This window comes from Prunus avium, chromosome 1, assembly GCF_965620075.1.
Source record: "Prunus avium chromosome 1, drPruAviu1.hap1.1, whole genome shotgun sequence".
Taxonomy (NCBI): Eukaryota; Viridiplantae; Streptophyta; class Magnoliopsida; order Rosales; family Rosaceae; genus Prunus; species Prunus avium.
Window position 1 is genome coordinate 41,926,767 of NC_142284.1, and position 208,497 is coordinate 42,135,263.

Sequence of the window (208,497 nt, forward strand, 5' to 3'; positions counted from 1 at the left end):
TCCATGTAACTTATATGTGTATTTATTTTCCATACAAGCACATTCTTCTCCTATAAAAGCGCGAAAGTAATAAAAAAAAGGGCTTGTCCAATATAGGTCCCTACAATTTCTATTTCCTAGACATATACCCATCATCCTATAAATCTATGTGTAAAACCCAATTTCAAACTTAAATAACCAGTAGGATATAAGAGGTTATAGTATTCCTATATTTTTACATCATTGCCATCAAACTTCATATTTAATTTATAATTTATTCCATGCATTTCATTACCTGTCATAATTGTAATTAAAACTCCCTATTAATAGCATATCAATCTTCCCATTTCTTTTGGTTGCTATACCATCTAACATATCACCCCCTAAAATTACAAACCAAAAATATATATATGTAAATTACATATCCAATAATGTACATATGAATATATATATATATATATATATATATAGGTATATTATTTACCAAAAAAAAAGAGGTCAGTTACTTTGTAATTGAAATTTCAGTACATTTTTCAAAAATTAAAAATAGGTACACAACAATTTATAGAAAATAGGTGCATTGTATAATTGAAATTTATGCACATTTTTTCTAAATTAAAAATAGGTACCTTATTTAGAAGAAAAAAATAAGTTCATTATATTAGGTAAATTGTTTTACTAGGTATACATTATTAGAGAAAAAAAAAAAGGTACATTATTTAGAGAAAAAAAATAGATACAAAATTTAGAGAAAAAAATAGGTTCATTATACTAGGTACATTATTAGAGAAAAAAATAGGTACAATATTTAGAGAAAAAATAGGTTCATTTTTAAAAAATATTTTTCACAAAACAAATAATAAATAGATTATCAAATTATTTTTCAACATAATTAAAATTTACACTATTATTCATAAAAGTATAATAAAATAGATTACTAGTCGTATAATTCATAAAAGGAAAACAACATTAATTCCTAAATTTAATATTGAATGTAAATTACTAATAAGTTAAATAGATCACTAGTAGTAATTCATAAAAAACAACATTAATTCAAAAATAGATTACTAATACGTTAATGTTGAATTTAATATTTAATTTCAAATAAGTTTCTAAATTAATTCCTACATCCATTACAACCATTTGGTAATCTGTTGCATTCCTAAGAGGACACAAATTAATGTGCAAACAACCAATTAAAAATACCCGCAAGTGCACGAATCTATCGAAGTATAGATTATGTAAGTACGGGGTCGATCCCACGAAGAACTTGTCGGCTTCCTATAAGTTCTAATTTGAGTACATAAAGAACACTTATTTAACACACCACAAATGCACAAATAAAAGAGGGAAACTAGAAATGAGTAAAGAAGTGTAAAAGAAATGGAACAACACAAGAAAACTAGAGAAAAACACAAACAGCACTTTCTATTGCCATTTTATCACCTGTTTATCACATGTGAACAGTGCCGTGAACAGTGAACAGTGACATGAACAGTGCCGTGAACAGTGAACAGTGACGACACTTTCCAAAGAGAGAGTGACTTATGCAAATGACTCAAAAATTTTCACAAGAAAAACAGAAACTTCCCAAACTTATCTTTTGCTAGTCCTCGAGCAAAACAGAAACTAAAACAAGACTCGAAACAAAACTTTTCGAACACTTTCCAAAGAGAGAGTGACTTATGCAAATGACTCAAAAATTTTCACAAGAAAAACTTAGTTTAGACATTAGTCACAAGGCGGCAAAGTTCAGAACACAACATGCTCAAGTGTAGTAGTGTGATGGCCAAATGAAACTCATTCTCCAATTTCAGTTTTCACACAACTTCAAAAAATCATACCAAGCACAAATGTAACTTCAAATCTCACCAAAGTTGTCCTCTCACAAATGAATCACTCGGGAGAGGGTTACAATGCATCACTCAATAATAGACATGAGAATAGAGTTAAACCATAAGGGACTTAACTCAAAATTAGCAAGCTGAAAAACATGCATGAATATGATCTCAAGAAGGATGCTAAACACTCAAAAGCTGAAAAATGTGTGCAAATCAACCACATGACATTTAGGATCAATTTAGGTCTTTATTATAGGTTGTAATGGGGCTAAGGGTGCAAGGTGAGTAAGAAATGAAGGATATGGATACAACAAAGTCCAAGGAACTCACAATGTAAGAGCATATAATCGTTGACTAAAAGACTTTGAAACATCACGCTTAAGATTTTCAATTATTTATTTATTTATTTTTTTTTTTTTTTAGGGGTGATCAAATAGACCACAAAGCCTTGTACCTCCACTAATTATGATTCACACTCCTTCCTTCCATTCGAACAACCAAGAAACATGGAATTGGATTTGAAACCATTGCCACTTAACCACAACTTTTCTCTTTTCTTTCACCCTTTGAGTGAAGTACTCTTTTTTTTTTTTTTTTTTTTGAAATGTAATAACCCTTCCCAAACTTAGCATGAAAAACATATCTAAATTAAAGCTCATGAGTTCCTTAGAAAGGTATATTCTTGTTTTTCAGGCTAAGGCTAGAAGTAAAAATTGGTTACTTGAAAGAAAAGGCTTACATACATATAGGCTCAAAGTGGTTAACAATGGAAAATCATGCTTAAGCATGCATACGGTTAGCTTGAAAGGCACAAACGGTCCAAAGAGGGCCTCAATATCATTTCTCAAATGTCATGTAATCAAATTGCACAAGAATGAGTGACTTTTAAGTGTTCAACCAAATCAATGAATAATGAGATCAAACAACAACTCGGATGACAAGAAAATAAGAATATGTGTATAACACTCATGAATTGAAGCAAAAGGCTCAAAGCTCACATTATATGGTTATACAAGTCTAATTCATGCTTGATACAATTCTTTGGATCATGCAAATCCCTCAACTGGAGAATTATGAAACAAATGGCAAGTGCATAGAGGGTTTCAAACATATCATGCTAGAACGATGCCATTTAGTGAATAACAAATTTTTTTTTTTTTAGCATTTTCAATCAAGTCATGTAAACATTCATCACAATCTCATCGTATATGTCCGGAAAGTGACTTGAAAACAAAAAGACTCAAAACAGAAAAGAAAACAAAATAAAAGAAAGCAAGAGTTTAAGTGAAACGAAAAAGACTTGCTATCCCTTCCCAAACTTAAAAATAAACATTGTCCTCAATGTTAAAGAACTTAGGCATCAACAATGTTATAACAAGAAATAAAGGGAATAAAGCAAGTAAAAACAAGAACAAACAAGAAATACAACTACAACACGGCTGCAAAACAAAACGAAACAAAACAAAACAAAACCAAACTGAACCAAACAAAACAAAACAAAACAAGCAGAACAGTAAGCCCTAACAACAGTCCTACGCACGCAGAAATCCAACCCAAAGAAACGCACAAACCAAAATGAAAGCCCAACCCAAAGGAAAGCCCAAAAGCGAAGGAAGTATATAAAACAAAGAAACTGAGTCAGAAACACAAAGAGCAAGGACTCAGAAAAATAAAAAAAAGTGGGCCCTGATGTCTCGGCTCCTGTGAGTCACGGGATACAAAGTGAGAGACGTGCCGACAAGCAGAGGTCTCTCTCACGGTCCCAAGCCAGAATTATTGCCTTCATAGGAAGGCGTGACGACTTTCGTTTCTTGAAAGCGCTGAAAGGCGGAAATGCAATTAAATGGGTTGGGGGACAGGTGAGGCGATAGAGGGGGATAGGCCGCAAGGGCCGCGCCAAACCAGAAGCGCAGTGGCTAGGGTTACGTAGAAACTAACTCTATAAAAGAAGAAGAGAAAGAGTTGGGGCAAAACACACAAAACTCAGAAACACACAAAAGAGAAAAGCAAGAACAAAAGAAAAGAAAGTTCAAATGGCCCCTTCCTACCCATTCTCGCTGGATCTCAACCTAGTTCAACCAACTCAGACTCAGGGCCAAGCAGTGGCACCAGTGTGGATGCCCTACTTTGCCTCAGCACGGGGGCACGTGACAGTGAATGACTCGATACTGCTGGACAACGATGTTGCCCTTGGAGTTGCTAGAAATCTAGTGACTCCCAAGGATATACGGGTGCTGGGATCAAGGGATGACAACCGGGTCGTGAGCGATGCTCTGGCACTAAGCGTGCAAAGCACAGCAACAGTCGCAAGTGTGGGTCATCGCCTAATTGCGAAGTCCCATGAGGTGGAGGTGCTAAGAGGTCAGTTGGCGACAGAGCGAAGTATGGTTGAAGAGTGCCAGAGTATTATTAAAAGTTTAAAAACAGAAAGGGCAAGGATACTAGAGGTGAATCGACACCAGCTGGAGGCGTTGCGGGAAGAGAACAAAAATCTCTCAAAGATGGTAAGTGTTTACGCCCATGACATGAGAAAGCAGCTGGAGGACATAGACCGACCGGGAAAACGCAAGAAAACAGACCGCGAGAGTGGTTACGCTCAAGCTAAGAATGCAATCTTTGGGAGCTCGAGTGATGAGCCCCAAGAGGCTGTGCGTGAAGCCCCGGAAGTGGATAGCCAAAGGGCTAAACTCAAGGGTCCTATGGTCGAGACACCGAGCACTGGAAAAAAATGATTCTAGTGTATTATTGGTGTGCCTGTTTGTCTTTGCCTTTCGGTGAAATTTTTTTTTTTTTTTTTGTTTTTTTTTTTGTTTCAATTTCTCGTTTTCGGAAATAAAAGAAAAGAAAGTTGCAAAAGACAAAGAAGAAAAACAAAACGCACTTCCCAAACTTGAATAAAGGGAATGCGACAAACTAAAAAGAAACAAAGCACACTTCCCCAACGGAAATAAAACAAAGACGACAAACTAAAAAGAAATCAAAACACAATGCACCAGAAAACAGGGAGGGAAAGAAAGTAAAGTGAAAGCAGAAATGCTTCCCTGTTTAACTTGACTCATCCGCAAATTGCTCCGGAAATACAAAGTGGTGTCGGCTCCCCTATGAGAATAAGTCTATTTAAACCACTTCTCGGTTGAAAGAAGGAGCATCCTGCATTTCAACCTGCAAACTCAAGAAAAACCATCAAAAAGCCCAGACAGAAAAATCAATGGCATCCCCAGATATGCTTGTTGATGACCTTAACCTTGAGTTGTCGCTTGCACCACCAAATGCCCAGATACGGGCTCCTCCAAACCCTATCTTCCCAAACTCCTCATACCATCATGGTTCGGCCTCGAACTTCTCTGAGGTGGTGCCGCGTAGGGCAGTAATGCCGGAGGGCATGACTGTCAGCAGACTGACAGTTGCAGATCATCTGCATGTGGCGCAGAGGTCTGACCAGATGGCAGTGGACGAGTCCCACAATCTAACCGTGCTCAACGCGGTCTCGGCCACAAATTTGGGCATGCGCCTACTGGCAAGAACACGAGAGTGCGGGGCACTGAGTGAGGAGGTGGCGGCCCTGAAAGCTCTGGTGGCGGACCTGCAGAAGCGGCTCTACAGTGCCAACCAGCATGTAGAGATGCTGCAAAAAAGGAATGATGATCATGTAGAGCTGCTGCAGATTCTACAAGCAAGAACAGATAGAGGCAATTAGCAGAAGCCTCAGGTGGCGCAGAATGCAACAATGAACGTGTGATTAGGAATTTTATGTATGCATTTTCAAGTTTATAAATGTAATCACATGTTATGAAATGGAATAAGCATTTGAGCCAAAGTTCAGAGTGTGCAATCATGAAGCAATCTACTTCCCAAACTTACTAACAAAATAGAAACACAAACAAATAAAAGAAAGAAAGAGTAAGAAAAACAAAGAGAAACAACAAGAAATTCGAAATTACCTTGGTTGGAAAATTGTAACCCTAACACAAAAATTAAATAAATAAAATTAAATAAAAGAAAGTTTGAGTCTAGAGAAACTCCACTTTGAAGCGATTAGGACGACAACAAACTTCTTCTATTCACCTTGGGTTGCCTCCCAAGAAGCGCTAAGTTTAAAGTCTTTTGCCGGACTTCCAACATACCATGGTCACTTAGGGGGTTTTGGCTCAATCGCCTCCTTGTGCCGAACATGAAGTTTCTTCAAATCTCTTTGCCATCTAATCAACCCATTTCGTATTCTTTTCTTTTTATGCGCATGAGTAGATTTCAAAAGCAATTTTAAGCGCTCTTCAATACGTGGATTAGATGGAGGAGGCACATATTTAGGGTCGGGTGGCCTTCTCATTTGAGTAGAAGGAGTGACATTGAACATATGATTGGTGCTTGGAACATGGATGTTCAGCTTGTCTTCCTTTAGTACTTCAAAAACAGAATATGGCATTAGATTAATTGAAGCACCGAAATCAATTAAAGGTTCTTCAAACAATTTATCACCAACTATACAAGGAATTGTGAAACTTCCTGGATCTTGCAAATTGGGAGGAAGCTTCCTTTGCAAAACAGCAGAAACCTCTTCCGTTAATGCAACAGTTTCGCATTCCTTGAGCTTGTTTGCATCCAAGGAAGGAATATTGACTTGCACTTGCTTGAAAGTTTCCAATATGTCCTTGGCATGTTGATTTTTCCTAGAACTCATCAACCTGTGAGGAAAAGGAGCATGTAAGATATCTTCATCAGTAGGTTCACGACTTACCTTCTCCTTTCTTGCCCTTCTTGCAAGTTCATGCTTTGGGATCCACTCAGGTGAAGATGCTGCTTGTTTATCTTCCCCCATGTTGATTTCATCCTTTTCCTTAAGCTCAGTCACTTGTTCAACCTGCATTTCATCAACATTGTGAATCAAATTTTTAGAACCATCAATTTCACCAATTACCTTACCAGTTCTCAAGGTAACTGCTTGAACATGCTCACGCCCATTTTGTATCACTGTTTGGCTAGACATTATCCTAGCTTCCCTTTGACTCAAAGATGTGACAATTTGCCCCACTTGATTTTCTAGATTGGCAATGGCCTTAACCATTTTCTGCATGTGGGTATCATTCCTCTGCATATGGGTGTCATTCCTCTGCATGATGAAACTATCTGTGTGTCTAACCATTGAAGCAACAATTTCTTCCAAAGTTGGTCCTTGAGGTGGTTGGTGAGATTGACTAAGTGGTGGTGGATTATAATATTGGGGTTGACCATAAGGTGGACAAGTATTATGTTGGCCTTGATATGGTTGATATGACCCTTGTTGAAAATTTGGATTGTCGGTCCACCAGAAGTTTGAATTATTTCTCCACTCCGAATTGTATGTTTGTCGGAAATATTCATTCATAGGCAATTCATTATGAAATGAGCCAAAAACATTTGCTTCTTCCATCACAAATTTATTGGAGTATTCTTACATAGTAAGTTCCACAATTTCAGTTGCGGCTACCATTGGAGATGGTGGAGGTGACTCCTCGGATGTTCCTGTAGGAAAAAGAAACAAAAACAAATCAAGATAAAATGAAACAACAATCAATAAACAAAAATAAAACTAAGTACTCTAAACATACTCAAACAAAACAAATAAGCAACCGTGCCAGTTCCCCGGCAACGGCGCCAAAAATTGTTGCATTCCTAAGAGGACACAAATTAATGTGCAAACAACCAATTAAAAATACCCGCAAGTGCACGAATCTATCGAAGTATAGATTATGTAAGTACGGGGTCGATCCCACGAAGAACTTGTCGGCTTCCTATAAGTTCTAATTTGAGTACATAAAGAACACTTATTTAACACACCACAAATGCACAAATAAAAGAGGGAAACTAGAAATGAGTAAAGAAGTGTAAAAGAAATGGAACAACACAAGAAAACTAGAGAAAAACACAAACAGCACTTTCTATTGCCATTTTATCACCTGTTTATCACATGTGAACAGTGCCGTGAACAGTGAACAGTGACATGAACAGTGCCGTGAACAGTGAACAGTGACGACCGGTCGCGTGAACAGTGACGACCGGTCGTTTTTCGGCAGAGTCGAAATTTCAATAAACGTGTGATGAGCGACCGGTCGTGAACAGTAACGACCGGTCGTTTTTGGGCAGATTCGTTTCTCTGTTTTTCAATTTCGACCTCTGTCCAGTGTTTTGCCTATAACTTTCCAACCGTACGTCGAAAATTCACGTTCTTTATACGGTTGGATTCAGAACAGAAAATGCAAGAACACAACGCGGACCAAAAGTCCAAAACAATTACGGAAACAAATAAAATTCAGTATCAAAGACACACCACGTATCAAACACACAACTCACACACACATTGGGGGGGGGTTTTGATTTGTTTCAAGTGACCTATTTCTATTGCATGAAAGTAAATGGACTTTGAATTTAAATGAGAAATGCAGAGATGAAATATCAAAGAGTGGAATTAAAAAGTAACAAACACTAGGGTTTCGGAATCCACCCTAAACAATTCTACCCAAGTTCATGAATACTCAAGTGATGAACTCTAAACGTGTTGATGAAAATGTTCGCAATCAAGGCCATGGGTCGTGGCTCAAGACGCATTGATTCTCTCTAATATACGTAAAGTGCATGGTTCGTGCTACAATACTTGTGCCCTCCCCATAACCGAACCTAGGTATGGTTCGTACTTTGATTCAATTACAAGGAGAACCCATTAAGTTCAAAGAGAATATGAACATCACAAGAATCCTAATAGCATGGTGTTTACATTAGGTATTCAAGAAACCAATTCACATGGATGATTCTTACTTCATCCATTTATTGTTTAGGATAACATGAAGATACACATAATCCCAACAATCTCAAGAAGCATGCTTTCAAAGATGGCCAACCAAGGAAAAACACACATCAAGGATAGATTAATTTGGTGAATTGGAATTCATCAACAATATCTAGAAATTCATACACTCAAGTATCAAAACAATAAGGTAATCATGTTTAGGGCTTCAACCTAAGCCCTAGCTATAGAGTTTAGTTGCTCATACTTATTTCAAATACAAACTCAAAATGAAATTAGAAAGAGTTTACAGATTTTCAGAAAATGATGAAAGCTTCAAGATCATCAATGGTGGAAGTCTTCTTCTCCACTTTTCTTGGCTGCACCTTGGCTTTCTCCAAGCTCCAAACTCTCCAAAATCTGCTCTCAATCTGTATAGAATGTGGAATAGCCTGATTTCCCACGATCAAAAGGCTCCCAATATCAGATTGCAATTTTGACTTCTCCTCCCTCTCTCCTCCTTTCCAGCTTTTACCTTTTAATATAAAACTACCACCTTTGATAAAGCCTTAGCCCATTGTCCCCTTGCCATGATGGAGCTTTGACTTCACAAAGATGCCAAAAGCTCAGAAAATATCTATTTTACAAATGTAATTCCTTGTTACCAAGAGTTATGGTAACAAGAAGTTAAGATGACACAAGGGAGGTAAAAGCTGGCCAAATCCGGACTTCCAGAACTGTGGTAACATGATGGATTGGTTGGATAGGCAATACTTGTCCAATGGAGCTCAAATTTGGATATGTTGTAGTTAACATCCATTGGAACAAGTCTCATGAAGATCATGACCTCATCCGAGCACCAGAGCATGTTGATCCCAGGCCAAGAAGTTGACCTACGAAAATGAACAAAAACAGAATTTATAACTAATAATGCACTTTTAGCTCATTTTCATCCCAACCAAGGCAAAATCTAAGAAAACACAAAAAGGAAGTAAAAAGCTATAAAATGTCAAGAACTAACTCAAAATAGTGGGTGAATAACATGAAAAATCATGTGTAAAAATGAACCGAACATAATCTTTCCAAATTCAACGTGTGTCATTAGTTATACCCCCAATAACACATTAAGTCATAAATAGGGATAGTTTTGGAATCCGAAAAATACAATAAATCAGATTTTAAGTTATATTAGGTAACTTGCTTAGTTGGATCCTAGTCATCGGGTATTATTTGAAAATTTTGGGTATTTTAAATAGAAAACTAAAAGAAAGGGTTGTAGGTGATTTAAAATGAATTTTATGGGTTTAAGCTCAATTTACTATAAAAAAAAATTAGTATGTAGCAAAAGGTCTACACCCTTTGTTTTTGTTTTTGTTTTTTTTAACAACAAGAACATCAACTGATTATCTGAACCAAACACGAACAATAATGTCAATCTAATTACATAGTTTTTGTGATTAACGAAGTTAAACATGATAGAACCATTACCTCTAACACGAACTTGAAAATTTAAACACCTTCATAATTCTATGTGTCCGTGTGTTTTTTTAATTACTTTTGTCATGAAAAGAAATTTTGTTGAAATTTAGACTATCGTTTATATTTAAAAACATACATTTTTTTGCGGAAAGGCTAGAATGAGGAGGTTGAGTGAGGATGTTATTTGAGGAAGTGAAATCTCACCATCAACAACTAAAAACAAATGACATGGGGGGGTGCATTGGGGGGTCCACACCCCTTTTAATGGTGAGATGGGCCTCCTCAAATAACCTCCTCACATAGTCTCCTCCTCATTATAGAAGCTCCCCATTTTTTTGAGAGCTTCTATATAGACAGTTTTCAATTGGTTAAGAGGCTGGACCAAGCCCAATAAGAAAGTAAAAACTACACAAACCATCAAGCCCATAATAGAGAAAGAAGAAGAAAGTCTAATTAAGAAGGCCCAAACTAAGACCATGGCTCAGAACAAAGGGCAGATGGTCAGCATAAACTCCCTGTAAACCTAAACGGGAAACTTGGCGGGGGATTGGAAACATGGAAGACGACGAAGAAGCTCCACCTCTCGCCGTAGAAATTGACCAACCCACGGAACCCTACCCTCAGCAGCAATCCAATTTGAGCGGCCACAAAGACGGTGATGCGCCCGTCGGCGTCACCGTCATCACTGGCTATCTCGGTGCGGGCAAATCCACTGTAAGCTCAACTCTGTTTTAGCTTATATTTTCCACTGAAGTTTCCGTTTTTGGAAAATATAAGAGCTTTGAGTATCTTTTACTGGTTTGTGATGCTCAGCTGGTTAATCATATAATAAATTCTCAACACGGGAAGAGAATTGCTGTCATATTAAACGAGTTCGGTGAGGAAATTGGTGTAGAAAGAGCTATGATAAACGAAGGAGATGGGGGTGCGCTTGTTGAAGAGTGGGTTGAGTTAGCAAATGGGTGTATATGTTGCACTGTCAAGCACAGTTTAGTGCAAGCACTAGAGCAACTTGTTCAAAGAAAAGAAAGGTTTTCAAAACTATAGTGAAATTTGTTTGTTATATTGAAATTAATTAATTAGTTTTTAATGGTGATGATGACAATGAGATGGGGTTATTGGTTTCTTTGGTTGTAGACTTGATCATATATTGCTGGAGACTACTGGGTTAGCCAACCCGGCTCCGCTTGCTTCGGTTCTGTGGTTGGATGATCAGCTAGAATCGTCTGTCAAGCTTGATTCAATTATCACTGTAAGTTCTGATGTGATGTTACGATTTGTTTTTTCTAATTGTTGGTCTAATTTTATATTTGCGTCAATATGTTTAGTTACTTTGCATGCCACTGATGTACTAAAGTTTTAGCAATTGGTTATGGGATTTTGAGTTCAAATATTATGTTTTCAAAGTTTCATTTGAGTTTAAAAACTCGCCTTGCTAAATGCTTACTTAGAAGCGCCAAGTGTTGATACACATGATATGTTAGTTATGTTCTGTTGGTTCTACTGTTTTATGTATTTCAAGTATGAGCTGAGCTTGTTTGTTCCTTTCTCTAGAGTAGTTATGTGATTTATGTGTTACTATCTTAGTGGCAAAAATCATTCCTCAATGTCTTTACCAGGTCGTGGATGCCAAGAACCTCCGTTTTCAGCTCAGCGAGAATCAAAGTTCGTCTTCATTTCCTGAAGCATATCTTCAGATTGCATTTGCGGTATGGTCACTCTATTCCACTCATGACTTATGTTTGATGCAAATTGAAGACGATTTGTATAATGACATTACCAAACCTGATTTATGGTGCTGGTAGTTTTATTTTTATCTGTTCTGTTCAAGTGCTCTCTCTCTCTCTCTCTCTCTCTCTCTCTCTCTCTCTCTCTCTCTCTCTCTGCATTTCGATCTTTTTATTTATATGTTGGGTTGTGTTGTGCTTGCACTTCATATCTTATGAGTTTGTCTCTCTGTTGTAGGATGTTATAATTCTTAACAAGGTTGATTTGGTTTCTCCAGAGGGTTCTGCGGATTTTCTGGAGGAACTGGAGAAGGAGATACATAGTATTAACTCACTTGCTAGTATCATTCATTCTGTTCGTGGTCAAGTTGACTTGTCCAATATATTGGACTGTCGGGCCTATGATGCTATGGTTGGTCATGCTCTATTTTTGTTTACTTATATTTGTAGTTTATACTGATCTTTAAATAATATTCAACTTTTTCCTTCTCAGCATGCTACTCATTTAGAATCATTACTGGTAGAAACTCGTGCTTTGTCTACGCGAGATCTCCATGACAGTGGTGTACGAACCTTATGCATTTGTGAGCCACGGCAGGTTGATCTTGAAAAGGTATTCTTGTGAAATAGTTATCATAGAAATTGGTTGAAATCAAATATGTTAACTAATTGGTGTTGTGTTTAACAACTTTCAGAAAGGTTACGATTTGTCACCTTTTACAACTGTAGACATTATTGTTAGTCTGATTATTTTATTCATCTCAGAAAATTGTCCATAGTTTAAAAACTACACTAGGCAGAGAAAACCAATATATGACTGATTTATTGATTCCTGCATCTATAACTGTGGTCCTGGAGAAATTGGATGGCTTATCTAAGAAATGTGTCACTGACCCTATACATTTGGGATGCAAATCTGGTCAGTTCAGTTCAAGCACGTTAGCAATGCTGTGTAGTAGTTGTTGTTAACTTCTCATTGTTGCAACTGTTATGAAAATTTATATAATCATATGTATCAGTCTATAATGTCTCATGGTTTTGTTTTAAAGGTTCGTTTATGGCTTGAGGAGATTCTTTGGGAGAAGAAACATGGCATGGATGTATACCGCTGCAAAGGGGTTTTGAGCGTTCACAATTCAAATAAATTACATACTTTGCAGGTACTGTCTAATATTAAATTATGTGATTTCTTCTCTAGAAAAGTTTAGTCTTATGCTGCATTAGACTGGAGGTAGTGCACTTGATGCTCTAACTCAGTTCCTCCAATATCATTTCATGGTCAAGACTCAAGAATGATGATTGTGCATAGAAAAAATCATTGATTGCCTTTTGAGTGTCTTTGAGGAAGCATGCTTAGAGGCTGAAGCATTACTATAACACAGTGATAAAAGCAATTATACCAATAGCAAGGTGTCCTAGACTCTTTACCAGGAGACATTAGGGAGACAATTATACCATGAGTTTTAAATTTATATGTATCACCAGGGAGACATTGAGGCTGCTTTTGAACTCCTAATTTGGGCCAGGAGGGCATTCCCTGGTCTGATTGTCCTTTACTTGCACGGTAAATTATTTTCATGTGGTAGTTGACAGATATTGTATGCTGTTATTTATTCATCGATATATGGCAGGCAGTGAAGGAGATATATGAGATTGTGCCAACTCGCGATTGGAAAAAGCAAGAAAATCAGATGAACAAGATAGTGTTTATAGGTAAAGCTCTTTTCACATTAAGTTTTCTCAAACGGCTCCATTTACTTTTTTTATTTATTCCTTCGTTTTTCACCTGCAGGTCATAATCTAAATGAGAATGTTCTTACCGAGTCTTTTCAAGCTTGTGTAATGTGATGAAACTGTTTTCATTTTCGGTTACAGTAGTTTGTTGAAGGTTAGAAATAAGTATCTCAATGATCTCTTTGTTGAAAAATCTGAATTTACAATTCTGAACTCTCTGAGTCCCTCTTGGGAAAGTTAGAAGAAACTAGCCAATAAAAATTTATTCATTTTAACAAAAAAGAAAATTATGGGGCAAGTATAACAGTAGTCGGCCAAACAAAAGAACTGGAAGAGATCTCCCAAATAAATAAAGAACTTGAAGAGGAAAACATCAAAAGGAGGAAGTCGATTTGCTATTTCTTCTATCTGCAACTTCCAATGTCAAAGACCACGGCAAAACTGGGTCCCTATACTAAGCACAAAGATTTCTGCCATATCAATTTGGTTCTCCTTCATCAACAGGCCTAGTTGTCCATCCTGGTGGAAGTTTGAATGTGGGCTGATAATTTGAAATTCCTTCGTGTATAATTCTGCACACCACATACCTCTCAATCTGAAACAGAGAAAATAAAATGTCACAAACCAAACGACTTAAAAAATTCACAATCTAAAACCAAAGCATTAAAAGAACTTTTCTGCATAGTTTATAGTCTCTATACCTTTGCCCTTATGCTATCATTGAGGACATGAGTAGGGACTATAAGAGGATTAAGCCTGAACTCATGCATGATAAAGTCAGTTTCGATTCCGTTTGGTGCAGTTCCCCTGTGGAAGACCATAACTTTTTCGAACCCGACGGTTATGTCGCCATTGCTGTATTTAACCTCTTCTTCCTCACCATCTAGGTCCCAGTAACCACTCTTTGTCGTCCTTCTAGTTATCTTCCCTTCACTGCTGTAAATCTGTTCTGTATATGTGAAGTAAAAGGCCTCGTTGCAGTCACAACCATGTTTGAAATCGCCTGTGAATGGCATGACAATAATCAATTAGATCGGAACAATAAAGGAACATGTCTGTAGTTTTAAGAACAAAGAACAAAAACTTATGACAGAATCTTCTAAACTCAAAAAAATCTGAAGCCCTTAGATATTTGAAACCTACCATTGGGGAGCTCATCCGGATCATGATCATACACAGAAATCTCTTTTATAACGTCGGTGATAGGAAGTTCCCGGTCCAAAATCTTGTTGAAAAGATAGTACACAACAATCTCATCTTCGGACGGATCAAACCGATAGCCTGTTGGTAAATCGACATCTGCCTCTTTCTTCCCGTTTTCGATCTTCGAACACTTCAACAGATCAAAATCTTTCTCAGTTTCAGGAACTTGAGAAGTCGATTGTGGGGAAGGTAATGCCATGAAGAGAGAGGACACTGATAACCTGAGCTTTGGTGTGGGTTTGAGTTTGAGTTTGAGTTTGAGTTGGTGAGTTGTGGGAGAAGCTTTGTTCTATCAGCTGCATATATAGAAGAAAGAAAGGGAGTCGTCATAGGAAACTACTTTGCATTAATTTCATTCACCAAAGTAGGCATGTATTGGCTTACAAGTTATAAATAAATAATACAACTAGAACTTCGCTTATTTTTTCGCACTTAGCTTTTTTCTACTATTGAAAGTAAAACTTAAATAAAACTTTTTGACTTTTCCCACCACGACAAGGAAACAACCGACGTGATATCCTATTATAGATATCACAATTGGTTTTTAAGTTGCGACTTCCCCTTTTTGTAGATCTCTACGATCATTAGGGTAATAAGAAAAAGAAAAGGAAAACCCAGTAAAATATGGATAACTCTCTAGCAATTCAAAATAAACATTATAACAAAAACCTATCATCCTACATTGTGTCCGTCCGAGTTCAATCCCAATAGTTTACAATATCGTTTTGTCAAAGATTTAGGGTTTGTCCTACAAACTGGTACACCTGAAAGAATAAGGCGTAGGACATCCGGTGGTCAAAGGTTTATATCCTGATTCATCTTTTGGTAAAACTGGATTACAACAATTAAAACATGTTGCGAAGAAAAAGAGGATGAAAAACTCACCGAGATTGGGTTTGGGTCGGCGCCAAAAACCAAGAGAGAAGGCGAAATGAAATGATCGATATATTTGCGAGACAGTCTCTAGGGTTTTAATGCGGGTACCATTTTGTGAGGAAGAGTGATGCCATTTATTGGTATTTATAATATTAATTTTCCTCATGTGATGGAAATGAAGAGCGTTATCGTCTCTCGCACGCGTGAGTCTTGGTGCCCAAGTTAATGAAGCAGCAGCGGCAGCGGCTGAACAAAAATCGCCTAGACCTATTCAAAATATTTTAGATATTAGGGTCGGGTGGGTTGGCGAAATCGGGTAAAGAATTTTATTCCATTCTCATTTACTTTTAATAACAAAGCCACCGATGTCGTTTTTGTCGCGCCAGAACGATATCGGAATTCGCCAAATTTCAATTTTTAGTTTTCAGTTTTATGTGAAATTTGGAAATTGAAGGATCAAATTGTGAATTTGAGATCATAGAATGAAAGTGCATGTTACAAAGAGTTCATAGTATTTTTTGGAATTATGATGATTTATTTTGTGAATTTTCGAGATTGAGTTCCCGAGGCTTGGACTAGATCCATGGTCAAACACAAGAATCGAGCGACTAGATCCAAGTTGGGAGGTCCCAAATACCAAATTTTGATAACTAGAGTGCATTTCATGTGTCCTAATGTAAAATTAATTAATGAAATAGGAGCTCAAAAAAAAAAAAAACTGAAAACTGAAAACACTTTCAAGTTGTTTTAAAAAATAAGGGTGATTTTGAAAACTGAAAACGAAATTTGTTACTAAATATGTTTTTAGTTTTTAGTTTTCAAAAAAAGTGAAAAGTGAAATGGTTATCAAACAACCCCTATGTCTTTCATGCTAAAGGATAACTCTGTGCATGTACTCTAGCAGCTGCCCGAGCATCGTTTTTGAATCCCGAGCAATTGGGATATTATTTTCGGTGGAGCATATCTTGCTCATTGAAATTGTGTAGTCAAAAGTAGCCAGGTTTTTCAGAAAATGGCATTGGTTGTAATCTGTGGACAACCCCGCAGTGGGAAGTTAATGGCTGCACTCTGTTAAATTTGGTGAAAACATTATGGTAATTGGACCTACAAGTTAGAAGTGTGGGATAAGCTACAAGATAAAGATGGTGCAGTGCAGCAATCTTTGACTTGTGGTGTAGCTAATAGGCGGTGCAGCAAGTGGTATAGTTTCATGAATGATATCTTTGGTAAAAGTTGTCAGGAGGAGATAAAGTCTTCGTGCTGAAGGAAGCTTGTTGCCGACTCTTCTCTCTAGCTTGGTGCCCACTTAAGGCTTCTATATAAATAGAAGTGTAGCTTGTTTTGTTTTGGGAAGCGGTGACAAGTTTTCAGGGTAGAGACAATGGTGAGGGGATAAAGCCTGTTGGTGGAGACGAGGGTGCATCGAGACCCTCCTATGAAGCTAACTAGCGGAGTTAGCTTGGTGCCGCTACACATGTTTATTAGTTGTGTAACATGAATCGAGAGAAAGTTACATAGAAGTGTAGCTTGTTTTGTTTTGGGTGTGTATTCCGTGAGCAAGTTAGAGAGCACATAGAGGGTGAAAAACATAGAGAAATTTTTGTGGGTAGAGATAGAGTTCTTGGGAAATACTGTGAGTGGGTGTACAAGGGTTTCAGGTATGGGTTATGTTGATTTAACTCAAGCTTATCTCATAGTGAAGTACTCTATCCGGGGACGGAGGCAAGATTTTGCCGAACCTCGTCAATCTCTTGTGTGCGCTATCTTTATTCATTGTTTTATATTATTCTGTTCAACTATGATTTATATTGTGGTGTGATTATTTCTGAATCTCACGAGATTAATGATTAATTAAGATACATTAAAATATATATTTAATTAATCAAAAGATGGGCCTTGGGATGCAAATCTGGTCATTTCAGTTCAATCACATTAGCAATGTTGTGTAGTAGTTGTTAACTTCTCATTGTGAAAATTTATATAATCGTATGTATCAGTCTATAATGTCTCATGGTCTTGTTTTTAAGGTTCGCTTATTTATGGCTTGAGGAGATTATGTCGAAGAAGAAACATGGCAGTGATGTATACCGCTGCGGGTTTTGAGCGTTCACAATTCAAATCAATTACATACTTTGCAGGTACTGTCTAATATTAAATTATGTGATTGCTTTTCTAGAAAAACTCAGTTCCTCCAATATCATTTCGTGGTCAAGGCTGCGTTTGAACTCCTAATTTGGGCCAGGAGGGCATGCCCTGATCTGATTGTCCTGATTGTCCTGTACTGGCCGGCAGTGAAGGAGATATATGAGATAGTGTCGATATGTAAAGCTCTTTTCACATTACGTTTTCTCAAACAGCTCCATTTACTTTATTTATTCATTCGTTTTTCACCTGCAGGTCGAATGTTCTTACCGAGTCTTTTCAAGCTCGTGTAATGTGACGAAACCGTTTTCGTTTTCGGTTACAATAGTTTGTTGATTTTTGCACTTGTATGGATCAATGATGTCTTTGTTGAATACTCTGAATTTACAATTCTGAACTCTCTCTAGATAACAAACTACTCTTGCATGAAATTTGGCTCCTCTGAGTCCCGCTTGGGAAAGTTCGAAGAAATTAGAACCAATAAAAATTCATTCATTTTAACAAAAACGAAAATTATGGTGCAAGTATAGTCGGCCAAACAAAAGAACTGGAAGAGATCTCTCCAAGAAAAAGAAAAGAAAAAAAGAACTGTGAACTGCAACTTCCAATGTCAAAGACCACGGCAAAACTGGTGTCCCTATATGAAGCACTAGGCTATTTCTGTCATATCAATTTGGTTCTGCTTCTTCAACAGGCCTAGCAGTCCATCCTGGTGGAAGTTTGTAGGTGGAAAATTTGAAACTCCTTCGTGTATAATTCTGCACACCACATACCTCTCAATCTGAAACAGAGAAAATAAAATGTCACAAACCAAACGACTTAAAAATTCACAATCTAAAACCAAAGCATTAAAAGAACTTTTCTGCATAGTTTATAGTCTCTATACCTTTGCCCTTATGCTATCATTGAGGACATGAGTAGGGACTATAAGAGGATTAACCCTGTACTCATGCATGATAAAGTCTGTTTCGATTCCGTTTGGTGCAGTTCCCTTGTGGAAGACCATAACTTTTTCGAACCCGACAGTTATGTCGCCATTGCCGTATTTAACCTCTTCTTCCTCACCATCTAAGTCCCAGTAACCACTCTTTGTCGTCCTTCTAGTTATCTTCCCTCTACTGCTGTAAACCTGTTCTGTATATGCGAAGTAAAAGGCCTCATTGCAGTCAACACCATGTTTGAAATCACCTGTGAACGGCATAACAATAATAATCGATTAGATCTGAACAATAACGGAACATGTTTGTAGTTTTAAGAACAAAAAACAAAAACTAATGACATAATCTAAACTCGGAAAAATTTGAAGCCTTTAGATATTTGAAACCTACCATTGGGGAGCTCATCCGGATCATGTTCATAAACAGAAATCTCTTTTATAATGTCGTTGATAGGAAGTTCCCGGCCCAAAATCTTGTTGAACAGATAGAATACAACAATCTGATCTTCGGACGGATCAAACCGATACCCTACTAAATGGATCTCTGCTTCTTTCTTCCCGTTTTCGATCTTCGAACACTTCAACAAATCAAAATCTTTTTCAGTTTCAGCAACTTGAGAAGTCGATTGTGGGGAAGGTAATGCCATGAAGAGAAGGACAATGATAACCTGAGCTTTGGTTTGCGTTTGAGTTGGTGAGTTGTGGGAGAAGCTTTGTTCTATAAAGCTGCATATATAGAAGAAAGAAGGGAGTCAACATAGGAAACTGTCTTTCACTTTGCATTAATTTCATTCACCACTTAGTATGTATTGGCTTATAAGTTATAAATAAATAAGGGCAAGTAGTACTTGACTTTTACTACTAATGAAAAAGCACGACAAGGCCAATGAGGGCTGGTTGAGTTGGCAAGGAGCGTTCTATTCGCTAGCAAGGTCCAGGTTCGAGTTTCGTTGATGACTATCCTTCTCTGTGAGTAATCTATAAAATTGAAAAAAGGGGCTAAGACCACGTCTATAAATGCTCAAAGAGGCCTTAATATGTGTTGGCCTTCGGATGAGATAGCCTCCCCTCCCCTCCCCTAAACTCTTTCCCCCCCCCCCCCCCCCCAAAAAAAAAGCACGACAACCCAAGGTAAGAAAAACTTATGGTGTGTTTACTATTCAGTAATTGGAATTCTCATCAGGAATTGAATTCTGCATATGGAGGATTAATGCGTTTACTTCACATCAAGGAATTGAAAAGTAAGTGGGGCCCACACAAAATTAGGAATTGAATTACTGATTTTGGAGGAATTCAATTCCTGAATGGGAGGTAGTATTCTAATTCCTAGAGAATGAACCCATTAGGAATTCACTTTTTTACCCATTATATCAACACACAATATTCAAAATTTCAAATTTGTCATCTACTTTAACCCAACAACAAGGGCATTTGAGTAATTAGTATCACTCCTACCTCAATTCCATATGGTTTAGTAAACAACTTCAATAGAAATATGGAATCTAACTCCCCTCAATCTATATGGTTTAGTAAACAACTTCAATAAGAATCCGGAATCTAATTCTCCTCAATCAAATTCCTCCTCAAACGACGTGGTATCCTATTATAGATATGAAAATTGGTTTTTAAGTTTTATCTTCCCCTTTTTCTGTAGATCCCTACGATCATTAGGGTAATAAGAAAAAGAAAAGGAAAACCCCATAAAATATGGCTAACTCTCCAACAATTCAAAATAAACATAATAACAAAAATCCATCATCCTACATTATGCCCGTCTCGTTTCACCCGAGTTCAACCCCAGTAGTTTACAAATCGTTTTGTCAAGGTTTTAGAGTTAGTCCTACAAACTCGTATACATGCGGTGGTCAAAGGTTTATATCCTAATTCATCTTTTGCACAACTGGTTTGCAGCGCTATGGATCCTCGTATACTGAACCCTGCTGCTGGTGATGCAGCTCATGATCATAGATTCATAGGAAAAATACAATTAAAACATGTCGAGAAAGAAAAGGAGGATGAAAAACTCACCGAGATTGGGTTTGGGTCGGCGCCAAAAACCAAGAGAGAAGGCGAAATGAAATGATCAATGTATTTGCGAAACAGAGTCTCTAGGGTTTTAATGCTGGCACCATTTTGTGATGAAGAGTGATGCCATTTATTGGTATTTATAATGTAATTTTTCAGCGAAAATGAAGAGCGTTATCGTCTTGCACGCGTGAGTCTTGGTGGCCAAATGAAGCGGCAGCGGCGCCCAAACCCATTCCAAATATTTCATATGTTCGGGTCGGGTGGGTCGATAGAATCGAATAAATATTAATAACAAAGTCAGCGACGTCGTTTTGTCTCGCCCGAAACGAAAACGAAACCCTTCTGTCTCTGTAGAGTGCTGTAGCAGAACGGACTTTACTCTCGCTGTGTCTCCAACTTCAAACCGAAGTATGAGTCTCTGATCTTCAGCTGAAATCGACTTCCTCTTCTCGTCAAAGAGGTACTTCTTAAATCTCAAGCTCTGTCTTCTAATTTTCTTTAATTTCCTGCGTAAGCTTGAATAATTGATTTCTAGTTCTTGTTTCGATTTGAGTTGATTTTGTCAATCGTTTAGTTTCTAGGGGTTTCTATCGATATTAATTAGGGTTCCCAGTCTGCAGAGGCTTGTTTGTTTAACAAAAAAGTTACTGCTTGAAATTGTTGATAGTTTTTCCTTTTCTCCTTGTCATTTCTAATAATGTATTCGCTTTGAGAGTGCATAAATTATAATGAAAGTCTTTACATCTGAATCTCACTACAATGGTCGTATTTGAATTTGATATCCCTATTCAGGTTTGATTTATAGCTATGTTAGTTGGAATAGGAATGTTGGTAAATCTGATTTGGGAGTCCATTATACACATTCACGCTTACTGCAAATTACAAACTATGTCTTTCATGCTAATGGATAACTCTGTTCATGTGAACTAGCAGCTATCCGAGCATCATTTTTGAATCCCGAGCAGTTGGGATATTATTTTGGGTAGTCAAAAGTAGCCAGGTTTTTCAGAAAATGGCATTGGTTGTAATCTGTGGACAACCCTGTAGTGGGAAGTCAATGGCTGCATTCTGCCTAGCTGAGGCTCTCAAAGAATCAGGATGCAACCAAACAGTCAGGGTTATTGATGAAACTTCCTTTCATCTTGACCGCAATGAGAGCTATGCCAATATGCCTGCAGAGAAGAATTTAAGAGGAGTGCTGAGATCGGAAGTTGATAGATCGGTGTCGAAAGACAGTATCATAATAGTAGATTCTTTGAATAGCATCAAGGGTTACAGGTACGAGCTGTGGTGTTTGGCTCGTGCTGCAGGAATAAGATACTGTGTTTTATATTGTGATGCTGATGAAACCCATTGTAGAAAATGGAATGAAGAGCGCAGGGAGAAGGGAGAAGGTGCTTATAGTGATAAGATATTTGAAGATTTGATAAGAAGGTTTGAGACTCCAGATAGAAGAAATCGGTGGGATTCACCATTGTTTGAGTTATGGCCACATAAAGAGGGAATAGAAAATACTTCTGCTGCCATTGTAGATGCTATTTCGTATTTGACAAAGAAGGCAGACTCAAAGTCACGGGATGTTAAAACTTTGCAGCCAACTATCGCAACACAGAATACAAGGTTTTCCGAGGCAAATTCTCTGTATGAGTTGGACAGAGCAACCCAGGAGGTGATCAATGCTATTGTGGAAGCACAATCCCAGGCACTTGGAGGGCCTTTAAATGGAGTTTCTGTTGGTCAGGGGTTACCACCTATCAATATTTCCAGAGCAGTAGGGCTTCCAGAGCTTCGTAGGCTGCGGCGAACTTTCATAAAATTGACGGGGCAAACGAGTTTAAGTGGGCCACCTCCACCTTCTGATGCAGACAATGCAAAAAGGATGTTCGTTGATTACTTGAATAGGGAACTGGAAACTGCTTGAAGGAGGAAAAGAAGGATGATGTTAGAGTTTTTGGGAGGCTTCCTTCAGTTATCTCTGTGTTATATCAGTCTAGGTTTGTGCCAGATTCTTCGGCTAGCAAACACAGATGAACGGTTCCTGGTTGAACTGACAGGAACTGGTGTTGGGTTTCACATATACCTCAATATCTCTTGTTCAACACCATTACAACTCCTACAATGTATTATTTTGAAACTGCTTTTTTCCTACTCTCAATATAATTCTCAAGTTTTGTTTTAATTAATAACTTGATGGCATGGCCCTGAAATCTGATAAGTTGATATCCCCGTCTGCGAGGGACTCTTTAGTCTGCTTTGTATGTGAGCACATAGATTTTGTTTAGTTGATGTAAGTTGCTGTTAAAATCCTTGAAGAGCAAGGGATGTCATTAAAAGGTCTGGTTTTATTATGGTTGAGTTTGAGTTTAGCTTGATAAATTCTCTGATTCAATTTGGATATGCAACCCTGATAAATGGCAATTCCCCATTTTGGAGAAAGACCCAGACTTCTGGTTGAAATTGGCAAGAGATGAGCAAGGGATTATGGAGCAAAACCCTTATTAATATATACGTAATTTTTTTGGTTTAGGTGCATAAACAGAAAACCCACATGGTTTGATTTTATGGAATTAAAGCGGTCATATATTTTTCCCGGTCAAGAATCTCCCATGACCCCAATCAAGGCAAATGTTGACCATCAAACAATACAAGGCTTCTTCTTCACACAAAAAGATAAAAACGAAAAACAAAAAAGGCGAGGCTTAAACCTCTATGATTGGGACAGCTCATATTCTAGCAGCACCACTCTGGACCACCACAGTTGGCAAAAAAAACTCGCAACTAAAGCAGCAACATCACGCACGGCTCATATTTTTATTGGGTGAATGGAAGTTGGGTACCAGCCAAGATCAACCCAAATTAATTGAATAATGGAATTGGTTTCGTCTGGGCAATTTTGGGTTGGTTGGTTTCAAACACACAAACGTGACAATTTAAATAAAAAGTTAAAAAAAGAATAAAGGGAAAACATTTTGACAACGACGTGGTTGAAATAAATTGGAATTATTGGAGAGGGGCTTTGTTTTGTGATGATGGGTCTACGACACACACGCGGCAAAGGAAGCTAAAAATTAGCCAAATGGAGTCTTATTAAAACTAATTAATCCACTTACCAATGACGGCTAAATCACAGCCGTCCATTCTTTTTCCATCGGAAGGCCAGTCCTGTTGGCATACGTCATGGCGTAGACAAAAAACAACGAAAAACAAATAGTAATTAAAAAAGTAAAAAAAAAAGTGCAAAACACAATAAATCACAATGATTCCCATAAATTCATTTTAGTTTTTATATATTATAAACATTGAATGATTGTTTTTGTCTAAATATGCGAGCCCTCTGGATCTGATTTAAGTATGAGAGATATAAATAAACCTCAACACGAACTCAAAAACAGAAAACACAAATAACTCAAGTAACTAGAATTCCTATAAATTTGGACTGATAAATAAAGTTAGACTCTTTCTGTGTTTTGGAGCTTTTGAATCTCTCTCTTCAACGACCCAAAACCGGTAAGCATTCCCAAAACCCTAATTGTCAGTTCTGAGAATGAGTTTCTTTTTCCTGTTATTAAATTCCGGGATTAATTGCTTTTTGATTATATATGGGATGTTAGTGGTTCCTTTTGCTTTTGATTGGATCTGAGTTGAAATTTTTGTTTTCCATTTCGGGATCTGGAATTTGTCTCACTGATATCTAAAAAAGGAAAGTGATGCATTTATTCTGGGCTTATCGTGCTCTGTTTGGTTGCTGGGAAGCGTGGAAAATGAAAATGGAATTTGGAATCTTGTCAATGGAATCTGTTGTAAGATTCACTTGTAGTTTTCTCAGCAACCAAATGGGGACTTTTTCTTCGGGACAGTTATTGTGATGGATTGATTTGGTGGATCTTTGGTTTTTGCTGCAGGTTGCTCTTGGCTGAACACTTTGTCCTAGTCCTGTTTCTTTCCGAATTTGGCATTTACTTAATTGGTGGTGCAAACTTTCAAAATTTGCTGATTCATACTGAATTGTGTTGGGTTGTGATCTGAAGTTCTTTTCTGATGGCACAATCAGAAAGTGAAGATTTGCAGATGTTATTTTGGAAGAAGTGGAATTTATTCTTTCAATGCTTGTAGGATTCAACCGGACTCACGGAAATATACACAGAAGCTTGTATGTTATGATAGGTTATGGTTTTCGCAATTCTTGGATATTTAAACTGAAGGACTTGGTGATTTAGTGGGCCTATTTTGGAATTCTTAAGTCGGGGTTGCACGATTCGGACATGAGAAGCTCCTGGTCCAATAAACTTTCTCTCATTTTTGGCCCTAGACCGCCACTCAATTGGTTACTCTTGTGCCTCGTTAGTGTTCTTGCACTAATTGCAGTGTTGGGATCATCCTCTTCAAATACATTTGACTCTCTAACTCCCGTTTCAGTACCGGACATCTATACAAACTATAGGAGGCTAAAGGAGCAAGCAGCGGTTGATTATCTGGAGCTGAGGTCTCTCTCACTAGGGGCTAGTCGACAAAGAGAGCTTGGTCTTTGTGGCAGAGAAAGAGAAAATTATGTGCCTTGTTACAATGTTTCAGCAAACCTTTTTGGGGGGTTTAAAGATGGGGAGGAGTTTGATAGGCATTGTGAAGTATCAAGAAACAGAGAACGGTGCCTAGTTCGCCCTCCTAAGGACTATAAGATTCCCCTGAGGTGGCCAGCTGGTAGGGATGTGATATGGAGTGGAAACGTGAAGATAACCAAAGACCAATTTCTTTCGTCTGGGAGCATGACCAAAAGGTGCTTCCCAGTTGAAGCAATATATTTGACAGCTTTTAAATAATTGATGATCTTTTATCTTCACCAGTGATTAAAACATTTAAATTTCTCGACTCTATGCAAATTGTATTAGTTTTGGTGTTTTCTTTTCTTTTCGTTTGTGAGTGACTAATTATTTCTGTGTAGAGTCATTCTTTAACTTCTTTACAATTTATTCAGGTTGATGTTACTAGAAGAAAATCAAATTGCCTTTCACTCTGAGGATGGTTTGATTTTTGATGGTGTCAAGGATTATTCTCTTCAAATTGCGAAGATGCTCGGTTTAAGTGATGACTCTCAATTTCTTCAAGCTGGTGTAAGCCTTCTTTGTGAATTACAATTATAATTATCTTCTTTGTGTTACTGTTAGATTTCAAAGAGGCCAGAGTGTATTACATACGTATCTCTTTTGTTATCTCAAAGTCCAAAATTTAGGTTTATGCTGGAAGCAAAAAAAACATGCAACTTTTGCTTCTTGTTTGTGATAAATGTAACGTCAGAACTATCTATGTTAAACTACAGGTGCAAACTGTACTAGATATTGGTTGCGGTTTTGGTAGCTTTGGAGCTCATTTAGTATCACTAAATGTAATGGCTATTTGTATCGCGGCATATGAGGCAACTGGCAGTCAAGTTCAATTGACCCTTGAGAGAGGTCTTCCAGCAATGATTGGCAACTTCATTACAAGACAGCTTCCATATCCAGCATTGTCCTTTGAGATGGTTCATTGTGCTCAATGTGGTATTGTTTGGGACAAAAAAGGTAATTTGGACTTTATTAGGCATATTTCTTACATTTTGGGCTTCCTTTGGGGTTGAGTAGCCTCTATCTCTCTTCTGCTAATAGCCTTAGAAGATGAGTTGTCTTATGCTTTTTCGAATACCCTTCCTCTCATGTAACCATAATTAATTCATGAATCAGATTGGACGTTGCTTTTAGAAGTTGACCGGGTACTCAAGCCTGGTGGCTACTTTGTTTTGACCTCATCCACAAGCCAGCCATATGGAAGTTCATTGAGCATGAAGAATAGCATGTTGACACCAATGGAGGAAATGACCCCGAAAATCTGTTGGACTCTAAAAGCTCAGCAATATGAAACTTTTATATGGCAGAAAACTGTGGATTCTGATTGCTATACATCTCGGTGAGGATAGTTACAACATTGCCTCCGTCTCTTGTGAAAATTCAGTACTGTTTAAAGCTTTGATATTTGAAAATTCAGTACTGTTTAAAGCTTTGGTATTGACTTGCGCCATTGAATTAGTGTATTCAAAGAGCCCCACTTATTTTCCTCTTCCTCTGAAAAAGAACCCTAGTAATGTTTTTCTTTCTGTTCTTTATTGTAGCAAGCAGGGTGCTATACCACTTTGTAATGAAGGGCATGATGTTCGGTCATATTATAAGCCTCTCGTATCATGTATAAGTGGGACCACCAACAAACGCTGGACTCCAATCCGAAATAGGTCCTCGAGTCCCCATCAGTTGAACTCTGCTGAGCTTGAAATTCATGGAAAGTACTATTCCATCATCTGGTTTTTTTTTTTTGGGTCTTCTCTCTTTTAGGGAGAGTGGTTGGTTCCAACTTCCAAATGCATTAAAATCTTTATGGTTGTATCTCTGCCAAGATCATTCAGTTCTACGCTTCACTTCATGGTGCTCTGCCAGCATATTGATATCCTTTTATCTTTGCAGGAGTTCAGCCTGACGATTTCTTTGAAGACTTACAGATTTGGAGATCAGCTCTGAGAAACTATTGGTCCTTGCTTACACCCTTGATTTTCTCTGACCATCCAAAGAGACCAGGTGATGAAGACCCATTACCTCCATTCAACATGATTCGCAATGTGATGGACATGAGTGCTCACTATGGGGGTTTAAATGCTGCTTTTCTGGAGGAAAGAAAATCAGTTTGGGTGATGAATGTAGTGCCTGTCAATGCTCTCTATACACTTCCTCTCATACTAGATCTAGGTTTTGCTGGTGTTTTGCATGACTGGTAAGTTGTTGGTTTCATTTCCTTCAGAAACTCTGTTGGCTAACTTGATATTTGAAGCTTCTTTCAGTGTATCTAAGATGCACTGTGTTTTTTCGAGGGCAAAAAAAAATTTGAGAATGACTAACTCTAACTAAGGTTGACAGAGTTTAAATTTAAAAAAGCTAGGACTCATTTGTGCTCTTTATATCCTATTTTCTTTCCCTTTCTATAAATGTGTGCCTGCAAGTCTATGTTGATTGCAATTTAAGACTTGACGTAGAGTCATAGTTGTGATCTATCTGTTGGTGCAGGTGTGAACCTTTCCCTACATATCCTCGAACATATGATTTGCTGCATGCGAATGGGCTGCTCTCGCATCTGTCTTCAGAGAGGTGCAGCATGATGGATTTATTCTTGGAGATGGATCGGATTCTGCGACCTGAGGTACTTTTATTTCCCACCTTGCTTGTATTTCTATACTCCAAGATGCACATTAAGATGAAGAAGTCTGTTGCCTGTCTTTCCTTGTTTTGTTCCTAATATTGATTTTTCTAATCCACCTTTACAAATCTTGTTTTTCTCTCCTTATTTCTTCAATAATATCGCTTGCCATCTTGGCATGCGACGATCAAGGCCTCAACAAGTCCATTTTGTGATATTTTCTAATGCAAATAATTATAACCTTCTTCTATATTTCGGTGTTTTGTGATGAAATCCCGTTTTGAGATATGAATTATGGCCGGTTGGCAGGGATGGGTTGTTCTCTGTGATAAAGTGGGAGCTATTGAGATGGCGCGCATGTTTGCTACACAAATACGTTGGGAAGCAAGGGTGATCGACCTTCAGAATGGCAGTGACCAACGGCTACTTGTTTGCCAAAAACCATTCGTGAAAAAATGATTGTTTTACTTCAGGAGATTTCATCATTGCCGAAGTGTACAATTGTTTTTCCTCTTTTTTCTCTGGTAATTTCTCTCATCTTTCCAGAATTCAAATTCAGACTATGTAAATGTAGTGCATCGACCCAATTGAGTTTGTATCTAGTTGTCAATCTTGAATTTAACTATGTTTTTTGTGTTGTTGAGCAGATTATATGAATTTGACAACAAAATGTAATACATGCTCAGAATCCGAAGAACCTTGAAGACGCTCATGAGTCATCACAGGGAGAGTGAGCATGTGGAAGCTGTAGATTAGAAGATTGGCACAGAAGTAGCTGCAACTCTTTTTTTTTTTTCTTTTTTTTCTTTCTATTTTTTGGTTTAAGGCGTTTGTAGCAATTCATTCATCCATTATTTCTTTCCTTTTTTTTTTCCTCGTGCAAATTTTTTTTCTTTGTGGGTCTTATTTGTTTATTCATTTTGATATTGGACACGTTTTTGTAAGAACAAATCCCTCCTGCTCATGAGTAAAGATGTCATATCATCGTGTCCACAGATTGAAGCAATTTGTTAATGATTAATAAATGAAAATAATAATTTAAAATTATTTATTTTGTTTCGCATTCCAAATTCATGATTGACTATCCTATACCAGTCTTCTAGAAACATCTAGGAGCTTCTAGAGAACAGAACCAAAACCAAAACACAAAGGCCAAAAGAAAAAAGAAAGTAATATCGTTGGTTCGAATTCTTGTAGTGATGATATATGAAGGCATTTTTTTCCCAAATGCCTTTGCAATAATAACATGATCTAAGTGTGCTTGTTAGTTTTATCACACCTCCTTTTAATCATCTGCCCTAAACACTTGTGTTGCTTCACGCACCTTTCTCGACCTCAAAAGCCCCTTGATCAACCCATATGGTACACGTTGATATCCGGTTTTTCGACCCCTTCCACAATCTTTATTGCCACTCTAACTCTACCTCTTGCTAAGAGCCAGTAATCAAGTGATGCCAATGTTGAGGAATTGTGGATGAATTCTTTGGTGTGATCGTCACACCACTATGTTACTTTGACAATATAGATATTCGGACACCATTATGTGACATTCTTTGTGATGATAGCACCCAAGTGGGATCATGAAATTTTGTCCTTTTTAGACATCATTGGGAATATAGCAATGCCACTCTTCCATATATTGGAGGAGAAATATAAGTTATAGTTGTACTAATAATAAATGGCATTGGAGCATCTGATTGATGAAAGACTTTTTGAATTTTTTTTATTTTTATTTTGTTTGAAAAAGTTTAGGAGGAGATTGGCTACTCTCACAACCAGCACTAGGCCATATCCACAACCTCGAGCCGGAAGGACTTATGCATGGCACTCAACTGTCAGCTACCACCTGTATGGATTTATATAGGAAATTATAGATCGCGCACCAACATGAATTTATTTAGGGAAATTACAGTCCCTAAACAACCCAAATGCCGTCCCCACAGCAGTAAAACACTGTGAACAAGAGAGTTGAAGCTAATTATTTATAAAAGCTGAAAGATTAACCATGTTGGTGGAAAATAATCGTATTTAAAAATGAAAACCTTGCACGCGGAAAAATATAATTGGATTTAAACACAATTGGATGTAGCAAAAATCAAATTTTAATCCTACAAACTATTGGAATTTGAATTGTCTCAGATATCAAAAAACAAATAATAAAAAAAGGATACCAATTCAGATATGGTTAGAATTCCTTTGTTCTTTTAGCTTGTTAGTAACTCTGTTGACCTATAAATGCCAAGCCAACAAGCCCTAGCAAAATTATAGCATCCCCATTGTTTCTTTTTCTGCCTCTTTAGCGTACTATATTCAGGTCTTTCGATGGCCAAAGAAAGTCGCCCAAGGAAACTGGTAAAATCGAGATATGTATGTATAAACCCTCAGCTCCCAACCGAAATCATATTCTATCATATACTCCCACGGCTACCACCAAAGGCTCTGATGCGGTGCAAGTGCGTATGCAAGTCTTGGTCTTCCCTCTTCCGCAGCCCTTCCTTTGTCACCGCCTTCAACAATTTTCACTGCAACAACAGAAACAAGAGCACCACTAACTTCCTTTTCAAAAAGAATAGCCGTTTGTTCTCTTCAAAGATAGAGGAGCGACAAGGAGAGAATAATATTCTAATTCCAACACCCATCGCCCAACTTCCACTCACGACTCGGAGCAAATTTCTCGAACGTTATCCTGATCATGTGCAGTATATTCTAAATCCAACACCTGTTGCCGAACTTTCATACCTGGTTCGATGCGAAGCTCTCGAATGTCGTCCTAATCGTGTGCAGTGTGTCCATGGCTTGGTTTGTGCATCCTCTAGGTGTGGTCCTGTTTTCATACTTAACCCTAGCACTCAAGAGTCCATCGAACTTCCCCATGTAATAGATAATTACCGCTTCGCATACGCTACATATCACTTCGGCTATAGTCCACTGACTAACGAGTATAAGGTTCTCCAGATCTTGTCCTTTCGTCGCAACCGACTTAGGCCTAGGCATATTCGGTTCAACACATTCACCCTAGGTAGGGATTCTTCTTGGAGGCCATTGCAGGTAGACCCTGCCCACCTTCGTTTTTTTGATGCTCGAGTTCACGCCACTGAGGTAAGGAATGGGAGAAGTACTGGATGTTTGTGCCTGAATGGGGCCATACACTGGATCCATGGGACGCAGAAAATAATAGTGGTATTTGACGTTAGAGAGGAGACCTTCAGACTGGTGTCACTACCTGAAGAATATGCACCAGAGTTTCGTCCAGATAATTATGGCCGCAATAGGATTGCGTTCCCTACAGGTGTTGTTGAGGTGGGAGGATGTGTGGGTGTGTTTGCTGACAGGTCGTGGAGACACAACGAGACAGTGTTGTGGATTTTGAAGGACTACCAGAACCCTGTGTGGGTTAAGGAGACTATTACCGCGATGCCAAGAGGAGCAGGCTACGTTGAAGCTTTGGGTACAATCCATACAGGTGAGCTAGCGCTCGCACTCTATTTTCATGGAAATTCACCAAGATTTGACGACGGTCCACCTCAATTGCTTCTTTATGATATGGAGAGCAAACAATATAGAATACTTGATTTTGTTTTTCCTAATAATATGGGAGTTGCTCGGGGAATACCGATTAAGTTAATTGCTAGTTATGATGATAGCATTGCCCCCTTAAAATGAGATGGATGATGGCCAACCTTATAGCTATCTAGGGTTTATCATCTCTTACTAGTAAATACATGCAATTCTTTGTTATGCTTCCTATCCATTATAATGAAAAATAGATAGATATTTTGGGTCTTTCTCGTTCTTCGCACACTACTATGCATCTACATAAGTTTAGAGGAAAGAGTTCTAAGCAGTGTTGGTTGCATTTGTGTTTATAAGTGATTTTGATGGAAGCAAATCACCCACAGCACAAAACCTTTCAATCAACTCCTTCAACTTAAAAACTATAATCAAACTGATACCCATCCATGGCCTTATTCAAAAATTCAACGCACTTGTTCTTGTTCAATCCTTGGCCTTGCCCAAAGTCTGTAACCTAAAAAAAGACTGCTCATTCCGGCGGTAGCTAATTTGGTATAAGCACGAAAAATCATGTAATCATTCTTGATATTAAATTCGTGAAGATCTTGAATTTATTGTAAAAATATTTCATTATATAGTATGCTGCATGTGTTTGGTTTGTATTCTTGTAGTGATATCTATTATATGATCGCATTTTTTTGGGACTCGAGAGTCGGGATTCAGTTCTTTAGAAAAGTGAAAATTATTAGGTGAGTGGGAGTGTTAATTTAATACAATTAATCTGATTTAGACGGATTAAAATCCGATAGTGGTTAATATTCTTTTAAATACGTATAAATGCACCAATACTAAATGCAAGACTCCGGATCCCTAATGGGGTTTGCCTCCGCAGACGTTTCTAAACCCTAAACAATCCAAATGCCCATCTACCAAGTACACACCACCTCCCTTGTGCTCCCTAGCCTTCAGCTGTTCAACCCCACAGCCAGGGACGGATTCCAGGGGTCAACATCCCGACGGCTACTTGATATTGATTTCGGAGCTGAGGTACATTCATCTGACCAATGTACCTTGAAAGCATGGGAAATTGAGTTGCAAAGACTTGCCTAGTTTCTAGCTTTACTGAAATTGTAAACAAAAAGAGATGAGAAAAATTAGATAAGGAGGAGATTTTAGAACGCAAAGATTCAGATAATTCATCAAGTTTGAACAGATCGACAAAAATCATCAAGAAATTGATAGATCCTAAAACAAGATTGATGCCGACAGATTGACAAAAATCCTCAAGAAACTGATAAACCCAGAAACAAGATCAATTTTTGGAACCAAATGACAAAGTTAAAACTTGAAAAAGAACAGAGTCCAATAATTCACCAAATCTATTGTTCTAGCCATTAGGACACAAAATGGCAGAAAGGTCATCAAATTTAAACAGATTTTAAACAAAACAATACTAGAAAACACAAATCAATGATTCAGAAAATTAATTTAACGAAATGAACTTTAAACTTGAACAAAAACAGAGCCCCAAAAAACCATGTTTATGCCAGAATATTGGCAAAGTACAGTGATTGTTCAATTTCCAAATTTCTACATTTCTAAAACCCAGCTAGAAAGATCATAACTTGAAAAAGAACAAATTCCCAAGATACATTTACAATTAATACCCAAATCTGGGAACTGAAACTGATATGGGGAGGCAGTGGCGGATCCAGAAATTTTTCAGGAAAGGGGCAATAAATAAAAGACTAAAAGTTCAAAAATAAAATAAAATTAGACAACCACATACCTTTAGAATTTAACGAAGATTAATCTAAACAAATCAATTTCAATTAATCTAATTGAAATGCATATCAAATTATCAATTAAATAAATAAATCATAATTGATCATACATCGAGTCATATGCTATTATATTGATCATACAAAATACAGAGAGAGAGCCAAATCAATAATTATAATAACAATTATTATTAATTATAATAATAAACATATTATAAATAAATAACAAACAAAAAAATGAAAAAAAAAATAGAAGAAATGCTGGCCGTGGTCAAAGCTCTTATCAAGAGTGACAGGCTCCTCACTCAGCGATGATAATCAATTTAGTTAACTTAATAATTATCATCAATTCAACGCAAGGTATGGGCTGGGCTTCTTCAACGCACGGCTAATTAGTAATTGCCTTTTCTTCAATTCAAGTGATAAGTCGTGGGAAGGCAGGTTTCCTATTTCTTTTTTTTTTTATAAACTTTCCTGGCCCAAAACTACGTCGTTTTAGCCAGGATTTTTTAAAAAGCACATAAGAGCCGCGCGCACAGTGCATCATCTTCGCCTGAAGCAAAGAACAAAGCCTCTTTGAGGCATTTTCTCAAATAGGTTGTGGGCACTAGCAGAGGGGCATTTTCAGGCACCACCAAAGCTTTTTCTGGCTAGGGGAGGTTCAGCTGCACCTCCTTGCGCCTACGTGGATCCGCCAGTGTGGGGAGGGGAGGTATCGGGCTCTGTGTGTTAAACAGAGTCTGCGCCTTTTTCTTATTTTTTCTCTCTTAAAACGTGAGACAAAACAACGTGGTTTTGGCCTTTAAAATAATAATAATAATAAAAAAAAACATTAGTAGAACGACGTCGTTTTGACGTCGAGGAAAAACAAACACTAGTAAAAAAAAACCCTTGCGCGACCAAATTTTGCGCGACGAAACACAATTCGTCGCTCAAAGTCTTACGCGACTAAATTTTGCGCAACGAAACACAAATCGTCGCACAAAATCACTTTGCGCGACGAAGTGTGGTTCGTCTCGTAAAGTCTTTACAAAAATAAAGAAAATAAAAAATTATTTGTAAAAATCTTTCATGACTTTGCGCGACGAAAAAATAAAATTTGGTGCACAAAATCTTGCGCGACGAAGTGTGTTTCGTCTCGCAAAGTCTTTACAAAAATAAATAAAATAATTTTTTTTTATAAAAATCTTTGCATGACTTTGCGCGACGAATTTCTAAACTTCGTCTCGCAAAGTCTTTACAAAAATAAAAATAAATAAAATAAAAAAATTATTTTGTTAGAAAAATATAATATTTTAAATGTATTATATTTTAAATTGACGATCAAATTGGTTCATTGTATTCATATAGGGTCAAGGAGTGTAGCTGTAAAAAATCATCAAAATCGAAATTGAAATAACCTTTAAATCGTGATTTTCCGTTTATAACCGTCGAAAAGTTTTGTCCTATTACTTGATCTCTGAATGTTTATTTTTTCCGATTTTTGGCGTATATGATCTCGAAGTATAAACAAACAAGTTTGATGGTTGGATCTTTGAAACTAGTTTCGTAGAATGCGTATGCCATCAAAACAATATATTCACTAACAATTAAGAGTTTATTTATACTTTCATTAAATACAACATAAGATTTTGTGGTATCCACTAGTGTAAATATTTTAAATTGACGATCAAATGGAGTCATTGTATTCATATAGGGTCAAGGAGTGTAGCTGTAAAAAATCATCAAAATCAGAGTTGAAATAACCGTTAAATCGTGATTTTTCATTTATAACCGTCGAAAAGTTTTGTCGTATTACTTAATCTCTGAATGTTTATTTTTTCCAATTTTTGGCGTATATGATCTCGAAGTGTAAACAAACAAGTTTGACGGTTGGATCATTGAAACTAGTTTCGTAGAATGCATATGCCATCAAAACAATATATTCACTAACAATTAAGAGTTTATTTATACTTTTATTAAATATAACATAAGATTTTGTGGTATCCACTAGTGTAAATATTTTAAATTGACGATCGAATGGAGTCATTGTATTCATATAGGGTCAAGGAGTAGCTGTAAAAAATCATCAAAATCAGAGTTGAAATAACCGTTAAATCGTGATTTTTCATTTATAACCGTCGAAAAGTTTTGTCATATTACTTAATATCTGAATGTTTATTTTTTCCGATTTTTGGCGTATATGATCTCGAAGTGTAAACAAACAAGTTTGACGGTTGGATCATTGAAACTAGTTTCGTAGAATGCATATGCCATCAAAACAATATATTCACTAACAATTAAGAGTTTATTTATACTTTTATTAAATATAACATAAGATTTTGTGGTATCCACTAGTGTAAATATTTTAAATTGACGATCGAATGCAGTCATTGTATTCATATAGGGTCAAGGAGTGTAGCTGTAAAAAAATCATCAAAATCAGAGTTGAAATAACCGTTAAATCTTGATTTTTCGTTTACAACCGTCAAAATGTTTTGTCCCATTACTTGATCTCTAAAAAAAAAAAATTCCTGATTTTTAGCGTATATGATCTCGATGTGTAAACAAACAAGTTTGATGGTTGGATCGTTGAAACTAGTTTCGTAGAATGTGTATGCCATCAAAACAATATATTCACTAACAATTAAGAGTTTATTTATACTTTTATTAAATATAACATAAGATTTTGTGGTATCCACTAGTGTAAATATTTTCAATTGATGATCGAATGCAGTCATTGTATTCATATAGGGTCAAGGAGTGTAGCTGTAAAAAATCATCAAAATCAGAGTTGAAATAACCGTTAAATCTTGATTTTTCTTTTATAACCGTCGAAATGTTTTGTCCCATTACTTGATCTCTTAATGTTTATTTTTTCTGAATTTTGGCGTATATGATCTCGAATTATAAACAAACAAGTTTGACGGTTGGATCGTTGAGTAGCTTTAAAATTGTTTATTTTGTACGTATAACACTTAAGAAATTGAATAGTATATATATTTATTAGTAGCTTTAAATTTTTTTAAGACTTTGCGCGACCAATATAATAATTCGTCGCGCAAAGTATACTCTAAAAATTTCGGCGGGTACCAAAAATGGGAATTTAAAAAAAAAAAAAAATACGACTTTGCGGGACGAATATATAGTTCGTCGCGCAAAGTTTTGTGGGACAAATATATAGTCTTTCGTTGCGCAAAGTTTTGCGGGACCAATATAAAGTTCGTCGTGCAAATCTTTGTGGGACCAATATATAGTCGTTCGTCGCGCAAAGTATACCCGAAAAATTTGGGCGGGTACCAAAAATGCGAATTTTAATTATTTTTTTTCCAACTTTGCGCGACCAATATATAGTAGTTCGTCGCGCAAAGTATACTCTAAAAATTTGGCGGGTACCAAAAATGGGAATTTAAAAAAAAAAATTACGACTTTGCGGGACCAATATATAGTTCGTCGCGCAAAGTATACCCGAAAAATTTGGGCGGGTACCAAAAATGCGAATTTTTAAATTTTTTTTTTCCAACTTTGCGCGACCAATATATAGTAGTTCGTCGCTCAAAGTATACTCTAAAAATTTGGCGGGTACCAACAATGGGAATTAAAAAAAAAAAAAATTACGACTTTGCGGGACCAATATATAGTTCGTCGCGCAAAGTATACCCGAAAAATTTGGGCGGGTACCAAAAATGGGAAGCGGGAATATTGTGGTCGCGCAAAACTTTGAGCGACCAAAATTTCGTCGTGCAAAACCCTAAAAATTTGGGCGCGCACCAATAGTTGGAATTTTTTTAAAAAAAAATTTTCGAGACTTTGCGCGACCAATATATTGTTTCGTCGCGCAAAGTGATACGGTTTTTAAAACCAAAATAACACCTCCACCATTTTCTCAATGTCTTCTACTCTTACCTCTCCTCTCTCTTTCCTTCTCCCCAAATCCTACTCTTTCTCTCACACTCACTCCTCTCACTTAATCTCTCATCTCTCTCTTCACTCTCACTCACTCTCACTCACTCTCTTATCTCTCTTTTCATCATCTCTCACTCTCACTCACTCTTTCATCTCACTATCTTCTCTATTCTCTCACACTCACTTCTCCCTCTCATTCTCACTCACTCAAAATCTTGTCAAAAGGTATATTCTCTCCAAACTTTAATTTTTTTTTCATTAATATGTGTTTTTGGAGTTAGTTTTGAGTTTATTCTAATTTTTTGTTATTTTGTTGTTATTTGACAATATTTGTTTTTTTTTTGGTAGGGAATCGTCGAGACTTTGACGGCTAAAGTTGAGGATTTGGACGCTATCGAAACATATCCTCCGCCACTATCACCACAATAGGCTTGTAGATTTTATTATTGTACTTTGTTAATTTATGTGTACATTTTGAATATTATATATATTGGATAATTTGACCACTATTTTTCATATGTAATTTTATTTTGAATATTTCAATTTAAATTAAAGTAATTAAAAAAAATAAAATCATACAATTAAATTAAATTTAAAAAGTAAAAATTTGAAAAATTAATATAATGAAATTGATATAAGAGAAATAATATAAAAAAAAATGTCAAAAACCTTGGGTGACAAAATATTTCGTCGAGCAAACTATTAAACTAGTTTATTTTAATTAAAAATTTTAAAAAAACAAAAATTTAAAAAAATTGAATATTTCGTCGCGCAAAGATTTGCGCGACATTAGGATTCGTCGCGCAACGATTTGCGCGACATTCACTTTCGTCGCGCAAAATAATATTATTCGTCGCGCAAATTAATATTCGTCGCGCAAAGTTGATAGTATTCGTCGCGCAAAGTAGTTATAATTCGTTGCGCAAAATAATATTATTCGTCGCGCAAAGTATTTTTGCGAGACAAAAAAAAAATTTCGTCGCGCAAAACCTTTCTTTACGATCTTTGCGCGACGAAATTGTACTTTGAGCAACAAAATTATTTCGTCGCGCAAAGTGTTTTTTGTAGTAGTGAAAAGAAGAGGATGCGCGCTGGAGAAGCAGATTGTGGCTCTTTGGGGACTTTCATCAAACACTTTGCACAGGTCAATTTTCTCATCTTCCATGGCAGATTTCAGAGGTTGCAGGGGTCACTTGACCATCCTTGCTCCTCTGTAGATCCGCCCCTGCCCACAGCAGCAATAACACTGCGAACAAGAGAGTTGAAGCTAATTATATATAAAAGCTGAAAGATGAAAGATTATAACAATGTTGTAAGGAATAAGCAAAAGGCCAAATGGGAACTTAATTGGTGGAAAATAATCGTATTTACAATTAATTAACACAACAAGTCACGCATGTGAATATTTCTAAAATAAAAAATAATATGACATGTCATTGGATTTGGATGTAGCAAAAATCAAATTGAATCCTACACAAATATAAAAATCAAACCATTGGAATTCAAATTGTATAATGATTTTAGTGAATCAAGATTTATCTTATCTTTTTTCCAGGAATCAGGATTTATCTTATCAGAAAAACAATAAAATGATACTAATTCAGATACGGTTAGGGTTCCTTCTTTCTTTTGGATTATTTCTCTGTTTTCCTATAAATGCCAAGCCAACAAACCCTAGAGCATAGCATCTCTTGGTTTCTTTTCTGCCTCTTAGCTAGAGTACAATATTCAGGTCTTTCGATGGCAAGAGAAAGTCGCCCAAGGAAATTGGTAAAATCAAGATATGTATATATAAACGCGGAGCTCCCAACTGAAATCATATTCTGTCATATACTCCCACGGCTACCACCAGAGGCTCTGATGCGGTGCAAGTACGTATGCAAGTCTTGGTACTCCCTCATCCGCAGCCCTTCCTTTGTCACCGACTTCAACGACAGAAACAAGAGCAACACTAACTTCCTTTTCCAGAAGAATACCCGTTTGTTCTCTTCAAAGATAGAGGAGCAACAAGGAGAGAATAATATTCTAATTCCAACACCCATCGCCCAACTTCCACTCCCGACTCGGAGCAAATTTCTCAAACGTCATCCTGATCTTGTGGAGTATATTCTAAATCCAGCACCTGTCGCCGAACTTTCGTACCTGAGTCGATGTGAAGCTTTTGAATGTCATCCGAATCATGTGCAGAGTGTCCATGGCTTGGTTTGTGCATCCTCTAGGTGTGGCCCTGTCTTCATACTTAACCCTAGCACTCAAGAGTCCATCGAACTTCCATATATAATTGAAAATTACCGCTTGGCATCCGCTACATATAACTTCGGCTTCAGTCCACTGACCAACGAGTATAAGGTTCTCCAGATCTTGTCATTTCGTCCCAATAGTAGAAGTGATTTTCGGTTCAACGTATTCACCCTAGGTAGGGATTCTTCATGGAGGCCATTGCAGGTAGACCCTGCCGACCTTCCTTTTGATGCTCGAGATCACGACTATGAGATACAAAATGGGAGAAGTACTGGATGTGTGTGCCTGAATGGGGCCATACACTGGATCCATGAGACACAGAAAGTGATAGTGGTATTTGACGTTAAAGAGGAGACCTTCAGAGTGGTGCCACTACCTGACGAATATGCGCAAGAGTTTCATCTAGATAATCATGGCCACAATAGGGTTGCTTGCCATGCAAGTGTTGTTGAGGTGCAAGGATGTGTGGGTGTGTTTGCTGACAAGTCGTTGAGACAGGACAAGATAGTGTTATGGATTTTGAAGGACTACCAGAACCTTGTGTGGGTGAAGGAGACTATTACCGCCGTGATGCCGATTGGAGAAGGGTATGTTAAAGCTTTAGGTACAATCCATACAGGTGAGCTAGCACTCGCTCTCCATTTTTATGGAAATACACCAAAATTTGACGACCGTCCACCAAAATTGCTTCTTTATGATATGGAGAGCAAACAATATAGAATACTTGATTTCGTTTTTCCTAATAATATGGGACTTGCTCGGGGAATACCTGTTAAGTTAATTGCTAGTTATGATGATAGCATTGTCCCCTTAAAATGAGATGAATGATGGCCGGCCTTGATTATAGTATATCACCGTTTCCATGGAAGTCTCTATTGCTCAATTCTGTAATTCATCTTTGCAAGTGTGCTTGTTACAATATACAAATCTGTAATTCGTCTTTATAGATTTCAAATTCCAATTTGAATTATGTTGTTTAGCAGACTATGTTGTTTTTGTCTTCATTAGCAGACTATGATCAATTTGGCAACAGAATGAAATACATTATACATACGTGCTTGCTCAGTATCCCAACAACCTTGGACAAGTGAGCATGCTCTCTCACTCACTCCTGCCGGGCTGTGCTTAACAATTTGTTAAGGATTTATAATGGAATAATAAAATACAATAAAATTTTCTTTTTGTTTAAGGCATTTGTAACAATTCATTCATCCATTATTTCTTTTATTCTTTTTTGGGTCTTATTTGTTTATTCATTTTGGTATTTGATTTTTTTTTGTTTAAAAAAATAATAACATAACTCTCTGACGTGCTAAAGTTGACAATTTGTTAATAATGAAATAATTAAATAATAAATTGAAAAAATAAAAAAATAAAAAAATTTGCTATGCATGTCGGTCCTATGCCACTATTTCACCAAATTCTTCTAGAAACATTTAGCAGCTAGAGAAAGGATCCAAAACCTAAAAAAATGAAGAAAAAGATAAAAGAAAACAAAGGTATATCTCTGGCCGTCCACGTGGGTGTATCCTGTGGAATGTGAGGTATCCGGAGCATTTTGTAGGGTCGTCGACTGTTCATTCTGTAAAAGGAAAGAAAAAAGAAAAAAGAAAAGAAGACTGAAAACGAAAAGCGAAAGAAGGAAAGGGGGCGCTTCTTCTTACGGCGGCCGCTAATTTGGAAGCACGATCAGGTGACGGCTTGCTTTACTCTTGCTCATGTTAAAAATATAGATCGAATATTAACATTCGTGCTCTGCTTTTGGTGACAGCTTTACTCTGTTCTTTATCATTTAATAATTTAATGTTAAATCTTTCTAGATGGAATATTATTATTTTATTTATGCATTACGATCAGGCGACAGCTTGTTTTGTTCTTTATCTAAATCTAGATAGTATAAATATTCTTGTATTTATATGCATTTAAATCAGTGAAGAAGATAAGATTTTTTTTTTTTTTTTTGGGGTCGAATGAAGAAGAGAAGATGCTGCATTTAATGTATAGAAATAATAATAATAAATATTCTTTGTTCTTGGGCATTTTTTGGTTGATGACATTTGTTTTGTATTTGTTCTTGGGCTTTGCCCTCTTTTTATTTAATTCTTGTTAATTGTTAAAACAAAGTGTGAAATAATATTTAAATGCATGCAGTATGCACTAGAAAAGAGAAGAGTGGTTCCCTTCCCCTTCCCCTTCCCCTTCCCCTCTCCCTCCATCAATATATCTCAAGGTCAATGGAACCTTAGGACAATCTTCTTTCTACTTCTTCTTGCCATCATCCTGTTCCTGTGGATATAGGGGGTTTGGTATGTGACGACTGACCTCCATAGCCGGATTGCCTGCTACGGTAATGGCAATAATTTTGCACAGACAAAACAATCTCGAATGGCTTTGATTTGAGGAAGCATCTTTTAGGGGCTGGGGCAAATACTACACACATAAACACATAGCTGCTGTGATATCAACATAAATCCCTTCTTTCCTTTTTCCAATGCGAAACAAAATACTATTAACAGTCAATAAGGTACAACAATCACAAACAGAGTTTACACAAAAGAAATAGTAATAGATAGAGGAGATCCAATGGCTACCCCTAAAGCTAATCCTAGTCATAAAACCAACTATAACACTAGCAATGTGACCTGAAAATCCTAATCTCTAACTTGTTCTATTTAGTTTTTATTCTAGTTACTTAATAATGAGTGCTGTTATTTAGTTTTGATTCCAGTAACTTGTTCTATTTAGTTTTGATTTTAGAGGAGGTAAGATATTAAATGCTGTTATTTACCTGGCTTTTGTTCACCAATATTTGTTGTATTTGGTAGCAAAGGAGATATCCCATCTCCCAGAGAGTTATTTATCCAACTTTTGTTTTCCAGCATCTCCATTTCACTTTATTTATTGGTGTTCCTCTTTCAGGAAATTATCAGAATTCTGCTTATCATGCGGGGCCAAGATAGGATTAGCCAGTTGCCTAGTGACCTTCTTCCTCGTATCCTTTCCTTCCTGCCAATCAAGGATGCAGTAGCTACTAGCATCCTTTCCACAAAATGGCACAACATATGGACCATAGTCCCTGTCATTGATGCAGATCAAAACTCAATACAAGTCGACGAAGATCGATTCTACACCATTGTCAACTCAATTCTGCGCCACCCGATGGCTGCGCCTTTTCCACTTCACAAGTTCATCCTCAAGTGCGACCGATGCACCAGTCATGCTGCAATCAACAATCTGATTCAGGCAGCTCTTGACCGCCAAGTGAAGGAGCTGGACCTTTGCATTGCTCCACATAACATAGTGCACAAATTCCCGCTGCCTGTGGAAGTATATAGAAACCAGCATCTCAAGGTTTTGAAATTCAGCAAAGTGAGGGTTCATGACAATGAGCCACCAGGTTCTTTCCCACCAGGTTCTTTCCCATCTTTGAAGAATTTGCAAGTGGACATCTCGTATGCTTGTGACAAATCCTTGCAAAAATTCTACCACCACTGTCCTGTTCTTGAGGAGTTGAGAATGGAAGGAGAAAAGAACCCATTTCGTAAAGTCAATTGTCAGTTTGATGTCAGTTCAGAAAGTCTCAAAGCACTATACATCAAGCTGCAGTCTAATTATGATGTTCAGTATGATGATGATGAGGAGGAGGCGGAAGAGATATATACTTTTAAAATTAAGGCAAAGAATTTGGAGAGCCTTTTCATTGACGAAGACATATTGGCAGATTACGAAATGGAAGAATTGATATCCCTGGTTGAAGGCAATATTCAAATTGGGTGGAAAGATCACCAGTACAGCATGGGTGATAGAACATTCTTTAACAAAGCTTTCAAGATAATCAGGGGATTGACCCATGCTAGGACCCTAACCCTGGGTGAGAGGACCACTGGGGTAAGACTGATTTCATTTTGGTAAACTATTTGGGATTTACGAAAAAGGTTCTAATCACTTGCTTTTACTTTTATTTTTTTCACTTAGGCACTTGGATATGCTGTACATTTGAATTGTGTACCTGATAGTGATGAGGATGATGATGAAGATATGTTCCTGTGGGATGTAGATGTGCACATTTGGGACGAGGAGCAGGTTTTGAAACTCTGTAGGGAGAAAATTCCAGAGTTCCATCATTTGAAAATTTTGAATCTTTCAATAGGTAATCGTTATGGATGGAATTTTCTGCCATATTTACTTAGGTTCTTTCCTAAGTTGGAGATGCTCCGTTTGGAAATGGTGAGTATATCAATTTGTTCTTACTTTATTTGTATAAAAGGAGCGCAACATATTCTAAATCTTTATTTTTCTTTTCTGTAATTTATTGGATTGGCAGGTTTCTGTATATGGTGTGGATCCAAACAAAAGATTTGCGTGGCATCCACCCCTAGAGGAACCAACATGTTTGATGGAGACCATCATTAGGGTCGAGGTAAAAGGATTTCGCCATGAGGACGGAGAGGGGTGGCCATTGATAAACTATCTGCAGGAAATTTCTACAGAGATTCGAGAGTTCCAAATCCTAATAGAGTGATTTAGTAAATTATCTGATTGACTCTTGAGAAATAGATATACAAATTCCAATCCTAAAAGACATATAGAAATACGATTACCCCTTACCAGCAAAGGTTCGGGTCGGCAGAAAGAGAGAGGCCAAGGCAACGCAGCTTCCATTTTCCATCTTCCCATCTTTCTATCTTTCATCTTTCATCTTCAATATTCCATCCCTCCATCTTCCATCTTCCATCTTCCATCTTCCATCTTTAGGGTTTATGGGTAGAGAGCTCGCCTCCTCAATCCTCAATCCTCAATCCTCAATAGATAGACAGAGACTCAGATGAGATCTATTCTGGAGTTTCGGGGTGTTTGGTTTGACTTGGGTTTCGTTGGCTTCAGAATCTCAGATAGATCAGATCAGATCAGATCAGATGCTTTGAGTTTTGTCCTGTTGTGTCGTTTTTTTTAATTTAATTTTGTTTTGTTTTTCCCTATTTTGTTATTGACTTTGGTGACACTGATATCTTTGCTATTTATTTATGTTTTTCCTTATTTTTGAAATTGCGGCTGTGAGAGAGTTTTATTCATTCTTGTAAGTCAACTAATAGGGTTTTGTTTTAAGTAATTTTTTTATTGATGCCCAATGGAATGGAACTGTCAAATGGCTGCCCGATGTGGCCCATTTGAAGTTACAAATATATATATCTCTCTCTCTCTCTCTCTCCCGATTTTAGGCATGCAGTAGGATTGAGTAGCTAAAACCCACGGCATTTTTTGAAGATTTGTGACAAATGCAAAATACATCACATAACCACCTCAAGTAGGTGGTCGATATGATTCAGTTTGTATAATATAATCCATCAAGCTGCTGCTGCTATCAGAAGGAATCACAATTTGTATGTGCCAGTACCTAAACACTCGATAATCTTCTCCTTCAAAAAAGAAAAACAAAACAACAAAGCCAAGCATAACAACAACGAATTCTTTACTACTTGGTCCGCAAGACAAACTAGTTACCACATGACTTTGCAGAATATATAATCAAGACAGTTTTCAGCATACTTTAAATAAACCACCAGAGAACAGCGCCAAAGAGAAGTCCCATCTCTGGTTGATCAGCCGAAGCTTTAAGAAATCTTTTCCGGTGTCTTGTACTCTGTACTCAGTAGCCGAGTAATTTGCACACTGAAACTGGAAAAGGAAACACTTTCATGTCACTCACTTCTGTTCTGTAGCTCCTTTTTTAACACTGGGAAGAAACAATGTACAACCTTGATAGGTGATTCCCATTTTCCGCAACCAGTGCTCTGCCTTTGCAATTCTAACATTTTCAGCAAATGTTGTCGCTGATTAGGTGGATGACAGGCTTAACTCCTTTTTTATGTGCTCTGAACAACATCATATGGCTAGGCATTCCAAATCCCCTGTTTTGATTGGGTTTTTCCCATTACAAAAAAAAAAGTAATTAGAATTTTGAAAGGATTTTTGTTTTTTTGGCACATCTTTTGAAAGGAAATTGAATATTGCACTGAAAGGGATAATAAATCATTTGTCATGTAAGGAGCCAAGCAGAGCCGGTCCATTGATTTTGGGGGCCCTGTGCAAATATGGATGTCGAGGCCCTACATATATACAAGTAGGAAAAAAAAATCCATATAGAAACAAAATTTTCTGACACGGGAGGAACACCTTCGGAAAGAGCTTCCCAGAATTTTTTTTTTAGTCACTCTTCCAAATCACAGAGCTAATAAATTGATTTCCAATTTCAATGCTCGGTGAATTCTCATGTGAATGAGGGAGGGAGAAAAGAACTGTGATTTTGGGGAAAGGGCTAAAGCTTGGGTTTTTACAATCCAAAATTTGATGGAAGAGGGTGGTACACTGGTACTGAAGAGAAAGGGATGATTTATTTTGACGGAGGAGAGAGAGAGACTCACTAAAAGAGAAAAGAATATTATAATGGTTTTGCAGCGCAAGAGTTGGGAAGAGGAAAACACAGGTTTCAAACCATAATAAATAAATAAAAAGAAGAGTTGCAGCGTGAGAGTTGGGAAGAGGAAAACGAATTAAATTAGGGTCTCTACTCTCTAAGTTGTGGAGGTTGTTGATAATTAATATTCAATTCAATTTTGGTTTTGGTTTTGGGGCCTTGCATGTGGCGTTGTGGGGTGATATTTAATATTTTATTTTTATTTTCATGTTTTAATTAATTGAATGCGTTGACTCGGAAAAATTTGGGGCCCTTAAATTTTGGGGGCCCTGTGCGGTCGCACACCTCGCACACCCCATGGGCCGCCTCTGGAGCCAAGCATGGTCATGTACACAACATCCAATGAACCTCTACATTCCCAGCACCCAAAGTAGTTCCAATGAAACAGAACACGATGGTGAACTGAAAGCCATGCCAATTGATAATGGTGCTTCTCCTTATTGGTGCAAATATTCTGCAGAAGAAATAAAAAGACAGTTAAATTTTAAGTTTTCAAAATGTCTTGGTTGCAAACTCATTGGTCATGGAGTAAGTTTACAAAACATGTCATGGAGTATATTTATGCCTCAGTAATTAGCACACTAATGGAATTTACATGGCACAGCTATACAATGCATAAAACTTGTGGTTTACCTGGAAAATGGGACACGTCCTTTCATAACTGTGCACATAACCATATACTGCAATATCAACCTTGTACTTCTGCCATAGTTTCTTAAGGCTCTCCCTCCCCATTGGCTCCTCAAATGAACCTTCAGCCACATTAAAGCTCGCAGAAGAATAACCGAGTACCTGATGTGCCAGAAATATCAGCCATGGTTGTTTGTCTATCAACTGATGCTAGGCAGTTCTTAATGAACTTGAAGTTAGATAATGTCAACTCTCTCTCTCTCTCTCTCTCTCTCCATCCAGAGATTTCTAAGACAAGAGTACTTCATTCAAACTAAATTAGAAAAACCCAAGATAACCTGGAACTAATCATAATGACATCAATCAATTTCGTGGTACAGACTACGGTGGCCGAAGGTAAATTAAAGAGGGGCAAGGTCAATATAAAGTATGTCATTCGAAATCATCAATTCAAACACACCACAACCTGATCTCATATATCAGTAAATTAAAGAGCACATTCGGCTCTCTTCATGGCTCTACTGCTCTATTTCTTCTTCTATCTCTTGTGGCCATTTTCTCCCCGTATCTCTGAAAAATATCCGCCAAATCAACCAACCCGACCTCCCTCAGTTTTTTCCCCACCTCCTCAAACATCCCCACCCCTTCCTCATTTGAGTAGTAATGCAAAAACTTATTATAATCAAATCTAGGCACCTCAAGTCCTCTTTTGACCACTCTCTCCACATACTTGGTGGCTTCTAGTGACTTCCCTGCCTTAACCAGACCACCAACAAAAATGGTATCAAAATTCACAAGAGGATCCGATCCCTTCCTTCCTCTCTTTCCCAAATGTCCTTGCAATAGCATGATATAAGTGTGCATGTTAGGCTCACACCCCTTTTTAATCATCTCCCTAAACACTTCTGTTGCTTCACGCAATTTTCTTAACCTTAAAAGGCCCTTGATCATCCCATGGAACACGTTAATATCCGGTTTTTCAATCCCTTCCACAATCTTATATGCCACTCGAACTCTACCTCTTGCTAAAAGGCCATAAACCAGTGAAGCCAATGTGGAATTATCTGCTTCGATCCTTCTCTTTTGCATTTCCTCGAACACCACATGAGCTTCCTCAATCTTTCCCCTTTTACACATCCACTCAATCACAAGCCCATAAGTTGAAAGACCCAAATCATCCATCCTATTCACCCTCATCATCTGAAAAACCTTCAATGCCTCACCGTATCGATTCGTCTTGAAAAGGGTCTCCATCATTTTCTCAATGGCATCAATATCCGGGTCAAACCCTTCATCCACCATCAAATTCCAAATCTTCGAAGCCTCAATCAAATCACCCACATCACAAAACCCTTCAATCAAACACCTGTACGTAACCCCATTAGGCCCAATCGACTCCTTCAACTTAAAAACTATGAATTTGGCCTCAACAACAAGCTTAGACCCACAAAGACTCTCAACCACCTTATTCAAAGTCTCCAAACTATAATCAAACCCATACCCATTCATGACATGAAAAAATTCAACACACTTGTTCAACTCCCTGGCCTTGGCCAAGGTCTTTAAAGCAGTAAGAAAAGTCTTATCATTCACCAAACGGCGTCGTCCCATTTCATGGAGCATGTCCCAGAGGAGCTGGATGTTCCTGGCCTTGCCGATGACGTCAACCATTTTGTTGAACGAGACGGTGGTGTGAGTGAAATTTGGGTGGGTTTGGGTGTAGAAGAAGAAGAGATAGACGGGCCGCCATGAAAGAGGGAAACTGTTGCAGACCTGGAGGAAGAACTCATGGGTGAGTTGGAAGTTGGACGAGTTGAGGTTTGAGTGGAGACGTGACTCGGGCGAGTTCTGTTGCTGGTAGAGGATGGTGCAGACTCGGAGGAGGTGGGCTGGGTTCACTGGGGATGGGGATGGGGATGGGGATGGGGTGGCGAGTTGCGTCTGAGTTGATTCGGTTGTTATGAAGCGGAAGAGGTTTATGAGGGGTTTTGTGAGGCTGCTACTTCTTTGTCTCATCATCTCTACGATTTTGGCTCTATTTTCGACCAGGTTTTGCCGCGTCTGGCTATTTTACTTTTTGACAACCAAAAAAAACTGTACGACTTGGAACCTGACTCGGTCGGCCCAACTCAGTAGAGTTGCTGCTGATTGTCAACTAGTTGGGTTGGGTCAATCTGAACGAGCCTCTGACGAGTTGAGCCATGGTTATTGGCAGCAGGCCCATGAGTTGACTACTTGTTAAATAAAATTATAAATAAAAGCTTTTGTATTAAACCATAACATACTCATACTGCAAAATAAATTCTTTGGTGCATCTACAGCACCGCTACATGGTGTTAACAATTTAAATCTTATAATATAAATTAGTCTTTTTGCACGCGCTTTCGCTCTTGCAAGAGGTTTTTTATAAAAATATTTAAATTTATTTTAAAATTAAAAAAGATAATGGATAGTTGTGTTCCATAAAAATAAGATTCATTATCTGATTTTTCTTTTAATTTTATTTTTTTTAATATGAAAAAGTGTGAATTTACCATATTATCCTCATTTAATTAATAATTTCAATTCTTAATGTTTACATTAATCAAGATACTTTGAATGTTTCACTATTCTCTGCATTTTACTATATATATATATAAAATAGATAGCATAATTTTAAATATCTCGCGTTATTTAAATTTGCAAGTTATGTACTTAAATTTGATATATTTACTTTTTTTGTGGTCTTTCAAATCATGCACCAACGTCACAGGTCTAACTTATGTGACATTCTTTGTGATGATATAGCACCCAATTTGGGATCATGAAATTTTATCATTTTTAAACGTCATTGAGAATATAGCAATGCCACACACCAATATATTCGAGGAGACATATAATTGTCCTAATAATAAAGGGCATGAAATCTTTTATAAAATTTTGAAAATTTAGAAATTTATAGCCGAATTATTTTGGAAACATGATAGACTGAAATACCCAGAAAGCCCCTCCGACAGAAGAGCGAGTATTCAAAGGCCCTACTCACACAAAATCACAAATTGCGCGCCTCCTAGTTCCTCTTTCAAACAACCTAACGGACGGTCCAGATCTGGTCATCGGCACTCCACAAGTTGCTCGATCTTTAACAGCGCGTCCTTTCCTTATTTAAACCCGCCCTCCCCAATTTCCTCGCATCCCAACCCCTATTTTAGTTTTACCCATTCGTCGTCTTCTTCCTCCCGAAAATAGAAAAAAAAAAAACCCAAAACCAGAGAGCTCTGCGCCACCACCACTGCCACTTTTCCATCTCTCATTTTCGGTTGATTATCTCTATCTGAAACGAAACGATGTCGTCGCCCGAGAAGGAGAGAGAGACCCAGGTTTACATGGCCAAGCTCGCCGAGCAGGCCGAGCGTTACGAAGGTCACATTCTGATATATCTTTTCTCTTTTGTTGATCGATCTTTGAGTTATATATATGAAAAATGTTGTTATTTGTCAAAGCTGGCATTGATCGGATTGTGAGTGTTTCAGCATTGCATCGGATCTTACAGTATTATTATGAATTTACGAACACTTTTGTTTCCGTTTGATAAGGCTGGCCCAAAATACAAATTAGTCTTTGTTTCGGTTTGGAATTTGATCGTCCCTTTTCTGCATATAAGGAGAAACTGTGTTGAAAAATAGTGAAAATATTTGGTTAAATTGAGTAATTGGAAACAAGTCCGTAATGAATTTCTTGCTGAAATATCATGTTCAATTAATGATGCAGAAATGGTTGAGTGTATGAAGAAAGTTGCAAAACTGGACCTTGAGCTGACCGTGGAGGAGAGGAATCTTCTTTCTGTGGGATACAAAAATGTCATAGGTGCTCGACGGGCCTCTTGGCGAATCATGTCTTCCATTGAGCAAAAGGAAGAGTCTAAGGGGAATGAGAACAATGTCAAACTGATCAAGGGTTACCGCCAGAAGGTGGAGGAGGAACTCTCCAAGATTTGCAATGACATTCTGTCTATCATAGACAAGCACCTGATCCCCTCTTCTACCTCTGGAGAGGCCACTGTTTTCTACTACAAAATGTGAGTCATGCTGCCCTAATGGTGACCTCCAATCATTGTAACCAAAGCAACTCAACCAGCCCATATTTCATTTTTTTATCTCCTGTTATTTTGCTTTGTTATGTTTATCTATTTGTTTGCACGGAACATATTCCAAAAGGGCAAAATTGCAAATAGATATGCTGATAAGTATTTTTCTGCCTCGCATGCAAGTGGCGCACATGTAATGGGGTCAGGGAATTTTCTTTGTTTCCTCCTTGGCCCTGCCTAACAGATAGGTTAAAGATTACTATATCCTTTGGTTCTGTTTGTGTATCCTCCTCCATGTGTGTACTGACATTCATCATATTGTATTTGAAATTAATAAAATTTTGTCGACTAATATGTAACGGCATGTATGCTTCAGGAAAGGTGACTATTACCGGTACCTTGCTGAGTTCAAGACCGACCAGGACAGAAAAGAGGCAGCTGAGCAGTCACTCAAGGGATATGAGGCATGTTATTAAATTGACACAAATGTGCTTACATATGTTTGATTCTTTACACTCCCTATCGTTTGATGTGCTCTCCTATTGCCGTGTCATATTTCTCAGGCTGCTTCAGCCACTGCAAACACAGATCTCCCATCAACCCACCCGATCCGTCTTGGTCTAGCCCTCAACTTTTCTGTCTTCTACTATGAGATTATGAATTCTCCTGAGAGGTATCACTTTACATCTGTTGTCATCTTTTGATCATTTTCATTTAAATAAACTCCTGAGATGTTGTTGTTGTTACTGGAAACTTGTAGGGCTTGCCATTTGGCTAAACAAGCATTTGATGAGGCAATTGCAGAGTTGGACACCTTGAGTGAGGAGTCATACAAGGACAGCACCCTTATTATGCAATTGTTGAGAGACAACCTCACTCTCTGGACCTCTGATTTGCCTGAAGATGGAGGTATAGCATACACCTGGATACTTGATTAACATGCATTATTATTTTCACGAAAACGCGTATTTACTGCAAGATTAAATCCTTCTTTAGTTCCAAACGATACAAGTTCCTTTCATTTTTGAACTTACTATACAATAGAAAGACTTCGAAAGACTTGTATTTATGTTCAGCTCTTCTTTTTGTGAAACGGGTTGTTCCATGCTGTTGCTGAATGATACAGGTATTAAAAAAAGAAACTGTATGTATGTATGAGCTCATCACAAAGGTGCCTGTATCTTCTCTGTACAGGCATCATCATGGTAGAAGTTTCTGTTCTGAAACATAATTCAGATAGAAGAGACTTACACATAAAATCCTTTTTCTTTTTTTCTTTTGTTTGCTCAGGTGACGACAATTTCAAAGGTGAAGAAACCAAACCAGCAGAACCTGCAACTGCGGCGGTAAGTGCCTTGACATTTTCTTCGGGGGCAAGGCAACTTGTTTTCACTCTCAGATTATATTAATTTAAATGAAATAAATATATTTGCAGACTTGATGGGTACCTGAAAAATAGCACGGCACATGGCAAGTGGAAAAGACTTTTGCAAAAGGCGACCTTTAGCTTTTCTCACTCAGTTTTCGCGAGGGGATTGACTGAAGGACGTACACCCTTTTTTTCTTCTTCTTCTTCAGTTTTCATGATATTGATCCTTCTAGGTTCCAAAGAAGATAGGAATTGATCAATTTTTATATAAAAAATTTGGATTTATGCTTTTGCTACATGTTCGTTTATATAAACTTCTTATGTTAAGCAATGGAATGGACTTCTCGTCTTCTCTTTATTTTTATACAATTCCTCCCCCCTCCGACTTGTTCGTCTTTACAAATTTTGAAAAGAAGCCAAAAGGGGACGAATTGTCGTCTTCTTCTGGCTGCTTTGCTTGCAAATTGCAATCAAACATTTTTATCGGTTGGGAAATAAGTATGAACAAGAACTACTAGTGGTTTTCTTGAAAGTCGGTGATTAGCAAATAATCTGGTAAAACAATCATAATTACAGCTAAATTGCATAAACTTCAAAAAAATCTAGCATCTCTTAACACGAAAAAAAACACATATTTTGCACGTTTAATGTGGAATCTATATAATTTTTTCTTTCATTATGTGTTAGCAATCATATGGTAAGGAAAAAAATTGAAAAAATTCTAATACCAATGTGTAAGAAAACACATAAGAAGTTGTAAATTGGAATAATTCTAGAGTGCTGCTAAACGAATCCTAAAATTAACTGAGTACACCCTACTACCTAAATATTTATTGAATTACTAATTTATCCTAATATAAAATGACCAAAAAGGATATATTGAATTGTGAAACAAATATAATTTTAATAAGTACATCCTACTTATCATATTCAACCCTAATCAAACAAAACATTTTAATTATTTCCAGTCAATTGAAAAGATTTTCCAGTCAATTTTCCAGTCCTTGTATTGCCCAAAGTAGAGCATCAAGAAGCAAGGATGTTGAATGACAATCATCAAATAGGAGAAATATCAGCATAACTTGAGCTAAATACTACTCCAAAAGCCTATCATGGGGAGAAAATTAATTTAGACAGTTTTTCTTTCAGTTGAGAAGTTCAAAAAATCTTCGTTTGGAAATGAAGTACGTTCAGTAGCCCGATCTAAGAGTTCATCTGAGAAAGTAGCAGGCATTCAGGAGAAAGGCAACACTAAATCTGCGGAGTAAAAGAATCCGTGCAACTTTTCGTTTCATAAAAAGAAAGACGAAGCTAGCTCTAACTCTTCTCTAGGTAAACGCAAGAAAAATAATGTAGAGCATGTTGAATCCATCATTAATCTTAAATCAATACATACAGAGTGCTGATGGAGTTCTTGTGGGGGGCTGGGTAGGTTTTTTTTAATATTTTATTTTTATAAATAAATCTTTTTAATTATTTCATTTGTAAATATGTATTATTAGTTTTTAAATTTATTTAAATAGGGTGTATTAGGGGTATTTTTGGTAGTTAAATAGGGTGTACTTAGTTAATTTTATATTTTGATTTAAATATTATGGTGTACTTAGATCATAGGGTGTACTCAATTAATTTTAGGGTTCGTTTAGCAACACTCTAATTCTAATACCCGTGTGTTAGTAAATACCAGAGACATCATAAATTAAAATAATTCTAATACCCATTTTAGGTAAATAAACATGTCATAATACAAAACGACAAAGTTATAGATTATCTTCGGAAGCTGTTAGGATTTGAGACGTATCCGCTTCTACCAGATAAAGAAAGCCAATATCCGTTACCATTATCCACTTGCAAGATGCAGAATTTGTGCCCATAGAATATCGTTTCTTTTGTCCATGACCGCTGGGTGACCTATGGATAGATGTTTTTTTAAAAAAATTTGGCCCTTTTGGCTAAGAAAGCAAAGAATATCGTTAATCTTTTCATAAATAAACAAAAAGAATATTGTTAATCATGGGCGCACAGAAAAAATTTCCTTTTTTTGACTTTTAGGAAATGCTCATGTCGTGATCCAGAAAAATGGCCGTTGGGACTTAAAGAGATGAACAGACTCCCCTCAAAGAATTGAAAAGACAGAATTGCCACCAAGAGATTCTGTATGGAATAGTAGAAACAGAGGATTTATATCCACTTTGAGCCAAAATCTGCACTGATATAAGTGAAAAGAGGCAAGCAAAACAAAGGAAACTAATACACAAATAACAGAAACAGGCTTTGAATCTGTTTCATTTTATAATATTATTACGTTCATATCAGTTGAGCTATGAAAACAAAACTGTGAAGAAACATCAAGCTTCCCCTTTGAGGTTTGGCACTCAATTTTTGACAATTTCTAATTAAGCTCATAGCAAAAACCACCATGATACTATATAGTCAAGGAAAAGTACTGGACAACCACCATCCAATAACATAGATTGAACAAATAGGTTCAAACAAAACCTGTGTCTATACAAAAAATAAATCAGCTATGGTTCTTCCTTAACGAAGAAACTTTGAGGCAAGCTAAAATCTTCCTCGTGATTCAGAATATCCGTCTCCTCATCGTCTGGTTTCTGAAATTCAAGAGAGAAAATGGTCAAAATGTACAATATGTCTAAAGAACAACAAGAGATAGAGACATAATTAGTCCCTTGGGACCATTTGAATGTTCCATATGGAATATTTTCAGTAATTGTTTATATCAAGTCTCACATCAAACTTCCTTGTATCATATGTGACCCTCACCCCTTGCACCATCACTCATATCAGATAGTCTAGTACAGCTATTTTCTTTTTTCAAATATTCCATCAAGGCCTACCCTTTCACTTGATGTATGCCTAAAACCTAAATTATGCAGCTTTTTATCCCATTCACCTATAGTGCAGTGCAGAGATGCACAGATTTTCTGTACTTGGATAATTTTCTTCTTGAATATAAAGCTTATAGCTATTTAAAATCTCATATTCTGGACTTGGCATTGTGATTGAGTTTTTTTTTTCTGGTCAAGTCATTGTGATTGAGTCTAAACAGACGATTATCAATGAATGTGGATATTCTGAAGTTTAACAGTTCATCATAACATGAAGAAACTAGAAATATGGAAAACTGACAGAATCAAATAAATTAGGTACCAGCATTTCCAAATTATAGAACCGCTCTAGCAATTGTAGAACCTCGTCAGCAGAGAAGTGTCGATCAAAGCTGTGAAAATAACACAAGATAGAGTAAGGCTACGCGTCAGAAAATGGAGGTTCGCTGGAATAAGTGCGATAAAACCCACAAACAGAAATGTGAAGCAGAACAAACCTTCTCCGAAGGAATTCCATTAAACCATAAAGAACAAAATGACGATGTATGCCTGCGCGTAAACGAGTTGTGAAATGCTTATATATTTTCAACTAACATGGTAATGCAAGATCTAAAAAGGAAACTGAATTGTCTTTGATTGTCTTATTAATTACCCCTCGTGCATGAATTCCTACATATAGCTTAGCCTCCAATGTGAAAGTTTATTGCATTCAGGCAATGATTATTATATCTCCCCTTATATTATTGACTTGAACCATCAGATTTCAAATTCAATTCAGCGAAAATCATAAGTGTAGTCCTGAACTTTTCCTACCATCAGTAAAAATGATAGCTTTCCCTCCAAAAATTAAGTAGCAACGAGAAATATTATCCATCCCAAGATTGAAGAATGTGATTAGGCACATGCTAATTAACCACCTGTTTTTACCAACCAAAATTGATGCTTTACATCTAACCCCCACCAAAACCACTCACATAAATAATCAAAATTGGAAATCCAAAGATAAGAAACTGAATTATTAGGTTTGATTAATTCGAAAAAACCTGCCTTGTAGCTTGACGGGAGGATAAATTTCAAGAGCTTCTAACAGTCTAAGCTCCAATTCAACCTGTGATTGCTCCTATTAAACATTAAAAAAACATACAAAAAATAAAATCAACATAAATCTTCCATTATATGTGTAAAGAGAACCAGAGAGAGAGAGAGAGAGAGAGAGAGAGAGACCTTTGGGAGAGAAGAAGCAGAGGAAGGGGGAGCTTTGCATGGAGAGTGTACGGACATACCGTCTTGTTCCTCTTCTCTTCCTTTACCACCATTTCTCTCCATTGAATTCAATGATATAAAAAATTTCGAACGAGACCCTAGAGCTTGTATAAAATATTTTACTAGGTTAAACTGAATTCGGAAAGTGAAAACGAAAGCAATTATGTTCTGTTGTTTTTTTAAAAAAACTTTTCTTCCCTAGGTTTTCTGGTTTGATCCAACGCCATCTCTGAAATTGAAGTGCCTATGTTGCTGGGCTTCTGGAGCAAGCTAGCAAGCAAAGCCAGCCCATGTTTTGTCCTCGTCTTCAATGGACCGTGGCATTGGACGCGTTGACTTTATTGACTTGTTGAATTGAACTTGGCCCAAAGAGAAGTAAACATGTTTTAAATAATTGAGCTTCTAATGCCAAATTAATTCTGTAATTACAATTGTGCTAAAATCAGCTGAGCTTTTCAACCGTTTATAGTCTGATTTTTTTTTTCTTTCTAATTTTCAGAAAAAGGGCCTAAAACCCATAATTTTGTAAATGAGAACTGCGCTTAAAACACAATCATTTATACATAGAATTGTCTATAAAGAGCATTTTCACTCACCACGATAATGTTCGTTGCCGTTAAATGAATTTAATTATGAGATTTTGTAGTATGTTGATTAAATCACACTAATTCAGCGTTGGAGATAATAATGGTCAGCACCAAAGAATCAAGAAAACCACAAGCTAACATTCTCCTCGAAATGATGAAAACAACATCAAAATTTTCCCAACCACCAGGGTGCCAATAATAATGCATGATATGTAGGCCGACAAAGACAAGAGCCAAGTGACCCCACTTTTGTAACGGCTGCTTCAAATGCAATTGCATACGTTGGTTGAACTTCAACATCATGCGCCATCTTCTTTTTTTTTTTTTTTTTCTTTTTCCTTTTTCTTTCTTCCTCTTATTACATTATAGGAAAAGGCAAATAATTCATTTCTTTTCCTTAGTAGGCGATATATTCGATGACCTGAGTTTTTAACTACCTAATTAACTAACTTTGATGGTTCATAAATCACAACCTAAAGTTGAGTGATACAACCTTTAAATTTGGCGGATACTACTACCCTCTTTTTCTAGCAGGAAATATTCCTCATTCTTTCAAATAACAGTTTGACATATATATATAAAAGATTTATTAAAAATCCAAAAGAAAAACTTATGAATATATGTCAAATTGTCATTAATAGAAATGTAGAAATTCTTACTTACAGAAAAAGGTGAGAAGTACTCTCCAAATTTGACAGCTAAACCCTATTACCTCGATGGATTGTTTTCCCTCCACTTGTAGTTTGATTTATATTACCCAACTTCACGATCTTCACTTTATACTTTTACCAATTTCATTTGATTCTTTTCTAAAATTTAATTAACCAACACTAGATTTTGCAAGTAGGTTAAATCATGGGCAATTGTGGGTTTGTTTTATCCAAGCGCCATTTCTGACATAAGTATTGTTCTAAACAGAACATTAAGAAGTACTTTGACTCCAAATGCTACATGAAAGAACATGCCTTGCGAAACACATGACATCACTCTCTGCTTAAAAATTTGTCTTCTTTATATTTTAATCATGCGCATGGCATAACCATTTATATCAACAAACAAAGAGTATTTTAGTTTAATTAGAGGAGAACCTTAAGCTAGAAGACAAAAAAGCCATGCCAATGTGCCACCAATAACTCTCTCTCTCTCTCTCTCTCAGTTAACAGTCTTCCTCTCTATTATTGTTGGCTTACAACTTTAACAGGCTCTGTGATCTCTCTGAGATTCTCTCACCCAAAAGCTTTCAACGCCATAAACCCCAAAACTCTGATCTCTGGGTAATTGGGTTTGGTTCTCTGCTGCAAAACTATCCATCCACTTTCTTAAAGCAATACATTTTTTGCGTTCTGTGATAAAAGAAAATAGGAAAAAAAGAATTGATTTTTCTCTGTTTCCTCCGCTTCATACATATAATATAAACAAACCCATCTCCTCGTTTTCGACGTTCATATATGCTTTAATATCATTCAACTTACCGGTTTGCTTTGCCTACCTACTCTCAAAGTCCCTGCAATTCGTTGACAATCTCTCTTTGGAGGTCTGAAAATGGCTTCAGTGATCAGCCCAGTTCACTCTCCAATCCGTACTTGTCAGTTTTCTTCGCTATACTTATCATCCAATAAGATTTCACCTTCGTTTGCTCTGCTCAAGGCTTGGTCACTTTCTTCCAAAGCTTCAAGCTTGACCTTTTCGCCGTTGCCGGAGACCATAAAACCTTTTTCGCCGGTTGAACTTTCCGGCAAGGCCTTGAAATTTTCCGGTTGGAGTCAAGAGCTGAGACGGCGAGGCTCTGTTGAACTTCCGGTTGCTAAGGCTGCAGCTGCTGATGCAGAGGGTGCTGAGATTGAGAGTGCTGCTGGGTTGGACTTGCTAATCTTTTCTTTTTACTTCCTCTTTAGTATGAAATTTCGAAACTTTTTTATCATATGATTGGTTGCTGAGAAATGGAGGGAAAGAAAAGGAAAAAAAAAACCTTAATAGTTTCATGGTTTCTGTTGCTTTTGTCTTTCTAAAAGCTGAAAACTTTGACTCAATCGAGTTACTTCTAAAAGGTCCTGTTTTTTATTTGTTACTTTGAACTTTTAAAAATGACCCATTTAAGATTTTGATAGTGAAGTTTCTGTGGTTCTGTTCTTTTAACAAGACTTGTATTCATAAGTGCAGGTATGGAAAGCCTTCAAAGAGCTTTTCTGAGAAATTTCCTTTCTTGATCACTGGCTTCTTTTTCTTTATGTGGTGAGTGTTCATAATTTTTTCATTCATTTTTTATGGTGATTATTTATTTATTTCAAGAGGCCAATGCAGATGTTCATGATTTTCTGGTTTTCATTCAGGTACCTATTGAATGTCATATTCAATATACTCAACAAGAAGGTCTACAATTATTTCCCATATCCATAGTATGTATATCCTCGCCAACTGACTTTTATCTTGAAACTCAATCAAAATTTCTTCACTAAACCTCTGATTGCTTTGGTCTCACGTTTATTTTGGTTTCTGTATAATTTTAAAAATTCACAATTATTCGGATTTTAACCCCTTTTGCAGCTTTGTTTCTGTTATACATCTCCTTGTTGGGGTGGTGTACTGTCTTGTTTCTTGGTCCATTGGCCTACCGAAGCGGGCAGTAAGTATCAGTTTCTTTCTGCAATTGTTTTCTTCCCTCTTCAAGCCACAATATGGTTTCCACTAAATGCTGTAAATTTGTTGTCCATCCAGCCCATTGATAAGGAGCAATTGGCACTACTGACCCCAGTTGCATTCTGTCATGCCCTTGGACATGTCATGTCCAATGTTTCATTTGCAGCTGTTGCTGTGTCTTTCACACATACCATTAAAGGTATGATCTCTAACTTTGCATTTTGAGTAAAGATGAGAGACAATCAAGTTTACAGCAGCTCACCTTATATTTGTCCGCAGCCCTGGAGCCGTTCTTCAACGCATCTGCTTCTCAGTTTGTTTTAGGCCAACACATTCCCTTGTCCCTGTGGCTATCGTTGGCCCCTGTTGTTATTGGTAACTCTTTAATCTTTGATCTTCTTCCATTTCATTTTATTCCTTTCTCTGACATGTTGATCATATTACTCTCACATGCCAATTATAGCATACGCATACGCACACGTCGGTGGCAAATTTTTTAAAGCTGAAATGGCCAGAGCACCCCTCAAAATTTGAGGACAGCATAGAGCTGGTCCTCTTTTTATATTTACTGAAGTTAACTTCTATTTTAGGTGTGTCCATGGCATCATTGACTGAACTTTCCTTCAACTGGCTTGGGTTTGGTAGTGCAATGATTTCAAACATTGCATTCACCTACAGAAGTATCTATTCGAAAAAAGCAATGGTAAGCATCATCTAATCAAGCCATTTTCTTCTTTTTTTTGGTAGTGCTGAGTAAATTCTAAAATAGGATTTCCCTTAATGGAGTTTGCACTTACATTTGATCTTGATCAATTAAAATATATTTTTTACTTCAACAGACTGGAATGGACAGTACAAATGTGTATGCTTACATTTCAATAATTGCTCTCTTGGTTTGCATCCCGCCAGCACTACTTGTAAGTCCATCTTTTTCACAGAAATTGAACTCCAGTATTGAAATTGTTCTTAATCAACCAAAGATACTCAGACAGAACTGTTGGATGCTTTGTTTTGATGTCAGATTGAGGGACCCCAACTGCTGCAATATGGATTTAGGGATGCTATTGCCAAAGTAGGCCTTTACAAATTCTTGTCTGATTTATTCTGGATCGGAATGTTTTATCATCTGTACAATCAGGTAAGCTATTGACATGCTGCATCTAACTCTTCCTTCAACCTAAACTATACAAAAACATGGTGTTTAATTATTAACTACTTCTGGGGTTACAATTGCAGCTAGCTACTAACACTTTAGAACGGGTTGCACCGCTAACGCATGCTGTTGGAAATGTGTTGAAGCGTGTCTTTGTGATTGGTTTCTCCATTGTTGTGTTTGGTAAGTGCTTTTACCTAAAATATGATTGGCTTCTCTATTGTGGTGCTTGTTGTTTACCTTATTCAAATCACATGCACCTCAGACCTTTTTAAGCAGAAGCCAGCCATCACACACTCTGTTTCTCAGTGAAGATATATTTCATTTAGCTTGATAACGCAGTTTGTCAAACAGTATGAACACGAGTAGCGTTGTATTATGTCTTCATCATTTATTGGCTCCATGTTTGGCAGGCAACAAGATCTCTACACAGACTGGGATTGGTACTGCAATAGCAATTGCTGGTGTTGCCATCTACTCCCTAATTAAAGCAAACATAGAAGAGCAAAAACGGGTAAATTATTTTATTTTATTTTATTTTTAGGTTTCTTTTTAGCAATGAACTTCTTGTTCCTTTTGAAGTACCCATTTTCGCTCGAACTCACATGGGTGAATCTTATATCATACATTTCAGAAGGCTGCTGCAATTTCCACCTCATAGGTTTAGAGCATTGGATGAGGGTGCTAAGCGCACAGTTGATGCTCCAGTTTGAATTTGGTGGATCAACTTAAGAGGCTAGTTTGTGGTGGATGCTTACACGAAATAAAAGCTCCGAGAAATAATGAGAAAAAATAATAATTTCGGGTCACAAGCATCAGGAGATTACGAAATTGAAAAGCTCATTGGATTTTCAAATGTGGTGTTGTATTGTTACCAAACTGCAAGTGATCTCCGAAGAGACTTGATCACTTTTGTAATAGCAAAGCAAAGCCACTTTTTGGCTGGCGCTTAAAATCTCTGAATAGGTGTCTACTTTTCTTCACAGAATTTTCAATGCCATAGTAACCTCAGCGTTGCACATCCTCTCACATCTCTCAGTCATCCTAATTAGTCGAATGAAATACAGTGAGCAATAATAAACGTTTAATGGACGATTATCGCAAATTAAGGTTGATTTTGTGCTACAATGCATTTTTCAACCAGCCACGCAACCAAGCAAACTCTTGGCATGCAATTGTCGTTACACTCAGTTTAGTTAAGCAATTCACGTTGCTGAAATATATGAAGAAGGAAAACCCACGGAAAAAATAGCAACATAAATAAATGGACTGCCTGCGAGACATCTTTGGGCAAAAAACATTTTCCTACAATTATTGGCAACAACTTAAGGTTTCCTTTCCCGTCTAACAATCTACTCTTTCATTTTCCCTCAAAAAGCAAAAGAAATACATAAGAAAGAAAAAAGATTTTAAAAAATTAGGATCTAGGAGGCTATTATCCTAGCATTCATCCTGCCAAGCCTTGATGGAGCACAATCAGGTAATATACAATGCGGATGAAAGTACATAGGAATGAACATATGAGTACGAAGTGAATCACTTTTGCAATCAGATTTCCAAACCAGAACGAAGCCAACCTGCAAGCAGAAGCATAATCACCAATCAGAAATGCGGTTGATGCAAGAGACCCAGTTAGGGGCATCAAAGAAAACATCTAGTGTTTCTTCAATACCACTCCCCTCCCAGACCCAGCATGTGTCAAAATTTACCTATATCTATTAGGCATATCCAGTGCTGTAATTGAGATTAAACAGAATGTTCCTGCGAGTCTCTGAACCCATTTGAATTTTGAACCTTTTAGCCAAGGAATCTACACGATCATCACTCTCATAATCCATCTCTCGCATACATCGCCTTCTGACCTTTTTCAATGTTTCTCTTGATGGTTCAAATCCAGCATTAACCTGTCCAAACACTTGTTAAATTCTTCACAGAGAGCAAAATATGTACTATGAGCAAGGTGAACCCATCAATCACAAAAAAGAATGCAGTTACCATGTCATCAATCGCAGAGAGAGCAGATTTTGGATCTTTGTTGACGAGATGAGCATCTACAAGTAATGAATATGACTTAGCGTTGGGTTTGACGCCCAGACTTACCAAGTGCCCAAATACGTTAGAAGCTTCTACAGTCTGCCATACAACCATACAACTAGTTCAGTAAGGTGTTAGCATGTTTTACGTGTGTGATGCAAATGCAAATTTTGACTCTTATGGGTGTGATGCAGGCCCATAAGAAAATCATATTTCTGCCCCAACTGGCTCCACACAAGAAGGTAGAGAAGCCAGTCCTAAGAATACGGCACAACTGCTGATAAGGGCTAATGAGAGAGAGAGAATGCAATTCACCTGCTTGAACTTTCCAAAAGCATACATGAGAGCATTGTAAGAATGAATATCAGGGGTCAATTCAAAGCTGGAACTAATTGCATCAAAAGTTTGGTAAGCTCGCTCGATGTGCCAGATATTTGCACAACCTAATATGATGCAATTCAAAGCAGCAACAGACTTGTAAGGAGGGTCTGCACGGCTCAAATTCTCTAGTTGATAATACACCTGGGGCATATCAATATGTTTCAAGTTAGAAAGGTGCAAAAGAAAACTTCATAAAAGCATTCACTGGATATGCGTAGAACATAGTCACGTATGATACATCGCATGTCTTGTGAGTCAGGATATTAAGGTCCATATATTCATCAACCAGAATAAACAACAAAATTAAAATAATAGAATAATAGATAAGACAAGAGTACTAGCAGATAGAAAGAAGGACATACTGAGTCCAAAGTTTCAAAACCTCCCTTGGAGCATGCCACAACCAAGGGATGTAAAGAGGTAAATGGAGAGAACAGTTCCTCTTCTTTATCAGAATTGCCATAAGCAGACTCATATTCATGAAGAGTACTAAATGCTCTTTGTAGACTCCCTAGCGATGCAAGGGCACAAATCTTCCCACGGTAAGATTCTGGATTAGGGGCCTTCTTTTGGCGCAATGAACGCCGTAAGATTGCCCATGATGCATCCAGTAGAGTAGTACTGTGCGTCCTAGCGGCAGTTGCGAGTGCCGACACAAGCAATCCTTCATCTACAGAAAGAAAAACAGAAGGTCTTGCTTGCTCACCCCTGGCAATCCATTTGGCCATAAACTCCAGAGCATGAAATGCTAACTTGCTGTTATCAACTTGCAGAGCAACTTCTGCAATATAGTTGCATATGTTCCAGGGCGGACAAAGAGCTTTGTTCTGATCCATTGACTGATAACATAAAAAAGAACAAACTTACATGAGGAAACATCAAGCAGAATTTTCACCTCCTCAGTCTAAATATCTACGGTTTGAATCATATACCTTGCACTTGTCAATTATTGAAACCAAGATATCTAGCTTTCCCTTATCGGCACAGCCTTGTACACAATCTCTGAACACCGCCATTGACAACATATAACCAGATTTTAAAGTCAAATCTATATATTTCAAGGCAGCATCAATTCGGTCTGTTTGAAACAGCATGCCGACAACCAAGTCATATGACTCATCATCAGGCGGAGATTCCTTCCCTGTCTGCAACATCCTGATACATTAAAGTGAAACTGATTCATGAAATATGAATGCATACATTAAGGACACAAACGGCCTCAATCAGTAGTTCAACATGACAACTTTCTTCCACTAATTATACATGTTATGACTAAATGCAAATCACCATTTCATTAATGTAAGAAAAACAGATAACGAAAGCTTAACAGAATCATAACCACAATGCACAAAGAGCTGACCTTTCGAGCAATTTCTCAGCTGCATCGGTCTCTCTGGCCTGGTGCATGGACTTGAGGACGAGATTAAACGATGCCGTGTTGGGCGTGACGCCATAGTCCTCCATATGCCCGACCAGATCGAGCATCAGCCCAGGTGAGGCTCCGGTCATCAAATTGGCCCTCAAGTAATGGTTATACAAGTTCACATCGGGCTTATTGGGCTTCCCGTTCTTGTCCAGAGACCGAATCCAAAACTCGAACAGCTGCTTCATGTCTGCCCATCTCTGCGAGGTCATCCAATCTGCGAACACATTCATTAGGCTCTGCACGTCTAGGGTTTGCGAGAGGGCATGGATGCGAGAGCTAGGGGATTGGTTGAGGAACCCTATGGGGAGCAGAGACTGAGTCATGGACGAGTTGGGGATCGGGTTTCGCCAGTTCTCGTTGTACAAGGGGCTTCCGGAGGCTGGGTTCGGAGGGAGCGGGGTCGAGGGGATGGGATGAGTTGGCTCGGCGAGTTGGAGCTCCTGCGAGAGAAATGAGAAGGTTGTGATGGTCTTGAATCCCGGGTTCGGGTTTAGGGTTTTGGCCAGCGTTCGCGTGCGTGCGAGGATCGCCATTTGTGTCGCCATTGTTGGAGCTCAGTGACAGTGGGAGTGGACTGTGATTAGTTTAGGGTTTTGAGGTTTGTATCATGGTCAGAAAGGTGAACTGGTTATCGTGCTGTGCGGCCCGCTTCTGGGAAGGGCAGTATGGTAATTTGAATTTTCTAATGGCATTTTAGATATTATCAGTAGTATAATCTGTTTTCTTTTTTTTGGGCCTAGTATTAGAGTTCTTATGGGCTCTCAATAGAAACCATAAAAACTGCACTCTGCTCAAACTTTAGGCCCATTTTAGCTATACAAGCCCAATGTGTTGCTAATTTTCTGTGAAACCCAATGGCTCTGTCTCCAACCCAAAGTGTATACTGAATCATGCTTTTGCTCTCATGTAGGAGAGATTCTTGGGTGTCGCCGGTTATATCATCACGTGAATCTATCTCTATCATCACGTCATAGAACATCACCAATAAGATAAGTAATACTAAACTACCTTAATGATTGAAGTTGGTAATTAAGAATAATTTCCTCATTATTTTATACCATTTTCTTGGCTTTCTGGTTAATTCTTTAATAACACAGTTGTCAGCCAAATTGGTTTTGCATTACAGCAAATCAACTTTAAAAACTCAGAATAAGACAATCATTAACAAGGCTTGCAAGTAAAACATTTTCACAAGCATGCATTGCATACACACATATCGGCTGTCAATACTAACACAACAAACAAAAAGACCAAGAGGGCCACACAGATCAAATCCAGCAAGCTTAACAAACAGTTTGATGAGAACATCATCACATGGACGGCTTGGATGTTGGTAAAGATCAAATGATCACAAAATTATTTTGGTTTTTCTTTTTGTTGTTGTGAATTTCATAACCGAATAAAAAGAAGAAGAAAAAGTGTTTCTTTTTCCAAGTGGTGTTAAGGTAGCAAAGGAAGACTTTGATTGATTTCACTGTGAACTTTATTGTTGTTGAAGGTTCTATTCCATTTAGGAGAGAGAGAGAGAGAGAGAGAGAGAGAGCATCTGCCTTTTGTTTCTGTGGTCCAGTTATTCTCCTTTGGGCCGGTTCCGAATTTCAAATCCCCAATCAAACACTTTCGAGACTCGTCCAATAAAGTCATCCAAAAGCAACCACAGAATTTCAAAGAATGCATGTCTAGTGTTTCTCCTTTCGGCCTCTCCCCCCACCTAATATAGTTGCTTGCATTGACCCACTTCATACGAAACTAAAACTTAATTACTTAACTAAACCCTTTTGATTAACTTTCATTAATGTTTCGTGATATTCTTGAGATATTGCAGAGCACCGACATAGTGTTAGTGTTGTTCTTCTTTCTTTCTTCCTGTAGAATGTTTCAGACTGATATTGTTGAATTTAATTAAATATGGTGACTGGAAAAAAGCATGGCTATTGGCTTCTGTGCTGTTTCAGACTGGCTTTTATGAAGAAATGCGTCATAAGTGTCGAGTCATCACTCCATTGGTTTCTTGGTGTTACCCTATTTTCAAATACTTGTATGCTGCTGCTGACATGTGTGGCATGGCTTGGGAGTGGAGGTGCATGCCTTTGAGTTCAACTTCAAGCTATACATAGGTTGAGTATGTCGACCAAAAGCCAAAATCCTCTGCAATGATTTAGGAGCAAGAGACTAGGCTAACCCATTTAAGAATCAAATAAAATGAAGAGTCATTTGTTGGTCTTGGGTTATTTCTATTGGATATGTCACATGTTTAATTCATTCCGTTAAAAATCACTTACGCATGCGTTAACGACTGACCTTATTAAATGTGATTGATGAAAATTTCAACATATCATATGTGTTTGTCACAGTATAACAAATATTTAGTCAAATTTTTTGCATGCCAAGCTTTATGAGATGGGAAAGGAATAGAGAAAAAGTTTTGGTTTAGCAGCTGGGGATGATCCAGCTTCCCTAATGCCTAGCTTTCTATATAGCTTTTGGGCTGAAAACTTTTCAACGTAGTTTTAGAAACTTGGAAATAAAGATAGAGAAAAAGCAGCAGCAAATTCAATTCACCCATCTGTACCCCAAAAAAAATTGAATTCACCAATATGCAAAAGCCATGTCCGCAGCAGAGATAGTGATTGCATGCCAAAAATGAGATTCTTATGCCTGATATCCCCAATCAAAAGCAAAAAATAGGACACCACAGTGCTAGCTCATTCTGACAACACATAGCATAAAAGATCTCCAAGAACCTCATGGTGGGGCCGCCAGAGAGTACCAACCTAGCTAGGTTAAACCAGGGTGGGTTAACTTTTGACCACCCACTTGAGTTTAAGACCGTTTACAAACAGTCAAGTACATGACAAAAGCCATCAGCTTGCTCAGCTCCCTAGAACTCTCTCCCCTAAAGCAGCATTCTGCCACATAATTTAAAAAACAAGCTTAATTAAAAAAAGGTTTAAAACCATATCAGATACAGATACCCACCGTCCTTCTCTCTCATATTATTTGCCTACTAGAAATCTCCATTCTGTACATCACAGCACCCTCTCTCTCTCTCTCTACACACTATCTCTCTCTCTCTCTCTCTCTCTCTCTCTCTGGAGCCATCTTCATTTCTAGCTCAACCAACTATCATTTTCTCTTAATCTTGCATCAATCATGGCTGCTTTAGTGTATATAGTGATTTTATTGGCCCTGACTGGCCATTCAAGTAAGCTCTCCTGGATTGTGCTTTAGTGTATATAGTTCTTTTTCTTTATTTTCACAATCTTAGTTCTTAGATGTGAAGGCTGTAGATCATTGCAACCCTTTAATTCCCATCAAGGAAGAGCTTCTCCTAAGTGAAAAAGTTTTAATCTTTCTTCTCTTTTGTTTTCTTGCTCTGTTTTCTCACCCCATCTGATAAATGTCTCCATGATAACACCTTTACTTTGTACATTAGAGCTCAAATATGCGGCCAAAAATTGTTCTTGAAAGTGTCTTTCTTTCTGGTTTTCTTGAATGGAAAAAGTATTTTCTTTTATCTGGATTTAATGCTTTCATTTTCTTTGAAGAAAATTGAACTGATTTCCCTGCTTTTTCTGGGATAGGTGCTACTTATTGCATATGTAAAGATGGAGTTGGTGACTCGGCCCTCCAGAAGGCACTGGATTATGCTTGTGGAGCTGGAGCTGACTGTATTCCCATCCTTCAAAACGGTGCGTGTTACCAACCCAACACTATCAAAGATCACTGCAACTATGCTGTCAACAGCTATTTCCAAAAGAAGGGCCAAACTGCACAGAGCTGCGATTTTGCAGGCGCTGCTACACAGAGCCCAACTGCCCCAAGTAAGTTCAATCCTTCTAGGCCTCTCACGTGCTTTGAAGATTTTTTTTTTTTTCCTCGTAATCACTGATTTTATTTTTCTGTGTTTTTTTTCCTTCTTGGTGATTAACAGCCTCAAGTTCCACTTCCACCTGTGTTTATCCTTCAAGTTCCAGGTAGGTGTCATGGTTTTTATGTCTGATATTGAATCTTGACTTAGCAAATTTTAGCGAGCATTTTGTCAATGTCTTTAAATGCATTTTCCCATTTTCCCACCTACTGGAAAGAAAAAGAAAATACCACAAAATTAAAAAACCTTGCTTTTGGAACAGAGTTCTTTGTAAAAAGCTTTCTTGTTCTACATATGTGGATTTAATTCCTTTGCCCAAATATTGTTCTACCGCAAAAATTCCTTTGTTTATGATTGTTGAATTGAATTTGATCCCATTGTCAAGAATCTAGCTCCCCTGCATTTTCTTCTAATTTATGTGGGGGTTGATGGTAGGTACAACCTCTCACTCTGTACTTGAATGTTTGTTCTGAATAAGCATCAACAACTGGTAGAGTAATTTTCAAGAGTGTTCATGAGCATTTTTGGGGACAGTCATTAAGAAAAGTAGATCTACCAGGCCCCTCCATTAGTTAACTTAATAATGTCTTAGGTTGATTTCACAGACTCACAGCTGTGAGCTGTCATTTAGTAGATATATCGTAAGCTCTTTGCCCTCCTTCTTCCTGCATCTTGACATCTCGATCTCACTGATCTCAGCTTGACATATGTTTTACTACACATGCCACTATAATTAAGGTCCCCTTGGCCTTTGCTTACCTTGCAACATGTTTAATCTTTCAGCTTGTATATGTAATTAGCAGAAAATTAAATTATCACCCTTAACATAATTTTTATATTTTATTATACCATGTGTTGGATTGAATCTGGATTTTGTTGTTGTTCAATCTCTTTTGTTCAGCCAAGCAGGAACTGGCTCTACACCTACTACAAACTCAAGCACAACTCCAAGCACAACCCCGACAACAGGCACAACTCCAACCACAGGAACCACTCCAACCACGGGAACCACTCCAACCACAGGAACCACATCTCCATCATCAGTGTTTGGGATAAGCCCCACCGGGAGTGGCAGCCTCACCGACAATACTGGTGGTGTGGCTTCTATGAAAGGCACAAACTGCTTGTTTTGCTCTCTGGCTTCAACTCTCTTGTTCTCAGTGTTTTTGCTGCTGTGGGGTTGATCAGCTATAGGCTAATGAGCAAAAGGGAGGGAGATACACATTGGTGGGGGGTTTATGTGGATTATAAAATTTTACCATGGTCAGAAATATGGGTGGGGGGGTAGGCATGTAATATGACATTTGGGTTGTTTAGGGAATTGGAAAACATCTGCAAAGGTAAAACCCCATTAGGGTTTTCTTTGTTTTTGCTTTTGTTTTTCTTCCTCCAATGTGAAAAAGCTGGGAATTCGATTCCATTTTGAGTGGTGATATATATGACTGCTAGTGCTGCCTATATGGTGGGGGGTAGGCAGAACCTGATCTCTTCTTTTTAGATTTTTCCTTTTGTATATGTGTATGAGAGTCGAGAGAGGCAGTATTTTTTAATTTAATGGAACTATGCTACCCCTACCATTCCTACCCTATCATGTCATATTATTTGGTAATTTCCAATCATGTCATATTATTTGGTAATTTCCTTCTTTAGCTTAGTGATTAAAAGTCATGTCATATTGTTAGGTAATTTCCTTCGTTAGCTTAGTGATTAATCATATATCCCGTGCATCCGAGGTCTTGTGTTGAGAGGTGTCACAATCACCTATAATTTAGGCCTCTTTCTTAAGCCGCGATCACTTTTATTAATGCCTTATCATATAGGCTTACCATCAACTTACGTATCCTAGTGCTGCAGCTGCACTACCAAATTTGTGGCCGAACTTTGTTGGTGCATCACTGGCCAAAATTGAAAAGGAGAAAGGGACTCGCTTCCTTTTGGTCGCATCTATTCTATCGGTTCAAACTCATAAGTTTGGTAGATTTTATTTTATTATCTAATCCGATGTTAGTGTAAGTGGATAAAATTGGAGTAGGGAAATCATCACTCTTTATAAATATGTAGAACCAACTTTGTCAAAAGTTCTATTTATAATTTCAAATAAATACAAGACAGCAGAAATTAAACCAAAAATATTAACTTTTACACCGTCAAATTCATAGAAAACTGATTAAATTGAATCGAACTTGTCCATTAATTAGAAAATAAACCAAAATTATATAACTAAAATAGTAGGGCTTAATTGTAGCAATGGTCACTAAATTATAACAACAAAAACCATAAAGAGAATCGTATGTATTTGCTAGCTAAGACTGAAAGAGAACATGAATATTATATCCGTACATCTCATTTTAAAGGGATAATGCTATCATTATAACTAGTAACTAACAGAATTGGTCTTGTGTTGAGAGGATCTACCGCAACTTCACTAAATACAAAATCATGTATTCTATATTGCTTATTCTTCATATTATAAAGATGTAAATGGAGTATTGGGTCGTCGACTTCCAACATGCCATTAAAACAGAGTTCTAGCTCACCTGTGTGGATTGTGCCCAAAGCTTGAACGGAAGTTGCTTCTCTCAGCATCTCACTAATAGTAATAGTCTCCTTAACCCACACAAGGTTTTGGTAGTCTTTCAAAATCCATAAAACTATCTTGTAATGTTTCCACGACTTGCCAACAAGCACACCCACACATCCTCCCACCTCAACTATACTTGCAAAGGCCTTGGAACAAGTATCAAAAATATCATTATACTCTTGAGCAAAATCTTCTGGTAGTGGCACCAAGCTGAAGCTCTCCTCTCTAACATCAAATACCACTATGGTTTTTCGCCTATTACTGAACCAGTGTATGGCCCCATTGACGCACACACTTCCAGTACTTGATGTGCCTGTGTGTAGGGTCCATATCTCAGGGTCTACCTGCAATGGCCTCCAGGAAGAATCCCTACCTAGGGTGTATACGTTCAACCAATGATACCATTTTCCAAGTTCCCGGGATGAGATGACCTGGAGAACCTTATACTCGTTGGTTAGTGGAGTGTCGCCAAAGTGATATGTAATTACATGGGGAAGTTGAATGGACTCTCGAGTGGTAGGGTTAAGTATGAAAACAGGGCCACACTTAAAGGATGAACAAACCAAGCCATGGACGCTCTGCAGTTTATGAACATTAGTGTTGTAACGGTCAGGAGCTATGCAACCAGTCAGGTATGACATTTCTGCGAGGGGTGTTGGAATTAGAACCTTATATTTATTTCCTCCTCCTTCTCCTCCTCTATTTCTGAAGAGAAGAAGCGGTTACCGTTTTTTGAAAATGAAGTTAGTGGTGCTCTTGCGAAAGTTGGAGAAGGCGGCGACAAAAAAAGGGCTGCGGATGAGGGAGGACCAAGACTTGCATACAATCTGCTGTTAGCCGTGGGAGTATATGAGAGAATATGATTTCGGTTGGGAGCTCCCGATTTCGATCATCATCATCAACTTCCTCCTGAAATTAGTTTTTGCTCGTGCTGCATGTCACTGTAATCAATTGTAAATACTACCAATTAAGTTCCCCCATGGCTGCCAATTTCGGTCACCCCACCCCAACCACATCACCGTCATCTCTTCTTCAGCACCCCATTAAAAGCACGTAAGAACTATACATCATCAGAGACTAATAAACATATGTACATAAACAGTACTAGTGTGTTAAAAACGAAAAACGCCCAAAACATCTATTTTTTATTATTATAATATAATCCTTTTGTATAGGAAGCATAACAGGAAAAAAAAAAGGGTTAATTACAATTTAGTACCCTGTACTTACACCCTTAAGGCATGTTAGTCCCCGTCTTTTTAATTTTTACAATCGCATACCCTTAGTTTGTAAATTTTTTGCAATGTGGTTCCGCCGTTAGGGTTTCTGTTAAAACTCTCTGTTAACTGCTTACGTGGCATTGTGGGTCCCACATTTTTTAATTTTTTAATTTTAAATTGATTAAAATATGAATAAAATATTAAAAATCAAAAAAATCAAAAAATCAAAAAATAAATAAATCTCTTTCTCTCTCTCTCTCTCTTCCATTGTTTCCTTTGATCTTGGCTGGTCTTTCTGCAGTCCAGAAACCCATTTGATCCATCTGGGTCTTTCATCATCTTAGCTTTTTTTTTGTTACAGTTGGGATTTTGGGGTCAAAATCCACAAACCAATCTTGAAACCCAACTGCTCCCTCTCTCTCTCTCTCTCTCTCTCCATAACAAGAACCCAGAACCTCATCCCCCACGAACCCATAACCCACCTGCAATTTTCTTCTTCCCCCTCCCTTTTCTCCCTGCATTCCCCATGACCACCACTCTTCAAACCCCACAAACCCAGAACCCACAGAACTCATCCCACCCCTGCGATTTTCATCTTCCCCCTCCCTTTCTCCTTGTATTCCCCATGACCACCACCCTTCAAACCCCACGAACCCAGAACCCAGAACCCCAAACCCCATGAACCCATAATCCACATAACTCATACCCCCCCACGATTCAAACCCAGATAATGAAAAGAACAAACCCAGATTTTGTCCCATTTTTCTGTTAAAGTTGGGATTTTGGGATCAAAATTCCAAACCCATCTTGAAATCCAGCTGCTCTCTCTCTCTCTCTCTCTCTCTCTCTCTCTCTCTCTCTCTCTCTCTCTCTCTCTCTCTCTCTCCATGACCAAAGCCCGGAACCCCAGCCCCATAACCCACAGAACCCATCCCCCCTCCCCCCTCTCTTTCTCCCTGCATTCCCCATGACTACCACCCTTCAAACCCCACGACCTCAGCCCCCACAAACCCATAACCCATAGATCTCATGCATAAATTGATCGCGAATTCGAGCCCAATAACTGGTGTTCTTGAGAAACTGGGACAATTGCTCACGAATCTGGGTCCAAAACATTGATGTCGCCAAAATGCTGAAGCCCTGCTATTCGGAAAAGCTTGGAAATCCGATGGAACTCCGAATACAGATTGTCTTGGTATGAGGGTACGGTGAAGGATTCAGATTGGGGGGGAGGGGAGGGGAGGGGGGAGAGAAGAATCGTGTGTTGTTTCTTGTGGTACTATGGGGAAGAAATCGGGAGGAAGGAGGGGGAGGAAAGAAATCTTGGAGGGGGAAGAAATTGGGGGGCGGGGTAGAAGAAACTGGGGGAGGAAAGAAATCTGGGAGGGGGAAGAAATTGGGAGGAAAAGGGGGAAAGAAATCGTGGAATTGGGGGAGAAAGAGAGATTTTTAAAAAAAGATTTTTTTTTTTTGGTTTTTTAATATTTTAATTAATTTAAAATTAATAAAAATTAAAAAAATATGGGACCCATAATGCCACGTAGTCAACTAACAGAGGATCTGACGGAAACCCTAACGGCGGAACCACATTGCAAAAAATTTACAAACTAAGGGTATGCGATTGTAAAAATTGAAAAGACGGGGACTAACATGCCTTAACGGTGTAAGTACAGGGTACCAAACTGTAATTAACCCAAAAAAAAAACATCACGAGAATCGCATGTATTTGTATACCTAGCTAAAGAAATGATGGCTAAAGAGAACATATATGTATACCTAGCTATAATGCCATTCATCCAACTCATTTCAAGGGGACAATGCTATCATCATAAGTACTTACTAACTTAAGTGGTGAACTATCCCAAAAACCTGTCAAATTATGAGAAAAATCAAAATCAAGTATACTGGATTGTTTGATCTTCATATCATAAAGATGTAATTGGGGTGCACAGTCGTCAAAATCCCGTGAAGTTTCAATACCAAAAGTGAATGCGATACATAACGAATCTGAGCAGATTGTATTTCTGTCCAAATAGAGCGCAAACGCTAGCTCTCGCCTGTGTGGATTGCACCCAAAACTTCAACAATACCTGCTTCTCTTGGCATCACGCTAATAGTCTCCTTAACCCACACAAGGTTTTGGTGGTCCTTCAAAATCCATAACACTACCTTGTTCTCTTTCCGCGACTTGTCAGCATACACACCCACACATCCTCCCACTTCAATTATACTTGCATCGGCCTGGCCATAATCATCAGTAATGCGTTTGTATTCATGATTATCTTGACCAAACTCTTCCGTATAATCTTGGGGTAGTGGCCCCACTCTGAATGTCTCCTCTCTAACCTCAAATACCACTATCATTTTCTGCCTCTCATACATCCAGTGTATGGCCCCATTGACGCACACACTTGCACTACATCTCATGTTTCTCACAGAGGCGTAACCTAGAGCATCAAAAAGAAGATGGCCAGGGTCTACCTGGAATGGCCTCCACGAAGAATCTGTGCCTAGCGTGAATACGTTGAACTAAATATCCCATTTTCTAACTTCTTTGGGACCAAACCGTTGGAAGATCTGGAGAACCTTATACTCATTGGTAAGTGGACTGAACCCGAAGTAATATGTAGCGAATGTATTGTATTCTCGTTTTACATGAGGAAGTTGGATGGACTCTCGTGTGCTAAGGTTAAGTATGGAAACAGGGCGAGAGCTAGAGGATGCACAAGCCAAGCCATGGACACTCTGCACATGATTAGGCCTTTGGATAGGTTGGCACGGCTGCTTCATGTGTGGAAGCTCGGTGATGGGTGTTGGAATTAGAATATTATCATTCCCTCCTTGTTGCTCCTCTTCCTCTATTTTAACAAGAAGAAGAGTTCATTCTTTCGGAAAAGTAAGTTAGTGGTGGTGCTCTTGTTGCTTTCATTCCGGAAGGCGGTGACGAAGGAAGGGCTGCGGATGAGGGAGGACCAAGACTTGCATACGCACCTGCACCGCAGCAGAGCCCTTACTGGTAGCGGTAGGAGTATATTTCAATAAAAATGGGGTTTGACAAGGTTTGAAAAATTCTATCGACATTTTAAGCATGCTGTGCGCAGGCTACGTGCAAGCCATGGCATGACAAAGTTTGAAAAATTCTGTCGACATTTTCAGCATGCTGCGCGCAGGCTGCGTGCAAGCCATGGCATGACAACGTATATGAGATAATATGATATCGGTTGGGAGCTGTGGATTTGGACGACTTTTTCTGTCCATCGAAAGACTTCTGGACCAAAAAGAGTCTTCAAATGAACCCTTTGTTTGGGGGGCTGGACTAGATTGGATATATTCAATTAAAATGGACATGGGTCCAGTCTGTTGTTTGGTGAGCTTAAAATGCATTACGGACTGGACATGGCTCTTGGACACCAATCCAGAATAACAAGGGACTCCAAACCCATCGATAGACATGGGTTTACAATTAATCTGAGCGCCTCGTCTCCCTTCGCCTCCTTCGCATCGTCTGTACTCTGTTATCTAGTGGTTTGCCTTCTTCTCTCTTCTATCCTCTCTCTCATCTCTCCTCTCATCTCCTCTCTCTCCTCGCATCGTCTGTACTGTTGTGATTTTTGCATTGAATTTTCTGTTTTTTATATAAAAATTGATATTTATTATTATCTTGATATGAGATTGGGTAATGGTTAGATCTTGATATAAGTCTCAGTTTGGATTCGATGCCATGGGTTCTCTTTTCGGTTTGGTATTGTGAGATTTTTTGTTTTTTCCTTGTCTCAAAAACTGGGAATTGTTATTACTCAGATGCTGCAATCGGCAACAATGGCAGCTCTTGTTATTGGGTGGTTCCATATTTCTTGTAAAAAGTTGGGCCTCTTTCTTCAATCTCTGCCAAAAAGTTAAAAATTTTCATTTGGTTCCAGTTTGAAAAAGGAAAAACTCTACATGCATCAGAGATCCCCCTCGAATTCAATGTCTGATCCAGTCCATTGTTTGGTGCAAAAGTGAACTGCACTGGACTTAAAATCCCAGCCAATCCAATCCAATACTTACAAGTCAATCCTAACTAGTCCAGGCCAGCCTACCAAACGAGGCCTTAAACCTCAAGGACGATGGAAGAAGATAATATATACGCTAAGAGGCGGAAAAGAAACCAAGAGATGCTATACTTTTTCTAGGGTTTGTTGGCCTGGTATTAATAGTAAAACAAGATGACAAAAAAGGAATCCTAATTAATCATATCTAAATTAGGTAAATAATTAATGGAGATTCACTATTATACCCAATATAAGAGCTCAAATTATAAATTTAAAAAAAATATATATTAAATGAACTTTAGAAACACACCCAAAGCTCATTTACAACATAACAAAAAGGCTTTTAACTTCTTTTAAATTTCAAAACTGTACAAGAGCTTCAAAAATAATGCTTATGGTAAAAAACTTGGGAAGCCATGGAGTTAAAGGGATGAACAAAACATGCCTTGATGCTGGTGGTGAGAGTAGACAATCTCCCCTTAAACTTTTTTTCGACAAAAAAAAAAAGGAGGAACAAAACAAACATCTTCTATCACCCCAATTTCACATTATTTGTAATTTCAAATTTATCTCCCCTAGACCCTTCTCCACCGTCTTTAATCACCCCTACCCCATGCCTGCGATGGTCGTGGCTGCCAATTTCCATCACCCCAACCCAACCATCGTCATCTCTTCAGCAACCCATTCAAATCACGTAAGAAAAACTATACATCATTAGAGACTAGTACATATATATATACAGTTATTCTCTTATCCGGATGTCCGCACGTTATTATCATGCGGATCCTATTGTAAACAGGCAAGAAAACAGAGAGGGGTAGTACAAAATACACTGCGTCCGCACGATAATAACGTCCGGATGTCCGCATAAGAGAATTTCTATATATATATATTGTTAGTATAAAATTGTGTTGGCATTTTCTAGAACTTAGTATTGGTTTGGAAGTGTCATTTAGCTGTAGGGTTGAAGCAAAATTGCTGTCTCTAATTTTCAGAGACTGCAGGATTAAAATAGCTCAACAATCCCCGAATTCCAGAATTGTGACTTAACACATATGAGCCATTTGATCTGAAGGGTAAGACATGTCATTTTTCATGCACTCATAATTGGAACGTATTTTGGAATCTAATATAATTTTATTTCCTCGATCTTCCTTGATTTTAATAAATTAAAATCCATTTAGGAGTGCATCTCATTTAGGCATATTTTGCAATATCTTTTTACTTACTCTTTCTTTCTCTTATCCATGATTTGTTACTTATCTTTTAAAGTAATTTACTTGCAAATCAAGTTTTAATCAGATCACATTATTAAAGGTGTTGAGATATTCTTGGTAGTTGACCTAAGAATATTAGGATTCCTTTAATGGTGGGATTATCATAAATTTCCTTTATTTGGGTTTTTACTTTCCTATTGTTTGGCTTCACGTGTGATCGTCATTAGAATAGGAAAATATCTTTTTTATTTTATTCATGCAAATCATGTAATTTGGTTTTGACTAGGAAACATATCTTTGGTTAGCCTTCAATGAAATTGCTTGTTTTTTGGATGTGGTTCTTCCTAGAGAAGAAAAAGTAAAATAAGGCTTGATGTTTTTCTTCTTGTACAGCTTTTGAACAATAATTTTGGGTGCTTAAACATGGTGATTTATCAAACACTCTCATCATTCATAATATTGCATTCATTTGCATTGTTCGGTGACTCGTACTGTTGAGGGCACGAAGACCATCGTGGCGGTTTTCCTCCGGCGAGCTTGAAGCAATCGTGACCAGTATTGCATTCAACATAAGGAGTGTTGAAGATCATCCCGTGACATCATTCTATAGTGGATTTGTATTGGACTGAGGAGTCCCATGAATTTTCCCCAGAGGTGGGGTTTTACCACATAAAATAATTCTTTGCGTGTTCTTTTATTTTATGCTCAGCACGTTTCAGGATTGATAAGCCATATCAATCCTGCTACCGAAGTTTATTTTTATTTATTGATTATAATTTTAAATTGACCTATTCACCCCTCTTTAGGCATTCCTCCAGGTAATTTCATATATATATATATATATATACAGCAGCGTGTGCAAGAGAAACACCCAGAATATCTATTAATATCCTTTTGGATAGGAAGCATAACAAGGAAAAAAAAACATCAAGAGTATCGCACGTCTTTGCTAACTGCAAAAGAGCACATGTGTATGATATCTATCCATCTCATTTCAAGGGGACAATTCCTTAATCATAATTAGTAACCAACTTAAATAGTCTATCCCAATCACCTATCATAAACTCAGGAAAATCAAAATCAAGTATTCTAAATCGTTTACTCTTCATATTATAAAGATGTAATCGGAATGTGAGGTTCAGATGTCCATTAAAATTGATTGCTAGCTCACCTGTGTGGATTGTGCACAAAGCTTGAATGTGAGTTGCGTCTCTCGGCATCTCGCTAATAATCTCCTTAACCCACACAAGATTTTGGTAGTCTTTCAAAATCCATAAAGCCAACACACACACCCACACATCCTCCAACCTCAACTATACTTGTATGGGCCTTCGGATTCAGTGAATGAAAAATATCATTATTGTCACGAAACTCTTGAGCAAAATCTTGAGGTAGTGACACCACACTGAAGCTCTCCTCTCTAATGTCAAATACCAGTATGGTTTTTTGGCTCAGTACAGGCAAGTATATGGCCCCATTGACGCACACACTTCCACCAAAAGGAATGTCTGCAGGGGCTCCCTACAATGGCCTCCACCAAGAATCCCTACCTAGCGTGAATACGTTTAACGTTCCATCTATAATGCATTTTTCCAGGTTCCCAGGATGTGAAGAAATGGAGAAGCTTATACTCATTGGTAAGCGGACAGAAGCCAAAGCTATACCCAGCAATTGCATTCCCCTTAGATAGTGGCACCACTCTGAAGATCCTCCCAGCCTGCCAACTAGAAGAAATTTTAAAATTATAGTCACCCAACTCTTGAGCAAAATCTTCAGCTAGTGGCACCACTCTGAAGATCTCCTCTCTAACGTCAAATACCACTATCGTTTTCTTCATCCCATCGAACCAATAATGTATGGCCCCATTGACGCGCACACTTCCAAAACTACGTGCCACAACCGATATCTCAAAAAGGTGGCAACCGTCGCCGACAGGGTCTACCTGCGAAGGCCTCCACGAAGAATCCCTACCTAGCGTGAATGCGTTGAACCGAAAATCCCCAAGTTCCGATGAGATGATCTGGAGAACCTTAATACTCGTTGGTAAGTGGACTGAAGCCGAAGTGATATATATCGAATTCATTGTGCTCTCTATCTATAATGACACGGGGAAGTTGGATGGACTCTCGAGTGGTAAGGATAAGTATGAAAACAGGGCTACGGAAATAGTTGTATGCACAAACCAAGCCATGGACGCTCTGCACTTTATGAAAAAATTATCGTGAAAACGTTCGAGAGCTTTGCACCAAGTCCAGTCCTGTATGAACGTTCGTCGACAGGTGTTGGAATTAGAATATTATTATTATTCCCTCCTTTTTGTTTCTCCTCCTCCTCCTCCTCTATTTTTTGAGGTGAAGAAGCGGTTATCATGAATTTGGAAAAGGAAGTTGGTGGTGCTCTTGAACCTCTGGGAGACCAACAACCGTAAGCCAAGCCACAAACTCTTGAAACTTCGGAGCATGACAAAATTTATTTATAAATATAAATAGACTCAATCCATTATGCTATTGCATCCAATAAAAAACTTTACTCACCACTTTGCCAATCTTCTCTAGTTTTTGGCAATTAATATTGTACTATGCAATTATTGCAAGTTGCAACACAAAAGTACCAACTTTCAAACATATGAAAAAGCAGACATGGGCTTAGTCAAGTTGACTAGAGCGAATGTGCTTCCCACTATGCACCCGAGTTCGAATACCTCTTTCTGTAGTTTAGATTAGATTAAAGTATAATATTGGTTGTATAAAAAATTTAAAAAAATAGAAAAGAAAAAAGCTTTCACAAATGGTCTGAAGGCCGTCCATACATATGTTAACCTTATTATTGTGCCAGTAAGGTCAACAAGTTCCATTCAGCTACTTAAAAATGAGATTCTTAACCAGTAAACATGCGCAAAAGTAAATGAAGATAATTCCTGATAGAAAGTTACAATTGACAGCAAGTAAAACTGCTAGTTACTTGTTCAACTAATAAGGTATCTGAGTTTTGTGGAGGATGTGTCTTTACATATCCTAATCATGGATCATACATCTCACCATGCTACAAATTCTGGATTATCACCTCAACTCTCATGAGATGGCACACTTTAAACATGAACCTAGCTTTTCAAAGATGCACAAGAGAAACCCTAGTTGTAGAAAAGCATGGCAGGATTGGAAATTGTGAATGCCACGAAACCATGAGGTTGGGAATGGGACACAAGTACGTTCAGTATTAAGCAGAGCTGAAAAGTAAGCCTTCAAAATTGAGGAATACATTGAACCTCTTTGTACTGATCTTGTTGAACCAATTCCACAATCATTTTAGCAACAGAGCTTGGTTTTTCCACATGAGGAAGGTGTCCACAATCTGGTATTTGTCGTATAACTGCATTTGGCAGTTCACAGTGCAATCTCTGCAGTATATAAATATCGAGAACCACAGGATTATCAAACTGTACAGAATGGTCATATGTGGAAACATGAAATGCTCAATAGGTCAAAACACTACCCAAATAAGAGAGAAAAGTTTGTGCACTGTCAAAATTTCTCTTCAAATACCTTTGAAAAGATTGTTTCCAGATATATTTAATAAGACATGGCAGTCATATTTGTATCATGATCTCTATTTATGCCTATAGAAAGAAGAGAAGTACTACCACTCCAAGCTTGCTGCTAATAATCTGGTCATCCTCACCCCATATGATAAGAGTCTTCTGTTTTACCTGCCAAACAAAATGTGGATGATATTATGAAACAAATATCAGAAGTTGGGCATTCTAAAATGAAGAAAACTTCAAATGTAAGGGCATTTCATCCATATGTTGTAAGAGTATAGAAAAGCTTAATCCAATCAAATTAACAAAAGATTAATTGATTTTATTCCTCTTGCCAAGAGATAAAGGACTTATGTGAGTATAAAACTACAATATCTCTCTCTCTCTCTCTCTCTCTCTCTCTTTTGTTTTTCCTTTTTTTTAATCATGTGAACTAAGAAACTTGCAATGTAGTAAAACACCACCTATTCACCTTTTGGCAGAAGGGATCCTTTTTCCCATAGGCAGGATTATTTTTCAAAGAACTTCTCAACTCAAATATTTATTTATTTATTTTAAAGTCAGACATACCTGTTCTATCTGGGCACTAACATTATATCCCCCACTCATCATGAAATCCACAGTTGCATCCTCCCACCAAGGAAACAGACAATGCAAGCGGCCCACCTAGATAAGATTACAAGAAACAACATAATTAAATCTCTCCAGCCTCAGAAGATCCTAAGGGGATAAGAAATTGTAAAATTTATCTATATAAATATTGCAATATCTTCTTTCAAATAAAAACCCTTACATTAGCCCAATCTAAACTGTTACTGAGTGATATGCCACTGAAGGACAAAAAGTTTACATAGAAGCGCAGTGGGAGACTCTTCAATAAATATACCTGGCCAAAAAAATTCCCTGTAGTCATTGTAATGAGGACATCAAAATAAAATGATAAATATGGCTTTGGCAATGATCTCCGAGTCACAGAAATTATAGCCTCTAGGAGGACATGATCTTAACAGAGAAATGGTGAAAATAACGTGTAGACAACAATGGATTTGAGAAAATAGTGAGTTAAGTAAACTCTTACACCAGCATAGGCTAACATTTTAGGCATGCTTGCTAGATCTCCGGTGCCTTCTGTATACACACTTGCATCAATCAAAACCAGCCTTTCGACCTGAAAGGTAAGCTGAAAACTTCTAAATTTCATGGAACATTGAAGATACTAATTATAACAACCTTGTTCTATGCATTACTTGGAATTTCTTTCAAAATGAATTTTAATTCTAAGATCAAACATTGGAGATCACTTACAGCTTCTGGATGGCTGACTGCAAAGTCAATTGCAACAGCAGCACCAAGGCTTGGTCCAACCAATATCATTGGCTTTTTGATGTAGGATTTCCAAAGCTGCCGTGAATTTGAAACAAATCATTGCTAGTCTGATCAGCAGATAAATACAGAGTCTACTCAATAATATTAGGAATAACTTCTTCCCACAAATGACTGGCACCAACTTCTCTTCATATTAAATAAACAAAACCAATGAAAGAGGCATTCAAGAAATAAAATAACCCACCTGGAAAAAATGGTCACGCTTAGAGGCCACATTGCAGGAGGGAAGTCTTTCTGACACATACAAAACAAAATGTGCAAAAGAAAGAAAGAGTTACTTTTTCTTTTTCTACAAAAGGATATGACATAAAAAGAGAAAGCAATTATAAAAAACAAAATTTTTGGTCTCAAACAATGAAAGGAGCAAACCCAAATCAGAGAAACCCCAGCCAAGAATGTCAACAGCCCAAGTCTCCAAGCCAGCTTCCTCAAGCAATGGATAAGTGTATCTCCATTCTAAACAGGAGCTGAATAATAAGAGACAGTGAACTTCAAAGACACATATATTTAAAAGTAAAAAACCAAAAAAAAATAAAAGGATTTTTCTTAAGGACCTGTCAAAACCATGGAGAAGAACCACTGGACTTGTGTTGCTCTGTACCAATGGCTTCACACAACTACTCATCACACAATTTTCTCCAAAGCTCACCTGCATTAATTTAATATTGCCCAGGTAGCTACAGAAATTAAACACACTAAATTAAAGAAAACCGTGAAGAGAAAATTAAAGAAATGGATGGGAGAGCTAGAGTTACAGGCAGCCTTTCGATTCGTGCAGCGAGCTTTCGAGCGAAAGGGTCTTTGATCTTCTCGACCTCTTTGGGAAGGAAAGAAGGGAACCCAGCAACGGACCAGACCCTGAAGCCTCTTTGGATTGTGCATTTCGCGGCAATGGATGGTGTAGAGCCGCCTGTGAGACTTAGCATATTTGGTCACCTGCGGGGGAGATTAACATCGGGCAGAAGTGAAACGCAGATGCAGTGTTTTCTCTATCGTCTACAGACTCTGTTTACTCTATCTCCGAGGAAGAAGACGTCGGTCTGCGTGGCCTCTTATGTTTGTGTGGCGGGAGCTTATTGTCAACACGGTGCGTTTCGCCCTTGTCCTGGCTCTTGGTGGACAGGGCCAAAGCCCAAACAACAAAAGTATATGGGCCCAATAACACGGTAACACCCCACATACGGACCCTTTTTTTGATGAGTTTTCAAGACATGTTATAATGTGGCTGATTTTTAACTACCTATCTTTCAGTAGCTGTTAGGGATGATAACGGTCCAGTGCAAGGTCGGTATAGCAATATCATCTCCGTCCTCGCTTTTCATGCATGTTCTCGTCTCTGCCCCTATTTTCGATAATAATTTTTAAGAAATTCCTTTAAGGAGCTATCTCCCAAATCCGCCTCAAATCCCGAACATTTTTTTTATTTAAAATAATATTTATCCTACATTTATAAAACTACTCAAATTCATCTCAATTTAAGTTGACAATATTAAATAAATTTCATATTATATATTTATTGATCATATTATATTATCTCTTATTATCGGTTCTGGTTCGAAAATGGGGATAACAATACCATTCCCGCCCTGTACCCAACTGTAAATTTTAAAAATTTAGAGATCCGAGTACCCACTCTTGATTTTCCCCAAATATCTCTCCCTATTAGAGTCAGACCCGATGTGGACTTATGCAATTCCTAGTAGCACATAATAAGTTTTTTTCAAATACATTTTTTTGCCTACATGACCAATTTTTTATATAAGAGAATTATTTTATAAACAATGAAAATGTGATTAACTAATATAATAAAGAATATTCTCTCTTTGATTAAAAAAAAAGAAAAAGAAAAGACTATTCTCTCGATAATTTAAAATAAATATCGAATGAGCCCAATTTATGAATTTAAAAGTTTTTGTAGGTTGAAATCTTCAAATTTTAGTTGTGTTAAAAAAAAGTATTTTTAGTTTTTTCTGGTTGGTCACCACGGGAAGAAAGCCGTTGCAACGGCGAAATAGCGCCAAACGTACGCATGAATTTCATGGAAGCTGGACTATAACTCTGGCGAGCCCAATGAGTCGGTATTGGACTATAGTCAGTCTAAATACGCTCCACGTGTAACTTCACATTTCATCCGACGGCCATTGTCCAATACCGACTCATTGGGCTCGCCCTCCAAATAGCCAAATCCCCGAATCCAATCGCCCAAAAAGGAAAACAAAGAAGAAAAAGCGTGAGAGCTCTCAGACAGTGAAAGAGAGAAACCGCCATGGATCCACAGCAGCAGAGACCAGAAGCTCCACATCATCGCCCTCAGCCTCCGGCTCCAGGCGGAGGCGGCGATTCTTCGTCCGTTCTCTTCGTACTCTTCGGCTTCCTAGCCATCTTCGCCTTGGTAACCCCTCTCACACCTTATGCTTTTCTCTCGTCCTGAGAACCATGGCGATGTCCTCTTTTGTCACCTTCTTCATCAAACTCTTTTTTCACTACTGATTTCTTTTGTATTTTTGGATATTCTTTTCTTCCATCGCACTTTAGGTTTTGCCTTCGAGCTTAAGTTTGGTTCTGGTTGAACTAATTGCTCTACCTTGTGTACAATGTCGCTTCTCTTGATTCACTTATTTCACGCTTAAATTTCGTTTTTCATATAGTTTACAGTTTCTTAATGCGTTTGTTCTTATCATTAATGCTTAAATTTCTGCAAAGCTTGTGTATCTAGTAAAGTGAATCTGCTCTTGTTATGTGCTTCTAATAAATACAATTTACATCCCGTGCATATGTTTACTATTTTATTCCATAGTAATGTACCGATTTATTGAAAGCAAAGAATTGATTTCGAAGTATGTGATTTCTTTATAATGGCTTTGAATCCATTTTCACCTATCTCAATTATGTGATTTCTTTATAATGGCTTTGAATCCATTTTCACCTATCTCAATTGTCTTTCAGGAATTTGATGCATGTCTTATATTAAATACAGCATGGCACTCTATGATGCGGAAACTAAGATTATTCCTGGCATGTCAGCAATTACCTCAAACAATTGTGATTGTTAAGTGTAGCATGTGGCTTAAAACATGTGTCTATAACGACCTACTCAGGTTACTGGTCAAATACAAAATAGATTATCATTTGGAACGAGTCACGAGGCATACTTCCATAATGATAGCCGTAGTAGATTGGATACAATTTTTGCTAATTGTTATGATATGCTAGCCAGGGAACTTCGAGTATTATGTTAAATTCTTAAAACTTGGGATGTGTGTTGATATTTACAGACGATGCTTCCATCAACATCATTATCCATTCTTCACCAAGTCCCAGAAGGTCATGTTGGGGTATATTGGAGAGGAGGTGCACTTCTGAAGACTATTACTGATCCAGGTAATTTGCCTTGAGCAGTTGATTGCATAGGGACTTAAATTTTTTCTGCTTCTAATTATTTCAAATTTCAGGTTTTCATCTCAAGCTGCCCTTGGTAACCCAGTTTGAACCTGTTCAAGTCACCCTTCAGACTGATCAGGTAACTTTGTTGACGCTCGGAAAATTTAGGATTTTGTCTTTCCATTCTTATACTTGAACCCTTCTGTCAAAAAAATTGCAGGTGAGGGATATTCCATGTGGTACAAAAGGAGGTGTCATGATCAATTTTGAGAAGATAGAGGTAGGGCTATATTACTGAGAAGTCAGATTTCCAATATTCTCAATGTGTGTGCACTGAGTGGGGTTCCTTTTTCAGGTTGTAAACCGGCTTCGTAAAGAATTTGTGTACGAGACACTTCTCAATTATGGTGTGCAATATGACAACACTTGGATATATGACAAAATTCATCACGAGATCAATCAGTTCTGCAGCTCACATTCTCTTCAAGAAGTATACATTGATGTGTTCGATCAGGTAAGCAAATGACTGTCACCTTTTTCCATATGTAGTTCCTCTACACCATATGCAGTCTGCCCGATACAGAGCATAACTTTTTTCCTTTTCTCTTTTGTGATGTGAACCTGAGGGTCGTGGCATACATTGGGAAAAAATTATTTGTTGGCTCTGGCATTTGATTTGATGTTTTCCTCCTGGGGTCAGTCATGCGTTCTATTGTTATGTCTCCACAAAGGAGCTGTTGATTAGGTGCTTTGCTGTTGCTGTTATAGATATTTGTTGAGCTTCTGATGCTGTTAAGGATCTTGTGGCACTTCCCTTTCTCTTACCATTTTGGAACGTCCTGTATTAATGAGATAGTTTGTTTTATAATATTCATGGCTTGAATTTTTTATATCTTTTAGTTATGTCCAAAACCTCATATTTTTACCTTGTCTATCAACCAAACAATATATTCAACCTTTTCAGATTGATGAAAAGATGAAAGAAGCTCTTCAGGGTGACTGTACTCGTTATGCTCCAGGTATTGAAATTATCAACGTACGTGTTACAAAGCCTGCCATCCCAGAGAGTATAAGACGCAACTTTGAACAAATGGAAGAGGAACGGACTAAGGTAAAGATAAGAAGAGTTCATTTCATTCTATTTCTTCATCCATAGTTTTGTTGCAAACGTTGAATGATTACTAAAACAGAAATTTGTGTATCCTTACACTGCATCTAACTTATGCAAGAATTTATCTATTCTGATTCTACTTCCTGCTCTTTTAGGTTTGTTGTTGAATTTTACAATTTTTTTTACACATTTTCCCTAAACATTACAGTTCTCCAGTGCAATTGACACATAAGTCTCTTATGCATTCAATTTTACTCTTCCAAGTACTTGATGCCCAAACATCTGAGATGCATGCCTTATAAAGAAAGACAAAAAACCTGTAGTGAGATTTTAGGCTAACCTTTTCTTACAGTTACAGGATGCTTTATCATATCAGAGGTGTTGGGTGTTACTGTGTAGGTCTTAATTGCTATAGAGAGACAGAGAGTGGTGGAGAAAGAGGCAGAAACCAAGAAGAAGATGGCTATCAGTGAGGCTGAGAAGAATGCCAATGTGAGCAAGATTCTCATGGAACAAAAGTTGACGGAGAAGGACAGTTCCAGGAGGCAGGCGGAAATCGAAAATCAGATGTATACAGCGAGGGAAAAGAGCCTTGCAGATGCTGATTTCTATAAAGTAATGAGAGAAGCTGAAGCAAACAAGTTGAAGCTTACTCCACAATTTCTTGAGCTTAAATTCATCGAGGCCATAGCTGACAATACCAAAATTTTCTTTGGAGACAAGGTACCCTGCTTCGAATGTTTTATGTTTTATTTGTGTTTGTGTGTCCTGGTGCAATATTTACTCAGTAGTTTTGCTCTGCACTCTGCAGGTACCTAATATGGTTTTGGATCAGAGGTTGCTGGGGAACTTCTTGCAGGTTTCCAAGGAAGTTAACTCGAAATCTGGCTCTGGGGAGGATAATCCTGAACTTCAATTTGTCTGATGCATTGCTATATCTTACATGTTTGGATTGGTACATACATACTCTGAACACAATTGGGAGAAAAAAAAACCATTGAATTTTGCAGCTAAATTTGTTGATTTTTCTCTTTAGTTATGTGTCCTCAATTGCCCTTTTCTATTTGCTCATTAAGAGCTTAAAATTTCAGGTTAATATGTTACCAGAGATGCCCTGAATTGTGCTGGCGACAATCACTCAATGCATGCAGGTGGCTGTTAGCGTTTGACGTATTATGAGACCTACTTGATCAACGGTTAACAGCCACTTGCCGTGTGAGCCGTTACTCTATATATGGCATTAGTACGTTACCTTGCCTTATTTTCATCCAAACATATGTTGGTGATTACGAGTAATCAAAGCACATTGGAATTGTTTTCTGATGATAACAAGGGGATCGTTTATTTCCGTTTTTGGTCGTGACTCTCGAGTCGTCGTGACAAGGGGATTGTTATGTTATCTCTTGGCCTCGTGTTAAGAATTGAAGGGGTTGCTGTCATGGGGCCCCTTGTTCTAGAAACTTCTCTTTTTGACACGTGCGTACTCTTCAGAATAAAAACATCACGTGTCACTGTTACTCTTCTCGTTGGAAAGTTCCAATTTGGATACGTTCGTGTGACGAAGAGTATACATATCACAGAGGTCTGCTGTAGCATGGTACAAAGTGACTGCTAAAATGCTCGCATCTCAATGCTGTGTATTGTCAACATCGATGCTTCATCCCCATCAAATTTTTGGGTGCCAATATTGATATCAAAGCATGAATTGAAAGAAAAAAAAAACGAAAAGAAGCAGCTACAGAACCACCTAATTTTATCGCTAACTAAAACAGAGGCTCTTTTTTATTTTTTCGGCCAAAAACCAAAAAGTTTCATAGTAAGGAAACTTTGTATGAACAAGGCAACCCGTATTATATTTTAATTATTGTTGGCATTTTATTCTAGAGTTATTTACATTAACATCCCTTGAATTTTTTGGTGTTTTCACAAAATCTCCGAGGTTTTAAAAATTACACGAACACCCGTTGAGGTTTCAGATTGTTTTCACAGAACCCCTTTTCATTGATTGTTCGTCCAAAAATGGATGATTTTATTAAAAAAAAGCCTTATGCAAATGACAAAATTAACTTCAACAAATGCATGTGCAATCTAATCTCATAGGATAACTTTGTCATTTGGAGAAATCTTTTTATATAAAACCATCAATCTTTGGACGAAAATAAACGGAATGTGTTTTATGAAAACAATTTAAAACTTAGGTGGTGTTCATGTAATTTATAAAACCTCAAAGGGTTTTGTGAAAACACTGAAAAAGTCAAGGATGTTATGGTAAATAACTATGTCTTTTATTTTATATTACAAAAGGGATTATGCATCTTCCCTTAATTTCGGAGGTAAAAATTGCTTCACTTTAGAAGTTTTAAAAGGGGAGCTTTAGTTTTAAAACACAATATAGTTTACTAATTTGGAAGATAGGAATACAATTTCATCTAATTAGCATAAGGCCAAAGACCAAAATGTAGTACCTAATTTTACAAAAATATCATTAAAAAATATCAAAATTACACACAATACCACTTCTTCTAAGGCAAGCATACTATGCCACATGATGTCACTGATACCACTATTTTCTTTCATTTAAAAAAAATATATAAAAAAAATTCTTCCGTTGATTAAAGTCTGGAATTGGCAATTATTTACTATGGTCGAGATAAAATATTCTACTTTCTTTAAGAGATGGCATCATCAAGTAAGGCGATAGGTTGACTATTTGGGCAATCATGACACTAGCCGTGGAAATTTCCACACAAGCAAAAGTCCATCTCAGGAAGCACAGATTCATTCAAGATTCCAGTTCAGCAGAGTCGTAAACTATTGATATTCTGAAAACCAAGCACTGTCTAAAAGACGTACTTTTCAACGCGTTCAACAAACCGCTATATCTACAACTACAAGTTCTTCGCCTTCTCTGGTTCATGGTCTTGCATCCTCCAAAAGCTACTATTTTTATTGAGCAAACCGGTTTCATATCAAATGGGGTTCATTGAAAGATTCCCAAGGCTTCTGGGGGGAATATGAGGTTCATTTCTTTCCTTGTTTTGGTCTTAAGAAGAATATGAGATTGTTTCTGTGATTATGACATGAAATGAGTGCTTTTGGGTCCACCCAAATAGTTGGGTTCTTCATTTTTTTGATTGGTAGGTGATCTTTCTCACTCTACTAACTCCACACGCCTTCAAAGTTAGTTTGTTAGTTTGTTAGTTTTTTCCGTTTTGTTTTGGGTTTTCCTTGTTTTGCTTAGACTTGCATATGCTGAGTGGTAGATGAGAAAAACCAATTCTGGTGTTCCTCAGAATTGGTTTTGCTCTGCTATGGTATGTAGCTTGTATTTGGAGTCTCTCACTTTCTTGCATCACTACTAATCTTATGCCTATGATTTTGAATCCATGGGAATTTTTGGCATCCTTTGACTTGCATATTGGTCACTTTTTCTGTTTTGCTCCTGAGACATCTAGTCTTTTGTGTAATCAATACTTGCTTTTTTTTTTCTTTTTTGGAAATTCCAGTACAAATGTTTCATGTAATATATTCCCTGTCTGAAATTATAGCATGTTTATTCATGGGCTAGGAACCCAGTGATATGTATAGAATCGCCTATGTGCTGTGCAGGATCTCTCTGCTGTTCCTCTGCTGATTTTTTTACCATCTGAGTGGAATTTTTCAAGTGGGTTAAATATGTATGTGGTGGAAAGCAAAGGAGGTGCTATAGCATGCATGCTGCTTGCCTTGATCTTCTTGGGCACATGGCCTGCTATCCTCACTCTCCTGGAACGACGAGGCCGGCTTCCTCAGCATACTTATCTGGATTATTCAATCACAAATTTCTTGGCTGCTATACTTATTGCTTTAACATTTGGTCAGATAGGCAATAGCACACCTGAGATGCCAAATTTTTTAACTCAACTTTCACAGGTGATTTTTCATGGTTGTTATATGAATCATTCGTTCTCCGTAAGCTTGTATTTTATATAAATCCAACTACCCACAACTAATGAGTTGTTTTGAGCTGGTGTTTGTGATCTTCATCTGAATGAGGACAACTGAGTCTTTTCTTGTGCATTTTCGAATACCTTCAAAATTCTGAAAGGGGTGCTGATATAATGTCATTGGCAGAGATGGCTCTTGTAACTTGGTGACATTGCCTTATTTTGTTGGCTATTTACAATCAAGTCAGTGGCTCCTGCTACTTTAGATCCCATTTAGAGTCCATTTTGGTCAACTGATTATAGCAGGCGCCTTGGATATTCCATGATGACTGATGCTGGTTCCAGTTACAACTGGTTTTCCTGAAACTTCTTGGATGACATGTGCAGGATAATTGGCCTTGTGTTTTGTTTGCAATGACGGGCGGGGTGGTCCTCAGCCTCGGAAATCTTTCCACACAGTATGCTTGGGCTTTTGTTGGTTTGTCAGTGACAGAAGTGATCACTTCAAGCATCACCGTTGTCATAGGTCTATCTCCAACACTTGGATGTATGTATCTTTATGATTGGCAATGTTCTGAACCTACTTGTGACTCTCTTCCTTTCAAATGTAACAGGCACAACCTTTAACTATTTCTTAGATGATAAAATTAATAGAGCCGATATTCTTTTTCCTGGGGTCGGTTGCTTCTTGATTGCTGTTTGTCTTGGCGCTGCTGTTCACTCATCCAATGCAGCTGATAACAAAGTAAAACTTGACAGCTTGTCTAGTGATCACATAGATGCAGCGAAGTACGTTTCTTCTTCCTGTAGTAGTCTGAAATAAGTGTTCTTTTCACTGGTTTTCCTAGTTGGCCACTCTTTATTGGAAAAGAGCATTATGTGATCTCCTAATTGACAATCATGCCGTAGTTTTCCATGATTGGCTATCAAAGATTTAAATGCTGTACTATAGTGGTTGATTTTAATCTTGTGGCTTATTAATTTCTTTTGTATCAACGATGACATCACACCAATTTTAATGTTATGACAGGGTTTCCAATACTTCCATGATCCCAAATGAGGGTAAGAAATTCTCTGAAGTTATAACGTTCTATTCTATACTTGTGTTCTTACTGTTTCTGAGTTATGTAATTCTCTTTCGATATTTGGATATCCACAGCTGCGTCGAAGGATCTGGAGAATGGAAATGACCCTGCTCAGAAGGCCAAGGCTGGAACTGCAGGTTTTCTTGTACAGCTTGAGAACAGAAGATCAATTAAGGTTGGTGGTTCTACTTCATATTGCTTTTCTCATTCAGTATTGAAAATTCAATATCTGATGCATTAATATGTGAACTTCTCTATTCTGCTTGTGCAGGTTTTCGGGAGGAACACTTATATTGGATTGGGAATAACTTTCTTTGCCGGAGTTTGCTTCTCTCTCTTCTCGCCTGCATTCAACTTGGCCACAAATGACCAGTGGAACACTTTGAAGACAGGAGTTCCTCATTTGGTTGTTTATACTGCGTTTTTCTACTTCTCATTATCTTGCTTTGTCCTTGCCATCATTCTAAACATCACCTTCCTTTACCACCCTGTACTTGGCTCACCCAAAACATCCTTCCAAGCTTATCTGAGAGATTGGAATGGTAGGGGCTGGGCCCTTTTGGCTGGTCTCCTATGTGGATTTGGCAATGGTCTCCAGTTTATGGGAGGTCAAGCTGCAGGATATGCAGCAGCTGATGCAGTTCAGGTTGGTTTCATGACATAAACACATGCATGCATTCAGTGATGATCAACTTGTCTCTTGGTGTGTGATGTTCCATACATGTTTAGTGTTTTTAACATGCCTGCCTATTTACATGGAATTTGGGGCTGTAATGGCAGGCACTTCCACTGGTGAGCACTTTTTGGGGCATCCTTCTGTTTGGAGAGTACCGAAAATCATCCCGAAGAACATATATATTGCTTTTCGGCATGTTGTTTATGTTTATTACGGCTATTGCAGTCCTTATGGCATCATCAGGGCATCGAAAGTGAATATTCAACTGCAAAGCCCTCGTCCGGTGATAACGAAAAGGAACAAGAAGAAAAGATTTGCTAAGTCCTTGTCTGGAAATCGTGTAAAACAAGAATTTATAAATAATTGATGAAATAGTCGAGAGCAGCTGGTTGGTGAAGATGCATAATGGCCTCATGAGTCGTGAAGATTATTGATTCTGCAGGTTCTTCCAAATATCCCAAAGACACCTATTCCCTTTGGTCTTTGGAGAAAGATGCAGTTTATACAAAACAGAAAATATTGGGAAATCATACAAATATTTTAGTGGAATTTGTAAAATATTCTATCAGATTTCTGTTCATTGATGTACTATTGGGAATAATTCCATTTGATATCATTGTTTCCAACGTTCCATGCTCATTTGATCTTTGTTCTTTTTCCTTCGTTTTAACTGAAAGATTTGAACCGAAGATGCTTTTCGCTCTAGTTTACCTCATCCCACACTAGTTGAGCTATAAAGAAACTTCATCTTGTCACCCCAAAATTTTTCTTTTTTGTAGAATAACGTAGATAAATGTATAACATTTTGCCACCCAGATAAAATTTCTTTGCTCCAATACAGACATGAGACCCTTCTTCCGGTCAGCAGCCAGAACTGAGGGTGAAATCATGAATAGCAGCTCTAAAAATCCTGTGGTTGTTGTACACCATCTAACAGTTTATCTTGGCAGATGACCAAGATCCCATCAATGGCGACCTCCCTGTCAAAGCACTTCAAGTCAATACTACAGACCATCACCTTCAGCTCTTTTCCGCATTTTAATAAAGTTACTAACGATTACCTAGTCAATCTTTTCATCTGAAGACCCACAGATCCAATTTGCCTTCCAGACGATTGTAGGCGATAAAAGACGTTCTGTTTTCCAACCTGATACCTTTAACTGCAATATAATGAAAGGATAAGATGTTCAGCGAACCTCTCTAAATCTTTTCACTGCATTAAGCTGTAAAAAATAGTACCTTCTGGATAAATTCTTCATAGTGTTTATCCATCCATGTTTGGCTTTCAGAATGTAGAATTCGGTGTTTATCTATAAGATTTGCCATAGCATTTGCATGTAAAAATGACTGCAAGACATCTGTGGCAGTGGAATCTTTGTGCATAACAATGCAGATGTTTCCTTTCCTCTCCATTAGCAAGTACTTGGCTAAAAAGTCCAGCAGAGAAACAACAAAATAAATAGCAAAGTTCATGGTAGCAATTCAATTGTCGGAAGTACAAAGCAGACATCAACCTTTCTTATAATGAGATCCCGCAAAATGTAATAAGTCCCTCCTGATTAAGATTGTCACTCAAATTGTCAGTCGTGTATGACTAAGAGCCAGCTCAGAGCTGCTTGTGTTGCAAAAGTAGTTACTATCAAGCCACAATATTGAAACCCAAACATCTAAAGATATGCACAGCAATGATCCAATGGTGGACCAGGCTTCCACAACAACTGTTACAAGACTGCTACCAGAAGTTACCACTTTTTAACCTAAGACCTGAAGGAAAATGAAGTTTACAGGGAGAGCAAAGAAACTCACAGTTCCAGGTGATTTAGTGAGGATACTCTGACACCTAAAGATACTCTCACATGTATCAACTCTGTCTTCTTTAAGCTCCATGAAGATGCCCATACAGGTAAAATGTGCTCCATCTTAGAGACTTGCTCAGGGGACAGAACTGGAAACAAATTCAGATGCAGGAATTAAAATCTCACTAAAATAAGATAAAGATGAAGTGTGAAGTGAACTGAAACCAAGCACAGTACTCTTGCAACATCAAACATGGATTGTGACAGAAATTAATGTTACATGAGAGTCAACATACCACTCAAGTTCTCACATTTTTCAATAGCAGAGTGCCAAGGTAGGTTAAACCCAATCTTCCATAGGAAAATATATATTGGACAGTCATTTTGTCAAATCACTTTAAATTATGACCATTGCAAAGATGGGGAATGGGGCAGTTTAGATCATGTACAGCTGCCAATATGCTGTTTTTCAGGAAAGTTCTTTTGATGACCCCAATTATAAATTGTGGCACCGGGAAAAGATAATCAGCCTTAAGGGAACAAGGACCACTAGCTGCATACCTTGGCCAGTTCTCATAAAATGCTGCAAAAGAATTGAGCACCTCTCAGGGTTCAAAGAATTTAATGCAAGGCACCGAACAGCCATGTAGTTTGCTGCACAGGAAAAACACGTAAAGCCCTTAAACTTGTTTAATTAACATATAAAGACTTCATTTCATTTTTTTTTCCTGTTTTGTATAATATGAACTGTTCATTCTATCACAACCAATAAACTGACACAAGTGCCAAAGTAACATTCAAGTTTAGTTAATCCTTGGTAAAGTCAATGGTAATGAACATTGATGGGGGGTACTTACCATACATATGGAACATGGTGAGCGACAAAAATGAAAACCAAATAGCTAGTGGGTGTCCCATAGTAATGCGAGCAAGAAGCATACCCAGCGCCATACCAACCATCGTTGCCACTGTCTCTTGACTTCCTTCCTATCAATGTAAAGAAAAATGTTAATGGACAATACTAGCTAACATACATAAGATGGTCCTCGTCTAAGAGTCAGAACCGTTGTGCTGGTACCTTAGCAGATATATCTGCAGCATTACTCTGAAGAGCAAAATGTTGTGTCAAAGCAGCTCTAGTAGCTCCACTTGCAACACCAGCTAAATGAGAAGAAAAATTATAAAACAACAAAAATTGAAAATTATGATCAAGCTCTATACTGCATTTGTTTGACCATTTTCTTCAGATGATAAAGGTACAACTGCCATTGTAAGAATAAAAGGAAGAGGACTACATTAAACCAATTAGTGTCATTCACAAGTCTAAATTTGTGGCACATCACAGCTGATACCGATAAGTTAATCAATGCTCATTTTATAATTATGACATACTTAGCCAACAAATATCAACTATCACATTATACAGATTACTATATTTTCATATTATATTAAATTTATATAGGAGCTTACTGAATGATCTTGATATGCTTCCTAAACAAACAACAAACACAAAAGCTGATGGAAACAAAGGTGAAAGAAGGTCCATCAACATTCCTGCAACCAAATAACAGCATTTCTTGTCATTTTAAGACAAAGGATACAAAGAACAACCTTGAACTACATATAGTATAAGGTTTTGAAGATGATCTCCAAACTTAGAATAAAAACAAAAGAACAAATGGTTAGGTCATACCAAGATCATTCATAAGGTCTGCAACTAAGCGCCACATTTTGGCATTGCTATCCAGATTTGAGCCCTGAAGAATATGAGGTGATTCAAGGCAAGAAATGGTAAAGGAATGATGAACATAGAATTGAAAATTCTTAGAAAAAGCAAAATTCAGTCACGGAACCACTAGCCAAAGGCACCCCCTTATAGTTGCTAAAAAAACATCGAGTACCATGCATACATAAATGGGTACAAAAGTTCCAAAATTTACAATGTAAATTGTGCACAGAATGAGCAGAAGAACAAGAGTATCACACCTGATAGAATGTGAATAAGATACCTCCCAGCATTCCAGTTAGGTCTCTCAAGAACCACTGCATCATTCTCAATGTTGAAAAAAAAAAACATTTACTATGTATTGCAAGCTCGAATACTCAATGAAGCATCCCATGTCCCAACATTGATGCTAGATATAAAAAATTTGTACCTGAAAGGTGGCACCAATTACAGTAGCCGATTTCTCACCAACCCCAATAGCACTCAGTAGAGCCTTAGAGTAAACAAAACATACAAATAATTCATTTAGCAATCACCAGCAGAATTTCATTAAGACTGTATTAGTATATATGATGCTTACTTGGGTAGAAAGCATGGTCCTTATGTAAGTAGAAAGACCCTTGAAAAAGGAAATTAAGAAATTAATCATGCTGGATAATTAGTACTATTCATCTACTAATTTAATTATTAGAGCAGTAGAAATCATGAGCTGCATATGTTTGTTTTGTATATTTACCTGGAGTAAATCCCAGACTTGAAAAGGGACATAATCCGGAGTCACACTGCTGGGAAAGCCCTGCATACCAAATTAAAAGAAAAAGAGAGTCCTAATTTTTTTCCTTCTTAAAAAACAACAAATAGAAGCTAGAAATTAAAAACAGAAAAAACAAAATACAGGGGATTAAAACAAAAAGCTTACCTCGGGTACAAATGCTTCAAGAATTCGCCGCCAAACATGGTGGAACCGGCTACCGGATCTTCGAATTTGGAGAAGAAGTTCAATGTTTAATAGAAAGGAAATAAATAAGAAAACAAAAACAAAAACCACCGAAAAAAGAAGCAACCTTTGGATAGAGAGTGAAGGAGACGCGGTTATGGTGGCAGTTCTGGAGAGTTTGGTGGAAGATGAGCCACTCCATTCTTCCACTATAACCTCCGATGTTGATGATGAAACTTCCATGGCCGATTGCTTCAGTGTCTCCGTTGATTCAAAAGGGACGTTGGAGAGAAGCAAAGAATTGACTTTTAATTACCTTAAAAACAGAGAAATCCAAAATTATATTTCTTACGAGGGGAAAAAAAAAAGTAAATAAAAAAGCGCTAGAAGGAGGGTTCGAACCTCCGACCTTGTGGTTAACAGCCACACGCTCTAACCAGCTGAGCTATTCCAGCTATTGATGATGAAACTTCCACGGCCGATTGCTTCAGTGTCTCCGTTGATTCAAAAGAGACGTGGAGAGAAGCAAAGAAATGACTTTTAATTACCTTAAAAACAGAGAAATCCAAAATTATATTTCTTACGAGAGGAAAAAAAAAAGTAAATAAAAAAGCGCTAGAAGGAGGGTTCGAACCTCCGACCTTGTGGTTAACAGCCACACGCTCTAACCAGCTGAGCTATTCCAGCTATTGATAATAAGTTCTAAATAAAACTTATTTATTGTGATGTAAGATCCAAAGCACAGAAATACAGAAGAATGAGCTCTATTAACCAGAGCACAGAGGAGGAAGAGAGTTTGTCTTTAGATCATAGAATGTGGAGAAAAGCTCTCACTTTGCTTCCACACAGACCCTTTTCATCAACCCCTGAAATCCCAACCCTCTACTCCTTCCTCCAGCCCTCAGTCTTTGCCCTTAAGAGGGACCTACCACCCTCCCAGAAATCTCACAGTGACCTCCCAACCCCACCTCCCAAAACCCTAGCCCCAGACCACATAACCACCCTAGAGACCACCCTCCACAAGTCCCTTATAACCCACAACACTGATGAGGCATGGAAGTCCTTCAAGACTCTCACAGGCAGCTCTGCCTTCCCGAGTAAGTCCCTCACTAATTCTCTCATCACCCATTTGTCCTCACTCGGGGACATTCACAACCTCAAGAGGGCTTTTGCTACGGTAGTTTATGTCGTGGAGAAAAACCCAGGATTCTTAGATTTTGAAACTGTTGGGACTTTGTTGGTTGCTATGAAATGTGCCAATACTGCTGCACCTGCTTTTGCTTTGATTAAAAGTGTGTTCAAGAACAGGTTTTTCTTGCCATTTAGTGTATGGGGCAATGTTCTCGTTGAAATTAGTAGGAAAAATGGTAACTTTGTTGCGTTTTTACGGGTTTTTGAAGAGAATTGTAGGATTGCCTTGGATGAGAAGTTGGAGTTCATGAAACCGGATTTGGCTGCTTGTAATGCAGCGTTGGAGGGGTGTTGTCGCGAACTTGAATCGGTGAGTGATGCCGAAGAAGTTGTTGAAACAATGGCGGTTTTGGGTGTTCGGCCTGATGAATCGAGTTTTGGTTTTCTTGCTTATTTGTATGCATTGAAGGGTCTTGAGGAAAAGATAACTGAGCTAGAGGGATTGATGGGTGGGTTTGGTTTTTCAAATAAAAGGGTGTTTCAGAGTAATTTGATTAATGGCTATGTTAAGTCAGGCAAATTAGAATCTGTTTCAGCAACTATTCTTCGTATTCTCAGAGAAGGAGATGGAGAATGTTTGAATCTGGGTGAAGCAACTTATTGTGAAGTTGTTAAAGGATATCTTATGAATGCAAGTGTGAAAGAGTTGGCGACTTTGATCATTGAAGCTCAAAAGTTAGAGTCTTCAACAGTCATGGTTGATAGATCAGTCGGGTATGGTATTGTTAATGCTTGCGTTCATATTGGATTATCAGATAAGGCACACAGCATTCTTGATGAAATGAATGCTCAGGGAGGTTCCTTAGGGCTTGGTGTGTATGTGCCAATTTTGAAGGCTTATTGCAAAGAGCATAGAACTGCTGAAGCCACTCAACTGGTCATGGATGTTAGTAATTCTGGGCTTCAGTTAGATATGGGGACATATGATGCTCTAATAGAATCATCCATGTCAAGTCAAGATTTTCAATCGGCCTTTTCTTTGTATAGGGACATGAGGGAAGCCAGAATATCTGACTTAAAGGGGAGTTACCTAACCATAATGACAGGTTTAATGGAGAATCATAGACCAGAGTTAATGGCTGCCTTCTTAGATGAGGTTGTTGAGGATCCTCGAATTGAAGTGGGTACCCATGACTGGAATTCCATTATTCATGCCTTTTGTAAAGCTGGGCGTCTAGAAGATGCGAGGAGGACTTTTAGAAGGATGATATTCTTGCAGCATAAGCCTAATGAACAGACATATTTATCGTTAATTAGTGGGTATGTTTCTGTGGAGAAATATTTCTGTGTTCTGATGCTATGGCATGAGGTGAAGAGAAATGTTTCAGTTGATGGAGAAAAGGGGATTAAATTTGACCACAACATGGTTGATGCATTCCTATATGCTCTTGTTAAGGGAGGCTTTTTTGATGCGGTAATGCAAGTTGTTGAGAAATCTCTAGAGATGAAAGTCTTTGTGGATAAGTGGAGGTACAAACAGGCATTCATGGAAACCCATAAGAAGCTTAAAGTGTCAAAGTTGAGAAAGAGGAATTTCAGGAAAATGGAAGCACTTGTTGCTTTCAAGAATTGGGCTGGTCTGAATGCATGAATTTAGGCGCTGCTGGGAGCAAAGTTTGTCAATTTGAGATTCTGCTCCCAGCACTAATTACGTTTCAATAATTCAAAATGGCAATGAGGTGGAGGTGTATGGCCTGTAGGATAAAGTCAAGCACATGAAATTCACATTGCTGGAGGCTTTTGTTGCAGAGAGTGTTTGCTGGCAACTTTCAGATGCATGTGATAAAGAAGATCGTTTGGAATGTGAAAGCTCTTATTACTTTATAGGGGTGACGTGAACCATAAGTCTAACGATCATATTTACTTGGAAGTGTTGTATAATTGTCGCAAATCACAAGAGTTCCAAAGTTTGACAATCGCAAGTTGAGCACAGTGAATAGAAATATGGGGCCTATAACCAGGTTCTGTATCCTGGCTACAAAAAAAGTAGTTGGTATTGGGGAAGATTAACTTGAGAATTCACTGAGCTCTAGCTTTTCTTATTTGTCAGTTGGGTTTCTCATGGGTTGTTGAATAAAGAGCCATCAACCCTCATCATAGTTTGCAGGTCGTGACTGATGCAGTGGAATGAAGAACTGCCTTGGTTTCCAAGTACATACAATGTCACCATTTCGCCCCAAAATCATTTAGATATCTGTAAATTTTAATCAATAATGGCTGAATATTAATACAAAGTAATCTGATGGTAAGCAATCAATGAACAGTTTAAATTCATTCTTGCTTTGATTAGTTGCAGTTTGATCATTTGCATCCTATGATATTGAACTTGTACTTTGAGCTGGGACTTGGGCCGCTCCTAACCTTCAGGTAGCAAGTGTAAAAGGTTGTTAAATCTAAAGCCATCATCCTTGGTGGGGCTAACATACCAGAAATTAACAATTAATTGTGAAACAGAAACCTGTTTCACACTCAAGCACCTTCTCTTTTACTATTCTGGAGTTGATTTCTCTCCTTTAAATCCTTTTGAAAATGCATATTGCTTTATAGCTAGAACCCACATAAAACATGGGCTCTGCTTTTTAGGAAGAAAAATTAGGAAGGATGTTGAAAGTTAAGTCACCTCCACCGAAAAGAACACTCCCCTTTGTGTTCCTTTGCAATAACACTTACTCATATTGTCATGTGAAAGTTGAAACTCTTCTTGCATTACTGTTGTTCTTCAGTTCTTCATTTCAAAAATCTCCAAGCTACTTCTGAACCCTCACCCATGCCATCTGCATCAGAAACCTTGCTTCTGATCACCATTTTTCTCTTGCTTCCTCTCCACGCCGTCTCATCCACCATCCATGCAGGCCATGCCATCCCTATCAACGGCCTCTGTCGTGACACATGCGGCACAATCCCAGTAAAGTTCCCATTTGGCACTGGATTTGGCTGTGGCCACCCTGACTTTGTTAGATACATCAAATGCAGCTCAGGAACACTTCAATTCTCTACCGGAACTGGTATCTACACCATTTCCTCTATAGACTACAACAGTAGCACCATCGTTGTCACAGATCCGCTTATGTCAACATGCTCTTCTATGCAAAATTCAGGTGGCTTCAGCTTAGACAGGGCCAGTCCTTTCACTATAAGAGAGGAGAACATCTTTGTTCTACTTGGCTGCTCAACAACATCCCCTGTGTTTGATCCCAATGAAGATTTGTGCGACACCGGGTCGGGCTCCCGGGTGTGCAGAGGGTTGTACTCCTGCAAGGGGGTGGCTGGCATTGGGTTGCAACAGAATGCACCAATTTCCACTTGTTGTGTTTATGACTCTCAAGTTGGGGTTGGCTCAGGTTATGCATTGGTTCTCCCAAAGCTCCAATGCTCTTCCTACACATCAATTTATGAGTTTGGGGATGAAGGGGATCCAATGAAATGGAAATTTGGAATTTCTCTGCAATATAATGATTCTTATTACACCAATGCCTGCAAGGATTGTGAGGCAAGTGAGGGCTTGTGTGGCTTTTCTGGTTTGGACCAGTCATTCGCTTGTATTTGCCAGAATGGGGTTAACACCACCAGAAGTTGCTTTGAGCAAGGTTAGTGATTAATAGCTGCCATTATATAAGAAATTTATTTCAATTAATTATCTCTGATATATGGTTTTGATATGATTAGGGTATGCTTTGAGTTGGGCAGTGGAACTAGAAGTTCAAATTAAAACCATTATTGGAGGTACGTCGGCTAGCAACTTGCCAGTGCCTTTTTTGACTTTCTTTACTTGATGTTCATCATCTTCTCACAAAAAGTACATTACTTTGAATTATTTTTTTTGGTTGTAGGACTTTTGGTCTCGTGGATGTTACTATTGACAAGGAGCAGATAGCTAGCGTTGCTTCAAACTTTTTTGATGCACAAATTTTGCAAAAGAAGTGCTTCAAAGAGATCTAAGCGAGTGGTGTTTTTGGCTATGTAATTTTTTTTATTTTAGTTAATGAAATGCAAATTTCCAATTCAAATTAATGATGTCTATTTTTTTTCTCTATTAAAAAAAAGAATATCAAATTAAAAACATACTAATTAACTAATGAGATCTCTTTAGAGAAGCTTCCAGCAGCTAGATCCTATATTTAAACATCGGCAATGGTAACCTCAACCTCGACGCCGGCTTCCATCTCTATATTGGTAACATGCTTGACCACCTCCGGGGTGCTGAAGAGGTCCATCACTCTTTTATGATCTCGCATCTCAAACCTATCCCAAGTGTTGGTTCCTGTATACACATATATGCACCCACAACTTATTCATAAATATTCATCTTCAACAGAAAAGAAAATGAACGCTATAATATTGACATTTTATGTCTATCTCTCCCATCAAATGACGAGAAGTGATATAAGACAATCAAGTTTTTCTCCTTAAAAATAATGTAATTGATAAGATTTAAAACGTACCTTCTCCGCAGGGGGACTTCCTAGTAGTGATATGAAGAACCTTAGTAGGCATGCGGACTGGACCGTTAATTCTAAGTTTCTTTTCCTTAGCGCTCTTTATCAGAGAGCCACACACTAATTAACATTACAGCAAAAAGAAAGAAAAAAACCCAAATTAACAGCAATATTAATTATCATACAAAATTAAATCAAAATACATAACTAATTAGATAATATAAATGTCGTGAGATTAAACCTTACCTTTCTCGAGGATTTTGACATTCTTGGAGGAGAGTGTTATTCTAATCTTTCGAAGAATATGCTCTTGGGGTTCCTCCAAACCAAGCTTTGCAGGCTTCATCATGGGACCTGCGTGCCTCACGGGTGGTGGTGCCACTGTCGCCATTGCCATATATTTATATTATTTCTTCTTTTAATGTTACTCTGCTGCATGCGATGGATTTATTAGGGAACACATATACAAAAAGAGCATGAACAAGAGATTTATATGTGTTGAAAATACCCACCTAGCAGCTTCAAACTCGTTTGACTTCAACTTTCGCAAGAACGAGACACATTTGTGACTTGTGACTTACATGTATGTGTTTTAGGGTTTTGCAAAACTCTAGGATTTTCTTTCTTTCTTTGCTTCAGGCCCAAGGAAAAAAGCTTCTGAAACCCCATGAGCCCATTTCAGCGCTGAAGGAAAAGCAAGTAAACGGTGTCGTTAGACCACATCATTATCACTTAGCTTGCGAAATTCTATAGTGACGCCTTATCTAAAGCCAATAGATGAGGCAATATCTCTTAACTGTTGGATTAAACTAACCAATTTGATCCAACGACTAAGATATATGGCCTCATCTAAGGACCTTATAAGGCTCTCACTATAGAATGACTAGCTTAGCTCCACTGCTCATCTCCAATAGGCAAGAATTCTATGAGACCCTATTTATTAACCATTGGATTAAATTGGTTAGCCGTTGGATTAAATTGGTTAACATGATTTAATGATTAAGAGATAGGACCTCCCCTCACTATAAAATTACTACTCCAATGAGAGCAGGCCAAACAGATAATTTGGGTTTTAGCCCAAGATCAGGCCAAATTTGGCCTGACATTCCAATCTGGGCAAAATGATGGAGCCCACAAAGAAAACTGGAAGCAAGCCCGCGTTAGGAGAGAACTGAACTGTTTGGTTTGTTTTTTCGTGTGTAAGTCTGAAAAATATGAAATATCATCGAAATTTGTCAAAATAACGAACATCAGCAACGTTTATAAATATTAAAGAAAACATAATTAAGGCATCATCCCATGTTTTTTTTTTCAATGTTTAGAAACGTTACCTTTCGGGTTCAGATACATGGGGTCCCAGGTTTCTGTATGACTGTTGCGGTTGCCACTCTGTCGCTTAACTGAAACGCGTATGACTGCGGTGCAGATGGGAAAGTTACATACAAGGTTAGATGTGGGTGGGGTGGTGTGTGTTCCCCGCCTTGGGTTTTCAGGGGGGTTATGTTTACTATGGCGGTCCGGTTTACAAGTTGATCTGTTATCCTCATCTCCAGGACACATCGATGTTCGAATTACTTTGTCCGACTCTGGGTCTATTAGGGTAACTGGATTTTATGGTCATCCTGATTATACCCAGCGCCATCACTCATGGGAATTGCTGCGGCGTTTGAGTAGGGTGGGTTCTGGGCCCTGGCTCTGTTGCGGAGATTTTAATGAGATAATGGAACACCATGAGAAGAGTGGGGATCGTCTCAGACGTGATACGCTTGTGGAGGATTTTAAACAGGCTATTTCAGATTGTGGTTTATTTCAGTTTGATTTCACAGGTTATAAATTTACGTGGAGTAATAAACGGAAGGATGCAGCTAATGTGCAAGCACGTTTGGATAGAGGCTTTGGAAATTTATCACTACTGCAACAATGGGGAAATTTCACCTCTCACCATTTAGTTGCCTACTCTTCTGATCACCAACCAATCCTTGTTGCATATGAAAATCCACAGGTTGGCACTCTCAGACTTCCTAGAGGTTGTCGTCGTTTTCAGTTTGAGGAGGCATGGACTACGGAAGATGAATGTATTGAGGTTGTTCGTCACTCTTGGAAAAATGCGGTTTCACCCATTTGCTAACTGTGCAAACAGCTTGATGCGATGGAGTGCCCGAAAGTTTCGTCAAGTACCACATAAAATTAAGGAGTTGCGGGTTAGGCTGGGAAATCTCCAATCTGAACCACCGTCGACACAGACTCTACAATCCCAGATACTGGTTGAGACGGCGCTTGATAAGTGTCTCGAACAGGAAGAAATTTACTGGCAACAACGATTGCGGGTGAATTGGCTTCGTCATGGGGACCGTAACACGTCTTTTTTTCATAAGCATGCTACAAACCATAAGAAGACAAATGCACTTGTTGGGATATTGGATAACCAAAATCGGTGGCAGAAGGAGTATGATCAAATGGGTGGAGTCTTTGTTGAGTTTTATACCAACCTTTTAAAGACAAATGGTGTCGTCCCTGATGGGGAAATTTTCTCTGCTGTTGAGACGCGTGTGTCCTCCCGCTCCTATCAAAGTCTGCTTCTCCCTTATTCAATATCTGAAATCGAAGTAGCTCTTAAATCTATTGGTCCGTCGAAAGCTCCGGGTCCGGACGGGATGCCTACTCTTTTTTATCAACGATATTGGGACATTGTGGGTCAGGATGTTAGTGCATTGTGTTTGAAGGTGTTAAATGGTAGTGATGGTGTCAATGATTTTAACCATACTTTGGTGGCTCTAATCCCAAAGGTTTGTTCTCCTACTCGAGTCTCAGAGTACCGTCCTATCAGTTTATGCAATGTCATCTATAAGCTTATCTCTAAAACCCTTGCTAATAGACTTAAAAGGGTTTTACCTTATGTTATCTCTGAGTTCCAAAGTGCGTTTATTCCAAGACGAATGATCCTTGATAATGTCCTAGCTGCTTTTGAAACTATCCACTGTCTGAAGAGACGGGGAAAAACAGGTAAAAAGAAATTGATTCTGAAGCTAGATATGGCCAAGGCATATGACCGCGTTGAATGGCTTTTTTTGGAAAAGATGATGCAAACTATGGGTTTCCCACATCGGTTTATCAATTTAATTATGGGCTGTGTGACTACTGTCTCTTATTCGTTATTAATCCAGGGGCGCCCTTTTGGGCGTATTATTCCATCTCGTGGGTTACGGCAAGGTGATCCAATTTCACCGTATCTTTTTCTCATTGTGGCTGAAGGTTTTTCTGCTTTACTTCAACAGGCGGAGCGTGATTCTATGCTACATGGTGTCTCTATTGCCCCTACTGCTCCTTCCATTAATCATCTATTTTTCGCCGATGACAGTCTATTATTTTGTAATGCTGTGACAGATGAGGCTCTAGAGTTGAAGCGTATTTTTGGTCTGTATGAGGTGGCTTCTGGACAGAAGATCAATCTCGAGAAGTCTGCCCTATGTTTTAGTCCGTCCACCCCACTGGTGTCACAGGAAGTTATTTGTGATTTGCTATCTGTGCCTATTGTTCTGTGTCATGAACGTTACTTGGGCCTTCCTACCATCGTCGGAAAAGATAAGAAGAAGTTATTTCGTACTGTTAAGGATCGTGTCTGGAATAAGGTGAATGGTTGGCAAGGCAAGCTTCTGTCCAAGGCTGGAAAAGAAGTACTTATTAAAGCAGTGTGTCAGGCAATTCCATCGTACTCTATGAGTGTGTTCCGGTTGCCTGTCGGCCTTTGTTGTGAAATTGAAGGCATTATTGCTCAATATTGGTGGTCTAAAAGTGACGGTAAAGGTATTCACTGGAAGAATTGGAAGTTCATGTGTCAACACAAATCTGACGGGGGGCTTGGCTTCAGAGAATTGATCAGCTTTAATCAAGCACTACTTTGCAAACAAGGTTGGCGTTTGCTGGAGTTTCCAAACTCTTTGATTGCGCGTATGCTCAAGGCTCGCTATTTTCCAAACTCTGATTTTCTCGATGCATTGGATGGTTCGTAACCATCGTTTACTTGGCAATCCTTACTTTGGGGCCGTGATTTGCTTCGGTTGGGGCTTAGGTGGCGAATTGGCGATGGCCGCTTGGTTAATATCTATGGTGATCCTTGGGTGCCTCATGAAAGATTTTTCACTGTTCAATCTGTCCAATCACTTCCTCCTGATTCCCGAGTTAGTGCTCTTATCACCGCAAGCGGTCGGTGGGATGTGGCGAAGATCTATGATACCTTCTCATTTCCAGAAGCTGAAACTATTCTCTCTGTCCCTTTAATGGGTGATACACTGGATCGGAGAATTTGGCATTTTGCTGCGAATGGGAGATATTCTGTTAAAAGTGGTTATTGGGCAGCGCTGGAGTTTAAGAGGTTGGAGGAGCTGTCGGCTGGTAGCATCGCTGGCCTTTCTTCTTCCTCTTTGAAGCTCTGGAAACATCTGTGGAAGCTGAAAATGCCAAAAAAAAAATCCTTCACTTTTTATGGCGGCTGGCACAAAATATCCTCCCTTCAAAGGAAGTGTTGTTTCGGCGCCATATTACACAGGAGGCGGTATGTTTTCGCTGTAATGCTGTGTATGAATCTGCGTTGCATGCTGTGGTGGGTTGCACTATTTGTATACCAGTGTGGGAGGCTTTAGATTTTCCTCGTGCATTTTTGCAACTCAATCTGACTGAAGCTAGAAATTGGTTAACTGCTGCATGGGCTCTTATTCCTCCTGATAAGCAGTCCCTTTTTGCGATCACAGTGTGGTTGCTGTGGAATGAAAGGAATGGGGTGTTGTATGGCTCCCAGCCAACACCTCCCAGAGTTTTGGTTCAACGTGCGAAGGACTATGATGATGAAGTTAAAAGATCTCTTGTTGTCAATCATAGGAGTTTATCCTCGCCAGTTCGTGATGTTAAGTGGTACCCTCCTGTTGCGGGTTGTTTTAAGCTAAATGTGGATGGGGCTGCTGATTTGGAGACAGGAGCTAGGGGAGCTGGTGCAATTGTTCGTGACTCTCAAGGAAATTTGGTTGGGGCTATGGCTATGCGCGCTCCCAGTATGTTATCCATCCTTGCTGCGGAGCTATATGCTCTTAAGACTGGTATATCTTTTGCTTTGGATGCGTCCTTTGTGCCTCTTGTGATTGAGTCTGATTCTCTGTTGGCGGTCAATATGATTAATGATGATGAGGAGTGTCTTGCTGCTGAAGGGGCTTTGGTGGACGGGGTGCGACGTATTCTTGCTACTCATGAAATTTATTCTGTTCGGCATATTCCTCGTAGTGCGAATGGGGCTGCCCATCGTATTGCTCGGTTCAGTCTCCGTGATCAAAACCTTTCTTGTTGGATGGATGTGGGTCCTTTGTGGCTTATGGATGCAGTTTATGATGATTGGCCTGCGTCCAATGTTTCTAGTCTACATTTTCAGTTGTAATTTGGCGTGTGTGGTACTTTTTTTCCTCCCCTACGGTTTTTCCCATTGGGTTTTCTGTACGGAGGTTTTAATGAGGCCACTGTTATCCATGCCGGTCTCCGTTTTGACTGATTAATGAATCCCCTTTTACTCAAAAAAAAAAATCTGACTACAAAAAATCATGTAAACCAGTCATAAATAAACAAAAAAAATAAAATGGAAACAAGTCATAAATAACATTATGTTTTGGAATTTCAATCCTTTTCGGTTAAAATAATCAGAAACTTAAATCATGAAGACTTAATACAAAAGTGATGTCAAGAAAAATTAACGACAAAAAAAAAGTTAGAGACCAACCATTTTTAAACAAATCAATAAATTATTGTATTTTATAGAAGGGAAATTTGGGTTTACCCTTTGAGGATGGCCTAACGGCTATAAAAGCCCGGGGATTTTTAAAACAACTGAATGTTTGACTTGCCATGTAAATCTGGATTGCGATCGAATCTTCTTTCAAATATTCGCAAAGTCCTTGCTTGCAGCAATCTTTTAAAAAGGCCTGGACCCTCCGATAAGTAAAATACGCTACACATCATTAGTACCTATCTCTTTAGCTTCAGGCTTCAATTTACTATTTTTTCAACAGGTCAGTTCTAAATTCTGCTTCGTTTGTTCTCTTGTTGCTGGAATTTCAATACCCATTTGCTTGTTTTGAGTTTTTTTCAGCTAACTGTTTACGATTTTGCTAGTCTATCAGATTTTCATTTTGTAAAGTTAGAAAAGTAAAGATTTCTTTTGGTGTTTGGTTTTATCTTTTGGAGAAGGTGAATTTAGACAATGGATTTTCCGTAATTTGCTTCGGACTTGGTTTTAGGGGGCAGGAGGATGAGAAAGTTGAGATTTTTCTTCTTGGCAATCGCAGCGGTTCTTGCAACTCTTCAAGAAGTGAGGTCTCATGGAGATCAGCCCTTGTCGAATATTGCTGTTCACAAGGCAGTATCTGCCCTTCATGCCCATGCTTATGTTAAAGCCTCCCCTACAATTCTTGGACTGAAGGTGAACTTTCTAATCACCCAGTTTGGAGCTTCTCATTAAAAATCCGCCCATATATCTAGCAAAGAAACATGGTGTCATTGAAATTATGGTCTTTAAGTATTATTCATTTGGAGACTGAATGCCACTTCAAACAATTGATTTTTTTTCGGTTGAAAATTTATACTTTTGATCACTTGGTGTGTGTTTTTGGTATTGATGTACTTTCTCCTAACTCGTTAATTTAGGGGCAATATTCAGAATGGGTGACATTGGACTTCAGTTCTCCAAACCCTTCAGTTGATGATTGGATTGGAGTATTTTCTCCTGCCAATTTCAGGTCAATAAATGAACTTTCTTTGGCTCAAATCAACTGATTGGAAGCTCTAGCATGTTTTTGTCTCCGATAATTTTGCTTTTGTGCTTCTTGATCTTTAGTATTCTAAATAACATTGATTGAATTGAAAGGATTTGTTTGAATTTGCAGTGCTTCAACCTGCCCTCCAGAAACTCCAAGCACTTCCGCTCCATTTTTGTGTTCAGCACCTATAAAGGTTACCACCACAGTGGCTGCTTTTCCATTGCTACTTTTTACATGGCTTCCAAGCATGTTTTACATTGAAGGGGATAGAGATATATTTAATCTGTCATACTTTCTTTTCTCTTTTTTGCAGTACCAGTATGCGAATTACACTAGTCCCAGGTACAAAGATACTGGGAAAGGCTTCTTGAAACTACAGTTGATTAACCAGAGATCAGACTTCTCTTTTGCACTATTCTCTGGTGGCTTATCAAACGTATGCTATTTTTTTGACTCTTTTATAACTGGAATTTTATGTGAATACTACTATATGCTCTTACATTTTTGAAATTTGAGAGAACCAATGGTTGTTATCTTCTCCTTCATACTTTTTCTTACATTCAATTTTCTAATTAGAGGACAAAATTGACCTTTGGGCGTTGGTTTAGGAGATTTCTTAAGAAAATTCAAAAATTTATTCTACTAACTACTTATTTTCGCTATCTATGTAATTGTCCCCTGCTTCAATCTATTTATATCTACTTTTTTTGTTGTTGTAAATAGCCAAAGCTGGTGACAGTATCAAATAAAATTGCATTCAAAAATCCAAAAGCTCCAGTTTATCCACGCTTAGCACAAGGGAAACTGTGGAATGAAGTAAGTACACTTTCTTCTTGGAAATTTTCTGTTTATGTACAGAATATTATGTTGCAATTTTTTTCCCCCATATTTCACTTATTTTTCTTTTAATCAAAATGTTGTCCTTTGTCAAAAAGCTTGTGATCATCTATTTCTAAAGTAAATAACTTGTCTGACTTGATATTTAGATGACTGTAACATGGACAAGTGGATATGATATCACGGAAGCTACCCCTTTTGTTGAATGGGGTTCAAAAGGAGAAGAACTTGTGAGATCCCCGGCGGGGACATTGAATTTCGATCGCAACAGCTTGTGTGGTGTGTTTACTTTTCTTTGCACCTGCGAACCTATCTTTGTAATATATGTCAGGGGTTGGCTGAAAGTGCATTACCTTGACTATGAAACCACTGATGTCTCAGAAGTTAATTTGCATGCAAAATCATGTGCTAATTTAAAATGCATATATATCAAGATATCACATTAAAGTTGAAAACTGAAATATATATCAAATAAGAGGAAAAATAACTGCAATTCTCTCCGTACATGATGACTGAGGTTTGTTTTGAGATGTGAAAGTGGTTGCTATTGCTAAGATTTCTTTTTCTGTTATTTTGTCTAGTTGATAAAACTTGTAGAAGTTGCCATATGTGTTAATTATTTAAGACATGATTCACCTTAACCATGTATATACTATATACACAGGTGCACCAGCAAGGACAGTGGGATGGCGAGATCCTGGATTTATACACACTGCTTTTCTGAAGGAACTGTGGCCTAACACAGTGTATGCTACATTTTCTTCTGGCAGACTGTGTTTCTCTTTTGATTTTGTATAGATTTGAAACTTTTAGTGTGGGTTCTGCCTTCTAAGCTTCATTTCTTTATCTATTGAATAAATCAATCAATGTAATTCACTATAATGTCCAACGTTTAAATACTATTCGACTTGTAAAAGCGTACTAGGATAGATATAAAGGGTTTATGCTTTGAACAACATATATTCAGCCAGTAATATATAGAGATGACATGTCAGTAAGTAATGTATGACTTTTTTAGTGTATTATTAGATTAACAGTACATGTAATACTTCAAAAATCAGCTGTTCATGTACACGATTCTTGATAATTATGCAGGTACACCTACAAGGTAGGGCACAGATTGTCAAATGGCTCATCTATTTTGAGTCAAGAATACCAGTTCAGAGCGTCTCCTTATCCTGGTCAAAATTCTGTTCAACGTGTTGTCATATTTGGTGACATGGGAAAGGTTTGGACTCTCTTTAAAAACTGTCCGCACAGAATGCTGCACCCCTGTTTTTTGATATGCCCATGTGTAGGCCTGAAGTAAACAATTTTATAGGATTTTGAATAAACATGTTATTAGTTCTCTCTTCTTGATTTTTTTTTTTTCCCAATTTATGATATTATCACACTTGAGAAATATTTCGCTGATTTGTGAAGTAGCCTATGAGGAATAAGGGACTGGTTTTTTTATTATTTATTTAACTGCATAACAATTACTCGAATTTTTGTTTACTTGAATGTTTTGCTGCTTCATGTTTAAGTTTGAATATGTCTGTCCAATTTTTTTGGTTAAATTTTAACACAATCAACTCAACAAACTTACACGCTGTTTCTCAAGTACTTTGTTTAATTTTATACCTTGCAGGATGAAGCTGATGGATCCAATGAATATAATAATTTCCAGCGTGGCTCTCTCAACACTACTAAGCAGCTTATCCAAGACTTAAAGAACATTGATATTGTCTTCCACATTGGAGATATATGTTATGCAAATGGATACATTTCACAGTGGGACCAATTCACCGCACAGGTTGAGCCAATAGCATCTGCTGTTCCTTACATGATTGCAAGGTTTGTCACACAATACACTTGCACAGCTTGTTTGAAATGTACTTTTCCTCACTTGGTCTTATGTGCTGATATATGATTTGTTCTTCCAGTGGTAATCATGAGCGTGACTGGCCAGGCACGGGATCATTTTATGGGACCACGGATTCAGGCGGGGAATGTGGTGTCTTAGCACAGACCATGTTTTATGTCCCTGCCGAAAACAGGGCTAAATTCTGGTATGGAACAATTCCAGGACAACCTGTTGAAAGGTCTAGGAACTATTCTTGAACGTTGTTAGTTTCTGTTTCCAGGTATTCAACTGACTATGGCATGTTCCGATTCTGCATTGCCGACACAGAACATGATTGGAGAGAGGGAACAGAGCAATACAAGTTCATTGAGGACTGCCTAGCATCAGTTGATAGACAAAAGCAACCATGGCTGATATTTCTGGCACATCGGGTGCTCGGTTATTCTTCTGCGAGCTTTTATGTGGCTGAAGGTTCCTTTGAGGAGCCAATGGGGAGGGAGAGCCTTCAGAAACTATGGCAGAAGTACAAGGTTGACATTGCAGTATATGGTCATGTGCACAATTACGAAAGGACATGCCCCATTTACCAGGTAAACCACAACTTTTATGCATTGTAAATTTCATATTGTGCTACATACTCCTTGACATGATTTGAAAACTTATACTCCATGACCAATTGAGTTTGCAGCCAAGATATTGAATCCATATAATTGAACTGTCTTTTATTTCCTTCTGCAGAATATTTGCATCAATAAGGAGAAGCACTATTATAAGGGCAGCTTGAATGGGACAATACATGTGGTTGCTGGTGGTGGAGGAGCAAGCCTTGCAACTTTTGCTCCCGTTCAAACAAAATGGAGTATCGTTAAGGACTACGATTATGGGTTTGTCAAACTTACAGCATTTGATCGCTCAAACCTGTTGTTCGAGTACAAGAAGAGCAGGGATGGAAAGGTTCACGACTCTTTCAGAATATCCAGAGATTACAGGGACATCTTAGCCTGCGCTGTAGATAGTTGCCCAAGTACAACACTAGCATCTTGACTTTTGAATATGAAATGAAATGAGAGAGAGAGAGAGAGAGAGAGAGAGAGAGAGAGAGAGAGAGAGAAAGAGAGAGAGAGAGAGAGAATGATGATCATGTGCTGGTGGGGGATGGCTTTCAGTTCATCATCATGTTCTTGTACATAACAATGCTTGGCTCCTTACATGACAATCATCCCTTTCAGTGCAATATACAATTTCCATTCAAAATGATATTTTAATTGCTTTTTTTATAATGGGAAAACCCAATTAAAACAGGAGGTTTGGAATGCCTAGTAATTAGACCGTTGGATCAATTCCAAGATCCCGACTTTATTCCACTTGTCGTTCTTCATGCAATATGATGTCGTTCAGTGCGCATCAAAAACCCCCGGCCGGCAACCACCTAACAGCGACAAATTTTGCCCAGTTTTTATTCTGATGGCTGAAGTTAAAACTGTAAAGGCAGAGCACTGTTTGCTGAAAAGCCTTTAAATGGGAGCACGGTCGAATCTTCTATAGATTCCATGTTGTTGCTATCATTGGAACTCACAAACCCATTATCTACAGCTGCATCACTCTCCCATTGAACTACAAACTAAATCTTCTCTTCTTCCACATTGTTGATGTCTTTTTCCGCCAGGGATGTAGACTGTGCAACACCAATGCCCCGAGTGTCTCAGTAGGCTGGCACCGCTGGTTTTGGCAGTGAGTGAGTGAGCCTCCAAGTGATGCAATTGAAAGTCGGATTGGGCTTGAACGAGAGGAACTGGCCCGGCCCCTTGCTGGAGAGTGAAAATCGGATTGCTTTTCTGAGTTCTGAGTTGTTGGATTGCGTAGGCGTGCCACTATTGGGATTGAAAGCGGCCCAATAGAAATACGTGTATTTGCACTATTGTGTGTTGGATTTGAGCTGATCTCGACTTCTAATCAAACTATTGTGCTCCAGGGGGAATACTGGCTTGGATTAATTCTTTTCTATGCCTCAATTAAGATGACTTCAATATTCTTTCACTTATGCGTTGATAGTATGATAGGCACATGGCATACCTAGTCAAATAGAAAAATCATATTTTGGTCAAAGAATTCCTTTATCGAGCTTAATGACCTTGATCAGGCACAAAGAACCTTTACAGTAGGCTCGTTTATGTTGATATTAGGTCTGATAGTATTAATCAAACCTTAATTACCCTTTATCGGGCAGTATATATTTTGATCGGGCAAGAAGAAAACCCTTGATTGGGCTAAGTTTTGTTTATCAGGCAAGAAGAAAACCCTGCTCAGGTCCTGTCGGATAAACCTTGTATGCCCTTGATAGAATCTAAAATAAATACTGAAATAAATTGCTTTCTAAACGCAAATAAACAAATACTTGGAAATGAAAATTTCTTAATTCTAATACAACAGGAAATGAATAAAGACGCAAAATCATTTATCTTAATATAATACAATTACACTAAAGAGGAATGAAAGCTGTAGATGTCTTAATCCAATTTGAATGTTTTGGCTGTTTGGGAAATATTAGCAGTGATGCTAGTGAATCATACCAAGTATTTTGGCAGAGCAATAAAGAAGATGATCGCATGAGTTGTCGACTGGATGATCTTTGAGAGTGAGATTGGTTTAAACTGAGAATTCAATTTAAGATCAAGTGTTGATCAGTTTGAAGTTTGTAGTGTTTAAAGACGTTGCGTCTTATTTGGAGGGAGAGTCCTCGAGTACTACTGCAAAGCTTCCTATTTATAGACTGAATATTTGAAGAAGGAAAAGGCATGGTAGCGGGTAGAGCATCACCGAAAGCTCTTGTTTGAGCTTTGTTTAAGCTTTGGATCGGGCCCGACTGCCTTGCTTTTGCTCTTAGTGTTGATAAAAATAGTTTATCTTGGTTTCCTCCCTATATTGTAAAAACTAGGGGTAGATGTGGTTCGGGAATTGCAAACGGCCAGAGACATTGTGGTATTTCATTATTTGGGATTGTTACTGTCCACATAGTTGCGATTAACCGTGATTCGGTGGAACTGCACCTCCGATTGATGTCCACAAAAAATGCGGTATCCACCGATTGACTGAGAAAGATGGAGAGAAATTGACAGAGAAAGAGAAGAGGGAGAAAGATGATAGAGAAAGAGAATGAAGAAAAGAAATCGCAGATCGAAGAGAGGGAGAAAGAAGAAGAAAAGTTGAAGACGGAAAGAGAAAGAAGAATAAATTCCGAAAAGCTTGTCAGACGGAGAGAGGTAGAAGGAGAAAAGGAAAAAGAAAAAGAAAGAGAGAGGGAGAGAGAGAGAGAGAGAGAGAGAGAGAGAGAGAGAGAGAGAGGAGGAAAAAACCAAAGAAGGCTTTTTATCACTAATGATCCTTAAGGTTACCCTCCACACATCAAAATGGTCCCTACCATTAGCTTCCGTCAAATTTTTTGTTAAATTGCTGACCTGACACATGTGTGGAGCCCACACATCCAATGATATAGTCATATGACTTTAAATAAAATAAAATATATTTTAAAAATTCTTCAGCCAAACCTTCCTCCTTCAATAATTAATTCATCGCATCCTGTATTCGTATCTAGGTTTTTATTTCTGTCAAAAATTAATTCTTTTTAAATTTTTTTTATTTATAGATTTTAAGTTTTAAAATATATTTTATTTTATTTAAAGTCACATGGCTCTATACTATTTGATGTGTGGGCTCCATACACATGTCATGTCAGCAATTTAACAGAAAATTTGACGGAAGCTAATGGCATGGACCATTTTGATGTGCGAAGAGTAACTTTAAGGACCATTAGGGCTCGTTTGGTACACAGGATTGGCTTGGACTAGCTTGGACTAAATTTAGTACCATGTTTGTTTTATCTAATCCTAGTCTTAGATGGGATTGCTAATACCGGGCCCACCAAAAACACCTCCTTAGGAGGGGACTACTAATCCCATGTGAAAAGGGAGGATTAGCTAGTCCCAATGCTCACCAATGTATAAAATGCATATATTATATTGTAAAATTAATAACATATATTATTATTATTAAACTTACACATATACTATAATGTACATATATACATGTATATACACATAAATATATCATATATGTATATATGTATATATATACATACACATATATACATATATAATGTACATATACATATATACATGTATATTATTATTATAATATACCCATATACACATATACACATATACATATTAATATTATAATAATAGCACAGTCCTGATCTCTTGGACTACAGGGGTCCAAGAGATTTGTGGTCACTCACCGTTGGATATAAATTCAACGGTTCACTTACTCTTGCACTCCTTTTAAGAAATTTTTTTGAACCATTAGATTAATATCCAACGGTGGGTGACCATAATCTCTTGGACTCCTGTAGTCCAAGAGATCGGGACTGAATAATAGCATACGTGTATATATGTAATATATATTATATATTATATATTATAATACATATATATATACGTATATATACATATTTGTGTATATATATTATAACCATGTATGTATTATAGTATACATATACACACATATATACACATATACATTATATATGTATTATATATATTGTAATAATATACATATATACATGTATATACATGTATATATATATATATATATATATATATATATATTATAAAATAAATATATATATGTATGTATTATACCCATGTATATATGTATATTATAATATACATATATACACCTATATACACATATATTATATATGTATAATGTACGTATATATATTATATATATAATATACATATATACATGGGTATAATACATACATATATATATGTATTTTATAATATATATACATGTATATACATGTATGTGTACATATATATATATATACATATGTTTATATTATTTATAATATACATATATTTATATTATTTATAATATACATATATACATGTATATACACATACATGTCACATGTATTATAAAATACATATGTACACATACATAATACATGTATTTATACATATATACATATACATAAATAGTTTTGAAAATAAAAATAAAAATCTAGTCCTAGTCCAAGCGTACACCAAACGCAGGGTAAATGTTATCCAACTTAGACCAAGCCAAGCCAAGCCAAGACAGTCCCTAAGTATAGTCCATGCCAAGACAATCCTATGTACCACACGAGCCCTTAGTGTCATAAAAAAATGTTAGAGACGAAAAGTGATAATTCCGCAAACCTCAGGGACCATTTGTGATATAAACCCAAAAAAGAAAGAGAGAGGGAGAGAAGGAGGAGGAAGATGAGAAAAAAATAGAGAGAGGGAGAAGAAAAAAAAAGAATCTTTGGTTTCGGCGCTATCTCATCTCCCCAAATGTCTATCTTTTTAATTTTTTAACTTTTTAAACTATATATTATATATTTTTAATGTAATCTATATATATAAAGCAAAAGGCAGAGAATGGTGAAACATTCAAAATACCAGAAATGCCCTTGGTTAATACAAACATTAAGAATTGAAATTATTAATTAAATGAGGATAATATGGTAAATTCACACTTTTTCATATTTTAAAAAATTAAAATTAAAAGAAAAATCGGATAATGAATCCTATTTTTATGGAAAACAACTACCCATTATCTTTTTTAATTCTAAAATAAAATAAAATATTTTTTAAAAAAAGCCTCTCGCAGGCGCAGAAGCGCGTGCGGAGAGGCTAGTATTTAATTAATTACTAGTTTCTCCGCACGTACTTATGCGCCTGCGAAGGGTTTTTTTTTTATAAATTAATTTTAGAATTAAAAAAGATAATGGGTAGTTGTGTTCCATAAAAATAAGATCAATTATCTGATTTTAATTTTAATTTTAATTTTTTAATATGAAAAAGTATGAATTTACCATATTATCCTCATTTAATTAATAATATCGATTCTTAATGTTTGCATTAACCAATGACATTTTTTGGTATTTTGAATATTTTATCATTCCCTACCATTTGCTATATATATAGACTAGCCCCACGCATGTGCCAATTAGTTTTATTTTTTATTTTTTATTTTATTTTTAGAATTAAGAAAAGATAACATGGGTAGTTATGTTCCATAAAAGTAGGATCTTTTATCTGATTTTTTTTTATTTTTAATTTTATAATTTGGAAAAATGTCAATTTACCATATTATCCTAATTTAATTAATAATTTCAATTCTTAATGTTTGAATTAACTAAGGGCATTTTCTGGTATTTTGAATGTTTCATCATTCTCTACCTTTTGCTTTATATATATAGATAGATAGATGATATTGTGGTTGGTTATCCCGATATCATGGTTTCATTATGGTGAAATTGCGGTTGTGTTTGTGCATAATAAATCACGACCATGAACTGGCCGAAGGAGCCATTTTTCTCGACCCTAGCACTTTCTCGAGAAGCTAAAACGCAGCGTTTTGCCAAGGTGCTTTGCCTTCCTGAAGACAAAAGAAAAACGCTAAGGCATGATCATCTCGGCCTCGAGTGCAGGCCGAGGCCGAGCAAAATCGGGGCCAGAAATATTAAAGTCAGATCATCACGTGATAGCAGGGACCCATGCTTCATTTAATGAAGTAGTGCCTGTTTAATGCAGCAAACTCACTGGCCACGAATAAGCATTTAATGCACGAGGGAAGGTGGGAAGTGATTGAAGTCAGGATTTGGTGATGAGGATCAGAGTGATTAGTGTAGGAATTTCCAAAATATTTTTCCAAAGTTCATTTGAATATTAAACATGCATTTAATCAAATTAATCGCAGCGGAAGTCTATGGTGGTTGTTTAAATTCAAAAACAAAACTTCTTCCAAGTATCTTAAGCCATGAACATTGATATGTTTTTCATAAATGAAAATTCAAGAGAAAGGATAAGATCTAATTACCCTTGAAGCAATTATATGAACCAATTTGTGTTTGGTCTTCTCTTGATGATTTCCTCTTTGTTGATCTTCTCTTTGATCTTTGATCTTTGCTCCTTGATCTTTCTCCTCCATATGAGCCACAAAAGTATATGGCCTCTAAGTCTCCACACCAATGGAACCTTGAGATGAGAAGAAGTATCTTGAGAATACTTGGATGCTAGTGCAAGATTCTCAAGATTGGTTTCAATCTAAACCACTTTGAAAGATGAAAGTGTTTCACTCTTGAAAACTCTCTTTTTTCTCTCTTTGATCTTCCAAACCCATTTGGTTGATGTTGGATTGTGTTTTTGTGTTAATTAGCTTATTGAAACAATTCCCATACACATTCACTTAACTATTTTCGGCCAAATCCCATTGGGCTTCCAAAATTGGGCCTTATGACACTTAAACCATAATATTTAGGTGTCTTAAGCCCTTGGGCTTGATACCCAACCATTTGGGCTTCCCGTTAACTATTACCGAGGCCCAAATACGTTTTTACACGTAGTAAATCATCCACATCAAATCAATCAAATTGATTTCCTCATTCTCATTTGTATTACTCAAAGTTAACCATTTAAGGTGTGCGATCCATTAGGTTCTAATTAGCAAGGCAGTGGGAAAATATTAGAACTCTTTCTAACCAACTGGAATTAAAACCCTCTTTTTAATTCTTCCTTTATTTGGATCGATCACAATCAATCCTAGGACTTCCACAAGCCAAGAGTGACATCTAGCAATATATCAAGGCTACCCAAGCTAACCAGAATAGATGAAGAACCTATTCAGTTGGAATTGCAATGCAATACGGTCCTTCTCTTATACAATGTTTCAAATCATATTATTAGGGTACGGATTGATTATGTCAAACCCCTAATATGATTTATAACCTCATGTGATTCAAAAGAACATGATTAAGAACAACTTTCTAAATCAAGCTCAAAATACTTTGGCCAAAGATTTACTGAATCACATCTTGAAACATTCTCCTTCTTTATCGAAAGTAGAGATTCCTTATTGTACATTCACATGCCCCTATGATGAATTAAGAGATCCCAACAACACTTAAGACAAATCTTTTACGGCTTGCCTTTAAGAGCTATCAAAGATCAATAACGCATCATAGGACAACCATGATGCCTAAGGTCTAAGGACTAATTTGCATTATTGCAACTATGAGTTCTCGTTTGACATATAGATAAATACTCCATACGAGAACTACGGTTGATCGCGTTCAGTGTACTCATTCACTAATGAGCACCCACATACTTGTATTAGTGTCAACTACACAAATGGTTTGAGACTAACCATCCTCCCAATTGAGCATACATAATATGTGCTAATCTTGACGGTTTATCAATATCCATTTGATAACCTATGATTAGGAACATTTTGGGATACTACAGTTAGAGATTAAAGGTCTCATGAATCTAATCTTCTTTAGATTACTTTATCTCTTATTTAGCATACCCTGGACATTTGTTTCTTTAGACGATGTAAAAGATAACAAATAAGTTTGCCCTTTATGTATCATATACAAAATGTATTCTAAGGAGATTACATCAAATGTATTGGCTCTTAGGGCACATTTCTAACAATCTCCCACTTGCACTAGAGCCACATAGCCATGTATCTCATACCCATTATCTCTGTATGTCTATCCAATTGTGACTGTGATATAGGCTTAGTGCGTGGATCTGTTACGTTGTTTGCAGATGCCCCATCTAATGGTAACATTTTTCTATGTGTTTGGATCTCTGATGAGACCTAGGTTCCTTGGCTTGAGCTATCGCCCCATTGTCATCACACAGTAAATGTACTTGTGACATTATGGTTAGAACCACATTTAGTTCGGTAATGAACTTTTTATCCAAACAGATTTTATTGTAGCTTCGAAAGCGACAATGTAATCAACTTCAGTTGTTCTCCAACTAACTACGTGTCCATTCAAAATGAAAACGTACCCTTAGGTGGATTTGCAATTATTGATAATAGATATATTATCCGAATCAGTAAATGCTTCCACTTGCTACTCTGATGTTCCTCCCAGATGAGGAACATGTCCTTAGTCCTTCTTAAGTATTTAAGAACATACTTGACTGCTCCCAATTGATCTAATCATGGGCTTAATTTATATCTTCTAGTTATACTCGTATAACCAATATCATGTCTTGTACATGCTATGACATATATGAGAATTCCTATTGCATTTGCATAAGAGATTTTATTACTCATCTGTTGTATCTCATAATGAGTTTTTGGACACATGCTCTTAAGAAAGTGAAATCCATGTCATACTGGAAGTAAACCTTTCTTAGACTGTTCCATATGAAATCTCCTTAGCATCTTATCAGCATACAAGGATTGAGATAATCCAATTATTCTCTTAGATCTATCAGGATAAATCTTTATCTCAAGTATGTAAGATGCTTCTTTAAAATCTTTCATTAAGAATGATTTTAATGAGTCACAGCTTCACTGAAGATATCATTCCTATATCGTTTCCGATAAGTAGTATGTCATCTACATACATCACTAGGAATACTACCAAACTCCCACTAACCTTTTTGTACACTCATTGGTCATCCATGTTTTGTATGAAGTCAAACGATTTGACAACTTCATCAAATAGGATGTTTCAACTCCAAGAACCTTGCATCAACCCATAAATGGATCTATGTAGCTTGCATACCTTATGATTATCAACTTTAGAAATGAAGCCTTCAGGTTGATCTATATATAGTTCTTCCTGAAGGTGGCCATTCAGAAAAGCCGTCTTCACATCCATTTTGACAAATCTCATAATCATGGTATGCATCTATTGTAAGAAAAATCCGAATAAACTTTGTCATAGTAACAAGAGAAGGTTTCTTCATAGTCAATCCTTTCTCTCTGCTTGTAGCCCTTTGCTACTAGCCTTGCCTTGTAGGTTTCTAATTTCCCATCTAAGCCTATCTTCCTCTTAATGATCCATTTATTGCCTATTGGTACAATACCAGGAGGAGGATCAAGTAAGATTGTTTTTAAGAGCTCTTGCTGTTGACCATATAGAAGTATAAAAGTCAAGCTGAAAAGTCTTACCCCTGTATTGTAGTGGAGGGGCCTATTTATAGAGGGCATTTTGTATGCTCTTAGTGCTCATTTTCGATGTGGGACTCGTGGGAGGGCCTCCTGAGGTTGACACGAGTCTTTAGATATTTTGGGCGGATATTTCGAGGTTGATTCTCTACAATCGGTAATGGATGCCGATTGTAGACGAGCTGGGCCTGTAATGGCTGTTCGCAGCTTTGAGACAATGCCATCGGTGGCCGATGCCGATTGTCCGAGGCCTTGGGTACTTGGGCGAGTTTACAAGATCCACGTGTCATTGTACGAGTGGAGGGTCAGATACTGTACAAACAGCAATTTTGCCTTAGTAAATGCCAGCTCTAGTAAAAACAAGGGCTAATGACAAAAGACACCTTAAGGTTTGGGGTCATTCTCAATATGGACCATGAGCTTTCAATTTCATTAATTTACTCCCCAATGTTTTCAAATCTGACCAATTTAAGTATTCCATTAAGTTAATCGTTTGGTCAGACGTTAACTGATGACGTGTCCACTGTGGGACCTATCTGCTAACTAATTCCTAAAAAAAAAATATAGAAAATGATAAAATAATATAAAATAAAATAAAAACTTTAAAAAAACCCAGCATCTTCCTTGCCAAACAACCTAAGAAGCACGGATACGCAGCTCGACCAGCGTATCCCGTATCCGATATGCTGGGGGATACGATACGCTGGGATATGCAAAGATACGCACGGGATACGTATCCGAGTCAACGGATACGGTCAATCAGAAAAGGATACGCGTATCTGACCAGATAGATACGGGTATCCCAAATTTAGGATACGTTTTAGGAAACAATTTCGGGAAGAATTGGAATTCGACATAAATTCGAAGTCGTGAACAACACGGATGTTTGCCTTACCTGTTTTGAATTGAAATCTTGAAGATCTTTCCTGCAAATCTTCGTCTTCTTTATATAAAGAACGCAAAGCCGACCGCCACACCACCACCCATCAATTCTTCTTCTTCTTCTTCTTCTTCTTCAGCAATTTTTCTTCATCTTCTTCACTCACCCATATAAAAGAAGCCTGGTTCTTGAATTCGTCTGGCGTGGTGGTTAGATTATTTCACGAATTTTGGTTCTATTCTGTCAGTTTCTCACGCTTCTCTCTCTGTCTCTCACACTTCCCTCTCAGTTTCTCACGCTTCTCTCTCTGACGTGGTGGTATGTTCACCTCTCTCTGATACTTTTTTTTTGTCCTTATGTTACCACCACTTTTACACATACATTATTATATATTATATTATTACTATTATATTTCATGTCTGCAGCTATCACATGCAAACTGCAGGTATCACATATATGATGTATGTCATCTATTAGATAATCAAACAAACCCCCCTCCCTTCCACGTGACAATTTGATTGTTTTAAAAAGTTTATGGTTATGTAATTTAATAATATTATATTTTATATTCAGGAACATGAGCCATCCGGATAATAATGCAAGTGCTAATGTTAATCCTACTGAGAATAATGAAATCGAGGTAGATGATCATGCTCCATTGTGGAAGTATGTTAAAAGGCTTGACAAGTTAGGAAAAGGAGGAGGAAATACTATGTTTGAATGCAATTATTGTCATAAATCTTACAAAGGCTCCTACTCTAGAGTCAAGTTTCATTTGTTGAAAATGTCGAGAAACGGGATTGCACCTTGTAATAAGGTTACTGATGAAGTTTTTGCAGAAATAAAAAAACTTGTGAGAGAATGTGAATACCGTTTGAAAAGTACAGCTCCAAGACAAGTGTCTTTGCCTAATACTGGCTCTTTACTTTATTCTTCTATGTCCAATGTTGAGCAAAAAAAGAGAAAAGGAATGAATGGGCCCCTTGATATAGCTTTTCAAAAAGAGGCTAGAGATCAATGTGATGCTGAAGTTGCAAGGATGTTTTATACAGGTGGATTGTCCTTCCACCACGCAAGGAATCCACATTATCGAAACTCCTATATTCGTGCTTCTACACTTCCAGGATATGTTCCACCAGGTTACAATGCACTAAGAACTACTCTTTTGCAACAAGAGAAGAGCCACATTGAGCGGTGTTTACAACCAATTAAGGGTACATAGAGCACTAAAGGTGTAAGTGTGTGTAGTGATGGGTGGACAGATTCGCAAAGAAGACCACTTATTAACATTATGGCAACTTGTGAGAGCGGGCCTATGTTCTTGAAGGGAATTAATTGTGAGGGAGAGTACAAGGACAAACATTGTATTGCCAACTTTCTTATCGACTCCATTAAGGAAATTGGTTATCAAAATGTGGTTCAAGTAATCACTGACAATGCGCCAGTTTGTAGAGCTGCTGGATTACTTGTTGAGGCTAGATATCTGTTAAGCTCATAATTTCATACATATACATGCCCTATTTACTTACTTCTTTTGCTTAGTTTCCTAGATTTCTAAGTTATTTGCCTTCCTTTGTGTGTTTTGTAGGCAAATAGAGCAAGAGAGCATAATTCATGCAATTCAAGCATGTTAAGGCCTAATTTGGATGAATGGATGAAGAGCTTAAAAGACAAACTCATTTTGGCTACAGCCCCCTGCCAGTCCAGTTCCGTAGGTCATATTGCAAGCTTTGTTTCAACAACCTACATAGCTCGAATGAGGCCACATTCTTCATGAAAGTTGTTCCAATTGGTGTGTACTATAACATATCCAAAATTCAGCCCCATTGGATAAATCTGGAGTCCGTTACCTAGCAAACACAGAACCATGCTCAGGATGGATCTTATCAGCGCGGAAAATGAGTTAGCAATTTGTTTCGGCCTTAACTTCCTCCTCCGACCTTGGATTGGCCCAAATGATATATGGCTGGAAAGAAGACATTCTGAACTTCAATTTCGAGTGCTTAAAGTCCTAATTTGATTAAGAGAAGCCCAAGTTGTAAGCCCTTGAAGTTGCTGGTCATGCTGACCTCAGCATGTGCTGGTTGGATGCTTGGTCATGGTGAGCTAGGTATGAGCTATCATTTCTGGTTGGAAGCTTGGTCATGGTGACATGAAGATGAGCTAGGGCTGCTGGTGGGATCTATTGGTGAAGTGCATCAACCAATTCAAGATTTTCTAATACAAGTGCATCACCCAATTTAGATTTTCTAATACAAGTGCATCAACCATTTCAGATTTTATAAAACAAGTGTTGTATGCATTAGCCATATTGAATTCAGATTTTCACTTCCCCTAGGCCTATAAATAGGGAAGTTCTCTAAGCTTGTAAACACACCCCCAAGGGGGGGAGCTCTCAAGCACTTCTCTAGAGCTCCCTTCCCTTATCTCCCTCAAATTCTCTTAGTTTTGCTTTCTAGTTCTCAATTCTAGCTTTCTTTAATGTTTTCTTAGTTGTAATTTATTTTTCTTGTAATGTACATTCTTTCTTAAGTATTCAAGTTTAATTAGTTTCCAAGTTTCAATTATGATTTTTGTTCTTATTCATTATGCTTATAAGTTAATATGCTAGTTTGAATGATTGATCACCATTTAGGCTTGCATGTTAGCTATCTTGGTTTGAATTAAGAGTAGACACCATACTTTAATTCGAATTGAACTATGAATAGGAAGAGTATGTATGGACATTCGACAACAGGGATTAGATACATGCTTGGTTGTTTAAATTGTTCTTCTATGCTTAATGGGTTCCTAATGCTTAATTTTAGGTTAGACAACAAATGATCAAATTAGGGAATTAGGAACACAAGGTTATGACCACACACCATGGCTTAATCATACATTAGCTAGAATCAATCCGTTAATCTAATTGAACTTGGGAACTTATCTGCTTGAGTTAGTTATTTTCTTTCTTCCTTGTTTTATTTATTTCCCTTCTTTTTCATTTCTGTTTTGTGTAGGGAAAATGAATTGAATCATTCAATCACCAATCCTTGTGGGATCGACCTCGCACTTACATATGCTATACTACCGAACGGCTCGTGCACTTGCGAGTATCACAAGTTGAGGATGCAGCTGAATCCATTTTGGTGCAGCTGAAATCTACACAACAATATCCCAATATCTTTTGGACACCATGTGTGGTTCACACACTTAATCTTGCTTTGAAGAGCATATGTTCACCAAAACTAAATGATAATTGGTATGATCAATGTAGTTGGATTTCGGTCATTGCTGATGATGTTGGGTTCATAAAAAATTTTATTGTGAACCATAATATGAGATTGGTTATGTATAAGGACCACTGCAAATTGAAGATGCTCTCCATTGCTGAAACAAGATTTGCCTCTACACTTGTGATGATTAGAAGATTTAAGGAAGTAAAGGAAGGTCTACAACAAATGGTGATTAGTCCAAACTGGTCTTTATATAAAGAGGATGATGTTGGCAAAGCAAGAGCAGTGAAGGAAAAGATTTTGGATGAATACTTTTGGGATAATATTGATTATATACTTTCCTTTACAGCTTCTATATATGAGATGATTAGAATGGCTGACACAGATAAACCTTCTCTTCACTTGGTTTATGAGTGGTGGGATACCATGATAGAGAAGGTGAAGGCAGCTATCTATAGGAAAGAACACAAACAACTGCATGAACAAAGCGACTTTTTTGATGTGGTGTATCACATTTTAGTGGAGCGATGGACTAAGAGTAGCACACCACTCCATTGTTTGGCACATTCTTTAAATCCTAGGTAAGTATTATGTGCTTTTTTCCTTTTAAAGGACTTTAAATTTACTTTTCATATTGTGATAATTTTATAAAAAAATATTACACTTTACTTTTAGGTTTTATAGTCCAGAATGGCTGCAAGAGGATCCTAGCAGTGTTGCTCCACACCAAGATGTTGAGATTACAAGGGAAAGAAAAAAGTGTCTTGAGAAATACTTTTCAGATGACCGAGCTAGAAGAGATATCAATGTGGAGTATGCCTCTTTTTCAATGTGCTTAGATGACTTTGGCGCTATTGATGCTATGAATGATAGGTTTCACATGGAACCAATGGTGTGGTGGATTGTTCATGGAGCTTCAACACCAACTCTCCAATCCATAGCTTTGAAGCTACTTGGACAACCTTGTTCCTCCTCGTGTTGTGAAAGAAATTGGAGTACGTATAGTTTCATTCACTCTTTAAGAAGAAACAAGTTAACACCCCAAAGAGCTGAAGACTTGGTATTTGTGCATAATAATCTTCGTCTTTTATGAAGGAAGAGCCCAAGCTACAAAGAAGGTGTTACTCAAATGTGGGATATTGGAGGAGATGGATTTGATAACTTGGGTGAAGAGGGTGTTGGGATGCTTGAAATTGCTAACCTTTCTCTTGATGAGCCATCATTGGAGGTTGCTTTATTTACTGGGGAAGACATTACAAATATTGTAATTGAGAGTTCAGTTTTTTTATTTTTCTAGAGTTTAAATTTGAATTTGGTTGATGAATTTGAATTTTTATGTTAATTAAAATATGTTTTAAATTTTATATATTTTTATTATTATATTTTAATATAAATTTTTAATTGCCGTATCCATGACGTATCGTATCCTAGTTTTTGGAGATTTGCCGTATCCCCGTATCGTGTCGTATCGTATCGCCGTATCCGTATCCGTGCTTCTTAGCAAACAACCCATCGCCCCCTGTTCCCCACCCCATCTCACCAAGAAGATTTTGATCAAGAGCGGCATCCTCCTCGACGCCTACCCCATCATCGGTTGATTCTTATGGCTCCGAAAATCCAAAACGACACCGTCTTTGGCGACCGACCACTGCCTTACCCACCAACAATATCGCAGCAATCAACAGAGCATCATCTCCGCCGTCTACGACCCCACCTGGCGCCTTCTCCACCGCAACCTCACCTCTGAGATCCTCCACCCTTCCCGCATCAAATCCTATGGCGAGGCCCTTGGGTTCTTGACATTCTCATTAACCTTCCCATATTCGAGTTTCAAGCTCAATCCGAAGGCATTAGAGTTGAGCTTTGGGACAAATTAAACAAAGAGCAAATCAAAGAAATTGACAATTTTCAACGCTGCTTGCTATAGTGCTTTTGGCTATTCAGCATCTCAAATTTTGGCCCAAATAGACAAAAGTTCTGTTGAAAAATCTTTGGAACCGTAAGGAAGAAGAAGGCATGCTCATCCCTCTTATTCGAGCACGACAGAAAGCAAAGAGTGAAAGGCTGAGCAGCATGGATGACGACCAAGATGATGACTTTGTGTTGGGATATGTTGATACGTTGTGGGAGCTTCACCTTCCCCACAGGAAGCAAAAGAGGGATAGGGACGAACGACGAAGAGAGGGAGGGGGTTGGGCTTGGTTTCAACTTTCATTGGGTTTTTGATTTTTAAATTTTATTTATATGTTTTTTTAATTATTTTATGTTATTGATTTTTAAAAAAAAATTTAAAGGGAGTTGGTCAGTCAGTTCGTTGGTGGGTCTTACAGTTGACACGTCATCAGTTAACGTATGACCAAACGGTCAATTTAACGGAAGGATTAAATTTGGTTAGATTTGAAAACATTATGGTGTAAATTGATGAAATTGAAACCCCAGGATCCATATTGAGAATGACCCCAAATATTAAGAGAGTCTTTTGTCATTAGCCCTAAAAACAATACCTGCTTGGGTCTGGGCATCTTTGAGCAAAATAAATTAAACCCTTATTGGGCTTTTTTCATTTTTGGTACAAACACATGTTCAGTGTTTCAAGTTTGTAACTTTCTTCTCTTGTTCTTACTTCAGTTTCTTCTTCTGAGATTCTTGATTGAATTTAGCTGCTGGGTGTGATGAAAGAAATAAAACTGAGGTTGGCAATTCTGCTGGTTCTTGCAACCCTTCAAAACGCAAGTTCGCATGGGGAGCAGCCTCTTTCAAGAATTTCTATTCATAAGGCAACCTTTGCTCTTCATGAACTTGCTTATATTCAAGCCTCTCCTACAGTTCTAGGATTAAGAGTAAGCCTCCTCGTTTTATCTCTTTCTCAATATTGAGCTCTCATAATTGAAAGGGTAGTTTGATTTTGATTGCCTCATATTGTTCAACTGTGGTGACATAATTTAGATGTATTTTGGGCTGATGGGTTTCTTTCACTGTTTTAGGGGGAAAACACAGAATGGGTGACTTTGGAATTTGGTTCTAAAAACCCATCAGTTGATGATTGGATTGGTGTCTTTTCTCCTGCTAATTTCAGGTAAATAAATGTTCTTGCATTGCCCTTCTGCCTAAATTTGAGTTCAGTCAATATTTTGACCTTGTTGAAATGATTTTCTTCAAGTACTTTCCTTGGTTCTTGTGTATTGTGGTTAAATTTAATGTCGCTGGTCTGATTGGAAGCAATTCGACTTCATCCGTTTCAGTGCTTCCACCTGCCCTGAGGAAAATCCAAGAGTTTATCCTCCATTTTTGTGTTCTGCGCCTATTAAGGTTCAATCCAGGACTACTCTGTGATGATTTTTTTTTTCTACATTGTTTCTTCAGCTATCTTTTCCTTCCAAGTGTTAAAAGAGCTACAGAAGTGACATGAAACTGTTTCCTCTTCCAGTTTCAGTATGCAAATTACTCCGCTCCTGAGTACAAAGACACTGGAAAGGGTTTCTTGAAGCTTCAGCTGATCAACCAGAGATCAGACTTCTCTTTCGTGCTATTCTCTGGTGGTTTATTGAATGTATGCTAAAAACTGTCTTGATTATATATTCTGCATAGTCGGTAACTAGTTTGTCTTACAAACCAAGTAGTAAAGAATTTGTTGTTGTTATGCATTGGCTTGTTGTACTGTCACATACAAATTGTGTTTCTGATAGAACCTTCGAATTAATGATGCTGCAATTTTCTAATTCTTTCTTTTCTGTGTAATAGCCAAAGGTGGTAGCGGTGTCAAATCATGTAGCTTTCTCTAATCCAGATGCACCAGTTTACCCACGCTTAGCACAAGGAAAAGAATGGAATGAAGTAAGTTCAATTTCCCCTTGTTGCTATCCTCAAAGCACATAGCAGATGAGAAGAACAAGTTTCTCGTCACTTTTCTTGTCTTAGGTTTTATGGCTACTAACATTTCGTTCAAGAAAAATATATTTAAGATAACTGTTATTGAAGGTAGCCATATGGTTCTGTCCTTAAACTCAGATGACTGTAACATGGACAAGTGGATATGGGATCAATGAGGCAGAACCATTTGTTGAATGGGGTCCAAGAGGAGAAAGTATGCGTTCCCCAGCTGTGACGCAAACTGTCGATCGTAATAGCTTGTGTGGTGTGTAACTCTCTTGCACCTTCTTTCTATTCTGAAGAAAATAATGTGGGGTAGTTGATCGGCTGAAGGCAAGGCATAATTTAATTGTCAGCATATCCAAAATGCTAGTACATTATGTATTCACTCATACAATTTGAGGGGAAGAGAAAAACCAACATGATAACCTAAATTCATTTTTCATTATTGATAGTTAATGATAAAACTCTTGATATGGCTAATTTCTGAAGGGAGGATAAATCAGTATTTCATTATGGTAAACCCAGTTGCTTGTCTATCATCTTCTCTGCCAAACATGTCTCAATGTTCATAGCATGTAAGAGCGTATGAAGACTCAAAGGTATATATTTGCATGGTTAAGTCCTCTTAAAACTTTCGCACAGGTGCACCTGCAAGAACAGTGGGATGGCGTGACCCTGGATTCATACACACTAGTTTTCTGAAGGAATTGTGGCCAAATAGAGTGTATGTTAAAAAATTGTATATGATTCTCTTGAAAGAGGAGTGAATTGGTAACTTGCTAAGTACATGAGTTTATTTTACAACCATGAACTATTGGATAGTACAATGTTAAAAGTTTCACCATCAGTTGTTAAATTTTATGGCAAGTCACCGGTTAATATGAAGCTCATTTTTATGCAGGTATACGTACAAGCTGGGGCATAGATTGTTCAATGGTACATATATTTGGAGTCAGACATATCATTTTAGAGCATCTCCTTATCCTGGCCAAAATTCCTTACAACGTGTAGTCATTTTTGGTGACATGGGAAAGGTTTGAACTCTTTTGGAACATTTGTGCATGTAGTATACAAAATCCTGGTGCCCTTAGGATCATTTTTTATGTTTTGTTTAGATAATTGCTGTTTTGTTCAACGCAATTTTAGACCCCAAAATGCTGTTAGCTTCTTATGGTATGAAGGCCAATCACTTTCATGTAGTTTCTGATTTGTTCCAACTAATATTTCATCATGCAGGATGAAGCTGATGGTTCCAATGAATATAACAATTTCCAGAGAGGCTCTCTTAACACTACGAAGCAGCTTATTCAAGACTTGAAAAACATTGATATTGTGTTCCATATTGGGGATGTATGTTATGCAAATGGTTACCTTTCACAATGGGATCAGTTTACTGCACAGGTTGAGCCAATAGCATCAACTGTTCCTTACATGATTGCAAGGTTTGTCATTGTTCAATTACCCAACTTGGTTTCAACAAGAGTTCATCTTTGTCTATTTTGGTGATTTTGAGTTTTTCCTTTCAGTGGAAACCATGAACGTGACTGGCCAGGAACAGGTTCCTTCTATGAGAACATGGATTCAGGAGGAGAATGCGGTGTGTTGGCTGAAAATATGTTCTATGTTCCCACGGAGACCAGAGCTAAATTTTGGTAGGGGAATTTTGTACTAGCAATTCATCGGATTTGATAAGCTCTTCATTTTGACGCCATGATCTTATGATGTTATTTCTTAATCCAGGTACTCAACTGACTATGGCATGTTCCGCTTCTGCATAGCAGACACAGAACATGATTGGAGAGAGGGAACAGAGCAATACAAATTCATTGAGCACTGCTTAGCATCAGTCGATAGGCAAAAGCAACCGTGGCTAATCTTTCTTGCACATCGGGTTCTGGGATATTCCTCTTGCATCTCTTATGCAGAAGAAGGATCATTTGAGGAACCAATGGGGAGGGAGAGCCTCCAAAAACTTTGGCAGAAGTATAAGGTTGACATTGCCCTCTACGGCCACGTTCATAACTATGAAAGAACCTGCCCCATATACCAGGTACGTTTTCGCATTGTGTAATTAAGAAATTGAACCTCATTCATTAGCCACATACATTGAGACTTAGACAGATTTAAGTGAAGTAATCAATCACAAGTTCACAACCCTCATTTGGTTATTTAACGGAACTAATTCGAAGATTAGTAACTAATGATGGAAGTTTTGTTGTGACTCTCTGGGACAGAACATTTGCACCAATGAAGAGAAGCATTATTACAAGGGCAGCTTGAATGGAACAATACATGTGGTTGCTGGTGGTGCGGGAGCAAGCCTGTCAACTTTTACCACTCTCCAAACAAAATGGAGCATTTTCAAAGACTATGATCATGGATTTGTTAAGCTCACAGCATTTGACCACTCGAACCTTTTGTTCGAGTACAAGAAGAGCAGGGATGGGCAGGTTTACGACTCTTTCAGAATTTCCAGAGATTATAGGGACATCTTGGCCTGCACTGTTGATAGTTGCTCAAGCACCACACTGGCCTCATGACCTGGATATACAGAAACAGAAGCAAATATTTGTAACAATGAAACGTGATCTTTCTATGTATATAATATAGAAGATTATTAGTGACAATGTTTATGTTAAGTCTTAAGTACCACTAATTTTCCTGACTAATTCAATTAGGACGTGCCTTGAACGTTCCTGTGGTAGTTAAAGTTCAATGCACCTGCATGGTTTTATTAATATCTATTATATTCTTCTTCTTCTTTTTTCCTGCATTTCTTTCAAAAGTTCGTCTAATTTCTGGTTATACACCGTATTTTTGTATTTTTCAACATTTCCTTCTATATTTAATACCTGCGTTGTATATGCCCACCATTTCTTTTAAATTTTTTTTTAGAACCCTTTAAAGTTGTATTCAAACAGGTCACAGATTAGAAAGATTGTACACCAACCCCAATTTTATCCATTTAAAAAGAAAATAATGGAAAAAAATTAAAATATAAAACAGGAGTGCAGGACCAGCATCCTGATTTTACAATGCTCATTAATACCAAAAATATATATATTTCCTACCAAAAAAGACAGCAGTATTATAACCTGTGGATTCGTTATTATTGCTTTTCCTTAGACAATAAAATCTCCACCTCGTTTATAACCAACCAACAATCATTTCCTCCTCGTTTATAAGTTTTGAATGCTAGAATTCATGAAAGAGAGAGAAAGAGAGAAGAGAAGGAATGGATTTATGGGTGGTAGCAGCAGCAGCAGCTACTGAGGCTGCTTATGTAGCAAAGTATTGTTGGCATAAATGGCTTTTCAAGGAAGGTTTATCAGAATCGGTTCATGTTCATGGGCAATCCCAGATTCTTGGTGATTCAGTAATAGATTCAGCTTCTGCTAGTGGTGGTGGTGAAGAGCATTTGGCTCCAAAAGAAATGAAAAAAACTGGGCATAGGATGGAGGAGCTGACTGAGTCTTCTGGTGAATTGGTTTCTGATTTTGTTGTGACAGGAAAAGCTGTGTATTTTTCTCATGATAGACTAAAGAAAAGCAGATATCTTGGAATTAAATCTAATGGGTATTCTTATAAAGCTCTGGATTCTATAGAAAATTGCTTTTTGGCTCAGGTGTTGTTGTACAGGGAACGTGCTGGAGTGGAAGAGGATGTGGATGGTTCATGTGCATCGTCAGCATCAGCATCACCATGTGTTTTGACAATGAGGCCATTATTGGTTAACAATGGGAGGCAAGTAATTGGATTTGCAAGTGTTGATTTCAATGAGGTGTGGTTGGAGAGTGAGGAAAGAGAGTTTGAAAAGAAATGTGGCTTGAAAGAGAAGGCCCGGCAGCGGAGGCAGAGGCAGAGGCAGAGGCAGAGGAGATGTAGCAGCTCAACTACATGGGTGTCTGGTAGACCATTTCACTCACAAGGTTGTACGCTATTCTTTTGTTATAATGAACTTTGCTTTTTACATGTTGCTCAAAGTTTAAGATGCTATTTATCTTGTGCTTAAAATTTATTTTTTTACTTTATCAGATTCACAATATGGAATGCTTCTTTGCCTTATTGGAATCACAATTGGAATCATGTATACTATTGTTGCTCATAAAAGAGAAGTTGACAAGTTAAATGAGTCGCTGAAGCAGACGCAGAAGTTGGTCCAAGATTTGCATAAGGAGGAGGAGGAGGTAGAGATGAAAGATTCATTAAACTTGAAGGAGCTCAGTAATTTGGGTTTTGAGTTCCAGGGAACTGACCAGACGGTAGATGATGATGTTGAAGCTATGAGCAAAATTGAGGCAGAACTCCTAGCTGAACTAGAGCTTTTGGAACTAAACGTTAACACTTATAGCTTAAGCAGAACACCAGATATTGTGGAGGTAATTATGCACCTGAATCATTTCAATTATGCAGCGTATTATTGGTTAACCATACTGCAGAAAGGCCTAAGAACAGTTTGCAACAAGCAGTTTCTGTGGTTACCAATTTACAATCTGAGGCAGAAAATGATTTTCTTTTATGGAGCATAAAATTTGGGCAATTGGGTTTCTCTTTGCAGCTGGATCCTGACTTTGTAGCAGATGTTGTTGAGGAAGATCTGAGACTTGACAAGGTCAATTGGGAACCTGCTGGCAGTTCATCAGACTCAGATCATGAAGAAGCTGTGTGCCCTAGGGAGCTGAGTTTGCGTCTTCATGAGGTGATCGAGTCAAGGCTTGAAGCACGTATCATGGAGCTTGAGACAGCGCTTGGAGCTAGTCAAAAGAGGGTGCATTCAATGGATTTTGAACATGTAAAAAATCTCAGAGGGACTTCAATGAATTTAACAGATAGACACAATGAAGCTTATGAACAGATTAACAGGGTGACTTCAACAGATGAGGAAGTTGAACACAAAATTGCAAGAAGAATGTATGTATATTAGTCTTAGATTTCACTTAATTTTTTGACTAATTACAAAAATGAGAAATAGATCACTAATTGATGTATAGAAGTTAAAATTACTTGTGGTCCATTATAAATGAGGTGATCTTTGCTGCTACGACTGAGTTCCAAGGTTGCGAAAAAGTGCTTAGCCAGCTGAACAAAACACAAATTGTGCTCATCCCAAAAGTCCCGAACCCTGAGTTTATTGGCCAATATAGGCCGATCAGTCTGTGTAACTTCGCTTATAAAATCCTTTCAAAAGTTCTGGCTAATCGTTTGAAGCTTATCTTAACTGAGGTAGTGTCGCCCTTCCATAACGCCTTTGTGGCAAACAGACAGATTCATGACAATGTTTTAATCGCCCATTAAGCTTTCCACAGATTAAAATTGAAGAAGAAAGGGAAAAACTATCAATTGGGGATAAAGCTGGACATGACAAGGCTTATGATCGCATTTAGTGGGATTTCTCAGAAGGAGTTATGTTGAAAATGGGGTTCTGTAGAAAATGGACTTCCTAAGTTATGGGGTGCCTCTCCTCTGTTAATTTCTCTGTGGTTTTGAACGGGAAGAATGGTTGTTTTTCCAAGCCTTCTAGGGGTCTTCGCCAGGGAGACCCATTATCGGCCTACTTGTTTATTTTAGTTAATGATGCTCTCTCTCACCTCATATCATCTGAGTGTGCTAGTGGTAGGCCACTTCTAGCAGAGCCTGCAGGCAAGGGCTGGGGGGCTGTTTGAGCCCAAATTCGGTTTCCAGCAGCAAAGGCTGGCCCGGGCAAGCTGTGGGGACCACGAGCTTGGGCTGGCCCGAAGGCAGGGGGAGCCCGAGTGCTGGTGCCACGTGGCGGCTTCTGGGCTGTCAGATTCATTTTTGTCCTTCAATCCAACGGCAGAAAAAATTTTCTGCAAAAAAAAAAAAAAAAATTAACAAAAAAAAACCCAAAATTTGAAATTTGAAAAAAAAAAAATATCTAAAATTTGAAACCCAAAATCTTATCCGAAAATATTGTCCAAATTAATTGTTTAGGTAAACAAATTTGTTAAAAAAACAAAAAAGTGAATATCATTTGTCCTTTGCCATGACAACTGCTGGAAGTGCATTTTACTTTTTGCAAGGGCAGGCACTATGTGAATAGTGCTTGCCCTAGTCCCCCTTGCCATAGCAAGGGTTTCACTATTGGAAGTGCCCTTAATGGCATCAGATTATGTAACGGCAGCCCCACTCTTTCACACCTGTTTTTCGCTGAAGATACCCTTCTCTTCATCAAAGCCTCCCCTGAGAACTGCAACAGAATGACCCACATTTTGGACGCCTACTGGGCAGCTTCTAGCCAACTCGTTAATTTGGACAAGTCTAATATGTTCTTCAGTCCAAATACCCCGGGTTTTATCAAAAGAAGTGTGTGTTCAGTATTAAATAATAAGGAGGCGGATAATCTGGGGAAGTATTTGTGGGTTTGTCATCAGTTTGGGGCCGCTCAAAAAAGGAGGCCCTTGGTTATGTAAAAGATCTTATTTTGAAGTTTATTCTCACGGGTGGAACAAGGAGCTCTCCCCTGCTGGGAAGGAAGTTTTAATAAAGGCAGTTGCCACTGCAATCCCGGCTTACCCGATGACCTACTTCAAATTGCCAATTACTATATGCAATGAGATCAATATGGTCATGGCTTCTTTTTGGTTGGGTGATAATGATTCTGGGAGAAAAGTTCACTGGAAGAAGTGGGCAGATTTGGGAGAGGCAAAAAGTTGTGGTGGACTTGGGTTTCGAGATTTGGTTTCTTTTAAGGCTTATTATCACAAAACATCCCTGACGTTTGCGAAATTATCACATTGCATCCCTAATGTTTTTTTGTATCATTAATGGTCCCTAACGTTAATACAGGTACTCTTAAATAGTCCCTCTGTCAAAAAAACCGTTAAATCCAAGGGTATAATCGTCAAATCAATCCAAAACTATAATTTTTTTTTCCTTCCCTTCTCTCTTTTTTTCTTTCTTCTTTCTTCTTTCTCTCCGCCTGGCCCCGCTCACTCTTCTTCTTTCTTTCTTTTTTCCTTCCCTTCTCTCTCTCTCTCTCTCTCTCTCTCTCTCTCTCTCTCTCTCTCTCTCTGTCTCCTCTAGCCACCCAAACCACCAAAGCCACCACCGTGGGATCTTATATCCCTGCCCCTCTCTCTACTCTGTCTGCAACTCTCTCCCTGCCCCCTCCCACAGCCCACCAACCCATCCACTCTAGCCACCTAAACCACCACCTCGACCTCCATAACCACCACCGTGGGATCTTATACCCCTGCCCCTCTATGTACTTTCTCTGCAACTCTCTCCCTGCCCCATTCCACAGCCCACCAACCCAGCACTCTAGCCACCCAAATCACCACCCCGAGAGAAGGAAAGAGGAAGAAAAAAGAGAAAAAAGAAAAAAGAAAAAAAGAGAAAGAAGGAAAGAAGAAAAATGAGGAACAAAGAAGGAAAGAAGAAAAAAAAAAGGGAGAGAAAGAAGAAACAGCGAAGGAAAAGAAGAAGAAAAGAGGAGGAAAGAGAGGAGAAAAAAAAAAAAAAAGAGAAACAGAGAGAGAGAGAGAGAAGGGAAGAAAAAAAATATATAATTTTGGATTGATTTGACGATTATACCCCTAGATTTAACAGTTTTTTTGACAGAAGGACTATTTAAGAGTACCTGTATTAACGTTAGGGACCATTAATGATACAAAAAAACGTTAGGGATGCAATGTGATAATTTCACAAACATCAGGGATATTTTGTGATAATAAGCCTTCTTTTAATAAGGCTTTATTGGCCAAACAATGCTTGAGAATCCTTAATAACCCTCAGGCTCTTTGGGTCAAGATTCTCAAAAGTTTGTATTTTCCGAATTGTGGTTTTCTTGAGGCTGAAAAGGGTGGCAGAGCCTTTTGGGCATGGAATAGCTTACTAGAAGGAAGAGATGTTATTCTGAGTGGTGCTAGATGGCAAATTCTGGGAGGCAAATCTGTAAGGCTGTGGGAAGACTCATGGCTCCTCCAATCTGAACATGGGTACCTCCGTCCACTTTCTCATGTCCCCTTCTTTGGGTCCAGGATAGTAGCAGATATAATTGATTGGGAGCATAAGATCTGGAAGTTGGTGGACATTGAGAATCTGATTTCTGTGGACGAGGCCAATGAGATCTTTTCCCTTCCAATTGGAGGTAAAGATATTCCTAACCGTTTGATTTGGCCTTACACGAAAAATGGCTCTTATACAGTCAAGTCGAGTTACCACTGGGATCATAGGGGAAATCAAGCGAGCTCAGTCAAATAGGATTGAATCCTCTCACCAAGTGGATAAGCAAATCTAGAAGTGTATCTGGGCTTGCAAAACTCTCCCAAAGATCAAATTATTCATGTGAGGTGCTGTCTATGGGATTCTTTCTACCTTTGCTAGCTTGTTCAAAAGGAAGTTGAGTCCCTCCCCTCTCTGCCCTCTTTGCCATGATTTTCCTGAATCTGTGGAGCATGTCATCTTCTTATGCCCATGGGCTTGAAAAGTTTGGTATGCTAGTAATCTATCTTTCAGACCTGATGACCAAGCTTTCTCTTTGTTGGATAGATGGATTTTGGCTATTTCTTACTGCTCTGTTTTCTCAAGCCTGGAGAAACAGTGGATTTTAACTCATGCCTCTTTTGTGTGCTGGAGCATCTGGAAAGCCTGGTGCTCTTCTATTTATGACCAGAATGATACTGGCCTCCCCCCTCCTGACGTGGTGGCCAGATCGGTGAGTTGGGAAGCCTCTGAGTTTCTTGCAATTTGCACGTCAAATGAGGGTGTCATCATCCCAAGTCTTGAGGGACATGTGCTAAGCTCGATTGCTCATAAGTTGTTGCCTCCCCTAGTGGGCTACATTAAAGCAAATTGTTATGGTTCATGGGACCAGGCGTCAGAGGGTTGCCTCTTCTGGTGTTGTCCTAAGAAACCATGATGGGCAGGTGGTTGGTGGTAAGGCTAATATGTTTCAGGCATTGTCTGCTGACCAAGCTGAGGGTCAAGCAATGTTGGATGGCCTGTGTTTGGCTAAGGACCACGGTTTTCTTAAGGTAATTGTGGAGATGGACTCGCAGGTCTGCTTTTCTGCAATAAAGGATAATATGTCTTGTGTTAAGTGGTACTTGTTTCCTATTTTCCGCGATATCAGTGATTTGAAGGATTCCTTTGATTCAACCAAGGTGGTTGGTGTGAGTGGTTCGGTACTCTCATTCCTTAAGAGAGGTCAGGGGTTCGATCCTTACTCTCGTATGGAGTCACCACTTTGGCCAGCACTTTACCCCTTACGGGCCGACCCGGTGTGAGCGGGAATTAGTCTGGGTTGTGGTTAAGGCTTAAAGGTCCCACTCATAGTTGGGGCCATCCAGAACCACCTCGTGGTTCAGACAAAAAAAATAAGGGATTCCTTTGATTCGCTTCGGTGGTCTTGGGTCCCTAGGTAAGCAAACCACACAGCGGATTGGGTAGCTTCACATGTTAAAAGGGGATTGTGCGCTGAGGCTGCCCTGGTCTTCATCTTGTCTCGCGATGGCCTGCCTTGCCCTCCGACTATGTCTGCTCGGTCTGCTCGGTCCTGAGGTGGTCCTTGGCAGTTTTTGTTTCATTGTCTTGGTTCTAGTTTTTTAGTGCTTTGTGTTTTGCTGTCGTTGGACTTTTGTGGTCTCGGCTTGTTTGTTTGGTCCTGCCTTTGGCTTTGTTCTATGAAATATCCAGTTACCAAAAATAAAAAGTTAAAGTTTAAATTACAATTTTTCATTAGGGAGCAGTGCAGACGAGAAGCATCATCATGTTTTCCTGAGTAGGTTGCTCAGGAGCAATCTTTAAATATAGTTTCAGAGTTCTACATATCATTTCCTGATTGACGCAATTTTAACGTAATAGCTGTGTTCATTACATGTTCTAAAATCACCTGGATTTTTCTATTCTGATAGAGAAAACCCAATTTTCACTGTAAGATTGTGAGTCTTCATTCTCATTGAATTAGTTTACTCTCTATACTTTACAATGGAAAAATCCTTTTGTACCTAAAATAAAGCAGAAAAGAGAAGTACAAGAACCCACAGGCAACACCACAAATAACGAGAACCCAGCTGAATGTCGATGGATTATCAAAAATAGAATCGGGAAGATTCATTCCAAAAACTGCTGTAACTGCAGCAAAAATTGTGGCCACGAAAGTAGCTGCTGTAAGAAGCAACTCAAATTGTATCAGATGGTTCTGAACATTGCCCTGTCCATTAACAGAGTGTAATATTAGAATACATTTTTATAGTAGTTCAAAGAAATATTGTCAAAAGGCAATCTAAGATTTTGAAAATGGAAGCTGTTAATCAATCCTTACCAGTTTAAAGTTAATCAAATCTTCAGTATCATCAATGTATTCTTTTAGCTGCATCACCAATACAAGAAATAATTTTTTGTCAATCACTCACCAGTCAACAGTTTAATTTTAATCCAATCTTCAGTATCATCAATATATTCTTTCAGCTCCATCACTAATACAAGATATAAATTTTTCCAGAAGTGTCTGCATAGTAGAGTGACAACTCTTCAAGGTCACTTAGCCAAGAACCATATCTCAATATTGATAAAATCAGTCTTTATTATATTAGTACTAAGCAACTCTCTCTCTTAGTCTTCTTTTTATTAGCTCAAATGGACCAGGGTATTTGATTAGAAGTCTCAAACTCAAAGCATTCTGATTCTTTCCTATTGGTTAGTTTTATTCTTATTCTTTCATGATACAGATGACAGAGGTTCCTTACTGATTTATAAACAAACAGTAGTAAATTCATTTTTCAAATACTACAATTTCGATAAACCTAAAAGCTATAAATACGTAGCAAAACATCTCATACCGATAACACCTTGCTGAGAGTATGGTCAATGACAACAAAGTATGCTTCAAGCAGCATTTCCAGTTGGTCAATGTTTTCTCCACTATTAGATGAACTCAGTAAGCTGGGTCTGCTTGAACTCACAATACTGCTAAAAGCCCTTTGCAATTTATGTGCTCCACTGATTGACCCCACTGGAGAAACAGGAGCAGATTTTGAGCCCACTCTTTCCTCACTTGAGGTGTCAGTTTGAAAACCAAGGTCACTTAGGGGATAACCCTCTGACCTTTGTTTCTTCTCAGTTAGGTACATCTCGGCCATGTCACCGTCATCATCCATGAGATGTTCTATTTCATCACGAACCTTGAATAAATTAAAAGAAATTATATTGAGGGGATGAAAAGCAATAGATATTAAGAAACCGATGCTCTATTGTCACCCAAGTTTTTTTATCACAAAGCCTCCCATATTTTTACCAACTTTATAAACCCAATTTTACCCTTATTCATCTAGTAATATAACAAATGAAAGAATAAGAAACTCCCATTCACCCCCTCCTTCCCCATGCCAGCTGGCCCTTTCTTTCTAAATATTCTAAGTTCACAAAATTGAAAAGCAGAAATAAATGAGGGTAAATATAAATTTACATACGACTACAACAGAATAATCAACCTTATGAAACTAAGTATATTCTATCATGTTTTACCTTCTGAACTCGTTGCGTCACGGCAAGGAGGTGCCCTTTGAGTCTACGCACGCGCTCTAGATTAAGAGTGTTTATAGATAATGCTAGTTCATCCAGCACAGGGTATATCTCCATTGCCAGTTCTTTTACCTATCATATTGATAAAGTTCATTAATGTAATTGATTTACACTGATGATGATCGCTGCTTCATTGTGCTGGTATTGTTCAATTTTTCTTCGTATGATCCAACAATTCACAATACAATATAGATAGAGTTCTGAAAGATGACATATACATGACTAAGGACATTACCAATTGGTGACAATTATATCTCCAGAATGTAGCGAGCAAGAACTTCGTAGGATTATCTAAAACATAAATTCAGCAGGTACCAAAAATAGTTACGGTGCTGTGCTGTAGATAGATGGATACCTGGGCATCTAGAGACGTGCAAGTTAGCTCCAAAGCCAGCTCCAATGCTCTAAACTCGAAAGGCAAGTCATCTGAATCAAATTAGACTCGTTGTCAGAAATGTATTAGACATTTAGTGTTACTTAAATGATTAAAAATATTATGAAAAGAAAATCTTAACTTTTGGTAAAGAAACAAGTTGTCACTTAGTTTTAGTGGAAACCTGTTTTTTACTGTCCGATTAGATACTTTTAGGAATGGCATAAAAAGGTTATCACTGGCATACATGTGAAAAGTATGAGTAAAAAGCATTAGGTATTACACACAACTAGTTTCCTTACCAGATTGATCTTTGTTTGACTGTAGGCGTTTGCACAATTCAGACTTGTACTGAACAACACATCCATCCAGAGAATTCATCAGGATAACCTCATCAGCTGTGATTATACACCTGATCTGTTCAAGACTAACAACAATAGCTTTCTCCCTTCCTAATATTGTAGAAGGGTAAATGAACAAAGGGTCCAAAAGTCGGAGATCTCTGGCAGGCAAAGAACAATGTCTCATTATAGTAGCCTTGTCTAGCTCCACAACGCTTGTGTTCCCAAGTGGATCAATCTGTATCCAAGAACGACTTCCATGACCCCTCTTCTTCAGTCCCTGAATACCGGACCACCCACGAATTCCATGTGCATGAAAATTCGCACTCCCAGTATTATTAGAGGAGGTCGATTCTGGAAGATCAGACAGAAGTAAAGGGGTTCGTGATCCTTCCATTGGATTTTATTCACCCTGCTTTGGGTGCTAATCCAGAACCTGGAAGAAGACAGCATCTATGCTGGTGCATATTAAATGGTGCTAAAATGCAACACCAAGCAACGACAGCCATGTCTGAGCAAGCTAGTTATTGATGAATGTATATGCATGAAACCACAACCACTGTATCGACCCTCATTCCTGTTCTTGGCGCATGTATAAAATAGAATCTGAAAATTTTAATTCAATATTAGAAATTCTTTTTCGGTAAAGTGTTTCAAAAAGTATAAACTCATCTATAAGATATAAAAGAAAAGTGAAGGGTTTGTGCGTGAATCACTATTCTGGAAAACACCACTTTGGAGAAAGTATTTAATATCAATTCATGAATTCTACTCGCTTCAACGAAGAAAAGAATGGAACTTTATGATGTACTTCATGATTGAGTCTCAACATAAAACTATGCTATAACACAACTAATTGAGTGTCATTACTGGGTCGATCCACATTTTGAAGTCAAAAACAGGAGAGTGCAACAGAGGACGAATCAACATAAATTAGAAGTAACAGTAACAGTAACACGAACAAGTTCGATTTCCTAAACTGATGTGAAGACAGACTCTATTGACCTTATTTCTTTTTGTGGGTTCGGAACACACAGAAATTTAAGAATAGTTTTCCATAAATCGCATGTATTAATAGTCTCAAACAGGACCACCTAAATCCAATCCATCATGGTCACGTAAATTTCCACAAAAACAAAGAATGCAAAGAGAAAAAGAAAACCCATCAGTTTAAATGATAGCTAGGAAGCAACGAGAAAACCCCATTGAACAAAATCAGCAAATGACAAAGAATCTAAGAAAAACACAGATAGAAGAATCAAAGAAAACCAATAATTACCCTGTGAAAAGAGCTCGAGATTGACCGACCTGAGATTGAAAATGCTCGATGGCTCGATGGCTCGATGTGAAAACTTGAGAGAGAAGCAGAAGATGCGCCTCCTGTCTCAGTGAACAGAAGAACCCGATGGCATGGCCGAGATAGTATCCACCGACCCGCCCCGTTTACTTTGGTTTATCTTATAAATCCCAATAATGTTGCACCTAAATATTATAAATTGTTTTTTACTTTTATTTTCTAAAATGTGGTCTTATATTTAAGGTATTTAAATCATGTGCCTTTTTTCTTTTTTTGAATTGTTAAATCATGTGCTTTTGAATTCATGTTCAACATTAGTCAATCTTTTTATAAATAGGAAATTTTAAACTACTTTAATGTTTTTGGAAATTTGAACTTGGTGTAAGTCTGAATACCATACTAAATATATCTCCAATAGTAGTAGCAAATTAAACTCTTTAAATTAAAGTTTGTTAACCTATGTGGCAATTTAAAAAGTTATTTTTTTGTTGAGAAATTTTAGGATTGAATTTATAATTCAGCCAAAAAAGCCACTAGTCACAAAGGGCCATTACAATAAAGAAGCTGTCTAACATCAAAATTAAGACAATTTGATGCGCTTCCATTAACGATCATGTAGGATCAAAGAAACTCTGACATAGACATCCCAACAAAGATTGTAAACTCAAAATAATCAAAAAGAGATAAAGTTTGAAAAAACCAAGTCATAACAATACAAATAAAAATCTTATAAATGAGAGATGAAAAGCTCTCACAAAGGAGAGATGAAAGGCTTTTATAAAGGAAAAGTGAAAATCTCTCACAAAAGGAGAGGTGAAAACTACACAGAGAACCCAAAAAGTCTGTGACTTATTTCAAACATAAAGAAACCGCAAAGAGGATGGTGATGGAGATCCGACGCTGAAATGCAGGTGGAGATCTGACGCCGAGACGCAGCCTCCTGTGATGTTTAGAGGAAAATCATAGCAAAACGAAGACAAAAAGGGGCATGGGCGGAGCCAATTAAGGGTCACTTGACCCTTCTCATCCTTTGATAATTTGTTTTTATATTTGTTGCAGTTAACTCAATTACTTTCTGTGTTACATGGCTAACCCTTATCATCTTTTGAGTTTACTCACTTTCTCATTTTTCTTCTTTTCTTTGTTTACTATTTAAATCTCTAGACTATAACAATTAACCAAGTACACTACAAAATCCCTCTTGACTCTAGTAGTATCTTTTTTCTAACACAACATCACATAAACATACCTCATAATTCGCAAGATTTCTCGTGATTTCTTTAATCGAATGAGCCAATCAATTAGGCAAAATTATCACTCTCGCTATTTAAGGTTGACCTAACTCTGCCAATAGGGGAAACCTTTTGTCTCTGAAAATGAGGGGAGAAGAGAGGGAGAAAGAGAAGAGCACCCCTCAAAGTGAAAAACATATGTATGAGGGTTTTTTTAGGAGAGAGGGGGGTAGGGTTTGGGAGAGAGTGTCGGAATTTGAAAAGATTTATTTGCTACTTGAATAATTTTGCTCCAACACACTCTCCAATTCAATTAATGCAATATCATGGAAAAAAATTGAAAACATGTGAAAAATGTCTATATATTTATAATATGAAAATAGGGTTAATCGTTTTATTAGTCCCTGAACTTTGACATGATTTGCATTTGAGTACCTCAATTTCCAAAATGGTTCCTGTGGTCCTTTAACTTTAGTTTCGTTTGGACAACTAGTCTCACTGTTACTTCTGTCAATTTTTTCGTTATATTTAGGGCATGTGGGGAGTAGTTGAGGGACAAAAAAGACTTTTACCTCTTTTAGCTTCTCTGATACGACATTTAACACATCAGAAAATCTGAAGAGTTACGAACCAAAGAAGAAATCTCTCTCTCCCCTCTCCCTCTATCCCGATTTCTACCCCCTACCCAGCCATCCAACTAGCCCCATCGCGATCTACCCCACCTCCTCTATCTCTTCTGACATGCCTTCTCAATTTTCTTCCAAATCTTTTAACAGACCTAGCTCTCATCATAACTTACTCTCTTGTTCTTCTAATTGGAATTGTTCCTTATGGGTAGAGAGTACCAAACATGGTCCATCGCTGAAAATTTTGAGTGACTATACCATGAGGGTTTTGTCTTTTGGGTCTCTCAGGTGGATCCTGAAAATTCAAATTCAAAGAAAAAAAGTTGTAAACTTGTAAAGACTTCTCCTTTACTTGCTCTGCTTAGCTTAGCTCTTGGTGCTTGCCTTTCCCACAAGATTGCAGATGCTTTGTCATTTTTCATGTTCATCAAAACTTGGGCAGCCAATGCCAGACAACAAGATGAACATATAGTGTGCCCCCAATTTGTATTAGCCACTCTTCCCACCAAGAAACATATCCGAGTTTAATCCAAGGATTGGTATCAGAGAGAGAGAGAGAGAGAGAGAGAGAGAGAGAGAGAGAGAGGCGGTGGAAGTGGGGATGATGAGATGGGTGAAGGGGGATAATACAACCAACCTGAAAAGACCTATCTACCCCTAAATATAATGAAAAAATTGACAGAAGTAACGGTAGGACTAGTTGTCCAAATGAAACTTAAGTTAAAGGACCACGGGAACCATTTTGGAAATTGAGGTACTCAAATGCAAATCAAGCCAAAGTTTAGGGACTAATAAAACGATTAACCCTATGAAAATAAAAAATGCATGTTTTTAACATTTTCAAAGTAGGTTTCATTTTTCTGAAGTAAAATTAAATGTTTTAAAAAGTCAAAGTCAACTTTCTAGTCTTGAAGAGAGAGAAAGAGATTGCAAGTTTGATTATTGAATTGCATAAGGGTGTTGGAGAGATCTTTTATGATGTGTCTCATCTATTTGAGCATCACAAAGTGGTTGAAGAGTTTATTAGAGATGCTGACCTAACCTACAACTGTAACTATTAATTAATCTTAATATGATCTATTTGATTTTTTTTTTTTTTTTTTTTTTGCTTTTATTTTTAGTATACGCAATAGTCTAAATCGTAGAGTAGAGGAATTTCTCACACACACAATACTAAAATCATAAGTAGTCAATTCGAACATGACGCAAGTTAAGACTTTTCCATTGGGCTAGATCCGTTTACTGTTTTGCTTGTTTATTATGTTGAAAATTGGCATTCTAATTCAGGGAAAATGCCACATTATTCACAACTCACAAAGATCTTATTCCTCAAATGGACACTTTCGTCCACGAAGCAAATTACTATTGTATCCTTATCCCGTGACGTGGCATCGCACGATAGGACGAATCCGAACACCTGAATTAAATCCCAGCATGGGACGGCTTATGTAGCGCCCAAAGAAGGTAGAGTAGTTAAAATGGCGCGAAAGGCAGTGAGCGTTAGTTACAGATACAGAGGGAACCCAAAGAAACGCCGAAAATGTCGCAACGCCTTTCATCATCAGATTTTCCCACTCACAAACCCTAATTTCCCATTTGGCATTCCCTCATTATTATTTCTACAACACAATTTCAGATATTCAACGGCAACAGCTTTCAGTTCTATCTTTTTTATTTATTTTCTATTTTTTTCAAAATTAGGGTTTATCAATCAAAGGGTTTCTCCTTCTTACATTTTTTCTAATATTTGGGTTTTGAAGATTTGTAAGTTTTCAATTTCTATTTCTCGGGAATTTTTTCGATTCAATTGAGGGGTGGGAGGGTTTCCTATCACAAAAAAAGGAAAAGAGAGGTGAGGAGGAGGCAGAGGACTGCTGATCGTCCCGACCATTTAGAATTGGGCACCGAAGGGCTTCTTTGTAATGATTCAAGTGAGCTTCTTTCCTTCTTCATCTATTTGTTAGATTTATGAATCAATTTGAATTTAGCTATCAAATTCATGTCTTAGATCTGGAAATGAAATTTCAAGAATTTATCGGGAAAAGACATTGCTTGTTGTCTTATCATATTGAAATGCTTGTGCAAATGACGGCTCACGCAGTTAATTTGGTAATTGTTGACATTATAAACACATGAAATTGTATATAACTGGTAGGGTTTTAAATTTGTTGGTTTTATTAACCCATTCTTTTAAATGGCTCAAAGTTTTGAATTGTGTGAATTGATAATGACATGTGTGTCCGCCAAACTAATACCGAATGCTCCTCTTTGTAGACGGGTGTGTTTTGCTCAACTTGCAAATCTTAGTTAACTGTTATTGTGATAGCATTTTCCATTCAAGCAACCAAGTTGGAAATCCATCAACTTACTGCGGATTTAGTTTCTGTACTTTATAAGATTTGAAAGCAAAGTCTATCAATTATATCTGTTATGAAATTTGTTTTGGGCATGTTTCAGTTATGGACTTGGAACCTGGCAGCAGAAACAGTAAGCATTCAGAAATAGTTGTTGATGGAAGTGGAGGCAATAAGCACTCAGAAACATCACAGGCTCCTGATGCGAGTGATAGAAATAGCCCGTCAACAATACGTCTAGAGGCTAATGCTAATGAAGGTGATCTGCGTGTCCCGTCCAGAAAGCTAATCTCTTTGTCCTCTTTGTCTTCAGTGGCATCAGACTCGTCATTGGAAGATCTCTTCCAAGTGGATACAAATAGAATTTCCACTTCACCACATATTGCTTCCCTCCCTAAACATCATGACCACAGCTCTCTGGGTCCCGCATCAACATCCCGAGTTTCGGATGTTGGGCATGGTATGTCACCGACAGAATCCCCCACTGTTCAAATGATGGAACGGAGTGGAGGATATGATCCTTGTAGGATCCCGTCTTCTGTGTTTGCAAGAAGTAAATCCAACAAAGAAATGGAATGGAGTGTTGCTTCCAATGAGTCATTGTTTAGCATTCATTTAGGCAACAATAGCTTTTCCAGAGACCATATATTTTTGCTGGGTGATTTGACTAAGTCTGGGGAACTATATAAATCAGGCGAGTTGTATGGGCTCAGTCCACACCCTCCTCCAATTCCTGAGCTAGAAATTGACAGCAATGGGATTGAAGAGGTGAGGGAATCTGGAGCTGAAGGAATGGAAGATGAGACCGTCAAGGACACTGCAAGAACAAATGCCGAAGATCATAGTGAGGGAAGAGTGCCAGCTCCAACTGTATCCTTCAAATCCCATAGCCTCTCCCGCCGTTCCGATGGGAGTGGAGCTAGCACACGCTCTTTTGCCTTCCCAATGTACGTCTATATAAGTTTTCTAAGGTGAACTATGCATGGATAGTCCCTATCTTTTCATATGGATGTACTGTGTACTAAAGGATGGGCATGCATGCAGTTTTGACTGTATAATACAGAGCTTGTGTTCATAGAATAATTTCTAGTATTATACATGCTCATGCACACACAAAATTCAGACATACGCATGTCTACAGTAGTTTGTGTGCATAGGAAGCATCATCTGTGTGCATGCTCATGTATGTATATATGCACGGAAGTTCCCAAACCTAGAACTTTTCTTTTATTGGCTAAGATCCCGAACCTTGAACTCGGTCCATGAAGAATATAGCTTTGTTTATTGCAGAACAAAGAAGCGTGCATGGCCATTGTGCTACTGTTCTAATTGTAGTTGGGCGTTCTGCTATGGTACATGGCCAACCTGCTACTGTTCGGATTGTAGTTGGGCGTTCTGCTACCCTTGGAACTGTAGCAAAAAAGAATCCATTGTGATTTTACAACCATGTATGCATGTTTCTTTAACCATAGTGGCCATTTGTCCGTCTTTAAGTAGAAACAGAAATCCTTAATAATAAGATTTTCTTTTACTAAATTATCATCTATATATTTGATATCTTTTCATGTCTCTGTGTCTCTTGCAAATGCAATCTATCGTTTGTGACTGTTATGCACATTTTGATATGGCAGATTGACAGATGGGATGAAAAATTCTATGAAGGTTACACAGTATACAGAAGAGAAGTGTCTGGAGCCACCAGCAGCGGCCAAAGTATCGACTAAAAAAGTAACCAAATCAAAACCCACCTATTGGTGTCGTTGCTTTTCATGGTGCAAGTGGGGTTGTTCTTGTCATCGTCACTGTTCTTGTCCTTCTTGTTCTTGTTGTGGTGGTTGTTGAGAAATGTAAGTGCTATCCTCTTTCTTTGTCCATAATGAATGCCTAACCTTCCTTTAAGGTACTTGTTCCGAGAAAAGTATGTATAGTTACAGAAGATCAGTCATTCACACATCGAAATCCTCTCAAACTCAGTTGATAGTTGGAGTGTCTTCTATTCTATGTCAGATATCTAGTGCAAGAATTTCTAGTACCCTAGTTTCAGGTCATATTTTTTGCTTTGGTTTATGCACAACATGCTACATGGTGTAACTTGAATTGTACACTAGGTTTAATGCATCTTATAATACATGTAGCATTTGCCTGCAATAAGGGAAACTTGTAAGCTCTCTTGTCTGATTAGTCTCAGTTTCATCTAGTGGGAAGCCCTGAATGCTACACGAAATCTGCAATGCTTCGCATTCCTAAGGCATACGAAGAAGAACAACTCAGGTCTCTCTCTCTCATTTGCCATATCATAAAGTAATGTGAGCAGAGCAGGCTGTGAAAAACCTTGACAGACAAAACTTTCTGTCAACATGCTGCTCCAGGAAGAATGTGCTACCAATTTGACAAGAGCAATCTGCCAAGCCAATCATGGCGAGAATGGAGCCCAGAGGGGCATAGCTAGCAACATTTTTCGCAACGGAAGCTGATTTTAATTGAAGCATGGATTTGAATGACAGAACATTCAGCAGCAGAATCAGCACCAGCCCTTATGTTATCTTGATTTATCAGGCATGGTCCGAGAGTACAGAGCGGGCTCACCACATGTTACCAAAAATCTCCTTCCAACAAAGAATACTTTTGTAATGTACATAACCAATTTGAGATGCCATATGATCATTTAGTTTTAAATATGCAGGTCCGCAATTTTGTTTTTTATTATATTTACCTGGATATTTTCTTCAAATGAGACTGTCGCTGAAACGATAAGCAGGATATTTCACAATTAGCAATTCTCTCCTCACTTGTTAATATCAAAAGTTGCGAAAAAAACATTGTTCTCTCAATCCATGGGCTTTATAAAAAAGTATAGGGTTAAACTTTTTTTGGTCACTAGGTTTTACTTGGAAATTCAATTCAAATTGGTCATTGTGTTTTCCAAATCTTACAATTTATAGACATTCGCTGTTATCTTCCATTAAGTGGAGCTTTTATTTTTATTTTTTCAAGAAGCAACTTCAGACTTCTTCCTTTAACTCAACGAGTTAGGGTATATTGTGCTATTAAGGATTAACATATTGAGAGAAATCTTGGATTGAAATTGAAATTGTAAGGTATAAGGAAAATAAAAAAGGCAAATCAAATTCAAGTGAAATCAACAACTTTACAATATATTTTGGTGCTCTATCACCTTGATTACGTCTTCTTGCCATATGAAGTCACAATACACTTTTCACTCAGTTTATTCAACTTTAATATAGCATCCAATCTATGACCTTATACCTCACAATTCCGATTTCAACCCAAGATTTCCCCCAATTTGTTAAACCCTATCAACACAATATACACTAACTCATAAAAATTAAAATTTTCACTTAAAGAAAGTTAACGGAAGATAATAGAATGTCTATAAATTATAAATTTTGGAAAACACAATGACCAATTTTATTAAAAAAATTTCTTAGTGACCAAATTGAATTTTCGTGTAAAATCCAGGAACAAAAAAGGTATTTAACCCAAAAATATATATTTAAAGGGAGATATGATAATTTCTCAACAAAAAAAAAAGGAGATAGATAAGAATATCATTAAATCACTAAGAAATGCCACTTTTTTAATAATAAAAAAATATTGAAGTGGCAGATTTGTGAAATTTGCAATTTGGGGTTGGGTGTTATCAAAATCAAATATGAAGTGGGCTTCGATTAAAAAGTCCCGGGCCCAAAAAGCAATCACCCATTCCCTCCTCTCCGCATCTCCTCCATTGCCCGTGATGGCGCTGCTTATTGCTCAGCAGCTCAAGAATTTTTAGAAGTTTGTTAGTCTGAGAATTTAAATTTTGATTAAAAAAATGAAACTTTTTCCGTGTTGCAGTTGATTTTCGTTCAAGAATGTTGCCATGTTGCTGATATTTAGCTTACTACTCCTTCCTGTTAGAGTTTTGAGAGCTGGAATTCACACTACGATTTTGAAGAGGGGAAAGAAGAAAGCAAAGTGACTTTAACAGCGATGGTACCGCATTCTCTGACTGCTAATTTCTAAAACACTCATTTTAAGCATTTCTTCATTTTGATTAATTTTGTTTTTGTTGTTTTTCTTTTAATGTTATTCGGGTTTTCATATATGAAGTATATTGTAAATAACGTGTTTGAGGAAAGGCCGCAGAGGGACCAATTCTTATTATCTTCTACTGGTCTTGGTATATGCTTGCTGGGTCACTATTAGAAAGAGAAAGAAACAAATTAGTGCCTGTTCAGATTTAGTTTTTCATCATGAACTACTAACTGTACAGGCATTTGTATTGTATCTGACAGTTGTTGAGTAACATGTGTGGAAATAGATTACGAATAAATCTTTGTTACTTAAAAGTTGACTGGCATATAAAGCTCTATCTCAATTGCTGATGAGAAATATTTACTTTTTCTTTGATTTTTGTTGAATTTTAGATGGATGAGTGGTTAAAGAACCATATCTTTGCAATCCATGCACTTTCTGGTGTAGGGTCGGTGGCATTAGGCACAGCTCTTACTTACCCTCTTGATACTATCAAAACCCTTATTCAGGTTTGTTACCTACATCTTTGCCTAGATTTCTGATGCTTGAGAAGTTATTTGTTTTTCAAAATCTCTGTTATGTACTTTTACTCTTCTTAATGAATATTTTTTCCTATAAAAAAATTGAAGAGCAATGTCATAATCTGCTTCTACCCTGGATCCTCATTTATTTTCATTGTGAGAACAGGTTGGTTCAGGTTCTAATAAACAACTGACAACTGCTCAGGTTTTAAAGAGAGTTCGATACTTTTCAGGAAATACAGGTGCTTCCCCGAATTTTTTATTTTTTAATTCTACCTTTACTTGACAAGATATAAGAAGCATGGGAGTACATGAGAGTTACTAGGATGGTTTCATTAGTGTTTCCACATCCTGTTGTTCCCCCCCAACACCCCCAAGGGCTTACTGATAAGTACTAAGTTTGGTTTGTGATGCATATTGTAGGTTTGTACAATGGTTTCCTATGGCTGGCAGTGGGAAGAACTTTGGGGGTTGGAGCTCGCTTTGGGACCTATGAAATTTTGACAGCCTTTTATAAAGGTATTTCCCTTAATTTTTCTGTACCCAATAATAAACATGTGACGTTACATGGATAGAGTTGTGTATCAATATATGATACTAAAATTTATCTTTGTTATAATTGATTTACAGCTTCTGTCACATTATGTGGTTGCAAATACCTCTTTTGCAGATGGTCGAGAAGATAACTATGTCTACGTCTCTGAGGCCCTCCTGGCAGGACTTGTTGCTGGTGTTGCAGAAGCACTAATAAGTTCTCCCTTTGAACTTATAAAACTTCGTGCCCAGGTGACCTCTGCTTCTCGCATTCCAAGCTCGGCCTCTCTCACAGAAAAGGGAGCTGTTGCACCTGTGATTCAAAGATTATTGCGTGGATATATTCCGGACATGAAGGCATTAAATTCTTCTGTTGGCCTTTTATCCACCCTAACAACCAAACATCCCAATATGACGAGTGCTTTACAAGAGTATCCATGGATGATGACGGGATCTGGGAGGCCACCATCCGTGTTCAGTGTTAGGAAACCATCTGAAGTCATCTCTTTAGAAGGATGGGGTGCATTATGGAGAGGCCTACGGTCAGGGGTTGTTCGGGATTCAGTTTTTGGTGGCATATTCTTCTCTACTTGGCAATCCCTGCACCGAGCAATGCTTGACTGGAAGGCAGTGGGGATGGATCCAGAACCTAGGTATTAAAAGGACTTGCTATGACCTACACACCATCAAGCACCATATTTTGCATTTCTCATGTCTGTGCATCCAATGCTTACATGTAAAAAATTAATTAATGTACCCTTTTTCTTTTTACTGAAGTGCATTTTCTTTGTCTAAGGTCGGATGATGAAATCGGTCCGCTGTCTCCTTGGGCTGTGAGTCTTGCTGCTGGAGTTTCTGGTTCAGTTGCTGCAGCTGCTTCTCATTGTTTTGACACTGCTAAGTCTCGATCACAATGTATTGTGCTGCCCAAGGTATGCTACCTGTTCTTGGCAACGTTAGTCTGCTTTGGGCGTGATCTACTAGCATCAGCTCAACAAAATGCCTTGCAATGGGTGTTTTTTTATTAATAAGGTTGCTTTGGTTATGAATGTTGAAAGTTTGTGTTTTGTTTTGGGCAGTTTGTCTCCACGGAGAGGAAGCTTCTGAAATGGGGAAGACCAGGGAATAGGTTTGAGAGACTTACAGGGATTCACCCTGCAGACAGGAATCTCCTGTTCCGTGGCCTTGGGTTACGGATGGCTAACAGTGGGATTGCATCATTCATCATGGTGGGAAGTTATTTCTTGACTGTGGATCGTCTTGCTTGAAGATCATCAAATTAATTGGCATAGAATGCTTAATTGAATTCACAGAGAGCTGCATACGTGTAGCTGTATACGTTTAGCTGTTTTGTTATCTAAATGAAACTGTTCTTCTTGTCCAAAGGCATTGATAATCCATCTTTGGGTTTAACATGCTTGTCCATGTCTTCCTCTAAACAAAATCTCGTCTTGGTTATTCTTAATTATGACTTTTTAACTACACTTCTGCACATTTTCGTTGTATAATTCTCCCTCTCTTTTTTTTTTCCTAGTTATTTATTTATTTTTTCGGTCATGGAAAAAAGAAAAAGAGGAAGTTAAGCAAGCCAGCCCGCTACGACTTGTCGTTTCCCGGTCACGGAGTGGCAGCTAGGGTTTTAGATAGTTGCAGAGGTTTTCAACCTCTCTGCGCAACTCTCACTCTCACTCCCAGCCCTGCAAACATGAATAACAGGGAAAATAACCAGACTTGTTTTCAATAACCCAATAATTGCTTTGCATTACAAATTTACAATCCACAACAAAAACCCAAAAGAAATTAAAAAAATGGTAGGCGCTCTCGCCAGAACCCCACCTCTCTTCTCCTTGTTCATCAAAATCCCACTTCCCCTAATCTCCCGCAATTCTCGCTGCATTTTTGGTACAATTATCCACTTCCCGAAACCTAAACTGACCCCAACTTCCATGGACAACTTCTCCATGGACAAAAGGCTCCATCTTTGCACCCTGGCTCTCTCCAATGATTCACCTTCGCGTTCGGCTTCGGCGCCGCTGGTTTCCAACAAATCCAAGAAGAAAGCGCGGCGAGAATCGCCGGAGGGGGTACTGAAGCACAAGCTCGACATGTGTTCCAGGCATGGCCACCTGGTCGAAGCTCTGAGGCTTTACGATGAGGCCAGAAGTAGAGGGCTCCCGCTTAGTCTGCACCATTATAATGTTTTGCTTTATTTGTGCTCTTCCAATGGTGGTGCTGATGATGATGGTGTGGGTTTGAAGAGGGGTTTTGAGATTTTTCGCCAGATGGTTGATGATAAGGTTGTGCCCAATGAGGCCACGTTTACCAGTGCTGCTAGGCTTGCTGCAGCGGCAGAGGACCCGGAAATGGCCTTTCATTTGGTGAAGCAGATGAAGGGTCTTGGGATTCCGCCCAAGTTGAGGTCCTACGGCCCTGCATTGTTTGGGTTCTGTAAGAAGGGGGAGGCTGATAGAGCTTATGAGGTTGATGCCCACATGGTAGAATCTAAGGTCATCGCTGAGGAGCCTGAGATTTCTGCTTTGTTAAAAGTTAGTTCTGATTCTAGCAAGGGTGACAAGGTTTATGAGATGTTGCACCGGTTGCGGATTTCCGTGAGGCAGGTCTCCGAGTCGACTTCTGGGGTGGTGGAGGAGTGGTTTATGTCGGAGAAGGCGGCGAATGTTGGGATGGAGAGTTGGGATGTGGAGAAGGTGAGGGAAGGGGTTGTGAGAGGAGGTGGTGGGTGGCATGGGCAAGGGTGGTTGGGGAGTGGGAATTGGAGGGTGGTTAGGACTCAGATGGATGAAACAGGGACATGCTCTTGTTGCGGCCAAAAGCTTGTTTCTATCGATATTGATCCAAAAGAAACTGAGAATTTTGCTACCTCTTTGAGCAAATTGGCTAGCCAAAGGGAGGTTAAGGCTGATTTTTTTCGGTTCAAGGTGTGACTCTGCTTTCCTTGTTTATTTGTCTTCAGTTTCTGAGATTTTAAGAAAATTGGTTACCCATGACGCATTAGAGTTTTGAGATTCAAGTTTTAACTTTAGCATATCATAATTCTAAAATTTGAAAGCTCAATGATTGGATGAACTTATGCGATTTGCGCAAATTATTCAACTTGCTTGATATGCATCTTTATATTCATGTCGTTATATTAATGGGAAGAGTTCCCCCTTGGAGGGCCTTGTGGATGTATGCATTAAGTTATATAAATTGTTTGCAACTATATTGGTGTTTAACTAAATACTAATTTTGTGATGATTAGTGCTTCCCGCGTAGAGATCAGACTGACATTAGAATTTAAAACACAGTGTATGTGATATGATATCTCCTAAGCTTGGATTTATTGGGAAAATAGCTTCATAACTCTATTAGGAGGTCCGACCACAAAAAAAAAAAGAAACTCTATTAGGAGGCACAGTTTATAAAGAGTACTCGTGGCAGTGCCTTCTCAATCTTGTGAGATCAAATTGTTGTCAAACCCCCCATTCCTCGTGTGTTTTCTTGTCATGTTATCATGATACCGATTTCATTAATTAGTCAATGGTCGATATGTCTTATTTTGTATGATTCAGGCAAATGATACATAATATGTTTGTCAGCTGTCATGATTGATTAGAAGTTAAACTCATCCAGGAGTGGCTTCAGGAGCATGGTCCATTTGATGCTATTATAGATGGTGCCAATGTGGGTCTTATCAATCTACATAATTTCAGCTTTTCCCAGGTGAGTGGGAGACTATGATTAGTTTTGTAACACTCCATAGTTTGATTTCTTCATATCAGTATATAAATAGGCTACTTCATGACTCCATCTTTGGTTGTAGCTCAATACTCTGGTGAACCGGTTACGCCAAATGAGCCCATCAAAGAGATTTCCACTTGTTATATTACACAAAAATCGTGTAACTGGTGGCCCTGCTCAGAACCCTAATAACAAGAAATTGTTAGAGAGTTGGCAAAAGGCTGGTGCACTTTATGCTACCCCAGCTGGTTCAAATGATGATTGGTAAGTTTGCATATCTTGAGCAATAAAATGATTGGACTGATTTCTTAGAGATTGTTGCATGTTGAAAAGGAGAAATATATACACGAATAGTTGCAGCATATATATATATATTATATATACTCCATGGCTTAAGTATCTATAGGTCTCTAATTATTACCAGAGTTTGAATGTGCCTAAAAGGCATTCCCGTGTGATTTATAGGTACTGGTTATATGCTGCTGTTAATTCCAAGTGTTTGCTGGTGACAAACGATGAGATGAGAGACCACTTGTTCCAACTTCTAGGGACTAACTTTTTCCCAAGATGGAAGGAAAAACATCAGGTATCATACTTCTACTGATTTATGCTTTCAATATCTAGAAGAATCTTTGGTATGTAGTCAAAATCTTGTCCGAATGTGTATCCATCCATGCAAACAGCTTGAGGGGGCTATTGCTTGGATCCATCTTTAAATGTATTCCCCCAATTTCTCAAAGATAATAAGATTGGAGACATTTGAAAGGGCATTTGGCTGTTCTTGTATTTCTTTCTTAGATAGTACGGCAAATACCAGTAACCAGAAATTTGAAAATAAATTAAATTAAATTGTTCACTGTTTATATATGTTCATATTTTGCAGGTTCGAATGTCAGTCTCGAGGGAGGGACTTGCCCTTCACATGCCACCTCCATATTCAATTGTAATTCAGGTGTGATAATCAGCCAATAATATCTTCTTCTTTCTTTCATCTGGTTGTTGTTGAGTATAAACACAAACTTTTGCTTTAGCTGTATGGAGTTGTAACAGCCTAGAACACAAGTTGATGAATGCATTGTTGGGTGATGTAAATGCAGGAGTCGGAGGATGGGCGGTGGCACGTGCCAACAACCACAGGTGATGACATTGAGACCCCAAGGCAGTGGCTGTGTGCCACCAGAGCCACAACAAATACCAAATAGAGGTTGATATTATATTTCTTTTATTCTTAATTCTTAATTCTCAATTCATAAGTGGTTTTTCAAAGTTAAAAATATAATTCATTGTACACTATGATTTAGAGTACACTGTAATTGCTATTTGTGTGAGAATAATGCCCTCCTCAAGGTTAACTTAATCTATAGATTTCTTTGGTCTACTTATATTTTTACTTTTTTTGGTGTCCCTTCTGATCAATCAACCCTAAGGGTTTGTTCCAGTTAAGGATTGGTTACATATTTCTAATCTCAGTCGTTGGATTGTATTCATTAAATGTGTTGGTAGATTTAATATGCAACAGACATGCAATTCAACGGTCGAGTTAGAATTATGTAATCAATCCTTAACATAAAATACTTATTGGAGAATTTTCCTAAAATAATATTGCTTTGGGTTAATTTGTTTTACAATCAGAACAACCAGCTCCAGTTAACTTTTCCGTGAAGAAAGTAGTGGTAATTATCTCACATTAACAAATCATGTGATATGCGATCATCGGATTTTGTGAGCAATATCAGAATTTGGGCGGAAATTGTAACATTAAATTAGAGAAAATAGAAACTATTGACGATAATTCATACAAAAATTATTTTGTGAAAACTATTAGGTTTGATTAAATAATAATTTGAACGGAAACAATAGTTTTTTTTTTTTTTTTTTTTAAATTTAATTTTAATCGTCGCGAATAGAGAGCTCTCTTCCTCCTCCTCCATTTTGAGAGTCTCTGGCTTCTCCCCACCCGAAATGGGTGTTTTTCCCCTGAGCTTTGTCTCAGATCTGGGGCTCCTTGCCTCCACTTCGGTTTCCTTTAGGTTTTTTTTTTTTTTTTTTTTTTTTTTCTGTTTTTCTGTTTTTCCCTAAATCAAGCCCACTCTGTGAGACCCTTTATCTCCCATCTCTCCCTCTCCTTTCTTCCCCAACCACCTTCCCCTTTCACCCTCCATTTCTTACATCTACATTCTCATCATCCCTTATCTGTTGTGAAGCCGTCCATCCATGGTCAGCGACTTCGTCTGGTCGCCAGTTCTCAACCACCACTGTTTGCTCCTTGGCTCCAAGTCCACCACTCCCGTTGTTCTTGCTCGGTGGTGTGTGGTGGTCCGTGGCTGCGTTTAAAGTGCAAACTGCACTTGACTCTTGAATTATGGGAGGGCTTCCGCGCGGGTGGCCTGCTCATCCCCATCTTTTGTTGGTGGTGGATCTGCTCTGGTGGTGTCGCTGGCATGCTGTGTGGTGTGGCTGCTCCTGTGTTCTAGATCTAGGGTTTCTTTGTTTAATGTTTTATGGGCTTTATTGTTTATTTGGTTTTTGTAACTGTGGGCCTGCTTTATTTGTTGGTGTTGGCCTGCATTTGAATTGAGCTTCCCTCATTTTGTAATGTTTCCCACTTTTAATTAATAGAGTTTCCTTGACAGGAAAAAAAAAAAAAAAAAAGTTTTTTTTTAGTTGTTTTTTTGGGGATTATTTAGTCGTCAAGCAAGAAGAGACCGCCACGTAGACAAACATGCAGGGCCCCAGTATCCGCATGGTTTTACAAGCAGCAGCCATATGTTGACGAGCTTATGCATTCATTGACCGACAATGGTCCCCACACAACACCACTTAAAGTCCACTGGGCCCCACCCACGCTCTCTGCCATTGGGCAATGAATTTTCCAATCTAAAACCTGCAGAAGAAAAACCAATATAATAATGAACAACTTGAGAGAAGCGCCTCAAAGACCTCAGTCTTCTCCTCAAACACCAGAAGAAGCAGATACAGAAGACGAAGAAGGAGGTAAAGGTGGAAACCACAACGACGCCGTTTACCTCTTGTTTCTGAGAAAATGAGATGCCATCTGCTCTCCAAGACCGTGCTTTTCGTCAACGTCTTCTGCTTACTGTGTTGCTGCGTTTTCTCTTCCGTTTCCGGGGAAGCGCTGTTTTCCGAGAAATCGATTTTGCTTGAGATCAAGAGCTCATTTCCAGACCTACATGGGGTTCTCTCCAGCTGGAGCTCAAACAGCTCCGACCACTACTGTTCGTGGCTCGGGGTCTCCTGCGACTCCAAATCCAGGGTCGTCTCGCTCAGAATCACGGGTATTGATGGAAAAGGAGGTAATTTTCAAGCTCTTTCTTGCTCTGAGACTTTGAAACTTCAATTTCCGTTTAATGGGTTTGGGGTATGGAGGACTAGTTCACGTAGTAGTGGAAATTTAGCTGGAAAGCTTTCACCTTGGGTTGGAAAGCTCACTGAGCTTAGAGTTTTATCGCTGCCTTACAATGAACTCAATGGCGAAATTCCTAAGGTAGTTTGGGGTTTAGAGAAGCTTGAAGTGCTTGATCTTGAGGGAAATTTGTTGACCGGAAAGTTGCCAAACCGGTTCTCAGGTTTGAGAAAGTTGAGGGTTTTGAATATTGGGTTTAATAGAATTGGTGGCGAGGTTCCTTTTTCGCTTTCCAGATGCATGAATTTGGAGGTTCTGCATTTAGCTGGTAATGAAGTCAGTGGAACCATTCCTGGCTTCTTTGGTAGTTTTCCAAAGCTGCGAGGGCTTTATTTGTCTCAAAATAGGTTAAATGGGTCTATACCATCTAAATTTGGACATAATTGTTGGAATCTTGAACAGCTTGATGTGTCAGGGAATTCCCTTGTTGGAAGGATTCCAGGTAGTTTGGGAAATTGTGGGCGGTTACAGACTCTTTTGTTGTTTTCGAATATGTTGGATGGTGTCATTCCCCGAGAACTTGGTCGGATTCAAAGGCTTGAAGTTCTAGATGTTTCTAGGAATAGCCTTAGCGGTTCAATCCCCTCTGAGCTTGGACAGTGTGTCAATTTGTCCGTTCTTGTCCTATCAACTCGTTTTAATCCGTTGACATCCCATCAGAATACCAATGAAGATTCATCAGTTGAAAGATCTAGTGGTCAGGAGGACGATTACAATTACTATGAAGGCTCCATTCCGGAGGAAATTACAACCCTGCCAAATTTGAAAATAGTTTGGGCGCCAAGGGCAACCCTTGAAGGCAAGCTTCCAAGCAATTGGGGTGGTTGTGAGAACTTGGAAATGGTGAACTTAGCTCAGAACCTTTTCAGTGGAGAAGTTGTTGGAGTATTTGAAAGATGCAAGAAGCTGCATTATCTGAATTTGGGCTCAAATAAGCTGAGTGGGAAGATTGATGAGAAGCTTCCAGTTCCTTGTATGACCGTTTTCAATGTTAGTGGGAACCTCATGTCTGGACCTATCCCTGAGTTTAGTTACAGAGTGTGCCCCCAGGTGCCCCCGAATTCAGATCTTGTCCGAGTCCACAATCCATCAGTTGCATATCAATTGCTCTTTGCTTGCAGAACTCAGCTTGACACGCATTTACCACTTTTTGGTGCTAGTTTCACAATGATTCACGATTTTAGTGGTAACAACTTCATTGGTCCAATCCAACACCTCCCTCTTGCATTGGAGGGATTGGGGAAGCGGACTGTTTATGCATTTCTTGCTGGTGGGAACAAACTCACTGGATCATTTCCTGAAAGCTTACTAGGGCAATGTGATGGATTACATGGAATGATTATCAATGTTAGCAACAACAAGATATCAGGTCGCATTCCTTTCAAGGTTGGAGTGATGTGCAGATCTCTTAGGTTCCTGGATGTCTCTGATAATCTATTATCTGGGTCAATACCTCCAGATCTTGGGGATTGGAAATCTCTTGTCTTTCTTGACTTGAGTAGGAACCGGTTGCAGGGTCAAATTCCTGAGGATATCAGTCATTTGAAGTATCTTAAGTATCTGTCCCTGGCTAATAACAACCTTACTGGTGCAATTCCTGCTAGTTTTGTGAGGTTACAATCCCTTGAAGTGTTAAAACTATCTTCAAATTCTCTTTCTGGTGATATTCCACAAGGTCTTGTGAACTTGAAAAACATAACTGTTTTTCTGCTTGACGACAATAAACTCTCTGGGCACATCCCTTCAGGAATGACTAAGGCGAGATCACTATCTACATTTAATGCATCCTTCAATAACCTGTCTGGTTCATTTCCATTTAACAATAGTGTGATGAACTGTAGCGGTGTCCTTGGAAACCCTTTCCTTAATCCATGCCGTATTGTTTCGCTCACTGCTCCATCAACAGATCAACCAGATAGCTCTGGGAATCCACAAGATCACCCTGATTCTTCATCAGAAACTGTTGGTGATGCGGACAATAGTGGATTAAACTCAATTGAGATTGCATCTATAGTATCTGCATCAGCCGTTGTTTTGGTTCTGCTCTCTCTTGTCGTCCTTTTCTTTTACACTAGAAAATGGATACCAGATTCCAGGGTTCAGGGTTTTGAATATAAAGAAATGACAGTTTTTACAGATATTGGGGCTCCATTGACGTTTGAGAATATTGTTCAAGCAACAGCGAATTTTAATGCCAGCAACTACATCGGGAGTGGAGGATTTGGGGCCACTTACAAAGCCGAAATCGGTCCTGGAACCATTGTAGCTGTAAAGAGGCTTGCTGTTGGAAGGTTTCATGGTGTTCAACAGTTCCATGCTGAGATTAAGACCCTTGGAAGGGTGAGACACCCCAACCTGGTGACTTTAATAGGTTACCATGCCAGTGAAACTGAGATGTTGCTCATATATAATTATTTACCAGGAGGCAATTTGGAAAATTTTATTAAGGAAAGATCTAGAAGACCTTTTAATTGGAATATTCTCCACAAGATTGCTCTGGACATAGCCCATGCACTTGCTTATCTGCATGATGAGTGTATTCCGCGTGTCCTGCACCGTGATGTCAAGCCAAGTAATATACTGTTAGATGATGAGTACAATGCCTATTTGTCTGACTTTGGATTATCTAGGCTTTTGGGAACTTCTGAAACACATGCAACAACTGGTGTGGCAGGGACTTTTGGTTACGTAGCACCAGAGTATGCTATGACTTGTCGTGTGTCTGAAAAGGCTGATGTTTACAGTTATGGTGTCGTGCTGCTTGAATTGATTTCAGATAAAGAAGCCTTGGACCCTTCATTTTCTTCACATGACCATGGTTTCAACATTGTTTCTTGGGCATGCATGCTGTTACGAATGGGTCGTGCTAAGGAGGTCTTCATGGAAGGGCTATGGGATGCCGGACCCCAGGATGATCTGGTAGAGATGCTGTACTTGGCTGTAACGTGCACAGTTGAGACCCTCTCCATTAGGCCTACAATGAAGCAAGTTGTCCAAAGGTTGAAGCGAATCCAACCTATTTCAGGCTAGCCAGGTAATGACCAGAGTATAAGTGTAGAGGTAGACCATAACCCTAGAAGTATAGAAGGTATGACTTGCTTGTCATTTGTACATTTGTGCGCAGTCAAATTTTGGGGATCCCTCAAATTTGGTTCTCAGTTTGTTGTTGCTGTTGTAACAAGCATATTCTCCTGAGCTGAGAAATTTTTTGAACCTTGCATCTATACAAGTATGTTTCAGTTCGTTTGCAGTTTAAATATAATCCAAACTGAAAAATGGGTAGTGCTTGATTGTCTTGTTATCTATAGTCATTTACTTCTCCCTAGTATGCCCTGCTTCAGGTTGTGAATGCAGCAGTAAGACATCGTACTTCGTTTCTGGAATTAAGTTGCAACTTTCTGTCTTGTTATTTGACAAATAACAGGACCTGATGAGGCTTTGTTTGCAAAGGCCTCTGAAAAGTGCCTTTTTATTGAAAAAAAAGAAAATGGAAAACCTGCTGAATGGGATGGGGGTTGACATGGTGTGCCCCGCTAAGTTATAAAACCTTGATAATAGTATCATTCATTCTGATCTAAATTTTTTTTGTTAGATGACCTACTTGTAACATAACCCTGTAGGCTGTAGCTGAGCTGTGGTTCTTTGTTGTTCTTTATAAACATAACATAATCATCTATGTGTTCTTTCTTTCGGCACTAGTAGAAGTAGGTGACCAAATAGATATGGAAATCTCAATGCCTAGTTGGTTGGTTGATGCAATCTAATGCAATCGTGTCGATGCGCTATTTCCATTTTTTGGGATATATTGGGCCTTGATTTCAGATCAGAGGGAGTGGTGGGTTTATTTGTTGGGAAAAGGCCAACTTTTTTTAAATGAAAAAAATTACCAACAAATTATAAGCCCACAATGTGGACAAGAAACACCTAATCATTAGACACTACTGCAAATATATCAGCTGAAGAAAAAATATTTGAACTAACAACATCGGACTAACTAAATAAAAGATATAGGACTATAACAGAAATACACAATTAATCAAAAAAACTCTATCATGGGAGATAAATTACCTGAATTGGGAGCTCAATTATGGATTTAGGGGCTTACATGTTGTGGTGAAGAAATGGACAGAATTGTAGCAGCAATTTGGTGTTGTGAAGAAGAGAAGAGGACTCAGAGAGATAGAGTTTTAACAAAAAGAGAGCGAGATCTCTGAGGATATGACAATTGCGAATGACACAACACGAACATGCAACATGTTGTTGCCATGCCTAATCTTAAAGAGATACAAAAGAGGCAGCCCATATACCCAAAACCGCCAAGCCCAAACAAGTCAAAAGTCAATTGTCGAGGTGGGAAACCTTGTAGAGTAAGAGTCGTAGTAAAGAGCATTTACCTTTACACTCAATAGGTTCGAACTTCTCATTTTCCCTTCAGCCTCATTTATACCGGGAACCAATTTGCAAGCTTCACAAAGCATCCACATGCATCCAAGTGAGAAACATACCAATTACACAAGCTGGAACCAGGATAGAGAAGGGAGTTATTATGAACTTCTCAACCTTTGTGCAAGAAGCCAAGTATTCAAGCAGCAAATCTTTGGAGCTGAACACATATTTCTAAAATGAACCCGCCACTGGTAGCAGCAGCTACCTACTTTTCTTCACTGGGACAAAATTTAAGTCTTCCCCTCTCTTGTTTATTGCTTTATGCTTCCCCAATTTGTATTTTCTTTTTCTTCTTAAATGGTGATTATCTTCATGATGGAAAATATGATGTTGGGATTAGTTGCAAGAATTGGAATTGGAATGAATAGCAGACACAAGACTACGAAGGGGTGCATTTAAAACTTTTCCAAACTAACAGTTATTATTTTATATCAATTCCATTTCTAGAACTTATTGCCAAGAATCAACCAAAATCAGAAAAAGAAGCTATCAGATTTAGATCATCTCCTTTTGTTTCCATTCTACATCCCCTTATTTTAAGGGGCATAAAGTATAAGGGAACACTCCATTACAAAAAGGAAGTGGCAGCAGGGTTTACAACTATATGCCTAAGTGGGTGAGTGACATCACTCCCTCCTGCGTGCTTCACGAACTCTGCTGGAGAGAGAAAGCTGCCATGGCAAACACACATTATTCTTACTTCCTCTCCCTTCCCATATCTGTATAGGATTCCTTCTACTTTTCTACCATTAGGACCGTCTCCTTTTGTGAAAACACAAGGCATGTCCTCCATAGCATTCGTCCTAGTTTCCCGTCCGCTTTTCTCTGAAGAATTTGGCTTCTTACACTTGCTTTCTACATCAGCTCGGGAAGCTCCGGATGCATCCTCAGCTGTCCCTGTCCCTGAAGAGCCCACAGTGTCTTGATTACTTCGTTCTTGCAACAACTGGTTACTAGCAGGGCTTCTTGCTTCACCACAGTTGCTGGATCCTGTGATGTTAAGGGAAAACTATAAGGAAAAAGAAGCAGAGCAGTCTTTCTTCTTTTGTTCCATCCCCTTTACCTGTTGCGGAATCTTATTCATTTCAAATTCACAAGGTTGATGATATTAGCAATTTGGAAATTTAAAAGCAACATTCTCCAGTGACACAGTACGCAAGAACCTCTCTGAACTACATATAAATCTGTCGTAAGTGAACTCTTAGTTTTCACCTTGACAACAGATAGAAAGAAGCTGGCGTCAGTCAAGAAAGAAATCCATAGACTACCTGGCTACAGCATAAGGATACAGTAGGATAAGGTAAGCAATGATCTCTGCTTTTGCATATTTTTCATTTTGGTCAGAAAAGATTATGCATCCACTAGAGGATTTCAGAGTCACTCGCAGGTTCGATGTGCAACGTCAAGGAAAAGAACTTCCATAGAGCACTAGAATCAGTGACCTTTACATCCCTATCCCTAGATTGCTTGTACCAGTTACCAGTACGTCTTGATTTGTCCACAATCCAGGTGAACATAAGTCACTGTGGGTTTTCTCTTAAATGTTCTTTTGATGAGTGATATATTTTTCGGTGGAAAACACTAACGACCAGTTATATACGACCAGTAAGTGTTCCAACTGGAATGCTTTACTGTGAAACATTACCAGAGAAGTTTAGCACTAAGAACACTAACAGGCAACAAATATAAGCCTGTTTCTTGACTTACATTCTTGGCCCCTTCCCTGGCAACCACTACCATTATGCGATATAAAGTGAAATCCAACCTAAATTCCCAAACAACTTGAGGTTGCTGACTCATCATGTGGGTCAAAAACTGAACTAATTCCACATTTCCAGTGCAGTGAACTCCACTTAATATAACCATTTTAGTGATTTAAGGTAAGTACATATACACATTTCCAAAAAGGAGCATCCACCAAAAGCTCAAAGCTCTATTTCTGTATGGTAGCAACATGATTTTAGTGTTGGATTTTCTTAATGGGTGTAAGGTATTAGGTTGGTTTGGCCCTGATTGCTGAAAAACATCAGCATCCGTGTCCTTCAATGTCGCACGCATTATTGCAGACTATTCATTTTCATGCATCAGATTCAGAATGCACTTCACTGCTTTTACTAAATATTCTACCTTCTCTATCAAAATCGCCTCTCTGTAACCCTTTGCAATCCTTTTCCACTCACTTTCTGAAAAGTAAACCAAACCGAACCTAAAACAACTATTTAGATTTGTTAAGGTAATAACTCATCTTTTGGAAAGGAAAACAGTACATGGCGTGACATTTAAAATACTGCACTCTTTCTTGTTCCCAAATTTTCTTAGCAACCAATTTGGCATCGCTCTCCATTAACTAACTTAAGGACGGGAGCACGTGATTAAAACATCCAACCTACAACAAAGAACAAAAGATACCACATGGGAAAACCTAAGACGCCATCGGCTAATGAAGCAGACTTGTCCTATAATCCTATTCCAAAACAAACAAAAAACAAACCAACCAACCAAAGCAAAGTAGAGCACATAAAGCTAGCTCTACCCAAAATCAATCAACCACTCAACAACTGAATTTCAATCCAAGAATTCATCAAAATTCAAATTAACCAACACAGTTAACAGAAAGTTGAGACAAGGAGAAGAAAAATGAGATACCTTGAAGAGGTTTACTCTCCAATTCTGACATCCCTGACGAGCTTCCTCCTTGTGACTCCATCGAACCCTGCGAAATGGGTTGTCCTCCAAATCCCTGTAAACTACCCAAAATCTCAGCTTTCAATTTTTCCAGTGCATCCACTCCACCACCAACAGAAGCTTGCCTAGCAGCTGCTGCTGCAGCCCAACTTGGCAACACAAAAGGCGGACCCACCGTCCGATTAACCCTACTAGCCCCATCGTACGGCTGCTGCTGCTTATCCCTCAAATTGGGCCCCCCCTCAAGTTCTCGCCTTTCCTCCTCCAAGGAGACCCCTTCTTTCTCAGCCTTGCTTGAGTTTGAGTTCCTCTGCTTCTCTGACCTTCTTCTTTTGGCCTCCAATCGTCTCAGAGTCTGCAACTCCTTCCGCTTCCTCCACTCCTCCTCTGTCTCAGTGGGAAGTGAAGATGTCCTCATCAGACTCGCCGGGCACGACACCTGCGCCGGTGTCGTTGGGTCGTTGTCGTCTCTCACAAACGGCATAGTTCCGGCAATGGATGAAGATCGGATTAGCTTCTTCTTGGAACTCTTGTCGACCCCAAATCGGCCACCCAAAGAAAGCCCGAGATTTAACTCCAGCTCATCTGACTCTTCTTCTTCACTAGGCTCTGCATACTGCGACTGCTGTGTGTTGCTGCTACACATTAATCTCTGCAGCAGATCTCTTGGGTACTTGTCAATTTGCAAAGACAGATATTCCATTGCTCTCCTTCGCTCTTCATTAGCTTCACCCATGTTTTCCAGCACAGAGGGAAAAATAAAACAAAATAAAAAAAAATAAAAAGTATGTGTTTTTAAGTACTTCAGCAGCTATATATGTCTCTGCAGGTTAAAAAAAACAGAACTTTGATCCGCTTCAACATAACCCATATGCAGAAACTTGCTTAAAATTATCAGAACCTGTATTCAGGTCTCAAGATAATACAAGAACGCTCGCATTCAGTTCAAATCCCAAATTAGAAACGACCCAACAAACAAAGCCGTTTCTCTCTGCTTCTTTATGAGCCATCAGTTCACTCTGATGAGTTATTTCCCGAGTGACCAATCCGAGATATTTGACATGAAAATCCCGGCAAGACTCGCTGGGGAAAACAGAGGAGAAAAAAACTGAAATCAAAAGAAAAACAGAAGAAGTGAGAGAGAGAACGAGGAAAACGAAAGAAAGAAAGTAGGCAAGCAGAGACTTGCTTAAGAGAGAGAGAGAGATTGGCAAAATTTATTGTGTTCCAATAATACCCTTGGCGTTTTGACAAGAAAAGTACTTGGGGGAGCCAAGTGGCCGTCTCGGGGAATACCGCGGAGACACGTAGCCCGACTGGCATTGTCTTTTTGGCGTCTCTACCAGTAACAGTAAGTTGTCCTGGCCGAGACACGTGTCGAGAGGAGAATGAAGGAGGGAGAAAAGCACACGTGTCGATCTCCTATGGACAGCAGTTAGCAGACACGTGGGTGAGAGTCGTTTGGCCTCGTAAAAGCTTCGGCGAAGGTTTTGGGGTTGTCTCTGCCCTTCTTTCTACTCGTCTAGTCGTGTTTGTTTATTGTTGGTCGCCCTTAAGCCTTAGCTGTCGTCTTCAATTATTTGACGAACTCTACTCTCTCTCTCTCTCTCTCTCTCATCTTCACATATTAACAGCTTGCAGATCTGAAAGTAAACATGTTATGATTTTTATATTCTTAATTAGGATTGCTCGAAATTATGTTTCAATATAAGAGTATGTTTTCTTGACAAAGACGTATTCTAAATTAGTCTAAACAGGGTGATTTAACTCAATTGTAAGGAGACGAACACACTATCTTGATCAACTGACTCAATTCACATTTGAAATATCTATAATATGTTTTCAATGCAAATTTATATGTCATACATCTTTTTATATATAACTTAACTCACCAATCTAAACTCCCAAGAAAATAGTATCAAATTACGGAGTTTTTTTAATTTTTAGTCATATATGGTAAATTGATTTAGGAATTAAAACTTTTGTGGATTTAGATAACACAAGTGCCAAATGCCACATGAGTGACAATTGACTAATTACCTATTTTTATATAAAAGGTCAATTATTTCATTTTTATTTTACGACAATAGATGTATTTATAAATTTATCTACTTTACATCGTGTTTGATTATATGACAAGAGAAATTAACATCATAATATTTGCATATACTTGGTGATGTGAGAGTTTTTATCTTCCATTTGACACATTTGCACAACACAAAAAATATATATAGTCATGAACCATGAAAGCGAGATTAGTTAGATTTTAATTGTTTAATTTTTTTTTTCTTCAAACTTCAAACAACTGCGGTGTTGTTGTGGTCAACATCTATCCGCAGAAAAAAGTCAACGAGGAACAAAGTTTTAAGGTAGGGGGCATCAAGTATAAATCGGGCGAGTAGAGTGTGATGCACGTGCTTCCAATTCCAATTCCAAACAAGAAAACATGTCATCATGATTCTTATTATTCATGAGTAAATGAGGCAGTGGGACCCAGCCGTGACAAGTTGCAGTTTCCCACCATAGAAAATAGTAAAAGAACTAGGTGTTGCTACGTGTCGGATGGACTGAGGAAGTCCACGTGCCCCGGTGGGTGGGGGTCCCCTCTTCTCTACTCTACTCTCTGTTCTGTATAGCAATCACCAACTCATGAGAGCGACATGTCGCCTGTATATTTATAGCCAACTTTTTCCTTTTTCTTTTCTTTTTTCTTAATTTTTATTATTATTATTATACATAATTTCGATTTCAAGAACAAGGAGTAATTGTAAAGCAATAATAATTGATAATCCAGGAGCCTTTAACACTGAACTCAAACGTGTTAAGATAAGATAAAATAGAGATTCTAAATTCAAATTATCATGGAAATTAAAATCTCCAAATCTCCAAATTACAAGCGAGTTGATTAGGATAATGCGACGGAGTATTTACACTCGAGAGTCGACTTCAATCCTTATCACAATAATAGTTTAAAATGTCACTTTGTCAAAAAAGTTCCCAAATAATTATCTCCTCTTTTCTTTTATCTTTTTTTCTTATTTGAGCAAGACATCCTGCTCCATTCGTAAAAGGAAGACCGAAAAACAAAAGGGCAGGAAAAGAAATGGCCAGACAGAAAAAGGAGGAAATAGGGGATGATCTGATAGGACACGTCATTGGTGTTGATGTGGAGACGAAAGATTCTCCGACACAACTGACCGCCACGTGTTGGTAATAGACACGGTAGCTTTTTACTCTAACTTTTGAAATGAGAATGAATGACAACAAGGCCTGCTGCTGCACTGCACACGTATGGGCCCATGGCTAAAAAAAGTGTGCAATGAATAAACCTAAGCCAAGCCAAAAATTCACGCACACCAATTATTCGATCTAGCAACACGAAATGATAATTATTTCAATAAATATATATAGTTACAAAAAAAAAATTAAAGTTAAATGCAAATAAAATAAGACAGGAAACAATAACCTCGTAATGTCAAAGACCTAAAACATGCCGCATTCTAAATTCTGCCTCTACCAAAAACACCTAACTTATGAGATCTCACTAAGGAAGGAAAATTCTTGTAAATAAGAATCTAATCAACTGAAAGAGCTAGCTGCTGCTGCAACCTAATTCATGTCGCCACCTTTCCCGTTTGACGAGCAACTTTTCCTCCATTCTGGTAGGGCCTCTGATAAGCTTCTCCATTGCGACCGGGATTGCCCCTAGTTTGACCTGAGAACTCCCGATGTTCGCTCTTCTCAGAATCACTTCTTCCATAACCTTGGCCTCCGGTATAGTTCTCGCGGCCTCTAAAATTGTCATTTCGGTACCCACCCCTTCCTGAAGGATACCTTCCTCTCTCGTTCGCTGCAATAATAAAGACCGTCAGCAAACAGCATTGCAAGATGAAGATGAGAATGAGATGAAAGCAGTGAGGAAAATATGGGATGAGTTAAAACTGAAAACTTAAACCATTTAAAATTTTAAGAGTGATTCTATATTGTTCATCTCTTCTCCCTCAACTTAATTTATCTTCTCGTGACGAAGACAATGGTGGAGAAAAGAGAGTAAATTCTATGAAAGCACATAATTTAGGAAGAAAGATAAATTTCACTTCAACTTGCCTCGTCTTTCCTCAACACGTAGCTCAAAATTCCCATATTTGACAGATGCCTGAAACAGTACATGCACGTCACATGTTAGATACGGTTCTGTATATCAACTTGCAAATAGAAATAAAATCATTGCACTGTTTGAACAATTTGTATTTCTGAAGAAAATGAATAAATCTTACAAAATACAATGAAGACTACAAAAGGGCACATATTCAAACTGATGGACAAAAATATACATACTACAAAAGTTATACCTCAAGTGCACTTTGCATGGCTTTAGCAGATTCAAATTCTACAAAACCGAAACAGGTTCCCTGTTGCTGGATATACAAGTGTAATACAAAATAAGTAAATAGTAGTAAAACCAAAAGGCCTAATTCAAGATGGACACCAACTAAAGGTAAATCATACCTTATTGCTTCTCACTTGAATACCATCACGCTTTATGGGTCCAAACTGCTTAAAAACCTTCTCCAATTCTTCAACAGTTGCATTCATGGGCAATTTGGCAACGAAAATGGCATAAGACTTACCTGCAACAATAAGTTGAAAGGATACAAGAATGAATTATTTTCCTATAAGTGAGAAGGTTATATAACACCTCATTTCTTGGCAGGACCACACAGATAAATTTTAATACTACACCACAAAAGAAGTATCAACCTGCAGGCACATTATTCTTTTCCGGGGCACTATTGTTTCGGGGAGGTAAAGCTTCTGGCATTACAGGTACACGAGGCTGCTCAACAGGTTTAGTGGGGCGTGTCCTCATAAGGAATGGAGCGTTATTCCCATTCAAGGCATTCACCTGAACCAAGAAACCGTCAGATGATATGTATAAGTCTCATGATACCAAATACAAGACAACCAAAACCATAACTCACCACTGATGCAAAAGATTTCTTTGGAGCATCCTTCTGTGTGTTAGAAGCAGCTGCCTCTGTTACTTGGGGAGCAACATTCTGCCTTGATTCAACAGGATTTTCAGCAACAACATTATTTTCTGTAACAGTTTCTTGACCATTCTCCAACACATAAATGGCTTCCTTTCCATGGGTATTATTAAGTTCCTTTCCATTGGTATTATTAACCTCCACAGATGTAGTTTGATTCAGCACAGGTTGATCAGCAACAGCAGAAGGCTCTGTAACAACTAATGACATAATACCCATAAATAAATTTGTTACCAGAAAGTGAAGCAATAAGAAGAACCAAACAATCTACACCCTATATTTCATAGAACGTACCATGATTTGGAGCCAAAGTAGCTTCTGGAGTACTTTGATCAACAACAATATTTTCCACCACACCATCTACGTACTTAAAGATGTCGTTCAAGACAAAGAATCCTGTGTCTTGTGGGGCCAGAAAGAAAGTTTGAGTAAATTTTCTTTGCACGTTGTCTTTTCCAGTTAAATGCCCGGTCACTAAGATAATCACTCCGCCGTTCAATGAAAACTGATAATCAGCACTCAAAATCTGTACATGATAATTATTGTAGTCCAAGGAGAGTATCATGCTATTGATGTCCTGTTTCAAAATAAACATCCAATTAACTCATCAGACTATGTACACTCTGATTAAAATACAAAAATTATGCAACAACCAATTAAAAGGGTTCATGTTGCACGGTTGTCACTGGCTGTAACAACGAATTGATGATCATCTGTGAGTCACAATTAACATTTTTTACAAGACTTACTTTCACGGTTGTCACTGTCTTCAACGCTTTACCATGTGGTTCAGGGCGGGATAGAACACTTGACTCATGATAAAATTTATGAAGATATTCAGGTTTACAGAAAAGGTCATAATACTGTTTAACAAAAGCATGGCCCACAGTCTCCAAGGTGTGTGGATGTGCTGATTGATTTTCCATCTCTGCATCAATAAGGTGTCGTTAGATTCCAGTTGCTATAACAAAAACCCAATTCAAAAAACTAAACTTTCATATTCTCTAAATCATACTCAACCTAAAATAAATATCCATGAATTAGCAAACCAAAACCAACAAATTGACTAACAATCAAGGGAACCCAAGTACTAAAAGAACCCAATTTCCAGATTCTATATAGTCAATGTGAGTGTTTTACAGTACTGCGACGATCATGACTAGAAGTAAAAAAAACCAAACCTAAAACGCCATTAAAACAGGAGTAAAATTATCATCAACAACATAAATAATACAAACCCAAATCTACAATCTTTGTTCTAGACCCAAATTTACAAACTCTACATCGTGAACCATCATCCCTGACAATAAGCAAACCAGTTCTCAAAGCAAATCCTAAAGAAAACAAAAGTTGGATCTGAAACGCAAATCTTAAAGCGAATCATCATGATACAATGCAATCAATCAAAACTCAGAGACCCAAACAAAAATTGATAAAACCCAACACAGAGAGAAGTCAATACACACCAGAAGGCAGAAGGCCGAGAGCGCAAAGAAGCGCCTCCAATGGCTTCAAGAGAACGAGAGAACAAGAAAAATTTGAGAGAATAATAATACTATAAGAGGTTGGTGGAGAATCTGGTGATGCAAAGGTTGAGATTTATAGGCGATTTTATTGGGGTTTTCCAATTCCTAGTCCGATATGTACTACTCGTCGACCCACCGTCTTTGGTTGGAGTTGGAGGGAATTTTCGTATTTCTACTTTTCCCTGCCCAGCCCAGTTTTGCTATGTGGGGTCCAGCCGCAGAAATCGAACGGTAAGTTGTGCGAGGGTTTCGATTAACGGCCCTGATTTATTTTAATGAAAATGGAAGGTTCTTGATCGACTGTCCTGATTGGTGAATTGGTACTACGCTGTGTGCGGTGCACGGTATCTGATACTTACAACAGTATGCTCCGCGGTTGCTGGGCAGTGTGTCAGACGCGCTTAAAGGGAAGGTGAGAAAATTGTTGAAGCCTTTAATGGGAAAGGAGAATAAATATGGCAATTTATTTCTTTTGTGCCAAGAATTGCCAATTTCTCTCTCTTTTTTTATTTTTATTTTTTGCTAAGAATTGCCAATTTATTTCTTCTTTCCTATTCAATTTCCAAATCGAGAAAATCCTTTTTATTTTTTTATAAAGCTAGGGTTTGTGCATATAAGATATTCTGAATCTTTAATGAATGTAGGGTCCACATGAATCTCATTATGCTTGCATTAAGAGATTACTATATATTTTTTTAATAATCATATTAAAAAATTATAATAACATGTGATATACCGTTATTGATTATTGATTTACATGAATTGTTATTATTGAAAGAGAATCAAAATATTACCAAATCGGCAAAAGCGAATTTGCACGTTTTTAAACCTGTTTTTAGAGAAGCAAAGGCGACAACTAGGAGAAAAACTCTCATGCAATGGGGATATCTCTTTTTACTATACATGGTCAATAATGCAATGACACGTAGAATAACTTTTCCATGTATCATTGTGTTATTAACCGCTATCCCCATTACAAGTAAGTTTTTTCGCACAACCAGAACCACCGCTCAAATCTCAACTCCCGAAACCCCCCAACACGAATTGATAAAATTATAGTACATAAATTGAGCAATTCCATCTAAAATTACACACAAAAAGAGCTTAGGAGTCAACAAAAATCCATATCCAATAAGCGGAAAAAAAAAACCCAAACAAATTAATGTGTTAATGTGAAAAGCCAATACTACTCATGCATAACTCGATCACGATCATTCAAAGTGTACCAATTACTCTGTAGACTACATCCATTACACTCAAAGAGAAGTGGACCTATTATCTAAAGAGCCATAAAACTATTCATCACTATCGTAGTTTTGGAACAATGATTGTAATGCATTGCTTGTAGCTTTGGATCCATAAGAAGCAGAAAGTGATAGTGGCATTTGACGTTAGAGAGGAGATATTCAGAGTGTTGCCACTACCCCAACATTATTCTCAAGTGTTTGATGATTGCGTTGATCAAGATTATTGCCTACAAAGTGCAGCTGTGGTTGAGGTGGGGGGAATGTGTGGGTGTGTTTGTAGACAAGTCGTGGAAACAGGACATGATTGTGTTATGGATTTTGAAGGACTATCAAAACCTTGTGTGGCTTAAGGAGACTATTAACATGATGTTGGGAGGCACATGTTCATTATCTTAGTGTACTTGCACTGGGATTTGACGGCGGTCAACTCCAATTGCTTCTTTATGATATGAGGACCAAACAATTTAGAATTTTTGATCAAGATGATAGTGAGATGATGTGTGATATTAATTTAAATTGCTAGCTATAAATGTTATATTTCACATTCTCTGCTCGACGAATATGCCTAAAATTTGGTAAGACTGGAAACTAACCGATAAAATATTTTATAATATCTTGGTCAAATAGAGTTTAGGCTTTAAAATTGGTCAAATAAAATTTGCAAAGCCATGGTTGCAGCAAACGAGGCTCTTTCCACAAACAAAACCAATATAATACAAGGCCAAATTCTCTTTCATACAAAATAATACGACATGTCTGTGTTTAATTAGACGTTTAGAATTTAAAAGAATGAAGAGCAATCAAACGGAGAGGTAAACATGTATCCGACAGCCATTTAGCATCAAACTGTCTCCCACTAAGCCATGTCCAGCTGCTTGTGAATCACTGCGCTTCCCGCAGATGCCTGATTTGCCGCACGGTTACTTCCGTAGTTCTTTCGGTTTGATTCCCTTGCAATTCTTGAACCAAACTAAAACATAAAAGCAGAAAATTCAATGACTAAATCTCACCTTCACTGTGCATGCTTAGCCCAAAAAAAGAGAGGAAGAAAAGCGAGAAAGAAACGGAAAAGATGAACACCTGTATAGCTCTTTTAGGCAGAGCAGCAGCTTCAGACAAACCAAGCAATTCTGCAACCTTTCATAGCACATAAAATAGGAAAGCAATTTAGTGTTTGGTCAACATTCACTGTTTGAGAAACAAGCATTAAAAGCCTGACAGCATCTTCTTCAGTCCACATTAAGTGCACAATTAGATCAATGGAAAAGTTTTTTTCACTGACCTCTCTCAGAATCTTCTTATCTCCTACCCCACTTGGTTGATCAAGGTTGGTGACCTCCCAGAGGGGAATCCCAAGCAAGATTCTTATAACATCTTCATCCAAGAAAGGAAACCGTGCCTAGCATAAATTAAGACCATATAATCAATACATAACACAAAGTAAGGGGACAATGAATGATATTCGTTCGAGTTGTTAGCAGTACCTCCTTGCCATTGTCAGCAATGCACCTATCATCTCTCCCAAGGTTTCTTTTCCAAATTCTCTGCATGTCCAATTTCATTTCCTCATGCAGTGCAAGCCAACTGATAGCACATTAGACCACCAGAACGAGTACCTCAAAGACATACAAATTTCAATACTCTACAAGACTGCAATCTAGTTGCATACCTGCCATTTCTATATTTTGTTCTGTGCCTACCATAGCCAGCACATTGCTCATCTGCACCTGAACCAACAAGAAGAATCCTAGCCTTGGACTTGTATTTAATGCATTGGCGATCCTCATCATTATAATTGCTATTTTCCTCATACACCCATCCATTACCACCAGCAGCAAGCCATAGAGCTATTCCTATATTCAGGTCCTGCAACACAAAATAACAGATAACTATTCGGAAAACTGTACCTTGGGACATGTTACATATTTGTGACATCTCAACCGTAATTTAGTCAAACAGGAAAAAAAAAACAATAAGAATATAAATACCAGCAGGAAACATATCCTGCACAAATGTAAACTACACTAGCCCATAGAATGAAATTGGCTACCATGTAAGTGTTGGCAGGATTTATGAGCGACATGACATGCTTTGTTTCAAAGGTCAAGGTTGGCAAATCAGCATCGATCTCGACAAGCTTCCACCTGCATATCCAATCGCATATAGGAAGGAACACCATAAGCATGAAGACACAGATCAAACCATCAAGGACTTTAATACAAAACCAAGTGATACTGAGTATGGGGAACCATAATACTTCGTTAGAGAGCAGGATAGATTGTATTTAGCATTTGCCACATTCATAATGCACAAGCATGAATCAAAGAACCAAATTTGGGGCGATATCAAAACCTTCAAATGAATATGAAAATGTCATAAAAGAGAAATAATTGTCCAAAATTTTTATTATTTTACGCACATGTTTAGTCAATAAACATTAAACACAGACAGACTCTAGAGGAAAATTTAGTGAATACTTTCTCAAAGGTGCAATTCTTCTTAGTTCGTTCAACCCTGCCTTGGCAGAGATTCTATCAGGAGCAGACCGCCCGTCAAAGCTCACATTAAGTAGATCAATATCATCTGCCAACATAAATTTAAACAGAAAATCAACCCAGCTAAAGATATCACACAAGGATTTCCCAATGCAATTAGTAAACTTTGAGTTTCTTAGCAAACATTGAACATTAAGGCAAAGAGACTGCTGACCTAGCTTATCCAGCTAAACTTACAGCTTGGATCAAGGCACTCATGCAATAATGCTGCAATTATCATAGAATCCAATCCACCAGAAAAAAGAACTGCCACTGGTACAAGTTCGTTTTCCATATCATGTCTACCTGCCTATTGATTCCAATTAAAAGGGTTCAATATAAATCCCAAAACCTACAAATCACTAAGCACCCACTAAAACCTCAAAAGATAAAACCATATTGATTATGAAACAAGAATCTAAGTCCATGACTTCCAAGATCTTCAGGGGATGTGATCATATTTCTCCTTTTCCTTACACAAATACAACCAGAATTGTAAACAATTCAACGAAATAAGAGTTCTGAACCTGAAAAATTGTGTGCAGTGAAGAGCGACGCATAACAGATTCCTTTAAAGCCATTAACACGGTCTGTGCTAGCACTGAATTTGAAGCTTGCATAGGTCCTACTCAGTGTTAAAAAAAAAAAAAAAAAGGCACAATGAGAACCTCAGACAACAAAACCTATAATAAAACTAAATCTGAAAGCTTATATTTTTCTGACTATAGATTAGATTATCTTCACCATGGATGATATTAACCTGACTTAGATGGTAATGCATCTGAATTAACTGAGTGCAAATCATGTTTCCTTGTCAGAGTCTTAGAACTGGAAATATGCAACTCTTCAGGTTTGGGTTCAACGGAAGTTCTCTCCCATTTGATCAGTTCTTCTAGTATGGCATTAGTCCACTCATGCTTTTTCACTTCACCAAGAAAAAGCCCATCGAGTTTTGGAGCACCTATAGATATACTGTATATTCCACATGGAAGCTCTTCCCAAAAACTTAGTTTGGTAGTTCCATTTTCCGCTTCAAAATCTACAGTGCATTGACATTAATCAATGAATGCCGCTTAGGTCTAAGATTTAGAACAATGATTGGGAAGAAAAGTAAAGCTCTATTGAGCAACATGTACCAGAAGAAACCGGTGATACAGACGAAAGCAGAAACCGAGAGTCAGCCACTGTTGGCCAGTGAACAAGAAGACTCCGCCGACCAAATGCATCTCGACCAAACCACAGAGTTTTTGAACTTTCCTATCCATGAAATTACATATACAATTCAGAAACAATCCAAGCAAGATAGATGCTGCCGAAATTTCTAATAAACTAAAAATGAAACTTACCACTCGGAGTTACCTGCCAATAGATGATAGCCCAAGGCCCTTTGATCCTAGAAAGAATATCTGGGACAGATCCTTCACCCATGCCATCAAAATTATTTGTTTTATGCAAATAGGGACTGCAAGAACGGCACTCTCCCAGCAACTGCAGAAGAACTTCACCATCGTTTTCTTCACCACCAATGTCTATTCCCCCAAATATTTCACCTTAAAAAAACAGCATCACAATAGAATCCAAATTTAATATCCAACAGCAATCAAACTTTTTTTTTTTTCAAAAAGCAATGCAAAAAACCCAAACTCGAAAACAAAGACCTACCATTATAAGCAAGGATATTCTTAGAGGAATCTATCAATGGCTGAACTATAGGGCTTATTCCCCTGAGCTGCAAACTGGCACCAAAGAAGTGTAACTCAGCAGCAGAGCTGGGCATGGTGCTGAACTGACTTTCTGTTCGTCCATTTGCCAAAGAGAAACAATTTCTTTCGTCTTCAGAACAAGACTCCTTTACTTCCTCAATAGAAGACGCAATTTCCCGCTCCGGAAGACAACTTGAGACAGTTGAATGAAGAAGTAGCTTCCAGCTGCCCAAGCTGTCGGGACCCCTCCTTCGTAAAGCGGCTCTGAGGTCGGCAATGGTGAAGACTAGCTGCTCGAGATCAACAAGTCAGTTTCAGTGAAATGGGTAAGCCAAAAATAGCTTTGATTATTGACCCAAAAACAAAATATGAGAGGGAGGCTTTACTTGCTCAGACTTCGGGACTGGAAATGTAGAATTGATGAGCAGGGACGATAAATCAAAACGAACGCCATGGATGATCAAGGCAATTCCGCACATCTCTCTGGCTCTGTTTGATTGCCAACCCTAAACCTCTGGTAAGGTTTAACCATAGACCCGGCCCACCCAAGTTTTCAAGAGGGTTTCTTAACGCCGTAAAACAAAAGAGAAAAATAAAAAAGACACGCCTTGCCCGACACTAAAACCTAAAGGCTCTAATTGTAATTTGCATGACCTCCTCTGCCAGAGACCACGTCTAGCGCCGTTGAGCGGCGACAGTCACTGCCTCACAATCACAGAGCTTCCTTCTTTCTCAGGTCTCCCTCTCTTTCTGTCTCTCGCGCACTGAGATGGAAAACCATAGCTTTTGTAGCTGCAGTAAGACTAATACCAACAACGCCAACGTCACAGTGCAATGGAGAGCCGAAGAAGCCATAGCTGGCAACGCTGAAGCTCTCGAAGCTCTCAGAGAACTCATCATCTACCCTCTTCTCTATCAGCGTGAAGGCCAAAATCTCGGTCTCAAAGTAACACATAACAAAAACTCATTTTCTCTTTATTCTCCTACCTTTGCTCTTGTATCTGATTAACTGGTTTCTGGGTTTTCATTCAGTGGCGTCGAGGTTTGCTTCTCTACGGTCCACCGGGCACCGGAAAGGTATTGAATCATTACTTCCTCTAAGGCTTTCTTTATTTGTTTGCTCATTGTCAAAGTTGCAACATTGGTTGCAAAGTTTGTATTTGTATAAATTTCTTTTCTTTTTGCTGTTAGACAAGCTTGGTACGAGCAGTGGTTAAGGAATGTGGTGCACATTTAATTGAGATCAGGTACCCTGTTATTCTTTAATCTCTGTATTGATCTTTGGGTTCAAATGAAATGATGTCTTTTACAGTGTTGCTCATTACTTGGATAAGTTATGATCATATTATGTTCTCATGGTTTTGATTTCTTTTATTAACCTCTGTCTTGTTTTTATGGTATTTTCTGTACAGTCCAGATTCTGTTCACAAAGCACATGCTGGAGAAAGTGAGAAATTTTTACGGGAGGCTTTCTCACAGGCTTCATTGCATAAATCGTCAGGCAAGCCATCAGTTATCTTTATAGATGAAATAGATGCACTCTGTCCTCGCCGTGATTCTAGGTAAAAATAAATGATGCTACAGAGAACTCTTAATGTATCCCTACCTTAAAAATCTGATCTTTTAACTTCATAAATTTACACCCCAAAAAAAAGCTACTGGTTTATGCTGGCTATTTTCCCTTCAGTTTTCTCCAATCTTCGGGCATTCCCCAATTAATATATTTAAGTTATGTTTCAATTGCAGTAGAGAGCAAGATGTTCGCATAGCTTCTCAACTCCTTACGCTGATGGACTACAAGATGTCCTCGGCATCCATACCACAAGTTGTTGTTGTTGCATCCACTAACAGGTTATTTTTTTTCATCTCCTAGAATTTATTATGTGATTTTATCTGGTTATTAACCAGTTGATAATGTGTAGGAATTTCTACAAAATTCGATTGTTTGATGAGTGCTATGATCTGTTATTTTGGTCATGGTTTTGAACTTTCTGATACTCTGTCCTCGTTAAGTTTTATGCATTATGTTCATCTCATTGCCAGTTAGCTAATTTGCAGAAGAGCTCATGGCTTTCTCATTGTTATTAATATTCTATTTGGCTCATATGTAGGTTTTGTTACTTAAGACCATTCATTTAGTTCTTGTATATATTTCCATATTATATTCTAAATGGATTAATATCTGGTTCCTACATACAAAGAGCTGAAGCAATTGATCCAGCACTAAGAAGATTTGGGCGTTTTGATGTTGAAATTGAAGTTACTCCACCCACTGAAGAAGAACGCATTCAAATTCTCAAGGTGAGATTGATGCTTAAAATATTTTTTTAAGCGAGAATTCGGGATTACTTTTTTTGGTAATGTTGATCAACTTCTCATATTGCTCAAATTGCCACACATTATTCCTTTTAAACATCCAGTTGTTGTTCAGATAGTTTAATAGAAATTCAAGAGATATGAGTGTAAGATACACTTATAACTATGCTTATGATTGCTCAGCTCTACACAAGAAAGCTTCATTTGGATTCCAACGTTGACCTACAAGCCATAGCTGCATCTTGCAATGGATTTGTTGGGGCTGACCTGGAAGCTTTATGTCGTGAGGCTGCTATGCCTGCAATTAAAAGAAACTTAGGTGCAAATAAAGATGCTGGTGTGTTTAGCTTAACAACAGAAGACTGGAAGCGTGCAAGGTCTGTGGTTAGCCCAAGTATAACAAGAGGTGTTACGGTGGAAATCCCCAAAGTGACTTGGGAAGATATAGGAGGATTAAAAGATTTGAAGGTGCATAAAGTTTTGTGTTTGCATAAAGTTTTGTGTTTATCTTAGTCTGAACTCTCACAATACTAATTATACCTCACCTTCTCATTGACAGAAAAAGCTCCAGCAAGCCGTTGAGTGGCCTATTAAACATCCTTCAGCGTTTACAAGGCTGGGAATATCACCCATGCGTGGAATTCTTCTCTATGGTCCTCCAGGATGTTCAAAAACCACCCTTGCTAAAGCTGCTGCACATGCTGCCCAAGCTTCTTTTTTTTCTTTGAGGTTTGAACTTCTTTCTTAGATTGAAAAGTTTGATCTACTTATTTAGAAAGAAGCTGCTCACCTTAAAGGCCTTTGAAACTTTTACAATTATAATTAGTCTATTTGACAAAGTAGAAGAGTTGCATGCCTGAATTCATAAACTTTGAATCAGTGGTGCAGAATTGTTTTCAATGTATGTTGGAGAGGGTGAAGCTTTGCTGCGCAATACGTTTCGGAGAGCTCGCCTTGCAGCACCCAGCATAATACTCTTTGATGAGGCGGATGTTGTTGGTGCCAAAAGGTTAGTAACTTAGTATGTTGCAGTTATAGGATTAATCTGCACATTGATGATTTGTTATTTTGTGTATTGGAACAAGTACACTTAATCTAATGAGAATTCCATGATGAGCTTCTACTTACATACAAGTCTCATAACTTTTTTGTTTAACTTAAATCGGCAGAGGTGGGAGTTCAAGCAACAGCAGTACCGTTGGAGAAAGGCTTCTATCTACTTTGCTGACTGAAATGGATGGGTTAGAAGAGGCCAAGGTAAGCACTATATCCCATTAAATTCTTTTACTTCTGCAATAATTTTAAAATCAATTTGTGATACGTATCCATGCTGCATTAGTTCTCATTTCCTGTGGCTTTAAATTGTACTCTCCTTTGGTTTTCAGGGAGTCTTTGTTTTGGCTGCTACGAATCGTCCTCATGCAATTGATGTTGCATTAGTTCGCCCAGGGCGCTTTGATTTGGTAAGAAGTTTGTTCTGTCATGTGACTATGCCATGTTATGTGTCACTTATTTTTTCCAATTTTTTTCTTTTCGTTCTTGTTGTGGTTGAGGTCCTTTCTCATGGTCTGGTTGTCGAGGTGTAAGACAAAATTCTAGAAAACAAAATTTGGCATGGTGTCAAAGAGATAAGTTAACTCTGTTATGTTTTGGAAATTGTAGGCGCTCTTTGTACAACCACCAGATTTAGAAGGTCGATATGAGATACTTCGGGTACATACTCGTAACATGAGCGTAGGAGATGATGTTGATCTCAAAAAAATTGCAAAAGATTCTGAGCTATTCACAGGAGCCGAGCTGGAGGGTCTATGTAGGGAATCTGGAATAGTGGCTCTGAGGGAAGACATATCTGCCACAGTTGTGTGCCATCGCCATTTCCAGACTGCAAAAGATTCTTTAAAGCCAGCATTAACCAAAGCTGACGTGGATTCATATTCGGCATTTAGTACTCGTTAGAATCAAGTGCAGAACATGACAAGTGCAGAAGGACTTCTAATGCGCAAATGCAAAACAAACCCAGCCCAGCATATACTGGCCAGTAGCTACTACCTGAAAGAGTTAGGTTTAATTAACTGCTATGTACATCATTGGTTATTTGGTACTGCTGTGCTCAGCTTTAGTTTTCTTAGCTTTTGAGAATATTGTCTCCATTTGTTTCCTACCCCAAAAACAAGGCTCTGATGAACTGAATATATTTTATATATATATATATATATATATATATATATATATATATATTTTAGGTGAGTTAGGTTTATTTTGTAATTCTATATGTCCTTGCAATATCAATGTTCGATGATTGCCAATCTGTTATGAAAAAAGGTTTTGGTGTTTAATTATAATTATTCCTGACTGACAGGATCCTTTTTAGAGAAGCCCAATTTCTGAAGGACAATTTTTGGGTGAGATAAAAGGTCAATGAGAACGAACAAATAATCTTTTCAAATGAATCTTCATAATTTGTTTCATAGCATTGTCTGTGATAAATATTTCGTGATGAAAATAGTATTTTTGGGACAATATGTTCTCCATACCTCAGCTGTTTAGGACCATATCATTCTTTTCCGATACAACCTACCGTCTAAATTACTCTAAATTAATTTTATTTTATTTTATTAACTCCGAGTAATAAACTTTGGAAATATTTTTAACAGCTGCGGATATACTGATGGAATTCTCGAACGTATTTAAAAGCCCATAAATTGATTATTATTGGGCCATCCCAGCCCACTAAAATAAAATTTTACACTTCACGTTACTAAACCGGTAAAACCCTCGACCAAAAGACTAATGGTTACAGTAAAACCCCAGCCCTCCTCTTTCTTTCTTCTTCTTCGGTTCTGCAACTTCACCGATTTTCAACAACTCTCTCTGAGCTTCAATGGCTCAAGGTCAAGGACGGCTGAACAGCTCTACCAAAATTCCGAAAGGAAACTTGTCCGATGGTAATCGCAAGCTCGATGCCTTTTCCAAGTAAGTACCTTTTAGCTTACTTTCTGTTTGGTTGCTCAGAAACTCAGGACATGCTAAAAATGTGCGATTTGTTTTAGGAGGCAAATGCTTGCGCAGCACAGGAAGTCTCTTCCAATCGCTTCTGGTACTGAGACTATTTGCTTTAAATAATCGTTCTATTTACGTTTTTTGTTTATTTTAGGAATGTAATATTGGTGTTATTTAATTACCAGTTGATAAACGACTGGTTGAGGAGGTTCAGAAGCACGATACTTTGATTATTGTTGGTGAAACTGGAAGCGGAAAAACAACACGTATGCTCTTTTTTTTCTTTTTTTGTAGCATGTTAGGTTGCATTATAAATTCACAAATACATCTCTGTATCTCTATTAATGTGTAGGTATTTTGTGCAAAGTATTTTGAAGTTCTGAGCTTGCAACTTGATGTTGTTTTCCCTATGGTATTTTTTTTTCCCTAGAATTACCTCAGTTTTTGTACAATGCTGGGTTTTGCGGGGATGGAAAACTCATTGGGATAACTCAACCTAGGCGTGTGGCTGCCGTGACTGTGGCAAAACGGGTTGCTGAGGAATGTGGCGTAAATTTGGGTGAAAAGGTTGGTTACTCCATCAGATTTGAGGACATGACCTCTAGTTTGACGAGGATCAAGTACATGACAGATGGATTGCTACTGAGGTAAAACCTATTTATAACTTTGTTAGCCGTTAGGTTTGCTCTCTAGCATTTTTCATCTAGAAGCTTCATGAACATACTTTACAATCAATTATGACATATGTGGAGACAGTTCTCAGCAAGAAATTTGCTTTCTGGTTGGTGTGTGAAACCATTTTGGAGTCTGTCTAGAGTAAATTAATGTGGTTGATACTTGATATGTGTCCATATCAAGCTTTTTCATAATTCACGAATGTACTCCAGTCTCTCTCTTCTCAGGTCTGAACTTATGTAATGGTTGGTGCACTTTCAGGGAAGCACTGTTGGATCCACATCTCTCTAGGTATTCAGTCATAATTGTTGATGAAGCTCATGAGAGAACTGTCCACACTGATGTGTTGCTAGGCTTGTTAAAAAGTGTACAAGATGCAAGATCAAAATCCCTCAATAACCTCCAAAATACTAAAAACAAGAAAACAAATAATGACATACAATTGAAAGAAAACGGTGCTCAGTGCCTCAATTTTCTCAAGCAATACCAAGGAAGGACCCCGTTGAAGTTAATTATCATGTCTGCCAGCTTGGATGCACGAATTTTCTCCGAGTACTTCGGTGGTGCAAGAGCTGTTCACATCCAAGGGCGACAGTTTCCTGTGGATATATTTTATACTCTTCATGTTGAAAATGATTATCTAGATGCTTCGTTAGCCACCATATTTCAGGTATTTAGTGCTCTTTGTCAGTATCAGTATACCTTATGAATCTATTTTGAGCACTTTAAGCAGAAAATAGACCTTAAATGGTGATTCTTAAATAACACACATGTTCTTATATATGTATGTATGTGTTATTAGATTCATCTGGAGGAGGGCCCTGGTGATATACTTGTATTCTTGACGGGTCAAGAAGAAATTGAATCTGTAGAAAGACTTGTCAAAGAAAGACTTAAACAGTTACCAGAAAACAGTAAAAAACTAGTGGCTGTTTCTATATTCTCATCTCTTCCTTCAGAACAGCAAATGCGAGTTTTTGCACCGGCCCCTCCTGGATTTCGTAAGGTAATTTAATGATGTTCATTAGCTTAGACATTTATCCTATATGAATAGGAAGCGTGAAGATGTATTGTGATTGTTGCATAACAAATTGTTTAGTGTAGAGCAATACATATTATTGGAAATAGGTTTATGATATATATTCATCTGTGTATTCTTTTCTTTCTATCTAATCGTGTTACATTGTTCTGTTAGGTAATATTGGCAACGAATATTGCTGAGACATCAGTGACAATATCTGGAATAAAGTACATTATAGATCCTGGGTTAGTAAAAGCACGTTACTATGACCCGAACAAAGGGTTGGAATCTTTGGTTGTTGTTCCAATTTCAAAAGCACAAGCTCTTCAAAGGAGGTAGGCATGGCTGGCCAGTTTTGGGGGATCTAACAAGAATTCTTTAAATACAAATATCATTTTAGAGGATAATAAAGTTATTCAATTTACGTTTATGTTATACAAACTGTTAGAATTATTTGGAAGCTCACTGTTGTGAACACTTTTAAACAGTGTAGTATCATATCGTTTAGTTGATGACCCTGATACTTGAACTGTTTCTTAAGAACAGATAACTTTTTATGATACATAATTTTATTGTGCAGTGGGCGTGCAGGGCGAGAAGGACCAGGGAAATGCTTCCGCCTCTACCAAGAGGATCAATTTGGGAAATTTGAGGATTCAACAAAGCCAGAGATCAAGCGGTGCAACCTCTCTAATATCATTTTGCAACTTAAGGCTCTGGGTGTTGATGATATCAGTGGATTTGACTTCATAGAAAAGCCTACAAGGTAAGATTTTGGATAGGTTTTGTCTTTTGTATCTTTTTAATGATGAGAAAGCAAATGGCTGCTGTAATTGATTTTTGTCAACCAGTTAGTTTAGTTCTTCTAATAAATATTGATTTATTATCTATCAAAGAAATTTATCATACATGAATCTATTACACATTTGAACAGGTCGGCTATTGTCAAATCACTAGAGCAATTGTTCCTGCTGGGTGCTTTAACAGATGACTGTAAATTATCAAATCCAGTTGGACGCCAAATGGCTTGCCTTCCCTTAGACCCAATTTATTCAAAAGCTCTAATCCTAGCAAGTGAATTCAATTGCCTGGAAGAGATGCTGATAACGGTTGCAATGCTCTCAGTAGAATCTATATTTTATAGCCCCCGTGACAAAAAAGAAGAGGTACTTGTGGATGATTCATTACCTATTTGTCCTTGTTAATTTCTCATAGGTTATATAGATGGAAAGTATAATAGAAGTGAGTTGATGAGTTGTTTGTCAAAATATCTTTTTCGCATAAGGGTGATGGTAAGCAGTTTGATTAAATGAGTAGAAGTAGAAAAGTCAAGCATGGATATTATGGGTGGTCGTTTGGTGAATGGTGTAACGCAATGGTGGATTAACATTCCATTCTTGAGTTTTCATTCTCCATTTCCGTTATGATCTCACAATATGGTGAACTCTTGGTCTTAATCCTGTTGCTTTAGTAATATGAATAAAACTATACTAATATCTCTTTTTATGATCTCACAATATTACTTTAACTTAAAAGCGCTATATATTTCTTCCTGTTGGCAGTCGAGAACTACAAAGAAATCCTTTGCAAGTCCAGAGGGAGATCATCTCACTTTGGTTAATGTATATAGAGCGTCCAATGAGTTCTTGGAAAAGAGATCAGGTCTTAGTAAAGAGAAGCGTGAAAAAGCTTTCCGAAAATGGTGCAAGGAAAATTTCATTGATAGTCGCTCCCTGAGGCATGCTCGTGACATTCACAGGTTGGCTATTTCAATTCCTTGTTGAGCTATGAACATGTTTCAGCTGGTCTCACACAGTCGCACTAGGTTTTTTTACCCCCCTTATGGAAGATCAGTGTGTCTATTAATGGTGTAGATCCAATAAATTAGCTTCTCTAAATTTAATAGGTGTTTTTTTGCAGCCAAATTCGACGAAATGTTGAACAAATGGGTCTTCGTGTTGCCTCTTGTGGTGACGATGTGCTTCAGTTTTGCAGATGCCTTGCAGCTTCTTTCTTCCTCAATGCAGCTTTAAAGCAGCCTGAGGGATCATACAGGTCTTGATCTTACCTTGACATGTTTTGAAATTCTTTTGGCTGGTTTCTTTAGGTTCCAAAACTTGTACCCTTTTTATGTGTATTATTTAATTCTCTTTTTTTCATGCTCGACCTCACACATTTACCTAACCAAATGACAGGGCTTTAGCAAACGGTGAGATAGTTTCGATCCACCCGTCTTCCGTGTTTTTCAAGAACAAACCAGAGTGCCTAATTTTCAATGAACTAGTCGAAACTAATCGTAAATACATCCGCAACACAACTAGGATCGATTATTTGTGGTTAACTGAGCTTGCTCCTCAATTCTATGCCGTGCAGAATTGAATGTAGTGCGGAGAGGTATGCTTGTTGGATTATTTGGGAATGCCATTGTTGGATTCATTATCTGTAATCCTCCAGTTCTAATCTTGTTCTCTTCTATATGGGTCTTGGCTATAGATGATATAGGTAGTATATAACCTTAAGGCCTTCTTTGTTGGGGAGGACTAGACTGGATTAGAATAGACTAGCAAAATGCCAACATTTCATGTGCAATCAAGGCATAATATGGATCTTGTTGTCTAACTCGGAGAATGAGGGAGGACTATTCGTAAGAGGTTGATGACTAAAACTTATCCCTCATAATTCCAACATTTTCAAGTGGATTAGTGTGATAAGTTTTAGTCATCAACCTCGTACATGTAGTCCCCATTCTTCCTCTAAGTTAGGCAACATATCCATATTAGCCTTCAATGCACATGAAATGTAGGCATTTTGCTAGTCTAGTCTAGTCCTCCCTACCAAACTAGCCCTAAGTTCTTACAAGTACCATATTACATGCAGGTATGAACAAGATACTTTCCACCTTGGATGTAATGTCATATAACTTAATTGAAAGCTCTACTGTCGTTCTCCTATTTCGATGCCTGATCCTGACATGCAACAAGGAGAGTGGTTAAAGGACTGGTGACCTTGATGTCTGATGCTGGCATAACTAGTTACTGTTTAATGTTGAGAGAAGAGACTTGATGATGGGAGTTACTCGAAATATGGACCTTGGTGACGATGATGTATTTGAGGATCCATCTGTTGCCTGCATGAACTGGATTTTTGAAAAGCTTCTTAATCGTGTCCAGCCATTGATATACACAACTAGGAGCATTTGGAAGAAAGAAAATCCTGTAATGGCTTCACGATTGCAATACGACATGCAGCACTGTTGCTTGTGTTTAGAAAACAAGCTGTTACAGCTAGGCATCTGAACTAACTAAATCCAAGTTGGATGCGGGTTATTTTCTTTGGGATTTCTACATTGTTTCAGTGAGAATACAATTAACTGTTGATGATATAGATGGGGTAATGATATAGCCTTGTACCGAGTCAGGAGGAATATGTACACTGATAAATCCAATACATTTATTCTCTGTTATGCATCTTTTCTGTAATAGAACTCTGCTATCTTATATGTTTTTGAATTTGGGGTCAATCATGTGGGTATGGTCTGAACTTTCGAGCATCCAACATGGGAGTTTGACTTGAGTTGGAAGAATCCAAAAACAAAGAAATTTGAAAGGTCAAGCAGACAGAGGCCCGGAAAACAATAAATAAAAGAGAAGTCTTCATTTAATGATACATGAATGATACATTGTAATTCTAATTTGTCTAATTTGTTCATGGGGACAAAATAATCATGAAAAATGTGCGTTGAATGTTGGCTCATTTTCCCAAACTTTTTCATAAGGAGGGAAAACAAAATCCAAGTTGAGATGAGGGCTTCACTTTGCCCCCTATTTTTTCATGTGCTAAGCAATCATTTCCCATGCTCGGATTTACCAAATATAGGAAAGCAATTGATTTTTCATCCCCAAGTCTCCTTTCTCATGAAACAAACGGATAGATTTTTGAATTTGGGTTCAATCATGTGGGTTTGGTCTGAACTTTCGAGTATCCAACATGGGAGTTTGACTTGAGTTGGAAGAATCCAAAAACAAAGAAATTTGAAAAGTCAAGCAAACAGAGGCCCGGAAACAACAACATAAATAAAGAAAAGTCTTCATTCAACCATCACGATTTGAGTAATCTAAGAAACCACAGCAAATATGAAGGGGCTTCCTCTAAGTATAAATCATGAAAGCTTGTAGCTCAAATAATTAAGAGCATTTATCGTCGCATATAAGTCCTAAATTTGATTTCTCCTCCCTAATATCGCTGTGTATCAAAATAAAACTTGTAAAAACCATTATGAACGCTCCTAATCTAACAAATTGTAAACAATGTGATTGGCCCCTCTGGCTTTGGGACCTTTGGAAGCTGACTATTTGGTCAAAATAAATGGCTACAAAGAAGAAGAGGAAAACAAACCAAAAGAATATAATTCTTCTGTTTTTCTTTTTAACAAGGGAATTGAATTAGCCCCACCCCAATCAATCCTCTGATTTCAAAGCGCTTTTCTTTGACTTCAAATGGCACAAAAGTTTCATTTATTATATTTGAAACACAAACCCTCTTGTAACTTTTTCTTCTCTCTCTCGTTTTCCACATTAAACTTGTTGTAGCTAGTTTTTTAATACTAGCTACAACAACAACAACTTGGTCAAACTTTGTGTTTCCTCCATCTACTACATCAGCATTCTCCGTCACATTAATAATGCTTCATATTCTGACTCTGAGGCTCTCTCTCATTCTCTGAAAGCAAGAAAATGGGGAACTCATTGGTATGTTTCTCACCATCACACAAGAAACCCAACAGCAACACCTTCAACAGAGAGCCCTCCAAACGCTCACCATCCTCTTCACCTTTCTTGTCCTCCATTGCTAGCACTAGAAGATCAAACGGTTCAAGCAAGAAGAAAGAGATGCTTGCGGATGATTTGCTGCTTCAACAGCAAGCAATAGAGGCTGTTCTGCTGTTCCAGAACCACCAGAAGAACGCTTCATCGATACCGCTTAACCGATCCACTTCCGTGGTTTATCCCTCTCCTGGTCAACAGAATCAGAGCTTTACAAAAAGCTCCAGCTCTAGGCAACGTTTGCGTTCGGATGCTGTCAGCTTTCAGCCCCTTGAGCTTGTTGATAAGCAGGTTTGAACATGTTCGCATATGCACTTAGCCTCATCCAAAGTTTTTTCGTTCTCATTCATATAAGGATTATGGGAAACTAATGACTGGCAAATTATTTTCTCTGTTTATAGCAATCTACACTTATATCAAGAATCATATGATCTAAATTTAAGGCTGGGAATTGGAATACGAGCAATTAAAGTCTCCTCTCTCTCTCTCTCTCTCTCTCTCTCTCTCTCTCTCTCTCAACGAACCTCTAGGAACAGTGTACTGAGTTGGTCAACGCCGTGGACCAATTCTTGGAGCAATTTTTTTTTGGGTCTGATTCTTGGAGCAATTTGCAGTACGGCTTAGTTAGGCAGAATCGTACGTTAACTGGGTTATACTATTTAAACTACATTATGTCACCTTACATGACATGTTTTGTTTTGTGCTAGTTTTGCATTTGCTGTAAACTACATTTGGCATCATGTTGGGTTTTGTTGGACGGTTGAATATTTCAGCTCCTAAGGATTGGTTAAATAAGTTTGATCAGTTCCAAGCTTGCGTCCAAAATTCCAAATTGGATGCTGCAAATATCTTTACCTAAGATATGACATGTCATAGTTTAACTACAGAGCAACAACATTTGACTCTGCATATTTTTCATATTTTCAAAGAAAATAAGTCTTTTTTTTGGCTCAAATGCTTTAACAGTTTTGAACTTATATAAGTTTATTTCATTTACAGGATGTAAAGACTGATGGTCTGGAAACCAATCATTTCATCCTTGTTCATGGAGGTGGCTTTGGTGCTTGGTGTTGGTATAAAAGCATGACACTTTTAGAAGAAAGTGGGTTCAAAGTTGATGCAGTTGACTTGACAGGTTCTGGAGTTGACTCCTTTGATACCAACAGCATTACAAGTCTTGCACAATATGTAAAGCCACTCACTGACATCCTTGAGAAACTTGGGGATGGGAAGAAGGTTTCTGCTCTCTCTCTCTCTCTCTGATATGAATTATGATAGATGATTAATTTTAATGTACTAGGAAATAATATTTTTTTCCCCTCTAAAATGCAGGTAATTTTGGTTGGACATGACTTTGGTGGCACATGTATCTCCTATGTAATGGAGTTGTTTCCATCAAAAATAGCAAAAGCCATATTCATTTCTGCAGCAATGTTAGCTAGTGGGCAAAGTACTCTCAATCTGTTTGCTCAACAGGTAGGGGAAAAATAGACAAGAGAAAACAGCACAACAATTATAATTGCATTCAAGTATTTTGTGTTCCTCTTCATAAATTGAACTAGTTTATCATGTTAATGCAGACCGGGTCGAATGATCTGATGCGACAGGCTCAGATTTTCTTGTATGCCAATGGGAAGGATCAACCTCCAACAGCCATTAATCTTGCCAAAAAATTGGCTGAAGACTTATTGTTCAATCAAAGTCCTGCAAAGGTATATATATAGCTTATAGTACGGCATGATCTGCTTTGAAAAAATGGCACAATTTATTCAGTATTGATATTGAAGCTTTTATTTATGTTCCTTCCAAACCAGGATGTTGCATTAGCATCAGTGTCCATGAGGCCAATCCCTTTTGCACCAGTGACAGAGAAGCTCTCCCTTTCCGGCACGAATTACGGCTCTGTGAGGCGGTTCTTCGTAGTCACTCAAGAAGATCATGCCATAAGCGTTCCTCTACAGGAGACCATGATCGAATCGAACCCCCCGGAACAAGTTTTCCGGCTTAAGGGCTCTGATCATGCACCTTTCTTCTCAAGGCCACAGGCTTTGCACAGGATATTAGTAGAGATATCCCAGATTCCTCCAATTTAGGCATGAGCTGAGCTGCCATTACAGCAGATATAGCATGTTCAACAATGCAGCACATAATAAGTCGAGTGTTCAGTGTATTTAGGTTTATTTTCCTGTCACCGCATATAGAATAGAGAGTGTACATATATTTTTGTGTGCTTCACTTCTGTATATCCAGCTAATATTTATAAAAGCAAAAATATTTATGGTAAATTACTGGAAAACAAGGGGTAGATTAGCAGCATCATGTGAATTTTATGTTTTGGCAGGCTTAGGTTTAAATTTGCCCAATCAGTGACAAGGAATTTTTTGACCTATTTTCTTGTTTGGTAAGTTGGCAAGTTGGTAATTATGGTTCACACATGATGCATGTCCTACAAATGGAATGTACCCGCAGGTGGGTTACATCAAATGCCTCACTCACTGGCATAACATTTTATCCCAATTACTTGCCTAAGGTTTAAAATACTCAAAAATGGAAAGAATACCAACACATTATTATTGGTGGTGGTTTGGTTTAAATACATTTCAACTTATTCGTATTGTATTTTTAAATTTTTTTTATAAAAAAAATCTTAAGTTTCCCTCCCTATATATGGAACTCAAAAGCAATTGGGACCGAATTATTTGTAATAATAAAAATATTAAAAACTTGAAAGCAATTGGCCAAAAATCTTTGAAAGTCATAATTCAAATATAGGCTTACAATTCCCAAATGTTCAAACACAAGCAAAAGTACTAGTGTTCTCTTGCTAAAGTTACAATTTCAGTATCAATCAAAACTTTAAAGAGATAAATTTTTACTTGAACCATGGTTAATAGTCTGACAATAATACATGTTAAAATTGTTTAAAAAAAACACACAAAAGTGAAAATTATTATTAAATAAAAGGTGGGAAGCGCAGAATAATGGCTTCAACGATTGTAAAATACTTTACTTCCCCACTTACATTCACAATTCGGTTATTGTCTTTGCTTCCGCCATGTTGTCCTTATTTTAAAAGGTGAAAATGAAAACCTTCAAAATTCAAAATTTCAGGAAAATTTAAAAATGAAAATCTCCATTGGATACAAACGGTTTTTTTACTATTGAATTATGAGGGATTCAGTTTTTTTATTTGTAGTAGATAGCTTGAATTTGTGAATTGGTATTTAGTATCGTACTAGCCTCTCCGCACGCGCTTCCGCGCTTGCGAGAGACTTTTTAAAAAAAATGTGAATTTACCATATTATCCTCATTTAATTAATAATTTCAATTCTTAATGTTTGCATTAACAAAGGGCATTTTCTGGTATTTTGAATGTTTCACCATTCTCTGCCTTTTGCTTTATATATATAGATAAATGAACTCTCAATTTGAAAAATAAAAATAAAATAAAAATAGAAAAACAGTGAGTGTATGTACTCATTTATATAACGCATAGATTTGGCGTAGCTTTTGCTGTCTCAGTACCGAGGTTACAGTGTTTTTCACTCTCTCTGCTTCACAGCTTTCCCTCCAGATCTGATCCCAACAACCAGGTACCCTACCCAGCCCTATCTCTAACCCTAGATCTCTGCCTCTTATCCTGGATTTACGTTTCAGTGTTTCAATCACTGGGTTGTGCTTTCAATTCCTTACCTTTAATCGATTTCACTGTTTTTGATTTGATGCTTTCTCTTGTTCTTCTCTCTCTGTGTATTTTTATAATGAATATTTGATAGTTCTTCAGTTGATTTTTTGGGTGAAATTATGGCCCGGCACTGATTAGCACGTTGAGGTTCATTTCTTTTGGTAGATCTATATATGTTGCTTTGTTCTAGTGTGTGATTGAGACATTTCTCTTGCTTCGGTTTGGGATTTGTTGGCTGTGCAGTTTATGGTGGATCTGTTTATTTTCCCCTTTTGTGTACGGAAAAGTTTGTGGATTTGAGCGTACATTTTGCTGAATTATGCGTCTTTGTGTCTAATTTAGCTGAAATGATCATTTGGGTATTAAATAGTGAAGTAAACTTTCAGAAATAAAGAGAGTTGGAATGGTTTGGCCTACCAAACGCCCCATGCTTGAGCCCTTTTTGTGATGAAGGCAGAAGCCTACCATGCGGATTCTAAGAGATTTTATTTTATTTTCTCCCGGATTTATTGTAAATGTTTTGTTCTATAAAATGGATCAACAATAAGCTTGTTCGATTTCAAAGCATTTCAAGACATTTTAGCAAATAGTGATAAGGTCCTTGTGATAAATTTTCCTGTAGGCATATGACTGATGGTATATGTTTGAGGCATCCAGTAGCAATCAATAGTATAATATCTTGCAATGTTGGTTCTTTTTCCCAAACATCTATTCTAACTATCTACTTGTAACACAGAGTGTAGGGTTATCTAAGAAGAAGTTGGAGAACATGGGTCGTGGAGTTAGCAGTGGTGGGGGACAGAGTTCTTTGGGCTATCTTTTCGGGAGTGGGGAGGCTCCAAAACCGGCCGCAAACAACACCCAAGCTGCACCAATTCCAAACGAAGGGAGGGTTGTGACTAATGAGCCTGCTTCCAAACCTACTGCTCCTCCTCCTGCTCCTGAGCCAGTAGATATCACCAAGCAGATTCCTGCTGGCATCCACAGTACTTCTTCAAACAACTACATGCGTGCAGATGGCCAGAACACTGGAAACTTCATTACGGTATGGTTTTCCTGCATATGCAGTGTTCATACCTTTTTTATTATTAAATGTTAGATCAAAATGTTGCTCTCTGTTTTCTTTTGTGTTTTTCAATTTCATTCATAGGATAGAACATGACATGTAAAATGCTTGTCTTGATTAACAACTTTAAACATCTCAGCATTTTGCTAATTTGGTAAAACATTCTTCCCCATGTTGTAAAAAAGTTCAAGTTTCAACCTAGAAGTATTTCTCATCTACACCATCTAACATTTTAAGATTCACCCGTCCTTCCTCCCCTTCCTGCCCCTGTACCTTCTCCCTCTCTCCCTCCCTCTAGGGTAGCACACAGGTAGTAGTGAACCTGTTCCTGATTGGATTGTGCTTCCTGACTTTTACTTCACCTGAGTACTGACACAGATAGGGCTTGTTCCGGTGTTTGATCACTTATTGTGCCACCGTAAACTTGTGTTTACAGCTCAAAGCACAGTTGGTTGTTATGTCTTCTTTTGTGTGTTTTATTGCTATGTGTTATTATAATGTCGGTATTGATTTTCCTTGTGTGCAGGATCGACCCTCGACTAAGGTCCACTCTGCCCCAGGTGGTGGTTCTTCTCTGGATTACCTCTTTGGTGGACCAGGTGGCAACTGAGACATGCCTTCGCATTGTTGAATTTTGTGGAACCTCTATTTTGGATGAGGCAATGCCTTCCATCCTTTATATAAACAATTAAGACTTTTATGGATTCTGTGATGTAACATAGGTGTTGTGGTTGTTGGGCTCATTCAATCAAGAGTGCTCTTTTTTAGATGCATAAACCATCTGATACAGATTTCCTTCCTTGTCATGGACAAAGCAGCATTTCCCTAGTGCATATTTGGTGTTTTCTCTGTTATTTTCCCAGTGATTAATTTCTGTCTGCCATCTTTACATGGTCATTATTGTTGATTTGAAATTCAAGTGGTGGTGATAATCGGTAAAATTTAAAATTTCTTTTTGAATGTCATGCCTTTCTTTTGCGTTGCCAGGCTCATGTGATCCTTCGTGTCTCTCATGTTCCCAGTTCTCACATCGAAGTTATTAAAGTTATAAAAGAAAAATAAAATAATAAAACAAATAAGAACAAGAAAGGAAAAATAGAAAACCACTATTTGTGACGGAATACAATTTTGACTAACCAGTTTCCGAGGCAAATCAATAAATCAAATTGGTTTCTCCAGGAATATAAGATCCAACGATGAAATGATTAGACGTGCTGGCAAGGACTGGACATAATTTACATGAGTTATCTTGTCCCACGAGATTCAATTTCTGAAGATTGAAATCATACGGTAATTCTCGATGTGTTCAAACAAAATTTAGTCTGTTAACCAGTTCGTGTGCTCGAGAAATCTACAGTTTCTCCCCCATAGCAGATGAAGCTGCCGGTGCTCGGGTTTGTTTAGGAACAGCAGGAGCAGGAATTATGCCCCATTTTCTCCGAACATCCTCCAAGTCCTCATGAAAGTGCTGCTCATAATATATACACATGAGATCTGTGCACTGCATTCCGGCTCGGATGGCCCAAGGAAAGTAGTGTTGAAAGAACAATTTTCTTTGCTTCTCACTGAATCTTGCAGACCCCCCTATAACGGACATCAGGCACATGGGAAGGTACATTTGCTCAAACTCTATTACCTTGAGTGCTGATTCACCCATCAAGTTCGTTGGAAGGCCAAAAAGGGTGTGCCAGAAGTCGTGCACCTCGCGAGCCCTCATGGCCACGTATGCAAGCTCGTCCGTTTCCATGAACCGCACTGGTGGTCGATCATCTGGGGAGAAGTTCCTGGATCCCATGAACTTTGCATAGGCCGCACCAAATGTGTTTGCTGGTAGATCCCATGCATGACCCACTTTTACAGATATTACACGGGGTTGCTCCAACAGTATAGCCTGTGAAAAAAGATATGCATTGGTGTTAGAATAACAAGAGGAAGCTATTGAGAAAATAGAATTTGCAAGAAACAAAGATTGCTTCATTTTTTATCTGCACAACAAACATATAATGTTTTTGAAGTACTCATTCTATAACATTTTGATATTTGGTAAATACAAAGCACAACAGAGAGTTACATATGACGAATCAGCTTAATTAAAAGCTCATTACAAGTAATCATACGAAAGGATTATGAGTGGTAGTAGTTTTCCATGTTTCCATTAGCTTTCATACAAATATAAATTAAGAGCAATAGCACTCAATACTCAGCAGTCAGCAACATGGAAAACAATATTGCCATTTTTACATGAAAGGCTAAAATATAACTTCAATTTGCCAGGATGGGTACCGTCAATAATCCAAGTAGCAATTTTCTCGATAAGTAATTATCTAAGTAGCATTAGCAGCTAATACGGTCATTTCCCTTGCTAAGACAGGCACGAAATGCTCTGTTCATGCCACTTTTCTATCGAAACAAGCAGATTTTCAAAGAACATGTTACCGACTCAAAAATTAACCCAAAACTCCAACACCCTCATTAACAAAACACAAGGCAGATAGCCAGGCAGAAACAACAGGAATAATTTGAGCAAGTTTTTCTGAACAACTTCCATATACTATTATGTAGAACATATTATCATTTCATTAGATCATTGTCTACTGATAAATAACCAAATAACAAGGTAAAGGGTAGACAAGAGGCTTTACCCTGCCTTCAGGGCTCTTCTTCATTCTTTCAAGAACTCTTTCAAATGCAGGCTTCCCAGTTGTCTCTCCAAGAGCTGCTATGAGGTCAGCTCTTCTTGGGTCCAGCAATGCGCCCACAGCTGAGCCAACCGCAACGGCTGCCTGCTGCCACCGGTTCAACCGAACACGAGCACTTCCTATCATGGCAACTCTCCTCTTTTACTTGTAATCCTCACCCCTACCGACAGAATGTAGCACAACACTTAGCCTTCACACGCACAAAACAAATTGAGATATTGCTAATGAAACATTTTCACGAACAGTTTCTGAGCAAGAAGACATAAACTAATGAATATAGCATTCAAACAAACGTAATTCAAAATAACCTTCACACAAGGGATTGAAGCGCCCAAATTTGTGATGCATTGACTGTTTTAATTACATTGCTATTCGGAAATTAAGTAAAGATTAGCTAACTAAGTAAGAAAAGTATCGAAGATTGTAACTTTGCGATCTCTGATGGTTACTAAGATCGCAAGAAAAAAAAACATCCTCTTTAAGAAAAACAAATGGTTACTAAGAAATTCGAGGAAGAAAATTTGGGTATTTAATAATAGCGTCGAAAATATTCAAACTTCCATTAATTTTCTCGTTAACCAAACAAAATTTTGGAGAAATTTGTGTTACCCGACTCCCTGAGTTTGGCAGACGATCAACGCTTCGAATCTCTCTGCCTTTGGGCTTCGGGAGCGGAATAAGGCGGTTATGGTTTTGGTGGGACGAAAGAGATTTGGGTTGGGCCGGGTAAATGGACCTCTTTTTTCTCACATTGGCTTCTTCAAAAAATCCATGTTTTTTTCCACTTAAATTGAGGAAAAAACAATTAGTCCCATGTTTTTTTTTCATTGTTTATTTATTCGGAGAGTCGGTTATTAATTTGTGACTGTATTTATGGCTATTTTGTTTTCTAGGTGAAAAGATATTTAATGGTTTTATGGTGCATGTAAAAGTATGTGCCACTCTGTACGTACCAGAGTCAGACAGACCAATGAAATTCATCCAAAAAAGAAGGCTTTTATGTTATTGTCCGGCAAAAAATTTATCACAGGGCAGGTTTTGCTGGTCCTTGGCACTTGACCTCTGCTTCTATTCTATATAGACTTGGGGCTCAAAAAATATGGTTGAAATATAAAACAAACAGAACCTGCATGCAATGCAATCGGTGTTTTTTTTTTTTTTTTTTTCATTTTAATTTAACCCAAAATTTTAAAACAAAAGTAAGAAGTTTATAGCTCAAGTGTTTAAGAGTATTAATATTGCATCCGAAGTCCTAAATACAATTTCTTCTCCTTTAATATTGCTCGTATCAAAATTTAAAAGAAAAATCCAGAAAGAAAAACAAAAAGGAAAACAAAGAATCTTATAAAGATTCATTCCATCAATGCAAGAGACCATGTCTCCACTCCACCCACTTGGCACTTGCCCATTTCTTTTCTTATTTGGATTCATTTCTCATGGCAACCTATCAATAATTCCAAATTCTCAAATGGACCAAATATACATGCATACATGTCTAGGGGCGGATTCACATAGGGGCAAGAGGGGTCAATGATTCCTGCAAGCTAGGAATCCACTATTTATTTTTATATTATTTTATTGGGTTATTCGCAGCAATGGTCCCTCAATTATACCCGTAGTTACACTTTGGTCCACCAATTCAATTACTAGTTGCGGGGGTTACTCAACTAGGTGCTATGTTGCACCAATAGTCCTTCCGTCAAACTCTGTTAAATTTTCTGTCAAAAGTGAGGGTAAATTCGGAAATTCATCCACAACCCCTCCCTTTCTCTCTCTGAGCGAACTTAAAATGTGCAGCCCATTGGTGTAGAACAAAAGAAACCCTCTGCACATCCCTATCCCCAGCATACAATAACCTCATGAATATTCATGGTCCCAACCTTTTAAATTGAAACAGTAACCTCCACATAACCACCATTAATCCCGATTCCAACCACCCTCTTTCTCTCAGTGACTCACTCTCTCACTCGTGAAATACAAGTAAAAACACAGAGCAAGCAAACCCCAACTCGGAAGCTCTAACTCACTGAGTCAGGCATGGCGGTGGATGAAGGGCTACTGGTGCATTCCCTCATCGGATTTGGCGCGCGCAAACCAATCGCAATCCTTGTTGTTGCTGATCTCACACTACACAACACAACTCGAAAAGCACAACAACAATAATAATGGACAACAACAGCACCACCACCTTAAAAAATGAAAAATAATAAAAATAATACAGACTCGGCTGATCGATTTCATCGCTGTGTCCACCAACAACATTACAGGACAGATGCTTCGAATCAGTCTCCTCAGATTTCTCTCTCTTCCTTCTCGCTCCTCTTATTCTTCTTCTTCCCTTTTCTTCAGTCCCATTTCTGCCCATTCCCATTCCCAAATCATGGCCACCTCTTCTTACACGACGTCGTCTGACTCCGCCTCCTCTACGAAGCTCCTCTTCCGCCAGCTCTTCGAGAAGGAGTCCTCCACGTACACTTACTTGCTCGCCGACGTCTCTCACCCCGACAAACCCGCTCTGGTTAGCTAGCCTTTAAATATTTTGAATAAAAATTAAAACTTTATAATTATAATTAGGATTTTGATTTTGATGAATTTTAATTTGCAGTTGATTGACCCGGTGGACAAGATGGTGGATAGGGATATCTCCCTTGTCAAAAAGTTGGGTTTGAAGCTAATTTATGCCATGAACTTGGAGGAAGGGGAGGGTTGTGGAGGAAGGGGAGAGTTGTGGATGAAATTCCGAATTTATCCTCACTTTTGACAGAAAATTTAACAGATTTGACGGAAGGACTACTGGTGCAACATAGTACCTAGTTGAGTGACCCCCGCAACTAATAATTGAATTGGTGGACCAAAGTGTAAATACGGGTATAGTTGAGGGACCATTGCTGCGAATAACCCTATTTTATTTACTTAAGTTTACAATGTAAATAAGAAAGTAATCTCCATTTGGATTCAAATAAAAGTACTGGAAAATCAAATTCCCACCAAATTAAAATATGAAAAATTGGTTTTAGTGCAAAATACAATTTAGGCTAAAAATGATGGCTCATTAAGTCAATATATACTTCATACTAAAATCCCATAAAATTAAGTTTTCTTATTTGATGTGTAAGGAATAAAAGCCGCCAAAAATTATCTTGAGAAAATTATTATTCCGAAAAACCATTTTTCATACTCAGCTAGAGGCGGGATGCACGTTGGGACAAGAGGGGACGCACATTGAGACAAGAGGGGTCGCACATTGAGACTAGAGGGGTCGCACGACCCCTTGGAATGCTGGGAATCTGGCTGTGGACTCCATGAACGACCCCTTGGACAGTAGGTTAGCGACCTCTTGTGTGCACACCAAGTGCTCGACGAAAGTCCCAACTTGCTGCCTGTCTGCCTTGCTGTGCTATGCGTCCTTTTTTTTTAAAACGAGCCTGGCCAAACGACATCATTTGGTCCAAGGCTCAGTCAAATTTTTTTTAATTGACCTGGCCTCAAAATGGCGTCGTTTTGAGCCATGTTTTAAAAAAACAAAAAAAAACAAAAAAATCTCATCCCTTACCCGATTTCAGAGCACCTCCAAACCCTTTTTCATTCCCAATTCTATCTCACCCTTTCAAACTCTAAGAGCTCCAAACCACCCAACCTCCAACCTCCAACCTCCACCACACCTCTTTGTTTGTGCCGACCACCACCACCTTGTGCCACCATCCGCCATCATATTTTTCAGCTACAAGTGAACAAAATTGATATTTATAAATTTATAATGATAACATATATTGTTGATATTGATATTTTTTTTTATGGAATTAAATTTATGAATATGATAATGTGGATTGATTGGGCTTATAATTGATTGATAATGTGGATTGATTGAGTATATTGAATATTGATTGATATGTAGTATTTTTTTATTTATAAAAGTTGAGAAAGTCTCGGGAGAGAGGATTGGGGTGGATGTTGCAGAGAGAAATTGTGAAGAAGAAGATGGGGAGGTATTGTTTTTTGTTTTTTTTTTTCTTTTTCAAAGTGGGGGGTTGGGCTTGTTTCCTTTGAATTTTTTTTAAAATGATAATCTCTTTTATATCAAATATTAACAAAAGTGCCTAAAATTATTGAAAAATAAATGATGCAATGTTTTCAAAAGAAAAATTATCGTGCACAATTGAAGCTTGGATGAAAGTACTATTTTTCTACTTTTTTAGTGTTATTTTCTTTTTAAAAAAAATTGAAGCTTTTACATTGTGACCCCTTGCTCCAAGAATCCTGCATCCGCCACTGTACTCAGCCAATATTTTTACATAAAATAATTTCTCATATATGATATGAATGCATGAAGGGACCTAAAGTCAATCTAGGTAAAAAGAGTTTTACAAGAATAATCTAACTCTTATGTATTAAAGAAATATTTACTTGAATATGCTCGCCCTAAGACAGTATTCATAAGGGTTCAAAGTTTGAAAGCTAGAGCCTAAAAGAAATGCATATAAAGCCTAAAATCAAAACGACGATAGACCTCAAAAATGACGTAAATGCCCTAAAATGAGCAGGATTGCACTAATATATGCCAGCTCTTACGTTGAATAGGGTGAGACTCCTTGGGAGGCGAAGAGGATTGCGCTAATTTTTTGGTTTATTATCACATTCTTATAGATATTTTTGGTTTATAGTAGTGTGTGTCTATTTTTTGAAATTGATGCAGTTATCTTTGATAATGAATATGAGTATTTTGTATGGTTTTATCTATTAACTATGAATTATAATATTATCGTTTCATTTTGATGGGTCTATTTTGTATAGAAATTTTTTTAACCTTTTACACGTTGACTCCCGGAATGAATATTCATGAATCCGCCACCCAGACCTAATGAAAATGAACAGAACAGGGGAGGGACAGCTGTCCAAGTTGAAAGCTGCTGGTTGCTATAGGCTGGCAAAGCAGGGCGGCAGCACCATAAACACTAACGTGCATATATATTACTATTTACTAGTACCTGCACTCTAAGGAGAGAGAGAGAGAGAGAGAGAAATCGGAGAAAATCGTTTTACTTATTGATCACTCCATGACCTGACTGATTGCCTCAGCCCTAAAGCTAGCTCTGCCTTTTGTTGCTCTCTCTCTCTTATGTATTTTGACGATATATTCAGTTAGTACATGACATCACTGCAGCTGTTGCTGTTGCTGGTACAGCGTGCACCACACCCTTGCCTGCCATGCATGCTGCATTTTCTGCAGCCCACAGCCTTTGCTTGTTCAACAAAACAAACACATGTCTCTCTCTTTCTTTTACACACTTTCTGCAGCTCACATAAATGATCAACTTTTTCCAGCTGATGCCGAGGAGGGAGAAAAATTTAGCTGCAACGGGGATAAAAAAACGCTATTTTCGGCCAATAATGTTTATATCATATGGAAGTGTTATCACTTATCTTTTTACGATATTGATCGAAAGTAACAAAACAGTGTTATTTCTATTTTATAGAAGTCTTTATTTAATTTTTTATATTGGGAGAAAAGAAACTCCTTAGAGTTCTGAACTTAGGTGTCAAGCAGGGAGCAGGGAGAAGAGGAAGGCCACCACTGTAGTACTGATCTCAACGTTTCATAGAAGTCTTTCTCCTGAGGAAGGGCTTGGCTATTTTATACGGTCTTGTTCTTTCGTTTTCGAACGTTGCTTTAATGTTTTGGTTAGGCAATTGCCAAAAGGGGAGGAAGGCCAAGGATCCCATTTACACTTCAACCAAACTAGTCCTGCACCATGTGAAACTGGACGATATATATTGGTTGTTTAACCAAAGCAATCTCATGAGTTGTCAATCATTTTACAAGCAAGATCCAAGGAATTTATTACAAACAAACACCTTGAAAACTGCAAAACCATATTCCTCGTGGCCTTGTCCTTTGGATAAAAAAAAGTTCACCAACAAGTTAACTGAGGAAACTGGTCCTCATCACTCCTCACACCACCAAAACCATTCCCCCTCCGCGAAATGAAAATAAAGTAAAAACAAACATCAACAGAATCGCGAATAAAATCACACTGTTAAGATCGTAAGATCATGTCCCATATTTTTACATCAAGTCAAGTGTCACCACATATGGGTCCATGACCCCACCTCATCCTTCACTTTTGACGCTCATATAGGCACACAACAAATGCCCTTAAAGAGCGTTTTCACCGGTTGCCCAAGCTAGGGCAGGACAGGGCCCAAGCCTAGGCTGCGCGTTCCACCAGGCCAAACTTGCCAGAGCAAGAGGCGGGTCCCACAAAACTGGGCCAGCCCACAAGCAAAACGAGCCTGTGCTCCAGCCTGAGGGTTGCTGATGTCATGGCCAATGCCAGCCTGACGTTAGCAACCGAGTTTTAATTTTTTTTACCGTTGGCGCGTGTAATGAAAAAATTTAAACTTATGTGCGTTGGCGCCAAGCTGGCGTCAGCCCTGCTTTCAGCCAACGGTAACACGCAACGTGGCGCGTTCTGGTTGCTCCAATAATTTTTTTCCTCCAATCCAACGACTGCCCTTTTTTCTGGCCTAAAAATTCAGGAAAAAAAATTGGAATTTTTTTTTTTAAAATTACCAAAAAATTATGGAATTTTTTTCTTCTTCTAGAAATACCTACCAATGTTGTTCACTTTCAACATCAAATCTTCATACATTTTCTTCTCCTTCTAATATTATTCACTTTATACACAAAAATTTCTTCACTTTCAATTTTCATTTTTATTCACCATCTCATGGCATCTTCCATCGAAACCGGAGGGACGTGGACAACCATGGAAGATGTTCTGTTATGTGAGTTGGTCATTGTCCGATTACGAGCAATGAGATGAAATTCTCTCATATGTTGAGAAAAATTTATGACGAATTTTGTGAAAGATCAGGTTTGGCTCATATGGAAATGGCCTTGGCTAGTAGGTGGAAAATTTTGAATAAAAAGTTGGGGAAATGGAGAGATGTGTTGGCAAAAGTGAGGGACAACCATTGAAGCGGTGAAAATCTTGGCAATGAGGTAAAAAATTTGTAATTTCCGTTTTATTAAATTTAATGTCCTAATTTTTTTTAATGTTTCATTTCCAATATTTTTTTTTAGTGTTTCTTGCATTTCCAATATTTTTGTAATGTTTCTTGCATTTCCAATATTTTTGTAATGTTTCTCGCATTTCTAATATTTTTTTAATATTTCTTGCATTTCTAATATTTTTTTTAATATTTCTTGCATTTCTAATATTTTTTTAATGTGTCTTGCATTTCCAATATTTTTTTTAATAGAATATGCATGCACAAATGTGGTTCGGTGCCATTGGGTAAGGCCGAAAATCTTTCAACCATCAACAATGTTGGGAGGTGGTAAAAAATTGTGCGCGATTCAAAATTATTCCCATGGGTTCAACCGTTGTGTTAAACGAAACGCCACTCAATAATTCAACGGCATCGGATTCACCTTTGGATTCCCCGATGAGTCAAGACTCACCAATCCAAAGGAGCCAAGGCCTATTGGGAGAAAGGCGGTGAAGGCCAAGAGATGGAGTACTTGCAGCAATGATACTACAAAATTTTTGGAGCAAATTGCAAGGAACAGCACTATGAGAAATGAGTTATACATGAAAAAACATGCGGATGAGAAGGCAATGAATGAAGAATATGCAAGAGAAATGGAATATATATGCAAACAAGACATTGAGAAGAAGGATCGGGAAACCATGGCCATGGATACAAGTCATATGTCCCCTAAAACAAAATAATTTTGGAAGCTAGAACAAAGGGATGTTATGAGAAGAAGGCTTTTCCGTGACAATGGACCTAGCAACACCGATTGGTTAAATGATCAAAACCATTAAGTTATTTTGCTTGCCTTTTATTTAATTGTATTGCTTGTTTTGTATTAAAGTAGTTGTAATTCTTGTCTTTTATTTAATTAGTAGTATTTCACAATTAGTTTTATTGCTTTTCTTTTAGTGAATAAAGAAATCATTCAATAAAAGACCTTTTTATTCAACACATTACATACATCAAACTAAAGCATAATAAAAAAGGGTAAACTGCCAAATACCCCATGAACTATCACGCTTGTCGAAATCTCTACCCTGAATTATTTTGTTAGCTAATTTATCCCTCATACTATTTTAAACAGTCAATTTAGCACTTGTCATCAAGTTTTTAGACTTTCATCCAATTTTCTGTTAATTATAAGGGTAAGTTTGTCATTTTACAAGGATAATACCAAAAAATAATAAAGAAAATGTAAAATCATGATTTCTTTCTCTTTCTTTATTCTTTTTCCTTTTCCTTCTTCTTCCTCTCTCTCTCTCTCTCTCTCTCTCTCTCTCTCTCTCTCTCATTTTTCCTTCTTATTCTTCTCTCCCTCTCACTTTTTTTCAAGAATCCGAGTGCGCCCATGTTCTGATATCCTGGTGCACCCGCCCCAGATTCAACAGTTCAATCTAAAGAATTTCGTCCCAGACTCGAACCATTGTCCACTGCACCTCTAACAAAACCAAGAATGCGTTGGACACAAGAACTTCCTGAAGCCCCTTTGTGGAAGCTATGAGAAGTGACAGCTTCTTTTAGTAACAACACTCACAATTAAAGAAGAAGAAGCAAACAGTTGTGGCTTGTTTAGCAGAGCTTCTAATTATAGTATTTTAATTACATTAAACTCTAATAAGAGAAAAATTGGTCATCCAACAAGAAATAATCTGAGGGCTAATGTCAAATTCTCAACCCCAAAAGCCCCAATGTCAGTCAAGGTTTGCTCCTTACTTTTTTTTTTCCTTAAGTTTTGTACTTTTAACAATTTAATTATTTTAAACTTAAAAAAATTAAATTTTAATTGAACAATGAGTCACGTGCCTAACATGTGACATTTAGACAGAAAATTGGATGAAAACTAACGGCATGGACTAAATTGACCATTTAAAATAATTTGAGGGCTAAATTGGCTGAAAAAATAATTTAGGGTGGACATTTCAACAATTGATATAGTTCAGGGAGGTATTCGACAGTTTACCCAAAAAAAAATTAAAAAAACCAAAGCATAATTAAAAACAAAACACAACTGAAGCATAATTCAAAACAAAACACAAACAAAGCATACAGCAACATAAAGCCAAATTAAAAACAAAGCATCTTCACTTCACTTCATTCACCGTCATTGCCTCTTACCGCCCATAAGCGCTCCATCAAGTCAACTTGACGTCGTTCATGAATATAAGACGATTGCATCTCTGTATATCGATCAATCATACGGTTCATGAAACGACCGTCCTTAACCAACGGTTCATGCTCTAGTGGTTGTTCATTTGCTCCTATGAGCCTTTCATAAATTCTTGTCAATGCTGTGTTCATGGGATCTGGTTTGAATACGTCTGGTGACAAAACCCGACCCAAATTCCACTTTGGAATCTGCGCCGAACCCTGTGCATGTTCAACACCTAGCAGGAGCCAAACACACTTGACCGAACTGCCTTTCTAACAAAAACCAAAATGTGCTTCAAGGTAGACTTCTGCCGAAAATTCAACAAAGTCTCCCATGTAATTCGCTCGTTTCCCAAATTTTTTACCTGTATAAAAACATGATTTTATAATCCCAAACGTTCAGCATTCACAATAATAGAATCCATGCAACCAAACATCACATCCTTTTTAGCCCCAGGCCTCTTAAAACCAAATAAATCGTTCTGCCATCTAAAACTGATCTCAACTTTTAGAACATCAAGAGTACGTTAACAAATCTCAAAATGGCTTAGCAGAACAACCTTTCAATCACTTGAACTTGCAGTTGCACCTAGTAACTCTAGGTTGCCTACGTACCCTTCTGAGGGATCAAGCCACATGTAGTTCTTTCACTTTTCACATTTGGACTTGTATAACTTCATCAATTGTTGTTTCTCAATGAAATTTTCAAATCAAACCATTGGAATTCAAGCAAGGGTTGTTGATTTCAGCACAATCTTCTATTCATCCCATACGAGCATATACAAATATATATTTAATTACTTATTACAGATAAGTAGCAAATGAGAAAATTATTAAAATAGCACTGACCCCGTGAAACCTAAATGTCATTATCAACAATTTAAATAAAAACCTACCTCCCTCTTACTCAAGTAACAACAAATTCATTACTCAAGAAAATAGTTATAAATTGTATAAACTATTTAAAACTTAGAAACCCTCAATCCTTGTCTCACACATTGGAAAATATGTATTAAAGCTTTTACTAATAAATATCAAGTTAAAA

General features: G+C 38.0%; 39 protein-coding genes, 1 long non-coding RNA gene, 2 other non-coding genes and 3 pseudogenes across 64 annotated transcripts; 27 read left to right on the forward strand and 18 right to left on the reverse strand.

The window, feature by feature from the left end:
* The first annotated feature begins 10,540 nt into the window (after positions 1–10,540).
* LOC110751433 (Cobalamin biosynthesis CobW-like protein) lies at positions 10,541–13,723 on the forward strand. The gene is made up of 9 exons (XM_021951905.2): positions 10,541–10,770; positions 10,870–11,087; positions 11,194–11,308; positions 11,676–11,765; positions 12,022–12,195; positions 12,277–12,396; positions 12,833–12,943; positions 13,415–13,496; positions 13,576–13,723. The coding sequence occupies exons 1-9, from the start codon at positions 10,612–10,614 to the stop codon at positions 13,629–13,631; spliced, it is 1,125 nt and encodes a 374-aa protein (XP_021807597.1). The 5' UTR covers positions 10,541–10,611; the 3' UTR covers positions 13,632–13,723.
* Positions 13,724–13,765: 42 nt separating this feature from the next.
* LOC110751434 (NAC transcription factor 29-like) lies at positions 13,766–15,694 on the reverse strand. The gene is made up of 4 exons (XM_021951906.2): positions 15,606–15,694; positions 14,661–15,016; positions 14,219–14,520; positions 13,766–14,112 (listed from the first exon to the last, which is right to left on the reverse strand). Exons 2-4 carry the CDS (start codon positions 14,917–14,919, stop codon positions 13,996–13,998), a joined length of 678 nt encoding a protein of 225 aa, XP_021807598.1. The 5' UTR covers positions 14,920–15,016; positions 15,606–15,694; the 3' UTR covers positions 13,766–13,995.
* Positions 15,695–18,205: 2,511 nt separating this feature from the next.
* On the reverse strand, positions 18,206–20,936 carry LOC110751340 (NAC transcription factor 29). Its single transcript, XM_021951793.2, has 6 exons — positions 20,889–20,936; positions 20,704–20,783; positions 19,344–19,401; positions 19,067–19,253; positions 18,625–18,926; positions 18,206–18,519 (listed from the first exon to the last, which is right to left on the reverse strand). The coding sequence occupies exons 1-6, from the start codon at positions 20,934–20,936 to the stop codon at positions 18,388–18,390; spliced, it is 807 nt and encodes a 268-aa protein (XP_021807485.1). The 3' UTR covers positions 18,206–18,387.
* Positions 20,773–22,889, forward strand: DRL1 (KTI12-like, chromatin associated protein). The gene is made up of 2 exons (XM_021951844.2): positions 20,773–21,163; positions 21,637–22,889. Exon 2 carries the CDS (start codon positions 21,716–21,718, stop codon positions 22,622–22,624), a length of 909 nt encoding a protein of 302 aa, XP_021807536.1. The 5' UTR covers positions 20,773–21,163; positions 21,637–21,715; the 3' UTR covers positions 22,625–22,889.
* A 1,116-nt stretch (positions 22,890–24,005) lies between these two features.
* Positions 24,006–28,959, forward strand: LOC110751315 (putative methyltransferase PMT5). The gene is made up of 10 exons (XM_088246941.1): positions 24,006–24,210; positions 24,606–25,477; positions 25,676–25,811; positions 26,018–26,258; positions 26,418–26,640; positions 26,843–27,005; positions 27,188–27,492; positions 27,783–27,915; positions 28,222–28,436; positions 28,560–28,959. Exons 2-9 carry the CDS (start codon positions 24,966–24,968, stop codon positions 28,369–28,371), a joined length of 1,863 nt encoding a protein of 620 aa, XP_088103067.1. The 5' UTR covers positions 24,006–24,210; positions 24,606–24,965; the 3' UTR covers positions 28,372–28,436; positions 28,560–28,959.
* Positions 28,960–30,234: 1,275 nt separating this feature from the next.
* LOC110751339 (putative F-box protein At5g62660) lies at positions 30,235–31,575 on the forward strand. The gene is made up of 2 exons (XM_088248628.1): positions 30,235–30,545; positions 30,624–31,575. The coding sequence occupies exons 1-2, from the start codon at positions 30,235–30,237 to the stop codon at positions 31,573–31,575; spliced, it is 1,263 nt and encodes a 420-aa protein (XP_088104754.1).
* Positions 31,576–38,831: 7,256 nt separating this feature from the next.
* Positions 38,832–40,151, forward strand: LOC110751338 (putative F-box protein At1g47730). Its single transcript, XM_088248630.1, has 2 exons — positions 38,832–39,132; positions 39,211–40,151. Exons 1-2 carry the CDS (start codon positions 38,832–38,834, stop codon positions 40,149–40,151), a joined length of 1,242 nt encoding a protein of 413 aa, XP_088104756.1.
* A 1,173-nt stretch (positions 40,152–41,324) lies between these two features.
* Positions 41,325–44,083, reverse strand: LOC148297845 (uncharacterized). 2 transcript variants are annotated; one of them, XR_015833133.1, is made up of 3 exons: positions 43,941–44,083; positions 42,121–42,833; positions 41,325–41,762 (listed from the first exon to the last, which is right to left on the reverse strand). It is a non-coding gene; the product is annotated as an uncharacterized LOC148297845 (long non-coding RNA). The 2 variants fall into 2 exon arrangements; XR_015833132.1 differs by lacking the exon at positions 41,325–41,762 and having other exon boundaries at positions 41,789–42,833.
* Positions 42,276–44,461, forward strand: LOC110751337 (F-box/LRR-repeat protein At3g58900-like). The gene is made up of 3 exons (XM_021951790.2): positions 42,276–43,220; positions 43,308–43,559; positions 43,657–44,461. Exons 1-3 carry the CDS (start codon positions 42,276–42,278, stop codon positions 43,852–43,854), a joined length of 1,395 nt encoding a protein of 464 aa, XP_021807482.2. The 3' UTR covers positions 43,855–44,461.
* Positions 44,462–44,822: 361 nt separating this feature from the next.
* Positions 44,823–48,699, reverse strand: LOC110751295 (Pentatricopeptide repeat (PPR) superfamily protein). The gene is made up of 2 exons (XM_021951738.2): positions 46,441–48,699; positions 44,823–46,261 (listed from the first exon to the last, which is right to left on the reverse strand). The coding sequence occupies exon 1, from the start codon at positions 48,454–48,456 to the stop codon at positions 46,948–46,950; it is 1,509 nt and encodes a 502-aa protein (XP_021807430.1). The 5' UTR covers positions 48,457–48,699; the 3' UTR covers positions 44,823–46,261; positions 46,441–46,947.
* Positions 48,700–49,584: 885 nt separating this feature from the next.
* Positions 49,585–52,241, forward strand: GRF12 (general regulatory factor 12). The gene is made up of 7 exons (XM_021951708.2): positions 49,585–49,839; positions 50,188–50,494; positions 50,880–50,967; positions 51,067–51,176; positions 51,264–51,412; positions 51,794–51,849; positions 51,939–52,241. The coding sequence occupies exons 1-7, from the start codon at positions 49,764–49,766 to the stop codon at positions 51,942–51,944; spliced, it is 792 nt and encodes a 263-aa protein (XP_021807400.1). The 5' UTR covers positions 49,585–49,763; the 3' UTR covers positions 51,945–52,241.
* Positions 52,242–54,239: 1,998 nt separating this feature from the next.
* Positions 54,240–56,234, reverse strand: LOC110751299 (chromatin modification-like protein). Its single transcript, XM_021951741.2, has 5 exons — positions 55,946–56,234; positions 55,769–55,841; positions 55,219–55,270; positions 55,044–55,113; positions 54,240–54,484 (listed from the first exon to the last, which is right to left on the reverse strand). Exons 1-5 carry the CDS (start codon positions 56,045–56,047, stop codon positions 54,398–54,400), a joined length of 384 nt encoding a protein of 127 aa, XP_021807433.1. The 5' UTR covers positions 56,048–56,234; the 3' UTR covers positions 54,240–54,397.
* Positions 56,235–57,665: 1,431 nt separating this feature from the next.
* Positions 57,666–61,385, forward strand: LOC110751308 (triose phosphate/phosphate translocator, chloroplastic). The gene is made up of 12 exons (XM_021951752.2): positions 57,666–58,427; positions 58,732–58,803; positions 58,902–58,967; positions 59,116–59,194; positions 59,287–59,407; positions 59,488–59,583; positions 59,799–59,911; positions 60,048–60,125; positions 60,230–60,346; positions 60,445–60,544; positions 60,775–60,875; positions 60,996–61,385. The coding sequence occupies exons 1-12, from the start codon at positions 58,114–58,116 to the stop codon at positions 61,020–61,022; spliced, it is 1,284 nt and encodes a 427-aa protein (XP_021807444.2). The 5' UTR covers positions 57,666–58,113; the 3' UTR covers positions 61,023–61,385.
* A 218-nt stretch (positions 61,386–61,603) lies between these two features.
* LOC110751306 (Tetratricopeptide repeat (TPR)-like superfamily protein) lies at positions 61,604–64,841 on the reverse strand. Its single transcript, XM_021951751.2, has 7 exons — positions 64,137–64,841; positions 63,709–63,931; positions 63,139–63,615; positions 62,711–62,917; positions 62,357–62,494; positions 62,071–62,265; positions 61,604–61,938 (listed from the first exon to the last, which is right to left on the reverse strand). Exons 1-6 carry the CDS (start codon positions 64,745–64,747, stop codon positions 62,080–62,082), a joined length of 1,842 nt encoding a protein of 613 aa, XP_021807443.1. The 5' UTR covers positions 64,748–64,841; the 3' UTR covers positions 61,604–61,938; positions 62,071–62,079.
* A 2,258-nt stretch (positions 64,842–67,099) lies between these two features.
* On the forward strand, positions 67,100–69,661 carry LOC110751372 (Carbohydrate-binding X8 domain superfamily protein). The gene is made up of 4 exons (XM_021951824.2): positions 67,100–67,407; positions 67,787–68,026; positions 68,137–68,179; positions 68,975–69,661. The coding sequence occupies exons 1-4, from the start codon at positions 67,356–67,358 to the stop codon at positions 69,255–69,257; spliced, it is 618 nt and encodes a 205-aa protein (XP_021807516.2). The 5' UTR covers positions 67,100–67,355; the 3' UTR covers positions 69,258–69,661.
* A 755-nt stretch (positions 69,662–70,416) lies between these two features.
* LOC110751336 (F-box protein At1g52495-like) lies at positions 70,417–71,295 on the reverse strand. The gene has a single exon (XM_021951788.2). The coding sequence runs from the start codon at positions 71,293–71,295 to the stop codon at positions 70,417–70,419; it is 879 nt and encodes a 292-aa protein (XP_021807480.2).
* A 2,380-nt stretch (positions 71,296–73,675) lies between these two features.
* Positions 73,676–74,664, reverse strand: LOC148297846 (putative F-box protein At5g62660; annotated as a pseudogene).
* Positions 74,665–80,010: 5,346 nt separating this feature from the next.
* LOC110744759 (alpha/beta-Hydrolases superfamily protein) lies at positions 80,011–83,088 on the reverse strand. 2 transcript variants are annotated; one of them, XM_088251367.1, is made up of 10 exons: positions 82,805–83,088; positions 82,604–82,698; positions 82,419–82,516; positions 82,234–82,283; positions 81,969–82,064; positions 81,742–81,843; positions 81,457–81,549; positions 81,234–81,329; positions 80,766–80,831; positions 80,011–80,522 (listed from the first exon to the last, which is right to left on the reverse strand). In XM_088251367.1, exons 1-10 carry the CDS (start codon positions 82,973–82,975, stop codon positions 80,367–80,369), a joined length of 1,023 nt encoding a protein of 340 aa, XP_088107493.1. In that variant the 5' UTR covers positions 82,976–83,088; the 3' UTR covers positions 80,011–80,366. The 2 variants fall into 2 exon arrangements, with proteins under 2 accessions (XP_088107493.1, XP_088107500.1); XM_088251374.1 differs by having other exon boundaries at positions 81,742–81,831; positions 82,805–83,087.
* A 1,152-nt stretch (positions 83,089–84,240) lies between these two features.
* Positions 84,241–87,890, forward strand: LOC110744760 (SPFH/Band 7/PHB domain-containing membrane-associated protein family). 3 transcript variants are annotated; one of them, XM_088247383.1, is made up of 9 exons: positions 84,241–84,441; positions 85,325–85,430; positions 85,502–85,569; positions 85,651–85,710; positions 85,786–85,944; positions 86,395–86,541; positions 86,941–87,264; positions 87,353–87,496; positions 87,618–87,890. In XM_088247383.1, exons 1-8 carry the CDS (start codon positions 84,316–84,318, stop codon positions 87,464–87,466), a joined length of 1,104 nt encoding a protein of 367 aa, XP_088103509.1. In that variant the 5' UTR covers positions 84,241–84,315; the 3' UTR covers positions 87,467–87,496; positions 87,618–87,890. The 3 variants fall into 3 exon arrangements, with proteins under 3 accessions (XP_088103509.1, XP_088103508.1, XP_088103507.1); XM_088247382.1 differs by having other exon boundaries at positions 87,633–87,890; XM_088247381.1 differs by lacking the exon at positions 87,618–87,890 and having other exon boundaries at positions 87,353–87,576.
* A 1,345-nt stretch (positions 87,891–89,235) lies between these two features.
* Positions 89,236–92,867, forward strand: LOC110744753 (ureide permease 2-like). Of its 3 annotated transcripts, none has more exons than XM_021944753.2 (8): positions 89,236–89,678; positions 90,151–90,453; positions 90,855–90,993; positions 91,082–91,256; positions 91,498–91,529; positions 91,627–91,727; positions 91,824–92,198; positions 92,333–92,867. In XM_021944753.2, the coding sequence occupies exons 2-8, from the start codon at positions 90,217–90,219 to the stop codon at positions 92,483–92,485; spliced, it is 1,212 nt and encodes a 403-aa protein (XP_021800445.1). In that variant the 5' UTR covers positions 89,236–89,678; positions 90,151–90,216; the 3' UTR covers positions 92,486–92,867. The 3 variants fall into 3 exon arrangements, with proteins under 3 accessions (XP_021800445.1, XP_021800444.1, XP_021800443.1); XM_021944752.2 differs by having other exon boundaries at positions 89,236–89,560; XM_021944751.2 differs by lacking the exon at positions 89,236–89,678 and adding an exon at positions 89,703–89,855.
* RUS3 (root UVB sensitive protein (Protein of unknown function, DUF647)) lies at positions 92,367–97,235 on the reverse strand. 4 transcript variants are annotated; one of them, XM_021944756.2, is made up of 17 exons: positions 97,097–97,235; positions 96,815–97,003; positions 96,670–96,727; positions 96,487–96,546; positions 96,331–96,369; positions 96,181–96,243; positions 96,011–96,067; positions 95,718–95,781; positions 95,495–95,578; positions 95,103–95,185; positions 94,882–95,011; positions 94,586–94,678; positions 94,035–94,173; positions 93,743–93,783; positions 93,468–93,655; positions 93,290–93,388; positions 92,367–93,208 (listed from the first exon to the last, which is right to left on the reverse strand). In XM_021944756.2, the coding sequence occupies exons 2-16, from the start codon at positions 96,928–96,930 to the stop codon at positions 93,290–93,292; spliced, it is 1,314 nt and encodes a 437-aa protein (XP_021800448.2). In that variant the 5' UTR covers positions 96,931–97,003; positions 97,097–97,235; the 3' UTR covers positions 92,367–93,208. The 4 variants fall into 4 exon arrangements, with proteins under 4 accessions (XP_021800448.2, XP_021800447.2, XP_088110647.1 ...); XM_021944755.2 differs by having other exon boundaries at positions 97,090–97,235; XM_088254521.1 differs by lacking the exon at positions 96,331–96,369 and having other exon boundaries at positions 97,090–97,235.
* On the reverse strand, positions 97,069–97,142 carry TRNAN-GUU (transfer RNA asparagine (anticodon GUU)). Its single transcript has one exon. It is a non-coding gene; the product is annotated as a tRNA-Asn (tRNA).
* A 65-nt stretch (positions 97,236–97,300) lies between the features above and the next one.
* Positions 97,301–97,374, reverse strand: TRNAN-GUU (transfer RNA asparagine (anticodon GUU)). The gene has a single exon. It is a non-coding gene; the product is annotated as a tRNA-Asn (tRNA).
* A 79-nt stretch (positions 97,375–97,453) lies between these two features.
* On the forward strand, positions 97,454–100,152 carry LOC110744756 (Pentatricopeptide repeat (PPR) superfamily protein). The gene has a single exon (XM_021944760.2). The coding sequence runs from the start codon at positions 97,502–97,504 to the stop codon at positions 99,467–99,469; it is 1,968 nt and encodes a 655-aa protein (XP_021800452.2). The 5' UTR covers positions 97,454–97,501; the 3' UTR covers positions 99,470–100,152.
* A 116-nt stretch (positions 100,153–100,268) lies between these two features.
* LOC110744758 (LEAF RUST 10 DISEASE-RESISTANCE LOCUS RECEPTOR-LIKE PROTEIN KINASE-like 1.5) lies at positions 100,269–101,883 on the forward strand. Of its 2 annotated transcripts, XM_088254531.1 has the most exons (4): positions 100,269–100,883; positions 100,977–101,465; positions 101,545–101,601; positions 101,709–101,883. In XM_088254531.1, exons 1-4 carry the CDS (start codon positions 100,646–100,648, stop codon positions 101,750–101,752), a joined length of 828 nt encoding a protein of 275 aa, XP_088110657.1. In that variant the 5' UTR covers positions 100,269–100,645; the 3' UTR covers positions 101,753–101,883. The 2 variants fall into 2 exon arrangements, with proteins under 2 accessions (XP_088110657.1, XP_021800455.1); XM_021944763.2 differs by having other exon boundaries at positions 100,269–101,465.
* A 113-nt stretch (positions 101,884–101,996) lies between these two features.
* On the reverse strand, positions 101,997–102,660 carry LOC110744752 (small ribosomal subunit protein uS10-like). The gene is made up of 3 exons (XM_021944750.1): positions 102,561–102,660; positions 102,321–102,434; positions 101,997–102,139 (listed from the first exon to the last, which is right to left on the reverse strand). The coding sequence occupies exons 1-3, from the start codon at positions 102,658–102,660 to the stop codon at positions 101,997–101,999; spliced, it is 357 nt and encodes a 118-aa protein (XP_021800442.1).
* A 1,065-nt stretch (positions 102,661–103,725) lies between these two features.
* LOC148297847 (uncharacterized) lies at positions 103,726–104,442 on the forward strand. The gene has a single exon (XM_088248641.1). The coding sequence runs from the start codon at positions 103,726–103,728 to the stop codon at positions 104,440–104,442; it is 717 nt and encodes a 238-aa protein (XP_088104767.1).
* Positions 104,443–104,458: 16 nt separating this feature from the next.
* On the forward strand, positions 104,459–107,736 carry LOC148297848 (uncharacterized). The gene is made up of 3 exons (XM_088248642.1): positions 104,459–106,320; positions 106,384–106,706; positions 106,940–107,736. The coding sequence occupies exons 1-3, from the start codon at positions 104,459–104,461 to the stop codon at positions 107,734–107,736; spliced, it is 2,982 nt and encodes a 993-aa protein (XP_088104768.1).
* Positions 107,737–108,164: 428 nt separating this feature from the next.
* LOC110744757 (putative inactive purple acid phosphatase 1) lies at positions 108,165–113,048 on the forward strand. Of its 2 annotated transcripts, none has more exons than XM_088247443.1 (13): positions 108,165–108,361; positions 108,540–108,771; positions 108,996–109,087; positions 109,235–109,301; positions 109,422–109,544; positions 109,832–109,924; positions 110,095–110,224; positions 110,610–110,691; positions 111,041–111,173; positions 111,576–111,781; positions 111,871–111,996; positions 112,072–112,381; positions 112,530–113,048. In XM_088247443.1, exons 2-13 carry the CDS (start codon positions 108,601–108,603, stop codon positions 112,833–112,835), a joined length of 1,839 nt encoding a protein of 612 aa, XP_088103569.1. In that variant the 5' UTR covers positions 108,165–108,361; positions 108,540–108,600; the 3' UTR covers positions 112,836–113,048. The 2 variants fall into 2 exon arrangements, with proteins under 2 accessions (XP_088103569.1, XP_021800454.2); XM_021944762.2 differs by having other exon boundaries at positions 108,590–108,771.
* A 10,202-nt stretch (positions 113,049–123,250) lies between these two features.
* Positions 123,251–127,263, forward strand: LOC148297849 (uncharacterized; annotated as a pseudogene).
* Positions 127,264–128,382: 1,119 nt separating this feature from the next.
* Positions 128,383–132,534, forward strand: LOC110750381 (putative inactive purple acid phosphatase 1). Its single transcript, XM_021950701.2, has 12 exons — positions 128,383–128,728; positions 128,873–128,964; positions 129,131–129,197; positions 129,316–129,438; positions 129,630–129,722; positions 129,897–130,023; positions 130,404–130,485; positions 130,663–130,795; positions 130,998–131,203; positions 131,288–131,413; positions 131,502–131,811; positions 131,996–132,534. The coding sequence occupies exons 1-12, from the start codon at positions 128,561–128,563 to the stop codon at positions 132,299–132,301; spliced, it is 1,833 nt and encodes a 610-aa protein (XP_021806393.1). The 5' UTR covers positions 128,383–128,560; the 3' UTR covers positions 132,302–132,534.
* A 322-nt stretch (positions 132,535–132,856) lies between these two features.
* On the forward strand, positions 132,857–134,780 carry LOC110750380 (uncharacterized). The gene is made up of 3 exons (XM_021950700.2): positions 132,857–133,690; positions 133,797–134,140; positions 134,320–134,780. The coding sequence occupies exons 1-3, from the start codon at positions 132,997–132,999 to the stop codon at positions 134,683–134,685; spliced, it is 1,404 nt and encodes a 467-aa protein (XP_021806392.1). The 5' UTR covers positions 132,857–132,996; the 3' UTR covers positions 134,686–134,780.
* Positions 134,781–139,524: 4,744 nt separating this feature from the next.
* On the reverse strand, positions 139,525–143,485 carry MGT3 (magnesium transporter 3). 4 transcript variants are annotated; one of them, XM_021950683.2, is made up of 7 exons: positions 143,328–143,485; positions 141,981–142,625; positions 141,661–141,731; positions 141,249–141,377; positions 140,564–140,905; positions 140,047–140,094; positions 139,525–139,935 (listed from the first exon to the last, which is right to left on the reverse strand). In XM_021950683.2, exons 2-7 carry the CDS (start codon positions 142,414–142,416, stop codon positions 139,705–139,707), a joined length of 1,257 nt encoding a protein of 418 aa, XP_021806375.1. In that variant the 5' UTR covers positions 142,417–142,625; positions 143,328–143,485; the 3' UTR covers positions 139,525–139,704. The 4 variants fall into 4 exon arrangements, with proteins under 4 accessions (XP_021806375.1, XP_088102833.1, XP_088102832.1 ...); XM_088246707.1 differs by having other exon boundaries at positions 141,981–142,455; positions 143,328–143,479; XM_088246706.1 differs by having other exon boundaries at positions 141,981–142,455; positions 143,299–143,477.
* A 3,145-nt stretch (positions 143,486–146,630) lies between these two features.
* Positions 146,631–150,231, forward strand: LOC110750351 (suppressor SRP40-like protein). 3 transcript variants are annotated; one of them, XM_088249736.1, is made up of 4 exons: positions 146,631–147,105; positions 147,632–148,475; positions 148,819–148,976; positions 149,160–149,294. In XM_088249736.1, exons 2-4 carry the CDS (start codon positions 147,634–147,636, stop codon positions 149,162–149,164), a joined length of 1,005 nt encoding a protein of 334 aa, XP_088105862.1. In that variant the 5' UTR covers positions 146,631–147,105; positions 147,632–147,633; the 3' UTR covers positions 149,165–149,294. The 3 variants fall into 3 exon arrangements, with proteins under 3 accessions (XP_088105862.1, XP_088105860.1, XP_088105861.1); XM_088249734.1 differs by lacking the exon at positions 148,819–148,976 and having other exon boundaries at positions 146,632–147,105; positions 147,632–148,499; positions 149,160–150,231; XM_088249735.1 differs by lacking the exon at positions 148,819–148,976 and having other exon boundaries at positions 146,633–147,105; positions 149,160–150,231.
* A 982-nt stretch (positions 150,232–151,213) lies between these two features.
* Positions 151,214–154,105, forward strand: LOC110750364 (Mitochondrial substrate carrier family protein). Of its 3 annotated transcripts, none has more exons than XM_021950679.2 (8): positions 151,214–151,326; positions 151,450–151,524; positions 151,959–152,075; positions 152,254–152,329; positions 152,511–152,606; positions 152,758–153,274; positions 153,418–153,553; positions 153,701–154,105. In XM_021950679.2, the coding sequence occupies exons 2-8, from the start codon at positions 151,522–151,524 to the stop codon at positions 153,887–153,889; spliced, it is 1,134 nt and encodes a 377-aa protein (XP_021806371.1). In that variant the 5' UTR covers positions 151,214–151,326; positions 151,450–151,521; the 3' UTR covers positions 153,890–154,105. The 3 variants fall into 3 exon arrangements, with proteins under 3 accessions (XP_021806371.1, XP_021806372.1, XP_088103183.1); XM_021950680.2 differs by having other exon boundaries at positions 151,226–151,330; XM_088247057.1 differs by having other exon boundaries at positions 151,227–151,524.
* Positions 154,106–154,243: 138 nt separating this feature from the next.
* On the forward strand, positions 154,244–157,752 carry PRORP1 (proteinaceous RNase P 1). The gene is made up of 6 exons (XM_021950678.2): positions 154,244–155,560; positions 156,255–156,344; positions 156,445–156,626; positions 156,828–156,948; positions 157,246–157,314; positions 157,460–157,752. Exons 1-6 carry the CDS (start codon positions 154,430–154,432, stop codon positions 157,562–157,564), a joined length of 1,698 nt encoding a protein of 565 aa, XP_021806370.1. The 5' UTR covers positions 154,244–154,429; the 3' UTR covers positions 157,565–157,752.
* Positions 157,753–159,264: 1,512 nt separating this feature from the next.
* Positions 159,265–163,089, forward strand: LOC110750362 (LRR receptor-like serine/threonine-protein kinase RPK2 pseudogene; annotated as a pseudogene).
* Positions 163,090–164,705: 1,616 nt separating this feature from the next.
* On the reverse strand, positions 164,706–168,104 carry LOC110750378 (ninja-family protein AFP3). The gene is made up of 2 exons (XM_021950697.2): positions 166,879–168,104; positions 164,706–165,222 (listed from the first exon to the last, which is right to left on the reverse strand). The coding sequence occupies exons 1-2, from the start codon at positions 167,651–167,653 to the stop codon at positions 164,801–164,803; spliced, it is 1,197 nt and encodes a 398-aa protein (XP_021806389.1). The 5' UTR covers positions 167,654–168,104; the 3' UTR covers positions 164,706–164,800.
* A 2,183-nt stretch (positions 168,105–170,287) lies between these two features.
* Positions 170,288–173,654, reverse strand: LOC110750360 (nuclear transport factor 2-like). Of its 2 annotated transcripts, none has more exons than XM_021950675.2 (9): positions 173,435–173,654; positions 172,718–172,896; positions 172,263–172,545; positions 171,900–172,159; positions 171,679–171,823; positions 171,427–171,548; positions 171,270–171,335; positions 171,025–171,073; positions 170,288–170,767 (listed from the first exon to the last, which is right to left on the reverse strand). In XM_021950675.2, exons 2-9 carry the CDS (start codon positions 172,892–172,894, stop codon positions 170,532–170,534), a joined length of 1,338 nt encoding a protein of 445 aa, XP_021806367.2. In that variant the 5' UTR covers positions 172,895–172,896; positions 173,435–173,654; the 3' UTR covers positions 170,288–170,531. The 2 variants fall into 2 exon arrangements, with proteins under 2 accessions (XP_021806367.2, XP_021806366.2); XM_021950674.2 differs by having other exon boundaries at positions 171,900–172,168.
* Positions 173,655–175,413: 1,759 nt separating this feature from the next.
* On the reverse strand, positions 175,414–179,507 carry LOC110750358 (Asparagine synthase family protein). The gene is made up of 14 exons (XM_021950671.2): positions 179,365–179,507; positions 178,938–179,268; positions 178,635–178,825; positions 178,412–178,532; positions 178,036–178,314; positions 177,803–177,900; positions 177,474–177,585; positions 177,219–177,324; positions 176,792–176,885; positions 176,411–176,607; positions 176,226–176,325; positions 176,024–176,140; positions 175,822–175,878; positions 175,414–175,711 (listed from the first exon to the last, which is right to left on the reverse strand). Exons 1-14 carry the CDS (start codon positions 179,455–179,457, stop codon positions 175,598–175,600), a joined length of 2,010 nt encoding a protein of 669 aa, XP_021806363.2. The 5' UTR covers positions 179,458–179,507; the 3' UTR covers positions 175,414–175,597.
* Positions 179,508–179,747: 240 nt separating this feature from the next.
* CDC48B (cell division cycle 48B) lies at positions 179,748–183,506 on the forward strand. 2 transcript variants are annotated; one of them, XM_021950672.2, is made up of 12 exons: positions 179,748–179,924; positions 180,011–180,055; positions 180,170–180,225; positions 180,391–180,540; positions 180,725–180,829; positions 181,180–181,279; positions 181,478–181,762; positions 181,854–182,023; positions 182,175–182,303; positions 182,464–182,551; positions 182,680–182,757; positions 182,957–183,506. In XM_021950672.2, the coding sequence occupies exons 1-12, from the start codon at positions 179,748–179,750 to the stop codon at positions 183,248–183,250; spliced, it is 1,677 nt and encodes a 558-aa protein (XP_021806364.2). In that variant the 3' UTR covers positions 183,251–183,506. The 2 variants fall into 2 exon arrangements, with proteins under 2 accessions (XP_021806364.2, XP_021806365.2); XM_021950673.2 differs by having other exon boundaries at positions 180,728–180,829.
* Positions 183,507–184,072: 566 nt separating this feature from the next.
* On the forward strand, positions 184,073–189,510 carry LOC110750373 (RNA helicase family protein). Of its 2 annotated transcripts, none has more exons than XM_021950693.2 (13): positions 184,073–184,267; positions 184,348–184,391; positions 184,480–184,560; positions 184,725–184,941; positions 185,231–185,639; positions 185,772–185,975; positions 186,165–186,325; positions 186,571–186,756; positions 186,925–187,156; positions 187,553–187,749; positions 187,911–188,045; positions 188,186–188,384; positions 188,868–189,510. In XM_021950693.2, the coding sequence occupies exons 1-12, from the start codon at positions 184,176–184,178 to the stop codon at positions 188,367–188,369; spliced, it is 2,142 nt and encodes a 713-aa protein (XP_021806385.1). In that variant the 5' UTR covers positions 184,073–184,175; the 3' UTR covers positions 188,370–188,384; positions 188,868–189,510. The 2 variants fall into 2 exon arrangements, with proteins under 2 accessions (XP_021806385.1, XP_021806384.1); XM_021950692.2 differs by having other exon boundaries at positions 184,074–184,267; positions 184,345–184,391.
* Positions 189,511–190,560: 1,050 nt separating this feature from the next.
* Positions 190,561–193,189, forward strand: LOC110750354 (putative methylesterase 13, chloroplastic). The gene is made up of 5 exons (XM_021950666.2): positions 190,561–191,104; positions 191,813–192,049; positions 192,146–192,289; positions 192,394–192,525; positions 192,628–193,189. The coding sequence occupies exons 1-5, from the start codon at positions 190,724–190,726 to the stop codon at positions 192,904–192,906; spliced, it is 1,173 nt and encodes a 390-aa protein (XP_021806358.1). The 5' UTR covers positions 190,561–190,723; the 3' UTR covers positions 192,907–193,189.
* Positions 193,190–194,266: 1,077 nt separating this feature from the next.
* On the forward strand, positions 194,267–196,418 carry LOC110750356 (protein SPIRAL1-like 1). The gene is made up of 3 exons (XM_021950670.2): positions 194,267–194,406; positions 195,235–195,543; positions 196,091–196,418. The coding sequence occupies exons 2-3, from the start codon at positions 195,268–195,270 to the stop codon at positions 196,172–196,174; spliced, it is 360 nt and encodes a 119-aa protein (XP_021806362.2). The 5' UTR covers positions 194,267–194,406; positions 195,235–195,267; the 3' UTR covers positions 196,175–196,418.
* A 239-nt stretch (positions 196,419–196,657) lies between these two features.
* Positions 196,658–199,020, reverse strand: LOC110750355 (coenzyme Q biosynthesis Coq4 family protein / ubiquinone biosynthesis Coq4 family protein). Of its 2 annotated transcripts, none has more exons than XM_021950667.2 (3): positions 198,873–199,020; positions 198,207–198,423; positions 196,658–197,455 (listed from the first exon to the last, which is right to left on the reverse strand). In XM_021950667.2, exons 2-3 carry the CDS (start codon positions 198,387–198,389, stop codon positions 196,916–196,918), a joined length of 723 nt encoding a protein of 240 aa, XP_021806359.1. In that variant the 5' UTR covers positions 198,390–198,423; positions 198,873–199,020; the 3' UTR covers positions 196,658–196,915. The 2 variants fall into 2 exon arrangements, with proteins under 2 accessions (XP_021806359.1, XP_021806360.1); XM_021950668.2 differs by lacking the exon at positions 198,873–199,020 and adding an exon at positions 198,572–198,866.
* Between the last annotated feature and the right edge of the window lie 9,477 nt (positions 199,021–208,497).

What these genes read in the sequence shown, in the direction of transcription:
- LOC110744757 (XM_088247443.1), top strand. Translation starts at nt 108,601, where the DNA reads ATGAGAAAGTTGAGATTTTTCTTCTTGGCAATCGCAGCGGTTCTTGCA. An exon ending in TCTCTGGTGGCTTATCAAAC is followed by an intron (nt 109,545 to 109,831) that starts GTATGCTATTTT and finishes TGTTGTAAATAG; the next exon opens with CCAAAGCTGGTGACAGTATC. An exon ending in TATTTGGTGACATGGGAAAG is followed by an intron (nt 111,174 to 111,575) that starts GTTTGGACTCTC and finishes TATACCTTGCAG; the next exon opens with GATGAAGCTGATGGATCCAA.
- CDC48B (XM_021950672.2), top strand. Translation starts at nt 179,748, where the DNA reads ATGGAAAACCATAGCTTTTGTAGCTGCAGTAAGACTAATACCAACAAC. An exon ending in GCCAAAATCTCGGTCTCAAA is followed by an intron (nt 179,925 to 180,010) that starts GTAACACATAAC and finishes GTTTTCATTCAG; the next exon opens with TGGCGTCGAGGTTTGCTTCT. An exon ending in AACGCATTCAAATTCTCAAG is followed by an intron (nt 181,280 to 181,477) that starts GTGAGATTGATG and finishes ATGATTGCTCAG; the next exon opens with CTCTACACAAGAAAGCTTCA.
- LOC110750358 (XM_021950671.2), bottom strand. Translation starts at nt 179,457, where the DNA reads ATGTGCGGAATTGCCTTGATCATCCATGGCGTTCGTTTTGATTTATCG. An exon ending in GAATATCCTTGCTTATAATG is followed by an intron (nt 178,826 to 178,937) that starts GTAGGTCTTTGT and finishes TGTTTTTTTAAG; the next exon opens with GTGAAATATTTGGGGGAATA. An exon ending in ATCCTGCCAACACTTACATG is followed by an intron (nt 176,608 to 176,791) that starts GTAGCCAATTTC and finishes TTTGTGTTGCAG; the next exon opens with GACCTGAATATAGGAATAGC.
- LOC110751372 (XM_021951824.2), top strand. Translation starts at nt 67,356, where the DNA reads ATGGCTGCTTTAGTGTATATAGTGATTTTATTGGCCCTGACTGGCCAT. An exon ending in ACAGAGCCCAACTGCCCCAA is followed by an intron (nt 68,027 to 68,136) that starts GTAAGTTCAATC and finishes GGTGATTAACAG; the next exon opens with CCTCAAGTTCCACTTCCACC. An exon ending in GTTTATCCTTCAAGTTCCAG is followed by an intron (nt 68,180 to 68,974) that starts GTAGGTGTCATG and finishes TCTTTTGTTCAG; the next exon opens with CCAAGCAGGAACTGGCTCTA.
- LOC110751434 (XM_021951906.2), bottom strand. Translation starts at nt 14,919, where the DNA reads ATGGCATTACCTTCCCCACAATCGACTTCTCAAGTTCCTGAAACTGAG. An exon ending in TCCGGATGAGCTCCCCAATG is followed by an intron (nt 14,521 to 14,660) that starts GTAGGTTTCAAA and finishes TGCCATTCACAG; the next exon opens with GCGATTTCAAACATGGTTGT. An exon ending in ATGATAGCATAAGGGCAAAG is followed by an intron (nt 14,113 to 14,218) that starts GTATAGAGACTA and finishes TCTCTGTTTCAG; the next exon opens with ATTGAGAGGTATGTGGTGTG.
- LOC110751315 (XM_088246941.1), top strand. Translation starts at nt 24,966, where the DNA reads ATGAGAAGCTCCTGGTCCAATAAACTTTCTCTCATTTTTGGCCCTAGA. An exon ending in CTCAATTTCTTCAAGCTGGT is followed by an intron (nt 25,812 to 26,017) that starts GTAAGCCTTCTT and finishes GTTAAACTACAG; the next exon opens with GTGCAAACTGTACTAGATAT. An exon ending in TATTGTTTGGGACAAAAAAG is followed by an intron (nt 26,259 to 26,417) that starts GTAATTTGGACT and finishes TTCATGAATCAG; the next exon opens with ATTGGACGTTGCTTTTAGAA.
- LOC110751337 (XM_021951790.2), top strand. Translation starts at nt 42,276, where the DNA reads ATGCGGGGCCAAGATAGGATTAGCCAGTTGCCTAGTGACCTTCTTCCT. An exon ending in TGGGTGAGAGGACCACTGGG is followed by an intron (nt 43,221 to 43,307) that starts GTAAGACTGATT and finishes TTTTTCACTTAG; the next exon opens with GCACTTGGATATGCTGTACA. An exon ending in AGATGCTCCGTTTGGAAATG is followed by an intron (nt 43,560 to 43,656) that starts GTGAGTATATCA and finishes TTGGATTGGCAG; the next exon opens with GTTTCTGTATATGGTGTGGA.
- LOC110750354 (XM_021950666.2), top strand. Translation starts at nt 190,724, where the DNA reads ATGGGGAACTCATTGGTATGTTTCTCACCATCACACAAGAAACCCAAC. An exon ending in AACTTGGGGATGGGAAGAAG is followed by an intron (nt 192,050 to 192,145) that starts GTTTCTGCTCTC and finishes TCTAAAATGCAG; the next exon opens with GTAATTTTGGTTGGACATGA. An exon ending in TCAATCAAAGTCCTGCAAAG is followed by an intron (nt 192,526 to 192,627) that starts GTATATATATAG and finishes CTTCCAAACCAG; the next exon opens with GATGTTGCATTAGCATCAGT.
- LOC110751339 (XM_088248628.1), top strand. Translation starts at nt 30,235, where the DNA reads ATGGCCAAAGAAAGTCGCCCAAGGAAACTGGTAAAATCGAGATATGTA. An exon ending in AATAATATTCTAATTCCAAC is followed by an intron (nt 30,546 to 30,623) that starts ACCCATCGCCCA and finishes GTATATTCTAAA; the next exon opens with TCCAACACCTGTTGCCGAAC.
- LOC110751338 (XM_088248630.1), top strand. Translation starts at nt 38,832, where the DNA reads ATGGCAAGAGAAAGTCGCCCAAGGAAATTGGTAAAATCAAGATATGTA. An exon ending in TATTCTAATTCCAACACCCA is followed by an intron (nt 39,133 to 39,210) that starts TCGCCCAACTTC and finishes TTCTAAATCCAG; the next exon opens with CACCTGTCGCCGAACTTTCG.
- LOC110751306 (XM_021951751.2), bottom strand. Translation starts at nt 64,747, where the DNA reads ATGGCGACACAAATGGCGATCCTCGCACGCACGCGAACGCTGGCCAAA. An exon ending in CTTTTGGAAAGTTCAAGCAG is followed by an intron (nt 62,495 to 62,710) that starts GTGAATTGCATT and finishes GTTGTATGGCAG; the next exon opens with ACTGTAGAAGCTTCTAACGT. An exon ending in TCTCTGCGATTGATGACATG is followed by an intron (nt 62,266 to 62,356) that starts GTAACTGCATTC and finishes GTGTTTGGACAG; the next exon opens with GTTAATGCTGGATTTGAACC.
- LOC110744760 (XM_088247383.1), top strand. Translation starts at nt 84,316, where the DNA reads ATGGATCCACAGCAGCAGAGACCAGAAGCTCCACATCATCGCCCTCAG. An exon ending in TCACCCTTCAGACTGATCAG is followed by an intron (nt 85,570 to 85,650) that starts GTAACTTTGTTG and finishes AAAAAATTGCAG; the next exon opens with GTGAGGGATATTCCATGTGG. An exon ending in TGGAAGAGGAACGGACTAAG is followed by an intron (nt 86,542 to 86,940) that starts GTAAAGATAAGA and finishes GTTACTGTGTAG; the next exon opens with GTCTTAATTGCTATAGAGAG.
- LOC110751308 (XM_021951752.2), top strand. Translation starts at nt 58,114, where the DNA reads ATGGCTTCAGTGATCAGCCCAGTTCACTCTCCAATCCGTACTTGTCAG. An exon ending in GGCTTCTTTTTCTTTATGTG is followed by an intron (nt 58,804 to 58,901) that starts GTGAGTGTTCAT and finishes GTTTTCATTCAG; the next exon opens with GTACCTATTGAATGTCATAT. An exon ending in TTTCACACATACCATTAAAG is followed by an intron (nt 59,408 to 59,487) that starts GTATGATCTCTA and finishes ATTTGTCCGCAG; the next exon opens with CCCTGGAGCCGTTCTTCAAC.
- LOC110750373 (XM_021950692.2), top strand. Translation starts at nt 184,176, where the DNA reads ATGGCTCAAGGTCAAGGACGGCTGAACAGCTCTACCAAAATTCCGAAA. An exon ending in TGGAAGCGGAAAAACAACAC is followed by an intron (nt 184,561 to 184,724) that starts GTATGCTCTTTT and finishes TTTTTTCCCTAG; the next exon opens with AATTACCTCAGTTTTTGTAC. An exon ending in ACAGATGGATTGCTACTGAG is followed by an intron (nt 184,942 to 185,230) that starts GTAAAACCTATT and finishes GTGCACTTTCAG; the next exon opens with GGAAGCACTGTTGGATCCAC.
- DRL1 (XM_021951844.2), top strand. Translation starts at nt 21,716, where the DNA reads ATGGCATTGGTTGTAATCTGTGGACAACCCTGTAGTGGGAAGTCAATG.
- LOC110751295 (XM_021951738.2), bottom strand. Translation starts at nt 48,456, where the DNA reads ATGATGAGACAAAGAAGTAGCAGCCTCACAAAACCCCTCATAAACCTC.
- LOC110751433 (XM_021951905.2), top strand. Translation starts at nt 10,612, where the DNA reads ATGGAAGACGACGAAGAAGCTCCACCTCTCGCCGTAGAAATTGACCAA. An exon ending in ATCTTCAGATTGCATTTGCG is followed by an intron (nt 11,766 to 12,021) that starts GTATGGTCACTC and finishes TCTCTGTTGTAG; the next exon opens with GATGTTATAATTCTTAACAA. An exon ending in GTCGGGCCTATGATGCTATG is followed by an intron (nt 12,196 to 12,276) that starts GTTGGTCATGCT and finishes TTTCCTTCTCAG; the next exon opens with CATGCTACTCATTTAGAATC.
- GRF12 (XM_021951708.2), top strand. Translation starts at nt 49,764, where the DNA reads ATGTCGTCGCCCGAGAAGGAGAGAGAGACCCAGGTTTACATGGCCAAG. An exon ending in AGTCACTCAAGGGATATGAG is followed by an intron (nt 50,968 to 51,066) that starts GCATGTTATTAA and finishes CATATTTCTCAG; the next exon opens with GCTGCTTCAGCCACTGCAAA. An exon ending in TGATTTGCCTGAAGATGGAG is followed by an intron (nt 51,413 to 51,793) that starts GTATAGCATACA and finishes TTGTTTGCTCAG; the next exon opens with GTGACGACAATTTCAAAGGT.
- PRORP1 (XM_021950678.2), top strand. Translation starts at nt 154,430, where the DNA reads ATGGTAGGCGCTCTCGCCAGAACCCCACCTCTCTTCTCCTTGTTCATC. An exon ending in CTGATTTTTTTCGGTTCAAG is followed by an intron (nt 155,561 to 156,254) that starts GTGTGACTCTGC and finishes AAACTCATCCAG; the next exon opens with GAGTGGCTTCAGGAGCATGG. An exon ending in CATATTCAATTGTAATTCAG is followed by an intron (nt 157,315 to 157,459) that starts GTGTGATAATCA and finishes ATGTAAATGCAG; the next exon opens with GAGTCGGAGGATGGGCGGTG.
- LOC110750351 (XM_088249734.1), top strand. Translation starts at nt 147,634, where the DNA reads ATGGACTTGGAACCTGGCAGCAGAAACAGTAAGCATTCAGAAATAGTT. An exon ending in GTCTATATAAGTTTTCTAAG is followed by an intron (nt 148,500 to 149,159) that starts GTGAACTATGCA and finishes TTGATATGGCAG; the next exon opens with ATTGACAGATGGGATGAAAA.
- LOC110751336 (XM_021951788.2), bottom strand. Translation starts at nt 71,295, where the DNA reads ATGTCATACCTGACTGGTTGCATAGCTCCTGACCGTTACAACACTAAT.
- LOC110751340 (XM_021951793.2), bottom strand. Translation starts at nt 20,936, where the DNA reads ATGGGTTTGGGCGCCGCTGCCGCTTCATTTGGCCACCAAGACTCACGC. An exon ending in CCGACCCAAACCCAATCTCG is followed by an intron (nt 19,402 to 20,703) that starts GTGAGTTTTTCA and finishes CTATATATGCAG; the next exon opens with CTTTATAGAACAAAGCTTCT. An exon ending in TCCGGATGAGCTCCCCAATG is followed by an intron (nt 18,927 to 19,066) that starts GTAGGTTTCAAA and finishes TGCCGTTCACAG; the next exon opens with GTGATTTCAAACATGGTGTT.
- LOC110744752 (XM_021944750.1), bottom strand. Translation starts at nt 102,660, where the DNA reads ATGAAGCCTGCAAAGCTTGGTTTGGAGGAACCCCAAGAGCATATTCTT. An exon ending in TGTCAAAATCCTCGAGAAAG is followed by an intron (nt 102,435 to 102,560) that starts GTAAGGTTTAAT and finishes AATGTTAATTAG; the next exon opens with TGTGTGGCTCTCTGATAAAG. An exon ending in GAAGTCCCCCTGCGGAGAAG is followed by an intron (nt 102,140 to 102,320) that starts GTACGTTTTAAA and finishes ATGTGTATACAG; the next exon opens with GAACCAACACTTGGGATAGG.
- LOC110744756 (XM_021944760.2), top strand. Translation starts at nt 97,502, where the DNA reads ATGTGGAGAAAAGCTCTCACTTTGCTTCCACACAGACCCTTTTCATCA.
- LOC148297847 (XM_088248641.1), top strand. Translation starts at nt 103,726, where the DNA reads ATGACTGCGGTGCAGATGGGAAAGTTACATACAAGGTTAGATGTGGGT.
- LOC148297848 (XM_088248642.1), top strand. Translation starts at nt 104,459, where the DNA reads ATGCGATGGAGTGCCCGAAAGTTTCGTCAAGTACCACATAAAATTAAG. An exon ending in CTCGATGCATTGGATGGTTC is followed by an intron (nt 106,321 to 106,383) that starts GTAACCATCGTT and finishes GTTGGGGCTTAG; the next exon opens with GTGGCGAATTGGCGATGGCC. An exon ending in GTTGGAGGAGCTGTCGGCTG is followed by an intron (nt 106,707 to 106,939) that starts GTAGCATCGCTG and finishes TTTGTATACCAG; the next exon opens with TGTGGGAGGCTTTAGATTTT.
- LOC110750381 (XM_021950701.2), top strand. Translation starts at nt 128,561, where the DNA reads ATGAAAGAAATAAAACTGAGGTTGGCAATTCTGCTGGTTCTTGCAACC. An exon ending in CGATCGTAATAGCTTGTGTG is followed by an intron (nt 130,024 to 130,403) that starts GTGTGTAACTCT and finishes ACTTTCGCACAG; the next exon opens with GTGCACCTGCAAGAACAGTG. An exon ending in GAACCTGCCCCATATACCAG is followed by an intron (nt 131,812 to 131,995) that starts GTACGTTTTCGC and finishes TCTCTGGGACAG; the next exon opens with AACATTTGCACCAATGAAGA.
- LOC110750380 (XM_021950700.2), top strand. Translation starts at nt 132,997, where the DNA reads ATGGATTTATGGGTGGTAGCAGCAGCAGCAGCTACTGAGGCTGCTTAT. An exon ending in TAGACCATTTCACTCACAAG is followed by an intron (nt 133,691 to 133,796) that starts GTTGTACGCTAT and finishes TTACTTTATCAG; the next exon opens with ATTCACAATATGGAATGCTT. An exon ending in GAACACCAGATATTGTGGAG is followed by an intron (nt 134,141 to 134,319) that starts GTAATTATGCAC and finishes TTCTCTTTGCAG; the next exon opens with CTGGATCCTGACTTTGTAGC.
- RUS3 (XM_021944756.2), bottom strand. Translation starts at nt 96,930, where the DNA reads ATGGAAGTTTCATCATCAACATCGGAGGTTATAGTGGAAGAATGGAGT. An exon ending in CTGCAGATATATCTGCTAAG is followed by an intron (nt 95,012 to 95,102) that starts GTACCAGCACAA and finishes TTACATTGATAG; the next exon opens with GAAGGAAGTCAAGAGACAGT. An exon ending in TCACTAAATCACCTGGAACT is followed by an intron (nt 93,784 to 94,034) that starts GTGAGTTTCTTT and finishes AATCTTAATCAG; the next exon opens with GAGGGACTTATTACATTTTG.
- MGT3 (XM_021950683.2), bottom strand. Translation starts at nt 142,416, where the DNA reads ATGGAAGGATCACGAACCCCTTTACTTCTGTCTGATCTTCCAGAATCG. An exon ending in GCACGTCTCTAGATGCCCAG is followed by an intron (nt 141,378 to 141,660) that starts GTATCCATCTAT and finishes TCAATATGATAG; the next exon opens with GTAAAAGAACTGGCAATGGA. An exon ending in ATTTGATTAACTTTAAACTG is followed by an intron (nt 139,936 to 140,046) that starts GTAAGGATTGAT and finishes GTTAATGGACAG; the next exon opens with GGCAATGTTCAGAACCATCT.
- LOC110750356 (XM_021950670.2), top strand. Translation starts at nt 195,268, where the DNA reads ATGGGTCGTGGAGTTAGCAGTGGTGGGGGACAGAGTTCTTTGGGCTAT. An exon ending in ACACTGGAAACTTCATTACG is followed by an intron (nt 195,544 to 196,090) that starts GTATGGTTTTCC and finishes CCTTGTGTGCAG; the next exon opens with GATCGACCCTCGACTAAGGT.
- LOC110744753 (XM_021944751.2), top strand. Translation starts at nt 89,805, where the DNA reads ATGAGAAAAACCAATTCTGGTGTTCCTCAGAATTGGTTTTGCTCTGCT. An exon ending in GATCACATAGATGCAGCGAA is followed by an intron (nt 91,257 to 91,497) that starts GTACGTTTCTTC and finishes ATGTTATGACAG; the next exon opens with GGTTTCCAATACTTCCATGA. An exon ending in TTCCATGATCCCAAATGAGG is followed by an intron (nt 91,530 to 91,626) that starts GTAAGAAATTCT and finishes GGATATCCACAG; the next exon opens with CTGCGTCGAAGGATCTGGAG.
- LOC110750364 (XM_021950679.2), top strand. An exon ending in CTATCAAAACCCTTATTCAG is followed by an intron (nt 152,076 to 152,253) that starts GTTTGTTACCTA and finishes TTGTGAGAACAG; the next exon opens with GTTGGTTCAGGTTCTAATAA. An exon ending in AATGTATTGTGCTGCCCAAG is followed by an intron (nt 153,554 to 153,700) that starts GTATGCTACCTG and finishes TGTTTTGGGCAG; the next exon opens with TTTGTCTCCACGGAGAGGAA.
- LOC110744758 (XM_021944763.2), top strand. Translation starts at nt 100,646, where the DNA reads ATGCCATCTGCATCAGAAACCTTGCTTCTGATCACCATTTTTCTCTTG. An exon ending in CAGAAGTTGCTTTGAGCAAG is followed by an intron (nt 101,466 to 101,544) that starts GTTAGTGATTAA and finishes TGATATGATTAG; the next exon opens with GGTATGCTTTGAGTTGGGCA. An exon ending in AATTAAAACCATTATTGGAG is followed by an intron (nt 101,602 to 101,708) that starts GTACGTCGGCTA and finishes TTTTGGTTGTAG; the next exon opens with GACTTTTGGTCTCGTGGATG.
- LOC110750378 (XM_021950697.2), bottom strand. Translation starts at nt 167,653, where the DNA reads ATGGGTGAAGCTAATGAAGAGCGAAGGAGAGCAATGGAATATCTGTCT. An exon ending in GGAGAGTAAACCTCTTCAAG is followed by an intron (nt 165,223 to 166,878) that starts GTATCTCATTTT and finishes TTAACATCACAG; the next exon opens with GATCCAGCAACTGTGGTGAA.
- LOC110750360 (XM_021950674.2), bottom strand. Translation starts at nt 172,894, where the DNA reads ATGGAAAATCAATCAGCACATCCACACACCTTGGAGACTGTGGGCCAT. An exon ending in AGAAATCTTTTGCATCAGTG is followed by an intron (nt 171,824 to 171,899) that starts GTGAGTTATGGT and finishes TTCTTGGTTCAG; the next exon opens with GTGAATGCCTTGAATGGGAA. An exon ending in TTCAAGTGAGAAGCAATAAG is followed by an intron (nt 171,336 to 171,426) that starts GTATGATTTACC and finishes TTGTATATCCAG; the next exon opens with CAACAGGGAACCTGTTTCGG.
- LOC110750355 (XM_021950667.2), bottom strand. Translation starts at nt 198,389, where the DNA reads ATGATAGGAAGTGCTCGTGTTCGGTTGAACCGGTGGCAGCAGGCAGCC. An exon ending in AGAAGAGCCCTGAAGGCAGG is followed by an intron (nt 197,456 to 198,206) that starts GTAAAGCCTCTT and finishes CTTTTTTCACAG; the next exon opens with GCTATACTGTTGGAGCAACC.
- LOC110744759 (XM_088251367.1), bottom strand. Translation starts at nt 82,975, where the DNA reads ATGCTAAGTCTCACAGGCGGCTCTACACCATCCATTGCCGCGAAATGC. An exon ending in CTGGGGTTTCTCTGATTTGG is followed by an intron (nt 82,284 to 82,418) that starts GTTTGCTCCTTT and finishes TGTATGTGTCAG; the next exon opens with AAAGACTTCCCTCCTGCAAT. An exon ending in ACAGTTTAGATTGGGCTAAT is followed by an intron (nt 81,330 to 81,456) that starts GTAAGGGTTTTT and finishes AATCTTATCTAG; the next exon opens with GTGGGCCGCTTGCATTGTCT.
- LOC110751299 (XM_021951741.2), bottom strand. Translation starts at nt 56,047, where the DNA reads ATGGAGAGAAATGGTGGTAAAGGAAGAGAAGAGGAACAAGACGGTATG. An exon ending in TCCTCCCGTCAAGCTACAAG is followed by an intron (nt 55,271 to 55,768) that starts GCAGGTTTTTTC and finishes GTTTACGCGCAG; the next exon opens with GCATACATCGTCATTTTGTT. An exon ending in ATGGAATTCCTTCGGAGAAG is followed by an intron (nt 55,114 to 55,218) that starts GTTTGTTCTGCT and finishes TTATTTTCACAG; the next exon opens with CTTTGATCGACACTTCTCTG.